The 220,720-nt window shown below is 44.3% G+C and overlaps 2 protein-coding genes, 2 non-coding genes and 1 pseudogene across 6 annotated transcripts; 3 read left to right on the plus strand and 2 right to left on the minus strand.

Annotated features, from left to right (window-relative positions):
* The first annotated feature begins 2,593 nt into the window (after window positions 1-2,593).
* Window positions 2,594-5,042, plus strand: GFRA4 (GDNF family receptor alpha 4). Its single transcript, XM_049779488.1, has 5 exons — window positions 2,594-3,135; window positions 3,922-4,031; window positions 4,129-4,263; window positions 4,736-4,812; window positions 4,941-5,042. The coding sequence occupies exons 1-5, from the start codon at window positions 2,594-2,596 to the stop codon at window positions 5,040-5,042; spliced, it is 966 nt and encodes a 321-aa protein (XP_049635445.1).
* Window positions 5,043-16,477: 11,435 nt separating this feature from the next.
* On the minus strand, window positions 16,478-209,112 carry ATRN (attractin). 3 transcript variants are annotated; one of them, XM_049779126.1, is made up of 30 exons: window positions 208,751-209,112; window positions 142,282-142,365; window positions 133,831-133,944; window positions 130,912-131,040; window positions 125,641-125,846; window positions 123,888-124,056; window positions 111,419-111,509; window positions 108,825-109,068; window positions 107,654-107,837; window positions 106,144-106,298; window positions 100,946-101,030; window positions 95,740-95,960; window positions 92,375-92,496; window positions 90,553-90,691; window positions 89,125-89,315; window positions 86,986-87,205; window positions 82,897-83,082; window positions 81,637-81,870; window positions 80,007-80,144; window positions 76,802-76,895; window positions 74,178-74,230; window positions 72,383-72,477; window positions 65,139-65,217; window positions 62,732-62,889; window positions 49,058-49,119; window positions 48,099-48,128; window positions 29,520-29,598; window positions 26,813-26,920; window positions 21,767-21,881; window positions 16,478-17,305 (listed from the first exon to the last, which is right to left on the minus strand). In XM_049779126.1, the coding sequence occupies exons 1-30, from the start codon at window positions 209,092-209,094 to the stop codon at window positions 17,181-17,183; spliced, it is 4,254 nt and encodes a 1,417-aa protein (XP_049635083.1). In that variant the 5' UTR covers window positions 209,095-209,112; the 3' UTR covers window positions 16,478-17,180. The 3 variants fall into 3 exon arrangements, with proteins under 3 accessions (XP_049635083.1, XP_049635084.1, XP_049635085.1); XM_049779128.1 differs by having other exon boundaries at window positions 16,479-17,305; window positions 62,732-62,891; window positions 65,144-65,217; window positions 208,751-208,791; XM_049779127.1 differs by lacking the exon at window positions 48,099-48,128.
* On the minus strand, window positions 27,532-27,672 carry LOC126019290 (small nucleolar RNA SNORA43). The gene has a single exon (XR_007499020.1). It is a non-coding gene; the product is annotated as a small nucleolar RNA SNORA43 (small nucleolar RNA).
* Window positions 175,252-175,358, plus strand: LOC126019978 (U6 spliceosomal RNA). Its single transcript, XR_007499573.1, has one exon. It is a non-coding gene; the product is annotated as a U6 spliceosomal RNA (small nuclear RNA).
* LOC126019459 (uncharacterized) lies at window positions 191,276-191,418 on the plus strand (annotated as a pseudogene).
* Window positions 209,113-220,720: the final 11,608 nt, after the last annotated feature.

The raw sequence follows: 220,720 nt of genomic DNA on the forward strand, positions 1-220,720 counted from the left end.
ACACACACACACACACACACACACACACACACACACACACACACACACAAACAAAAGATTATCGGCCACACATGTTGGCCAGGGCAAATAAAGATGTTATTTCCTGGAACCTGTCTGAATGATTTCCTTGCCGCTACTGAAACTGCAGACCTACTGGGGTTGGAAGCACGTGGCCTGGGCTGGAGGAGAAAGGCCTCCATCACCATCCACCACCATCCAAGCCCATCCTAAGGGCTCTGATGCAACATGAAAGTTTTTTTTCTTTTCATTTTTTTTCTGGTTTTGGGGTCACATCCGGCAGTGCTCAGAGGTTACTCCTGGCTCTATGCTCAGAAATCGCTCCTGGCAGGCTCGGGGGACCATATGGGATGCTGGGATTCAAACCACGTCTATTTGCATGCAAGGCAAATGCTCTACCTCCATGCTCTCTCTCTAGCCCCTCAAAGAAAATTCTTAAGATGCTAAAAATATAGAGATATAGTAAGAAAATCGAGGAAGAGGAGGAGGAGGAGAAAAGAGAGAATGAGAGAGAGAGACAGAGAGAGAGACAGAGAGAGAGATGCAGGAGGCCCAGGCTTCATCCCTGGTACCGCTGGGAGTAGCTTCTGAGCACATTGGTGTAAGCCCCTCACCAATTAAACTATAGAAGAAGGTAAAGTTAGAGCCAGAGCTATAGTGCAGTGGGAAGGGCATTTTCCTTGCATGAGACCAACCCAGGTTTAATCCCTGGCATCTCCAAACATAGTCGGGAGTAACCTCTGAGCACAGAAATCAGGAGTAAGCCCTGAGCACACTGGTGTGGCCTCAACGAAAAGAAAGACTTTGCTAACACGAAGAATTTTGCATAGAAGAAAAGTGTTCTGGAGTTGCTGGGGGGGGGGGGAGAGGCGATGGAGAGGGGTACTGGATCCAGAGGTCCTGGACCTATGCCAAAGGTGTGATAGAGCCTCCAGAGGGGTGGGGAGTTGTGGGACAATGGCTCCTCCCCTGCCTGGGAGCAGCTGCAGCCAGGTAGCAGCACAAGGTAGACTGTGACTTCCCAGCCCTTCAAACCGGGACTGTCTCCTGCCCCTGAGTGTCCTCTGCTCCACTTGCTCAACCGCGATGGCCCTCTGCTTGCTATTTGCATTTCTGCTACTTTTGGGTGAGTGTCACCACATCCCCTGCAAAATAAAAATCCACGAGTGGTGAGTCTGCCCCAGGCACTGTGTTTCTAACCCCTTAGGCGGATGGGTTTGATGAAGCAGGGTAGCTAGAGAAATAATACCAAGCCAGTGAGGAAAGATTCATTGGAGGCAGGCTGCTCTTGGCCTCATAGCCACTCTCTTTGCCTGTGTTCCCTCTGTCCCTGCCAAAAGCCAGAACTGCTCTCTTTCTACAAACCAACTCCCAATACCAGGAGGGGGAAGGTGGAGTCAGATATAAAAGCAACTATCCAGTGGGCTTTTATATATCAAAAGAAAAGGTTGCGGGGCCGGAGAGATAGCATGGAGGTAAGGTGTTTGCCTTTCATGCAGAAGGATGGTGGTTCGAATCCAGCATCCTATATGGTCCCCCGAGCCTGCCAGGAGTGATTTCTGAGTGTAGAACCAGGAGTTACCCTTGAGCGCTGCCGGGTGTGACCCAAAAACCAAACAAAAAAAAGAGGTTAGGGAAAAGAAAGTTGGGGGAAGGCCTTTGGGCTAAGAGCTGGGTGTCATCCTACAATCCCCCAGCCCCTCAACCTGCTTCATATTCTGGGGGAACAACTTGGGAAGACAAGAAGGCGATTTTGGAAGTCAGAACTCAGAAAGGGGCACCAGAAGGCATGGACCAACTGTCTCAGGCATCAACCCTCCTTGGTGGCCTCAGCAAATCTCTACATTACCAAGTTCTGCTTTGGTTCCCTTTCCCCAGGTTTCTTTTCTCCTATTCCACCCCCCCCCCCCCAGATTGCCTTGCCTTCCCTCCACCATCAGTCTGGGGCCTTCACTGGCCATCAGGGACTTTGTACTTGCTTTTGTACCAGCTGACTGCCCCTTCCCCACCCAAGGAATCCCCGACAGAGGCCGATTGAGAGGGAAAGGCAGGGTGGGGAGAGAGGAACGGACCAAGATTTAAGGCTGAGAAGATGCCAGAGCTGAGAAGCCCTGCTCTGGGAGGTGGTGAGAGGCAGGGAAGCAAGCTGGCAAGGGTGGGAGCAATGGTGACTGAGGAAGGCTGTACTTGGTTGGGAGTCAAGGATGTTGAAGCTGTGTGTGTGTGTGTGTGTGTGTGTGTGTGTGTGTGTGTGTGTGTGTGTGTGTGTGTGTGTGTGTGCAAGAAAAGTGAAGGAGGAGGGGCAGCTTCTCTCTCCAACCACCTAGTCCGGGTGCTTGCAAGTCCTCTACCATCCAATGTCCCCTACCATGCAATGCAATCCATGCTCCCAAGAGGCGGCCAGCGTCAAAGAGGATGCCCGCTCCCAGCCCTGACGATGGAGACACCCTATGCCTATGTCCTTTCTGTGAAATGGGGGGTGGGGGGTGCAGACTTGGAATCCTCCCTTCAAGTAGGGGCCGGAAAGCCTGTCCCTTGCAGCTAGCTGCTGCACCCCAGAGCTGTGCGGGGGCGGATGCAGATCAGGTTTGCTAGATTTTGCGTGCTGGAGGCCAAGTCCCCGAGTTGGCTGGGTACAGAGACGCTCTGCCATCGGAGCATCGATCGAATGAGTGGCGAGAGTCGGGGCGGGGGGCGCGGGCGGGCAGGCAGGCCGGCCAGTTTGGGGGTCCCTGCAGCCCGGCGCCCCCCTCTCCCGCTCCCGTGCCCAGGCTGGCCCCGCGGGGCCGAAGCGAACCGCTGCGTGGCGGCGGCCGAGGCGTGCGCGGGGGACGCGCGCTGCGGGCGGCTGCGCACCGAGTACGTGGCGCGCTGCCTGGGCCGCCCGGCAACCCGCGCCTGCGCCCGCGCCCGCTGCCGCCACGCCCTGCGCCGCTTCTTCGCCCGCGCGCCGCCCGCGCTCGCCCACGCGCTGCTCTTCTGCGCCTGCCACGGGCCCGCCTGCGCCGAGCGCCGCCGCCAGACCTTCGCGCCCGCCTGCGCCTTCGCCCCGCCCGGCCGCGCGCCGCCCTCCTGCCTGCGCACCAGCGACGCCTGCGAGCGGAGTCCCGTCTGCGGGTGGGGCCCGGGGCAGGGCGGGGCCGGGCGGCGAGGGGCGGGGCTTATGGTCAAGGGCGGGGCCAGACTGCGGGGGCGGGGCTTACCCAAGGACGGGCCAGAGCGTGATGGGCGGGGCTTAATGCAGGGTGGGGCCTGACCCAGCCACTGAGGGGCGGGGCTTGCGAACGAGGGCGGGGCTTACCACCACGGGCGAGGGCTAAGAGGCGGGGCGGGACCAGGCATTGAGGGGCGGAGACAGCCAGTGAGGGCGGGGCAATGGGCAGGCCGGGCCTCAGAGATAGGGCGGGGCCAGACTCTGAGGGGCGGGGCTTACGAACAGAGGCAGGGCCCAAGATGCAGGGGCGGGGCCAGTCACTGAAGGCGGGACTTACAATTAGGGGCGGGTCCTAAGAGTCAGGGGTGGGGCCAGACGGTGATAGGCAGGGCTCAAGTCGGGGTGTGGCTTAACCCAGGACGGGCCCGGGAAGCGAGGGGCGGAGCTTACGAACAGGGGTGGGTCCAAAAAGCGAGGGCGGGGCCTAACCCATGGGCGGGGCCTAAACCAGGGCGAGTCCAGCCAGTGAGGGCGGTCCTTACGAACAAGGGCGGGGCCAGACGGTGAGGGCGGGGTTTAGGACCAGGGGCGGGGCCAGGCAGTGAGAGAAGGGCGTATGGGCAGGACGGGCCTAAGAGACAGGGCGTGTCCAGAGGCAAGGGGCGGGGCTCGCTACGGGGCGGGGCCTAAGGGGCAGGGCGGGGCCTAACCGGGCGTGTCCTCTCGCCGACGCCCCGCCCTCCGCGCAGGCCCCGCCTCCTGGCCTTCCAGGCCTCCTGCTCGCCCGTGTCCAGCAACCCCGACGGCTGCGCGCGGGACCAGGCCGCCCCCTGCCAGCGGGCCTTCGCCGGCCTCGTGGGTGGGTACGCGGCGCCGGGACACGCAAGGGCACGGACGCCCCGGGGCGCCCCTCTCCCGCCCGGAGAAACGCCTGACGCGCCCCGGCGTCCCCGCAGGCACCGCCGTCACCCCCAACTACGTGGACAACGCCAGCGCCCGCGTGGCCCCCTGGTGCGACTGCCGAGCCAGCGGGAACCGGCGCGACGAGTGCGAGGCCTTCCGGGGGCTCTTCACGCGCAACCCCTGCTTGGGTGAGGCTGCGGGGTGTCCCGTCCCCCCTCGCCACGCCCTGCCTGCCCGGTAGCCCGGTTGGGCAGCATGCTCTGGGCGTGCCCAGGGACCCCAGCCCAGCCCAGCCCAGCAGGCCCGCCTTTCCAGGCAGGAGGGAGTCCAAACAGAACCCACATTTCAGGGGCCCTTCCACCCCGGGACCCCCGGGAGTCTCAGGGTTGAGCTAGCTGGGAGTGAGCGCCCCTCAGCCTGGTCTGTGAAATGGGGTGAGACTTGTCCCCCTCAGCCGAGGATGAGGACCGGCCAGTGCATAGACTCCTTGTTTTGTGACCCCCTGGGTCCATTGCAAGCCCATCCCAACCCCAAAAGATCAGGCTCCTGGCTCTGCATGGCTTCAAGGATCTATGCAGGGTGTTGGGTGCTTTTATTCCTGGAAGTCCTGGACCCTGTGCCAGGGGTTCCCAAACCCACTCTGGACCCCTCCTGCCACAGATGGAGCCATACAGGCCTTTGACAGTGAGGGGTTCCTGGGGGGCCCCAGTGAGGACCTTAAGCACAGTCTCCTACAGGTAAGAGGGATCTGGGAAAATGGTAGGTGGGTGGTTCCCTTCTCTTGCCTTCCAGGAGGGCCTGGGCGGAGGCTCGTGGAAGCAGAGCGAACCACTCCTGCCTGACTCCATTCTGCTTCTACCTCCAGGTGTCTTCTGCTAGTGGTGATGCACAGGATGGGGACTGCCTGCTCCTCTTGCTCCTTGTCTTGATGGTCCAGGCCGCACAGCTAAAGGTTCTGCCCTGCTAGGACACAGGACACGAACCACTCAGCACACAGGACCAAACCACCACCCACCACCCAAGCTCAGTTCCACTTGCACTTATCCCTAGGCACATGCCTGCTGGGGACCCGACTGTCAAGCCCCAGGTTCCCTGCTAATAGGTGATAAAACTTTCCTTTCTTGGTTGTGCGTCCCTTGCTCCACCTCCTCTCCCCACTTTGGGATAGTTGGGGGTCACACTAAGGGGAGGAACTAGAAAGAGTCAGTTGTGTAGCTGAGACCTCAGTAGTTCCCAGATCACCTAGAGGTGAGAGACAGATTTCCAGAATTCTAGGAAGTGTTATCAGCCCCCCCCCCTCAAAACATCTGACCAATTTCAAGGCAAAAGTTCTTCCAATATTGTGTGTTTCCCCCAGCACTGTCCTGAGAGGGACCGGCTGTCATGAGCCCTTTGTGTCTCATGGCTGAGGTGGGCAGGGCATTTCTTACTGCTTGGTGGGTATCTCCTAAATTGGAATCAGACCCCTGTACTGTGCTGCTACTGTGGCCATCTTCCCCATGATCTAACCCAGCATGAGCCAATAAAGCAATATTCCCTGAGGTTGGTCTGTGTGATTTGTGTCCTGGAAACTGGGAGACCAGAGTTATCTTCAGGATGTGACTTCAACGACTTGTGTGATTTCTTTTGTGTGTGTGTGTGGGGGGGGGGTTTGGGCCACACTCGGTGACTCTCAGGGGTTACTCCTGGCTATGCACTCAGAAATCGCTCCTGGCTTGGGAGACCATCTGGGACACCGGGGGATCAAACCATGGTCCGTCCTAGCCTATCGTGGGTATGGCAGATGCCTTACGGCTTGTGCCACTGCTCCAGCCCGACTTGTGTGATTTCTGATGGCTTTAGAACCACTCTGCTATGACCGAATGTGTCATTAGGACGTTTTTGTGGATTTACTTCCTTTTACTTCTGTGTATTCAATAGGGAAACTACGTTTCCCAGCCTCTTCCAAGTTGTGCATGTGCCTGTGTAGTATATGAAAAAGTTTCCATAAGATTATTCTTGGAATTGTTGTATATAAAAATATTTCCTTAGGATTGTTCTGTGACTATTGCCCCACCTAGCCCTTCCAGGTGGGGGCGCTGTGGAGTTGGCAACAAATAGCTTGATGGACAGGGGAGAAGGTTCCTTTTGCGAAAGCTGTTTGCAGGCTGCAAGAGGATTCTCTCGTTCTCTCTCTTTGCCCAATCTTTTACACCCTATCCTTCTTGTCTGTGTGGATTATTATTTGCTGCGGATAAATATTACTAAGGTCTCCCCCCGAAAGGGGACAAGGGGATGGGAAGTGATTTCTCATTCTGGGGACTGTTCTTGGATTCACAAATACCCAACAAAGGAGTTGACAGTACAGATAATTTACATGCCTGCTAATAGTTTCCAGCTGCCCCCTTCCTTTTTATTTTTATTTTTTTTAAGAAGGGATGCTTGTGAGATTACACAGTGTTCCCAGATGCTGACTGCAGTCCATGAAAAGCAGGGTAGAGGCATGGCCTGCTGGTCTCCATGAGACAATTCTGGACCATCAGGCTCCAGAATTCCCTGGGGATCAGGCTGGTGCTTGATCCCCAAAGAGACCACATTTTAGCTCAGCATTTGTTCTTTTTCTTCCTGCCCTCTTGATACCCTTACTCCCAGAAGGGCCCTTCCTCTAATGAATTATGGCTTGAAACTCCCTGTCATGCTCTCAGCTTCTGGAAAAGCTGATCAAAAGAAATTGGTGACGCTGAGCCTAAATGCTTGACAAATCCTACCACCCCCTCTGATACCCCCACCACCACACACACCATATTTGCAGCTGTCAACCTATCTCAGCTCTAGGCAGGACTACCCTGCTAGAAACTTTGTACATACATCAAACTGCACTTAAGATTATATGTTTTTAGGTGTTCAAATGCTATTTCCCCTGTCTGTTATCCAAGTGGGGTGGACTGCAGAGATACAGTCTTATGGCCCAGGGTGAGAAGAGGCTGGCTGAGGCACAGCTCTAACCTGCTCTGGTCAGAGAAACTAAGAGGAAGGGTGAAAACATACAAAACCCATCGTTGTGCCACCTTGGTTCAGGGCTTTGCTGCTTAGAGGGCTGAATGGTGGACCCCTCTCTCTCTCTTTTTTTTTTTTAATCTTTTTTTTGGGGGGAGGTTTTGGGCCACACCCATTTGACGCTCAGGGGTTACTCCTGGCTATGAGCTCAGAAACCGCCCCTGGCTTGGGGGGACCATATGGGACGCCGGGGGGGGGGGGGTGGGTGGGGATCGAACCGCTGTTCGTCCACTTGCAAGGCAGACACCTTACCTCTAGCACCACCTTCCCGGCCCCGGACCCCTCTCTTATTGCTTGCAGCCTATGAATGTGTCTTTGGATATAAGCAGAGAAAGTGAATGTGACTTTTGGTTTGATTTGTTTTGGGATCATACTCTGATGCTCAGGGGTTACTACTGGCTTTATACTCAGAAATCACCCCTGGTCAGTTCTGGGGACCATATGGGATGCCAGGGATGGAGCCTGGTGGGTGCACCCTACCTGCTGTAATATGACTCTGGGTATGGTGACTTCGTCATCTTCAGAGAAGGTGCTTGTCTAGTATTATCTAGGTGGGACCCGAAATACAGTCATGCGCATCTTTCTGAGAACAGCGGAGGGGGGTTAGATAGATGGACAGAGAAGAGGGCGATGTGAAGTCAGAAGCCAAAGGCTGTGAGCAACAGAACTAGATGAGGTTTAGACTGTCCCTCTAGCCTCTTTCAAAGAGTGTAGCCCTGCTGACACCATGATTTATTGGAATACATTCCTGTTATTTTCAGCCACCCAGGTGGAGCCCTTTTGGTTACAGCTACCCCAAGAAACCAGTAAAGTTGTCTACATAGCTGATTGAGTTTGCTCGTTTTCCCTATATTCTAGGAGGACTGGGAAATACCTTGAAGCATTGGGATACATGTTTTATGGGGGTCCTGGGTTTTGATCCATGGTACCACATGGTCCACCAAGTACTACTGAGTGTAACCCCCAGACCTGCCCCAAACCAAAGCCAAACAAAGCTCCTAGACTATCTCTGTGTGAAGTGCACACAGGACAGACTTAGCTTGGTCAATGCCTTTCCACAGCAGGTGTCCAGTGGGCAGCCCAGGGGAAGGCAGGTGTTAAAACTCGCCTCTGGGTTGATGGCTGGAAACTTCACGGCTCATGAAAACCTGTTCTGGCCTGGAGCCCGTACCACAGTGCCAGGTTGATATGGAAATTGCTCCCTGCCTCGCCCTGCCCATAATTCCCTTTAACCCATCCCAACCAGGGCTACCTGGAAATGCTCAGGAGACTATGTGTTGTCAGGGATTGTCCTGTGCAGACAAAACATGCACCTGTTCTATTTCTTGACTCCTTACCTTTTTAATTTTTGAGAGGGGCTATACTTTTTGGTATGTAGGGCTACTCCCGGCAGTGTCCAGGGAGACTCCAAGCTCAGGGGGGATACACAACTCAGTGTTCAGGAGACCATATGGTAGGAGTCCTGGGGACTGAACCAGGCCTCCTGCATGGGAAGCCTGTACTCTAGTCCTTTGAGCCCTCTCTGTGGCTCCCACTTGACTCACGTTTACATAAAATGTGGATATTAGTGGATGGGGTTTCTAGAAAAGCCATGGATAGGGGCTGGATAGGTCTTTGCTACTACAGGACAGGGCTGTCTTGGGTTGTAGGATGTCTTGAGAAAGAAATAGGTCCAGGGCTAGAGCAGATAGGGTATTTGTCTTGCACACTACCGACTCTGGGGTGCCACCTGGCCCCTGAGCACTGCCAGGAGTGATTCCTGAGGGCAGAGCCAGGAGTAAGCCCTGAGCACTGCCAGGTGTGGCCCCAAACCAAACCAAACCAAGAAGAAATGGTTTCATCTGGGACATGTCACCCCAGACCTAGAAGTCCCCGAGCCAAGGCAGAAGACAGGAAAGCTGAGATGAGGACATGTGCCAGAAATAAAAACGTTCACAGGTCAGCTTTCCATGTGGTGGTGGGTGGGGGAAGCCAGAATCAGCCCAGGTGTGCGAAGAGCAGGAGCTGCTGGTACCCCAGCTCTCTAGCTTTTTATGCAGCCACAGGAGCTGTCCTCGCAATGGGCACTGATGGGAAGGGAATTCCTATCAGGTTAAGGAGTGGCAGGGGTTCATCTGCTTAGATGCAGCCCTATTTAGATGAGTGGTGTTGGGGACATACGTACCAGGTATGGCCCTGCCACTGGTGGCAGTACCTTCCAGAATGACCAGCTCTAGGTGAAGATGAGAAAAACTGGAAATCCAGTCTCTCCTTTGTTTACATAGTAATTGCATCTCAGAAATCCTGACTGTACTGAGGGGCTGGAGGGATTTTAACAGTGGGCATTTACTTTGTATGTACTTGGCACAGGTTTGATCCCCAGCATCCCATATGATCCTGAGCCCACCAGCAGTATTCTCTGAGCTCTGAACCAGTAGTAAGCCCTGCTCACCACTGGGTGTGATCACCCCTCAAAAAACCAACAATAAAACCACAAAAAACTGGGGCTGGGATGACAGCACAGTGGTAAGGCATTTATTTACCTTGCGCAGGCCAATATAGGATGGACCCCGGTTTGAATCCTGGAATCCCATATGGTCCCTGAAACTGCCAGGAGTGACTTCTGAGCACAGAGACAGGAGTAACCCCTGAACACTACTGGGTATGACCCAAAAACCAACCAACCAACCAAACAAACAAAAACTCCACAAAAAACTATTGAACTCTCAAGAGTTTTTCTTTTCGGGGGGGGGGGGGGGAGACAACCCACATCTGGTAGAGCTCAAGGGTTACTCTTGGCTTTGCATTCAGAAATTATTCCTGGCAGGCTCGGGGGACCATATGGATGGTGGGGATTGAACCCAGATTGGCTGTGTGCAAGTCAAACACCCTACACACTGTGCTGTCACTCCAGCCCAAATAGTTTCTTTTCTTTTTTTTTTTTCTTTTTTTTTGGTTTTTGGGCCATACCCAGTGATGCTCAGGGGTTTCTCCTGGCTATGCGTTCAGAAGTCGCCCCTGGCTTGGGAGATCATATGGGACGCCAAGGGATCAAACCGTGGCCCATCCTAGAACGTGTAGGTAAATGCCCTACTGCCTGTGCCACTGCTCAGGCCCCCAATATTTCTAACAGGGCTGGGTGCCTGGAGTAGTGCAGGAGCTTCCAACACTGGTTCTGCAAGTGTCTAGTTTTAAGTTCAAGTTTCTGGACTCCCACATTTGCCAAGTGTGAGCCCGGTGACTGCTGGCTGTGATCCCTGGCTGTACAGGTGGTCTCTGGTTCTACCCCATTCAGGTGTGTGAACACCACAAAAACAACAACAAAAAAAAAACGGTGTAGTCCTGGTGAGCACCACGGCTAGGAGGTATGACTTCTGGGGAGCACATGTGAGCACCCTGGCACAACACAGCCACAGATTGTGGGACTCAGTTTTGAGTGTGATCATCAATTGGCATCGTGGCTAAGCGTGGAAGCAACTGCAGTCTGATGTGCAACTCCAGCAACCACCACAGCTGAAATAAAGCACCTGTGAACACAACTGCCAGATGTGTGTGTGTGTGTGTGTGTGTGTGTGTGTGTGTGTGTGTGCGCGCGCAGCAATCTCTGGTCATCATGCAACCACAGGAGGGCTGAGTGAAGAAACACAAGTAACAGAGTAGAGCTCCTCACTACAATAATCAGAAGCTAATTCCTCCTCATTTTTACAAAGATGCAGCATAATGGAGCAAGAGTACAGGGGGGTTTGCTTCCTTATCCATCGTCCATAGTATGACAGCCTGGAGGTCACCTGGCTCATGCTGGAAGATGATTATCTCCACCATCTGTTTGTCACAATATGGCTGAATCCATCTGACTTATCTGGGCTTTGCTGCTCACAAATAGTCCCTTCACTCACCAATCTCTAGAAGCAAAACTGATTGGCTTTTCTAATCTCACAAGACCCCGGACTTCAGGACCACCTACCTGTCCCCCTTCTGAATACACACAGGGGAACATCGGAACTCAACTCATGTGATAGTCTGCTTAAGGTAGCCATTAATCACTACCACTGGGTTATTTTAAACTTCCTTTTGAGCTGAAAACCCAGTAAGCACGCGATTTTCTTTCCAAGTGTGGGGATACCCATGCTATGTCAAGTGCTCGCCACTTATGGTAGGATCAGTTGCCTGACACCTGCCCACTAGCAATGGGCACCACCGAGTGCTGCAGTGAGGCAGGCCACTCAGCATTCAAGATGTCTGGAGTGGCACACAGCTCCTACCAGTCAGGGGGTTGACTTCTAAGTGATGACCCAGGGACCCTCATTTTCATCAGCACCTTTACTTCTTATGCCTTGGGATCACATTTGGTGATATTCTGGGCTTACTCCTGGCTCTGCACTAAGTCATCTCCAATTGCATGGGGACCATATGGGTGCCCAGGATCAAATCTGGCTACATAGGAGGCAAGTGCCGTACCTGTTGTGCTACTGTTCTGCCCACCCTCCCACTCATTTTTTTTTTTTGACTTTTGGGTCACACCTGGCAACGCTCAGGGGTTACTCCTGGCTCTACACTCAAAAATTGTTCCTGGCAGGCTAGGGGGACCATATGGGATGCTGGGATTCAAATCACCATCCTTCCACATGCAAGGCAAACGCCTTACCTCCATGCTATCTCTCCAGCCAGCCTCCTCATCTTTTCTTTTTTTTTGTCTTCGGTCACACCCAGCAATGCTCAGGGATTACTCCTGGCTTAAGCTCAGGAGTCACTCCTGGTGGGCTTTGGGGACCATTTGGGAGGCCAGAGATTGAAGCTGGATTGGTTGCACGCAAGGTAAATGCCTTACCCGCTGTGCTATTGCTCTGCCCACCACCCATCTTGTAACATGTGACAGAGCCTTATGTGGAATATGTTGTGTCCAAATTTAGAACTGGTTTAAATTACTTGTGGCATTTTTGGCAATCCTCATTTATGGTCCCAACCTGACTGCTGTTGGGAAGAGGGTTCACCAGAAAAACAAGTCTTGTGCACATAGCTATGTCACGGGTTCCCATTCTTGGAAAGCTGAAGAGTCCTCAGCCCTCTCCTGTTGATTTGGGTTTCACCCATCGAACTCAGATCACTCCTGATGGTGCTCAGGGGACCACGTGTGGTGCTGTGTATTGAACCTGGGCCAACTACGTACAAGGCAAGTGCCCTACCTGCTGTACTATTTTTCCCAGCCCCTCTCTCCAGTTTTGAGATAGTCTCCCATTCGGCAACAGCCTAACAGCTTCCTGATGACTCAGCTTCAAGCCCTGGTGGCAGGTCTCAATCATTCCTGGGGGCCTGGTGCCTTAGCCTCTTTTCCACCTCATGAACCCTTACCCTTCCCTGTGCATGCTCTGAGGCTGGGTCCTCGTTAGCCCCTCAGCATTTTGCATCAGGGCGCTGGAATACACCTGTCTGTTCCACTCAGCTGGCCTTGCTGAAATGAAAGCTGTGGATGAGGCTTTGCAAACAGACACCATTTCCTTTAAAATCTCACATCCAAACTCTGCTGTGGCCAGGACATCAGTGCTGTCAGGAGTCCAACATGCTCATAATTTGAAAAATCTAGAGACCTCCATGAACCTGAAAAGACTAGAAGCTGCGATTGATGGGACGTAAGAGCCTGGTTAGCCTGCCGCCCTGGCCAGGTAGTGCCACCTCGAACACCTGCCCTCCCCTCCTTCCTCCCCTCTTGTCCCTGTGGGGTGGCACTAACTCCAAGGGGCCTATGGGTAGTCGGTTCTAGGCTCAGTGGTCTGAACACTGGCCAATGCTTCAATGGCTTCATTCTTTCCTTAAGGTTCTAAGGGCTTAAGTGTGAAAATAAGTGCAAGAGAACAAAATCAAAAAACACAAACCCAAAACGTTGAACAAAACCCCCATTTTTACCAGATCTACTTTTATTTCAGAAGGAAGTTTGTATTATAGTATTTACTTTTGTTTATGTACAGGTTCTTCACATTTGTGTTTAAAATGCACAGACCTCTCTCAGTTCTCTTGTTCCTGCTTAAATTAGCTGTTATTTTACAATACAAAAAATACCAAAAAAATTGCAATCCTAAATGTATGTATAACACCCACAACCCCCAGCAATGAAATAGTTTACAATACTTACTCCATATTTACATGAGTGCAAGAGATGCTAAATTATACATATTAACAAACTAAGCTTGAACCCAAACTAAACAAAACCGTAACTGTAAAACAAAGACATTATCTAGAGTCAGAATTAGTCCAATGAAACAGGCTTCACTAGTGTTTAGACTGTTTTGTGCACAAGTCGGTTCCATTATTGCCTTTTAAGAGAAGGCGCCAGTTCTCTCCTCTCCAGACATCTCCGGGTAGGCGAGGGTATTTATTACTTTGAGAAGATCAGCAGAATTGTCTCTTGGTGGGCCCGGCGAGCTACAAGTTACCGCAGTGATTTCTAGGTTCAAGCAGCTTACTGGTAAAATGAGCAACTGTTCCAGACTGAGCTTATACCAGTCCCTCTGCCCTTCCCTGTCTGCCTCTGAAGATGCTTCTGGCCAGGGCGCCACCAGCAGGAAGGAGCAGAGTGACTGAGTTCTGGGTGCTGGACTGGGGGGGGGGGGTTTGGAAAGAGTGGTGTTTTCATCTTGCTTGCTACCATACATTAGCGGAGGTTAGTAAGTGCTTCTCAGTCATTGTTGAATGAATGAAATGGAAGGATGGATGGTATTCATGAAGCGAACACCATCAGCCAAGGATGGGGATCCCTTTCATCCCTCCCCAGATATGCTCCATAGAGTTGAAGGAGCAAGCTTTGTACTAATATGTCCCCTCTCCCCTCATGGACAGTGCTCTGGTCTTATTTGCTCGTTTTTCCAGTGGTCTCTCATCCTGCACCGCAGGTCTGACTCACTGGTACTCCCAATAGTTTCCTTTAGCTAAGTTTTTTTTAGTCCAGGCTAGTTGGGAAAAGTGTGGGTTGCCCTCCCTCCAGATGCCCCACCTTTTGAAGGTAATTCTTCCTGGGAAACAGACTTCTCGAATCCTGGGGAGGTTATGGGAGGTGGACAGGCTCATCACGGGAATCAGGAGCAATTCATCAGTTTGCAACCCCACACCCACCTCATTTATTTAATAATAAACTATGGTCTAGGGAAATGGTCATTAGAAATTCAAACAAAGCCGTTACAAAATGCAGCATGGAAACACCCCCCCTTAAAAACAAAAACATCTAAAAACAAACAAACAAACAAATGAAAACAACCTACCCTGATTTCTACAGAGACAGTCTTTGAACTTACAGACTAAAGAGAAACATCCCTGGCCACCACAGCACCAAGAGGACTCAGAAAATGCCAACGCCTGTGCAAAGCCAACAATAGCTGCCTTTGAGTCTCCTCACGGCCTACAGCTCGCATGGACTCACAGACCCATTTCCCAGCTGCCACAGAGAGATGACTTGTGCATGAAATCACTCAGTGGGTGCAAGTGTGTCTGAACATGTTGGCATATGGGGGGTCGGCAGGGAGAGAGGCCGCTCTGGGCTCGGTTACCAACCGTAAGCAGTGCCTGAAGAGGATGTCTCCAAACCAGGGATCTGGTCTATGGCACAAAAACCTATTTGGTGAAACTCGACACGGTCACATTTAATAAAAATACATTAAGATTTGTTTTTCCTGTTCTATGTACACTCTGAAGGCCTGGACATTCCAGACACGACTGTAGAGCTATATACAAGTGCAATTCTGATGTTTTCATGACAAGTTAGTCTGTGGACAGGCTTTCTTGGGACTCACAGTCATTGCTCCCAAGTCTCACATGACTCCCTCTTGGTGACTGGCCCAAAGGTGAGTGTTTATTCCTGTCATCTGGCTGAAGCCTGAAGGAAGCAGTTTGTTCTTGGCTCTTTAAGAGCAGCAGGTGGGTTCAGCTGTTTCTTCATGACTGGAGCAGAATAAAATGTCACTTGCTCCTTCCTTCCTTTTCAAAAATAAACATTTATCTTTTAGAGAAACAAAAACAACTAACATCAGAAATAACCAGGTGGGGATGGGGTGTGGTGAATATTGTTTCAAGGCTTGGGCCCGCCATTGGGAAAAACACTTCTTTGGCAAGGAAACCTGGTCCTTTGAATAAACCAGAGTTTCCTGGGGAACCCTTGACAGGGGCTTCAGTCTTTCTCTGCCAAAAAGCTTCATGGTGATCACAGGGGTAGAGGTCCAGTTCACTGCAGGCAAAGGGATCTGGCACAAGAAGTGGGAGAACTCTGAAGAGGGGGCCTTTTCTAGAACCATCTGCTCTTGAACAAAGCCATGAAGAAGCAGCTTGTAGAGAGGCGAGTCTCCAGTCGAGGCCTTCTGTGCACCAGACAGTGTTTTCTAGTTCTGCTTTCATACAAATGTCTTTCTGGGCTATTCTTCACAGGCATGGGGTTAGCGTTGGGGGAGGATTCTTTCTACTGTCTTTCCAGTCATTACAGTGGAAGGTGAAATGCCACAGTTTTTGTGTGTCTGAACATTGGTTTTTTCAAATTCAAATGTGAGTGTTGCTTTAGAGATGTTTCCCCAAGAGCAGGGATGCTGGAGAGCCCGGGTCGAGGCATGGAAGAATGCTCATGTGGCTGTTGTGGGACACTGGAAGTCAAAGCACCATAGCTGCGGTCTTGCCACCTCTGGGCAGTGCCCTGGAAGGAGCGTAGGGCAGCGCTGTCTGCTGAACAGTGGTCCATCTCCACTCATGGGGCAGACTCCATGTGCTTTTCCTCCTCATCTGTACTCGCTGCCCTTCTCACAGTCTCTGTTGGCGTGCAGGAGAATGAGAGGGTGGGGCCCTTGCTGGGGAACGCAGGGCTGGGGTGCGCCCATGGTGGTCTGAGCAGGTATGGGGAGATGGTCTGTGCCAATGAGGCCTGTGAGCTGTCGTGCTCTTCTGCTCCAGGGAGAAGAAGTGTTCTGGGACAAGGAGTGGCCTCACTGAGGCAGGAGTGGCTGAAGGGTGGAAGCAAGCGCCAGGCCTTGGGACACCTGGGGGAAAAGGCCAGCAAGGCATGTGGCCTGGTGTCCTTTGTAACTCTATAAACAGCAGCTTTCACATTTGGTCCTTTCTGCCTCCCTCTCAGTCCCTGCTGCTAGATGAGACATGCCTGGGGGTGAGAAATGCTTTCCTATCTTTCATTTGGATTTTAGAAAAAGCGCAGAATGCCAATGGTAGCTATTTAAATTTTTTTTAAGAATGTAGGAATGCAATTATGTAAAAACGTAAGCTTACTAACTTTCCAATCGCTAGATCTATTTAAAGTCTAGGCACTTAGTGTGTGTGTCTGTGTGTGTGTGTGAGAGAGAGAGAGGGGTGGGGGGAAGTAGGAGGGAAAAAGAGAGGGAGAGAGAGAGAGGGAGAGAGAATTTCCAATGGGTCCACACTAAATCGTTACTATAGAAAACTACCTGGGACATCAGTTTACATTCTAAGTAACACTGCCAGCCTTGACCTTTACAATAGCCCACTTTTGTCTTAGTTTGGTATGATTCAAAAGAGATGGACCATTATTAATTCTCAGCTAGAAAAAAAGTGACTTCCTGGAAGAGAGAGATCAGCCTAACCGTGCAAGAATAAACAGCACATCTTTTAAAAAGATAGCAGGCTTCAGCTGAAAACCAGTAATTCACCTGACTCGGTAAAAGAGACCATGTTCAAGAACAACTGAGGATGAGAGTCTGCTTGTAAACGCAGCAGCTTGTTTGTTTGTTTGTTTGTTTTTGCACAGTGGAGACAGTGTGGAGAACAGGCATCCCAGGAAGCTGGATGGCCTTCCTAGCTCTTGCCCTGGCTCCACACCAGCCTCCGCCAGCCACAACTGGATCACCCCTGGGCCTAGAACTAAAATAACGGTTTCCTATGCAAAAGTAAAAAAGTTCAATGCTGGAGCATGGATGGGAGAAACGGTCACCAAAGAGAGCTTGTGAGCATGCAGACAGGGTGGGTGGACAGACAGATGGACTGACGGGTGTGTGGAGGGTTTCCAGTCTTCATTGCCTGACTTCCCTGCCTGCGTCCTTCCCTGCTGCAGCAGCTCCGCACACATGCTCAGGGACTGCCCCTGGCTCCTGCATCAGATACACGTCCCAGGCTGTGCTGGGGGCTGCTGCTTCCGGTTGCGCATGGCTCCAGACTTCTCTTTGTACACGATGGGCATCTGCTGAGAAATGTCCACTAGGGCACTGGCCACCGCGAGACCTGGGGAGAGCCAGAGAGGTGTTAAAAAAAATCACGGGGCTGGAGCAATAGCACAGCAAGTAGGGTGTTTGCTTTGCACGCGGCCAACCCTGGATCAATCCCTGACATCCCATATGATTGGTCCCCTGAACCCCCAGGAGTGATTCTAAGCACAGAGCCAGGGGAAAAAAAAAAAAGAATATCTGCTTAGAGACTGGAGTGACAGCACAGAGGACAGGGTGTTTGCCTTGCATGTGGCTCACCTGGGTTACATCACTGGCTTCCCATATGGTCCTCCGAGCCTGTCAGAATTTCTAAACCCAGAGTCTAAAGTAACCCCTGAGCATTCCTGGGTGTGGCCAAAAAAAAAAAAACAAAAACAAAATAACACTTAGGGGTCCGAGAGATAGCATGGAGCTAAAGCGTTTGTCTTGCAAGCAGAAGGTTGGTGGTTCGAATTCCGGCATCCCATATGGTCCCCCGAGCGTGCCAGGAGCGATTTCTGAGCCTGAGAGCTGCCAGGTGTGACCCAAAAACCAAAATAACACTTAAATTGGGGGGGGAGCTGGAGTGATGGTGCTAGAGGTAAGGCATCTGACTTGTAAGGGTTAGCCTAGGACGGACCACGGTTCGATCCTCTGGCATCCCACATGGTCCCCCAAGGCAGGAGCGATTTCTGAGCACATAGCCAGGAGTAACCCTTGAGTGTCACCGGGTGTGGCCCATAAAGCCAAAAATAAATACATACATACATACATTTGGGGGGGTCACACCCAGCAGCGCCCAGGGGTTACTCCTGGCTCTGTGCTCAGAAATCACTCCTGGCTGGCCCAGGGGACCATATGCTTGATCTTTTCTCTTCCCCCCTGTTTTGCTAGGTTTTTGGGGCACATTAGTGAATTCACATTGAGTGAATTGAGTGAATCCTCAGGGACTCAGGGACTGAACAGTACTGGCCACATGCAAGGTAAATGCCTTACTCACTGTCTATTTCTTGGGTCCCATATTGCACATAAAAAAAAGCCCTAGGGCTGGAGTGAAAGCAGAGCAGTAGGGTGTTTGCCTTGCACGAGGCCAACCCAATGGTTCCCAAGCCTGCCAGGAGTGATTTCTGAGGGCGGAGTCAGGAGTAACCCCTGAACGCCAACAGCTGTGCTCCTCCCCCGCCAAAACACGTCCTTTCATTTTTCTTCCTTCCTTCCTTCCTTCCTTCCTTCCTTCCTTCCTTCCTTCCTTCCTTCCTTCCTTCCTTCCTTCCTTCCTTCCTTCCTTCCTCCCTCCCTCCCTCCCTCCCTCCCTCCTTCTTTTCTTTCTTTCTTTCTTTCTTTCTTTCTTTCTTTCTTTCTTTCTTTCTTTCTTTCTTTCTTTCTTTCTTTCTTTCTTTCTTTCTTTCTTTCTTTCTTTCTTTCTTTCTTTCTTTCTTTCTTTCTTTCTTTCTTTCTTTCTTTCTTTCTTTCTTTCTTTCTTTCTTTCTTTCTTTCTTTCTTTCTTTCTTTCTTTCTTTCTCTCTCTCTTTTTCTTCCTTCCTTCCTTCCTTCCTTCCTTCCTTCCTTCCTTCCTTCCTTCCTTCCTTCCTTCCTTCCTTCCTTCCTTCCTTCCTTCCTTCCTTCCTTCCTTTCTTTCTACCACACCTGGCAGTACTTGAGAATTACTCTCGTCTTAGTATTCGTTCAACGTTCATGGCGATGCTTGGCGGGCCATATGGGATGCCAAGTATCAAAACCTGCAAAGCAAATGCCCTACCCTCTGTCCTATCTCTCCGGTTCTCTCCCCTACATTTTGTGTTTGTCTTTGGGCCACACCCAGCAGGGCTCAGCTCAGGGGTTACTCCTGGCTCTATGACCAGGAATCACTCCTGGCAGGCTTGGAAGACTGGGGATCAAACCTGGGTTGGAGGGGCCGGGCGGTGGCGCTGGAGGTAAGGTGCCTGCCTTGCCTGCGCTAGCCTAGGACGGACCGCAGTTCGATCCCCCGGCGTCCCATATGGTCCCCCAAGAAGCCAGGAGCAACTTCTGAGCGCATAGCCAGGAGTAACCCCTGAGCGTCACAGGGTGTGACCCCCCAAAAAAAAAAAAAAAACCTGGGTTGGCCCTGTGCAAGGCAAATGCCCCTCCCCTACTTTTTATATCAAGCAACTGGCAGACTAGCTAAGCAATGAGTCCCGAATGAGGCTGCAGGTCTGTCCTGGCAGTCTGCTCCTCCTGCCTGCCCTGGAGGGGCGGAAAAGTGCAGCATTGCTCAGGAAGAACAGTCCCCCATGCCACGCCAAGCAGCACATGGCACTTTCCCGAAGCATCAGGATCAGTTCAGTCTGACCCTGAGATCAAGCTACAGAAGAAAGATTCTTTTTTTTTTTTTTTTGGTTTTTTTGGGGCCACACCCAGCGATGCTCAGGGGTCACTTCTGGCTGTCTGCTCAGAAACAGCTCCTGGCAGGCACGGGGGACCATATGGGACACCGGGATTCGAACCAACCACCTTTGGTCCTGGATCAGCTGCTTGCAAGGCAAATGCCGCTGTGCTATCTCTCCGGGCCCAGAAGAAAGATTCTTTAATCTTCTTCCTCTTGGTGCCACAGTAACCTCACTTGCACCATGGGGATAAGCACAGGTCTGTGCGGAGTCCTGTGAACCCATAATCTCACAAAACTGGCTCCCAGGCGCTTTCTTCCACTTTTCCTTTTTGATTATTTTTTGTTGTTGTTGTTTTTGGGCCACACCTGGCAGTGCTCAGGGATTACTTCTAGCTCTGCGCTTAGAAATAGCTCCTGGCAGTCTTGGGGGACCATATGGGATGCTAGGGATCAAACCTATATACCTGTGTCTGTCCTGGGTCAGCCACGTGCAAGGCAAACGCCCTACCATTGTGCTACCACTCTGGCCTCATCCTTTCTGACTGTTAACAAAAGAACTTTGTTGTCCATCAGGGAAGGCACAATTTCAGTTTGGGCAAGGGAATGGACCCAAGCTCAAGAGCTGAGTGGACTGAGTCCCCTACAGGGCTGGGGAGTGAGAAGTGGAGGAAAGGCTAGGTGTTCCCTTCTGTGGCTGGTGTGTGGTGTAGAATCCGCCCCAATGTGGATTCATTTGTGAGAGTACGGGCAGAGCAGGATTCCCTGGGCAGAGAAAGGCATCAATTCAAGAGACAACAATATACTGAGGGGCACATCTGAACTAGGCTCTGTATGTAGGAGGCCCAGGTTCAATTCCAGGCACTGAGAAGCAGTGGTTGAAGTTCCCAACACCCCAAACTAATAGTCCCCCTGGACCAAAACCAACAACCCCAAACAGGATTTTGAAGGACTGACCCACTCTTGGGGTAGTGAGCAGACCACTAGGAGCTGGGTCACATCAGGCAGAGTATGGGCCAGGAAAGGCCACAGAGACGTAAACCAGTGTGTGGTTGTCAGGGATTGTGCCAACACTAGCTGCACAGGGCAATAGTGAGAACGGCTGGGTGAGGGGCTCAGCTCCCAGGAACCCCTAGTGAGGGCAAATTAAGCTATTCTCCTGTGAAGACAACATATGCCGGCTTCGCCATGCCTCACCACCTCTCCTGTGAGAAAGGCACAGATGCAGAACAGGGGTCAGGAGTCTGTAGGCCCTCACTTTCATCAGGGCACAGAGAATTTTTAGCTAAGGCAAGCCAGATCCTGAGAATCACCTCACTGAGAGTTGTCTTGGTGTTCATTCCTCCAACTGCTTCACCATGTCTTACTTGTGTTTAAAATAGAATGGCAATTGGGGCTAGAACAACAATAGAGCTGGTAGTGTAGGGAGCCCTACACTTGTCTTGAACGTGGCCAGCCTAGTTGGATCCCCAGCTCCCATATGGTCTCCCGAGCCCTGCCAAGAGTGATTCCTGAGTGCAGAGTCAGGTGTAAATTCTGAGCACTGCTGGGTGTTCAAAAGCAAAACTAAATAACAGAATGACAACACACAAGAACTACAAGCAAGAGAGAGACACAGAAGAGAGAACCCACAGCATGGAGTTTACTAGAAGCCAAAGAAGGTAAAAAGACAGGAAGTATAAATAGAGGTCGGGTCACACCAAGCAGTATTCCAGAGCTACTCCTGGGTCTACACTCAGGAATCATTCCTGGTGGACTTGGGGGACCAATGGGGTGCTGGGAATTGATCCCAGGTTAGCCATATGCAAAGCAAGCAACTTATCTACTGTACTATTTACTCCAGCCCCAGAGGAAGTGTGTGTGTAAGCTGCCACTTTCAACAGAGCAGACTTTCTGGATAGAAGGACAGGGCGAGCTCAGGGCAGCCAGGGACTCTAGATGCAGCAAGCCCAACGGGGGACACAGCTAAAGAGATCTGTCCATCCACTATAGTGCCCCCCTCTAGGAGCAAGTGACCCAAGGCAAGACAGGTTAGGGACTACAGGTTAAGGGACAAGGCCCCAGGCGCAGAGGTCCATCCTGTCTGGTACGTAGCTGGGGGTTTCTGGGATTAGAGAGAAAGGAATGACTCACCTGACTGGCCAGGCGGAGGGATCCCCCCTAGGCCTCTGGGGAGCCTCACAAACACTGAGAGGACTGCTGCTTTGTTGCCAAAACAGGGCTCCAGGGCAATGGGTTTCGGAACCGTCTGGAGGAAGAAAATAGATTGTCTTTAAACAGCTGGGCACTGCAGCCCTCAGATGTGGCTGCTACTTTCAAGTTTTATTATTCTGGGGTCAACCCTAATCCCTACAACAGGGATCTCAAACTCAATTTACCTGGGGACCGAAGGAGGCAAAGTCGGGGTGACCCTTGAGTGCAAAGTCAGTAGTAAGCCTTTAACATTGGGGGGTGTGACCCAAATAACTAAAACAAAACAAAACAAGATTCCCCTAGGGCAGGGCCACAAAATGTTGTACGGAGGATAGTAAACGGCCCGAGGGCCGCGAGTTTGAGACCCCTGCCGTACAATATCTCTCTGCACTGATGTGGTTTTGATTTTTAAACAGTTACGCATCGGTTACTCCTGTCTCTGCACTCAAAGATCACCCCTGGAGGGGCTCAGAGGGCCATACCATATAGGGTTCGGGGAATCACTCTGGTTAGTCAACTGCAACACAAGCCCTCTACCTGATATTCTATCTATCACGTTTGCTGTCTGATATAGTTTTATAAACATTTTTAATTTATTTATTTTTATTTCTTTATATTTTTTTGGTTTTTCGGGCCACACTTGTTTGATGCTCAGGGGTTACTCCTGGCTAAGTGCTCAGAAATTGCCCCTGGCTTGGGGGGACCATATGGGACTCCAGGGGATCCAACCGCAGTCCTTCCTTGGCTAGCACTTGCAAGGCAGACACCTTACGTCTAGCGCCACGTTGCCGGCCCCACATTTTTAATTCATAAAATAAATTTTTTTGTTTTTGGGCCATATCCAGCTCAGGGATTACTTCTGGCAGGCTTGGGGGACCATATGAGATGATGGGGTTCAAACCGGGTCACCCGTTTGCAAGGCAAATGCCTTCTTTGCTGTGCTATTGCTAAGGCTCCAATTAAAGTTGTTGATGGTTTTGCGTTTCAGTCATACCATGTTCTGACACTCAGCCCTTCATCAGTGTACACTTTCCACCACCAATGTCCTCAATTTTCCTCCAGTCCCCCTGCCTCTATAGTAAACAATTTTCTTCTCTCACTCTCTGCCCCTTTTTTTCCTTTGAGGCACTGTCATTTATAATATTGTTACTAAAAGGATATCATGCATATTATTTTACTTCCTTTCAACATCTAGTTGTCATCTAGTGATCATTTCCAGTTGTCAATGTCATAATGATCCCTTTTCTGCCCTAACTGCACTTCCCCCCAACTCCTTTCTGTGATAAGCTTTCTCTTACCATGGACAGTCCTCCTGGTTCTTGTTTCTATTGTCTTTGGGGGTTATTCTCATACCTATAGTTTTTTTTGTTTTTGTTTTTGATATCTGGCAAATGAGTGTGCTCATTCTTTGTCTGTCCTCCCTCTGACACATTTTACTCAGCATGATACTTCCTATGCCTACCCAGGTATCAGCAGATTTCATGATTTTATTTTTCCTGATGGCTGACCCTTGATGTGATTTTTAAAGTTGCTCTCCAGATTAGTTTTCACGGCCATGTGCTTTAGTACCACCTATTCATTATCTGGGGTTTTTCTCTTTTTTTTGGTGTGTGTGTGTGGGGTTGGATCACACTTGGCAATGCTCAGGGGTCACTCTTGGTGGGGCTTGAGGGATTCTTAGGAGTGCCAGAGATGGAGCCCAGATTGACCACATGTAACGGAAGGGCATTACCATTATACTATTGCTCCAGACTCTTAACTCTATTGTTTTTTGGGCCACACCCAGCAGTACTGGGGGATCATGCAGTGCTGGGCTCCACAAGCTGAATATTGTTCCAGCCAAACTGATGCTGCTGCTAGGGGTCATGAGTGATTCTGCTCAGGGTGTGCAACTGTATCTTCTTTCAACCCTAGAAGGCATCTACCCAGAATTATTGGATGATACAGTGGCTCGATTTTGATTTTGTTTTTGGTCAAATCTAGCCAGTGGTGCTGGGGGGCTGCTCTTTGCAGTACTAGGGGACCAGATAGAGTCATTGATTTTACTGGGGTCTGCAGCATGCAAAGCCAGCAACTTAGGAGAAGTGGGATCATTGTATGTTTCCACAGGTTCCAATTTCTCCGAACAGTAGTGGTGTTTTATTGGTCCTGGCTGATTTTAAATGTTTTCTTTCTCTTTGGAGTTCTACATTTTGGTTAAGACAACTCCATCTGCAGAACTCACCCACTCCCCACCTCCCACCATTCTGCATTCCATCTGTTTTATTCTTCAATTCTGCTTGCAATGTTTTGCTTCTAAAATTCGAATGTGTTTTCCATTCACAATAATATCAGAGGAACTCTGATATAATGTTAAGTTAGGTTTCATCATTCTACCTTTCATATCTTATTGTCTCTCATGTTTTTCCTCTCTTGCTTCTCTGTTCTGTTCTGTTTCATATTGATCTTTCTGTTAAAAAACTCTCTCCTCATTTATGTCCAACATATTGCTTACCAAATTGTGTTATTTTTAAAATCACAAATTCTCTTATTTTTCCATTTCAGCACCATTTAGTTCATTTTCAGATCTCTTTGGTCACTTTTGACTCAGGGCCCTCCTCCCATCTTTAGAATGCCATATTTTAAAATATTTCGCATTTCATATTCTTTAGAAGTCCATTCTAGTAGCTGGAGTGATACTATCGTGGGTAGGTCAAATGCCTTACATGCAGCAGGTTCAGTCCCTGGCACCATAAAAGGTTCCAGAACACTACTGGAAGTGATCTCTGAGCAGAGTTGGGAGTAGTCTCTGGGCATTGCCAGGTGAGGCCCCAAACAAAATTGAACAAAACCGAAAACTAAAGTTCTTTCTAAGTTGGTTGTATCTGCTAACCTCCACAGGGAGGTTGTCTGTCTCTTACTGTTGTTGCTTTCTGCTTGCTGAGCAAGGAGGAATGTTTTCTTACAAAGAAGACCCATACCTACTTCTGGTGGGATTGTGATACATTTCCAAATCTGGAATTATTTTAAACTGTAAGAACCAAGATTCCCTCCAAAAGTCCATGATAAGGAACTCTAGACTAAGATGAGCCCAAATCCTAGTAAAGTGTACTTTTCCACTCCTACCTGAAGGCAGAGAAAGAGTTAACTCAGAAATAAAACCAGGGGCCGGATAGCATGGAGGTAAGGCATTTGCCTTGCATGCAGAAGTTCATTGGTTTGAATCCCGGCATCCCATATGGTCCCCCAAGCCTGCCAGGAGTGATTTCTGAGCATAGAGCCAGGAGTAACTCCCTGAATGCCGCCAGGTATGACCCAAAAACCAAAATAAATAAATAAATAAATAAATAAATAAATAAATAAATAAATAAATAAATAAATAAATAAAAAAAAAACCAAAGTTGGTGCTCTCCAGGAATAAGGAACTAGGGGGTTGAGTGAGCTTGGAACGTTCTATCTGAAAAGGCTCCCTTAACAACCAAAGTTTGAATCAGAGTATCCGTTGACAGCCAGGGTTCGACTCAAAGTATCTCTAGACAACCAAGGTTTGAATCAGAGGATCCCTAGACAACCAAAGTTGAGCCAGAAAAATCAGTGATTAATTAAGACATCTATCTATACAATGAAATGATTTTTCCATTACTGCTTGTGATTTCTATATAAATTGCTTGAAGATTTGACTCAGGTCCTTGCCAAGACTCCCTAGTTGGATGAGGCTTGACCTCGTTAACCAAATAAACTCCCTTTTGCACCTTGCGTTATTGGAGGTGGTAAACATGGATGTATCAACATGGATGTCAACTCGAACCCTAAGAAAACCACACATGGGCCGGGAGAGATAGCACAGCAGTTTTTGCCTTGCAAGCAGCCAATCCAGGACCAAAGGTGGTTGGTTCGAATCCCGGTGTCCCATATGGTCCCCCGTGCCTGCCAGGAGCTATTTCTGAGCAGACAGCCAGGAGTAACCCCTGAGCACCACTGGGTGTGGCCCAAAAACCAAAAAAAAAAAAAAAAAAGAAAAGAAAAGAAAAAAGAAAACCACATATGGTCTGGTTTTGGATGCCAGTTCATTCTTTTTGGGAGATAGGAGAGGGACAGTGGTTAATGGAAATCTCAAGTACTTCCCATGAGCTCAGTAATGCTTTAGTAAGAATGTTTATTCAAGATACCAGCTGTTTTCCCCAGAGTATCTAAAATATTCCATTGTTTTTGCCAAAAGATAAGTTTTATCCTAATTTTTAGAAGGATCATAAATATTTATTTTCCACAGAATCCACAGTGAATTTTAATTTTTCTCTTAAAAGAAGTACAGCAGGTAGGGTGCTTAATTTGCATGCAGCTGAGCTGGCGTCAATCTTTGGCACCATATATAGTCCTCCTGAGCACTGCTAGGAGTAATCCCTGAGCACAACTAGGTGTGGTCCCAAAACAAAACAAAACAAAAAAACTCTGAATACTAGAATGTACAGTGGTTTTATTTAGCTAATATTATGTAAATATTAAGTAAATCATCATGCTAGAGATCCTCTTTTTTTTCTTTTTGACGGGGGCATATTCAGTGGTGTTGAGGTCGGTTCTGGTGTAGTTCAGGGGTTGTTCCTGGTGGGGCTGGGGTGACCTTTTGGGCTCTGCCCTTAGGGATCATTCCTGGTTGGCTTGGAGGAGAATATGGGGCGCAGGGGTCAAACCTAGTCAGCTGTGTTCAAGGCCAGCACCTCACCTGCTGTACTGTTGCTCCAGCCCCCAGTGGTAGAGAAATTGCCTTGCCTAGATAAGGCCCCAGATGTGATCTCAATACTGGGAGAAAAAAAATCTGACAAATTCTATTTAAACATTCCTTAAACAGAAAACTGCTTAAATGGCACATATTGACAGCAGGAAAATGAAAGAGTATGTTGGTTTATTGTTAAGAAGCAAGCAAGGAAAATGTAAGTGCTAATAGAATGAGCTCTAACTCCCTCGAATTTCCCCAACACAGAAGCATAAGTTCTGAAAGGTCAGTCTCACCTTTATACTCCCCCCAATCAGATCCGGAGGCTCTTCATCTGTCTCCAAGGCAACATTTACAGAGGCAAAGGGACGACTGGCCATCTGCTGCATCTCCCGAAGAAGTTGCTAATGAGGAACACCACAGCATTAAGGCAATGAACCCATCACTGCACATTCAAGATACCTCCGCCTCCCTGACCCAAATAAGTCCAAAGGGGACAGCTGAGGAAAGAGGGCAGCTGGACATGAACTAGAGAGCTATCAGATGACATTATGAATTATTATATTTTTCTAAATATGGTAAGTATGCATTTATATGAAAACAAAGTCCTACCTATTGAGTCTAACATTCCAATGGATAAAATGCCAATAATGCCTGTTTATTAAATATATAACTCATGTAGCCTAGCTCCTCATATTTTTACTATTAAAGTTAGGTTTTCTCTCCTGTTGCTGAAACTTGAACTAAGAATTTACATAATAACAAAGGTACATCCGTACCTTGTTAAATCGTAAACAGGGAAGAGGCCTATACTGCTGAAAGTGGTAAAACTATGAGCACCAAACCAATGTTGGGCTCTTTAGAGTGGAGGAACCTGCATGCCATCAGGATTTAGAGGAGCAGTGGCTGTGAATGTCTGCTCCAAGCCTTTCCTGCTGTGACCAGACTTTGGGTTCAGTTACTTCCTCTCTGATCATTTAACCTCTGGATTCTTTTCCCCATCCCATGCCCAAGTAAATGTGAGGCTACAAACCATTCTTAGTGCCCATGGGTCTGGGTACTGAGTGTAGAAATAGCCACTTTCTCTGTGCCCTCTATCACTGGTGTGGCCAGGCAGCCACATCTCTGGTGCCATGTTTGGCACCTGTAGGGCATAGATTTTGAGTTATTCTAAGTGTTGGACTGGAAGTAAGATCGATTCTAACTTCCTCCAGCAAGAGTCTTACCCATTACACTATCATTCCGGTCTAAGAGTTGTTATTTTTATTATTATTATTATTATTATTATTACTATTATTATTTTAGTTACACCAGCTGTGCTCAGGGTTTACTCCTAATTCTGCACTTAGGAATCACTCTTGGAGGGCGCAGGGGAACTTATGGGGTATTGAGACTTGAACCCATGTTGGCCACATGCACGGCAAATACCCCACCCACTGTACTATCACTCTAGCCCCAGGAGTTATATTTTCTATTAATGCTTAATAAGAGTTTCATCTTTAAACTAGGATTGAGTCTTGCACCTTAATAAATGGCTAAAAGATCACTTGGCTACTGCTGAAAATGTAGGTGTCCATTTTTGTTCACTGCATACCATGTTCTAATATATTTCTTGGTACAAAACAATCCTTTCACTGCACACAGGATGACTTGTCCTGGCCTTGTGTAGTTATTTTGACTGGCTTCAGCCTTCTGATGCTATCCAGGTTTTGGTTTTCAGGATCCTCGACATAAAAGAAATTAACTGTACATGTTTCTCTTGTGTTTCAGGACTGTTTATTTTGGTAATGTAAAGCTATATTCATAAGCACCATGGAGGAATAGACAATTATTACTTCCAACCGCTCATGGGAACTTGAGAGCTGCTAGGTCTAAAGCACTTTCTTCATGGAAAGTAATACTTTGTTGGTTTTTGTTTGTTTGTTTATTGCTTTTTTGGACCAGACCCAGTAACGCTCAGGGGTTACTCCTGGCTATGTGCTCAGAAATCGCTTCTGGCTTGGGGGACTATATGGGAGGCCAGGGATCGAACCGAGATCCATCCTAAATTAGGGCGTGCAAGGCAAACACCTTACCACTAGGACCACCACTCTGGCCCCCAACACTTTGACAAGCTTCCAATTTCTTCCCTGGCTACAACTTCTTTATGTCTTTTGAATTCTTACTTCATTTGGGATGCATTTTTGTTAAACAATATATAATTCATTGAGATTTAACAATGAGTTAATAATGGTGCTTATTTAAAAACAAGACTCCCTGAATATACTTTCCCTGAATTAAAAAAAAAATTACAATGCAAAGAATGAGCATTACCTTTCTGATATAATCAGAGACTGGAAACAGAGTTCAACAGGTAAGGAAGGTACTTGCCTTGCACATGCCAGACTTTTACATCCGGCATTTTATATAGTTCCCCAAAGCACCTGTAGGAGTAATTCCTGATTACAGAGCCAGGACTAACCCCTAAGTACCACTGGATGTGGCACAAAAACTAAAAACCAGAAACAAAACAGAACAACCAAGAAGGCAGGGGCAGAGCAATAGCACAGCGGGATGGGAAGTCTGCCTTGCACATGGTCAACCTAGGTTCAATAACTGGCATCCTATATTGTTCCCTACGCAGTGCCAGAAGTAATTTCTGAGTGTAAAGCCAGGAGAAACACAGGAGTAAGGGAAAGGGAGGGAACAGGACGGGAGGGGTGGAAGGGCAGGGCAGGGCAGGGCAGGGCGGGCTGGGGCTCAAAAGGAAAGATCCCTGGACACCTCCCAAGCAAAACTCAGTTTCTCTTCAGAGTCAATGCTGCGAGATCACTTGATCCTCTGGTGTGCAAATGGCAGCCTGTCCACCAACGAGTACAGAAAGGTGGCAGGAATGTCCCACCCATGGCAAGGCATGTCAGTTTTCAGACAGTAGGTAGCAAGAGCCTGGCTTGCTCAAGGGAGAAGAAAAGACTAAAAGGCTTTGGGGAGGGACCCACTAGTCACGCTGCCCCCCAAGCTCACCTCTCGACGTCTCGAGGCCCAACAGCTCTGCTTGATCTTCCAAACCACAGCTGCCACCAGGAGCAGAGACAGGAAGCAACTGTGAGGAAGCAGAGAATGGAGTCATTTTCCCCGACCCCTAGGACCAGAGCCTCCTTAGAGTAGCAGGAAGTCCCCCCACCTGGCTCTCCCAGTCCCTGATGCAGCAGCAGCATCCCAGGAAGCAGAGTGGGAGAAAGCTGGGGAGGGGGCTTCCCTGCTCCACCTCAGAGCAACATTTCTCAACCTTTCCCCACACCCCTGCTAACCTTGTTTCCTCTCCTGGACCCCCACCCCCAACCCCAATGTAGGATCCTCACCTGCGCCCCTGTGAACTATCCTGGAGCCCAGCTAGCCCCTGGTTGAGAAATGTGCCCTCGACCATCCTGTCCTGACAAGGTCCTTGAGAGAGCCTGGATCAGGATGGCCTGGCAAGAAGGATCCCCGAATAGGAAAAGAACTCAAAGATAATAATGATGGAGAACAAGCATGCCAGAATTCCAAATAGCTGACATTTCCTGGCAAAGTGTTTAAAAACAAAAACAAACACAAAAACAAAAATGAGAAAAGCTAAGTTGGAAAGTAATCATCAGCTTTTTATAAGAGGTCAACACAGAAGCAATGCATGATCTTTAATCGCTTATATTACATTTCCACAAAATAAATAAATATATATATATTTTAAATCAAATGACATGATCCACTCAAGCCAACAACGTTCTTGAAAGTCTAAGAGGATTCCAGGGTCTGTCCCCTACTAGAGCCACGTCTACTCTGCTAGTAAAGGGATAGCTGACTTTTGGGTTACAGGGAAATAAGCTTCGCAAGTAAACCTCTTTGATAACTGCTTAGAAATAATTCTTGAAATCGGCATTTAAAACATACACAAAACCAGATCCCCAATTTCTAGCTTCTCAAAAGAAAAGGGGCTTTTATAGAGTATGGTTCAGAGGGTCAGAACGCTGCCTAACCAGGTTCAATCCCTGGCATCCATATGGATACCTGAGCTAGCCAGGAATGATTTTGAGCACAGCTGGGTGTGACTCCAAAAACACAAGAGTATGGTTCCAGAGTGTGACTTAGGAGATTTTCAGGTCAGAGTTGCCAGAGCTCTCTGTAGAGGCGCACTGCCTTCCTCTCAGCTCCACTGCCCTTCCTGCTGGGCGGGCGTCTACTGAAGGGTATCCAGCCTCCTCTTCCCCCCTAAAGTCTTCGAACTGTCACCCAGCTAGGTCTGTTGTTGGCTCCCTGAATACCTGGATAAAAAGCGCACCTGGCTATTTAATCCAGATTCCATAGGGCTGACCTTCCAATTTGTGGTAAATAAATACCCAACTTGGACAGCAAGCTGGGTAGGACTGCTATGGAAGCAGAATGATGATCCAGGTAAGGGGGAGGGAGTCAGGACTGCCAAAGGGACCCCAGAAGCAGAAATAGATAGGATGAGCCTCTCTTTCTGAGAAGGGGCAGCTGGAGAAGGAAACGCAGAAAGGCGGTGGGCAATGGGGCTTGCCTGCAAATGCATGGCTGAAGTGAGGGAGACCCAAGTTACAGGTGCCACAGAGTTATTTGGTGGGGTGTGGCATTATTAGGTTTCTGGGTTTTATCTGGTTAAATGAGGAACCAGAGCAGACTTATGAGCAAAGGAGTGTCGTGATTTAACATTTGCTGGAGACTGTTGGAGCAGCAAAAGCCCCAATGCTTGGACACATATTAAGCCAAAGAGAAACTCTGGGGTCAGGGTCTGGGAGACGGCTTGATACCTATTAAATACCTATTAAAAGGATGGAGCACAGACTGTGATTCAACCTAGTGCCACATGTGGGGCTTAGAAGCCCACCACCAGCTTTCAAACCCCAAATAAACCAACAGAACTGTGGTAGTATCATGATGAAAAATAAGGAGATTGGATAGTTTCGTGGATAAGGTGCTTGCCTTGCAAGTTTCTGACTAATGTTTGATCCCTGGCATCCCAGATGGTCCCCAAGCACTGCCAGGAGTGATTCCTGAACAGAGCCAGGAGTAATGCCTGACCATTGCCCGTGTGACCCAAAACTTTGAAAAAAAAAAAAAAAAAAGGGTAAATCTAAAGAACAAGTAGAGAGATAATTTATTTAGGTGGGTCATTCATGAGTGAAATCCTAGAGTTCCTCTCAATCTTCAAAGAGTGGATGTGATTATAAATATTATACATACATATATATATATATATATATATATATATATATATATATATATATATATATGAATTTCCTGAGGGGTAAGTGTTCCTTACCTTTCTTAATAATTTTAATCTTATTCTTTATTGTTACAGGGCCACATTTGGCAGTGCTCAAAATCCACCAGAATTTAATGGGCTGTGCTGGGTGCGGGGCGTAAGGTACTCGGCATTGAAACCAGGGTCTCTTTACATGCAAGGAAATTGTGTGCTATTATTTGGGCCTCATCTCCACTCACTTGAACAAACAAACAAAACACCAAAACTCTCAAAATGTTCGAAATAATTTTATTTATAATAGCCCCCAAGTAGAAATAATCCAAATACCTATTAAAAGGTGAATGGATATACTGTGGTTCATCTTTTGTTTTGAGCCCCACCAGCAGTGCTCAGGGTTGGTTATGCCTGGCTCTGCTCTCAAGAATCACTCCTGGCCACCTTAGGGGGACCATATGGGATGTCAGGGTTTGAACCTGGATCAACCAACCACATGCAAGTTCCCTTCCTGATATACTATCTTTCCGGCCTCTGGGGTTTTCTTTACATATAAAATTCAATCAAAAAGGGGACTGGAGTGATAATACAGCGAGTAGGGCATTTGCCTTGCATGTGGCTGACCCAGGTTCGATCCCTGGCATCCCATATGATCCCTCAAGCCTGCCAGAAGTGATTTCTGAGCACAAAGCCAGGAGTAATCTAAGTGCTGCCGGGTATGAAAAAAAAAATAAAAACACTAAACAAAACAAAAATTATTCAATGTTAACAATAAACTATGAATAAACTCTTTTCACTTATATTTTTAAAATACTTTTAATTTTTGCAGAAATTAATAAGGAGGGAAAGGAATAATAAAAGTAACAGGGTTTTTGAGTTCTGAGTATATTATGTATATACGTCTATATGTAGAGAAAGACACATTTAAACACACATATGCACACTGTATGTGTGTGTTTGGGTGGGAAGGGCCACAGTCCACATCACTTAGGGGTTACTTCTGGCATGTTGCTTTGGAGACCAGGGCTATAGAACATGAATCTGAGATTAAAGCACATGCTCCACTGAGATATTCCTGGCCTGAAAGTATTCTACTTTCTTTGCTTTTGGTGGTGGTAGGGAGCATATGCAGAGTGCCCAAGGCTTATTCCAGGCTCTGAACTCAGAAATTAATCCTGGTGGTGCTTTAGGGACCATATGGGATGCTGGAATCAAGCCCAGGTTGGCTGCATGCAAGGCATGTACCCTACCTGCTGTACTGCTATCTCTCTTCCACAAAAGTATGCTATTTTTTTCAACAGATTTGCTGAGACATCATTCAGTAGTATTTTGAATGCCAATATTTACTTAGGAGGAAAGAATCTTAACAGCCCCAGGATCCTGGCTGGTTGCTAGAAATACTGGTAGTTAGATAAGGGGCTCAGATTTGTGGCACCACAAACATCCTGCCACACAACCCCAATCCAGAAAATGGGGTAGGGTTTGGACCGAGCTCAGTTATCAATGGTCAGTGATTTCATCAATCATGCTCATATCATGAAACCTTGCAAAAACAAGGAATGCAGTTTGGGGTAATTTTGGGGAGGTGTTAGAATGAGACAAGGAAGAGATGCTTTGGGTTTCCTCATTTCCATTCCATTTGGTTGCTTTCAAGCTGCAACCTTTCATCTTCATTTAGTTTGTATGGTGGGAGCCCTGAGACTGCTTAGGGGCTATTCCTGGCTCTGCCCTTGAAGATCACTCCCATGTGGTGCCAGGGAATGAAGGTGGGTTTCCCCCATTTTAAGCATGACCCCAGTCCTTTGAGAAAGCTCTCAGGACTTGAAATCCTAAATGCGGTGCTCTCCTGAAATCTGAGCTTTTCTAGCAAATTGTCAAAAGTCAGTAGGAAGATGTTACAGGATTGTAGTCAGGCGTAAGTGTGGTAATATGCAGGGAAAGGAGGTTACTTCTGAGAGAAAGCTGTATCAGAAGCCGTACCAGACAGCTTCTCCCATGTCACCCCAAGCCTATGCTGAGCCACTGATACAAGCCATAGCCTGGGTTTCTACACACCTATTCCTACTCCAATACATCCAGCCTGCTCATGTGATTGTTTATTCCCAGCTCTGTACTGAGGGTTCACTCCTGGAGGGGTTCAGGGGACCATATGTAGTGCTTGGGGATCAAACCCTGGTTGACTGAGTGGGAGTTAAATGCCTTCCCCCATGTACTTCCTGACCCAAGACTGGTGTTTCTGAGCGCCCTGGAGGAGACTGGTGGAACTTCAGGCCTTAGACATGTGAAGTGTATGCTTTCCCAAGAGTTCCATCTTTGACTTCACCCAGGCAGGCACAGAGGAAAACCTCATTATTGTGAAAGATATACCCAATAACACACAGAAAAGAGAATCCATGGCTAAGTAGACTTTGTTTGTTTTGGGCTATTCTTGGCTATTCAGAAATTACTCCTGGCAGGCTTGAGGGACCATAGGGAATGCCTGAGATGGAACCCAAGAAAGCAAACGCCCTACCTGCTGTGTTCCAGTTCTTAAAGGCCCAAAATGAGACTGGATAAAACACTAGTACACTCATGAGAATATGAAAGGAAATAGCATCAACAGAGCCTAAACATGACAGAAGAAAAATGTGTAAGAAGCAGAAAATGCAAATGTTAAAATAAAAACCTAATTAGATGGCTCAACCGAAGAAATGGAGCCAACATCAGAGCACAATTATGAGCAAGAAAATACAGTCAGGTGCTCACCTGCTATGCAGCCTGAGGGAAAAACAAGAAGGAAATGAGAGGCCATTAAGAAACAAAGAGGGCTGGGGAGGGGTTGGAAAACGCTATGGGAGATGGCAGGGGAGGAGGCAAGGCAAGGGATGGGGTAGAAGGCTAGGGAGAATGGCTGTCTGAAAGGGGTGGGTTCGTGCGGTGCATGCAGGAGGTGGGTTCAATTCTTGGCACTATATGATCCCCTGAGCCCCATGGGAAGTGACCCCTAAGCACTGAGCTGGGTGTGGTGTTGAAACCAAACAAACAAACAAATAAGTAAACAAACAAACAAACAAACAAATTAAAATGTGAAAAAAGGGAAAAGAGATAAGGGGTGACCAACAGCCTGCCTATCTGCTTGGAAAAACAGTAAAACTATCCAGACAGTTTCCAGATACTTGAAGGGAGGTGTAAACATGAAAACTCAAAGACAAACTATTTTTGAAAAAAATACAGAAAGAGACAAATGGTGGAAAATACCATAAGCAATACTCAAAGACAGGCATTAAATGCATTAAATGTGACTACCACAAACATGGGGGAAAAAAAGAGTCCTAAACTTAAGGGAAGAAAAGGCAAATATGCCAATAAAAACGTGAGCAAAGAAGGGGCCAGAGTGCTTGCTTGCATGGGCTGATCTGGGTTCAATCCTGGCATTCCACTTGGTCACCTAAGCACTGACTTAAGTGCAGAGTCAAGAGTAACCCCTAAGGATAGCCAGATATGGCTCCAAAACAAAACAAAACAAAACAAAATGAGCAAAGGTATCAACATACAATTCAAAATATGAACTGTAAGAGACCAGCTAATGTTACTTATAATGAAAGAAACCCAAACTGAAACAAGATACCTGTGCTATTTCTGATTGGCACAATTTTGCTACAGCAATTCTAGGTTAAAATCGATTCTTCCATTTTCTAGCACACCAACAACCCCACCCCCAAACCTCCCATCCCTTCAAAAAAATATACTATAAACTAAAAACTATTTGAGAGTAATTAACAGAATGCAGACATGAACGAAACAAGGGATGCGGCTCAATGAAAAGGCACTTGCATCGAATGTATGAGGCTCTGGATTCAATTCCAGGTATTATATATTCCCCTGAGAATTGCCAGATTGACTCTTGGGTACCATGCTGGGAGTAGTCCAGAGTACAGTCAGGTGTGACCCCAAACAATAAACTCCAACTTTCCCCCCAAAAAACTCCAAAACTTGGAGATACGTGCAACAAAATGAGAAGTCAGTGGAAAGAGAAAAATGGCTGAAGAAAACGTTAAGTTCCTACTAATGAAAAAGCTTTAGAGAAATGAGGTGAGTCTGGGACTGGGGAAATGGGCCCAAGTTCATGCACTGTCTTCAGGAGCTGGCATGGGGGAACTGACCACTGTGCTCCTTGTGAGGTGTCTGTGTTTTCTGTTGGGGCAATCCCAACCAAAGGCAATTCTGTCCAAGAGACATCTAGAGATTCCCATGACTGTCATGCTACAGTGGGTTCCTGGCATTGATGCTAGGTATGGGCCCTCAAAATCAAACAAAAAGGTCGAAGTGATCTCCACATGAACCAAATAAGTCATACAACACTGAGTGAAAAAAGCCAAATATGAACAACTTGTAAGGAGCAAAGAAATTACTTTATAAAATCATTCTGCACAATTTATGTGCAATATTATATCCAAGGAGAAAATAAATCTAAAACACAAACATCAAAATATGAACAGCAGTTCTTTCTTTTTTCTGGGTCAGGGTTGGGGGATACCTGGCAATGCTCAGAAGTTACTCCTGGCTCTACTTAGGGATCACTCCTGGCAGTCCTAGGGGGACAATATGGGCTGCTGGAGACTGAATCCACACCAGCCACATGCAAGGCAATTGCCCTATCTGGTGTATTATTATTCTAACCCTAATAGCAGTTACTTCTAAAGATTAGTTTGCATTTTCATATTATGTCATTTGAAGTTTTACTGTGAACATAATTTTTTTGATATTTAATAAGAATCCTTATCTTCAAGCAGATTTTCTACTTTATAAACAGCTGGCAAGACTCAATACTATTGTAATATATTACTTTAAGTATAATAAAGTCTGAAGATTTAATATTTGCTTTAAATTACTTGAGTTAGTCTTGCATGATTTCATCAGACCTTTCCAAACTGCCTTATAAATGTTCCTTCTGCACTACACAAATCACTGTTGTCCAATAAAAGTTGAGCTCCGTTGTAAATTTATTCACATGTGTTCCCCCCTCACCCTGTGATGCCAGAGATCAGGGCTCACAAATGTGAAACATATACTCTATAAATACTCTACCACACAGCCATATGCCTGGGGTCAAAGGATAGAATAGTGAGTGGGTAGGGTGCTTGCTTTGCATGTGGACAAACTCAGATTTGATCCTGAGGGTCCTATATGGTCTCAGAGCCTACCAAGAGTCACTCCTTGACGCAAAGTTAGGAGTAACTCCAGAGTAACACTGGGCCCAAAACCCAAAACCAACCAAACAAACCAAAGGAATGCTTGAACATGTTATTTATTGGAGCCACACTTATGGTACCAGGGACTGCAGGTAATTTTAAGTGTTCTATTAGGCACATTAAAGTGGCAAATAAGTAATTTAATTCAAACATTATTTGAATATGTGAGCAATATTAAAATTTTTGAGGGCCAGAGATAGTAGAGAGGTTTGATTGTTGGCAATGCAGTCTTCCAAACAGCCCTGGAGTGACCTCTAGGCACAGAGCCAGGAGTATTTCCTGAGTACCACCTGGTATGGTCCAACAACTGTCTCCCCAAATGAAAACTGAAATATATAAATTCTTATTTTTATTAAATATTCAGACTTCAGTATCTATTTCATACTTAACAAGCACATCTAAATCCAAACACTAAATTTTTATCCAAAACTATTTTATTTGTATTTAGTTTTCATAAAATTCACATTTGAAAATGCACATTCACATATTCAAGAGGCTCTAAACATATTTAAATTTTCTGAAAACTGATCAAATACCAGACTTTTAATTATATTGAAATAGTTGAAATTCGGCTTCTCAGCTACACTAGCTACATTTTAAATGCTCACAAACTACATATCATTAGCACCCATGAAGTCTTTTAGCTGTCAATCTTTAGCTTCTAGTTTGATATTTCTACTTATCTTCCTTCAATTTTTCATCACTTAAAACATATTGAGGCCTTTGAAACTAAAAGAGCAATTTTGTTTTTTGTTTTTTTTTTTGGTTATACCCAACAACACTCAGGGTTACTCCAGGCTCTGTGCTTAGAAATGGCTCCTGGCAGGCTCAGGGGACCGTGTGGGATGCCGGGAATCGAACTGGGGTCCATCCCAGGTCGGTCCCAGATTGGCCACATGCAAGGCAAATGCCCTACTGCTATGCTATCTCTCCTGTAGGTCAGTGCAAAATTATGCAATGGAAACAATTCTTTAAAAACCACTTCTAGTGGAGCTGGTGAGATAGCATTGCGGTAAGGCATTTGCCTTTCATGCAGAAGGTCGGTGGTTTAAATCCCGGCATCCCACATGGTCCCCTGAGCCTGCAAGGAGCGATTTCTGAGCACAGAGCCAGGAGTAACCCCTGAGCACTGCCGGGTGTGACCCAAAAATAAAACAAACAAAAACCACTTCTAAAGGGGCCAGAGAGATAGCACAGCGGTAGGGCGTTTGCCTTGCAAGGAGCAGACTCAGGCAGGACCAGTGGTGGTTCGAATCCCAGCATCCCATATGGTCTCCCGTGCCTGGCAGGAGCGATTTCTGAGCACAAAGCCAGGAATAACCCTGAGCGCCGTTGGGTGTGGCCCAAAAACCAACCAACCAACCAACCAAACAAACAAAAAAAACCACATCTAAAGTTCAAAGAGGTACAAGTCAAAGAGGCATGAGCTAGGCACCAAATCTGATTCCTGGCTCTTCATGGTTCCTGAGCACCTCTGGGGACCTTGGGCTGAAATGTAGACAATCAATCTGTTTCATGAAGTCAAAAAATTATTTTTTTCCAAACTAACTTTAACAAATGGGTCCATTCTTGCTGAAGTTCTTCACTTGGAAAGATCTTAAGATACTAAGATGCCAGGGCCGGAGAGATAGCATAATGATGGGACATTTGCTTTGCATGCGGACGACCTGGGAGGGACCCAGTTCAATTCCCGGCATCCCATGTGGGCCCCTGGCCTGCCAGGGTTGATTTCTGAGTGCAGATCCAGGAGTAATCCCTGAGTGCCACCGTGTGTGGCTCAGAAAGCAACCAACCAATCAATCAATAAATAAAGCTTAAAAAAAGATACTAAGATGCCAGGAATCAAACATATCTCCGTCCTGGGTTAGCCACTAAAACAATAATTTAAAAACTTGTCCTATCAATTGAGATCCCATTATTTATATTATTTTTTTTTTTTTTTTTGGTTTTTGGGCCACACCCTGTGGTGCTCAGGGGTTACTCCTGGCTGTCTGCTCAGAAATACCTCCTGGCAAGCACGGGGGACCATATGGGACACCGAGATTCGAACCAACCACCTTTGGTCCTGGATCGGCTGCTTGCAAGGCAAACGCCGCTGTGCTATCTCTCCGGGCCCTATTTATATTATTAATGGCTCCCCATGCACATAATTCTAAGACCAGGCCTATCACCAGTGGACCCATCTTGCTCCCCTCAAAACCCCAACTTATCTATTCCAATGCCCAACTCAATTGTGCCCATCAATTCTCCTGTTGTGCTGCCTTTTGCTCATTGTTGCTACCTTGCTGTGTGTCTTTTCCTGGGGGGTTGGGACAAGTGAGGCTGGCAATCCACAGGGTTTACTCATGACTCCATGCTCTGGGATCACTCCTGGCAGGGGTCAGGATACTGTATGGGAAGCTAGGAAACAAACCTGAGTAAGCCACATGCAAGGCTAGTATCCTACCCATTGTACTATCACTCTAGCCCTCTTGCTATGTATCTTTAAGACCTACATATGAGAAAGACCATTCTGTATCTGCCCCTTTCCTTTGTCTTCATCCAGCATGCTATCCTCTAGTTCCATCAATGTTGTGGTAAACTGCATGGTTTTGTTCTTAGAGCTACGTAATATTCCACTGTATATACCACAACTTCCTAATCTATTCACCGGAGTAGTTTCATTTGGGTTGTTTCTATCTTGGCTTTTGTACTGAGTGCAGCAAGTAAAATAATTAAATTGTATGTATGTACATGCATATGTACTTTTGAGTTATTATTTTTGTGTTTTCGGGTAGATGCCAAGAAACAGTAGTGCTGGGTTATATGGAGACTCTATTTCTACTTTCTGGAAAGATGTTTTCCATAGAAGCTGAAACAGATGACATTCCCACCAACAGTAGGTGAGGGTTTGTTTATGCCCACAACCCAGCTCACACTGGCTGTTTCCCAACCTCTGGATATGTGCCATTCTCACTGGCATGAGAGGATAATTTAAAGCTTTTTTTTTTAAATTTGTACTTTCCCAGTTCTGAGTGTGATGAGCACTTTTTTTATACACTTTACTGGCCATCCACATAATCTTTTGTGGGAAAGTGTTCATTTGGATTTCTTATTATTGAGTTTTGTGAGTGCTTTACAGATCTTGGATATCAACCTTTTATCCTATGTAGTGTATATAGATATTTTCTCCCAATCAGATTTAAAAAAATCATAGCTTGAGTTCTTTTGTTGTGAAGAAGCTTTTTAATTGATCGTAGCCGCATTTGCTCATTTTTATTTTTGTTGTCTGTCGCTGTGGTCATCTTATTGAAGATTCCTCTGGGTCAACTTCCTGGAGTTTTCTGTGGATGTTTTCATGAATTTATTTTATGGATTCTGGCCTAATCTCAAGAACTTTAATCCATTTCGAGTTTACTTTGTGAATGATGTGAGAGATACAATTCACATTTCATTTTTTTACATATGGCTATCTGGGAAACTAAAACAAAATTAAGAGAATTAAATGCAACCTTGGCTAATTAAGTTGTATGTTCCTTGAGATGATCTGGTTTTGTGCAGACCACACATAACTGTTCCATAAAGTGCTCTCCTGCCCAGGAGGTCTGGGACCATCTCCCTGCACTCTGCATATTCTTCTTGGTTCTAGATATGCTGACATTTTCTTTTCTTTTCTTTTTTTTGGTTTTTCGGGCCACATCATTTGATGCTCAGGGATTACTCCTGGCTAAGCGCTCAGAAATTGTCCCTGGCTGTGGGGACAATATGAGATGCCGGGGGATAGAACCTCGGTCCTTCCTTGGCTAGCGCTTGCAAGGCAGACACCTTACCCCTAGCGCCACCTTGCCAGCCCCATATGTTGACATTTTCAACAATTTTTTTCTACTAAAGTTAACACAGATATACATAAATTGCATTTCTGTTGGTGAAAATATAAAAATAGAATTGCTTTTCTCCCCAGGGAAATACTGCGATTTTACTAGATTCTTTTATTTCAATATTAGAGGAATAAAACCAAGAGCTTCTTTTTCTGTTTATTTAGTTTTGGTTTTAGGCCATACCCAGCAATGCTTAGGGCAAGGGTCTCAAACTCGTGGCCCTCGGGCTGTTTGCGGCCCTTCGTACAATATTTTGTGGCCCGCGGCCGGCCTTCAAATATCGCAGTATTCACGAATAATCGCAATAAAAATCGCATTATAAGAAAAAATCGCATTAAACATCCGTATACCCCAAGCAGTTCTGTTCGGGGTATGCAAATGTTTAATGCGATTTTTTATTGCGAATACTCGGTAAGCGAAATCCCATATGCGGCCCTACCTCACCCCGACTTTGCCTCCTGCGGCCCCCAGGTAAATTGAGTTTGAGACCCCTGGCTTAGGGGTTACTCCTGGCTCTATGCTCACTCCTGGTTGTGCTCAGGGGACCATATGAAATGCCAGGGACAGAACCTGGGTTATCCACATGCAATGTAAATACTTGACCAGCTAGTTGTACTATCTCTCTGGTTCCAGAAACCCAGAGCTTCTTTTTTTTCCCGTGTGTGTGTGTGTGTGTGTGTGTGTGTGTGTGTGTGTGCGTGTGCGTGCGTGCGTGCGTGCTTTTTGGGCCATACTCTGACGCTCAGGGGTTACTCCTGGCTATGCGCTCAGAAATAGCTCTTGGCTTGGGAGACCACATGGGACACCTGGGGATTAAACCAAGGTCCGTCCTAGATTGGCCACGTGCAAGGCAAACACCCTACAGCTGTGCTATTGCTTCCAGCGAACCAAGAGCTTCTGTTTTGTTTTTGTTTTTGGGCCACACCCGGTGGTGCTCAGAGGTTACTCCTGGCTATCTGCTCAGAAATAGCTCATGGCAGGCATGAGGGACCATATAGGACGCTGGGATTCGAACCAACCACCTTAGGTCCTGAGTCGGCTGCTTGCAAGGCATCATGGCTGTGCTATTTCTCTGGCCCCAACCAACCAAGAGCTTCTAATGTGAGATGTCACCATCTAAAAATTAAAGTTTCTACAAAATCATGAGTCTCTTCCACACTGGGAACAAAATGTGTTAGCAACTGAAAGGGGGAAGCATATTTCTATATGGGCCTCTATATCTATACACAGGCTATCTACCTACCTATCTCTATATTGATATATACATAACAAGTGAACCTAAACTTTATTTGACTTACCACTGGTTTTCGATACTGCATACATTTTGGAAGTATAGCTTTATATCTCTGTACCAGTTCTCAAATGACCTTCCTTTATATTGAAAAGGCAAGCTGCTATCTGACAACTCTGTCAGCATCACCAGCTTAAGGATACGGGTAGACCACATGGGTCAGGATGTGGACAAATCTTGACACAAGGTCCTCTTCTTGCTGGTATTGCTCAAGAAGGAATTTTTTTTTTCTTTCATGGTACAAAGGGAGGAAGGTACCCAGAGACTTACAACTGGAACTTAAACAGTACAATAATCATGCCAGTATTAGCTTTACTAATAAACTGCAAAAGACAGGCACATCTGATTAATACGGAACTACATTTCTAATACTGTGCATGTGTCTAAAACTTGTGCTAAATTTACTTATTAATCTGAATATATTTTTGAATTTAAATATTCTTTTCAGTTTCCAGTATGCTGTAGTGCTGAATTTTTGCCCTTTCCAGTGCTTGTGTTTTTTGGGGGGGAGCTATACTCCCAATCAGTACTCAAGGGATATTCATTACCTGACCCAGGTGTTTCAGTGCTAGGGTTGGAGAATGTAGAACCGGACTAAGCCATTGTGGAAATAAGGGCTAGCAAGACCACCCTCCCGGAGGTGCATGGAGGAGGGGGAGGCATAAGGTATTGGGGGTTCAAGGTTGAGTCAGCTCCCCAGCCACTTTCTAAATCTTGACTATATTTTTATTTGGGGTGAGGGACGGCCAAGAGTTTGGACCACAGCTGGTGGTGCTCAGGAAGACCATATGTGGTATCGGGGATTTAATCAGGGTGGGTTGCATGTAATGTAGACACGTTACCTGTACTACCTTTTCTATTTTTCCCCTTGGCCATACCCAGTGGTGCTCATGATTTACTCTTGACTCTGTGAGTCAGTGATACTCAGGTTTCACTGCCCAGAGATTCAGAGCAACATATGGTATGTTGGGGATCGAATCTGGATCAGTTGCATGCAAGGCAAAAGCCTTATCACAGTACTATTGCTCTGGCTCCTCTTTCCCAATTCTTTTATATTCTATTTTTATTTATTTATTTATTTATTTATTTATTTATTTATTTTTGGTCTTTTGGGCCATGCTGAGCAACGCTCAGGGGTTCCTCCTGGCTCTACACTCAGAAATCACTCCTGGCAGGCTTGGGGGACCATATGGATGTCGGGATTCAAACCACCATCCTTCTGCTGCAAGGCAAACACCCTACCTCCATGCCATTCTACTTATTTTTCTTATATTACATTATTTGCTACAATCACTCATAATGTTGAATGAAATTAAGTTAGCATCTTTGTTCCATTTCTAAACTCCAAGGGAAAGCTTCTATCTTTTTTTTTTTTTTTTTTGGTTTTTGGGTTACACCCAGCAGCGCTCAGGAATTATTCCTGGCTCTATGCTCAGGAATTGCTGCTGGCAGGCTCAGGGGACCATATGGGATGCCGGGATTCGAATCACCGTCCTTCTATATGAAAGGCAAACGCCTTACCTTCATGCCATCTCTCCGGTCCCCTATCATTTTATTCTTAAGAGCATGGTTAGCTGGCCAGAGTAATAACCAAAGGGCCAGTGTGTGTGGTTTGCTTGTAGGAGGGCTCAATTTGATGCCCGGCACCTTAGCACAACTGAGAACAACCCCTAAGCCAGGGGTCTCAAACTTGTGGCCTGCGGGCCGCAAACGGCCCTCCATACAACATTTTGTGGCCCTGCCCTAGAGGAATCTTTGTTTTGTTTTAGTTGTTTGGGTCACACACCCCCAATGTTCATGGCTTACTACTGACTTTGCACTCAAGGATCAACCCGACTTTGCCTCCTGCGGCCCCCAGGTAAATTGAGTTTGAGACCCCTGCAGCAGTGTGTAGTTTCTTTGGTTATATAAGGGGACACTATGTAGTGCTGGGAATCGAACCAGTGTTGCAATCATAGTAACATGTTAGGGAAGCACCTTTGCCCTTTTGTATCTCTTTCAGCCCTAAGAAGTTTCATTCTAGTCCTAGTTTGAAATCCAACTTTTTTTTTTTTTTTTTTTTTGAGAGGAGTGTGTGTGGGAGGAGAGGATTTGGACCATATCAAGTGGCACTCAGGGCTTACTCCTGGCTCTGAGCACACGGATTACTCCTGTTGGGCTTGGAACCATATATGGTGTTGGGGATTGAACCTGGGTCTGTCATGTGCAAGGCAAGTAAGTGCCTTACTTACCACGAGTATGCACTCAATCTGACCTTGGAATTCAATTCAATCAACTGTTTTCCTCTACCAAGTTGACCATATCTTTCTCTTCTTTTTTTTTTTTTTTGGGTTTGTTTTTGTTTTTGGGCCACACCCGTTTGACGCTCAGGGGTTACTCCTGGCTATGTGCTCAGAAATAGCTCCTGGCTTGGGGGGACCATATGGGACGCAGGGGGATCGAACCACGGTCCGTTCTGTGGCTAGCGCTTGCAAGACAGACATCTTACCTCTAGCGCCACCTTCCCAGCCCCGTATCTTTCTCTTCTTTATGCAACTAATGAGCATTATACTGATTTTCTTTCTTTCTTTTTTTTTTTTTTTTTTTTTTTTGGTTTTTTTTGGATCACACCCGGCGGTGTTCAGGGGTTACTCCTGGCTGTCTGCTCAGAAATAGCTCCTGGCAGGCACGGGGGACCATATGGGACACCGGGATTCGAACTAACCACCTTTGGTCCTGGATCGGCTGCTTGCAAGGCAAACACCTCTGTGCTATCTCTCCAGGCCCTGATTGAATTTCTGATGCTCAGCCAACTTTGCCTTTTCTGAAATAAGCCTTCCTATACCCACAGTAGATTTTAAGTTTCATTTTCCCCAGTGAAATTGGCTTGCAATTCCTTTAAAATATTCTAGTAAGGTTGTGCTAAATTGCTAAAAATGAACTGAGAAATAGTCCTTCTTTCTCTTATCTCATAAAGATTTGGTTAGGGGAGTTCTATTTGGTTAGTTTGGTTTGCTTAGAGATGGTACAGGAGGTGAGGCACCGCCTTGCACGCAGCTCCTGCTGCCATGACCCTGGTACCACTAATGGTACCATGAGCACCGGCAGAAATAACTCCTGAGCAGGATCAGGAACAGCCCTTCAGCAAATTCAGATGTGGCTCTCCATTAACATACAACTCTCCCAACTCTCTGACAGACATATTATTTCGCTCAAGCAAAAAAAATGCAAGCTTTAGGCTTAGAACATTGCTACACATTGTAACTGTAACCAATAATAATGCATTGTACACATTGAAGTTTAAGAGGGGAGATCTCATGTACAGTGTTCTCTACCACAGTGAATTAAACACACACATGATTTTGGTTAATACTATTTCTTCCTTAGAAGGCCATGTTACCAAAGGGCCACCAAACTACAGCTACTCTATGGGAAAAACTTCTAAATTAGGTAATGCCTTTTAGCTGGAGAGATAGTATGGCAACGGTGATCAATAACTTGCCCTGCTTGCAGCTGATACCAGTTTGGTTTAATCCCTGGTACTGTGAGCACCACCAGTAGTGATCCCTAAACAGAAAGCCAAGACTAGCCCTGCATCACTGGGTTTAATTCCAACTCCACCCAATCCCCGAAGTTGAATTATCCTTGTTTATCTGAAAGAAAGCTTATTTTTAAACAGATATGACGAGTCAGGCTCCATACTTCTGCGTCAATTTGGCATAGGTTTTAGTTTTAATAAAATCATTTCCTGGGGCCCAAGCGATAGCACAGCAGGTAAGGCATTTATTTGCTTTGCACATGGTTGACTTGGGTACGATCTTGGACATCCTATATGGTCCCCAGAGCCTACCAGGAATCATTTCTGAGCACAGAGCCAGGAGTAGCCCGAGTGCTGCCCTCCAGGAATGGTTCCTCAAAAAAATCTGTTCTTTTTTGGGGTGGAGTGCACTCGACCATCTCTGGTGGTGGTTAAGAGTTATTCCTAGTTCTGTGTTCAGTGGAACATATATGATGCCAGGATCAAACAGGGGTTAGCCACATACAAGACAAGCACCTTAACTCCCATACAATATCTCTCGAGTCCATCTGTTCTATTTTTAAATTCATTCATATAAAATTGTTCAAAGTACTGTTCTGACAGGGGAAAATGCCTGTTGGATTTGGAGTAATGCCTCCTTTTAATTTTATGCATTTAATTATATAAAAATATAACTTCTCTCTTGTTTCCTTGATCAATTTGTTAGAGGTTTTACCATTATTATTATTATTTTTTAAAGACCTAACTTAAATTTCTCTCTCTTTTTGTTGTTAAATTTTATTATACTGCTCCTTGTATCATTTGTTTTTGCTCTATTTATATTCCTTCTTCTGTGTTCCTTGGGTTTTATGAGCAGTAATTTTTCTGAGTTAGACCATGCTTTTTCCTTTCTCAACAGATCCTTTTATAAAGCAGGTAGCTTTTTTCTTTTTTGGGTCACATCCGGCAGTGCCCAGGGGTAACTCCTGGGTCTGTGCTCAGAAATTGCCCCTGGCAGGCATAGGGGACCATATGGGATGCCAGGTTTCGAACCACCATCCTCCTGCATGAAAGGCAAATGCATTACCTCCATGCTATCTCTCCGGCCCCAGCCTTAGCTTTCTATTGGAGCCACCTGAGCTTATATTTGAGTGTCAGCCCCATATATTTTGATGTTGTGGTCTTGGGGGCCACACTATTGGTTGTAGTATTCCCGTACAACCATACTTGATTGTGGTATGTCAGGGGCTGCATCTTTTGTTCTAACAGGGATCACATCGGACAATGAGGGATCAAACTCAGCACACAGGCCAGGCAAGTGCTTTACCACTGAAACAGACCCCTGGCCCCCAGAGATTCTGATTTTACTGGTGTGGTATCAATAGTTACCCTGAGTAATTTTATTGTGCAGACAAGGCTGAGAACCACAAGAGTTTACAGCAATATCTCCCCCATATACAATGTTAACTATTGCCTATAAGTTTAACATTTTCTTCATTATTTGGTTCAAATTGTTTCAAAATTTGTTGTGGAAAGAAGATTAAAAAACTTCCTGTACAACAAATTCTATAAGACACTGTTAAAAGAGAGATATAATGAAATGAAAAAAAAAAAAAAAAAAGCCATGCCCATGGACCACAAGCATTAATAGTATTTTTGTTTTGTTTTGTTTGTTTTGTTTTGTATTTACGGTGCCAGGAATCGAAGCTAGGGCCTCACAAATGCAAGGCAAGTTCTCTAATGCTGAGCTACATCCCTGGCCCCAGAAGACTGAACATCGTTAAAACTGTCATCTTATCCAAAGCATTAGACAGACTGAATGCAATTCCTATCAAAATTCCTATGATAAATATTAAAGGAAACAGAACACTATTGGAATTGCTTGGAACCACGAATATCCCAAATAGTCAAAGTGATCCCGAGAAAAAGGGAATGGAGGCACTATACCGCCTGACTTCAAACTATACTACAAAACAGTAATCAAAACAGTATGGTGCTAAAAGTGAAACAAGACACACAGATGAGTGGAGAGTCCAGAAATAAATCCACACTTATATGAAAAGTTAATGTATGACAAAGAAGAAAAGATCATCCAATGAAGAAAGGGTCTTAAACAAATGATTCTGGGAAAACCAAATAGTACCTGTAAAAGAAAAAAAAAGAAAAGAAAAGAAAAAGAAAATAAATAAAAGAAACTAGACTACAATCTCATGCCATAGACAAAAATTAACTGAAAATTGATTAAGGACTTTGGAATGCAGGACCCAAACTATAAAATACACAGAAAAACACACAAATAAGACACTTCACAACACTGGCCTCAATGGATGTATTTGGGAACTTGACTTCAATGACAAGGGAAACAAATGCAAAAATAAACAAATGTGACCACATCAAACTAAAAAGCTTCTGCACAGTGAAAGAAACTATATAAAATAAGGGCTGGGAATATAGCTCAGTGGTAGAGCACTTGCCTTGCATGTGTGAGGCCCTGGGTTCGATCCCTGGCACCGCAAAAACAAAAAAACAAAAACAACAAAACAAAAACAAAAAACAAAACAGAACAAAAGAACACTATATTAAGAAGACATTCAACTGAATGGCAGAAAATATTTGCACATCATATATCCAACAAGGAGTTAATATCCAAGATTTATAATACACTCACACAACTTAAAAACTAAACACAAAAACCAATCCAGTGTTTTAAAAAAGGGCAGGAGATCTGAGCAGACACTTGGGCTGGGGAGTGCAGGGTACCCCAGGGCCGCAGCAGCGGAGCTGGGGGTTGGGGTGAGTGTGTGGTGCACAGGAACTGACTTGGAATCTACAAGTGCCAGGCATGCACTCTACCACTTGACCCATCTCCCAGGCCCAAGTAAGTATTTTAGATGAGTAAGGAAGGGGGAATGTATGCCTCTAGGCTGTGGGTGGTGGGGAGAGCTGCTGGGTGAGTCAATATAAGAAAACAACTAAAACAATGTAAATTGGGAGATGTGTGTCAGGAGAGGCTATAGCACATGTCTCTTTCAATTATGGTGATATGGTATTTCCATAGATAAAAGTGAACTGTAAAAAAAAATCCTATGTAAATAAGAGGATCCCAGTGGTCTAACAAATCAAGTTTAGTTCAAAAACTCTGAATAATTACCTTGACACATTTTTTGAAGCAAGACGAGGTATACATGCAGCACACACTAGTAATCATTATTAGTTAATGAGTTCTGGCCCCATATTGAACATGCAAATTGAGTGTTTTCATTCGATGAGATAAGACTGAACTGACACTGCTGTAACAGATACAGAATTTTACAGGAACCCATGGAAAGTTAATTTGATCTGCTGCACAAACACAGAATTATTCTTAATATTTCATAATAGAATTAAGTGTCCAAATCAAAAAGAAAAAAGAAAGTTTGCTGAAGTGAAATACCTGAAGAATGTCACGAAGAACTGTACCAGGTCCATAAAATTGCTGTGCTGGGAGAAGGCAATCTATGACAAAAAAAACAAAAACAAAAACAAAAAACCCAACAAGTTGAGTGAGGTTAGGCAGGTTCAAAAAACAGCAACATGCACTCAGCCTTTTTAGTTCCCATGATAAACAGAAATACTCAGTTTACATCTTACAGAAGGGATTAGTGACCTTTTATTTTTTTCCCCATAAGGACCCAGGCTTCATTCTTTAAGATTCTTTTTTGCTTAAATGACAATCCCAAGGTAATCCATGGCCTCCTGTAGGATATCTATACATTTCATACAGGTTTTGATAATATGACCTTGAAGATATCTTGAGTTTCAATCTCCAGAACCCCGAATAGCCCTGCAAGTCTGATTTCTGAACACAGAGACAGGAGTAAGCTCTGAGCACTGCTGGGTGCAAGCTGGATACTTGCTTTATAGGACATTTCGAGGACCTATTGGTGCTCATCACCCAGCACTCCTCAGGGTGGCTCCCCCAGTGTTAGATACCAAACACAAGGCTGGTTTTTTGATGACGCAGGGCCAGATAACATTCAAGTCCAACTGAAATTCCTAATGAAACTATCTAAACTACAGAACTGGCCACCGCTGTGGCCCGCATCTAAGACTCATGTTACTCTAAAAGGGGTCCTAAATGGGTCCTCCTGTTAAAGGCCTAACATCCACGTGTTTTCAGGTTTACAGGGTTTTGGCCTGAAAAGTCATAGCCCAAAAGTGATTATGAACATGCTGACCACTTAAAAATATCTAGTCCTACTTAGTAGAGCACATTTGGTGTCACTTTTTGTTAGTTACTCTTTGCAAGTGCAAGGGGGATGAATTTATTACTTAAACTGAGAATTTCTAAGAATTCTCAATTTCCAAATTCCAAGAAGCAGATCTGTTTCTCTGGCATAATCAACAACAAAATGAATCGTCCAGGGGCTGGAGTGGTGGCATAAGCCTTGTGCACACTAGCCTAGGACGGACCACAGTTCGATCCCATATTGTCCCCCAAGCCAGGAGTGATTTCTGGGTGCACAGCCAGGAGTAATCCCTGAGCGTCACCAGGTATGGCCCAAAAACCCAAACACCTCCTCCCCCCAAAATTGAATTGTTCCTAATTCAGAATCAGAAAATGAAAAGCAAATGCCAAATTGATCTTGTAAAGAACAAAATCTGCAGGCTGGAAAGATAGCAGGAAGCCAGGTTTGATTCCTGAGTACTGCCAGAAGTATTTAAGTCCTTCCTCACATTCATTAGGACTCCAAGGGAATGCTGGGTCCATTTCTCTCATCCTGAGGTGCTATGAAGTCAGATGTGAAGTTCAGCTTCCTTTTTTGCTGAAGCCACCCCTGCCTTATAGTGCTTGATTTTTCATCAGAGCTCTCTCATGCATATTGATCTAGCATCTGTTTCTTCTATTATACTATCCTGTAAGGCCAAAATCCCTTAGAAGGTAGGGTTTTTTTTTTTTTTTGGCCTGGCTGCTGTATCTCCAATGCATAAAACAGTAGTTGGCATGTAAGTGGTGTTTAAAATGAATATCTTACATGATACTCAGTAACAGTATGCAAACCAGTGCTTAAAAGGAAAAAGTGTGGGGCCGGAGAGATAGCACAGTGGCGTTTGCCTTGCAAGCAGCCGTCCCAGGACCAAAGGTGATTGGTTCAAATCCCGGTGTCCCATATGGTCCCCCGTGCCTGCCAGGAGCTATTTCTGAGCAGACAGCCAGGAGTAACCCCTGAGTACTGCTGAGTGTGACCCAAAAACAAAAAACAATAAATAAATAAATAAACAAACAAACAAACAAAAGGAAAAAGTGTGTGTGTGTGTATTTCATAGAGGCAGACTAGGTAGTGTGTGTGTGTGTGTGTGTGTGTGTGTGTGTGTGTGTGTGTAGTGGGAAGTGCATTGGTAAAGGGATGAGTGTTGGAATATTGTATGATTAAACTTAATCATGAAAAACACTGTAACGGGGCCCGGAGAAAGAGCACCGCGATGTTTGCCTTGCAAGCAGCCGATGCAGGAGCTAAGGTGGTTGGTTCGAATCCTGGTGTCCCACATGGTCCCCTGTGCCTGCCAGGAGCTATTTCTGAGCAGACAGCCGGGAGTAACCCCTGAGCATCGCCGGGTGTGGCCCCCAAAAACCCAAAAAACAAAAAAAAACAAAAAAAAAAGAAAAAAAGAAAAACACTGTAACGGTGTATCTCATAGTTATTTAATAAAAAAATTAAATAGCAGAGGGTAGCAGAAGAGGAAGAAAATGAAAACTTGGGGCTGGAGAGATAGCATGGAAGTAGGGTGTTAGCTTTGCATGTGGAAGGATGGTGGTTTGAATCCCGGCATCCCATTAGGTCCCCCAAGCCTGCCAGGAGTGATTTCTGAGTGTAGAGCCAGGAGGAACCCCTGTGCACTGCTGAGTGTGAGCCCCTCCCCCCAAAAAGAAAGAAAATGAAAACTTATCATTAATGAGCAAAAAAATAAAATAAAAATAAAAAATACCTGCTAATATAAAAACTGTAAAACTCCCCCACCGACTCAATTAAGATCTGGCTGACTGGGGCTGGAGAGATAGCATAGCAGTAGGGCGTTTGCCTTACACGCGGCTGACCTGGGATGAACCGGGTTTGATTCTTAGCATCCCATATGGTCCCGAGTCTGCCAGGAGCAATTTCTGAGCGCAAAGTCAGGAGTAATCCCTGAGCGCCGCCGGGTGCGGCCCAAAAACAAAACAAACAAACAAAAAAGATATGACTGACTTTTCTTCTATAAATTAGCTAATGATTACAACCATAATTTAATTTGGGTAATTGAAAAATTAAACATTTTTTTCTTTCAATGCTTTTTTAAAATATATTTTATTTAAACACTTGATTACATACATGATTGTCTTTGGGTTTCAGTCATGTAAAGAATACCACCAGAGGGCCGGGTAGGTGGCGCTGGAGGTAAGGTGTCTGCCTTGCAAGCGCTAGCCAAGGAAGGACCACGGTTCGATCCCCCGGCGTCCCATATGGTCCCCCCAAGCCAGGGGCGATTTCTGAGCGCTTAGCCAGGAGTAACCCCTGAGCGTCAAACGGGTGTGGCCCAAAAACCAAAAAAAAAAAAAAAAAAAAAGAATACCACCAGAGAGGCCGGGAAGGTGGTGCTAGAGGTAAGGTGTCTGCCTTGCAAGCACTGGCGTAGGATGGACAGTGGTTCGATCCCCCGGTGTCCCATATGGTCCCCCCAAGCCAGGAGAGATTCCTGAGCACATAGCCAGGAGTAACCCCTGAGCATCACCCCCCAAAAAAAGAACACCACCAGTGCAACATTCTCATCACCAATGTCCCAAATCTCCCTCCTCCCCACCCAACCCCCGCCTGTACTCTAGATAGGCTTTCTATAACCCTCATACATTCTCATTAGTAGGATAGTTCAAAATGTAGTTATTTCTCTAACTAAACCCATCCCTGTTTGTGGTGAGCTTCATGAGATGAGCTGTAACTTCCAGCCCTTCTCTCTTTTGTGTCTGAAAATTATTATTGCAAGAATGTCTTTCATTTTTCTTAAAACCCATAGATGAGTGAGACCATTCTGCGTTTTTCTCTCTCTCTGACTTATTTCACTCAGCATAAACTACAAAGCAATAGTTATCAAAACAGCATCGTATTGGAATAAAGATAGGCTCTCAGATCAGTGGAATAGACTTGAATACTCAGAGAATGTTCCCAGACATACAATCACCTAATCTTTGATAAAGGAGCAAGAAGTCCTAAATGGGGCAAAGAAAGCCTCTTCAACAAGTGGTGGTTGCACAACTGGCTAGCCACTTGCAAAAAAGCGAACTTAGACCCCCAGTTAACATCATGTACGAAGGTAAAATCCAAATGGATTAAAGACCTCGATGTCAGACCCGAAACCATAAGATATATAGAACAATACATAGGCAAAACACTCCAGGACCTTGAGACTACAGGCATATTCAAGGAGGAAACTGCACTTTCCAAGCAAGTGAAAGCAGAGATTAACAAATGGGAATATATTAAGCTGAGAAGCTTCTGCACCTCAAAGGAATAGCACCCAGGATACAAGAGCCATCCACTGAGTGGGAGAAACTATTCACCCAGTACCTATCAGATAAGGGGCTAATCTCCAAAATATACAGGGCACTGACAGAACTTTACAAGAAAAAAACATCTAATCCCATCAAAAAATGGGGAGAAAGGCCTGGAGAGATAGCACAGCAGCGTTTGCCTTGCAAGCAGCCGATCCAGGACCAAAGGTGGTTGGTTTGAATCCTGGTCCCTGGTCCCCGGTGCCTGCCAGGAGCTATTTCTGAGCAGACAGCCAGGAGTAACCCCTGAGCAACGCCGGGTATGGTCCAAAAACCAAAAAAAAAATGGGGAGAAGAAATGGACAGACACTTTGACAAAGAAGAAATACAAATGGCCAAAAGACACATGAAAAAAATTTCCACATCACTAATCATCAGGGAGATGCAAATCAAAACTATGAGGTACCACCTCACACCACAGCGATTGGCACACATCACAAAGAATGAGAACAAACAGTGTTGGCGGGGATGTGGAGAGAAAGGAAAAATTATTGGGTTTACTATACTGCATAGACCTTTCATGATGTATGATGAAATGTTTGTTTTTTTTTTTCTGTGTGTTTTTGTTTACGGGCCACTATGGCTGTGCACAGGGTTTACAACAGATTCTAAGGTCACTCTTGGCAGTGCTTGGAGGACCATATGGGATGTCAGGGATCAAACAAGGGTTCGGGGGCTGAAATAAGACATATGCTTTGCATGTAGCTAATTCAGGACTGACTGGTTCGAATCCTGGCATTCCATATGGTCCCCGTGCCTGCCAGGAGCGATTTCTGAGCGCAGAGCCAGGAGTAGTCCCTGAACGCCAATGGGTGTGACCCAAAAAACAAAAAATAAACCAAAACACAACAAAACAAAAACAAACCTGGGTTCAATGAGTTCAAGGCTTTGTTCTCTGTATTGTCTCTGGCCCCAGATTTACTACACTGAAAATTATGAGACTTTCCTTTATTAACACAAACAAGAAAACCTTATGATGCTGTACTAAGAAGTTAGTGTGGTTTGCTTTTTCTTCCTTTTCTTTCTTTCTTCTTTCTTTCTTTCTTTCTTTCTTTCTTTCTTTCTTTCTTTCTTTCTTTCTTTCTTTCTTTCTTTCTTTCTTTCTTTCTTTCTTTCTTTCTTTCTTTCTTTCTCTCTCTTTCTTCTTTCTTTTTCCTTTCTTTCTTTCTTTCTTTCTTTCCTTCCTTCCTTCCTTCCTTCCTTCCTTCCTTCCTTCCTTCCTTCCTTCCTTCCTTCCTTCCTCCCTCCCTCCCTCCCTCCCTCCCTCCCTCCCTCCCTCCCTCCCTCCCTCCCTCCCTCCTTCCTTCCTTCCTTCCTTCCTTCCTTCCTTCCTTCCTTCCTTCCTTCCTTCCTTCCTTCCTTCCTTTCTTTCTTTCCCTTCCTTTTTGTTTTTTATGGTGTTTGTTTGTTTTTTAGGTTACCATATCCAGCAGTGCTCAGGGGTTATTCCTGGCTTTATACTCATGATCACTCTGGCAGTGCACAATGAACCATTCAGGATGTTGGGGGTAGAATCTCGGTGGGCTGTGTGTAAGGCAGCACCCTTATTGCTGTGCTACTGTTCAGGCCCCTGTTCTCTCTTTCCAAACAGCAGCTATACACCCCACACTCCAGAAAAATCAGGAATGCCTGCTGTTACATTTCATCAACCTGTTTCTGATTCAGCCTTCAGTGATATTGTAAGGACAGATGGGCACATGCCTACCTAACATTCACAGATACAAACCGATATGCCTGGCCAGTTAGGCCCTAGGCTATGCTTTAACTATGCCTTGCTGCTTATATACATTGCCGAAGGTCAGGCTGACATGGGAAATAAAGCCTAGCAACCTTCCCAGAAGAAAAGAGGCACGGGGAGGCATAGAAACTGATAGATTCCTATCGTGCCACCATAAACCCTTATCTATGTCTGCTTTCCCACATCCGGGCCTGGTGGACATGCCTTGTCTAGGGCGGCCTTGACCTGTTTGAATTATGTTACTTGTGTTATGCGAAATGTGTATCCTTTGCTGTTTCCTGAGGCTGACTGAACAATGTGCACGGTGTCAGTGACTATAAAAACTCTATGGACCCCAAGCTCGGGGCCTAACCTACATCCTGCTGTGTCAGGAATGTTTGGACCTCAGCATGCTAGCTTTTTTGACATTGTTGTGTGGATTTTTGTCTTATCACTGGGCTGCCAGAAATGGACCTAACAATATGCCTGTTCTAGGTTATTTGCCTGTGAAAGCAAAACTCTGCTGTCCAATGACTCTGTGGGTAGGTAGGATCTGTGTGCCTCCATAACCTACACATTCAGGGATACACAACAGGGATTTCAGGCTGCATAATGACAGTACCTTTCCCAGCAACCCAGAGCTCTCCCTGGCTCTCTGCGGCAGGTGGGGTCCTCCCTGCCTTCTCAGCCACCAGCAGTTCACCCCTCTCATCTGGCAGTCCCACAGGCCGATGGACTCAGCTCTGCATTCTCCCTGTCTCCAGTGATTTGATCCATTTCCTCCCAGATAGTCTGAAATACACCTTATCCTATGGCTGTGTCCATAGGACACATCCCAGAGGAGCCCTGCGTTCTCAGTTTCTGATGCTTCTATTGTTGCGCAGAAGGAGCAGAAACACCTTTGTATTTTAAGAACTAGACCCTGGCTCCCAAACTTTGATCATCTGCAACACCAGGATCCTCCTACTGCATAAAGCAACTATGCAAGCTCTGGTGCTGTCCAGAGCTGCACTTTAGGATCCCCTCAAATTCCCTCCTGCAGCAATGGTCAGGGGCTTCAGGTACACTGGTAATGTGGGGGGTCTGGTATAGCAATATATCCAAACTGCAGAGTCAACCACATTGAAAGCAGGAGATTCAAACTACAGGAACCAAACATTTTTTTGTTTTTGTTTTTGGGCAACAGTTGACAATGCTCAGTGGTTACTCCTGACTCTGCACTCAGGAATCACTTCTGACAGTGCTTGGAGACCATATAAGATGGTGGCGATTGAACTGAGATTGGCCGTGTAAAAGAAAAATGTCTTACCCGATTGCTGTTCTATTACTCTGGCTCAACAACCAAACTTTGAATGGTTCTTGTCATGTCACGGTGACAAAGCTGGGGTGGGTGTGGGTGGGGAGGAACTCTGGAACCCTGGTGAAGGGAAGCTGACACTGGTGATGGGATTGGTGTCTAAAAACCCAACTATGAATAACTTTGTAAATCACAGATCTTTAATTTTATTATTTTAATAATATAAAAATTAAAAATACATTTAAAAGTTATTTCCCTTATTTGCTCTTCTGTGGATTTCTTTCTCCCTTTTTTTAGCATTTCATAAACAGCTCTTAAAGAAAATCCTTAGCTGATAGTGGTGGGAAGGGGAAGGGTGTTGGAACTGTACCCTCAGGTGCTCAGGGGCAATTCCTGGCTTCATGCTCCATAGTAACCCCTGGTGGTGCACAGGAAGCCATATGTAGTGCTGGGCTTTTGAGCCAGGATTATGCTTGGTGCAGTCACATGTAAAGCTAGTGCCTGGCCTCCTGTGCTATCTTTCTAATCCAGTAGTTTAGTTCTTAAATGCATTTAATGCTTTACTTTTACAGTAAAATAGAAGCATTTAAAGTGTATCTTATGGGCCGGGCGGTGGCGCTGGAGGTAAGGTGTCTGCCTTGCCTGCGCTAACCTAGGACGGACCGCGGTTCGATCCCCCGGCGTCCCATATGGTCCCCCAAGAAGCCAGGAGCAACTTCTGAGCGCATAGCCAGGAGTAACCCCTGAGCGTCACAGGGTGTGGCCCAAAAACCAAAAAAAATAAATAAATAAATAAATAAAGTGTATCTTATATTACGAGTAACAAAGAATGAAGACAACCCAAGTATCCATGGACATTGAAAGGAAGTACTAACATGGTGTATCTAAACAAGGAAATATACAGATTTAAAAAGGACATGAAGTACTAAAATCTACTAAAAATAGATGAACCTCGAAAAAATTAAATGAAGGACCAGAGCGATAGCATAACGGTAGGGAATTTGCCTTGCATGTGGCTAACCTGGGACAGACCCAGGTTCGATCCCTGGCATCCCATATGGTCCCTCAAGCCTGCCAGGAGCAATTTCTGAGCGCAGAGCCAGGAGTAACCCCTGAACGCCACAGGGTCTGGCCCAAAAACAAAAACAAACAAAAAATAATTATTAAGTGCAGTGAAAAAAATCAGTCCACATCCACACATATGACTGATGCAAAAAAAATTTTTTTTAATTTAAATTTTTTTTTTTTTGGTTCTTGGACCACACTTAGGGATTACTCCTGGCTCTACACTCAGGAATCACTCCTGGCAGAATGGAGAACCATGTGGGGTGCTGGGGATCAAATCCAGGTCGGCTGTGCAAGGCAAGTGCCCTACTTGCTGTACTATCACTCGGGCCCCCACAAAGTAGACTAGTAATTGCCAGTGGGTAAGAGGGAGTAATACGTGGCTGCTAATAAGTGCAAGATTCCTTTTTGGGCGATGGGACTATTTTAAAACTGACTGTGGTTATGGTCGTACAATTTTGTGACTATACTAAAAAACACTAAGCTGGGAGATTTAAATGGATGGATTATGCGGTATGTGAATCACAACTCAATGAAGCTGTTACTAAACAAGTGTAGCTGAGTCAATGGATGTTTCACACATCCTCTGCTCAGTATAGCAGATTTTTCTGTTTGCACCCATAAACATAACTCTAAGAACTAAATGAAAGCCCAGTTCTCAACAGGATTGATGCCTGACTTCCCATGTGAACACTGGCCTCTTACAGAAACGCACAGATGAAATACCCGGCATGCAAAGGGCTTTAATATTAGTTCCACATTACAATAACAACCTCTGTTGCAGTCAGTAGCCAGCCAGGGACCCGGTCCCCCCACCCACCTTCGCCCCACCCCCAGCCCAAACACGGCGTCTCCTGTCTCAGCTCTATCTCAAACACCTTCCCTCCCAAATGCTGGGCAGGACAGGGTGAAGTCCACGAAGTTCCCTCAACTGAAAAGACGCCCATGCTTGTGTTCAGGAAGCAGGGGCCATGGGAGGGGAGGGGGTTTGCTTAGAGGAGCAAATAACCAGAAAACAGACAAACGGCCCCACCCCAACATATGTCCTGTCCTTCAGAGTGGTGATTTTTTTTTTTTCCTACAAGGATTTCTACGGTGACTTTCAAATTCCCTCAGCCAGTTCTAGGTCTTGATCTGTTCCTAATTAGGGAAAAGAATCCTGGTATCGGTTTAGAGTAAAAGAACTTGAGTGTAGCATTACCATTTTTTTTTTTAAAGCACCAAATGTTTTCATAATTTTCTGAGCGAAGGATTAGTTTTCCTCAGTTATTTTATTTGAAAAATTAAGGATCCAAGGGGAAGAGGGAGCTGCTGACAGCATTGAAAGCCACGAGGAATTTACCTGAAAAGGCTGATAATGCACACCATGAAGACATCTATCTCCCTGCTCAAGGCGTCTCTCTCTCTCTCTATATATGTGTGTGTGTATGTGTGTGTGTGTGTGTGTGTGTGTGTATGTATATATTACCAAAACTAGTTTATACATGTTCGTGGATGCATGTCGGAGCTAACGGAGGTCTCCAAAAGCTAAGGCAGCAAGGAAAACAGAGTAAAGAAACATGCAGCCTCCCTCACCCCCCTGCCCCTCTTCAGACCACAAATGCATCAGCTCAGGCAATGCAAACTCTGCCTTTCCACAGTGCACCCCCATAAGCAGCCCAAGTGCAGAAACCAGCATGAATCAAACTCTCGTACACTCAGGGCCAGACTGTAGTCACTTGAAACGGAGAGCAAAAGAGACACAGAACTTACCTGCCTTTTCAAGGAAAGCGGGGCAAACTAAATGGTAAACAGGCCATCGTTTATTTTCAAAAGTGCTCCTGAGGGCGGCTTTCCTAAGAGAGTCTCAGTCAAGGGAGTGGTCCAGCCCAGGTACAGAGCACCCAAAAATCAGGCAGAAAATCAGTATCTTTTTTGGATTCTTAAGCTGAAAATCAGTAGTTTTAAAAAGTAAGTGTGGGGAGGATCCTCTAGAGGAAATGCTCTCAAACCATGTCATGCCTTTCTGAGGGTGGAGCAACTGGGTACTGGGAGGGAAGAAGGAAAAAAACCTCGAGCTCAGCATTGGCAACAACACAGCTATCTCCAGCACAGAAGTCTGTTTATGTGCACCAAGTCCTTTTTCCAAACCGGGAAAGTATCGGCAGCATAAGTCAAGATTTTTTCCACCAAGAATCTTAAAAATATCAATCATTTTCCAGATATAAGCAACAAAGCCTGACATTCAGACTCAGATGTAACCAGGCATGTCCGCATAGAAACATGCTCAACTTAAAACATGTCAAAAAACTGTCTTTGCTAGAAAACCAACAAGACCAGAGAGACAGTTCAGAGGGCTGGGGTGCAGACTTTGCAAAGAGAGGTCCTGGATTTGATCACCACCGCTACAGGGGAACTGGGGTGTGGGGGAAGGATATCACCATTATCAGCAAAAGAATCTAAATATACAAAGAATTTTACAAATTTGTAACAGGATAATGTTGACTGTTACCAAACTGAAACTGTTCTGAGTGGAATCAAAGCTCAACTCCCAGAGAAGAAACTAAATCCCTACTACTTCATTCCGTAAATTCCATTCCCTAGCAGAGAATATTCATCCTCCATGGCTCCTCAGATTCTCACCTCCCTAGTGGCATATTCCCTGCAGAAATGGGACCTAATCAAGGAGCCCTTTCCAAAAACAGGGTCTCAAGGTTAGAGTAAAAAAATAAAAATCAAAGAAAGTTGAAGCTTCCACGGATTTATCTCTATTTTTTGGCCTCAGATTTTATTTCCGCTCCAAAGCTGGGACACTGGAGAGATGCAAGTCTGGAAGCAAATGCCAATGAAGGAAATCCAGGAATCCCAGCAAGCCTTGACTCCCAAGAAGCAGGCAGCTCAGTGGGGGGATGTTCGGAAATGCAAGAGCATGTTTTCCTGAGACCTGGGATATTTATTGGGCAGAAACAGACCACACCCTGGTGTGAAGATTAAGTGGTCTAAACACCAATCCAAGGTACTACATTCAAAGATGTTTCCAAGCAAGGAGTAAACAAGTCCTATAGGAGTGGGATGGCATCTGGTTAATCTCACAGGGTCAGCACCAGGCTGACCTTCAATCCCCTGGCATCCCAGATGGTCCCCTGAGCCCACCAGGAGTGATTCCTGAGTGTAGAACCAGGAGTGACCTCTGAGAACTCCTGGGTGTGGCCTCAAAACAAAGCAAAAAGCATGAGGTTTACACACACACACACACACACACACACACACACACACACACACACACACACCCTTACTTTCTGGATCCATTCAAATTTCAGTAGTTTGTTTATTTTCATTGTTGAGTACTGTCTTATGGTACATTTTATTTTGTGACATATTTAATTTAACCATTCAGCAAATGAAGAGTGCCTATGTTTCCAGCTTGGGGCATTAATGAATAAAGCGACTACACAATGTTGGCAGGCACTGGAAACATTCATGCACAAGTGTTTGTGGGAAATTTGGATTTTTCTGGAGTAAATGCCCTGATTTACACAACAGATGGGTTATATATAATAATTTTAAGTCTTATTTATTAGTAAACTGAGTCTAACAATGTTTCAAGTAAGAAGATAGGACTGCAATGTCCATGCAGGATTGATCTCAGGAATACAAATGTCCAGACTTCTGCTTGTCCAACAGAGCAAAGAGTAGTGCCTTCAATGGAAAGGGACTCTCCGCATCAGGTAGCCATATCTCAGCATCAATCAAGAACACTACTCTGGAGCTTAAGAGGAAGCTTTCTGGGGACAGCAACCTAAAATCACCATTTTAGAGTAGTACCATAAGTCCAACAAAGTGACATAAAATTACTCCAGAAAACTATCAGGACTGAAATCCAGCTACTCCAATGTTTAGTGTCAGAGCAAAGAGCCAGAAAGACAGAGAGATGCACTGAAAGAGAAGGCAATCAAAGACTTCAATTTGGGGTTAGGGGCACCCTCTGGCAGGGGACTTCCAGAATGTGGTGAGAGAAGACGACAGACCTGTGTGGGCTGAGCAAAGCACAGGTGAAAGTAAAGAGAAACAGAGTGGTCAGAGTTTTAGGGAGATGGACTAGGAGAGAAGCAGGATGACATTCCAAAGCTAGTGTTTGCCAACCTTTTCCTGATCATGGCCTCTTCCAATCTTGTTCCTTATTATGGCCTCCATCCTACAGTTAAGTCATTTTTACCTGTGGCTCCCTTGGAGTATCTTGGGGGCCTGCAGGGGGTTATATGGTTGAGAAACTCTGCTTTAGACTATCAAGATTGGGATAGAAAAAAGAATGGTCAGGTAAAATACCCCCCAGAAGCCAAAGAGATGGCTCAAAGGGTTGGAGGAAGTAGTTTTGGCTTTGCCTATGCCCACCCTACCCCACCCCACCTCACCCCCACCGCAGCATGGTCCCCCAGGACCACCTCTGGGAGTGGCTCCCACCACTGGTGGCTGTGACCAAAATACAAAACAAAACAAAACACCATAAAACATACAACACAGAAGCTATCCTTTACATTCCAGGAAGGAAAAGGCTGACTATTATTCAATTGCCATCCCAAAGCACAAACACATCATGAGAACCAGACTTCAAAACACCCAAAGTGGCCAATGGTGACTAGTTTTGTTGAATCGTGCTTCTAACAGTTGGCACATGACTGCATACATCAGTCCAGTGATCAGACTTCCACACTGAGGAAAATCAGTCCCTAAACTCCACTTTCACTCAAAATGAAGGGAATGGAACAAAAACTTTAGATCAGTTCTTGAAGACGCATGGTGGATGACTATGAGAAATACAGGCTGTGGATCTTGGACAAGGGATGCACTGGCACCTAGGGTAACAGGAAAGGAAATGTGGACAGCTGTGGCAGAGGCAGGTGATGTCCCCTCAGACCCATCCTATCAAACTTCATGCACAAAGAAACAGCGAAGTGCTGTGATTTGTCTAAGAGCAAGCCAGGACTAGGCTGAGGTGCCAAACCCACCCTTCCACTGGCCAGCCCATCCTCTGTTAAAGTGATAGCCAGGAAGGAAAGGGGGTGGGTGTTATCTTTTTTTTTTTTTTAATAATATAGTCACGATTTCCCTGTGAAATTACAAAGTTCAGGCATATAGTGTTTTAAGACTTCACTTCACTAGTGTCCATTTCCCTCCACCAATGCCTCCCTCCCCATTTGCCTCCCACCAGACTGCTTCTATTAAGAGATGCTTTTCTTTTATATATGTTTTTCTACTGTGGTTTACTGTACTTTTGCTGATAGGATGCCATACATAACACTTTAGCACCTTTAAGCACTACCGCCTCCTCCTAGTAGATTGAACATTCTCCTCCACCACAGGCATTTCCCCCACCCCAGATACTATGAAGTCTGCATCTCGTTTACCACAAATTCCAAATTAGTGAATTGAATCTCCATTACAGAGATTTCAGCATCTTTGCAAATATAAGACCAAAAGCACCTCTTACCTGAATTTTGATAGGCCAGGTGAAATTACTGACGTAAACAAAGAATGTGATATTCGGATGATTGCGAAAATCAAACTTCTCGTTAGAGAAGCTATCTTTGTACTCCTTAATGTTAGTTTTAGAAACAACAGGCATTTCTTCTCCAGCTTGAGTCCCAGCTGTTAAGGAAAAAAGAATAAATTTAATTGTACTCTTTTTATTTGAACAGAATTTGTCCTCCTTAATAATAAGTTATCATTTACTCAAACCTTCACTACATTCCAGAAACAACCTCAACCTCACTTTTTCTTTCTTGCTACATCCAAGATACATACATACATGCTCTGGGCTTATACTCAACTCTATGTTCAAGGATCCTTGAACTCCCAGTGAGAATCAGGGATCAGAGATCATGGATCATATGAGGTGTCAGGGATCAAACCTGGTCAGATGTATATAAGACAAAGTGCCTTACCCCTGTACTATAGCTCTGACCCCCATCCTTCTAACTTTTGCTCTTTCTCCCTACCTTCCTATCCTCCATCTTCCAACACACATTTACAATCAGAAAATGGGTTCAGTGAATGAAGTGACTTGAGTCAGTTGACCCTGCCAGTGAAATATGTATTTAGGATGTTAAGGTAGGTAATCTGGTTAGCTAGAATAATTTTACCAGGAATTTTGCAACTTCTCCCAAAGAAAGTACAGAAACCACTAGAACTCTATTCTGCTGAGTTAGATTCTTTCGTTTTGGGACCAAATGCAGTGATTCTGAGGAGTTACTTCTGACTCTGCACTCAGGGATCACTCCTGGCAGTGCTCAAGAGATCATATGGGATGTCAGAGATAGAAGCTGGGTTGGTTGTGTGTAAGGCAAGTGACCTACCTGCTGTACTAACTCTCCAGCCCCTGTGGAAATACATTTTTGTTTGGGGCTATACCTGGCGATGCTCAGGGTTTACTCCTGGCTCTACACTCAGAAATTTCTCTTGACTGTGCTCCAGAGGACTTTATGAGATGCTGGGATTGCTGGGACTAGAACCTGGATCAGCTGCACACAAGGCAAGCGCTTAACTATTGTACTATAGCTCTAGCCCACTGAGTGACAGTTTTTTTTAAAATAATTTTTATTGTGATCAAAGTGAATTACAAATCTTTCACAATAATATTTAAGGTACATAGTGACATTGAATCAAGGTCATTCCCACCACCAATGTTATCTTCCCTCCAACCCTGTTCCCAGCATGTATCCCATATTCCCTCATTTGGACCCCTGACTACTAGTATAACTGGTCCCCTCTGTGTATAGCTTGTTGTAGTTTGGGTATCAATTCTGATGTCCTTTACTTTGGATTTGGTCTTTAAGTCTGATCATTTTTATAGTTCTACTCAATGTTCATACGACTATTTGGACTTGATACCATCCATTTTTTTCCCCTCAATTTATGAGGCAGAATAAGAGGATTCAAGTTATTTATTTCTGATCAGCTGCACGCTAGGCAAGCACTTACCTACTGTACTATAGCTGTGACCCACTGAGCAGCATTCTTAATCATTTTAGACCTCCCTCCCTTTAAAAAAAAATTGGTTTTGTATCCTTAATTTTTTTTTTTTTTTTGGTTTTTTGGCCACACCCATTTGAAGCTCAGGGGTTACTTCAGGCTAAGTGCTCAGAAATTGCCTCTGATTTGGGGGGACCATATGGGATGCTGGGGGATCGAACTGTGGTCCTTCCTTGGCTAGTGTTTGCAAGGCAGACACCTTACTTCTAGCGCCACCTTGCTGGCCCCTGTATCCTTAATTTTTTTTGTTTGTTTTTCTTTTTTTTTTTTTTTTTTTGGTTTTTGGGCCACACCCTGTGACGCTCAGGGGTTACTCCTGGCTATGCGCTCAGAAATTGCTCCTGGCTTCTTGGGGGACCATATGGGACACCGGGGGATCGAACCTCGGTCCGGTCCGTCCTAGGCTAGCGCAGGCAAGGCAGGCACCTTACCTCCAGCGCCACCACCCGGCCCCCATGTATCCTTAATTTTTAAAGTAGATTTTCTGCTTAACAGGTCATCTTTAGTAATCAGATTAATACTAATACTACTACTAATAATAAGAAAAAAAAGACTGTGCCATTGACTGAATTCCCAAGTACAATTCCCTGTAATTAGTAAGACCACATTCTATATATCATGCGTTTCTATTTCCTGAAATGGACTTGCCTGAATTTTTCACTTCTGGAGGAAAACTGTTAGCTTCTCTTTCCAAGCCTAAAGTCTGAAGAGTGGTTCCCACACTTACTCAGGGTCATGAGAACTGTGGGTGGCAAAGTTGGGTTTCAAATGCATATGCTTGTTCCCAAACCTCCCTGTTCAATTCCCATAGGTCCCATTTCCCAATCTCTGATCTCCACTCAGGTCTTCCCTGGATATGTCTTTACCTGAGAAGCTGGCAGCCCAAGTGATGTTGAGGTTGAAGTTTTTGGAGGCATTGATGAACATGTCCAAATCCCTGTTTTGCTAATGAGAAGGACAAGTAATTAGATAATTGTTTAAATAAAGTTTTTGTGTTTTTTACAAAAAGCAATAACTAGACTATGACTCTGAACTTTCTTACCCACAAGAGATCTTGCACAAACTCTTAAAAAATAGGGGCCAGAGAGATAGCATGGAGGTAGGGTGTTTGCCTTGCATGCAGAAGGACAATGGTTCGAATCCCAGCATCCCATATGGTCCCCTGTGCCTGCCAGGAGCAATTTCTGAGCGTAGAGCCAGGAGTAAACCCTGAGCACTGCCGGGTGTGGCCCAAAAACAAAACAAACAAACAAACAAAAAAATCATGTATAGAGAAAAATCTGAAATCTTCTTTTACCATATGCAATATAGATAGCCCAAGTAAATTTTATTTTTCTCATAGAAACTTGGGGGTGAAAGTAGAAAGGAACTGATGGGGGAACTCTACTATCTTACTTGGTTGTTTTTATATTTGTTTGTTTGGGTTTTTTTGTTTGTTTGTTTTTGGGTCATATCCGGCAGTGCTCAGGGGTTCCTCCTGCTCTACGCTCAGAAATCGCTCCTGGCAGGCTCGGGGGACTATATGGGATTCCAAGATTCGAACCACCATCCTTCTGCATTCGAGGCAAATGCCCTATCTCCATGCTATCTCTCCGGCCCTGGTTGTTTTTATATTTATTAATATTTGTTGGTCTCTTTTGGGGGGTCACAGCTAATAGTATTTGGTAGCTATTCCCAGCTCAGTGCTCTGGGGACTAGTGAGTGCTGTGAATGAAGCAGAGGCTTCTGTTTACAGAACATTACTCCATCCCTTTCAGCTGTCTCCTGGCCAAAGGGTAAACAAGATATTTTACTTATTTTTTTGTTTTTGTTTTGGAGACCATACTGAGAGGTGTGCTCAGGGGTTACTCCTGGCACTAAACTTAGGAATTACTCCTGTTTTTGCTTGAAGGAGCACATGGGATGCCCATGAATTGAATGTGGGTCAGCTGCATGCAAGGCAAATGCCCTACCCACTGTTCTATTTCTCCAGCCCCACTCTTTATTTTTCATTATTTATTTTGCAGTGCTAAGGATTGAACCAGAGCCTTGTACATAGCAAGACACTGATCTCAAAAGAAGAAATTTTATATAAATGTGTTAGCAAATGCCTGATGCCAAGAGAAAGAACCCTGAAAAAATAAGACCAGAAAACAATGACTTTGTATTCCACCCTGTGGCCTATGTTAGGAGAATCAGGCTTCTAACTACCTTTTGGAAAGCCATTTTCAAATATCTTAAGAGTGAGCTTGGGCCCGGAGAGATAGCACAGCGGTGTTTGCCTTGCAAGCAGCCGATCCAGAACCTAAGGTGGTTGGTTCGAATCCTGGTGTCCCATATGGTCCCCCGGGCCTGCCAGGAGCTATTTCTGAGCAGACAGCCAAAAGTAACCCCTGAGCACCACCGGGTGTGACCCAAAAACAAAAAAAAAAAAACAAAAACAAAAAAAAAAGAGTGAGCTTGACTAAGTTCCCCCATTTATATTAATTTGTAAACTAAATTTATGTAGTACTAATTTGTTTCCTTTTTTGGCTTTTTTTTTTCTTCTTTTACCCACTGAGCTATCATCCCAAGAAATTAATGTGTGTTTTTTTTTTGGGGGGGAACCATACTTGGCAGTGCTCAGGGGTTAGTCCTGGCTCTGCACTCAGAAATTGCTCCTGGCAGAGACGAAATTTTCCTATACATGGATGTACATGGAATCTATTATGCTGAGTGAAATAAGTTAGAAGGAGAGAGAGAAAAGCAGAATACTCTCAGTCATATATGGGTTTGAAGAAAAATAAAAGACATTTTTACAGTAATTCCCAGAGACAAAAAAGAAGAGGGCTGGAAGATGCAGCTCACAACACGAAGCACACCACAAAGAGTGATGAGCGTTGTTAGAGAAATAACTACATTGAGAACTATCATAACAATATGAATGATCGAGGAAAGTAGAAGCCTGTCTAGAATACAGGTGTGGGTGTGGTGGGGAGGAGGGAGATTTGGGACATTGGTGATGGGAATGTTGCACTGGTGAAGGGGGGTACTCTTTACATGACTGAAATCATACAACTACAATCATATTTGTAATCACGGTGTTTAAATAAAGATAATTAAAAAAAAAAAAAGAAAGTGCTCCTGGCAGGCTCAGGGGACCATATGAGATGCCAGGGATCGAACCTGGGTCTGACCCCTGTTGTCCGCATGCAAGGCAAATGCTCTACTGCTGTGCTATTACTCCGGCCCCAGAAATTAACGTTTTTGATAGCAGAAAGTCACAACAATGAAAACATTTTCAAATGTGCTCTCCAAACTAGAAATTTCTCTCACAAAGCACTTATCTTCTTGTTTACTAATAAGCCCCCACTTTCTTTTGGAAGAGAGAGCTCAAGGATTTATTTCTTTATTTTTAGTAGCACGTGATTAAGGACTTCTTTCTATGGAAAAGATCAGTTTGAGAAACTATTGCTCTTGAAAAAGACAAAACACATAATACAATGATAGTCCTATTAAATATTCTGTCATAATATACATAGAAAACCCCAGAAAGGACATAAGAGTTAGTGGTCACACATCAACATATTAAATAATATTACAATAAAGGAATGAAATGAGTACAATCAATAACATCCTTAAAGACTAAATGTTTCAACTTCTTTCTTTTCTTTTTTTTTTTTTGGTTTTTGAGTCATATCCGGTAGCGCTCAGTTGTTACTCCTGGCTGTATGCTCAGAAATCACTCCTGGCAGGCTCAGGGGACCATATGGGATGCCGGGATTTGAATCACCGACCTTCTGCATGCAAGGCAAACGCTTTACCTCCATGGTATCTCTCCTGCCCCTCAACTTCTTTCTTATGAATAAAGTGTAAATAAAATAACAGTTGGGAGGGTCAGGAGAGAGCACAGCGGTAGGGCATTTGCCTTGCAGGCAGATGGAGGGTGGTTTGAATCCTGGCCTCCCATATGGTCCCCTGAGCCTGCCAGGAGCAATTTCTGAGCACAGAGCCAGGAGTAAACCCTGAGCACTGCCAGATGTGACCCAAAAACCAAAAACCAAAAACAAACAAATAAAAAAACCAGAAATGATCACTCAGGACAAAACTAGGAAGTGAAAAGAAGTAAAGTGGTATGTGTGGGGCCAGAGTGGTGGCGCGAGTGGTAAGGCATCTGCCTTGCCCGAACTAGCCTAGAACGGACTGTAGTTTGATCCCCCAGCATTCCATATGGTCCCCCCAAGCCAGGAGCAATTTCTGAGCACATAGCCAGGAGTAACCACTGAGCGTCACTGGGTGTGGCCCAAAATCAAAAACAAAAACAAAAAAACAAAATGTGATGCCCTTTAGTAATGCAAACCATACCTAAAAGGAAAAATGAAAGAAAGACAGAGAGAGAGAATAAGAAAAAGAGTGAGAGAGAGAAAAAGAGTATCTGCCAGAGAGTCAGGCTGGAGGGAGAGATGGGCAGGAGGGAAATAGGAAACACTGAAAGTGGAAAATGAACACTGGTCAGAGATTGGTATTAGATATTATATGACTGGAACAACTGTCAACAACTTTATTTAATCTTATTTTTTGGTTATATTTTGGGCTACATCTGGCAGTACTCACATTAGGCTCTACACTCAAGAATTACTCCTTACATGCTTGTAATCATGATGTTTAAATAAAGATATTTAAAAAAAAATTTACTCCTGGTGGTGCTTGAGGGACCATATGGGATGCTGGGGATTGAACCTGGGTTGGCCATGTGCAAGGCAAACACCCCATGCTGTACTATCATTCCAGTCCCTATCAACAATTTGTGTGTGGGGTGGGGGTGGGCCACACCTGAAGACACTCAGGGGTTACTCCTGGCTATGCGCTCAGATAACAGTTCCTGGCTTGAGGGCCATATGGGACGCTGGGGATCGAACCTAGGTCTATCCTGGGTCAGCCTCAGCAGACACCTTAACACTGTGCTTCTCTATCAACTCCGGCTTCTCTATCAATAACTTTTAAATCCTATCTCATATTAATTTAATTTTAAAAAAGTGTAAATAGAGACCAGAGTGATAGCACAGTGATAAGGCATTTCCTCACACACAGCTGACCTGAGACAGAACCAAGTTCTATCCCCGGCATCCCATATGGTCCCTGTAGCCTGCCAGGAGTGACTTCTGAGTGTAGAGCCAGGAATAACTCCTGAGCGACACTGGGTGTGGCCAAAACAAAAATTGTAAATGAGTTGTACCTGTAGTATTTCTTGCTGTTCTTTAACTGAAATTTTTTTTTTTTTTTTTTTTTTTTTGGTTTTTTGGGTCACACCCGGCAGTGCTCAGGGGTTATTCCTGGCTCCTGACTCAGAAATTGCTCCTGGCAGGCACGGGGGACCATATGGGACGCCGGGATTCGAACCGATGACCTCCTGCATGAAAGGCAAACACCTTACCTCCATGCTATCTCTCCGGCCCTAACTGAAATATTTAACTTAATTCCTCCCTTGGATACTCAGCAAATTGAGCCAGCACATCAACGCTACAATTCAGTGCTATTTGGGCCCCACACGTGTCGGGGAAATCTAGGGGTATATATGACTGTTCAGGAGATCATGTGATGCTGGGCATAGAACCCATAGCAGGTGCATGCACATGCCCTGACAGCTGTACCATCTCCTAACCCCTTCATTCTTTTTTTGGGGGGGTCACACCCAGCAGCGCTCAGGGGTTCCTCCTGGCTCTACGCTCAGAAATAGCTCCTGGCAGACTCGGGAGACCATATGGGATGCTGGGATTTGAACCACCATCCTTCTGCACACAAGGCAAATGCCTTACCTCCATGCTATCTCTCTGGCCCCCCTTCATTCTATTTTTAAATTAAAAAGGCTAGTGAACATAATGACTCAAAACAACATGCCTACATGATTTCCTCCAACGTTATTTCACCATTTCCTTATATCCTCTTTTATTTCTTGAAGCAGTGTTTTGTAGGGCTACATCTGACTACACAACTCATTTGCATAGCATAGGTCCTTCACCTCTTTAGTTAAGTTGCAAGGTACATTTGTGTGACACTAATGTAAATAGGATTTTTTTGTTGGTTTTTTTTTGGGGGGGTTTTTGGGCCACACCCAGCGACACTCAGGGGTTACTCCTGGCTGTCTGCTCAGAAATAGCTCCTGGCAGGCACGGGGGGACCATATGGGACACCGGGATTCGAACCAACCACCTTTGGTCCTGGATCGGCTGCTTGCAAGGCAAACACCACTGTGCTATCTCTCCAGGCCCCTTTTTTGTTGTTTTTAATGCCCATTTCTTCTCTATCATTATTGGTGTATAAGAATGCCATTAATTTTTGCGTGTTAACTTTATAGCCTGCCACTTTGCTATATGAATCTATTATTTCTAGAAGCTTTTTGGTAATCTATAGGATTTTCCAAATAGAGTATAATGTCATCTGCAAACAGTGAGAGCTTGACTTTTTTCTTTCCTATCTGGATGCTCTTGATATCTTTTTCTTTGCCTATTCGCTATGGAAAGAACTTCTAGCACTATGCTGAATAAGAGTGTTGAGAGAGGGCAGTTTTGTCTTGTATCAGATTTTAGAGGAAATGCTTTTACCTTATCTCCATTAAGAATAATATATACCGGGGCTGATAGCATGGAGGTAAGGTGTTTGCCTTTCATGCAGAAGGTCATCGGTTCGAATCCCGGCATCCCATATGGTCACCCGTGCCTGCCAGGAGCAATTTCTGAGCATGGAGCCAGGAGTAACCCCTGAGCACTGCTGGGTGTGACCCAAAAACCACAAAAAAAAAAAAAAAAAGAATAATATATGCCATTGACTTGTGGTAGATGGCTTTGACTATATTGATAAAAGATCCTTCCATTCCCATCTTAATGAGATCACTTACTGCTAAAATACTATTGACTCATGAGATCTTTATACATGAGTCTCTTCTCTATACATCTTTTCTTTTTACCATGGAAATGAGTCTTCAGAAAACAAATACTGGGCTGGAGATATGGCTCAGTGATATTGCTCCCTTGCATGTGTGAAGCCCTGGGTTCAATACCCAGCACTGCATACAAAAAAAAAAAAAAATAAGAATAGAAACAAACAAACCTTACTTTCACTTAACTGTACAGTAAATGTTCCACACTGGACTTTGTTCTACTACTGATTTTTCCCCCCATTTAGCAGTCTGATAGCATATGTTCTCAAAGGAATCTACACTGGCTTAATAGTATAAAGTTTTCAGATACGTTACATTTCTAAATGATTGTCAAGTTTAGTAAAAAAATTTCTATGCATTTTGATTGGTTACTGAATGTCCCTATTTTTCACTTAGGAAATCATATAGGTATATCTTTGTATTAAAATGCTTCACTTTCAAATGCCATGCTGAGTAGGCTCTTTCCTACCACTGCTAACTCCTTATGGTAAAAACTTAAGATGGGACCAGAGAGATAGCACAGCGGTAGGGCGTTTGCCTTGCATGCGGCCAACCTAGGACAGACCCGGGTTCAATTCCCATTATCCCATATGGTTCCCCAAGCCTGGCAGGAGCAATTTCTGAGTGCAGAGCCAGGAATAACCCCTGAGCACTGGTGTGGCCAAGAAACAAGCCAAAAAAATTGATAGCAGATATAAGTGTCCGTCTCAAGTAGAGATTTCAATGATATCCATTATTTCAGATTAAGTTCTTGTTGGGCCTGACGAACACATTCTCCATTTTCACCTTGCAGTCAGACTAAAAACTCATTCTAGCCCTTCCTTGTATAATGGGCAGAACTAATTTCAATCCACAGCTTCCTGCAGGCACTTTTAAAGCTTCTAGTCCATTCAGTGAGACTGAATCTGGGCTTTACCACCTGCCACACTGTGGTCGGGTTTCCATGCAAGCTTGTCTCCTCTTTTGTGTGGGGCTATGAACAGACAAACCACATCTGTGAGGAGAGATTCAGTGTCAGTGTCTCCAGCACCCTTAACTATACTCTTTGTGCCACTGAGAGGAAAAGAAAAAGGTTCCAACACATCTTTCCTACACCTCTAAATCGCATCCTGTACTCCATTCTGAAAAGCACTGAGCGACAGTGTCATTGTCCAAAATGACAAGGAAAAGATCCACAGAAATTCAAAACAAACTAAAAAAGACTTAAATTCCTACTTCGTCAGGTGTAGCCACAAAATTGATGGCTGTGTAGTAACGGTCGTCTTCCTGGGACAGGCTAAAGGTGAACTGATAGTCGATAAGAAGAGTATCTACAGAAAAAAAGAAATGTCCATTTAAACACCAATAAAAAAATACAGAATAAGCCTCTCAAGCTACTACACTATTCAATAATTAAGAAAACATTTGAACCTCTGTATAGAGGGACTAGAAGGTTTTTCAAAGGAGATCAAACCCATCAGTAGCCAGTATCAGTTAATTTGGGTTAACACAACTAAGCCTTTCTTTCATTTTTTCAGTATGTGTGGGGACCTGCTGTGGTGCTTGGATGACCATATGGTTCCAGGGGTCGAACCAGGGTTGGCTTCCCACAAGACAAGCATCTTGGGCCAGAGAAATAGTATAGTAGGTAAGGCACTTGTCTCACACACAGCTGACCATGTTCAATCCCCAGTATCCAATATAGTCCCTGAGCACTGCCAGAAATAATTCCTGAGTGCAGAACCAGGAGTAACCCCTGAATATTTCCAGATGAGGCCCCCCCCCCCAAAAAAAAAGACAAGCACCTGAACCCATGTACTGTCTCTTGAGACCCAAAACCCTCTGTATATCATGGCACTGATTAAGATTTTGCCTTCAACAGAAGTCACCTACAAATATTAACTGAATATATTTAAGGAAACCAAGCTGTAAATGAATGGTATAAATGGAAACAAAGCTTCACAGAAAAATAACTAACTTTAGGTCTGGGGCAAAGAATACAGGACTGGTATCTCATTTTAGAAAGAAAGTAGGGCGGGGGAGATAGCTCAAAAACTAGAAGTGCTAGTCATGCATGCTTAAGGACCCCAAGCTCAATCACAGCTTTGCTTGGTTCCCCGAGAATGGGGGGTGAGTATGATTGATAGCCCTGGAGGCCCCTAACCATCTATGTAATATCCAATGAAATTAGGGTTTCAAGGGAACACAAATAAGGAATGTCAGATTATTCTCTCTCCCCTTTTCCCTAGTATCTGTTCTGCACGTATTAACATAAACCACAATCACAATTAAAAGTTGTTAAAAATGGGGCCGGAGAGATAGCATGGAGGTAAGGTGTTTGCCTTTCATGCAGGAGGTCATCAGTTCGAATCCGGCGTCCCATATGGTCCCCCGTGCCTGCCAGGAGCAATTTCTGAGCGTGAAGCCAGGAATAACCCGAGCACTGCCAGGTGTGACCCAAAAACCACAAAAAAAAAAAAAAAAAGTTGTTAAAAATAGGAGCCGGTGAGACAGGATAGCAGATAGGACTCTTTTTTTTTGGTTTTTCGGGCCACACCTGTTTGATACTCAGGGGTTACTCCTGGCTAAGTGCTCAGAAATTGCCCCTGGCTTGGGGGGACCATATGGGACGCCGGGGGATTGAACCACGGTCCTTCTTTGGCTAGCACTTGCAAGGCAGACACCTTACCTCTAGCACCACCTCGCCAGCCCCACAGATAGGACTCTTGCCTTGCATGCAGGAAGGATTTGATCCCTAGGCATCCCATATGGTCCCCTGAGCTCTGCCAGGAGTGATCCCTAAGTGCAGAGCAAGGAGTAAAGCCTGGGCATGCCAGTTGTGCTCTCCCTACCAGTTGATAAAAATAGATTTCATCATCTGTACTGAAAACTTAAAGGAGTAAAAACACATTAAGTGAGGAGAGGTTTCCATTGCGATAGCACTGACCACGTAAAGCCAAGTTGAAGAGAAAAAAGGAAACATAACTAAGTAATTGAGCTTCTACACAAGAGAGCCACAGAAAACACTTACAATAGCAGGTGCCTTTAAGAGGGTTCCCCTGGTACCGATTCTCTACTTCACATCTGGAGAGGAAAATAAAAATAGTTTCCATTATCTATACCATCAATCACTTCCATTTTAACCAAACAGATCCTCTATGTAAAGTACAAATAGCTGCAAGTTGGCATATTCATATACTTCCCAGGTCAAATGGACTCATGGACTGGCAGCCAGTAGTTCTACTGACTGCCCAGCAATTCACCCTAACTCATAAACATGTGCCAATTATATAAGCAATCAGTAGTAGCTACCTAAGTCCTTGAGATAAGTCCAAATATATGAATAAAAGCCACAATCCTTTTTAGCAAATTTAAAAATTATGAGCTATAAGAAAAGGAGAAAACTTGAGTGAAGCCATTTTTCCTGGAAAAATAATACAGGAAAATAGAGTTCTTTTCTTCAAGGAGATTTTTTTTTTTTTTTTTTTGGTTTTTGGGCCATACCCGGTGATGCTCAGGGGTTACTCCTGGCTATGCGCTCAGAAGTCGCTCCTGGCTTGGGGGACCATATGGGACACTGGGGGATCGAACCGCAGTTCATCCAAGGCTAGCGCAGGCAAGGCATGCACCTTACCTCTAGCACCACCGCCCGGCCCCTTCTTCAGGGAGATTTATGACACTTGCTTCTATCTAAAACTCCTTTTTTGTTTTTGGGTCACACTTGGTGGCTCTCAAGGGGTTAAAACTGACTCTGTACTCAGAAATCACTTCTGGAAGGCTGGGGGGATCCTATGGGATGCTGGGGACCGAAACTGGGTCTGTTCTGAGTTGGCCGCAGGCAAGGCAAATGTCCTACCACTGTGCTGTCTCTATAGCCCTAAAACTTCTTTAGGGAAAGTCTTTCACTGGATCTGCTTCTCATTTCTACTGCATACCCCGAGGACAAAATGACCATTAATATACTCCATTAACATTTTTCTTTTAGAAAAAGCCTTGCTCCAAAAGTTCAATAGAATCTTTTGCTTAGGCTTTCCTACTCGACTGTATTGTTTAGGACAGCATGAAATCAATAAGCGCTGACACTAGTGTCAACTAAAATATTGAGACAGAGAAACTTTACCCTGAATACCCACATCAATTCCTCAACCCCCATGACATGATTACTAGGATTCTTTGAGAAGTAAAATTGACCAAGAACTCATCTGCATCCATGTTTTTTTTTTGGGGGGGGGGTTTGTTTTGGTTTTGGGGCCACACCCTGTGACGCTCAGGGGTTACTCCTGGCTCTGCACTCAGAAATTGCTGGCTCAGAAATAGGGGACACCAGGGTAATCAAGCCGTGGTTCATCCTAGGATAGCTCAGGCAAGGCAGAGACATCTGCTTGTACCGCCTTAATACACACACACACACACACACACACACACACACACACACACATATACATATACATACATATATATATATATCTATATATCTATATATCTATATATATATATATATATATATACACATCCGGCAGCACTCTGGGGTTATTCCTGGCTCTACACTCAGAAATCGCTCCTGGCAGGCTCAGAGGACCATATGGGATGACAGGATTTGAACTACCATCCTTCTGCATAAAAGGCAAACGCCCTATCTCCATGCTATCCTTCCAGTTCTTTATTTTTTTATTTATTTATTTATTTTGGTTTTTTTTGGGGGGTCACACTCGGCATTGCTCAGGGGTTACTCCTGGCTGTCTGCTCAGAAATAGCTCCTGGCAGGCACGGGGGACCATATGGGACACCGAGATTCAAACCAACCACCTTTGGTCCTGGATCGTCCGCTTGCAAGGCAAATGCCACTATGCTATCTCTCCGGGCCCACCTTCCAGTCCTTTAATCCATATTTTGATGCTACAATTTCTTTCTTAAGGATCTTCTTGAGAATGAGTGAATAGAGAATGAGGTTTATCAAGTTTTCTGAAAAATGCAGACCAAGAGGCTGCTGTGAACTAGGGAACCATCTATCTTGCATCAGCCCACCAGTGCCCTGAGATACTGAGGTACCACATAGCTAGGTGAATTGTGGGGACAGCAGATAGTGACGCCTCACAGAGGCATGGCTAGGGCTGATACCACAGCTCTGTCTGACACTATGTGTATCCCCAGATTCTCCCCTGGAAAGCACCTGAAACATTTCTCAAAATAATATGTTAGAACAAGGCGGCCTGTAGCTGTTCATGATTGGAGACAACCAAAATGCCAAATTTCAATATTCTGGAATACCAGTGCTCACAACTGATGCTTTCAGTAAAATGAACATTTTATTGACAAGGTGAAAATTAACTCATGACCCAAAAACCAAACAGAAAGAAAAAGAAAATTAACTCGTGGCTGAAGTTAAAATTTTGACAATCCAGACCCACAACCTAGGTCATATCAGATGTCCCCGGTCATAAAAGTATGAAGCTACAGTGACTCTGAGGAGCCAACTACTTCCCTCAGGAAAAATATTGTTTAAGCCAGAAGCACTACCTGGGCAGTGCTGAGAGCCCAGGGCTACAAAGTCTTGGGTCAAGGGTGGCTATCCATTGAGGAACCCACCAGCTGACTGAGCTGGTAGTTGCCAAAGCCAGTCGTGGCAGAGTCAGGGCCCCCAGAAATGGTACTCACAGCTGGCACTCGTCGCCCTTGACGCCCTTGGTGGTGCAGAAGCACTTGCCCGAGTTGGTATTGCAGAGCGACGCATGCCCATTGCACCTGCATGCTGGGGAGAGGAGACAAGTGATGGTCAGAGATGGTTTCCTTAAAATGAGTGACAGCCGAGCTGGACTAGGCAGGAAGGACAAATAGAAGGGGAAGCCTTAAGGGAATCAGAGCCAACTTTAATTTGTGCTACTGAAACATCTCAAATCAAGGAAAGGCACCCAAGTTCCTGCCACTGGCAGGGACCATGACTTCATGCTTCTCATTGGCAGAAACTTTTTTTTACTATTATACTTCTCTGCTTCAGTCATAAAAAGTTTCTAAAGCATCCCCACTGAGCAAGGCGCTGGTTAGAGGTGGAGATAGGTGGTTTCTGGCACTTGGAGACACCTGAATGATGTCTGCCTGAGGGAAGGTAGCCTAGCTGCACGTAGGCCAGCTGGCTAAAGCACCATCTCCTCTTCGGCTATTTCACTTCATGCCAGGAAGCACAGGGTGGGAGCCGTAGAGCAAGAGGGCCTTCTGGATTCCCCATCCCCGACCCCCTGAGCCTAGTCCTCTCCCTTCTCTAGCTATCAGAGCACTATTAATTTTTCTGCATCTACCACATAAGAGTGAGCTCTGACAAACTTGATCTGGTTGTGAGATGGATCTTGTCAAATACTTTTTTTGCTTTATACTTCGCCTATATGTGAATAAATGCAAAGCTGGAGATAATGTGCTCTTACAATAAATCCAGTGGGTGGCAGCAGGGAAATCATCTAAAAGAGTAAGATGGTGGAGCCAGAAATATGAAGGTTCAATCTTGGCTTTGCTGTGAATAGAGAGGGAGCGCAGCCCATTATTGGAAAATCAAGGGCTTTCCACTAGACTCAGCTGCCTGGGTTTGAATACACAGTATCCTTCACTTAAATCTTCTGTACCTTTGGACATGCTTCATTTTTTGAAATGCTCTGTTTTCAGATGAGTGCCTAATACATAGGTTTTTGAAGATTAAATATGATAACACCCAAGTAAAAGCATTCAATAAACCATGGTTCTTGTCTTAATTTTGTGCTTTGGGGGGGGACACACCTGGCAGTGTTCAGGGATTAATCCTTGTTCTGCACATAGGAATCACTCCTGAAGTTCTAGGGAGACCATATAAGATGCCGAGGATAGAACCTGGGTTGGCTGTGTGCAAGGCAAGAGATAGACACGGTGCTATCACTCTGGTCCCCAGTGGCTTCTGTTTTTAAGGACTAATGCATACTAAAAAGAAGAAAGAATAGACTTGAAGCTACTCATGGTCTTTAAAATCATACTTTCTATTATGGATGGTGATTAAAAAAGAAAGCTAGTTCCATGTTCTGGGCAAGTGCACAGTGACTGCTACAAAAGAAGATGTGCTCAATGCTATTGTTCTCAATGGCAGGAGTGGACACAGGGATGACTGCAACTGATGGCTCAAACAGCATAAGATTAGGTTTAATGGTTTGGACTTTTTATTTTTGGTTTTTGGGTCATACCCCAGAACACTCAGGCGTTACTCCTGGCTATGCACTCAGAAACCGCTCCTGGTTTGGAGAACCATATGGGACGCTGGGATCGAACCGAGGTTCGTCCTGGGTCAGTTGCCTGCAAGGCAAACCCTACTGCTGTGCTATCACTCTGGCCCTGGCTTGGACTTTAAAAAAAAAATTCAGTGCTTTTCATATCACAATAGGAAAATATTTGTATAGTCTAGAAAGCAATGTATTTACTTGAAGTGCACAGTTGCCTATTTTTAAGACAGCCGTAAACCTTTTTTCTAATACCTTAAATAGCAAGTATTTATAGTTTGTGAAAGGACATGATTACAGTGTGGATGCTAGCCTGAGAGGGAAATGCTGCAATGGTCAGAGTGGTACTGATACAATGGCACATTTAGTGGTATGTGTGTGTGTCAACAGAGATGCTATGATTAGGGATTTTATTCCTCACTAACAAGCTACTATTTCTGTCGAATGTAACTCCATAGTGGAAAACAAGACTTAAAGAATCAAATGCAAAGTGTAAAGTTATGAATGTTAGGTGGGTATTTTTATTTTAGTTGTATTACTTAGCTCCTTAAATTGAAAAATGGACATTCTTTTTCAGTTGTTCAACAAAGATCCCTTCACATTAACAAGGGAGATGGGGGCAGAAAAGAAAAAGAAAAGTAACTATTTTGCAGGAAAGTTGGTGATAACTTACACCTAACATAGAAAACGAAATCTTTATATACTTTATATACTTGATGCTCTATTCAAAGCTTTACCAATCCTATAATGTCTGAATTTTGGTTTTTTTGTTTGTTTGTTTTTGGGCCACACCCAGTGGTGCTTAGGGGTTTACTCCTGGCTCTGCATTCAGAAATCGCTCCTGGCAGACTTGATGAACCATATAGGATGCCAGGAACCAAACCCTGATCCATCCAGGTTTGCCGCATGCAAGGCAATTGCCCTGCCGCTGTGCTATCACTCCTGCCCCATGACTGAATTTTTGTAACACTTACCTATAGTAATAACACCTGTCCTTTATTTGGGGGGTGGGAAGCTTTATAGGGACATCTGACCCCCCCCCAACTACCAGCCAACCATTTAGACAGCCTAAACACATAAGTCTCTGGGTGCAACGTTAGGAAATCAATTCTTGGAGATGTGGTTGTATCCCCAATTTGCATTCTGAGCCCAGGAGTATTCTGGAGGGTGTCTTTCCCTGCTGGGTGTCCTGAAGTTTCCCTAGGAAACCTTAATTCAGTCACCAGTACTTTCCTGTTCCCAGCTCTTCCCTTCCATACTTTCTGACACCTCAAGGTCTATAAAAGCTCTTGATGGAGCAGGGGTGGGCTGGGAAGAGTCTCATTCACAGTCCCCCAATGGGAAGCCCACCCACAAACCTGGACTGACTCATGGATGAACATGGACCTAACCCTCCCAGGATAAGTGGAAGGAGACGAGCAAGAACGCTGGCAGGGTCACTAAGGAAGAACGAAAGACTTCACTCCTATTTAAGCTTCTTGATCTGGCCAGTGGCCCTGGCACTTGGTAACTCAGCTGAGCTTCTCAAAAAGGATAAATGAAGAAACTCAGGATCTAAATCCAAGAAGTTTTTTCAAACCTGAGAACATTCAGGTTACATGAAAGCATTGATTCGAATGGACTGAACTTACGTTGACATCTTCCTCCATTGGTGGGGTCCCCGTAGAAGCCGGAGATGCAGGTCTCACAGTGCCTGCCTGTGGTCAAGTTCTCACACTTCTCGCAGATACTCTGGTTGATACATTTGCTGTGGCCATTGCATTGACAAGCTGAAAGAGAAAGTCTCCTATGGACCAGCCCCAAGACATATGGCAGAGTAAATCAGACAAGCCTAATTGCCAGTATCTGTTTTAAGTTTCTTATTGCCTCTACCTACAAAAATATCAAAGCTGGCCTATTATACAGAGTCTCAGCAATAAGATTAAAATGTTAAAGAAGGGCCCGGAGAGAGAGCACAGCAGCCTTTGCCTTACAAGCAGCTGATCCAGAACCAAAGGTGGTTGGTTCAAATCCCGGTGTCCCATATGGTCCCCCGTGCCTGCCAGGAGCTATTTCTGAGCAGACAGCCAGGAGTAACCCCTGAGCAATGCCAGGTGTGGCCCAAAAACCAAAAAAAAAAAAAAAAAAAAAGTTAAAGAAAAAGAGGGAGTCCCAGAGAGAGAATAGCAGGTAAGGCACTTGCCTTTGATTACTGGAACCACATAGGGTCTTAGGGCCCTAACAAGAGTCTCAAACCTTGAGTGCACAGCCAGAAGTGAGCCCTAAACACAGCTGGGTGTGGACCCAAAACCAGAAAAAAAAAATCATTAAAAAAAAAAGTCAGGTTCATGGAAATTAGAAATATATCATAGAGAGATAAAAGTCTGTCAGTGGTGCTCAGGGGCTACTCCTGGCCTGGGGATTGAGAGATTATTCCTGATAGTGTCCAGATGACCCTGCAGTCAGTGACAGGGATCTAACCCCAGGACTCCCACAGGCAAAACACGTGCTTTGGGCTCCGAGGACTAATGTACCTTAAATTGCTGAACAATTTTATGAATTGAAAGCTCTTCAACCATTCCCATACATTCCATTGATCAACTTGCTTTCATTTTCCATTATGAAAAAAAGTACCCCCTTCATATGTAAATATTCCCCAAAGTGAGATTACAGAGAGTCCAGATCTAGGAGTTCACAACTAAGGAGACTTGAAGCTTGGACTCTGGGTAAACTCCAGTGTTCCCAAGAGCTTGGTAGAAGCACCTAATCCTGTGGGCAGGGCTCTGGATTTGACAGAGTTGCCCTTATCTGAGTGATGCCAGGAATCAAATCTCACACAGATGGGGCATGTGCTCAACTTGGAGTCTCATGGAGTTTTGGGTGTTCACTCTGATGTTTTTTTTCCAGTGCCACAGCAACTGTCTGTTCCCACCAATTCCAATGACTCACCTGTGTTTCTATCCCCCACTCACTCTAACCCTCAGTAGGTACTTGAGCTGCTCTGTGTTCAGTACAGCTGAAATACCGGAAATTACTAGCAACCACTAAGACCAAACTACTGTAGATGTGTTTGCATACAGAGGGGTCCATATGACAGAAAGATCTGCATACAAGGGAAAGATGTTCTCATAGTGGTAAAAATATTTCTCACATTTAACCTTTTCTCCTAAAATGAAGCTAGTATATTTTTTTCTGAAAGAAAATTCTATACAACATCATTTTCAAATATTTATTCTTCATCAATAGATAGACACTTGAATTTGGATAGATGAGGCAACTTACCTGGACACTGAATGAAAGACCAGTTGTATCTGCTGTCTTCCAGACACATGCTGGAGTTGAGAAGGGGCTGTGGGTAGTGGTTGCCTGTAGGGGCTTGTGAGGGCACCTTCACAGGCCCTTTAGAGGAACCTTCTATGCACTTCCCTTTGCCAGTGTTGCTGGGGTCGGTGCACCAACCACAACCTGGCTGCTCCAAGCAGTGACTACATGTGTAGTACCCTGAACAATTTTCAGCTGGGAAAAAAAAAAAACAAAAAAACAAAAACAAGTTTAAATTCACTGTTAGATATAGATTTAGCACCACTATTTTGTTGTTGTTGTTGCTGTTGTTTGTTTGGTTTTCGGGTTACACCGGCAGTACTCAGGAGTTACTCCTGACTGCACTCAGAAGTTGCTCCTGGCAGACACAGGGGACCCACCGACTGTCCTAGATTGGCTGCATGCAAGGCAAATGCCCTACTGCTGTGCTATCTCTCCAGCCCCTCAACATTATATTTTTAAGGTTTTTTGGGGGGCGGGCGGGATGAATCTCCCCAGACATGCTGGTCATAGCTGGTGGTGTTAGGAGAGCTTGAGGTTCTAGGGACTAAACCCAGAGCCATGTGTACACTAGGCACATACTCTGGCTCTTGTGCTATTCCCTGGCTCTGTACTCATCCCATTTAAAGCAGGGGTCTCAAACTCAATTCACCTGGGGGCCGCAGGAGGCAAAGTCGGGGGTGATCCTTGAGTGCAAAATCAGTAGTAAGCCTTGAACATTGGGGTGTGACCCAAACAACTAAAACAAAACAAAACAAGATTCCTCTAGGGAAGGGCCGCAAACGGCCCACGGGCCGCGAGTTTGAGACCCCTGAAGTATCTTTTTCTTTAATAGACAGTTCCTTGGAGTCGAAGTTCTTATGCTATTGCAATTGGTTAATGTCATAGCACGTTTAAAGAGTCCAACATAATGTTCTTTTCTCTAAACTTGCCATGGTAAAGAGGCAGCAGAAGGTAACAGTTATTTTGTGAGTTATAAACAAACAGAGAGACTGATTTGATACTGAAGATGGGCAACTTCTGTTCTCTGGGATCTGGCCTCCTTTGCCTATTTGTGCTAGTGAACAATCTAGAGAACTGGATTTCAATGCAGTCTCTGGAAAGACAAAAGTCTGGTCTAGTCCCCAAAATATTTAGAGGTTGATCTCACAGTCCCTCAGGAACAGTTACAGCCTGTATACCAAGGCACCTCTGAATGCCTGGAGCTCACTCATTACTTACGGGGGCAGCTGCTCAGGGTATACCACTCCATGCACTGGCCGTAGGGGAAGGAGGCCACATAGGCATTGGAGTCCACACACTGCTTCATGTTGCTGCACCACATGCACTCCGAGCTGCCGCTGGTGCACTCCCCGCAGGCCGTCCGCAGGGCGCACGGGGTCCGGCACTGCTTGGCACTGTGGTTCGCTGTGAAGTAAACCCGTGAGAGATGATCAGGGCTCCCACCGCCAGGACTGTTGTTCAGCAGCTGTGCAGTGGGGCCTGTGACCTTCCCCCTGAACTATAAAACAACTTAGCTACACCAAATGGAGAAGAATCGACTGGAGACTTGAGACAGGGAGAACACTCATTCTGGGGCAGGGGCAGGGTAGGGCTATGGGTGGGGAGTCACACTTTTTTCCCCTAAAGTATAGTAAGGAGACAGATAGAGATCAAGCTGGCATCTGAAAGTTCTTTAGAATTAGGGAAATCAGGATCAATTTCCAGGGTTATACAAAACACCTGAATATGCAGAATCGTGCATTTTGGGGGACAGAAGGACTATAGAGCTCATTCAATTCTCTAATACAATCAGGATTCCAAGTGACTGGAAAGCCCCCAACAAGGAGCTTAAAAATCATAGTTTAAGGGCTGGAGAGATAGCATGAAGGTAGGGCATTTGCCTTGCATGAAGAAGGAAGGTGGTTCGAATCCCAGCGTCCCATATGGTCCCCCAAGACTGTCAGGAGTGATTTCTGAATGCAGAGCCAGGAGTAGCCCCTGAGCACTGCTGGGTGTGACCAAAAAAAAAAAAAAAGTCATAGTTTAAGATGTTTTGTAGGGTGCTGCTCTCTGTATGCTTCAAATGAGAGCAACATTATAGACTAGGAACTAATAAATGTCAATCAAGTACAGTCCTCCCAAAGTTGTCCACAAAGTCATTCTTTAAACTCATGACATTCAGGGGTGACACATACCCACAAATTCACACAAACATGTATACATGCCCTCCCCTTCCCAACTGTGTTTGGGAGCCCAGTCTCATCTCAACAATACTTGATGCTTGGTGCTCATCTGTACTGGAGACGACCAGAGCCACAGCCAAGCAGGCCTCAGGGCGAGCAGACCACACAGAACCAGAGATTAAACTCAAGGTCTTGTGAGCACAGGCCAACCCTTGAGCTCTTTCCCTGGCCCCTTCAGTTTTGTGCACAAAACTGCTCTTGTAGTATCATGCTGAGTGAAATGAGGAAGAAAGACAGACACAGAATATAGAATGATCGAATTCATTTTCGGGGAAACAAGCAAACATAGTATAAAAGTAATACCCAGGGGCCGGGAAGGTGGCGTTAGAGGTAAGGTGTCTGCCTTGCAAGTGCTAACGTAGGACGGACCGCAGTTCGATCCCCCGGCGTCCCATATGGTCCCCCCAAGCCAGGGGCGATTTCTGAGTGCTTAGCCAGGAGTAACCCCTGAGCATCAAATGGGTGTGGCCCAAAAACCAAAAAAAAAAAGTAATACCCAGGGCCCAGAGAGATAGCACAACGGCGTTTGCCTTGCAAGCAGCCAATCCAGGACCAAAGGTGGTTGGTTCGAATCCTCGTGTCCCATATGGTCCCCCGTGCCTGCCAGGAGCTATTTCTGAGAAGACAGCCAGGAGTAACCCCTGAGTACCGCCGAGTGTGGCAGAAAAAAACAAAACAAAACAAAACAAAACAAACAAAAAAAAAAGTAATACCCAAAGATAATAGAAATGAGGCCAAGGGGCTGGAGAGATAGCACAGCAGTAGGGCATTTGCCTTGCATGCTGCTGACCCTGGATGGACCTGGGTTCGATCCCCGGCATCCCATATTGTCTCCCGAGCCTGCCAGGAGCAATTTCTGAACGCAGAGCCAAGAAAAACACCTGAGTGCTGCTAGGCATGGCCCAAAAACTGAAAAAAAGACATGAGGGCCAAGAAGACTGGTGCATGGTAGGAAGCTTCCACAAAAGGGGCAGAGTACAGTTAAGACTGAGGAGGGGGCCCGGAGAGATAGCACAGCGGCGTTTGCCTTGCAAGCAGCCGATCCAGGACCATAGGTGGTTGGTTCGAATCCTGGTGTCCCATATGGTCCCCCGTGCCTGCCAGGAGCTGTTTCTGAGCAGACAGCCAGGAGTAATCCCTGAGCACCGCTGGATGTGGTCCAAAAAAAAAAAAAAAAAAAGACTGAGAAGGAACTATTATGACCTTGATAGCTGGAAATTATCACTCTGAACAAGAACTGGATGTTGAAAGGAGGCAAAGTGATATACATAACACCGTTTCAGTAATTATATTGCAAACAACAGTCCCTAAATGTGGAGTGGGGGTGGAGGCAAGTGTCTGCCATAGAGGCAGGCAGGGGTGGGGGAGTGGGGAGGAAACTGGGGACATTGGTGGCAGCAAATGAACACTGATGAAAGGATAGATGCTGGAACATTATATGACTGAAACTCAACCATCAACAAGGTTGAAACTCTATCTCAATAATTCAATAATTTTTAAAAAATTAAAAAAAATGGGGCCGGAGTGGTGGTGCAGTGGTAGGGAGTCTACCTTGCAAGCACCTAACCTAAGACGGACCGCTGTTCGATCCCCCTGGCGTCCCATATGGTCCCCCGAGCCATGAGTAATTTCTGAGCGCATAGCCAGGAGTAACCCCTGAGCGTCACCAGGTGTGGCCCAAGAACCAAAAATAAATTAAAATAAAAAAATAAATTGCCCTCATCCTTCTTCTGTCAATGACACGATTATTCTGTCTACCATTCCTTTCTTTTTATTTTTCTCAGGGCTACTTCCAGCTCAGTGCTCAGAGAACCATACAGTGCTGGGGATCAAATGTAGGCCTCCCCATGTTCAAAGCCTGCATTTCAGTCCACTGAGCTCTCTCTCACTATTCTAACCTTTGAAGTGGTAGGCTTTCTAAGAGTCTCTTATTTAATCTTTTTCACTTTTTGTTTCTTCTTCCATATTCGTTGTCAGTTCTAAGAAATTTAACACTCAAAACAATTCTCAGCAAAATGTCTGTCTCTTCAGAGATAGGCAGGATGGGTGGGTTGGAGGGAAACTGGGGACACTGGCAGGAAAAGTGCACTGGTGAAGGGTAATGTACGTTCTATGACTGAAACTCAATGATGAACAATTTTTAACCATGGTGTTTAAATAAAGTAATATTAATAAAAACAAACAAAAGGGGCCGGGAAGGTGGCGCTAGAGGTAAGGTGTCTGCCTTGCAAGCGCTAGTGTAGGACCGACCATGGTTTGATCCCCTGGCCTCCCACATGGTCCCCCCAAACCAGGGGCGATTTCTGAGCGCATAGCCAGGAGTAACCCCTGAGCGTCAAATGGGTGTGGCCCAAAAACCAAAAAAAAAAAAAAAAAAATTTATAATGCTTTTTATAGTAAAAATAAAGCAGCCTCAGGCCCAGAGAGATAGCACAGCGGCGTTTGCCTTGCAAGCAGCCAATCCAGGACCAAATGTGGTTGGTTCGAATCCCGGTGTCCCATATGGTCCCCCGTGCCTACCAGGAGCTATTTCTGAGCAGATAGCCAGGAGTAACCCCTGAGCACCGCCAGGTGTGACCCAAAAACCAAAATAAATAAATAAATACATAAATAAAAATATAAAAAAAAAAATAGGGGCCGGGAAGGTGGCGCTAGAGGTAAGGTGTCAGCCTTACAAGCGCTAGCCAAGGAACGGACCACGGTTCGATCCCCCGGCATCCCATATGGTCCCCCCAAGCCAGGGGCGATTTCTGAGCACATAGCTCAGGAGTAACCCCTGAGCGTCAAACGGGTGTGGCCCAAAAAAAAAAAAAAAAAACATTTAAAAAAAAATAATAATAAAATAAAGCAGCCTCACTGTTATTAAGGATGAGGCTCTCTCTCTAAGTAATGTTGGTTTGCTTCTTGAACAAAGATTATTACTTTCTCTCTTCTTTTAATTTTAGATTGTTTTCTGCCTCTGAGGCTTGAAATCTATAGCGCATCCATTTTTCATGAGTATCTCATATGTGTCAGTAGTGCAGCGGACCAGAACTCCTGACCTCTCAGAGATCTTCCAAGGGCACCACATTCCTCCTGCCCTTACCTGGCCTTTCGCAGACACTGCCGTTGAGGGGGTTGATACAGGTTGCAGCCTTCAAACCCCGCACACTGGGCTCTGACAAGATTCCACAGAAGCCTGCATCGCTGGGCTCCGAAGGCATCCACTGTAGCAGGCTGTTTGTAAATGGGGACATGTCTTCCCAGCACCAGTAAGACACGTTGATCTTCCGAAGGCCAACCCATGGGGTCAGGGTGAGCTTGGACTAGACAGACCAGACAACACAGTCCTGAACATCAGCAGGATGGCCACCAAATCAGGCTTCTAGGCTGGAAAGCACTAAGACACCCCAAACTCTGCCCCTCGTCCCGCCCACAAGAGATGGAAGGATCTCCGTATCCCTATCACAGTCCTGGTACATCAGGACAGACCATCATTTTCATATTCCTGGCATGTCTGAGACTCCAGAAAGGGCCTTTTACAAAGGAAAAACATACACCTAAGGATATTCTACACCAGAAGTCACACATCATTAGTAGCATTAGCTAATAACCAAGTCCTGGAGTCTCATGCTTTCTGACAAAGCTATGAAGAGATATGCCTCCCTAATGTAGCTTACATGTCTATTCACACTCCAAATCATCACACCAATCAATATTCAGAGACCCATTCTTATATCAATGGTTAAGATATGGTGGGGTCCTGGCCAGTTTAAATGATTGAAGTTGTCAACATTCGTCCGTCTTAGCAGGTATAACATCATTTATGCTGTACAGATGTCCATCTTGTTGCTCAAACATAAATACTCTGTTTTGCAGAGTAAGAATTTTTGAGAGGCAGAAATATTATCTTTGTGTTTTTTTGTTGGTTTTTTTTTTTTTGGGGGGGGGGTCACACCCGGCAGCGCTCAGGAGTTACTCCTGGCTCCACGCTCAGAAATCACTCCTGGCAGGCTCAGGGGACCATATGGGGTACCGGGATTCGAATCAATGACCTTCTGCATGAAAGGCAAATGCTTTACCTCCATGCTATCTCTCTGGCCCAATATTATCTTTGTTTTTCCCACTTGCTTGTTTTGGGGCATATCCAATGATGCTCAGCAGTTACTCCTCGCTCTATCTATGCTCAGAAATTACTCATGGTGGGCTTGGGTGACTATATGGAAATTGAACTCAACCGGCTGTGTGCAAGGCAAACACCCTATCTGCAGAAATACTTCCTTAAGAAAAAAGAAATTGGGGCCGGGCGGTGGCGCTAAAGGTAAGGTGCCTGCCTTACCTGCGCTAGCCTTGGACGGACCGAGGTTCGATCCCCCGGTGTCCCATATGGTCCCCCAAGCCAGGAGCAACTTCTGAGCACATAGCCAGGAGTAACCCCTGAGCGTTACCGGGTGTGGCCCAAAAACCAAAAAAAAAAAAAAGAAAGAAATTAATCTGTCATATTATTTCTCTAAGACAGCATGAATATAAATGGCTCTTACACATGTAAGTACAGAGTAGAAGGTAGTGATGCACATATCTTCTATATATGTTTGAATTGTGATCTCTCAATACTAGCTGCCTGCAAGTGTCAGGGAGGACACAGGGAGAAAACTTGGAATCTGTGATCTCAAAATCTCCTAACACAGTGTCCTTCCTACTGACATGGCCAGGTCTAAAAGAGAGCCAGACAGGCATCTAATGAATCACATTATATCTCAGGGGGCTTAATCCAACTTATCAGTGACTCTCCCTGCAATTCTTTGCAGAGAGAGAACAGATAAATCATCTACTGTGGTCACCAGATACGTGCATATGAAAACTTGCTATCAATACACATGTAATTACTCATCTCTACTGAACTAACAGATATGATTAATAAAACCTCAAAAGTTTTCTTTTTGGTTGGGCCAAATCAGCTGTGTTCAGAGTCACTCCTGATGATGCTTGGGAGCCATATGCAGTGCTGGGGACTGAACCGGGGTCAACCACATATCAAGTAAGTGACTTAACCCCTGTACCATCAATATAGCCCAAAATATGTAAAGTTTTAAGACCAAAAAAGGTGATATTAAAGGAAGTAATTCTGCCAGTGCATTTCACCGTCTATGACTCTGCATGTACCAGCACCTTCCTACCAAGACATCACAGGTAAATCAGATTCAGGTCCTCAGGAAAAACTAAAATTTGAAAGATCTTAACTTACCATGCTCTGTGAGGACTGCATTGACCGCAGCTGCTTAAGGACAAATTCTACCTTCTTTTGGGTTGTAAGAGAAGCCAGAAAAGCATTGTGGCTCCTACAGGACAACTTAGCATTGTCATAGTTCTCCTTAGCAGTAGTGATTTTCAAACATGAGTTTCCAACCAAATGCCATCCAATGCCACAGATATTTTCTTTTGTAGAGGGAGGGAGAGAGAAAAAGTTTTATAAGTCACAAAAGGGCACTATAACCAATTAGAATTACTGGAAACCTAAACCATTTCTGTGATCTGAATTGGAGGATGTGATGAATGAGGGTGGGATAAACATTACAAAGAACCACATATAATAAAGTAAGAATTTGAAAAATGTGTACCAGTCATATTTTCCTGGATCAGAAGAAAAATGAACACACATATTGCAATACACATTTAAGAGCAATATACATCTAAGAGAAGAAAAGTGAAAACATGCTGGAAGGGTATGGCAGAAAAAAAAAACAAGACATGAACAAAGGTGCAAAGACTAGGCTGTTTTCACATCAAGTGGAAGACAAAACCAGGCACAGAAAATATCTCAGAAAATGATGAGAAAGTTGGTTAGAGAAATGGCAGGTGCCATGGAAAGGAACCATTTCAGAGCTAATAAAGACATGTTCCTTAAAAGTGGCACCTATCTTATTATTGTTTCTTAAAATCCAGATCCAGAATCTGCCTTTCAGTGCTGGGTTAAGAATCGTAGAGGACCAACAGGTCAGAAAACAGTAGCCATTCCTGCAAGTTCAAGGACTTGCAAAGGCTTCAAAAGTGGTCTGGTAGGGCCCAACAGCCTCGCACAAGTTCCAAATATTACACTGAGCCACAGGCATTTCCCATTGGACAACTGACCTGAGCAAACATATCACAGTTTCAGTTGTGGCTGGTTAGTCTCAGGACCCCAATTCATCACATCAAACCTAAGAGTGACATAAACTGAGGCATAAAGTGGAGGCTAAAGATCATATCAGGAGATGATGTGGAGAGAGGCATTGCTCCTCTCTTCATCAAAAGGTGCTACTTACTACCCAACACCAGTGCTCTTTGTAAGTGCCTAGAAGACCTGCAGATGATCACATACTGCTTTCTCGATCACACAAGGCTAACTGGTTAACATGGGAGGGGGCGGTGGGGGTTGCAATGATGGAGCATGCTTGATGACACAGAGCTGAGCTGTCATTAGATTCTCCAGAACACTCCATTTTAAAGGACAGCTATGTAGACTACTTGGATTTTACAATAGCATGGCCAAAACAGAAGTATGAAGGGATAAATCGATAAAATGAGCTTATCCCCTCTGCTCAGCTCCATGTAGGCCGTGCAACATTGGGGGAGTAAAGGGGAGGCAGGGCTAGTCTCTGGGCCCTGCATGCCAGGATACCTCTGTAAGGCCTACCAGGCAAGGCGATGCACTCCTGATTCCGAGGCTCCCACTGACAGTTCTGGTCCAGGGCACAGCTCCGACAGCTGGTCTTCTTGTTACAGAAATACATAGGGTTATCCTTGGGACAATTCTCATACCTGGCAATGGAGATCTAGGACACAGTGGACAAAGAAATCTTTCTCTTAGATCCATAAAAAGAACTATTAGCGAGGACAAACAGGATACCCAAAACAATTAAAATTGAATTGAGGAAGCAAACTATAAATATATACATATGTAAGATGCAGCTGAAGTGGTAAAGGGGCTAAGCAGAACAAACAGAATAAAACACTCAGGTCATGCCTTTAACCAGCAGGGAAGCAACGTGCTCAAAAATATCAGGCTTCAGGGCCAAAAGGATAATACAGGGCTTAAAGTATTTATTTTCCTTGCATGTGGCTGACCCTAGTTCGATCCCCAATACTACATGTTGCCCCAAGTACTTTTAGAAGTGACATCTAAGCAGAACTGGGAATACCACTGGATGTAGCCTGGAAAAATAAATAAATAAAAAATAAAAATACAACAAAAAATCCATCAGATTCCAATGAGTATTGAATTTGCTATCTTTCAAATGGTGATCCAAAGAAGTGGAAAGCTGTATTATATGAACTGCATTACCTACTGACAAAGAACGCCTTAGAAACTGACAAACACCAGGGTCCGGAGAGATAGCACAGCAGCGTTTGCCTTGCAAGCAGCCGATCCAGGACCAAAGGTGGTTGGTTCGAATCCCGATGTCCCATATGGTCCCCCGTGCCTGCCAGGAGCTATTTCTGAGCAGACAGCCAGGAGTAACCCCCTGAGCACCGCCGGGTGTGGCCCAAAACACCAAAAAAAAAAAAAAAGAAAAAAGAAACTGACAAACACCAAAAAATCTTAGCCATGCATCTTTCCCTTTCATTATAAATTGAAATTCTAAAAATACCACGGCAGTATAGCAGGTTGGGTACTAACCTTGCAATGTGGCCAATCCAAATTTGATCCCCAGCGTATTATTCGCTACCACGGCCTACCAAGAGTTATTCCTGAATGGCAAGAGTAACTCCTGGGCATCGCTGGGGTGGCCCCAAAACAAAACAAAATAACCACAAACAGCAGGAAATTCATTTTACTGAGTAAAGATACGAGACAAGGAAGCTTTGCAGAGAGAAAAGGAAATCATCAAAAATAATTTCCACAATTCACACAGCCACCACACACCTGACTCATTCTGTCTCAAATCTCAACTGGCCCTCTGAACCAGGCACAGGCAGAAGGGTTGGCCACAATGAAGTCACAGCAAGGCCCGAGTGCTCAGCCTGCACCATACCCAGAGCACCTGGGCCAACAGGCCAGACTTTTAAAACACTACACACCTAATCCTATGGCTCCATGGCCATTGGAACAAAGACACATAGCACAGCATAACCCCTTCCTTAAGACAAAATTTGAGAAATTCTAAAACTCAAGACTGTATTGAAAGTTTTAAAAAGAACTCTGTCTGAGCATATCTGTGCCATATCCTGAAACAAAATCTTGTACACATCAAAAAAAAATTTTTTTTTTGGTTTTTTGGGCCACACCCGTTTGATGCTCAGGAGTTACTCCTGGCTAAGCACTCAGAAATTGCCCCTGGCTTGGGGGGGACCATATGGGATGCCGGGGGATTGAACTGCGGTCGCCATCTTTCCTTGGGTAGTGCTTGCAAGGCAGACACCTTACCTCTAACGCCACCTCGCCAGCCCCACATCAAAATTTTAACCCCACTCGGGCCCTTTCCAACCTCTGTAATCCTAGAGAAATGGCTTCTGACCTGGTTTTCTGTGCAGCTGTGGTTCAGGGGCACACAGTGGTCGGGGCACCAGTGGCAGTCATTAGTGTTGGCTGTGCAGCTGTAACAATCCGTGTGCTGGTCACATCTATCATGGTCAATTGCTGTGAAAAGAAGAACTCATCAATGGTGACAACTTCTCAAGAGTCACAGGACATTTTAGGTGCCACAGTGCACGGCCTGAGACAGGTTTGAAAAAATAAAGACAAAGTGAGTACAGCTGGGAACTAAAATGTGGAGTGAGTCTGACAGGAAGACTGACCAGAATTTTCAGAATTAAGGTGGCATGCAGAAATAAGCAGACAAGGGGCTAAAGAGAAAGCACAGCTGGTAGGGAACTTGCCTTGTACATGGCTGACACATATTTGATTACCAACACCCCTTACGGTTCCCTGAGCCTACCAGGAATCAGCCCTGAACACCACTAGGTATGACCCAAAATCCAAAACAAAAACAAAACAATCCTGAGCACAGAAATAAGTAGCTAATCTAAAGACACATTTTGTCTTCCTCCTCCCATCTCTGCAACAAAAAAGTACATAGACATAATATATGTAAATCAAATTTTCCTGCTGCAAGCTTACACAGTGAGGATATCATTTTTCAATTTAAAACTGAGGGTGGGTAAAAAGTACATAGAAAGTGTACTTAATTTAATACACTGGAATGAGATATAATGGAAACAGGTATAGTTCTCTGGATTCTTTTCTTGCCAAAAGACTCAATTAGCCAGCAATAGAATGAAGAGAAACAATTGCCCAGCAGTCAAAGAAACAATAGGGATGCTAGCTACTGCCCCATAACTATGAATGCCAGGCTAATCTGGGCAGAGGAAGGAGGTGGAACCCCTGAACCCCAAAACAGGTGGGAGGCTTAGCTGAATTTTGTATATATTATCTGAAAAGGCTATGAGTACACATCTGGGCTTAGGGCTGCCACAAACAACTGTATGATCTCCTGCCCTGAGAGATCAAAGTAAGCCACAAAAGAGATAACATGTCTCATAACCAATACTATCTCCTCTGCTGGCCACTCAGGGACACCAAACACAGTGTGCTCTGTGGGCAGGGGGTGGGGAGAGTGTCCCTCACAGAAACTCCATTAGCTACTCCTGGTGCTGATCTGGCCTCTTTGTCTGGTCATCAGCCTGAGAGCGAGAAGCAGGTCCCCAGAGGAAGTGGAGTGAAGCTGGAAGTCAACATCTGTTCTGAGTTCACAGCAAATGGGTTCATGCTGAACCAAAAAAGGTGACTCAAGAATATTTCCAAATATTTGTTTTGCTGATCTTATTCCTTCGAGGAGACTGTGACTAAAACAGATTCTGGTCATTGCAGAATTACCACTGCAGCCCATCAATGCACCGGGAGGGCTCTTCTGAATGCTCTTAAGGTTTGTTTTTGTTTTTTTTTTTTTGGTTTTTGGGCCACACCTGGTGACGCTCAGAAGTCGCTCCTGGCTTGGGGGACCATATGGGACACCGGGGGATTGAACCGCGGTCCGTCCTAGGCTAGCGCAGGCAAGGCAGGCACCTTACCTCTAGCGCCACTGCCCGGCCCCTCTTCTGAATGCTCTTATGGAGGATGTGGTTTCAGATCAGCAAAAGCAGCTTCTATGCTCCTGTGACTCTCATGGGAACTGCTACTCCCACCCCACTCCATTAGGAAATCCAATCACTGTACTTCAACAGCAACAAGCCAATATTTCAGATACCTTTTCTCACTATAACTGTACATCAAGGTGAAAGGACAAGAAACTAAGTGGGGTCAGAGAGGGAGGATAGAGCTATAACTGAACTAGGTTGATTCCAGGCAGTGCCTAGGGTCCCCTGAGAATTGCCAGGCGTGAGCCCCAAGCACAAAGCCAGGAGTAACTCCTGAATACTACTGTGTGTGACTCAAACCCACATCCAAAAAAAAAAAAAAATCTACAAAATACAAGTAAGGAAAACGTGAGGAATAGTTCTTGAAGAATGGATCACTAGACATCCTCAACAATTATTTTGCTATCATTGCCTTGTGCAGGTAAAGAAGCCAGCCAAGATGGCAACTCTACATCCATTTGCTGGAACAATCCACTCTGACTCAGTTTTTCAAGACTGACTCTTAATCTCATACTTTTTATCAGACCTGTGTGGTCCAACCTGCCAAACTGGTAACAAAATATAGTTTAATTATTTTGTTTGTGTTTGTTTGGGAGGTACGCTGGGTGGTGTTCAGCATTTACTCCTGGCTTTGTGCTAGGGAACCACTCCTGGCAATGCTTGGGGAACCATATGCAGTACTGGGGATAGAACCCTGCTCAGCTGCATGCAAAGCAGACGCCTTGCCTGCTCTATTATCTCTTTGGCCCTACATTTACTTTTTTGCTGTATCCAACTGGGGACTGCTCTCTGTAATACTCTACCTGGTCTGATGGTCTAATGCTTGGCCCCATCAGTGAGAAGGGCCAAATAGTCAAACCCCGCAGGGATCAGGGAACTATGCTGAATAGGAGATCAAACTATTATGTCTTGCATATAAAAATTAAAATTTCATTCTTTAGCCATGCCAGACTCATTTAAAGAGGTTTTCTTTGGTTTTTGGTTTTTGGTTTTTCGGGCCACACCCGTTTGATGCTCAGGGGTTACTTCTGGCTATACACTCAGAAATTGCTTGGGGAGACCATCTGGGACGCGGGGGGATCAAACCACGGTCGGGATCTTTCCTTGGCTAGCGCTTGAAGGCAGACACCTTACCTCTAGTGCCACCTCACCGGCCCCATTTAAAGAGTTTTTAGTCCCACATTACTAGGGTAATGCAAATATAGAATACTTCTAGAATCACAGTAAGTCCTATTGGGTTGCATTGCCCTAGACTAAGTGCCTCTCAGTTCCTGAGTCTACTTATGAAGCCTGGACTACCAAGGAAGTGCGTTCTCCATTACTCACAGATGGTGTCCAGGGGTTACGTCAGACATGTGGCAAACATTGTAAAGATGTCTACAAACCAATTTTCTAACACTTTCCAGAAAGCCCTGGCACAAGTTACTACTAATGTTTCATAATAAAACAAATATAAAAAAGCTACATATCCTCCTAAAATACCTTCATGATTCAGATAAAGAGGCTTCCATTAATTAAATTTTAAGGGGGGGAAATAAAACATACTTCTGGGGCCGGGCGGTGGCGCTGGAGGTAAGGTGCCTGCCTTGTCTGCGCTAGCCTAGGACAGACCTCGGTTCGATCCCCCGGCGTCCCATATGGTCCCCCAAGAAGCCAGGAGCAACTTCTGAGCGCATAGCCAGGAGTAACCCCTGAGCGTCACAGGGTGTGGCCCAAAAACCAAAAAAAAAAAAAAAATAAAACATACTTCTTTTGGAAACACATTCTGATTTTAACTTCTCCTGTTGCTCGTTCGTTGCCAGCTCCCAAGAGATGCACTGAGACGGAGCCGGGTCCCACACACAACGAATGCCAGGGCCTGCGGCCATACATGCAGCTTCACTCCGGCGTGCTTCACACCTCTCTGAGGTGAAGAACAGGACGTCACTGAGGAGAAGACTATTGAAGCCACCAAATACATACATGGTGCTAAAAGAAAAGAAAGGAGGGCGAGAAAGAGATTTCACAAATGCACACTACAATTCTTATAATTGTTTAAGTCTTAAAGATCCAAAGGAAGCATAGGGGCCAAAGCGATAGCACAATGGTAGGGCATTTGCCTTGCATGCGGCCAACCCAGGATGAATGCTGGTTCAATTTCAAGTTTCCCATATGGTCCTCCAAGCCTGGCAGGAGCAATTTCTGAGTGCAAAGCGAGGAGTAACCCCTGAGAGCTTCCAGGTGTGACCCAAAAAAACAAAAAAATCACAGCAGAGGGGCCGGCGAGGTGGCGCTAGAGGTAAGGTGTCTGCCTTGCAAGCGCTAGCCAAGGAAAGACCTCGGTTCGATCCCCCCGCGTCCCATATGGGCCCCCCAAGCCAGGAGCAATTTCTGAGTGCTTAACCAGGAGTAACCCCTGAGCATCAAATGGGTGTGGCCCGAAAACACACACACACACACACACACACACACACGCACAAAATCACAGCAGAGTCTCAAAAATATTATATTCCTTATTCTTTAGTTATTTTATCAAAAAGTTCTCATGGGGTCCAGGGAAGTAATTCACTGGGTTGTACTTGCTTTGCAGGTGGGAGGCCCAGGTTCAAACCCTGCATGACCTGGATCCCAGACACCTCTAGGAAGTCCCAAAACAATGAAAAACAAAAAGGAAATTACAATAGACTAGTGAATGTTTTGTTTTATTTTGAGCCACACTTGGCGGCACTGGGGCATTACTCTTGGCTCTGCACTTAGGAATCACTCCTGGTGGGCTGAGGAAACCATATGAAATTCAGACGATCGAATCCAGGTCAACTATGTGCAAGGCAAATGCCCTACTTGCTGTATTATCACTCTGGCTCCAGACTAGTTATCTTATTTTTGGTTTTGGTCCACAGTCGGTGGCACTCAGGGGTTACTCCTGCCTCTGCGCTCAGAAATGGCTCCTGGCAGGCTTGGGGGACCATATGGGATGCCAGGAATTGAACCCAGGTCAGTCCCAGGTCTGCCACGTGCAAGGCAAATGCCCTACTGATATGCTATCTCTCCAGCCCCAGACTAGTGACTTTTGTTTTATTTTGTTTTTGGGCAACACTCAGTGACGCTCAGGGGTTACTTCTGGCTCTGTGCTCAGAAATCGCTCCTGGCTTGGGAGACCATATGGGATGCTGGAGAATCAAACCGTGGTCCGTCCTAGGTCAGCCATAAATGCCCTACCACTGCACCACGGCTCCGACCCCCAAACTAGTGATTATTTTTTCTGGTTTTGGGGCCACACCCAGCTGTGCTCAGGGGTTACTCCTGGCCGTCTGCTCAGAAATAGCTCCTGGCAGGCATGGGGGACCATATGGGACACCGGGATTCGAACCAACCACCTCTGGTTCTGCATTGGCTGCTTGCAAGGCAAACACCGCTGTGCTATCTCTCCGGACCCCCAAACTAGTGACTTTTAACCATGATCCTCTGGAATGTTTTAGCACCTGAAAATTAACATTTTTAAATGAAGTTTTATTTCTTTCACTATCAATAATTATTTCACTATTAATTCTATAGCTACATGCTTTTAACATATTCTAAAATTTTTTTAAAGTACATTTTCAATGCATATTAAAATCTCTACAGTTAAAACTGAAATGAGAGGCTGAAGAGATAGCAAAGTAATGCTTGTCGTGCACAAGGCCAACACTGATCTGGCACCAAATATGGCCTATCAAGCATTACCGGGAATGACCTCAGTGCAGGGCCAGGAGTAAGCCCTGAGCACCACCAGGTATGGAACCAATGCCTCCCACCAAAACAAACAAGCAAATAAACAACAACAAAAAATTAATGAGTATGAATACAATAAGAAATAAAGAAAACTATATATGGAAAAACTTGGTACTTAAAGAAAAATAAACGGGGCCGGTAAGGTGTGCAGGCAGCTTGCAAGCTTGCAAGCGCTAGTCAAGGAAGGACCACGGTTCAATCCCCCGGCGTTCCAGATGGTCCCCCCAAGCCAGGGGTAATTTCTGAGCGCTTAGCCAGGAGTAACCCCTGAGCATCAAACGGGTGTGGCCCAAAAAAACAAAAAACAAAAAAAACCAAAAAAAACCAGTACACGAAATTAAATGCATAGTAAAAGTGCCATCCTCGTTAGCAAAGAGGAAAAATTAACTTTTTAGTATGCAGAACTAAAGTTAACAAAATAAACAAGATTAAATCCATTTCTCATTCTCTTCACCAGGATAAAGTCTAACTTGATTAGAGAAATATCCAGTAGGTGTTCCACACAAGCACTGAAAGAAAGCAGAGATTAACGCTCTCTGACCAGAAAATAGGATTTTATCTATATATTTATTTAGGGTTATTTGTTTATTTATATTATTGTTATTATATTATTATATATTATATTATTCTTTATTATGTTATGATGCTCAGGGGTTACTCCTGGCTCTGCGCTTAGAAATCACTCTTGGGCCCGGAGAGATAGCACAGCGGTGTTTGCCTTGCAAGCAGCCGATCCAGGACCAAAGGTGGTTGGTCTGAATCCCGGTGTCCCATATGGTCCCCCGTGCCTGCCAGGAGCTATTTCTGAGCAGACAGCCAGGAGTAACCCCAGAGCAACGCCGGGTGTAGCCCCCCCCCCCAAAAAAAAAAAGAAAAGAAAAGAAAATTAACCCATTTTTCTAATTTAATTTTTAATATTATAACAAAAATATTATAAATAAGAAAGAATCTATGGGGACAATGCAACAAATATGCTTAAACTCATGTAAAGAATTGTTTTCCTACAATGAACTGTTCTTCTTCAGGCCCCCTCTCAACCCAAATGTTAAGGTGTATTTACATGAAGCACTGATCAACAGTGCAGTTTAATTCTTTGTTAAATAAACTTTTAGTTAGATATACTCTCTTGGCTAGATATTAAAACCCATATGACTTAAAATCTAGAAAGTAACCTTTTTTTTTTTTTTTTTTTTTTTTTTGGGCCACACCTGGCGGTGCTCAGGGGTTACTCCTGGCTGTCTGCTCAGAAGTAGCTCCTGGCAGGCACGGGGGACCATATGGGACACCGGGATTCGAACTAACCACCTTTGGTCCTGGATTGGCTGCTTGCAAGGCAAACACCGCTGTGCTATCTCTCCGGGCCCTAGAAAGTAATCTTAAATAAAATTATATATACAATATGGTTATATAACTTAAAATGTACACTAGAATAATCCAAGTAAGTAATATACTGTAAGGAAATTTTTAATAAGCTATGTGACAGGAAAAGAGAACTATCATGAATGATTCAGTTGTTGACATATAGCCCCCCAAAATAGTGTTGTGCAGCCTAGTGTTCCTGAGTACAAGAATTCTGTGATTTGGGCCCGGAGAGATAGCACAGTGGCGTTTGCCTTGCAAGCAGCTGATCCAGGACCAAAGGTGGTTGGTTCGAATCCCGGTGTCCCATATGGTCCCCCGTGCCTGCCAGGAGCTATTTCTGAGCAGACAGCCAGGAGTAATCCCTGAGCACCGCCGGGTGTGGCCCAAAAACAAAAACAAAAAACAAAACAAAAAAAAAAACAAGAATTCTGTGATTTACTTTACAGAGACAATGCATGGACTAGATAAACTTCTATGTCCTTATTACGTAGCTTGCAAAATATTTATACTTTTTAGTTGCCTTCACCAACTAAAAATTTGTATATATATGTATATATATGTATACATGTTCAGAGCAGCATGGCTGCATTAGCTAAAAGGCAGAAACAACCAAATTATCCATCAGTAGATAAACAGATAAGCAGGCTGTGGGATGCATAACTGTGGCTATGTGGACACATACAAACACACAGAAGCGTGTGCACAGGAATATTCTTTAGCCACAGATGGTAGAAAAATTTGATACTTGCTACAGTAAGAACGAATGAATCTTTTTTTGGTTATAGTTTTGTTTTTTGTTTTTGGGGCCACACCCAGTGGCGCTCAGGGGTTACTCCTGACTCTATGCTCAGAACTCGCTCCTGGCAAGCACAGGGACCATATGGGATGCTGGGATTTGAAAGACCATCTGTTCAAATCAGCAGCATGCAAGGCAAATACCCCACTGCTGTGCTATCACTCCAGCCCCAAAATGAATGAATCTTAAAGATACTATGCTAAGTAAATAATAAAACAATAAAACAAATACTGTTTAATTTCACTTATATGAGGTACATAAAGCAGTATTTCTCAATCAGAAGGACCCCAGAATATTCCAAGGGAGCCAAAAGTGAAAATCGCATAGATGGCAGACTTAACTTAGTACAAGACTAAGTTAACTGGTATGATGGGGTCACAGGACAGAAACAAAGTTGGAAGGGGACCACAGTAGAAAAGAGTTTAGAAACCTTACTCTAATCATCTTCACAGAGACAGAAAGTTGAATGGTAGTTGCCAAGAGCAGGGACATAAGAGATTTAGAACAGGAAGTTACTACTCAGTGGGTAGTAAGTTCCAGTTTGGGTAGGGGGGTTGTCTGGGAGGGTAAGGTCAAACCTTAGATGTGCAAAGGAATTCTAACAGAATGCAGTGTCCTATCATTTAAATAGCTGCAAGTTTGATAAGGCCTAAAGTTTTATTATACTTTATTGGTGGTACCAGAAACTGAATCCAGGCCTGGGGAGATAGCACAGCGGCGTTTGCCTTGCAAGCAGCCGATCCAGGACCAAAGGTGGTTGGTTCGAATCCCGGTGTCCCATATGGTCCCCCGTGCCTGCCAGGAGCTATTTCTGAGCAGACAGCCAGGAGTAACCCCTGAGCGCCGCCGGGTGTGGCCAAAAAAAAAAAAAAAAAAAACTGAATCCAGGGCCTCACATACTCAAGACTCTAGGCTCGCTTTCTGGCATTATTCTACCTCTACTAGTGAACCATACTCACAGTACCAGAATTGTAATAACAGCAAAAACCATGACATATAGGATTCACAAATTTACGGGTTTCATTTTGAACCCTTTTCCAGTTACCTGTTGTGTAAGACTGCTGAATGGCCAAATCTGTTGATATCCTGATGGAGATCAGGTCTGGGGAGCACGGACCAGCGGTCACAAGCTAGGAGTAAGGAAAGCACATTTTAGGAAGGACTGCCTTTCATTACCAAAAGAAACTCACATTTTTCTTGGGAATAAGGCTACAACAAACACAACATGTGTCTGGATTTTTCTTTACCATAGTCATTTCTGCAATAAAATGCAGCACCAGCAGCAAGGCACGGAAGTGAAGCAGCACCACATGGCAGTGCAAAACTGCTGAATGCACGCAACATCCATAAAATGCTGTCATTCTCTTGGTTTCCCAACAATTTTATCCACTACAGTATTTGGGGTTGGGGGAAATCACCTACATAGTGCTGGGGACTTGGGGGCCACCCCTGGCAATCTTGAGCCACCTGGTGGAAGACAATTCAATTCTTTCGCTCATCAATGCCTCCAAGGCACCCCTCAGCAATACTGGGAGAGGCATGTGGTCCCTGGGATTACAGGAAGGACCTTGTGCATGCAAGGCATGCGTTCCAGCCCTGACTTCTTTATCTTCCTGATCCTGGAATGTTCTTAACATAAAAATTTTACATGTCCAAAGATTAGGTAAATAAAATATGTAGATTCCATAATCATTTCCTGCTTTATCTAAACTTAGCTTTACAAAGCTTTATCTAAATTTAGGCAAATGGGAAAATCCAGGTGGAAAAATTAAAATACAAGGTGTTTTTTTTTTTTGCGGGGGGAGGGGTTACCCATCCCTCTAGGGTGCCTCACCAAGGTACAAGGGGGATCATATGTAATGCCCTGATTAAATTGGGTTAGACCACATGCAAGACAAGAATCTTAACTCCTGTACCACTACCACCCCCACCCCATTTCTTCGTTTACTGAAATTTTGTTGTTGTTGGGCCACACCCAGGGGCACTCAGGGGTTACTCTTGACTCTACACTTAGAACTTGCTCCTCACAGGCTCAAAGGACCATAAGGGAGGCCAGGGGTTGAACCCGGGTTGGTTCACTGTGCTATCACTCCGGACACTGATTTACTGAAATTTTAAAGTCATTTGATCTTGAGTTTGCTCTGTCCTGACACATGCTAGCAACTTATTTTGCTGCCACCAAATCATGTCAACCTGACTGTCACTCAGCAAAGGTTCTTCCACAGAATCCAGACCTGCATTCAGCGTGACAATAGCAGCTTCCTTCTCCCACTCAGCCAGACAATGGTGTTCGCACTGAGAAGAGGTCGTGAACCCCTATACCTTTTTGCCCAAACATCAGTCTGTTCCCCAGACCACAGTGTGGTGGGAAATCCTTCTCATTCCACTTTCTTTCTTCCTGGCACTCCACTTTGCATAAACAAGTCTAGTTTTATTTTTGTTTGTTTGTTTTGGATCACACGTGGCAGTGCTCAGGGGTTACTCCTGGCTCTACTCTCAGAAATCGCTGCTGGCAGGCTCGGAGGACCATATGGGATGCCAGGATTTAAACCACCATCCTTCTGAATGCAAGGCAAATGCCCTACCTCCATGCTATCTCTCCGGCCCAAGTCTTGTTTTATTTTTAAACTTAAAACAGTCAGGGGCTGTAGCGATAACACAGTGAGTAGGGAATTTGCCTTGCAAGGGGCCAACCTGAATCGACCTGGGTTTGATCCCCGGCACTCCATATTGTCCCAGGAATGATTTCTGAGTGTAGAGCAAGGAGTAACCCCTGAGCACTACTGGATGTGAGCCAAAACCTAATAATAATAATAATAATAATAATAATAATAATAATAATAATACAAATTTTAAAAAAGCAGTCAATATTTAAAGTATACATCTCACATGTCATTATATCTTAGTTGCCTGCACTCTCAATTCCCAAAGACTCTTCATTCCCAACTTGTTTTTTTTTTAACTTGATTGATTGGATTCTGGGCCACATCCAGTGGTGCTTGGGGTCACTCCTGGTTCTACAATCAGAAATTGCCCCTGGCTGGTTGGGGGACCACATGGGATGCTGGGAATCAAGCCGGGTCCCTCCTGGGTCAGACGTGTGCAAGGCACACAGACTACTGCTGTGCTATCTCTCCGGCCCCTCTTCAGTCCCAACTTAACCAAGCTACAGCCATTGTCTTTAACCAAGCTGCCCTGTCCTCCTCCCCTAACAGTTTGACAGCTTCCATGCTTTCAGACATTTGTATCAAGCACTCATCTTGCGGATATGTGGTCTGACATAAGTTCAACCCCTCTCCAAGTTTCCTAGTGATCTTGCTCGGTGCCAAGGTCATCTTCAACCAAACGTACCCACCAAATTCACTGCATTCACTTCTTCCTGGGCCCTGCCTCTCCTTAATGGTGAGCCTTGGCAAAAAGCAGCATCATAGCATCGCCCACACCCAATAGCTAGGGGACAAAGACCTGCTTTCAAAACATAGTAGGCGGACAGAGAGAAAGCACAGCAGTATGGCACTTGCCTTATAGGAAACCAAGCTGGGTAGATCCCTGGCACCACTTATGGTCCCCGAGCCCCTCCAGAAGTAATCCCTGAGCAGAGCGCCAGGTATAAATCCTGAGATTTGCCAGGTGTGGCCAAAATAGACAAACCCAACCAAAACAAAACAACTGGGGCAAGTCTGTTTCCAGTCATTCCCAGTCTTTATCACCCCTCCCCCATGTCTTTATCCTTAATGCTACTTCCTCCAAAGCTTGCTCAACCCCTCATCAGGACTTCAGCAACAGCTTCCTAAATTCCATCATTGCCCCTTTCCAATTACAATGCTACAAAGAGATCATAATACCCAGGACAAATCTGTCACCAACACTTTCATAAAACTTTTTTTTTGGTGGTGGGGCGCACGCACACCTGGTGACGCTCAGGGGTTACTCCTGGCTATGCACTCAGAAATCACCCCTGGCTTGGGGGACCATATGGGACAGCTGGGATCAAACCCAGGTCCATCCTAGGTCAGCTGCACATAAGGCAAGCACCCTATCACTGTGCTATCCCTCTGGTGCCTTCCATAAAACTCTAAAAGGGTCCAAACTTCACAAAAGAACTTAATGGATCACTAAAAGTTGCTTCTTTGTGAGTTCCTGCTTGAAGTCACTCTTCCCTAAGAAGTTGTACCCTAAAATAAATCTTTTAATTGAATGACTGTGAGATACACAGCTACAAAGGTGTTCAAACAATGTCCAGCACGTAACCCTTTACAATGCACATTTACCGCTACCATTGTCCCCAGTTTCTCCTCTCTTTCTCTCCTCTCTCCTTCCCCCCCCCACCCCTCTCTCTTCCAACACACACAGAACTAGGCACTGTATTCCCAAAGGACTATCATGCACATCACTTTCACAGGAGATGTGAAAAGTCACTTTGGGGAGTGGGGGTTGGGTCACACCCAGCAGCGCTTAGGGGCTCCTTCTGGCTCTACACTCAGAAATCGCTCCTGGCAGGCTCCGGGGACCATATGGGATGCCGGGATTGGAATCACTGACCTCCTACATGCAAGGCAAATGCCTTTACCTCCATGCTATCTCGCCGGCCCAAACTTTTAACAGGTCTTTTCAAGAGCAAGTTATTCTTTGAGTTTCAATTAATATTGTGTGTTCACTCCTTGCTTCCCTATCATGCAGCTAGAAGCTGTAATAGTCATGTCACAACCACACTTCCTGGAGTTCAAATTCTGTGGTTGGGACAGCAATGTCTGTTAAAAAATGAACATGTGGGGTGGGATATGACTCAGAGCACATGCCTCATATGTGTGAGGTTTGAGTTCAAAGTTCGCTGACAATGCACAAAAACCAAACACAAAACATCTGACATTTATACAAGAAAGAATTGCTAGTTTGTTTTGCAAGAACCAATACTGCCATCTTCTGGTCAAGCAAATCACCACACAAAATTTTTGTCAAATTCCAAGTCTCGGTACACATCAACAGTGCATGAGATCAGTCTCTAGGGAATGCTATAAAGCCATTATTAAGCAACCTGGCACACGGCTGCTGCACATGAATATATCACACTAATGTGTAAGGCCTTATTAATCCAACAGAGCCCATTTATCACAGTTCATGGTTTAAAACGAACATGCAGGGCCCGGAGAGATATCACAGTGGCGTTTGCCTTGCAAGCAGCCGATCCAGGACCAAAGGTGGTTGGTTCGAATCCCGGTGTCCCATATGGTCCCCTGTGCCTGCCAGGAGCTATTTCTGAGTAGACAGCCAGGAGTAACCCCTGTGGCCCAAAAACCAAAAACCAAAACAAAACAAAACAAAAAAAAACAAACATGCAAATAAAGGGAATGAATGGCCCCTGAAAAAATTTAATATTAAAGATGTTGACAAGGGGCTGGAGAGATAGCACAGCAATAGGGCATTTGCCTTGCACACAGCTGACCCAGGACAGATGGTAGTTCCAATCCCTGAATCCCATATGGTTCCCCGAGCCTGCCAGGAGCAATTTCTAAGCACAGAGCCTGAGTGCCGCCAGGTGTGACCCAGAAACAAAAACAAAAACAAAAGTTGTTAATGAAAACAATTTTTTGAATGATTTTAAAAAATGGGGATAGGGACCATGGACACCATTAGAGATAAGGTGTTATTTAAATATATATGCATATATGAACCATATAAACTGAAAACATGTGATACAAACTACAATTACCAAACTTAACAATGTGGGTCGGGGAAATAGCATGTAGGTAGAGCATTTGCCTTGCATGCAGAAGGATGGTGGTTTGAATCCCTGCAACCCATATGATCTCTCGAGCCTGCCAGGAGCAATTTCTGAGCGTAGAGCCAGGAGTAACCCCTGAGCACTACCATGTGTGACCCAAAAACCAAAATATATATATACACACACACACACACACACACACACACACACACACACATATATATATAATTAGCAAGAAGGTAGGCGGGGGTGGGGTGGGAGCAGAAATAAGATTAGGAGAGAGGAAATGTGGGCCTGGGGTGGAAGGAGCTGATACTGGTGATGGGATAGGTGTGGAGAATTATATACCTGAAACCCAACTATGAGTAATTGCAAATCATGGTTGACCAAATAAATAATAAAAAGTATCATCCAGACCTCTTTCAAATGGCCTGATCATTTTTAACTGGCACTATTTATTTTGGATGTTGTTTTATAGACAAAAGAATTCTTGGAAGCTCAATGGCTTTGGGCAAACTCACCAATGTCATAAGCCATGAAATCTGATGAGAAGCATTTGGCACCGTGGCTCATGGATGTGTCATTGTGCGTGTTTCCTCCAAACACCAGCATGGTGCCACTCACCAACACAGCTGTGTGCAAGTAACGGAAAAATCGGCTGTCCTTAAGAATGGTCCTTTAGAATTTGTTTAAAGATAATAAATACAAGGTTAGTATTTTAGAATATGTATTACTGATTTGCTAATGCAAACAGAACTATTTTCTCGACTTCAGACTTTTCCCTATGTATAACTTCTAAAAACAATAAACATGCAAACCTAAAGACTTATGAAAAAATTGGCCAAAATTTTTTTCAAATCTTAAGAACATTCATGACCAAAGGGCATGGTTGCAGCTCAATGACTTGCCTGGCATGTATTAGTCTCAGAGTCTGATCCCCAGTACAGTCCCCAACTAAAAGAAACTTTATAGCTTATAATTCCAGTAGAAATCTTACAGACAGAAATATACAACCAAAGTTTTTAATAAAATAAAGGCTAGAAGAGGTAGCAAAAGTAGCATGTCTTGCACATGGTAGGTCCTGACTGAATACCCAGCACCACATATGGACGCCTGACCCCAAGTGGCAATCTGAGGGACAGATAGCTGGACATTGCATGAAAATGAAACAAAAATATATAAAAGGCACACAGCACATTCAGGCAAGCATTAAAAAATCTTATGATTTTTATGACTGAATCCATTTTGCATGAGTTCAAAATATTGAAGAAATAATGAAAAACATAAAAGAGAAAGCATGATTATATAGTTACATTACTTCAAAATTCATCATCAGTAAACTTTATATAGACAAGTATATGATACAGAGCAAGGCAAACTATAATTGATCAAGTACTGGAACCATCTCTACTCAATGACTTCAATAGGTTAAGTATGATACCTTGGTCTAGAAGAAAATGTCCCCCAAAATGAGACATTTTACTTAATCACAAAAGTGTACAAAAGGAATTATGTAGAATAATTTATTCCTTAGAATTTGGAAGAACTAAAATTTTATCAAAGCACCAAATACATGGAAATTGAAATCTAATCCCAAAACAACACTTTTTTTTTTTTGGTTTTTGGGTCACACCTGGCAGTGCTCAGGAGTTACTCCTGGCTCTATGCTCAGAAATTGCCCCTGGTAGGCACAAGGGACCATATGGGATGCCAGGATTCGAACCACAGTCCTTCTGCATGAAAGGCAAGTGCCTGACCTCCATGCTATCTCTCCGGCCCCACAACACTATTTTTTTTTTTAATGAACCCACTACAAAGTTATAGGATAATACATTAATTACTTTGCTGTCTTCTATTTATATCTAAATTTATTTACTTATGATGCAGAACTGAGTTATCTCCAAGATCTTAAAACAACTGTATATATAGTTGTTTATATATACATGTATATATATATATAAACAGTATTTTCCCAGAAATTGCTTCTTTGTAATTAACTCTTTAAAAAGGAAGTACAAGAAAAGCACCTACCACATCTGAGTGTCCACATCATATCTGTAGAGATCATCTGCAAGCCGGTATTTATTGGCACTGAAAGCCTTGTAGCCCCCATGGACGTAGATGGCCCTGGTGTTGCGGTCGTAAACACTACTGTGGCCATAGCCTCCTTGGACAAGGGCACCCTGGGTGTGTAATATGCTCCATGTGTTCTTACCTGCAAGATAAAACAGTGAGACCCATACTTCAATTCAAGTTCCTTCACCCTCAAAGTGAGAACAATCAAATGGCTAGTGGCAAGAGAAGACATCTCAAGAGAATTAATATACATCAAGAATAGCAACTTTATTATCTTTGAGAATTCTTCATTTCTGAAGAAAGGCCACCTAAAATTTGTTTTAAGGAAGAAGGAAAAAAAAAAGCCCAGGGGGCCAAATTCCAATTCAAACTTTCTGATGCTCAATCTCAATTATGTCCTGGAGGAAAGGACAGTCAATTGAAAAGACACCAGCTCCCCTAAACTGAATACTTCATAATCTATGAACTTGGGGCCAGAGAGATAGTACAGTGGTAGGGTGTTTGCCTTGTACATAGCTGACTCAGGACGGATGGTGGTTTGAATCCTGGCATCCCGTTTGGTTCCCCTGAGCCTGCCAGGAGAGATTTCTGAGTGTAGAGCCAGGAGTAACGCCCTGAGCACTGCCGGGTGTGACCCAACCCCAAATCCATAAACTTTAGTTACTAATACACAGATATATACTTGCTTCCTCAAATTATCACAATAGGTACAATAAAATTTAACCAAAGGAACTTTACATAGTTAAGAGAAATGACATTCCATTAAACTTGTCTCTAAAGGGCAGATTTTTTTTTCTTCAGAATATTTGTTGCTTTAAACAAATTTAATTTAATTTAAACTTCTTTCTTCCTTCTTTTTTTTTTTTTTTAAATAAACAACAAACACCCTTAGTTCCATCTCTGGCTACCTGCCACACTGATAGTAACAGATAAATATAGTGGCAGAAATTATTTGAATGTCAATGATTACTACACCTGTGTATATATAAAGTGTATATGTATATACTGAATTTCAAGATAAAATAGTGGATCGAGATTAGGCTGGATCTTGTTAAAGTCCTAATCATAAAGGTATAGGTTTTAAGTACAGTACTCAATACATATTCAATGGAAAAAATATACCTACCCAAGTCATATTCCTGCACATTGCTTATGTACCCGTAGAGGGGACAGTGACCAAAGATGACCAGCATGACCACTCGGCTCGTGTTCAAGGTGACAATATGGGCTGAGTGCCCAACCACTGCATACTGTTCCTTGGCTTTGGGGGTCAGCAGCACCCAGGACTCATTATGAATATGAAACACTCTCAACTCATTGGTCACATTCCCTGTTGAATCAATTTTTCCTCCATACATGTAAATTTTATCCTAGGAAAAACATAAAAAAAGTTCTGAAAAGACATGCAAAGGATAAAGTCTGAAGACAAAAACAGACCATGCCCCTTTGGTTGAACAGAAAAAAGGAAGGTAAAAAGAATAAAGATAAATAATATTCCTTGACATTTCATCCGTCATCCGTTTTTCTTGGGAGCTTCACATATGAGACCTTTCACAATGTAAAATGACTTTTACATTTAAACCATTATCACAATATAAAATACAAAATAAAAGACAGAAACGCTCTCTGTATCCTACCATAAACCACAAAAACAAGGAAGTGAAAGTGATCCTGCAAAACGTCTATTCTTGGCTAAATTTTCTAATAGATGTAAGAGCTAAAATATACATTAATTATTGTACCATGTAGCATCACAATCAGAATATTCAGAAATAATTTGAATCCCTCAAAATTGTTTGTGTTGGACCAGAGCGACAGTAAATCTAGGGATTAAAGTGCTTGCCTTGGCATGCAGATAAGCCTAGTTAGATTTCCTGCACTGCAGGATACCAACCAAGCCTGGCCAGGAGTAGTCTGACAGATAAGGAACCCAACAAAAACAATAAAACTTCCTTGTGTTACATTAGTTTTGACTTTAAATTCTTACTAGATCTCAATGATAACCCCCCCCCCAAAAAAACAGATGTGGAGTAATGGGGGCAGGGGTCAAGGGAATTCGGGTACATGGGTGGTAATAATGAAGGACAAAATAAATATCCAAATCATGAAGTCAACAACATTAAAATCATGAGACCCAAACTTAAAAAACTGAACTTAAAAAGGTGCCTACGGAGATCGCAGTCTGGGAGGGAAAGGTATAGGAAGGTATGGGAAGGCTCTGGAGCTTTGTGCTGGAATATTATATGTCTAAAACTCAATTAGGAATAACTTGTAAACCAGTGTTCTTAAAAATAAAAAGAGAGGCCGGAGTGGTGGCGCAAGTGGTATGGCACTTGCCTTATACTCGATGACCTAGGATGGACCGTGATCCCATATTGTCCCCACAAGCCAGGAGCAATTACTGAGCGCATAGCCAGGAGTAACCCCTGAGCATCACCAGGTGTGGTCCAAAAAGAAAAAAAAAAAAAAAAACAATGTTAGGGAACCAGAGGCACTGCTCTAGTTAGACTGTCAGCACCACATGGTCTCCAGCATCACAGGATACAGTTCTAGTGCCCCTCAAGACATCCATGCCCTCACTACAGGGTCCAAGCAGGACAGCATTCTCAGACCTCACAGTGAATCACAGGCCAACCATTGAGCATCACCAGGAGGGGTTTCTGGACCTCCTGAGCAGTGCTTGGCTGACAACTTCCCTAGCCCTCCACAAAAAATGTCAGGGATTAAGAAAATAGGGGCCAGTGAGGTGGTGCTAGAGGTAAGGTGTCTGCCTTGCAAGCACTAGCCAAGGAAGGACCGCGGTTCGATCCCCCGGCGTCCCATATGGTCCCCCCAAGCCAGGGGCAATTTCTGAGCACTTAGCCAGGAGTAACCCCTGAGCATCAAACGGGGTGGCCCCAAAAAACAAAAAGAAAGAAAATAGTTCAAAGGGCTGGAACAAAAGTTTAGCATTCATGAGGCTCAGGTTCAACCACTGGCAACTCAAAGACCCCTGAGCACTGCTAGGTGTGGTTTCTAAATAAAACAAGAAAAAATTAGCACTGCTATCAAAAAATAATAGAAAATAAAATATTTGGAGCTAGAGTGATAGCACAGAAGGTAGGGTGCTTGCCTTGTATGCAGTAGAACCAGATTCAATACCCGGCATCCTTAGCATCCTTGAGTCTGCTAGGAGAGCTTCCTGGGCACAAAGCTAGACCCCAGGTATGGCCCCCAAAATCAAAATAATAATATCAAGAAAAAGAGCCACGAGGAATCTCTGAGCGCAGCCTGGTGTGACCCAAAAAAACAAACAAAAAAAAAAAAAGAAGAAGAAAGTAAAATATTTGTTCCCTGAGTTTTCGGCAGAAGAAAATGGGGACTTATTAAATTACAGTGCTATGAGATGAAGAAAGTGTAAAAGATGGATGTGTGATAGCTGTAGAACATTATGAATGAAATCTGTTACCACTAAGTAGTAATTTAAGGCTTGTAAAGGGACAGAGAAGTAGCCCAAGAGTAACACAAATAATATACATCTGTGAGGCACTGGGTTCAACCCCCAACACTGTAAAAACAAATAAATACATGAATAAAAATTATATTCAGGTGGTTAAGTTTTGCCTTGTCTATTTTGCCGCAATAAAACAAGGGGACATGAATACCCAATTGTTTTTCAATTACATAGAACAGTAACTATTTAAGAGCTGAGTTTCTAAATTGACAAAATAAAAACTTTACCTTGTGTAATGCTAAGGAATGACCATATCTAACCACCACATTGTTCACAGACTTGTTCAGCTTAAGCCACTCCTTAGAAGAAAGATCATACCTACAAAATAAACAGATATTTTTACCCAAATCACAAAGCAAAATAGTTTATGATCTTCTGACACTATTTGATTTGAAGATGTTTATTATTGGGCTGGAGAGATGAAAATAGGTTAAGACCCTTGCCTGGCATGGGTTATAGCCACAAACATGATGTAATTCTCTGGCACCACATCTGGCCCCCTAAAACAGATCCCAGAGTTACTTCATCCCCCCAAAATTAAGATGCTCATTAAACCTGGCGAAGAATTGGGAAGGCACCTGACCAAACAAACCTTGCATCTAGGCTATGTGGGCAAATGAGAATGCAGGAATGAGGAATGGACTGCATAGCTTTAGGTTGAAAAACACACACACACACACACACACACACACACACACACACACACTCTACTACTGTCTGTTAAATAACACTCTACTACTGTCTGTTAAATAACACCCAGGTTTGTAACTTCCATCTTCTTCTATAAAATTCCCTACTGTCTGCAAGGTGTTTGTATTTTACTTTACTCAATCTCATAGTGGTTTTGCTTATTTGTTTCAGTTTTCGGCTTAAACCTAGCAGTTCCCAGGGCTTACTCCTACCTCTTAGTTCAGGAATCAGTCCTGGCAGGGCTCTGGAAGCTGTATGGGGGACAGGGGTTGAAGCCAGATTGGCTTTGTTTGAGGCACTGTACTCTCTCTCTGGCCCTTCCTAGAATCTCTCATGTTAACTAACTAGATTTACTCTCGAAAAGGATTTTGCTTTGTAGCAGAGTTACAAGCTCCTTTCCCTAAATTATCTCATACTTAAGAATATCTGGGCCTGGAGAGATAGCACAGCGGCGTTTGCCTTGCAAGCAGCCGATCCAGGACCAAAGGTGGTTGGTTCGAATCCCGGTGTCCCATATGGTCCCCTGTGCCTGCCAGGAGCTATTTCTGAGCAGACAGCCAGGAGTAACCCCTGAGCAATGCCGGGTGTGCCCCCCCCCCCAAAAAAAAAAGAGTATCTGCTTAAGGGGCCAGAGAGATAGCATGGATGTAAGGCATTTGCCTTGCATGCAGAAGGACGGTGGTTCGAATCCCAGCATTCCATACGAGACTACCAGGAGCAATTTCTGAGCACAGAGCCAGGAGTAACCCCTGAGCACTGCAGGGTGTGACCCAAAAACCAAAAAAAAAAAAAAAAAAGAATATCTGCTTACTAGTTTTCCCACAGAATGCCATCTTGCCTGGGTATAATGAATGATCTCAATGACCCTCCCCTTGAGCATTCCTGACACTGAATGTTTATGAAGGAGAATTGTGAGGCCAATCTAATTTTTCTTTCCTTTTTCTTATCTGCATGTGTGCGTATTTGCTTACAATCTTTCTCACTCCCAATTCTCCATTCCTTTTCCCAGCCATATGTCTTTCTCTATTTTTAAAGATGCAAAATTACTTTCTTTAAGGCAGAAATAACCCAAATCTAAATCCATCCAAAGAGGGATTTTTTTAATATTTAATTTTTATAAATTTAGGCACCATGAAACTACAGTTATTTATGACTGGGTTTCAGACATACAATGTTTCAACAGCAATCCCTTCACTAGTGTCCACTTCCTTACACCAATGCCCCCCCCCATTTGCCTACCACCCTCCCCCCAGGCTGCTTCTATAAAAGGTGTTTTTGTTTGTTTTAATACATGTTTGCATTGTGGTCTATGTACAGTTGCTGACAGTGTTTTATACATACCGATAACTCTGTACCACCTTTCAGCATCATCTCCTCCTCCTGGTTAAATGTCTCTCTCCTCCCTGTCCTATCCCCCAACCCTCTCAAGTAGCATGTTTCCTATTGTATACCACTTCTTATGTTTTTTATTTCCACCGCCTGTGGGTATTCATTATTCAAGAAAGCTTTTGTAAAAAGTGGATTGCAGGGCCAGAATGATAGCACAGGGGCAGGGCATTTGCCTTGCATGCGGCAGCCGAGGACAGGCCCAGGTTCTTCTAACCCCAGCATCCCATATGGTCCCCTGAGCCTGCCAGGAGTTTTTTTTTGTTTTGTTTTGTTTTGTTTTGTTGTTTTTCGGGCCACACCCATATGATGCTCAGGGGTTACTCCTGGATAAGTGCTCAGAAATTGCCCCTGGCTTGGGGGAACCATATGGGACGCGGGGGATCAAACCGTGGTCCTTCCTTGGCTAGCGCTTGCAAGACCTTACTCTAGTGCCACCTCGCCAGCCCCTGCCAGGAGTAATTTAATAGTGCAATAAGACATTTATAGTATCAAAGGAGAGAAAATTCTAAATATATTTTTCTAACAGACAGCATACTCAAACCCTCTTGAGTTTCAACATTTCTGAGTCTCAGACCTAAGAAAACTGGATATAACGTAAAATTCTAGCTCTCACTAAAATAAGGATAAGCCTGTTTTAGATAAGTGAGGGAAATAATTAAAAATTACCGGGGCCGGAGAGATAGCATGGAGGTAAGGCATTTGCCTTTCATGCAGGAGGTCATCGGTTCAAATCCCGGCATCCCATATGGTCCCCCTGTGCCTGCCAGGAGCAATTTCTGAGCCTGGAGCCAGGAATAACCCCTGAGCACTGCCGGGTGTGACCCAAAAACCACAAAAAAAAAAAAAAAATTACCATGCTCTGCAGTAAAAACGTTTATAGACAGCACGTAAAAGTTCACAAACTGCTCATAGAGGAAAAGCACCTTGAGGGAGCAAAAGGTTTCTTTCAACTGCTCTTTTTTTTTTTTTTTTTTTGTAGCTCAGCCTTTATGGGAATTCGAATTCAGTAAAACAAGTTGAAAAGCAAAAGGATAATGTAGAATGAGATGTAATGGGAGATGACACACCTAAACGTTACAGCAAGAACCTGCATGCAAATGTGGTCACTGACACAATTTGAATGAGTACAGATAGAAAAAGGGAAATAGGGCCCGAGAGAAAGCACAATGGTAGGGTATTTGCCTTGCAAGCAGCTACTCTAGGATGGACGGTGGTTCGAATCCCAGTATCCATATGGTCCCCCGTGCCTGCCACGGGCAATTTGTGAGCGCAGAGATGCCTGGAGTAACCCCTGAGCACTGCCGGGTGTGACCCAAAAAACAAAACAAAAAGAAAGAAAAAGGGAAATAGAGAAATCCAGGGACATATGGGAGAAAAAGGCCTCTCTTTAGTCTCTGCATCAGCAGCCATCAGGGTTCCTAATGAGATAGATGGATGCAGCTTGAATGGAAGACACCTACTCGAGGGTTCCTGAAGTGTTTGTCATTAATGATCTGCTTGTCCAAAACTTGTCATTCATTACTTCATTCACTGTGTTGTTATTATCTTGAACTCAGTTCCCAGAAGGAGGAATGATCATTTGGTGTTTGGCATTTTATATACATATTTTTTTTTCCTCTTTTCTCTTCCTCCTCCTCCTCCTCCTCTCTTTCTTCCTCTTCACAGCCTTTTATATGGCTTTCTTTGGAAGTTCTTCTTATGAATTACAGGGACCAGCCAGCAACCATTGTGCCCCTGACCAGTTCTTGGGCTGACATGTTATAGAGGAGGAGCAAATGCATTTTACATGCAGATTAAATATCCTCCATATAACTTGAGAAGTGATGTGATCTGAATTATTTGGAGACTAGTTTCTTTTTTTTTTTTTGGGGGGGGGGGGGTTTGGGCCATACCCAGTGACGCTCAGGGGTTACTCCTGGCTATGCGCTCAGAAGTCGCTCCTGGCTTGGGGGACCATATGGGACTCCGGGGGATCGAACCGAGGTCCGTCCTAGGCTAGCGCAGGCAAGGCAGGCACCTTACCTCTAGCGCCACCGCCCGGCCCCTGGAGACTAGTTTCTATTCTTCTGTTTTGACTTGAACATAATTGGTGTATGAGGATTAGGAAATTCCACTCAGAAAACATTCTCCAAAGTTAGAGTACCATAAATATACTGCAGGAGTAATTCCTGAACACAGACAGGAGTAACCAGAGCACTGCCAGATGTGGCCTCAAAACAAAACAAAAAAATAAAAAACAGTAAAAAAAAATAAATAATAACAAGAACTATATGTTAAAAAATAATCAATAGGGCCCGGAGAGATAGCACAGTGGTGTTTGCCTTGCAAGCAGCCAATCCAGGACCAAAGGTGGTTGGTTCGAATCCCGGTGTCCCATATGGTCCCCCGTGCCTGCCAGGAGCTATTTCTGAGCAGACAGCCAGGAGTAACCCCTGAGCACTGCCGGGTGTGGCTCAAACACACACACACACACACACACACACACACACACACACACACACACACACCAAAATCAATAATAAAATTGTTTACTGGGCTGGGAGGTAGGTAGATAGCTCAGTGATAAACTCCTACCTTTGTATGAGATAAGCCCCTGGGTTTCACAGATAGATTAGATTAGATTAGGTAGGTAGGTAGGTAGGTAGGTAGGTAGGTAGGTAGGTAGGTAGGTAGGTAGTAGGTAGGTAGGTAGGTAGGTAGGTAGGTAGGTAGGTAGGTAGGTAGATGATAGAGACAGATGATAGATAGACACAAACAGATAGATGATAGGTAAGACAGAAGACAGTAGGTAGGTAGGTAGGTAGGTAGGTAGGTAGGTAGGTAGGTAGGTAGGTAGGTAGGTAGGTAGGTAGGTAGATAGATAGATAGATAGACAGACAGACAGACAGACAGACAGACAGACAGACAGACAGACAGACAGACAGACAGACAGACAGACAGACAGATAGATAGATAGATAGATAGATAGATAGATAGATAGATAGATAGATAGATAGATAGATAGATCATGGATAGATGATAGAGCATGCTGGATCAGACAGGAACACTTTTTTGGCTATCTATTGCTAATTTCTTACTATTTTTGTAAAGATAAAACTGTTTCTTGTTCAAAGGAAGAAACTTTGGTGATGATAAAATTTCTATTGAAGAAACAAATTTGCAAGGGGCCACACCCAAAGGTGTTCAGGGATCAGGGATCAGTCCTGATGAGATTCAAGGAACCATATGCCATGCCAAAGATCAAACCTGGGTTGGCCATATACAAGGCACCCTTCCCTCTGTACAATAGAGGATCTTTAGCCCCTCTATTAAAATCTTTTTTTGTTGTTGTTGTTTTGTTTTGTTTTGTTTTGTTTTTGGGTCACACCCGACAGTGCTCAGGGGTTACTCCTGGCTCTGCGCTCAGAAATAGCCCCTGGCAGGTTCGGGGACCATATGGAATGCCAGGATTCGAACCACCGTCCTTCTGGATATAAAGCAAATGCCATACCTCCATGCTATATCTCTGGCCCCTCTATTACAAATCTTAACCCAGGGGCCAGTGGTAGGGCGTTTGCCTTTCACACAACTGATCCAGGACGGACAGTGGTTCGAATCTTGGTATCACATATGGTCCCCCGAGCCTGCCAGGATTGGTTTCTGAGAGCAGAGCCAGGAGTAACCAACCCCTAAGTGACACTGGGTGTGACCCCAAAACCAGAAGACAAATAAATAAATAAATAAATAAATAAATAAATAAATAAATAAATAAATCTTAACCCATGGGGGCTGCAGTGATAGCACAGAGATAGGGCATTTGCCTTGCACAGAGATGCCCAGGACGGACCTGAGACTGACCTGGTTCAATCCCCAGTGACCAACATGGTCTCCCAAGCCATAAGTGATTTCTGAGCACACAGCCAGGAGTAACCCCTGAGAGTCACTGAGTGTGGCCGCCAAAATTTTTTTTAACCCAGAAGACCAAGAACATCCGTTTTTACAAGAGGACCTTTGGGTGATCTAACTTAAAAGTATGTCACAGGATTACATAGAAAAAGTTAACAGGGTTATGTAGACAATAAAGTACAAAATAAAATACAAGGGGCTGGAGAGATAGCATGGAGGTAAGGTGTTTGCCTTTCATGCAGGAGGTCATCAGTTCGAATCCCAGCGTCCCCCGTGCCTGCCAGGAGCAATTTCTGAGCATGGAGCCAGGAGTAACTCCTGAGCACTGCCGGGTGTGGCCCAAAAAAACAAAAAAAAACAAAAACAAACAAAAACAAAATAAAATACAAAATGTTAACACGGTTATGTAGAAAATAAAGTACAAATTCTGAAACATTTATAGAATACAGATGAAGATGTAATTTACCATTTAAGTCCCAGAAATAATTCTAAAAGGAATCACTTGTGTGTGTGTGTGTGTGTGTTTTGTTTGTTTGTTTTTTTGGTTTTTGAATTTTGGATTTTGGGTCACACCTGGCAGCGCTCAGGCATCACTCCTGGCTCTACACTCAGAAATCACTCCTGGCAGGCTCAGGGGACCAAATGGGATGCCGGGATTCAAGCCACTGTCCTTCTGTATGCAAGGTAAATGCCCCACCTCCATGCTATTTCTCTGGCCCCAGGAATCACTTTTTTATTATTTTTCATGAGTTAGTATTTTTGGGGTGAAGGCTGGGGTCACACCCAGCTATGTTCAAGGATTATCGTGGCGGGGTGTGAGGGACTATACAGGGTACTGTATATCCAACCTAGTTGGCCGTGTGTCAAATGAGCATGTTCCCCACTGTATTATGTCTCTGGCCTCATATAACCAAATTAATATTTAAGAAGTTTATGTTAGTAAAGTTAATCTTTATGAATTTATGAATACTTATCAAGTGTCAGATCAAATACAAGCAGAAAAACTTAACATCTAAAAACTAAATGTGGTTTATAAAGTACACCAGCCCCCCAAAAAAGGCAATAGTATTAACACTTTACTAATATAATTTCATAGTTAATATTTTCAGGAACAAGTACCTGTGAAGGAAAACAGTTCATTCTCTCTTTTATTTAGCTGCTAAATACTTGAGTACCTTCTATCAGCTAAGTCCCAACCTGAGTGGAAAAAACAAGGTCCTCAACCTTGAAGAACTTACCCTGGAAAAAAGGCAGAAAGCAAGCGAGCCAGCAGAACACAGGCACAGATAAAATGAAAAATGAACTATGCTCCAAAGGAAATAGGACTCAACACAGAACAGCAGGGAGAAGCTTTCTAGCCAGTTGGGAAGAAAGAGCTCCCTCCCTGTGGGACAAGAAGCTAAGCTCTGGGGAAACTCAAAGAAAGAAGTGCGGAGGTACAGCTGCAGAGCAGTCCAGCACAGGGAACAGTGGTGAACAGTGGGATGCTATCGTGAAGGCGCAGGTGGTGTCTCAAGCTAGGTCACATGTATGGCTCCAATAGCTGGAACTCATGCTTTGTAAGCATCAGCCTCAGATTCGATCCCCAGCACTGATGGGTCCTGAGTACTAAAGTGGCCCCACTACACTGTTCAGTGTAGTGGAACAAGAGCATAGTGACTGGGGCCCGGAGAGATAGCACAGCGGTGTTTGCCTTGCAAGCAGCTGATCCAGGACCAAAGGTGGTTGGTTCAAATCCCGGTGTCCCATATGGTCCCCCGTGCCTGCCAGGAGCTATTTCTGAGCAGACAACCAGGAGAAACCCCTGAGCAACGCCGGGTGTGGCCCAAAAACTAAAAAAAAAAAAAAAAAAAAAAGAGCATAGTGACTGAAGGCAAGAGGGGAACAAGCAGAATCAGAGAAGGGAAGGGAAGGGAAGCAGTGGTCAGAACAATTAGGCCAATTAAGTCTCAGAGGAAGCCTTCAGTGGCTTTAGGAAAGTAGTAAATAATAATGGAAAGTATGTAAATAATAATGTGTGTATATGTATATGTATATACATATATGTATATATGTGGGGGCTCTGTTTTGTTTTTGGGCCACACCTGGTGACGCTCAGGGGTTACTCCTGGCTTGGAGGTCCATGGGACGCTGGGGGATCGAACCGCAGTCCATCCTAGGTTAGCGCGTGCAAAGTAAATGCCCTACCACTGCACCATCGCTCTGGCCCCTCAGTTCTAAGATTTCTATCTAATTCATCTTTATATCTTTCATGTCTTTGGTTAAAACTGCTTTTCACTTGTTTCAAGTGTGCCAGTAATTGCTTGTTAAAGCATTTTCATAATGCTGCTATAAAATTCTTGCCTGACAATGTTAATGTCATTGGTATCAGTGTCTCTTGATTGTCTTCTCTTGCTTAGGCTGAGATTTTTCCTAGTCCCCAGCATGACAAATGATTTTCAGCTGAAATGTATCCTGACATAGGGCTCTGACTCTTAATTAAATATCCTGCTATGGCAAACTTCCTCTGACACTCCCCCAGAGAGGCAGGGGAGGACTGACTCATTCCTGATCATTAAATTGGGGGCGGGGGGAGTGAAAATCAAAGCTCTCTAAATGGTCTCCATTGACAACTCAAGTGGTAAGAGTGGCCTCATTACTAACTACCTGGTGAAGCCTGGTGGGGGTGTGAACAACCTCATTTCGACCTGGCAAGGTTGGAAATAGAGCCACCACACTCCAACTCAGCTGGAGGAGTAGGGGTGAGGGGTCTCAGTGGTGGCTGAAAAGGTTGCTGACATGTCATGTTGCACCTTTCCTTGTCCTGCCTTGAGATGAAGAGAACAGGTTTTTCGCTTTGTTTTGTTGTTGTTGCTGTTATTGGCTTTAGGGCCACATATAGTAGTGCTTAGAGCTTCCCCCTGTCTCTGTGCTCAAGACTCCCAGGTTGCTCAGGAAATCATATGTGGTGCTAGGGAACCCAGGTCAACTGCATGCAAGGTAAATGCCCTACCCACCATGCTATGTCTCTGGCTCCAGAACAGGTTTTTATTGTAAGTTGTGTTGGATGACATTTTTGCTAACAGGGGAAATTGCTTGTTTTTCAGTCTGTGCCTACTAGCATTTCCAGGTGGTTAATTTTTCCCAACATCATGTCTGGAATCTATGAAGCCTGACTCTCCCCGCTCCACAAAAATACCTACAAACATGCCATTCTTTGAGCTGTGAAGCTTATAATCCACTTTCTCCTAATTTTCAGAATTTCTCATGCATTGTATATAATGTCAAGGGTTTTAAATTAAATTTAACACTGATAATAAGGACACCTGGTCTTCATTTCTTTAAGATTGAATTTTTCCCTTTCTTAAATTATTTTTCTAAAGAACTGTGTTGTATCCTATGTTCCTCTAAGGTTTTTCTTCCATCTGAAATTAGTTTTAGAATTCCTAACTTCTATCATATTTATAAATTTTTCTTGGGGGCCAGAGAGATAGCACAGTGGTAGAGATTTTGCCTTGTAAACAGCCCGACCCAGAATCAATGGTGGTTCGAATCCTGACATCCCATAAGGTCCCCGTGCCTGCCAGAAGAGATCCCGTGCCTGCCAGAAGAGATTTCTGAGCAGAGCCAGGAGTGACCCCTGAGCAGTGACCTCCCCCCAAAAAAACCCTCAAAAACATAAAAATATATTTATAAATGTTTCTAGTTCAAATAATTGTTCTTTTCACATCTTGTATCATGTTATTATCATGATACACGTTCTAAAATACTATTAAAATTTTCTGGGGCTGGAGAGTTAACATGGAGGTAGAGTGTTTGCTTGCATGCAGAAGGATGGTGGTTCAAATCCCAGCATTCCATATGGTCCCCCAGCCTGCCAGGAGCAATTTCTGAGCACAGAGCCAGTAGTGACCCCTGAGGGCTGCCAGGTGTGACCCAAAAAACAAAAGAACATTTTTTTCAGCAATCTGAACATCTTACCTTCCTATTATGCTTTCATGTACAGATAAATATAATTCTACTCCTCAGTCTCTCTTGTACTAAATATTGAGATTTTTTTTATTGACATTTGTTCTCTTTTGCTGTTGTTGTTGAGTCACACCTGGCGGTGCTCAGGGTTTACTCCTGGCTCTGTGCTCAGAAATCACTCTTGGCAGGCTCAGGGGACCATATTGGATGCCGAATCAAACCCACATCCATCCTGGGTCAGCTGCATGCAACACAAGTACCCTACTGCTGTGCTACCACTCCAACCTGTTGGGTTACACCTTATTTTACCCAAAACAAAGATCATCCCTGGTTTCTTCATATGTTTGTTTACAACTTGGATTTATCCCCAAACAGAGATGGGCTTACTTGTAAACCTGAGTGGATTTACTGCCCCACCCAGGGGTGGTCCTGTACTCAATAAAAAATGGCAGTTCTGGCAGGCAGCAGAGGCTCTCCATACTAGGTAGAAGACTGCCAGACTATACATGTTTCACCCTCAGCCTGGTCTGAATTATTTCTTGTGAGACCCTGATTCAGACTTGGTTCACCTGGGCTTGGAGATACAGCGCGTGGGGTGATTTTACACCAACCCCTTGTTCACTTTTAAATACAAGTACTGAGAGTTGGGGCTGGAATGATAGCATAGCGGTAGGGCATTTGCCTTGCATTCGGCTGACCCAGGACAGACCGCGGTTTGATCCCCCAGCGTCCCATGTAGTCCCCGAGCCAGGAGTAACCCACACACGAGGTGTGGCCCAAGAAAACCAACCCCCCCCCAAAAAAAAAAAAACCCTATTGAGAATTATTGAGTCTTGGATCAGCAGTTTTTCAAATATCTTAGCCCCCAAGCTTACTCTTCTATTGTTGTAGTATGCAGTTCAACTATTTGGCATCTTAATTATTAGACTTTCCTGGCTCTGTTCCACTCCTTGTTATTGGACTTTTAAAATTTTTGTTTCAACTGTACTTATTCCTTTCAATCTGAATTTATTGAGAAGTTTTGCCTCAGTGTAGAACTTTCCCTGTAAAAAGACTATGGCTTGTTCATTTGAGAGTTAGTAAGATACAAATTGCTCTAGCCCCTTTGGAGATTTCTTGATCTCACCCTATCAAAAGAATACGGGTGCCAGAACAATAATACAGAGCATAGGGCATTTGCTTTGCATGTGACCAACATGGGTTCAATTCCTGGCATCATAATAGTCCCCTGAGCATTGTGGGTAGGACCCCAAAACAAAAAACAAGAGAGAGACTCTGCAATTCCAATTCCAGTCTCCAAGAAGAGCTGGAGTGCATATTTTGATTTCAGGAGCCCTGAATTCAATCCCCAGAAACCCATGTTCACTCTTTCCCCCAGCAATGCTGGGAGTGAACCTCCAATTCCAGTGGCTCAGTGAGCTTTTCTTTTTTTTGGTTTTTCGGGCCACACCCATTTGATGCTCAGGGGTTATTCCTAGCTAAGCGCTCAGAAATTGCCCCTGGCTTGGGGGAACCATATGGGACGCTGGGAGATCTAACCTCGGTCTCGATCTTTCCTTGGTTAGCACTTGCAAGGGAGACACCTTACCTCTAGCGCCACCTCACCGGCCCCGGCTCAGTGAGCTTTTAAATAAATTTTCTTTTAGATGTGCCAGCCTAAGGAACACTTCATTGCCCCTTTGCTTATTCATACCATGTAAGTCTTGAAGCTGTCAATATTGCCTTAGTGCCACTCATTGATGTTGGCTCCTGCTGACCAAGTTTTGTTTCGAATGTTATCCATGTATTCTATATTCTATATTTTGCCATCTTACTTGCTTTATGTATCTTAGTAACTAAATTAGATGATATTCAGATAGGAAACCACTACTGCAATATTTTTAAAAAACAGATGCTGAGGGCTGGAGCAGTGGCACTAGAAGTATGGCGCCTGCCTTGCAAGCGTTAGCCTAGGACAGACTGCGATTCGATCCCCCAGCATCCTATATGGTTCCCCCAAGCCAGGAGCGATTTCTGAGCACATAGCCAGGAGTAACCCCTGAGCGTCAACAGGTGTGGTCCAAAAAACAAAAACCAAAACAAACAATCAGATGCTGATTCTGATGACATATTTTGTTAAGAGAAACTGCTTAGAAAAATGTTTTTGGGTCATAAGGAAGGGTGAATAAGAGTTTAGGCATTTCTCTAAAACTAATTCTACAGGGACAACATACATTCTCCCTTCATGATAAGTAGTAAGAGACCAGGAAATAGGCCATGAATTCTGAGCAGTATTAGTGGTATAAATTTATCACTTCTACCAGAAAATTATAAATTCAAACCACCTGACCCACAGACATGTTAATTAAAAGGTAAAGTAAACCCCTACTTAAATAAAATCCACTTTAGGTGCTCAAAGCAAAATATAAGAAACATCTGGAAAAGATAAACTATTACTTAATATGACAATGAACTCTTTGTTACTACCAATTTCAAAAACTAAGAATATGCGTTCGCTGGCTCTCAACCTGTAAGCAGAGACAAAAGTAGTCCCAAACACATTCTCATTCTCTCATTCTCTCTCTCTCATTCTCTCTCTCTCTCTCTCTTTCTCTCTCTCACACACACATACACACACACACACACACAATCTAAATAAAGGTCTGAAATACTACCACTGAAATATTCACAAGAAATTTTCCTATGGTAATTAAATTAATGGGGGTTTCTATTTGTTCTACTTATCTACAAAATTTTAAAATAGAGAACTAAGCTTCTTGCAAAAGTACTTAAAAAATCACTTACGCGAGAACCATGTTGTAATCTGAGTGGTTGAACATGTACCCTCCAACAACCCACATTATATTTCCATTGACCACAGCCTTATGAGAGGCTCTGGGGAACTTTGGGTGAGAATATTCCTCTCGAGTCCAAAAAGACTGGTTAGCTGGCACAGGAACTGAACATCCAGGACCTAAGAAAACATAATAAATTAGCCTCACAAAATGCAGCTTGAAGGTTTTTTAATTCATCTAAGGACATAATAACCTAAATGTAGCAAACAACTAAAAGATACTTCCTTACAACCATAAAAAAATAAATCAGGTGAAGTTGTCTAAAACAACCTTTTCAATGTTTAATATAGCCTTTTGAGACCCAGCAAACACACATTTTCTCATGAAGACCTGGGCATATCCAGATTAGAATTTTTAGAAAGGATCTACTGTTGAAGCAGCTCTCAGAGGAAAGAGTGAACAAGAAGGTTTTTCTAATTCAAATGAAAAAATGAAGTGCTAAAATATAATATCAAGTCCTGAGAGTAATGAAACAAATGATTGATCCATTTCCTGGAAATTAAAGAAACCTCATTCTTGGTAGGTTTGGCTTCTCCTGCAACATTTGCACAATACTAGGGACTCACATGGCTTCAGTTACTTAATTCCTAAATGTCACACAAATCCACCACACTGATGTCTTTAAACAAGCACACACTTCCTTTCTAAACAGAAGTGTCTTTTGAAAACTACATGAGGGGCCAGATCGATAGCACAGCGGTAAGAGTGTTTGCCTTGCACACAGCCAACATGGGACGAACACAGATTCAATTCCTGGGATCCAATATGGTCCCCCGAGCATGCCAGGAGGAATTTCTGAGTGCAGATGCAGCAGTAACACCTGAGTGCTGCCAGGTGTAACCCAAAGACCAAAAGTATATAAATAAATGAATGAATAAAAACTAAATGAATTTTAAAAATCACTGAACGAGTAACAGGTGTCACCCTTCCCCCCACCCCATGCTTTAAAAACCTACTGATGGGACCCAAACAATAGTACAATAGGTAGGATGCTTGTCTTGCAAGCGGCCACCTGGTGTAGATCTCAGCATCCCATATGGTCCTCCAAGCACTATGAGGACAGAACCAAGAGCAACTCCTGAGCACTGCTGGTATGCCTCAAAAGCCAAAATAACAAAAACAAAACAAAAATCCTCTCTGTGCTATGGCCATAGCCTGACCTCATTTTACTCTCTATTTGTTGAACTTTTTTTTGTTTTGTTTTTTGGTTTTTGGGCCACACCTGGTGATGCTCAGGGGTTACTCCTGGCTATGCACTCAGAAATCACTCCTGGCTTGGGGGACAATATGGAACGCTGGGTGATAAAACAACGGTCCATTGTGGGTCAACCATGTGCAAGGCAAATGCCCTACAGCTGCGCCACGGCTCCGGCCCCTATTTGTTGAAATTTTTAAGGAGAGAGCATTATTGGCTGCTTTTTTCCCAGCTCCCAGCTCTGTTTTCTGCCATGTCTTATGGCTCAAACCACTTTCATGAAAGAATTGCACAAGATGCCGTTGCCCCCTCCACAATTCTAAAGAGACCCCAGCCAGGCATCTAACCAAGTCAAACTTCTTTTGAGATTATGTAAGGATGTGAAAGGATAAACACTACCTGCTATCTGATTTATGTATGTGATCTAGGTGGCGGAAATAAAGCAAACCTGTAACTTGATCAATGGAGAACATCCTGCAAAGTCAAAGAAAAAACAAGCAGCTCCTACCCTGCCATTGTGCTAAGCAGGCGCATCCTCTGGCAGTATTTGGACTGCAGATGCCTCCACGAGGAAAGCTGCAGTTATTGACACAGTGGGGAATGTCACACGCTTCACCTTTCCAGTGTTCAGAACATTCACATTGCGCCGTGTTGCTGATGTTGTTGAGCTTACATTCTCCTCGGCCTGAGCAATTATTTGGACACATGTCAAAACTATAAAAACAGTGGGGAAAAATTAAATCAACACAAAGCAACACTTCAATTAATTTTTGCAGAACCTCCTCCTACACAGACTTAAGAAGCTCACTGTCTCTCTAGCAGAGTCTTCACAAGCACAACAGCAAAACTTACCATGAAGCCTAAAGAAGGGTCACTCGACACTAGACTAGATAAGGCTAATCGAATAAACCCTGCTGAATTTCTCAGGAGTCAAGTTCAAGAAATTACAAGGAGAAAAGAGATTCTTGGAACACTGTACAGTGCTCAGTTTTTCAAGGGTTGAGAAGACTATTCTACTCCTGGAAAAAAAATTGGGGGAGGGGTCCACACCCATCAGTGCTCAGGAGTTACTCCTGGCTCTGTGCTCAGAAATTGCTCTTGGTAGGCTCTGGAGACCATATAGGATTCCAGGAATAGAATTGGGGTCTGTCCTGTATTGTCCATGTGCAAGGCAAATGCCCTGCCACTGTGCTATTGCTCCAGCCACTACTCCTACTTAAGGATAAATTGCACTAAAGAAACGATCTCTAAAACTTACAGAATTTACTTAATATTATTGCCCAGGGTGGTGTATTCAAAGTTCCTTAATAAGTTGATAATTGGGGCCAGAGAGACAGCACAGTGGTAGGGCATTTGCCTTGCACACAGCTGATCCAGGACAGACAGTTGTTCAAATCCCAGCATCCTATATGGTCCCTCAGCCTGTCAGGAGCAACTTCTGAGCAAAGCCAGGAACAACCTGAGTTACTCCTGCACACCTGCCACCAGGTGTGACCCAAAAACCAAAGAAATAAAAAGTTGATAATCACATTTCAGATGAAGGGCCATTTTAATATAGACAATTAACTATCACATGTCCTATAAAAGTACGACATAAAGATGGGATATAACTCAAAGGGCCAAAGTGCAAGCTGTGTGTGCCGGGCTCCAGGTTCATCCCTGACATAGCACAGTCTCCCCAGCACCAAACACTGAGCTGGGAAGAGTAACATGCGCACTGCTGGTTATTGGCTCCCTGCCTCTATCCTCCCCCATCCGAAAGTAATGTAATCTGATTTTATTGACAACACTTTGAAAAGACATAACTTAAATTTTTCAAAGGGTTATTGGACTATCAGACACTTAAAGCCCAGGGGCCAGAACAGTGGCGCAGTGGAAGGGCTTTGGCCTTGCACACAGCTGACCTAGGACGGACCGTGGTTCAATCCCCCGGCATCCCATATGGTGCTCAAGCCAGGAGCGATTTCTGAGCACAAAGCCAGGAGTAACTCCTGAATGTCACTGGGTGTGGCCCAAAAAAACAAAAAAAAAAAGGTCACTTTAAAGTCCAGATCAGGGTCAAATCCACAGTATATTGGATAGAGCACTTGCTTTGTATATGACTGACCCAAGTTCATGTCCCAGCACATTTTCTGATCCCCTAGGCCTGACTGGAGTGATTCCTGATTGAAGAACCAGGAGTAATTCCTGAGCATCACCAGTTGTGGTGTAAAAACAACTAGAGACTGGAGCAATAGCACAGCAGGTAAGGTATTTGCTTTTCACGTGGTTGACCCAGCATCCCATATGGTCCTGAGTCTGATTTTGAGTCAGAAGTAACCCCTGAGCACTGCCAGGTGTGGACCAGAAACAAAACAATTAAATAAAGTCTAGATCTCTTTTATGGGTCTATAAACAAACTAAAAAGAATTTCTTGGGGCCGGCGAGATAGCATGGAGGTAAGGCGTTTGCCTTCCATGCAGAAGGATAGAATTCGAATCCCTGCATCCCATATGGATCCCTGTGCCTGCCAGGGGCGATTTCTGATCGTAGAGCCAGGAGTAACCCCTGAGCGCTGCCGGGTGTGACCCAAAAATAAAAAATTAAAAAAAAAAAAAAGAATTTCTGCAGCAAAGCATGTCATAAAATTAGAAGTTATCACAGAGACAACTGTAATATCAATTTATGATAACTGCATGATATTTTATAAACTATTAGAATATATTTAATCTGTATAATTACAATCAAGACACATGCTTTGCTTTTTGAGCCCAGTAAGAAAAAAAAATAACCTTATTCTCAAATTTTGGGGGGGGGGCCACACCTGGTGATGCTCAGGGGTTACTCCTGGCTATGTGCTCAGAAATCGCTCCTGACTCGGGGGACCATATGGGATGCCAGGGATTAAACCAAGGTCCGTCCTAGGTCAGATGCTTGCAAGGCAAACGCCTTACCACTGCACCACCACTCCGGTCCCTTTTTCGCAAAAAAATTTAAATCCTTATAACTATTATGTACTCGGTTAGAAAGTTGAATGCCATAGCTTTGCACTTTATTTCATTATTTACTGATATGTAACCAGTATGTAATATTGTATCAGGTTCAAATACATAGCATAATGATTCAATATTGAGTCATTACTAGGGAACCAGGGGACACTGTTGTGTTCATTAGGAAATAAGTCCCCCTGTAAACTCATTGTTATCACCACATGAAGCTACAATTTTGTGTGTGTGAGTGTGTGTGTACATGTGTTTTCAAGGATTGAAACCAGGCCCTCACTACACAAGATGTGCATTCTACTGAATCACAAATCCTTGGTCCTTAATTATAATGTTTCTCCCTTGTGATGGAACATTTAAGATGAATCTCTTAGCAACACTCAAATAAACTATTGAGTACTGTTAACTACAATCTCCACGTTGTAAATGACATCCCATGGCTCATGACATTGCTGTAGGCCTCTGATGCCTACTATATAACACACTAATGTCAACAAAAATTAAAGTCATCTTTACTAATAAAAGGGACAGGGAGGACAGTATACAAGTAAAGATATACACTTTGCATACACCTGACCTGGGTTCCAGTCCCAGCACTACAGGCCTCCCAAGCTTCTCAAGATTGGCCTTGATGGTGCCAAGCACCTCAGACCCCCAACATCCTTGGGCCCCACCAAAGAGTGGCTGATCCAGTTAGCCAAGTATCACCCTAGAGACCACTGCCGCCTCTGAGAAGAAAAGGGCCCTTCCTTTTGGAAGACAAACAGTGACAAAAATAAGATCTAAATTTAAGATCAGATGTTATGCTAAAATAGCAGTTCAACAATCCACCTCATTTTCATAAACAGCACAAAGATAAAATATTTCCATTCTATATTCAAACCTGTGCCTTATACAACAGGTCAAATTAATATTTTCCTGCACAATTATTGACCATATGAGTACAGCATAATATCATAAAAAAATTTTTGTTTGTTTTTTGGGGGGGAGCTACACAAAGAAGTGTTCAGGGGCTGCTCCTGGAGATGTTTGGGGATCAAGTCGAATCAGAGAACAAACCTGAACCTTCTGCATCCAAACATGTACTCAGGGGCTCTGAAGCACAGGCTTACTTGACATGCCCAAATTAATCAGAGCAGGTTGCATAAAATCTCACAACAAAGTAATTCTTGAATCTCTAAAAAGTGCAAATTGCAAGTAATATGCTGCCTGCATGTCTATTTAATTTGATGTAATGAGAAAATTAGTCTAATTTTCGGTGTCTAAAATGACTCAAAATGAAAACTATGAGCAAGTGGCAATTTATGTGAAAGTAAAACATAAATACTTGGGTTTTTTCTTCTTCTAAAAGAAAAGTAGGGAACACCTAAGTAGCCAAGGGCACACAGCCCCAAAGATCTGACAGCTGAGGTCAGCCCAAAGCCAAGCTTCAATGCTACCTGAGGACACCTGGCAAATGCATGACCATGTTTTCACCATTACAGAGAAAATTTCCTTCGCTTCCAGGAGAAGCTCAACAGCAGCCAGCCACATTGGTCATTTACCTGACAGACTCCTGCCACCTGCCTCTATTATAAGATGAACCAAAAAAAAAGTGCCTACACCAAAGTATTGTTTTTATTTTTTTGGTTTTGATTTTGGTTTTTTTTGACCACAGTATTCAGGGATTACTTCAAAGTCTGCACTCAGCAATCATTCCTGGCAGGCTTGGGGGACCATAAGCGATGCTAGGGATCAAACCTGCATCACTTGCATACAAATCAAACATCCTACTCAAAGTACTATTGCTCTGGCTCGTTTAGTTTTGAGTTGGTTTTTTTTTTTTTTTAAAGAAATAATTTTTTTTACTTTTTGGGTCACACCCGGCAGCGCTCAAGGGTTACTCCTTGCTCTATGCTCAGAAATTGTTCCTGGCAGGCTTGGGGGACCATATGAGATGCCGGGATTCAAACCTCCATCCTTCTGCATGCAAGGCAAACGCCTTATCTCCATGCTATCTCTCTGGCCCCAAGAAATAAATTTTGACTGTGAAAATCTGTGGTGTACCCCAAGACCCGCCCATATCTGGGAGGAGTTTTGGGAACCGGATAATAGGTGTAACTACCTGCAAGACCTCCCATTTCTGGGAGGGTTCTGGAAAAGGATAGATAAACCTCTGAGCCAGGGGATTCGGCCCTTTGGCCGTTTCTCTCTTGGCCCGGCTTGGCTTCCTGGCTTTTGGATCTTTGGGCCGCATGGAGCCCAAAGGGAAGATGGCTAACAGGAGATAAGATGCAGGGCTAGCAAAATATTGCTGAATGCTTGAAAGGTTAACATAGGCCACACACCTGTGGTGGCTAGGGCATAAATAAAGATGATTCTTCCTGAAGGCTGCGTGTGAGTGAGTGATTTCACCTGGGCCTGGAACTCGCCGGCTGCATGGAGGTTGCAGAGCCATGTGGGCTGGATGGTATCCTCCACCATCCAGCCTCATCGTTAATTATTTCATGCAACAAAAATCCAAACTAATTACTTAGGTCTGGTACAGTATATATACATTCTTTTTTTTTTCTTCTGGTTTTTGATTTTTGGGCCACACCTAGCAGAATTCAGGAGTTACTCCTACCAGGCTTGAGGGACAATATAGGATGCTGGGAATCAAACCCGGGTCCATCCAGGTTGGCCACATGCAAGGCAAACGCCCGACCCTGTGTTATTGCTCAGCCCCAGTATAAATTCTTAATATATATCACTCACCATTATTCAAACAAGATATAGTCTTTTCAATAAATTATATCTGTCACATTTAAACATCTTACTTGTAAGTGATATTAAATCCAGTCAGATTATAAGCAGCATCACTGAAGAAATGCAGCAGGGCATAGCCTGACGTGGCAACCACCTCAGGGACGGTGTCACTGCCATCTCTCTCGGGAATGATGAGGCCACTGAAAGAAAGACACATTTCTTTTCGTTTGTTTGCTTTGTTATGTTTTGTTTTGCGGCAAAACCTGGTTGCTCTCAGGGGTTACTCCTGGCTCTGCACTCAGAAATCACTTCTGGCAGGCTCAGAGGACTATATGGAATGCTGGGGGTCAAACCTGGGTTGGCCATTGCAAGGCAAATGCCCTACCTGCTGTGCTATTGCTCTGACTCCTGAAAGACACTTTTTTTTTGTTTTTTGTTTTTGGGTCACGCCCAGCAGCACTCAGGGGTTCCTCCTGGCTCTACACTCAGAAATTGCTCCTGGCAGGCTCGGGGGACCATATGGGATGCTGGGATTCGAACCACTGTCCTGCATGCAAGGAAAATGCTCTCCCTCCATGCTATCTCTCCTCCCTACCTCCCTCCCTGCTTCCCTCCCTCCCTCCTTCCTTCCTTCTTTTTTTTTTTTTTTGTTTTTGTTTTTGGGCTACACCCAGTGAAGCTCAGGGGTTACTCCTGGCTATGCACTAAGAAATCGCTCCTGGCTTGGGGGACCATATGGAATGCCAGGGATCAAACCACGGTCCTCCTAGGCTAATGCTTGGCATCAGAAGACACATTTCTTATAAAGGGAAACATAATCTTACAGTAAGGTGCTTGACTTGAGGCAGCAGACCCCGCCTGCACCACATATGATCCCAGGAGCACTGACAGGGGTCACTCCTGAGCATAGAGCCAGAAATAAGCTCTGAGCACCACTGGTTATTACCCAAATAAATAAACAAGACAGTCTAAGGTTAAGGCCAGAGAGATGACTATCTTAATTATCTGTCCTCAGGATTTAAGGAGCCCAAGCACCACAGGATATAGCATTCTCCCTACCTACCTCTCCAAAAAGTAATCCAGAAAGATATCCTAAGTATTTTTTAAAAGAGGGGGTAGGGGTGAACTTATAGTATAGCAAGTAGAGAGTTTGCTTTTGATCCCCTGAATCTCATTTGACCTCCCGAGCCTAGTAGGAGTGATCCCTGAGAGCAGAGCCAGGAGTAATCATTGAGCACAGCCAGATATAACCCAAAAACACAACAAAACTGGGGGCCAGAGAAATAGAACAGTGGTAGGGTGTTTGCCTTGCATAAAGCCAAGCCAGGACTGTTGGTGGTTTGATTCCCGGCATCCTATATGGCCCCCCGAGCCTTCCAGGAGTGATTTCTGAGCACAGCCAGGAATAACCCCTGAGCACCGAGGGTTGTGACCCAAAAACCAGAAAGAAAAAAAGATGCAAGACAGTGGACTAGCTTCTCTTTATATGTACTAGCTTTTCCTTAAAGGCAAGGAGCCTCAGAAGGTTAGCTGGATTCTCAAAGGGGAGCAAATCCGACGCAGTCCCAGGTAGGGTCCATATATTCACTAGTTCAAGAGAGTGCATCAACAAGAACAAAGTATCTGCTTCTGACAAGATTCCTTTCTGGGCGAGAGATTGTACAGAAAAGAGGGCATTTGCCTTGCACACAGCAGACCCAGGTTCAATCCACAGCACCCATATGGTCCCCCCCAAACCCTGCCAAGAGTGATCCCTGAGCACAAAGCCAGGAGTAAGCCCTAAGCACGTTGGGGTATGCTCCCAAACCAAAATAAGTAAATGAAACCAGCCAACCAAACCCCTTGGGACCTGGCTGCAGTTTCAAGCATTAGCCAGAAGATGAAACTTCTGCTGCAGGGATTTTTTTTAATTCAAGGGAAGTGAAGAAGCACTTGGTATCCTCCAAATCTCTGACTCCATACTCTCACGTACAGGCTGACCCCATGTCAGAAACAGAATAAACATGGGTTGAACTGATTTCTTACTTTTAAAACAAGGAAATAAACATATGAAGGAAAAGAATGCAGAAAGTCAGGTGCAGATGAACAGATAACTATGTGTATTTTAGAAAAGTGCTTATTTTTTTTATCCGCTATCAGGAAAAGGGAAGACAGTTTTTAATGCCCATAGGATCAAAAATACAATAAGAGGATTATTTATTGTTAATAAAAACTAAAATTTCGAGAACACCATAGAATGCCCCATATATATTCAGTGTGAAGATGTTTTGCATGCACACACACACACACACACACACACACACACACACACTAATATTTTTGTTATAGTTTTAGAGCCATACTGGCAGTGCTCAGGGGTCCCTCCTGGCTCTGTGTTCAGAAATCACTTCTGGCAGGCTTGAGGAACCATATGCAATGCCAGAGATCAAACCCAGGTCAGCCACCTACAAGGCAAACACCCTACCTGCTGTGCTGTCACTCTGGCCCCAACATGCCTATTGTTTAGTTCACAGATAATCCTAGAAGTTTATGTAAAATACAAAGATTATGACAGATACAGACTTTGGCTTAAATTTTTCATAGAAATAACGTTATTCAGGGCCAGAGAGACAGTACAGTGGTTAAGATGCTTGCCTTAAACATTGCCCACCCAGGTTCGATCCCCAGCAATTCATATTGTCCCCTGAGCACAGACAGGAGTGATCCCTAAGTACAGCACCGAGAGTAAGCCCTGAGTACCAACAGATGTGGCCCCAAAACAAATATTTGCTGCACCACAATAACAAATAGGTGAACTTCATATTAATATCAGAATTTTAGAGACTAAAAAACTTGGAAAAGATCAAGCACTCTGACCAAAAACTTACCCAATGGCAAAAAGAAACCAAGTCAGGGCTAGCACACAAATGACAGGACTCTAGAGCTGATCCTCTTCGCGCTAAACAAACAAACAAACAAACGAATAAACCCCCCAAAAAAGCTGAGCTTACCTAAAGGCGGCAATTAGGGGCGCATAAATGGAGTCCCCATCATAGACGTATAAATGGTCCCAACTACATTCTGTAGCAAAATGATTGAAGCGCAGTCTCATTATTCTATTTGGCCTAAAATAATTTCAAAAAAAGAGTGATATTTTAATCATGGTAACAATCATTTAAAAAAAAACATCAATAATTTATAACTTTATAAAGAAATAAATAAAAACTAAATATATTTTCATTTCTCAAAGATTTGCTTATTGGTATTTAATATGTGCAAGAGATTTCTAAGCATCCAAGATTAAACCAAGTAGGTACTGGGTCACAGAGGCCATTCCTGACCAGCCTTTTGGCCTTCCGGCAGGCACTCCCTTTCTGAGTCAGCTTAAGAAGCCACATTAGCTCCCTAGGCAAACACACACCTTCTAATTCTCTAAACTCGCCTATCCAGCTCACCTTCTCTCAGAATTACCTCACAAAAAGCTCTGGTCTGGAGGAAACCAGTTACCTGCTTTGACTTAAATGGAACCCAAAGAGAGGGTTCCACTACTGATCACTGCTGGACACCTTCAAAGGACACTTCAATTCTGCCACCAGTTCTTGTCTTCCTGCTCCCTCCCTCCTTCCCTCCCTCCCTCCATCTTTCCTTCCTTCCTTCCTTCCTTCCTTCCTTCCTTCCTTCCTTCCTTCCTTCCTCCCTCCCTCCCCCTCCCTCCTTTCTTCCTTCCTTCCTTCCTTCCTTCCTTCCTTCTTCCTTCTGTCCTTCCTTCCTTTTCTTTTTTTTTTTTTTTTTTTGGTTTTTGGGCCACACCCGGCAATACTCAGGGGTTACTCCTGGCTGTCTGCTCAGAAATAGCTCCTGGCGGGCACGGGGGACCATATGGGACACCGGGATTCGAACCAACCACCTTTGGTCCTGGATCGGCTGCTTGCAAGGCAAACACCTCTGTGCTATCTCTCCAGGCCCTCTTTCTTTTTTCTTTTCTTTTCTTTTCTTTTCTTTTCTTTTCTTTTCTTTTCTTTTCTTTTCTTTCCTTCCTTCTTCTTTCTTTCTTTCTCTCTCTGTCTCTCTCTCTCTCTTTCTTCTTCCTTCCTTCCTTCCTTTTTTTTTTTTTTTTTGGTTTTTGGGTCATACCCAGCAGCGCTCAGGTGTTACTCCTGGCTCTATGTTCAGAAATTGCTCCTGGCAGACTCAGGAGACCATATGGGATGCCGGGATTCGAACCACAGACCTTCTGCATGAAAGGCAAGCGCCTTACCTCCATGCTATCTCTCCGGCCCCCCTCTCTTTCTTTCTCTCTCCTTCTTTCTTCCTTCCTTCCTTCCTTCCTTCCTTCCTTCCTTCCTTCCTTCCTTCCTTCCTTCCTTCCTTCCTTCCTTCCTTCCTTTCTCTCTCTCTCTCCCCTATCTTTTTCTCCCTCCTTCTCCTCTCATATACACAATTGCTACTAATTCTCTATTATTATTTTACCCACACACTATTTTCTACCTTCCTGTTTACGTTCAGCACCCAGACAAATATATCTTCCTTATTCCCACTTTTTTTTGTTGTTTGTTTGTTTGTTTTTGGGTCACACCTGGCATCGCTCAGGGTTTACTCCTGGCTCTACGCTCAGAAATCACTCCTGGCAGGCTTGAGGGACCATATGGGATGCCGGGATTTGAACTACCATCCTTCTGCATGCAAGACAAACACACTACCTCCACGCTATCTCTCCACCCCCCCCATTATTTCTACTTTCTAAATAGATATACACTCCGTATTTCTTGAATGCTTAACACATTCTTCATATGAGACCTCACCAATATACACATTTAAACACAAAAAGCTCAAATACCAACTGTCCTTCTAGCACTTACCCACTCTATTCCCTTCTCCTCTGAATGAAATGAAACTTCACTGAGGACTTTGCTTTCTCCATTTCCTTTTATCCCTAGCTTCATTGTAAACACTCCACTTAACAATTATTGGTAAAATCCACATTATTTATACACTGCCGATGCCTAACTGTATGTCACCAGCCCGGATCTTCCCTTTACTCATAACGAGAAGAAAATAAATGCATGGGTCTGACAGTACAACAAGCCCTAAAAAGTCTGGAGAAGATTAGAATGACGAGTGATAAATCATGGGAAAAGTCAAAGGAAGTATTATTACAGGATGAGGAAACAATATGGTCTCAAGTCTCGGGTAGAAAAAAGCTGTATCTGACGAGCAGGCGGAACATCAGCCCATCTGAAAATGACAGTCATGTCTTATAAACATAACTGCAACAGAAAACTGTAGGGATCTATAAGAGGTAAGAAGTAAAAGGAGCAAAAGTCAAAACTGAGAGGCCAGTTTCAAGGTTATGACAATGTGTTAAGAAAGAGAATGAAAGGTCAAAGCAATAGTTCAGTGGGTAGGAAGATTGCCTTGCACACAAGTGACCCAGGTTCAATCCCCAGCATCCCATATGGCCCCTGACCCCACAGGAGTGATTCCTGAGTACAGAGCCAAGAGTAACCTCTGAACATTGCTGGCTGAACATCATGACCCCAAAACAAAAAGTAAACCAACAAAAATTACCCTTGCTTTAACTGTGCCAATCAGAAGATAGCCAGCACTGTATCTTATTTCAATTTGGTTTTCTTTCATTATTAGTGACCCTAACCACTGTATTCTCCAACCCATTCTTTCTTTTTTGGCTTTTTATTGGGAGGAGGGGGAACCCAGTAGTTTTCAGGGGTTACTCCTAGCTCTGTACTGAGGAATCACTCCTGGTGGGTTCAGGGACCACATGGGATGCCAGGGATTGAACCTTGTCTGCCACATGCAAGGCATCCCATGTGGCTCTCCAAGCACTGCAAGGAGGAGGGAGAGGGAGAAAGAAAAGGGAGAGTGGGGGAGAGGGTGAGGGAGAGAGAACATGAGAGAAGGTGAGAAGGAGAGAGGGAGAGGGAAAGATTTGGAAGTTATTCTTGACAAGAAAAAAGACCGACTTACTGACAGTTGGACTAAACAAAGAAGAGGCTGATGTTTTTGGCTAAGGGTGGAGAAACAATGCAGAGCATTGCACATGCATTGCACATGCAGAGCAATGGTGGTGACCATCAGCTGGGAATGTGACAGGAAGTGGGAGGGGACAGACAGTTCTTTAAAGAATACCAAGAGTGGCCACACAACACTGGGAACTCTGACACTGTTAAGGAATCAACTGGTCAAACTTTACAACAGTACTGAGACTTGAACCATGGTGACATAAATGAATGGTACAGTGGTGGTGGGTGAAACCACTAGTGCCTTAGAACAGACCAAGACAGGACAACAAACTGCTAGTAATCACTGTTACTTGTCAGCAACACACAGGGAGAGAGGCAGCTTCATTCAAGGATCTTTCAAATACTAAACAGCAAAAACTATTAATTTCAGGGCCGGAGCGGTGGTGTAAGCTGTAAGGTGTCTGCCTTGCAAGCGCTAGCCTAGGACGAACCGTGGTTTGATCCCCCAGCATCCTATATGGTCCCCCAAGCCAGGAGCAATTGTTGAGCACATAATCAGGAGTAACCCCTGAGCGTCAACGAGTGTGGCCCCAAAACAACAAAAAATAAAAACTATTAATTTCAGTAATTTAGATCCATGAAAAACCCATCTAATTAATATGATATGTTGGGTACCATGAGCAGTGCCCACACAGCCCAAGAAAGTGCAATTGTCTCAAGAGAAATCACTTTGAAAATACCTGAGTTTTGGGGCCGGGCGGTGGCGCTGGAGGTAAGGTGCCTGCCTTGCCTGTGCTAACCTAGGACGGACCGCGGTTCGATCCCCCGGCGTCCCATATGGTCCCCCAAGAAGCCAGGAGCAACTTCTGAGCGCATAGCCAGGAGTAACCCCTGAGCCTCACAGGGTGTGGCCCAAAAACCAAAAAAAAAAAAAAAAAAAAAAAAAAAAAAAAAAGAAAATACCTGAGTTTTAATTCAGTTGCTTTCTATCTTGAAACATTTTACCATCTTTACTCAAAAGATCTACTGACAGGGCCAGAAAGAGCCTAACAGAGTTGAGCTTCTGCTTTGCATGAAGGCAGCCTGGGTTCAGTCCCTGGCACTACCTGGTTCCCAGATCGAGAACGGGGGAGTAAGCCCCAAGCACTTATTTAGGAGAAACCCCTGAGCATTGCTGGGGATGGTCACAAAACAAAACAAAGAGCAACTGACAAATAATTTCTTAAAATACTTTCTTGAAAATGAAAAGGAGGGGCCCGGAGAGATAGCACAGCGGCGTTTGCCTTGCAAGCAGCCGAGCCAGGACCAAAGGTGGTTGGTTCGAATCCCGGTGTCCCATATGGTCCCCCCTGCCTGCCAGGAGCTATTTCTGTGCAGACAGCCAGGAGTAACCCCTGAGTATTGCCGGGTGTGGCCCAAAAACCAAAAAAAAAAAAAAAAAAAGAAAAGGAAGGAAGGAAGGAAGGAAGGAAGGAAGGAAGGAAGGAAGGAAGGAAGGAAGGAAGGAAGGAAGGAAGGAAGGAAGGAAGGAAGGAAGGAAGGAGAGAGAGAGAAAGAAAGAAAGAGAGAGAGAAAGAAAGAAAGAAAGAAAGAAAGAGAGAGAGAAAGAGAGAGAGAGAGAAAGAAAGAAAGAAAGAAAGAAAGAAAGAAAGAAAGAAAGAAAGAAAGAAAGAAAGAAAGAAAGAAAGAAAGAAAGAAAGAAAGAAAGAAAGAAAAAAGAAAGAAAGAAAGAAAGAAAGAAAGAAAGAAAGAAAGAGAGAAAGAGAGAAAGAGAAAAGAGAGAAAGAAAGAAGAAAGAAAGAAAGAAAGAAAGAAAGAAAGAAAGAAAGAAAGAAAGAAAGAAAGAAAGAAAGAAGAAAGAAAGAAAGAAAGAAAGAAAGAAAGAAAGAAAGAAAGAAAGAAAGAAAGAAAGAAAGAAAAGAAGAGAGAGAAAGAGAGAGAGAGAGATAGAAAGAGAGAAAGAGGGCCGGGCAGTGGCGCTAAAGGTAAGGTGCCTGCCTTGCCTGTGCTAGCCTTGGATGGACCGTGGTTCGATCCCCCGGTGTCCCATATGGTCCCCCAAGCCAGGAGCAACTTCTGAGCACATAGCCAGGAGTAACCCCTGAGCGTTACCGGGTGTGGCCCAAAAACCAAAAAAAAAAAAAAAAGATTAAAAAAAAAAAAAGAGAGAAAGAGAGAGAGAGAGAGAGAGAAGAAAGAAAGAAAGAAAAGAGGGGCCGGGTAGGTGGCGCTGGAGGTAAGGTGTCTGCCTTGCAAGCGCTAGCCAAGGAAGGACCGCAGTTCGATCCCCCAGCGTCCCATATGGTCCACCCAAGCCAGGGGCGATTTCTGAGCACATAGCCAGGAGTAACCCCTGAGCGTCAAACGGGTGTGGCACAAAAACAAAAAAAAAAAAAGAAAGAAAAGAAAAGAAAGAAAGAAAGAAAGAAAGAAAGAAAGAAAGAAAGAAAGAAAGAAAGAAAGAAAGAAAAAAGAAAGAAAGAAAGAAAGAAAGAAAGAAAGAAAGAAAGAAAGAAAGAAAGAAAGAAAGAAAGAAAGAAAGAAAGAAAGAAAGAAAAGAGGGGCCGGGTAGGTGGCGCTGGAGGTAAGGTGTCTGCCTTGCAAGCGCTAGCCAAGGAAGGACCGAGGTTCGATCCCCCAGCGTCCCATATGGTCCACCCAAGCCAGGGGCGATTTCTGAGCACATAGCCAGGAGTAACCCCTGAGCGTCAAACGGGTGTGGCCCAAAAACCAAAAAAAAAAAGAAAGAAAAGAAAGAAAAAAGAAAGAGAGAGAGAGAGAGAGAGAAAGAAGAGAGAGAGAGAGAGAAGAGAGAAAGAAAGAAAGAAAGAAAGAAAGAAGAAAGAAAGAAAGAAAGAAAGAAAGAAAGAAAGAAGAAAGAAAGAAAGAAAGAAAGAAAGAAAGAAAGAAAGAAAGAAAGAAAGAAAGAAAGAAAGAAAGAAAAGAAGAGAGAGAAAGAGAGAGATAGAAAGAGAGAAAGAGGGCCGGGCAGTGGCGCTAAAGGTAAGGTGCCTGCCTTGCCTGTGCTAGCCTTGGATGGACCGTGGTTCGATCCCCCGGTGTCCCATATGGTCCCCCAAACCAGGAGCAACTTCTGAGCACATAGCCAGGAGTAACCCCTGAGTGTTACCGGGTGTGGCCCAAAAACCAAAAAAAAAAAAAAAAAAAAAGATTAAAAAAAAAAAAAAGAAAGAAAGAGAGAAAGAGAGAGAGAGAGAGAAGAAAGAAAGAAAGAAAAGAGGGGCCGGGTAGGTGGCGCTGGAAGTAAGGTGTCTGCCTTGCAAGCGCTAGCCAAGGAAGGACCGCAGTTCGATCCCCCAGCGTCCCATATGGTCCACCCAAGCCAGGGGCGATTTCTGAGCACATAGCCAGGAGTAACCCCTGAGCGTCAAACGGGTGTGGCCCAAAAACCAAAAAAAAAAAAAAAAAAAAAAAAAAAAAGAAAAAAAAGAAAGAAAAGAAAGAAAGAAAGAAAGAAAGAAAGAAAGAAAAAAGAAAGAAAGAAAGAAGAAAGAAAGAAAGAAAGAAAGAAAGAAAGAAAGAAAGAAAGAAAGAAAGAAAGAAAGAAAGAAAGAAAGAAAGAAAGAAAGAAAGAAAGAAAGAAAGAAAGAAAGGTGTTTTCACGTTACTTCATGAAAACAACTCAGTATCTGTTGACAAAAATAAAGCACAAACTTTCTGGGACCAGGACATAGTACAGGGGCCAGAGCAATTGCACAGCAGTAAGACATTTGCTTGCATGTGGCCAACACAGACAAACCCTGGTTCGAATCTGAACATCCCATATGGTTCCCCAAGCCTGCCAAGAGCAACTTCTGAGCACAGAGCCAGGTGTGACCAAAAAAAAAGGAGATAGTACAACAGTTGATCATGCTGGGCTTGATCTCTGGAACCACAAAGCCATCTCAGTATCAATAAGAGTAACCAGGGTGGCCTGACCCCCAACCCCCAAACATCAGATAATACTCTAGAGCAGGGGTCTCAAAATCGAGGCCCACGGGCCATTTGTGGCCCTTCATACAACATTTTTGGCCCTGCCCTAGAGGAATCTTTGTTTTGTTTTGTTTTAGTTGTTTGGGTCACACCCCCAATGTTCAAGGCTTACTACTGACTGCACTCAAGGATCACCCTGACTTTGCCTCCGGCAGCCCCCAGGTAAATTGAGTCTGAGACCCCTGCTCTAGAGCTCCCTGAGCATCACTGGGGTGACCCTGGTGGTCCCTGGCATAACAGAACCCATGCAGCACTACATCTTCAGGTACTGGTCTAGCTTATTTGGATGAATATTTGTGGGAGTGGCTCCCAATCCTCGCAAAACTGTAAGTTTGGGGAAGTGGTATCTGCCACTTGGATATACCTTCCCAACAAATTAACTTCCAATGAGATTGATGTGATGTTAACCAATGTGATTTTCTGAAATAGTATGTAATAAAACACAACCATGTTCAGGTGATATGCATTAATTCAGTAAAACATTTCCCAAATGAGGGAAAAAAAAGGGGGATGGGAAGAGAAGTGGGGGAGAAAAGAACAGAGCAAAGGAAAGGAAAAGGGGAAGAGAAAAGGGAGGGGAAGGAAGGGGAAAGAGAAGAAAATATACAAATTTCTGATGTGTACAATTAATTTGCAGTATTAAATCAATAGAAATTTTGAACTTGGGGCTGGCGAGGTGGCGCTAGAGGTAAGACGTGTCTGCCTTGCCAGCGCTAGCTAAGGAAGGACCACGGATCCCCCGCATTCCATATGGTCCCCCACAAGCCAGGGGCAATTTCTTTTTTTTTTTGGTTTTTGGGCCACACCCGTTTGACGCTCAGGGGTTACTCCTGGCTATGTGCTCAGAAATCGCCCCTGGCTTGGGTGGACCATATGGGACGCCGGGGGATCGAACCGAGGTCCTTCCTTGGCTAGCGCTTGCAAGGCAGACACCTTACCTCCAGCGCCACCTACCCGGCCCCCAGGGGCAATTTCTTAGCGCTTAGCCAGGAAAAACCCCTGAGCATCAAATGGGTGTGGCCCGAAAAACCAAAAAAAAAAAAAAAAAAAAAAAAGAAAGAAAGAAATTTTGAACTTTTTTTTGTTTTGTTTATTTTTGGGGCCACACCCGTTGACACTCAGGGGTTAAATCACTCCTGGCTTGGGGACCATCTGGGAAGCTGGGTATTGAACCCAGGTCGGTCCTGGGTCAGCCAAGTGCAAAGGAAAATGCCCTACCACTCTACTATCACTTGGGTCCCTATTTATTTTATTTTATTTTTATTTTTTGGTTTCTGGGCCACTCCAGGCGATGCTATGGAAAAATTAAGACAATTGGTATTTAAAATAAATAATAAAGATTAAGAAAATCAAATCCAGCCATCAAATAAAAATACTTAAAGTACTTTATGGTACCTATTACTCATTTTTAAAGAATGAATTTTTAAAGAAAAGTCATCTTTTTCAGCTATATCCTGAAAGAAAATTAAATTAACCATTGTTACTTACTGTCCTTCAATGAGCCATGTGCACTTAGTTTTATATTTGTAATTTCCAGGTCCATCTGTTACAAACCCAGAAGATCCAGTTAATCTGCAATTAAAAAAAAAAAAACTTAAGTCCATCAAATTTTCACAAATTTTCTACAGTCTCTAGAAATTAAAATATAGTGGACACTTTAAAACTCACTATAAACTGAAGTATTATATTAAATCACACATATCTAAATGAAAACTTGCCACAGAATTACCTCATAGGGTACATATATTAAAACCCACAGAAATGAACAAAAGCATACCCAAGCCTCCAGCTAAGTAGGGAAAAATCATACTAGCATGAAAATGGCCCCAAGGATTTAGTTTTTGGAAAATTACGATCACATGGACAGAGATCACACACACACACACACACACACACACACACACACACACACACACACACCACTGGCACCTCTATTCCCATACCTGAAGAATTGTGGGGGATGGGGAGCATGGCAGAGGGGATGTCCCTCCCTTCCAAACAGTGCTTTGGGGACCTAGACCTAGAGGGCATGCCTGTCAATCAATACTCATTTGAGGAGGTAGGGCCAAAGGATACCAGACCAGAGGATACCAAACTGAATTTTATTAATATCTTTGTGTTCTGCTAATATGATAGCAGAGGTAGCTCACTGGTATTTTGGCATCTACGCTGACACCTGAATATCTCATATTCTGACTACCTACACACCCTCCATTATAAAATAAGCTCCCATTCTTTTTTTGTTTTAGAGTCACACTCAGCAATGCTTAGGGTTACTTGTGGCTCTGTGCTCAGGGATCACTCGTGGCTCACTAAGGGGACCAACCATAAGGGGTGCTAGGAATGGAACCAAGTACAAGGCAAGCACTCTACACACTACTATCAGTCCAATCTAAGCTGAAGATATGTAACAGTATCAAACACCCATCCTCTCCACGTTTAGGCAGCTGACAACTTCAACCACTGCCATTCGTCTCTTCATTTCATTCAATCTTGTTCTCTTTTTCTAGAGAACTTTCAGTACATTGAAATCCCCTCATGCACTGAACTATGTATGACTCCATGCCCATCACCCTATATTTCATTCACTCACTTACCTAGTTGAGACCAAAGTCCACCACAATTATCACCCCCTGCAAATCTTTACTTCCTTGTCCTGTCTCCCTTTGCTCCCCTGAAATACCTGTCACCGTGCTGTCTTCCCCAATTTAAATACTCCAATCCAGCCAGCTTAATTCAGTCAGGGGTTCCCAAACCCTGGGTAATAACTGATCAGAAATATGTACAAGTTGTTATAGGTTCTAATGCAACTGGGAACAGACATCTAGACAGTCACAGTTTAACCAAGATAAGAAGTTCACAGGTAAGTCCGGCAGGTATTTCTATGGTCATCAGAGTAATCTAATCTTACTGCTCTGTTACATGCCTTCCACCCTCATTATCCAAGGTTGTGCAGCAAACTCCACACTTTTTTTTGGTTTTTGGGCCACACCCGGCAATACTCAGGGGTTACTCCTGGCTGTCTGCTCAGAAATAGCTCCTGGCAGGCACGGGGGACCATATGGGACACCGGGATTCGAACCAACCACCTTTGGTCCTGGCTCGGCTGCTTGCAAGGCAAACGCTGCTGTGCTATCTCTCCAGGCCCCAAACTCCACACTCTTCCTCTAAAACATGACTTATTCCACTTACATCCTATTAGTAAAAAGTTACTGACTCATTCAAATGGAGACAGAGACTGAGAAATGTGACTATAATCCCCAGATGGGTCTAGAAAAAATTTCCTTTACTTGGGAAATGGAAATGCTCTAAAGGTCTATTATTAGTCTCTATCACAATAGGTGATCTAATACTTAGGTATGAGAAGAATTCTGAGGGAGAACTTTTAGGAAATAAGATGTTCAACGGATTACCTGCATCTTTCCTGTAAAGAAGGTGCTGCCCACCATGAGCAGAAATCCTACTCAACGGCCATCCCTCAGCTGTCAGTTCCCCTAGGAGCAGCCTTCCTTGCTCCAGAACAGCAGAGAGCCCATATGGAAAGCTCTGACAAGCAATCCTGGCTCCAGACTTCCCCTCTGGTCAGGCCTGCACTGAAGCTGAATTTCCTCTTTCAAGCTTTTCTTAGCCCTTTCCTCTCTTGGACCTTATTACCAACAACTTGTACCCAATATTTCAACTCAATAAATGCTTCCTCCAGGGGCTGGAGCGGTAGCGCAAGCCGTCAGGCGTCTGTCTGCCTTGCGTGCACTAGCCTAGGATAAACCACGGTTCTATCCCCCAGCGTCCCATATGATCCCCCCAAGCCAGGAGTAACCCCTGAGCATCACCAGGTGTGGTCTAAAAACAAAAACAAACAAACAAAAATGCTTATTATTATGAGTCAATAATTTTCAAAAATATTCTTTCCTTTCTCTTCCATCTCTTTAGTTTTTCTTTCAATTTTCTATTTCCTTTAAAAAACATATTGCTTTTGGTCTTCCTAAAAAATGTATTATTATCAGTTATGTCAACTATATAATGAATTTTCTTTAAATAAATTTAAAAAATTAAAAAATTAAAATAAAATAAAATGTAGGTGTGTCCTAAAAAAATTAAATCAATGGGCTGGAGTGACAGCACAGCGGTAAGACGTTTGCCTTGCATGTACATGGCCAACACAGGACGGACCCCAGTTCAAATCCCCAAATCTCATATGGTCCCCTGAGCCTGCCAGGAGCCATTAATGAGCGAAGAGCCAGGAGTAACCCTGGTTACTCCACCAGGTGTGGCCCAAAAACCAAAATCTAAAAAAATAAAAATAAATGAAATTTATTTAATGAAATTAAATTAATGAAATTAAATTAAATCAATGAAAGGAAGTAATAATGTTAAGATAATCATTCACAAATCAAGTGCTATAATTTTATTAAGAGGATTTGACCCATGGAAGAGAAACTTAAACATTAAATGTCATTACAAAGACATCTGTAAGATATAGAAATTGGTTTCAATAACATTAGTAGAAAATATATTTTAGAAAAATGAAGATTCCTGGATATAAAATTCCTGGCAGCACAAATGTGCGGTCACAGATGGTTAGGCTGAAACCAGCACCTACTGAAGATAAAAGTCTTGTCTGGAGAAAGATTAAACTGCATTGGCCAAACCTGCTCTCCAGAGCCATCAAGTCACATACGATAAAAAGTCTTTCCTTCGAGCATTTGCATTTCGCTAAAGAATGGCATAGGATACCTAACCATGGAAGAGAGCTTTCAGACAGGATATCTAACTCCATAACTAACACAATTCCAAATGACTGCACTGTCTTCACATCTAAGGGTTTCTGTAACTTCAAGTTGGTCACAGGAAACATGGTTTTTAAAAGCAGCCACCATAATCTATTCTCTTTTGTAGTTTTTCTTGATTTTTATTAGCTCTTCTGTAACTGCTGCCTCTTTACTGGGGGGGGGGGGCCACATCCGGTGATGCTCAGGGGCTTATTGAGCTCCAGCCCCTCTTTTTTTTTTTAAGGGAGGAAGGGGGTGTTGGGACATAAGCAAAAATGCTCAGAGAGGGGCCAGAGAGATAGCATGGAGGTAGGGCATTTGAAAGACGGTGGTTCAAATCCCACATGGCATCCCATAGGGTCCCCCACCTTGAGCCTGCCAGGAGCGATTTCTGAGCATAGAGCCAGGAGTAACCCGAGTGTTGCGGGTGTGACCCAAAAACCAAAATAAAAAAGATCCTCAGAGATGACTGTTGATTCTGTGCTCAGGAATGACCCCTACCAGCACTCAAGGGACCATGGGGTGCTAGGGATGAAACCAGGATCAGGCAAATGCAAAAGCAAAAACCTTACCTTCAGATTATCTCTCCAGCCCTGCTTCTTAGCAACACTAGTAAGAACAAAATTATAATCACTAAACATAGACTTCTGGTAAATTGTTTAAAACCTTATATTTTCGGGGCTGGAGAGATAGCATGGAGGTAAGGCATTTGCCTTGCATGCAGAAGGACGGTGGTTTGAATCCCAGCATCCCATATGATCCCCCGAGCCTGCTAGGAGCAATTTCTGAGCACAGAGCCAGGAGTAACCCCTGAGCACTGCTGGGTGTGACCCCCCCCCCAAAAAAAAATACAAAAATAAAACAAAACAAAAAAACTCTTATATTTTCAGGGTAAAAAAATAAAATGTGGCATGGCCAGCAAGATGGCACAGCGGCAGAATGTTTGCCTTGCACGTAGCTGACCCAGGACAGACCGTGTGGTTCGATTCCCAGTGTCCCATATGGTCCCCCCCCCCCAAGCCAGGAGCAATTTCTGAGCACATAGCCATGAGTAACTCCTGAGTATCACCAGGTGTGGCCGAAAAATTAAAAAAATAATAAAATGTGACAATAGAATCCTGATTTACAAACAAAATTCACAATGTGTTGTTGCTGTTGTTTAGGTTTGGGGGCCACATCTGGCAATCCACAGGACTTATTCCTGGCTTTGCACTCAAGGCTATCCTGGCAGGGCTCAGCGGACCATATGGAGGACCCAAGGAGGATCTAATCTGGATCAGCCATGTACAAGGCAAGAGTCCTAACAGCTGTATTACTGTTCCAGTCCTGAGGTCACAAATATTTCCTAGATCAAAATCTTTCACAATTTTCCTGATAAGATCAATGTAAAGAGGTCTGATTCCCCATCCAGTCTTATCCCCCTTTTTTAAGCCACAATCAGTGGTGCTCAGGACATGCTCCTGGCAGGCTCAGAGGACCACAGGGATACTGAGAACCAACCCCGGGTCAGCCACATACAAGGCAAGTGCCTTGCCAACTATAGTATCACTTTGGCCCCCTGATGTAATTTTGTTTCAGAACTAATATAATTCTGGCTCTGGGAAGATGAGAATAGTCCAGAGCAGTAAACTCAATGAACACCCACAAGGATAGGATAGTGTGGTATCAACCTAGTTTCAGGCAACTCCTACAAATGACAACAACTTTTATGTAACTAACACAAGGTCAAGTTCATTCAGCAGAAGATTTGCTTCTAAGTCAGGAGGATCCCTAAGTCCCATACAGTATGCTGATCAATTTGAGAAAATTGCCTTAAGAAATTCTGCAGGGCATAGCAGGTAGGGCACTTGACTTCCATGTGGACAATCCAGGTATGTGATTCCCCAGCATCCCATATGGTCCCTCAAGCTCTGCCAGAAGTGAGTGATTTCTGAGCTCAGAGTCAAGAGTAACCTCTGAGTACTGCCAGATCTGACCCCCTCCCCAAAAGAAGAAACTCTTATCTGGGCTGGAGAGACAGCACAACAAATATGATGCTTGCCTTGTATGTGGTAGTTGATACAGCTTCTATCTCAGAACCACTTATGGTCCCATGACAGCCAGATATGATCCCTGAGCACCACAGGGTGTGGCAAAAAAAAGGGGGGGTGGGAAAAAAAAAGTAGAGGGGCCAGAGAGAGAGCACAGTGAAGGACGGACAAGTCGTTAGAATCCCGGCATCCCATATGGTACCCCATGCCTACCAGGAGTGACTTCTGAGTACAGAGCCAGGAGTAATTCCTAAGCGCTGCAGGGTGTGACCCAAAAACCAAGGAGGGGGGCAGAAAAATAATTAAAGGGTAAAACTACATATGCCTGGAGGGAAAAAGGGTGAATGTTGGTAACCTTGGGGAGAAGACTGAATTTTGGGGGGTGTGGGTTTTGTGGGCCACACCTGGTGACGCTCAGGGGTTACTCCTGGCTATGCGCTCAGAAATATCTCCTGGCTTGGGAACCATATGGGACATCAGGGATTGAATCGAGGTCCATCCTGGGTCAGCCACGTGCATGGCGAATGACCTACTACTGTGCTATCACTCTGGCCCGAGAATAAAATTCTTAGAACAATGAAGCTTTGTGTTCAACCTGATTCACTGAAATCACTTGCAAGTTTTATTTTTTTTTTGGTTGTTGTTTTATTTTTGTGCTCAGGGGTTAGTCCTGGCTCTGTGCTCAAAGTTACTCCTGACAGGCACGGGGACCATATGGAATGCCAGGAATTGAACCTGGGTCGTCTGCATGCAAGGCAAATGAACTACCTGCTGTGCTATAACTCAGGCCCCATTTAGAAGTTTGTTTTTTTTTCCAGTTTTAACAGTTTTAACAGGAAAACTTGCTTCCCACAAAATGATGGTTTCACGTGTCTTCTAATATCTTTTGGAGATAAACATGCTAACATGTTCTCCGGCTTATCAGTCTTCTGTCACAATGCACTTCCTTCAAAAACATGCCCCACTTGGACCTTTGTCCTTTGCATAGACCCCCAGATGCTGAGTTTGGATCAGGTTGTTGCCTGGAACATCAAACCTCTAGTGGCTTCCTAGTCTGGCCAGGACAAATGTGTCATTTCTATCACTATAAAACAAGCAAATAACCAGCAACCACAGATAATCAACTTCATCCGATTTCTCCCTCCACTGATGTCCTCATTCCTACAGATTAATTCTATATTAACTTTTCTAAAGTATAAATCATATTTTCCCAGTTTTGTGTATGACTGTGTATGTGAGAAATAGAACAAAAGTATGACAAATCTGTTGGTCTTAAAAGGCAAGTACAGTTCAGCTTCTTGTATCCTGCCACTTCCCCAGTAGAGAGTAGAGTGATTCAGTGTCCTTAGCCATAATATAGAAGGCAGGGGCCGGAGAGATAGCATGGAGGTAGGATGGTTGCCTTGCATGAGGAAGGATGGTGTTTCGAATCCTGGCATCACATACGGTCCCCTGAGCCTGCCAGGAGCAATTTCTGAGCGCTGCCGGGTGTGAGCCACAAACGAAAAACCAAAAAAAAAAAAAAAAAAAAAAGAAGAAGGCAATACATTGACTGACCTAACAATCTTCCTTAATTATTTTCCCTCATACTCATAAACCTATGATGTATAAAGTATTCTCTCCATTTTTTTTGTTTTGTTTTTCTTCTAAGGCCACATTCAGTGGTACTCAAGGCTTATTCCTGGCTCTGTGTCCAGGATAACTCCTGGTGGTGCCCAGGGGACCCTATGTGGTACTGGGGATCAAACCTGGGTCAGGTGCATGCATTGCCCTAGTGTTTTTCTAGCTTTTATTATTGATTTCTTACAACCAGTCTTTTTACTCACTAGTTCTTTTTTTTTATTATTTAAAGAAAATACATCACATAGTAGACACAATTGATCATAATACATTTATTTCAGGAAGAACAAAGGCAAACTTATTAAAAAATAGAAAGAAAGGGCCGGAGATATAGCATGGAAGTAAGGCATTTGCCTTGCATGCAGGACGTTGGTTCAAATCCCAGAATCCCATATGGTCTCCCGAGCCTGCCAGGAACAATTTCTGAGTGTAGAGCAGGAGTAGCCCCTGAGTACTGCTGGGTGTGACCCAAAAACAAACAAACAAAAAAAAAATAGAAAGACTAAAGAGATGAAAGAGAAAGGAAATTAAAAAAAAAGTTCAGTAGCAAGTATATATATATATATATTTTTTTTTTGGTTTTTGGGTCTCATCCGGCAGTGCTCAGGGGTTACTCCTGGCTCCATGCTCAGAAGTCGCTCCTCGCAAGCACGGGGGACCATATGGGACGCCGGGATTCGAACCGATGACCTTCTGCATGAAAGGCAAACGCCTTACCTCCATGCTATCTCTCCGGCCCCAGCAAGTATATTTTTGAAAAGTATTGATTTACTCATTAAGTTCTGAGACCTCTTAAGTCTATCCCTTTCTCTCCTAACATGCCTAATTCTACTTCAAATTCCTGGAGATTGCTTCTCAATTTCCAAACCTCTGAATTCTTATAAGAAACCTTTCAGAATTTTCCTTTTCCTCAAGGCTCCTTTTCATCTCTAACTATGCTTCTTTTCTTTTCAAAAATATCATCTCAGTCTCATGAATTCCACTGAGGACCCAAATCCCCACCCACTAACCCCCCACCCCCTGGCCTTTCCTGAAACAGAAAAAATATTACAGGATGTCCTGACATCCCCTGCCCTTCTTCAGCAAAAAGCAGATAAACCATCTAGTTATAACAAATTGTCGGGCCTGGAGAGATAGCACAGCAGCATTTGCCCTGCAAGCAGCCAATGCAGGACCTAAGGTGGTTGGTTCGAATCCCAGTGTCCCATATAGTCCCCCGTGCCTGCCAGGGGCTATTTCTGAGCAGACAGCCAGGAGTAACCCCTGAGCAACGCCGGGTGTGACCCAAAAACCAAACCAAACAAAAACAAAACAAAACAAAAACAAATTGTCGCCTTTGAGTTGGGGGCAAGGGGGCTGATGGTCCTGCTCCCATTATTCAGAAATAATTATCATGCTGGTTCTGTTCCTACTGCTCAGAGGTGAGTGATGATGATGATTTCGGAACGGGCAAACCACAACTGCACAGACAGAAAGTTGCCCAGAGAAACTATCAAGATCACTGTCACAATCACTGATCACATTTTCCTTTAAAAACATGCCTGATGAGTGCTTGACGCATGTATTCCTTCTCCAGGTCCTGCCCACTCTTCTAATGTCCTGAAACATCTCTTTGGCTTATGACTTTGGTAGAATCCTTACTGACCCACATGCACTGCCAACATTTCTTTGGCCAATTTTGGTAAATTTCCCATCATTATTTCTTTCAAATGTTATTTCAGCCCAACTCTTAATTCTCCTATCTTTCTGGGTTCCCAATTACACAATATTGGCTCTTTGGGCATACAATTCCATTTGTTTATCCTAGTATGTTTTTCCTTTTAATTTTGATGAGGTGGATTCTGTTGTTCTGTTTTCAAGTAACTGGTTATCCTACCACTCTTCTAATAAATCCATCCACTTTCTGGTATGGGAGAGATGCACTATGACATGATGTGATGTTAGAAGTCATTAATACAAGGTTTTACTAAACCTTTTATTTCAGCAAGTAGTTTTCCCCATTTGGTCTGAATCTTGGCTTACATTTCTGTTTGATTACTGTTCTAATATCAAATTAATGTACCTATTCTTTGTGGTATTACTTGGCCTTGTTTGCTTAGATGTTTCCCACTGGCAACTACTGGCAAGACATTTCTCCAAGCCAGACTGCCATTCTGCAGATGCTGACAGGAGAAAGCACGACAGCCCTAGGCTACCCTGAGCCTAGCTCACCAGGGTCACTAAATGTAAAGAACAAGACTTAGGCTCAGAGACAAAAAGTCTTCCCAGAAGGAGCCATGCGGCATAGCTGCATCTTCTGCTCAGTTCCACCCACCGCCCTTATGTCTAAATAGGAGAGAACTCAAATCTGGCCAGCCAAAAATTTCCCTGGACTCAAGTAGGAGACGCTGTGTCTGTCCTTTACACCACTGTACACACCACCCTGATGTCTTTAGGAAGCAGAGGACAGGCTCAGGTCCCCAGCACAAACACATTTCTCAGATCAGAATGCTTACTAAAGCTGTATCTCCCTCTCTGGCCAATTCTGCTCACCAGCCTTACTATCCCGAGGCAGGAAAAAAGAAATTTCAAGATACAGAGGGCTCCTTCCTGATTCTGGATCTCACATTCAATGAGATCCCAAGCAATTCCCTTGTTAATGGTACCAAGACTAATGTTTTCAGTGGAACAAGCTGACCTGAACTGCACTCTGCTGTTAAGTCATATAAGGTCAAAGTAAGAGAGAGGGAGGGGTGTGTGTGTGTGTGTGTGTGTGTGTGTGTGTGTGTGTGTGTGTGTGTGTGTCTGTGTGTGTGTGTGTGTGTGTGTGTGTCAGAGGTTTAGAAACACTGGATCTAAGTCCCACATTCAGTTGGGTCAAGGAGGGGTGTGGGGGGGCAGAGGTTTAGGGTGTGTGTGGGGGGGGGTGTGTGGCAGAGGTTTAGAAACACTGGGTCTAAGTCCCACCTTCAATTGGGTCCAGGAAAGTCAGCTAACCTAAGGGTATGCTGTTAGTTCTGAGTCTCCAATCAGCTTAACTTCTTAGGTTTGAATTTCTTCCCTTCCCTCCACTGGTGATGCTGTGCTATTGCTCTAACCAAGGATCGGAGAAACAACTGGTTACAGTGCTCAAACACTCAGCTTCTGGGGCAAAAATCATAGAATAGCAGGTAGGAGGGGCATCTGCCTTGCATGCATCACAGGGTTCAAAATCCCTGGCATCCCATACGGTCCCTTGCCCACTGCTAGGGGCAACTCTTGAGCATTGGGCCACATCCAGCCCAAAAACAAATACCACACCACTCCACAGGGGTGCTTACAACCATGGGGGTTAAGCTGCGTTGTGTAGATTTTGTGGAGTCTGTACCTCAGGTTATGGCATTACACACATGGTGCAAAGCTCACACACACACACACACACACACCCAGTGACCTACTCATGAGGGGGTCAGACTCCAGGCACTGGATATCACACCTTTTATCTGCAAGGGGGGGGCATGGGTTCTTCCTTGAAATGTTCACACAATCTGGCTGCAGCGTAACCAAACATTGCTGTATCATGAAGCAGACCTGCCAGGATCGTGCCTGGCATACACAGGCAGGACCTAGGAACACATGTACAGTCTCACACTTGCAAGACAAAAGTCACTAGCCACTGAGCACTGTCCCAGCCCCTCACCTTCTAACTTTTCAGTGTTTTCACTAGTTCTGATATAAACCAACTTCAGGATTTATAGCTATAGTGAGGGGAAAAGGATCTAGGTCGTCTCATCTGTGTTGAAATGCTCCCTAAGTATTTGCTTCAATTATTCATTCTCAGGATGAGTGGAGGCAAATTCCCCTTTCTTTTATTTTTTTGGTTTTGGTGTTGGGTTCACACTTGACAGCGCTCAGGGATGACTCCTGGCTTTACACTCAGAAATCGCTCCTGGCATGCTCAGGGACCATATGGGATGCTGGGATTCGAACCACCGTCCTTCTGCATGCAAGGCAAATGTCCTACCTCCATGCTACCTCTCCGGCCCCAAATTCCCCTTTCTTCATGAAAGCAAAGCAGCACCACCGCAACTGACACGCTCCAGCAAAAAACAGCCCAGTTCCACAACTTACCAAACTGCCAAATCATCAAACATGTTTCAAATCTATAGACCCTGGATTGTTAAGCCACAAGCAGCCATATGACACCTCAAAATCTCAGATTCTAATGAGAAAGTTACATAAAAAAAAATCTACCAAGTTCAGTGAGTCTGAACAGTAATACGAAAGGCTTAACTAGACTCAATCGCACTAACTTTAGTAACACCATGGAGAGATAAACAATTATTTCAAATTGACCTTGTTGACCTAAATTTTAATAAATCCATTTGCCTTTGTGTTGTAACAAACACTATGAAATAAATTTGTTTGTGCCTGCAAGAGGGTAGGCTATGGTGGTGGATAGGTTACAGGATACTGGTAAAGGGAAGATCACACTTCTAGTGGGATTGGTGTTTGAATATTTAATGCTTAAAATGAACATATTGTGAACTTTGTAAATTTCGGTGATATAATAAAAAACATTAATTAAAAAAAAAACTAGCTGGGGTAAAAAAAACCTAGCTGAACACAAGCTTTTTACACAGAGGCCCAGGTTCAATCCTCAACACAGCATACCCCCAACACCAGTACCTCTGGAAGCAACCCTGAGCACAGAGTCCAGAGTAACCACTGAGCAGCAACAGATATGACCCCCCCCCCAAAAAAAAAAAAAACCAAAAAATCAATTTTCAAAAAGAGCTACTAAAGGGGCTAGAGAAATAGCATAGCGGCAGGGCATTTGTCATACACACAGCCGACCCAGGACAGACCCAGGTTCGATTTCCAGCATCCCATATGGTCCCCAAGCCTGCCAGGAGTAACCCCTGAGCGCTGCCAGGTGTGACCCAAAAACCAAAAGAAAATTAAAAAAAATAAATAAAAACAACAGGTAAGTCTAATAACATATGTAGAACATTTCCCTTAAATATCCATACGAGTACTATGAGTATTATGTTTTACAAAATAAAAACAAAAACTTGATCATGAATGGGCAGTGCAATAGCAAAAACTAGGTGTGTTAAAACCAAGAGAACTCAACCAGTAGCCCTAAAGTACAAACAGAAACTGTAGCCCACTCTGTTGTATCTGGGATGGATGCCTCCTTTCATCTAGATTCTCCACACATTCTTAGTTAATAATGTGAGAAATCACATGGACTATATGGGAGGACTATCTCTTCCTATTCAACTCTAGTTCACTTGAAATAAGAAAATAGCTTCATTCTCTCAAGTTCAAAAGTTGGAGTGACTTCTGCTCCTTCCTCTATTTTATCCTCTTCATCAAATGTATTGCCAATTTATAATCTGACTGCCATCACAGATTTAAACTTCTCCCTTGATTTCCATTCTCTCTGTCACAGTCTATCCTGAGATAGAAACAAGAAATAGCAGCCTCTGTGCAAAAGCCTTTGGCTCTGATTTTCACTGCTTTGGAGCCCTGCCCATAAAGTCTACTGAACACCCCACAGAACAACATTCTGAAAGCACTACTGTCACCATGTGCCTTCTCTTATCAAGCACTTGCAATGACACTACAGACAATGGAATCAAATTTAAACTCCGGACCCTGAGACTCTGCCCACTCAGACTGTCAACCTGCCCTTTCATGCTTCTAATTCCCATCACTCATTCAACCAGTCCATAACCATCCTTTACTACATTGTTACTCTACTCTTCCTCAAACAAAATTCTCCTTCTCTAGCTGAAAAACCAATTGCATCAACCCCACGTGCCTTTTTCTTACCTAGAATATATCCTCAATCTTTTTTGTGTACCAATGAAGTCTTGAATGCTAGGCAAAAAAAAAAAAGCAGGAATAGGACTGCATTCAACCAAAGACCAGCCCTACTAGAAATCAGTTTTTATTTTATAACTTTGATCTTTTCAGCCTCCATGTAAATATCCATGGAGCAAAAGAAAGAAAAAGCAATCAGCAAAATATAAAGACACACACACACACACACACACACAGAGTCTCTGACATCTACCACCTTTTGCATACCACTTAGTCATTTTCGTTTTTGGTTTTTGGGCCATACCCAGTGGTGCTCAGGAGTTACTCCTAGCTCTGCACTCAGAAATTGCTCCTGGCAGGCTCAGAGAACCATATGGATTGCTGGGAATAGAACCCAAGTCTCTCCCAGGTCGGCTGTATGCAAAGCAAAAGCCCTACCACTGTGCTATCGTCTGGCCCACCACTGACACTTTTTATAAATTTTATGGCTATTTAAAACTACAAAGAATTATACAATCTGGTGCCTATTTATAAATGGAGAGGGGACAAAATAATCAATTCGTACATAAATTTAAGAAACAGGATGTGATGATAATTTGAATGTAACTTAAAGGAATAATAAAGAAAACACACAGGTTTTTTGGAGCTGCCATATGCATGCTGAGAAAACAGAGGCTTGAATAGGCGTGGAGTAAAAAATCAAGTATTCCATTTATAGAGTTGAGAATTCTGGAACTGAGAACATGTGAATAGGAGGAGATAAAGACTAGGGGTGAGTGCAAATACAGAGCACTCAAGTTTTTCCTTTTGGGGAGGGGCTCCTTGAGGGAGTTCATTCCCAACAATGCTCAGGGGTTAACCTCTGGCTTTGCACTCAGGAATTATACCTGGTGGTACCTGGGAAGCCATATTGAATGCTGGGGATCAAACCTGGGTCAGTTATGTGTAAAGCAAGCACCCTACCTGCTATACCACTGTTCCAGTTTCAGAGCACTCAAATTTTAATTTTTTATATTTATTTGGGGGGGGTGTTTATTTTTCTTGGTGGGGGTTGATTTTTGTTTTGTTTTGTTTTGGGTTACACCCTGCCATGCTCAGATTAGATTCCTGGCTCACTCCGAGCAGTCTCATGGGATCATGTGGGATGCAAGGGATCAAACCCAATTGGCAGCATGCATGGTAAGTGCCCTATCCACTCTACTATCTCTCTGGCCAGAGTGCTCAAATTTCTGGAAGTCTGAAGAAGAAAGAATATAAGTTCCTTTCTTCTGCAAATGAAATAGCAGTCAATTGGGGAACTCTAAAATCCAAGCCCAATGTTCAACAAAGAACAGTGAGATGTTATGAAACTCAGTGGGAGAATTCACCACTGGATTTGCTCCTCTTGACTTCAAATGTAATGAGTTCAAGAGAAAATGAGAAGTGAAAAAATAGGAGACAGCAAAAACAACTCACTTAAGGAGTTTTGTTGTAAAAAAGAATACAAAACGGGGGCCGGGCGGTGGCGCTAAAGGTAAGGTGCCTGCCTTGCCTGCGCTAGCCTTGGACGGACCTCGGTTCGATCCCCCGGTGTCCCATATGGTCCTCCAAGCCAGGAGCAACTTCTGAGCGCATAGCCAGGAGTAACTCCTGAGCATTACTGGGTGTGGCCCAAAAACCAAAAAAAAAAAAAAAAAAGAATACAAAACGGACAACATAAGGCCTGGCGAGGAGAGAGGGAGAGGGAGAGGGAGAGGGAGAGGGAGAGGGAGAGGGAGAGGGAGAGGGAGAGGGAGAGGGAGAGGGAGAGGGAGAGGGAGAGGGAGAGGAGAGGGAGAGGGAGAGGGAGAGGGAGAGGGAGAGGAGGGAGAGAGAGAGAGAGAGAGAGAGAGAGAGGAGAGGGGAGGGAGAGGAGAGAGGGAGAGAGAGGGAGAGAGAGAGAGAGAGGAGAGAGAGAGAGAGAGAGAGAGAGAGAGAGAGAGAGAGTTCTTCCTTGGAAAAACTGTGATATGCATCAAGTTAAAGAAAGGTTAAGAGTTCAATAGATGTGCAGGACACAAAACTAAAGTACAAAAATTCATTTGCATTTTCTTAGGATAGAAACAATTAGAAAAGGTAAATGATACACTGCACAACAGAAACCAACACCAAATACCTTGGATCTAAGTGTACAGAACCTCAGTAGGGAAAAGTACAGAAGTGCAGAAAATGTGGAGGAACAAACTACATCAAGGGAAGATTCCTTGAAGGACTGGAGCAATAGTAGAGGGGACAGAGTACCTGCCTTGCCCGTGGCCAACTCAGATTTGATCTTTGCATACCATAAGTTCCCCCAGCACTGCCAAGAATAGAGCACAGAGTCAGTAGTAGTAAGCCTGGGCACCACTGGTGGTGGTCCAAAAACAAAACAAAGCAGATGATTGAGAGAGAGACAGACAGACAGACAGACAGACAGACAGACAGACAGACAGACAGACAGACAGACAGACAGAGACAGACAGAGACAGAGAGAGACAGAGACAGAGACAGAGACAGAGATTCTTGAAAACACAACCAAAAACCTGCTAAGATAGGAGGACTGGAGGACACCTGATCAATACAGGCATATGTGTTTGTGCAGAAGGGCCCAAAAAGGAGGGAAGGAGCAGAGGAGGAGGCAGAGGAGAAGGAGAAGAAAGGGGCAGAGAACAAGAAGGAGGCAGAGGAAGAGGAGAAGGTCCATCTGATCTACAGCTACTGCTCAGGCAAAATTAAAAAGTTTGGAGTCCCAGGGCCAAAAAGGATTGGGCGCTTGTGTTGCACCCAGTCAACCTGATTTGATCCCTGGCACCCCATATGCCCTCCCAACCTTGCCCCCAGAAGTGATGCCTGAGTAAAGAACTAGGAGTAACCCTGAGTACAGAGCCAAAAGTAATTCCTTAGTGTTGCTGGGTATGACCCCAAAGCAAAAGCAAACAAACAAACTCATTAGTCTTGCCAGCAGAAAGCAAGGAAATAAGTTCTCTAAGGCCCCAGAAAGCCTCCATACTGAAGACAGTGATCCACTTGGCTTTTTACCAAAAATGAGCAAAGTGCCTAGACTCTAAACGCCAACAATGTTAGCAGATATAGGGTGGCGGCAAAGACCCTTCTCCCCACCCCAGTGCCACTTAGCTAAGACTGGAAGAGTGGCAGCGTGAAACCTTACACCCACACTGGAGATCCAGGCAAGATTCCCTGAAGGGATCCAGACAGAGGCTCAGGGAGCAAAAAGAAATGAATTGTCATGAGGAGATAGGAAGGGGTTCATGTACAGACCTCACATCTGAGAATTCCAAGATCAAGAACCACAGTGGCTCATACTGGGAAAACAAAGAAATCCAAAAAAAAAGGTTCAATCTGGCACTGAATGAAAAAAAGAAATTCTTTAGAAAACAATCTAAAAGACATGGACATGGAGAGCTGGGCAGACAACAATGTTTAAGTAGTTATTGTGGTACCTGTGAAATAGATGGCTCAGAGGGCTGCAGCACATGCTTTGCAAGCTCAAGTCCCAGCCCTGACTTCGCCTGGTCCCTTAAGCACTGCCACAAGTGAACCTATAGCACAAAGTCAGAAGTAGTCCCCAAGCACTACCAGGTATGGCCTAACAACAGAAACAATAAAATAGGAAAAGGGAAATCAATGAGATACATCCAATACACATGAACACAGAATGAGACATTTCCTAGTGAAATAAAGAAAGGAAATGCAAGAGAAGGGGAAACTCATCACCAAAGAGACCAAAACTAAACAATTCCAAACAGAGGGAGCAGGATGTGGCTCAGCAATAGAGCACAGACCTCAACAGAAGGAAGGACCAGGGTTCAATTCCCTGCACCAAGAGAAAAAAGTTCCAAACAGACATAACTCTGTATAGGAAAAAGAGAATAAATAAAATGTTATGTTCCATAAAGAATATAATTATTTCAGTCTCACAGAGAAAAGAAAAAGCAAAATAGAAGATAGAATACCAGTAATGGCTCAGATCAAATAGGAAAAACAACATTTAGGAATAAAGAAGAAACCCAGAACTATTAGATTTACTTAGAAGAGGAAATGGACTGGAGAGATAGTACCTGGGTTAAGGTGCCTGCCATTCATGCAGACAACCCTAGTTTGATCCTTGGCACCACATGGTACTCTCAAGATCACTGAGTGCAGTTAGAGGGGTCCCTGAGCATCTCTGGGGTGGCCCAGGAATCCTAGCATCATAATGCCTCAAGCAGCACCATATCCTTCAGCCTGTTGGCCAAGAACCATTAGAAAAGGCTCTCAGGGCTCGGAGCTCCACTAGGGACGCCCAGCAATGTAACAGGAAACACAAGGAAAGATAATGGATATACTAGAAGGTGAAGGGAGAAAAGCACAAAGAGCCCCTTCAGAGAACTAACAAGCAGCTTCTAACACAAAGGAAGGAAAAGATTTTGCTGCCAGTACAGGTCTCACCTTGCAGTTCAAGCTCAACTACTGTCCTGTCCTGCTCTTCAGAGGAGGAGTAGCAGTAGAGAAGCAGCAGCAGGATGAGCTAAGATGGACTGAGGAAGAATTGGCAGGAGGCTGAGATGACCACATAATGAAGCAAGCCTATCTTCTCCAGAGTAGAATGGATGAACAAAGCTTCCTATGTAGTAGGAATGGTGGGGAAGGGGAGTAGAATGGAGGTTTAACAGGCTAAGCAAAGAACCATAGAAACCCAGGAAGATGAGAAAAACCTACATTTCTAAGTGTAAAAGGGCATATGTGCAAGAAGCCACAGGGCTGAAAGTCAGTGATGTTGTATTTCAACACGCAATCACTGTCACCACTCTGACATCATTCTAATTTTTTTCAGTCCCCAATTGGTTTATAATCTTTTACAAGGGTTCACATAATGGTCACACTCCACTTCTATGCAAAAATTGGCCTAAAATCTATGATGATTATGTGCTGAAATATTAAGTTAGTGAGGGGGAAATATGTAACATACAAAGACATCCCAACTAGGCTATCATCATTATTTTATAGCAAAAACTCCACAGAGTAAAATAAAAGGATGGATGATATATTCATACCTCAAAAAAGGCCAAAGTTTCCATTCAAGACACTCTATCCTGCAAAATTACCATTGAAATAAAGGACTCCACTGATTAAAAAAAAGCAAATCGTAGGGTTTACCACTACTAGATTTTAAGAAATGGTGAAAGAATTTCATTTACAGGCCTTCCCCCCAAAAAAAAGAAGCACAAACCCTTGAGAATGGTGATAAATAGTAACGAGAATCAGAAATGGAAACAAGAACAAAATGAGAACAAAACATCAAAGAACAGGACAGAATCTATTTGGTCTAAAAATGAGTCAATTCCAGCACACAAACAGAGAAAGACTATCTTAGCTACAGATAGATTGATTCAAATCTCATGGTAACCACAAAACAAAAAGCTGGATGCCATTACACACAAAACTACTATCACAGACACAGAAACATTAATTAAAACCCCATGGTAACCAGGAAAACAAAATTCCAGAGTAAAGACAGAATAAAAATTAAAGAAATTTAACAGAAAGAATGAGAAAATTATCCAAGGAAAATGCAGAAGCAAGGGAAAAGGAACACTAAAAATACAAAAACAAGTGGGAAATAAAATACAGAATGGAATGGCACTAATTAAGTTCCATACATAAATAATCATTCTAAATGTGAATGGTCTGAAATCACTAATCAAAAGCTATTATGTACAAAAGGACAAGAGTAACTAAATTAGACATTAAAAAAAAAATCAGGGGGGCCGGGAAGGTGGCGCTGGAGATAAGGTGTCTGCCTTGTAAGCGCTACCAAGGAACGGACCGCGGTTCGATCCCCCGGCGTCCCATATGGTCCCCCCAAGCCAGGGGTGATTTCTGAGCACATAGCCAGGAGTAACCCCTGAGCATCAAACGGGTGTGGCCCAAAAACCAAAAAAAAAAAAAAAAAAAAAAAAATCAGGGGCCTGGAGAGATAGCACAGCGGCGTTTGCCTTGCAAGCAGTCCATCCAGGACCTAAGGTGATTGGTTCAAATCCTGGTGTCCCATATGGTCCCCTGTGCCTGCCAGGAGCTATTTCTGAGCAGACAGCCAGGAGTAACCCCTGAGCACCGCTGGGTGTGGCCCAAAAACCAAAAAAAAAAAAAAAAAAAAAAAATCAGGGGCCTGAGCGATAGCACAGCAGGAGGGTGTTGCCTTGCATGCAGCTGACCCAGGATGGACCTATGTTCGATCCCCCAGCGTCCCAAATGGTCCCTCAAGCCAGGAGCAATTTCTGAGCACAGAGCCAGGAGGAACCCCTGAGCATCACAGGTGTGGCCCAAAAATAACAACAAAAAGAAACCAGGAAGACAGAGAAATAGTACAGCAGGTAGGTCATGTGCCTTGCAGGTTCTATTCCCAGGTTCGACTCACAGCCTCCCATATAGTCCCCAAGTACTGCCGGAAGCAATCTATAGCTGGGTGTGGTCTCCCTCCATTCCCACCCCCACCCCACCCCCCCAAAAAAGAGAGAAGGAAAAGAAAACCAGCAAATGATAAAACAGATTCACAGCAGAAGGCTGGAGTAAAATATTAAAAGTTGCTTTTTTTTTTTTTTTTTTTTGGTTTTTGAGCCACACCCATTTGATGCTCAGGGGTTACTCCTGGCTACACGCTCAGAAATATCGCCCCTGACTTGGGGAGACCATATGGGACGCCGGGAGATCAAACCGCTGTCCATACTATGCTAGCGCTTGCAAGGCAGACACCTTACCTCTAGTGCCACCTTCCCAGCCCCTTAAAAGTTGCTTCACACACACACACACACACACTCTTACATATGAAAGAACTGAATTTGATCCCTAGCATGAATCATTACCGCAACAGCTCCCAGGAGCAAAGCCCTGAGCTCTGAGTCAGGAGTAGCTCTGGACACCACTGGGTGTGGCACTTCCCTTTCCCTCTACCCCCCAAAAACAGAAAACAAGCTGTGGTTTATATACTCAACAGTATACTGTTTGGCTACTAAGACCACAAGAGGCCATGTTTTGGAGACAGCAGGGATGAAAGCTATGGTGATGATGCTAAGTGAAATAAGTCAGGAAGAAAAAGACAATTGCCAGATGACAACTGCAAGTCTTATGTGAAATATAAATAACCAAAGGAAAACAAGAGGAAAAAAAAAAACAACAAAAATAACTCAGAACTGATTGAAAATCATGGTGGTTATCAGGGGGAAAATGGAGTGGAGGGAAGATCACTTTGATAGGGCCCTGGACTAGAACTCTCTGGTGGTGGGGACAGTGAAACTTAAAACATACACTGAAGTGAGAATCTACATCCCGAAATCTTATTGTACTTTCAGCCAATGGGAATAATAAAATAGGATTTCAAAAAAATTATAAAATTCTGGCATAAAGTAAATGACATTTAGTAAAGGCACCTATCATGTTTTTGATTTGCAAGATTCAGTATCAAAAATTCAGTATCAAAACTAGCATTAGGGGCTGGAGCAATAGCACATTGGTAGGGTATTTGCCTTGCACACAGACAACCCAGGATGGACCCTGGTTTGAATCCTGGCATCCTATATGGTCCCCCGAGCATGCCAGGAACAATTTCCGAGCACAGAGCCAGGAGTAAACCCTGAGCATCACCAGACGAGACCCCAAAAATATATACATACATACATACATACATACATACATACATACATACATACATACAACTAGCGTTAATTCTCCACCAACGACTTACTGGTTTAGGACTTCCCTCATTGAACATTCAAGTTATGTTTCTAATCACAACCAACATATCTTTGTTGAAATGTCATGAAGCAAGGATGGTCAAATAAGCTTGAAAGAAAAGAACAAAATGGGAAGGCTGACATTAAGCTATGCTAATTACAGAAGCCTGGTATTGTTGGCATAAGGATGAACGAATATATCACTGAAACAGATGAGATGCCAAAAACAGACCATGCGTACACAAACACTCTATTTGTATCAGAAGTAATACTAAAAAGTGGTAAAGAAAGGTCTTGTCAATAAATGAGATTGAATAATGAATGAGTAATGAAAATAATATACACCTGGTCCCCACATACATGCACATGTAGACATAGTGCAGGTAGTCTGTAGATTTAACTGTAAAAGATAAATCAAAGTCATAATCGTAAGAAAACAGACGTGGGGATAGAGAAATAATACTGCAGGAAGGATGTTTAACTTGCATGTGACCAACTGAGTTCAAGTCCCAGCATCCCATGTAGTCCCCAAACACCATCAGAAGTAATTCCTGATGAGCGCAGAGCCACAAGTAACCCCAGAGTATGCCAGTGTGACCCAAAAACAAAAAAATCAAAAAAGAAAAGCATCTCCAGAACTTTGGGGGTAGAAAATAATTTTGTAAGAGGCTGGAGAGATAACACAGTGGGTAGGGTGCGATCGATCTCAGGTACGATCCCCAGAATCCCATGTGGTCCCCTTACCAACACCAGGAGTGCAGAGCCATGAGTAACTCCTGAGCACCACTAGGTATGACCCAAAACCAAAAAAAAGAAAAATAATTTTGCACAAGACACAAAAAGCATTCACAAGAAAAAAAATTAGACATTTTGACTATATGAAGTCAAAACGAAAAAATAATATGCAATATAGCATCACCTGACTTGTATGGTGCAACCTGGAAAAGAAATAAAGCATAATTACCAGGAGTCAAAAATAAAGGCAGGAAGGGGCCAGAGAGATAGCATGGAGGTAAGGCGTTTGCCTTTCATGCAGAAGGACAGTGGTTCAAATCCCGGCATCCCATATGGTCCCCTGAGCCTGCCAGGAGCAATTTCTGAGCACAGAGCCAGGAGGAACCCCTGAGCGCTGCCGGGTATGACCCAAAAACCAAAATAAATTAATTAATAAATAAAGTCAGGAAAACCAGAGCAGGAAGCATATTAGGCATTTCAGAAGTGTCCTGTAATACTTACAAAAGCCTGTAAGAGTACTTCCAGCAGAACTAGAAAGCGCAGGCTACATGCCCAGAAGTACGGCATGAGGCCTCAGCCAGTGTGATGTCAGCAGCTGGCCTGAGATTCCCTTCAATTGCTTTTTAAAGAGGCAGAAAAACATCACATGTGGGCAGAGAAAAGTTCACAAGAAAGCTGTTTGAGCACAGGCTCAGATTAGGAAAAAAATATATATTCCCTATGACTTCATGGCAACATGTCTCATGGCTGTTTGGGGTCCAAATTACACTTAGTATCTTCAAGCTCTGGGAACTCCCAATAAAATAAAAATCAATCTAAATTGGGGCCAGGGATGTGACTCAGAGCAAAGTACTTGCCCTGAGCTTAACTCCTGGCACTCTTTTTTCTTTTTTCCCCATTTTGTTTTGTTTTGGGGTCACACCTGGTGGCGCTCAGGGGATACTCCTGGCTCTGTGCTCAGAAATCGCTCCTGGCAGGCTCAGGGGACCATATGGGATGCTGGGAATCGAACTGGGGTCCTTCCTGGGTTGGCTGTGTGTAAGGCAAACGCCCTACCACTTGTGCTATAGCTCCAGTCCCACTCCTGGCACTCTTAAGTAAGTAGCCCAGAGACCAGAGCAGTGGTACAATGGGTGGGGCCCTTACCAGGGTTCAGGAATCCCCAGCATACCATTTGGTCCCAAGAGCCCTGCCAGGAGTGATCCCAAAGCCAGATAAAAGGCCTAAATACCGATCCGTGTGACCCAAAAGCAAAACACAATTTAAGAAAAACAAAAAAGTTGCCAGCCTGCAGAAAGATCAGTGGCAAGGTGGCTATCCTGCACGCACAAGGCCAGAGCTTCTGGACACTGTGTGTATCAGCAGCACCACCACAGCATCCATCACAGTACATCTCAGCAGCAGCACCACCAGGCCTGCAGGCCCAGGAAAGCTGCAACCACAAAGTGTATGCAAAGTTCACGACTTAAGTGTGTAGGATATGGACCAAGTGTGTGAAGGCCTCGCCCAAATATGTGTAACATTTCAATCATAACAGCATCAAAAGAAGGGGGCAGGATAGGGGAAGGCAGATGGGAAACAAAGTAGTGCCATGTGACAAGTACCCCAAGGACATAATAAAAGTAATTACAAACTCTCTAGATACAATCACCGATAACATCACATACAAATTGATTAATTCTCACTGAAAATCAAATTCAAATTAGAAATCAAGGCCAAGGGTGAGTTCAGAGGTAGAACATGTGCTGCATGTTGACCCGAGATTCAATACAGGCAATGTCCACCTAACCATTCAAAATTAAACTCTGTCAGGGGCCACAGTGATAGCACAGTGGTAGGGTATTTGCCTTGCATGTGGCCAACCTGGGACAGACCTAGGTTCGATCCCTGACATCCCATATGGTCCCCTGAGCATACCAGGAGCAATTTCTGAGCACAGAGCAGAAGTAAACCTTGAGCGCCTCTAGGTATGGCAAAAAAAAAAAAAAAAAAAAAAAAAAATATATATATATATATATATATATATATATATATATATATAATTTAAAATTCAATTGACCTTTTAGATAAAATTAAATCTGATATAGGTCGCCCCAAAAAAATCTGTTTTCAAGTTAAATTTTATTTTTTTGTTTTGTTTTTGGGGCCACATCTGGAGGTGCTCAGGGGTTGTTCCTGGCAGGCTCGGTGGACTATATGGGATGCCAGGAATCAAACGTGGGTCCATTCCAGATTGGCTGCAAGCCAGACAAATGCCCTACCTACTGTGCTATCTCTCAGGCTTCTCATTGAATTTTCAATTCTTTCTCAAAAGATGTAATGTTTTAGCTCTTAATGCATTGAGTTAAGAGACTAAAATGCGGGGCCGGGCGGTGGCGCTGGAGGTAAGGTGCCTGCCTTGCCTGCGCTAGCCTAGGACGGACCGCGGTTTGATCCCCCGGCGTCCCATATGGTCCCCCAAGCCAGGAGCGACTTCTGAGCGCATAGCCAGGAGTAACCCCTGAGCGTCACCGGGTGTGGCCCAAAAAACCAAAAAAAAAAAAAAAGAGAGACTAAAATGCTGAAAAAATATTTTTTTTTTGTTTTTGGGCCACACCTGGTAACGCTCAGGGGTTACTCCTGGCTATGCGCTCAGAAGTTGCTCCTGGCTTGAGGGACCATATGGGACGCCAGGGAATCGAACTGCGAACAGTAAAGCAAGCACCTTACCTCTAGCGCCACCGCCCAGACCCTAAAATGTTGAGAGTTAAAATTTAAACATGCTCCTGGAGCCTAGATTTGGTCTTATGTCAGGAAACTTCAGGGGTAGGGTCTCCTTGTATTTAGGCCAAGGCTTTTCCTTTCCATGTCCCTCTTTTTTTGGTGGGCCTATGCAAACAATAATTGCCACTCTAACACCGTTTTTACTGTGTTCCTTTGATTCTATGTCTTCAGTGTTTAAGGAGTTACATAATTTTTATGACTTTAGATTGCTTTGTGTGCTGCTAAAAAATATTATGTATTACAATCTGGGGACTTGAGGGACAAAGTAATTGTAATTGCCTCAGCTCCTGCCCTTTACCGGGAGAGAATTCCGGCCAGCAGCTTTCTCTCAACCAGGACAGAAGGCAGAAGGCAACTACAAATAATTCGCGAGTGTTAAGCTCTTTTGTGAACACCTAAAAAATTAAGCTGCAGAAGTTAGTGAAGGGCTCAGGGTGATGTTGCCAGTCGAGAGGCTTTATTGAGGGGAGAGCAGGGTTTTTATGCCCTGCTCCAGTGGGAGGAGTAGTAACATAGGATTGAAACATAAACCAATCAGATTTGTACAAGTACAACAATTTTAACCAATGGGAGCACATTTTAATGGCGGGAAGGATAAGAAGGAACCTGGCAGGATGAGGGGAGGGGAAGCAAATTCTTAAACAAATAGCTAATTGATATTTACGCAAATACAATTTTTTGTTTAGCCTATTTTCCATTTAAATCTTTCTTTTGTGCAAGCAATAAGGATCACAATATAAACTTTACAGAAACATATCTATAACTATATGCTTGAGAGCAGACACAAAAACAGGTTCCATGGAAGGGTTAAGGAATCTGGTTAAGCCAGATTCTGTGTGCTAAGCTAAATTTATTTGCAGAGTTTCCTGTTGGCTCGGGGCTATGCAAACTTTATGGCTATCAGGCAGGCGGTGGAAAATTCATCCAGAATTCTTTTGTGGGGTGCGCGGTCACCCACAAGTAATTGTACATGGGTTCTGTTTTATTTTTCTTAATGTTCTTTGGCTAAAAGTTCAAAGTTAAGATATCAGCAAGGGGACTTCTGAGAATTCTGTTTAGGGGTGATTGTCCTTCCACTGTAACTTTACCTTGTCCTTTTTCTTTGCACCTTTGTTCTCATAATTAAAAATAAAAAAATAAAAAATTAAAATAAACTTAAACATGCTTGTGAAGAAATATTCTATGAATAAAAATCTGCAGGAAAAACTCAACATAGGGGCCACAGCGATAGCACAGCAGTAGAGCATTTTCCTTGCATGCAGCTGACCCAGGACGAACCTGGGTTCAATCCCCAGCGTCCCATATGGTCCCCAGAACCAGGAGCGATTTTTGAGCACAGAGCCAGAAGTAACCCCTGAGTGTCATGAGCATGGCCCAAAAAAACGAAAGAAAGAAAGGAAGGAAGGGAGGGAGGAAGGGAGGGGGGAGGGAGGGAGGGAGGGAGGGAGGGAGGGAGGGAGGAGAGAGAGAGAGGAGAGAGAGAGAGAGAGAGAGAGAGAAAGAAAGAAAGAAAGAAAGAAAGAAAGAAAGAAAGAAAGAAAGAAAGAAAGAAAGAAAGAAAGAAAGAAAAGAAAGAAAGAAAGAAAGAAGAAAGAAAGAAAGAAAGAGAAAAGAAGAGAGAAGAAAGAAAGAGAAGGAAGAGGAGAAGAAAGAAGAAAGAAAGAAAGAAAGAAAGAAAGAAAGAAAGAAAGAAAGAAAGAAAGAAAGAAAGAAAGAAGAGAAGAAAGAAAGAGAAAAGAAAAGAAAGAAAGAAGAAAGAAGAAAGAAAGAGAAGAAAGAAAGAAAGAGAGAGAGAGAGAAAGAGAGAGAGAAAGAGAAGAGAAAGAGAAAAGAGAGAAAGAGAAAGAGGAAAGAGAAGAAAGAAGAAAAAAAAGAAAAGAAAAAGAGAAAGAAAGAGAAAAAGAAAAAAGAAACAATCAATATAAACAATACAAAGATCAGCTACTAGAATAAGCCAAGAAACTACATAATGAACTTAAAATGCTTTAAAAATAAAAAAAAAACAAAATATAGAAAAAGAATGAGCAGGCAGTTTCAGAAAGAGAACCTCGATGGGGGCCAGAGCAGTAGCACAGTAGTGGTGCATTTGCCTTGCATGCAGCTGACCTAGGATCAACCCAGGTTAAATCCCACATGGTCCCCTGGCTCAGGAGTGATTTCTGAGCACAGAGCCAGTAGTGACCTCTGAGCACTTGCCAGGCTGTGGCCCCACAACTCCATCCCCAAAAAAGAAAGAGAATCTCTAAAAATTAAAAATGCAATCCCTAAGACAAAAAATGTGGAGAACAAGTTTTGGATCGGATTAGGACCACAGAGATGCCGGAAATTTTAACCCAGGATGGCAAATGCCCTACCTGCTATACTAATAATCAAGCCCCTGTGGAGAATAAGTCAAATAGTAAATTAGACACAGCCAGTGCGCTACATGAGAGAGAGGTTCAGAAGCACCACCAGGAGTGCGTAAATGTGCGATGCTAGAGGTGAGCAGGAACGGACAGCAAGCAAGGCACAGTAGCGGCAAGATGATGAACATAGCAGGGTGGTAGACCAAGTCTATAGCCGACATAGTCAAAGGTAAGATCTGATTTCTGGGTGGTGGGGACACATTCTCATATGAGAAGCAAATGAGAAAGAGATCACAGGATAGAAGGTATTAAAAAGATCAGAAATATTCTGACCCTGAATGTGAAAGGAGAAAATAAAACACAGTCAGATTTCTAAAAAAGAGAACGTGATAAAACAGCCCTAAATGCAACACAGTTCAATGAGGATAGAGATTATGATAAATGGGGGGCCGAAGAAATAGCATGGAGGTAGGGCATTTGCCTTGCATGCAGAAGGGCAGTGGTTCGAATCCCAGCATCCCATAGGGTCCACCCAAGTCCTGCCAGGAGCAATTTCTGAGCATAGAGCCAGCGTAGAGTGCTGCCAGGTCTGACCCAAAACCAAAAAAAGAAAAAAAAAAAAAAAGAAAAAAAAAAGTAATTATGAGTAAAAAGGGAAGAGAATGGCATGATAAGAATGGGTAAAGTGTATCTAAAAGTAGTACCAAATAGAAAAAGACATAGGAGATGTTTTTTGGCTTTTTTTTTTTTTTTTTTTTTTGGTTTTTGGGTCACACCCGGCAGCGCTCAGGGGTTCCTCCTGGCTCCAGGTTCAGAAATCACTGCTTGCAGGCCCGGGGGACCATATGGGATGCCAGGATTCGAATCACCGACCCTCTGCATGCAAGGCAAAAGCCTTACCTCCATGCTATCTCTCCGGCTCCCCGAGATGATTATTTTTTAAGAAAACACACAGAGGGGCCCGGGCTAGGTGGCGCTCGAGGTAAGGTGCCTGCCTTACCTGCGCTAGCCTAGGAGACGGACCGCGGTTCGATCCCCCGGCCGTCCCATATGGTCCCCCAAGCCGAGGAGCGACTTCTGAGGCGCATAGCCAAGGGTAACCCCTGAGCGTCACCGGGTGTGGCCCATAAACCAAAAAAAAAAAAAAATAAAGAAACACACAGAACATAAGGCCCAGAATGGTGGCACAAGCCGTAGCGTGTCTGCCTTGCCCTTGCTAGCCTAGGACGGACCCACGGTTCAATCCCCCTGGAGTCCCCATATGGTCCCCAAAGCCAGGAGCGATTTCTGAGTGCATAGCCAGTATTCACCCAGGTGTACCCACCCTCCAAAAAAAAGAAAAAAAGAAAAGACACAGAATAGTCTCACTCCTTCTGGTGGGATTTAAGAGAAATAAAAGACAAAATGTTAATAACAGGGGCCAGAGCAATAGTAACAGCAGTAAGACTTGCGCACAGCCAACAAGGACAGACCCTGATTCAAATCCCAGCATCCCAGATGGTTCCCCTGAGCCTGGCCAGAAGCGACTTCTGACCACCCCAAAAAAATGTTAATAACTCACAGAGACAATAGAGATGATGGGCTAGAAGGGAACCAGCCCACGCTATGAAAGCTTACTACAGAGTGGTGAGAGCAGTTAAAGAAATAACGACATTAACAACTATCAGGACAATGGTAGTGAGTGAGAGAAATAGAAGAGTGAGGTGGGGAAGCGCTGGAGATGGAAAGGTTGCAACCTGGTGAAGGCACTGTACTTTCTATGGACTGAAACTTAACTACAAACATGTTTGAAACCATGGTACTTAAATTATATCATTATAATTTAAAAAAAGAAAAGACCCAAGAGTTTTCCAGAAATGCTAACGAATTTTAATTTTCAGGTGAAGGAAGCATATACTTCCTACGATGTCCACCATTTGGCCCACATTAATAAAATAGTACATAATGAGTGATGAAAAGAGAAAGGAAAAACAACTCACAAAGAAATAAAAAACATGAGAACAAGAAAGAACCTTGCACACAGCAGCCCCGTCACCATATGATACTCTTCCCTATAGTCATGGGTCCTCAAACTCTTTGGCCCGAGGGCCATTTGCGGCCCTCTGTGCAAACATTTTGTGGCCCTGCCCTAGAGGAATTTTTGTTTGTTTTGTTTTGTTTTAGTTGTTTGGGTCCACACACCCAATGTTCAAGGCTTACTACTGACTTTGCACTGAAAGATCAACCCCCGACTTTGCCTCTTGCGGCACCCTAGACCCCTGCTAAGTACTAGATCCCTAAGCACTGGCATATATAGGCCCTTCCCCCCAAGAAATTACTGGCATGCGCAAGCACTTGCCTTGCAAGCAGCTGCCTCAGGCTCAATCCTTTCCATCCCCATATGATCCCTGAGCACTGCCTGAAGTCATTCCTGAACGTAGGGCCAGGAGTAAGAACCCTGAGCAATGCCAAGTGTAGCCCCTAAAACTAAACCAAAACAAAGTTACTGAAAAGGACAAAGAAAATATATATATTATTATACTCATATATATATACTCATATGTATATATATATATATATATATATTGCTTATTTCAAACATCACATAAAGAAACAAGAATCTGAAGTGATACTACAGCAGGTAGGACACTTGGTCTTCATCCTAGCACTAGCTATGGATCCCCTGACCACTCAGAGTAAGACCAGAGCATCACCACATGTGGCCCAAAAAAAAGTGTGTGTGTTGTGGTGTGTTGTGTGGTGTGTGTGTGTGTGTGTGTGTGTGTATTTCTGAATGTTGTGTGAGAGAGGATGAGAGAAAAAATATCTATGAACAAACAGCACTGACAATTACTTTTCAAAGAGCAATAGTAAAAGCCCAGAATACAACAGAATATATTCAAAATGCTGTGACCCTACAATGATGAGCATCCTATTTTCTGTTTCCTCTACATCAACATTCAAGGATGAAGAAGACAAAATAAAGACAACAGACAAAATTTAGTTTCATTTTTGTTCTGTTCTCTTACTTTTTAGGTACACAGGGCTTTACCCTTGGCTCTGCACTTAAGAATTTACTCCCAGTGATGCTCAGGGGAACACATGGAATGCTGTGGACTGAACCCAAGCATATACAAGCGCCTTACCCATCTGTACTAACCCTCCAGTCCCAAAATTTGATGTTTTTGCCAAAAGGAAAGCTCCCAAACATAAACATAAAAATTCTAAAGCAAAATGCCCACAAATGGGGCATGGAGAAATAGCATAGCGGTAGGGTGTTTGCCTTGCAAGCAGCCGATCCAGGATGGACGATGGTTTGAATCCAGGCATCCCATATGGTCCCCCTACCTGCCAGGAGCAACCGTGAGCACTGCTGGGTGTGACCCAAAAACAAAAACAAAAAGCCCACAAATAAAACCTAAAGGCTTGTATTAAAAATATCTTGGGGGGGGGGGCGGCCAGAGCAATAGCACAGCAAGTAGGGCATTTACCTTGCATGTGGCCAATCTGGGTTTGAACCCTGGCATCTCAATATGGTCCCCCCCAAGCTTGTCAGGTTTAATTTCTTTTCTTTTTTTTTTTTTTTTTTTTTTTTTGGTTTTTTGTTTTTGGGTCACACCCAGCAACACTCAGGGGCTACTCCTGACTCTACACTCAGGAATCACCACCCGGCAGGCTCAGGGAACCATATGGGATGTCGGGATTCAAACTATTGTCCTTCTGCATGCAAGGCAAACATCCTACTGCTGGTGCTATCTCTCCAGCCCTGTCAGGAGTAATTTATTATTTTTTTTTTTTTGGTTTTTGGTTTTTGGTTTTTTGGGCCACAACCCATGTGACACTCAGGGGGTACTCCTGGCTATGCGCTCAGAAGTCGCTCCTAGGCTTGGGGGACCATATGGGACGCCGGGGGATCGAACTGCGGTCCACTCCAAGGCTAGCGCAGGCAAGGCAGGCCACCTTACCCTCTAGCGCCACCCACCCCGGCGCCCATCAGAAGTAATTTCTAAGCACAGAGCAAGAGTAATGCCTGAGCACTGCCAGTGTAACCAAAATACAATCTTATGGGCAAATTGAGTTCTTACCAGAAAGTCAAGGATGCTCTAACAATTAATTAGTAAATCTGTTAGGAAAAAGAAAGCCTATTAGGTAATTTGGCACATGAACTGACTAGTGGCTGCATAAATAATGCAACGGGCTGGAGCACATTTGGATTGCCGGAGGTTCAGGCTCTCCGTGCGTGGCACCACACTGTTCCCTGAACACTATTTAATTATAAAATCAAAGCTAAACCAAAATATATTAATAATTTAAATATCAGTTTGACCCCCTATTTACTTTGTGCTAGGCACGATGTACTATATAATTTCTTTTTTTTTGGTTTTTGGGTCACACCCGGTGGCACTCAGGGGTTACTGCCGTGCTATCTCTTCAGCCCCAGAAGATTTCTTTTCAAGTGAGGAGGCAGAGAGGTAGCTCAGGGGTCAGGAACTCAAGCTTTGTTTGTGCAAAGACCAATTTCAATCCCTGGCATTGCATGAATTCACTAGATATTGCACTGATGGCCCCACCAACAAAGGCCCTAGTATGCTCCATACCAGTGGACGAAGTATCATGGAGTGTAGCACCCATGATCCTAAGTACTGCTTGAAAGGGACCCCCCCCCCCCTCCAAGACAAAATAAAGTTCGGGACAAAACTATTCAGCAATACCCTACAGACCTTAAAGAGATCAATTAAACAAGAAAAGAAAAATAAGTATGTGATCAGAAATAAATTCTTACAGCTTAATGGCAGCATTAAGTATCAAAATAGAAAGCTTAGGATAATCCAATTATTGCCAAACTCCAGGCCAGCTATGGCTCTATAAGGATTTGCAAAAACTGGGGCCGGAGAGATAGCACAGCAGTAGGGCATTTGCCTTGCAAGCAGCTGATTCAGGATCAATGGTGGTTCGAATCCCGGCATCCCACATGGTCCCCCAGCCTGCTCGGGATGATTTCTGAGCGCCGCCGGTGGTGGCCCAAAAACAAACAAACAAAAATAATAATTTGCAAAAACTACCCAAATTACAAACTTGGACATTCCTCTGGCCAGGGAAATAGTGCAAAGCATAATGAGTTCAGTACCAAATGACCCTGATCACCGCTAGAAGTGATCAACAAACAAAGTGCCAGGAACAGTCCCTGAGCAACATCAGGAATGACCCAAAAGCCTCAAATCTGCTTTGCAGCTCCAGTCATTAGCATGATGGTAAGATTCAACTGTCTGGCCCAGGAAGGCAGAGATTGAGCTCTCTGATAAAATGTGCGTTTCCATTGGCTGAGTCCAGCCCTGCTCCAGCTCAGGCCCTGACAGGTAATTCCTAGAGCTCAGCAGCCACAGCAGCTTAGGAGAGCTAAATACTACTTAGTGCTAGAATAGTCCTAATAAAAATAACAACAAAAATCCATCCTGTGTGCTACAGTACCAATTGGGTTATAGTGAGAGCAATGAAGTCGAGGGTTGTCTTATATGCCGAGTATATCCAAGTATATCCCGAAAATGTTTCAATATGCCGCTAAACGAAAATTGTCTGAATATTGCCACAAAATGAATTTTCTAACTCAATCCTGTACCAATCACTGCAAGGCTGCTCGGACCGCCTCTCTAACTCAACCAACACAAGCAGGCTTTTGATGCATGCAAATTAGACAATGTTCTGGACCCAAATCTACACTGTAAAAAGCCTGCTCAGGTTGGCCAGAGTCAGAGAGGAAGTCTATTACAGTATAACCTTTGAACCTTTGCTTGTTGTGATTGGCTCACTGCAGAAGATACAGTTGCAGCACAGGAACATTCTGTCTGATACAGCAAATATTGGCCTAAACCTATGTTTTAACTGTAAGTTAGGGGGGTCGTCTTATAGCCGGAAAATACGGTAATAAAAGTGTATCAGGCAATTTTGAAATAGTTTTACAAATTTAAAATCACAGTGCAGGGATGTGTCTAGGCAGCAGAGCACCTGTCTTACATGCATGAAGCCCTGTGTTTCCTCCCAGCACCAACACACATACACACATATACACACACACAAACCCAAGAATCTAAAACATAAACAAGACCTACATAAATAAAAATAAACAACTTGTTTTTGAGAAATGACCAGACCGCTCAAATGACTAGAGTACAAGCTTAGCATCAGAAAGGCCCAGGTTCAATCCCTGGTGCAGGCACTAACTACATAGTCCTCTGAGGATCACTGGGAATAACCCCTGAGCATTGCCCTAGGAGTAGCCCAGAAACTTTCCAAAAATTAAAAAACATGTTCTAAATATGAAATTTTTACAACATAAAGGTCACAAATTTTCCCAAGTGACTCAATATGAGATGACATTCCCAGCTAAATCTGAACTGAGACTTTGGCTCAAGTTAAAAATGACTAAAACTAAAAAAAAAACAAATAGACTAAAACTAACCAAGACAGATTTGAAGCCTGTATGACTGTAGTCAATTTCAAATTTGCAAGGGGAAAACCATCCATAAGCACAAATGGAACTGGGACAACTTCTTTCCAAAGAAAATTAATTCAGTTAGGTCACTACAACAGATTACGCAAGGAATAAATTACAAGTAAATAAAAGGATTCAGAAAAGAGAATTTAAATACTGAAGAAATCAAGGAGAATATATTTACAAAGTCAGGACAGAAAAGGATGTTTAGTACTTGCTTCAGCAGTGCATATACTAAAATTGAATGTTATTGAGATGATTAACACGGCCCCTGAGCAAGGATGACATGCAAAATTCATGAATCACTCAAAATTTAAAAAGTAAAAGAAAATAAAGGGATGTTTAAATACAGCACAATCATACAGACAGACAGACAAACACACACATACACACACATACACACACACACACACACACACACACACACACACACACACAAATAAAGGGAAGGAATAATAATAAAAGTGCCCTTGCACACAGCCATGCCTGGTTGGATCCCTGGTCCCCAGCACAACCCTGAATACCACCAGAGGTAATTTCTAAATTCAGAGCGAGGATAAATCCCTGAGCACCGCTGGGTGTGACAAATAATAATGATAATAGTAATAAAAATAATAAAAGTGACTATATCTTAATGATAATTTGTCAGTTGTGGGGCCAAAGCGATAGTACTTTAGGTTCACACAGCTGGCCCAGGTTCAATCCCCAGTACCCCAAGCCCTGAGTACAGAGCCAGAAATAAGGCATGAGAACTTCCAGATGTATCATTTCCCTCCTCCCTCCAAATAAAACAGATTTGTCAGTTGTGTTAAAAAGATACTACAGATGAGCCGGAGAGATAGCACAGCAGTAGGGCATTTTCCTTGCATGCAGCCAATCCAGGACAAACGGTGGTTCAAATCCCGGCATCTCATGGTCCCCTGTGCCTGCCAGGAGCAATGTCTGAGCACAGAGCCAGGAGTAACTCCTGAGTGCCGCGGGTATGACCCAAAAACAAAACAAAACAAAACAAAACAAGACACTACAGAGAGCAAAGTAATAGTACAATGTGTAGGGTGTTTGCCTTGCACACAGCTGACCAGGGTTCAATGGTCCCACAAAACTACCAGGTCCCCTGACACTGTGTGGATCGACTGTCAGCATTCAGCCAGGGGCTGACTCCAGCATCACCACATGTGGGCCCAAAGAAAAACAGAAAGATGGTGCCCTCTACTAATACTACCTCAGGCTCAACAAAAACTTTGAAAGCCCATGAAAACTTTTCCATTCACAACGTGATTTCAGATTTCCTGAAAAGTTTCAGATGTGACACAGCATGTCCCTTTACCCACTCTCGCTTGCGTCAACTTAGCAGATCACCATGGGACTCTCATCAGAGAAATCAACAAAGGCACATTTCTAGTCCTTAAACATAAGACTTAATTCAGAGTTCCCCGGCTTTTATGCTAATGTGCATCTTCTGCTCCAGGATCCAACCCAGGGTTCTGCATTACACACACTCATTGTGTCCCCGCTGGCTCCTCCCTCTACTCTGGCAGTTCCTTGGTCTGTCACTGCTTCTCATGACACAGAAAGTGTTGCGGAAGATTATCAGGTCTTTTCTCCCCTGATTTGAGTATATCTGATGTTTGGTGCTTTGATTTTGTTTTTCTCATGATTAGACTGGCATTGTGGGTTTCGAGGAAATCATGTTTTTAGGAGTCACTTCTAATCTCATTATACCAATGTTCTTTGGTTTGTTTTCTTCTCTTTTGGGAGGTTTGGGGGAAGTCCACCTTGCAGGGGAGCAAATGCAGGGACTGAATTTGGGTCAGCTTAACCAATGTGCATTTTTTCTTTTTTATTTTTTTTTTTGGTTTTTGGGTCACACCCAGCAGTGCTCAAGGGTTACTCCTGGCTGTGTGCTCAGAAATCACTTCTGGCAAGCTCGGGAGACCATATGGAATGACAGGAATCGAAGTGGGGTCCATCCTGTGTTGGCCACGTGCAAGGCAAACACCCTACCACTGTGCTATTGCTCTGGCCCCCAACATTATCTTGAAACTGGGAGCCACTTTAGCAGTGCACAGGGGCCCAGGGACTACTCCCAGGGACTATCGGCCAAAGGTCTAAGGACCACCTGGGCCTGGTAATACCTCACCCTGGTACTACTTGGGGGCTTCCAGGGATACACCCAGTGATGCTCAAGTCGTCATGTGGTACCAGGGTCTGAACTAGTGCTAGGCAAGACAGATCTCTTAAACACTGTACCATCTTCCCAGCCCCTCTACCAGCATCTTAACATTGTAAATTGATAGTTATTTGGTTATGTTCATCACGGGATTCCTCTACTGTAAAATTACTACTTTTCCTCCTTTTGTATTATCTCTTTGGATAAGTCACTAAATTCAACCTATCATCAAGGTAGAGAGAGGCATTAGAGGAAAGAATTATATTTTTCAGAATTATTGTGTTTGCCTTGCACGTAGCTGACCCAGGACGGACCTGGGTTCGATTCCCGGCATCCCATATGGTTCCCCAAGCCAGGAGCAATTTCTGAGCACAGAGCCAGGAATAACCCCTGAGCATCACCAGGTGTGGCTCAAAAACCAAAAAAAAAAAAAAAAAGAAAGAAAGAAAAAGAAAAAAGAAAAAATTTTGTTCCCCCTCTTCATTTACCTATCCAATTATTTATAGCTAATTTTGGGTGGGGGCAAACAACATCCAACAGTGATCAGGGCTTACTCCTGGCTCTGTGCTCTGAGTCACTCCTGGCAGTACTTAGGGGATGATATGAGGTACTAGTGATCAAACCAGGATCAGCATGTGCAAGCAAAGCAAATGCCTTAACCCCTGTACTATCTCCCCAGCCCCTGTAATTAAATAATTCTAATTGTGACATAAAACAAGGTCAATCATTCACTAGAGGGGCAGGAGAGATAGCACAGCGGTAGGGTGTTTCCTTGCACTGGACAGACTCAGGATGGTGGTTAGATTACCAACATCCCGTATGGTCCCCCAAGCCTGCCAGGTGCGATTTCTGAGTGCAGAGCCAGGAATAACTCTTCAACCCTGCCGGGTGTGACCCAAAAACCAAACAAACAAACAAAAAATCATTCACTAGATCAATAGATCACTGCAGTATCTCATCTCAAGAATTGGGAGGGGGTCAGAGTCCTACAGATAGGATGTTTGCCTTGTACACTGTGATTCCTCGTAGGGCTCCTCTTGTCCACCAGGAGTGATTCCTGAGTACAGAGCTAGGAGTAAGTTCTGAGCAATGCTTGGTGTAGCCCAATTAAAAAAAAAAAATCTCAGGAGTACTATTCATAATATATAGAGAAAAAAAGCAATACAAAACTGCTGGAGTGGTGGCTCAAGGGGTTAGGCATCTGCCTTGCCGGCACTAACTTCAGACGGACAGCGGCTCAATCCCCCAGCATCCCATATGGTCCCCCGAGCCTACCAGGAGCAATTTCTGAGCATAGAGCCAGGAGTAACCCCTGAGTGCTGTTGGGTGACCCAAAATCACCCCCGCAAAAAAAAAAAAAAAAAAAAAAAAAAGAGAGAGAGAGACTAAAATAAAACCATTTCATACCCATAAAATCACCTAAAAAGTACTGAAAATACCCAAACATGATTGGTTGTGAAAAACATAACTGCTCCCTTCTAAGAACAATTTAACAACACCTAAAATTACAAAACTTATCAAAACTAACAATTTCACTTGGAGGATACTGATGAGCAGTCTTCAAACTGACTTGAATTGGCATAGGAAAATGATCTACAGGGGCTGCTCAGGTGATTTCCAACTTTCACATACAAAATAACTAAAGGCAGATTTAACTCACTGCTAAAACACCTAAAAAGTTTCCTCAGGGGCCGGGAAGGTGGTGCTAGAGGTAAGGTGTCTGCCTTGCAAGCGCTACCATAGGACGGACAGCGGTTCGATCCCCCGGCGTCCCAGATGGTCCCCCCAAGCCAGGGGCAATTTCTGAGCGTATAGCCAGGAGTAACCCCTGAGCGTCAAATGGGTGTGGCCCAAAAACCAAAAAAAAAAAAAAAGTTTCCTCAATGCAAGAGAGGACTTAAATGAGTAAGGTCCAGGACTCGACATCTCTGGCAACACATAAACAATGCTGGCCAAAGGTTATCATTTATCTTTGGCATATAATTTTTTGTTTGTTTTTTGGGGCCACACCCAGCCGCAATCATCGGTTATTCCTGGCTGTGTACTCAGAAATTACTCCTAACACGCTCGGGGAACCACATGGAATTCTGGGGATTGAACCTAGGTCGGCCCTATGCAAAGAAAATACCCTACCCACTGTGCTATTGCCCTATCCCCAATCTTTTTTTCCCTTCCCCTAACCCCCAGCCCCAATCTTTGGCATATAATTTAAAAGACTCAATCCAAATTAGCAGTGCCCATTTTAAAATAGGATAAACGTGGGGCCAGAGCGGTGGTGCAAGCAATAAGGCATCTGCCTTGCCCACGCTAGCCCAGGGCGGACCGTGGTTAGATTCCCTGGAGTTTCTTATGGTCCCCAAGCCAGGAGCGATTTCTGAGCACATAGCCAGGAGTAACCCTTGAGCGTCACGGAGTGTGGTCCAAAAACAAAAACAACAACCAAAAAGGATAAATGAGGGCCCAGAGAGATAGTACAGTGGCGTTTGCCTTGCAAGCAGCTGATCCAGGACCAAAGGTGGTTGGTTCAAATCCCGGTGTCCCATAGGGTCCCCCGTGCCTGCCAGGAGCTATTTCTGAGCAGACAGCCAGGAGTAACCCCTGAGCAATGCTGGGTGTGGCCCAAAAACCAAAAAAAAAAAAGATAAAACTATGACTAGGTATCAAATATTTAAATATTTAAATGCTGGGTATCAAATATTTAAATATTTCTATAATTTAAAAGAATTCAAAGTCTTGAAAGACACAGCTATAACAACCTTTCACCTAAATAAATAAGCTGTCATCTTACATAGTCAGTAGGTTTTTGCAAACTATCACTTTATCACTTTACATATCACTTTTTAAATAAGTGGTCATTATCAGCAGAATTACTTTTTTCTCCTCAAAGATATAATAAAACACTGTTATTTAAGAACTTGATGTACTTCTTTTTAGGTTTTTCAGTATTTTGTATGCATGAGGAAATAATGTAAGACTTACTCTGAACTCTAGCACCTTATAATAGCAAGGTAGTGCACACATTTGAACAAGATACTATACAGCAAAGTCAGAAATGCTTTCCCAGGGGCCGGGAAGGTGGTGCTAGAGGTAAGGTGTCTGCCTTGCAAGCGCTAGCATAGGACGGACCGCGGTTCGATCCCCCGGCGTCCCATATGGTCCCCCCAAGCCAGGAGCGACTTCTGAGCACATAGCCAGAAGTAGCCCCTGATCATCAAACAGGTGTGGCCCAAAAACCAAAAATAAATAAATAAATAAATGCTTTCCCAGCAAAGGCCCACCTGTTACTTTTTAAAGGTATAAAAACATATTTTGGTTTTTCAGCTGAATAAACATATTTGGCTATGTTTTAAAAGAAACGTAATAATCACTTAACTCAAAAGAAATCTTCAAACACATATGGTCTCAGAAAGCTCACAAAATTTCATGTATATATAAAATCTTGAATGCCCAATAAATTGTCCTGAAGCACAGAAACAGATTAGAATAAAACCTATAGGGAAACACACAGAGACAAAACTATGCACATAAAACTGGCAAAACTGGAGAAATTATGCTCAAAGGGCAGGAGCACCAGCTTTTACATGCACAAATGCTGGGTCCATTCCTAGTCCCACACCCCAGGGCCATCCCCAGCACTCGAAGGTGTGGCCCTAACAAAAAAGAAAAATACAAAACTAGTAAAATATGGGCCGGAGAGATAGCACAGCGGCATTTGCCTTGCAAGCAGCCGATCCAGGACCAAAGATGGTTGGTTCGAATCCCAGTGTCCCATATAGTCCCCCATGCCTGCCAGGAGCTATTTCTGAGCAGACAGCCAGGAGTAACCCCTGAGCAATGCTGGGTGTGGCCCAAAAACAAACAAACAAACAAACAAAAAACTAGTAAAATATGATTCAGGTTAATGGACAGTCACAATGCCAATTATTTTGGCTCTCTTTTTGTACTACAGTTATATATGATGAAGGCATTAAGGAAAATGAGCATATCCAAAAGATCTCGGTATATATTTGTTCTTATAATTATATATGAATTTATAATTATCTTAAAACAATACATTTGTAACTACAAAGGCTTTAGAAAGAGTAGAACAATAAATATAGAGACCAATGGAATATAAATGAAATAAAATATAATTGAGAGTCTAGAAATAAACCTATACAATCTAGAGTCAATTGATTTTTGGCACTGAAAAGCAGGACCATTCATTGGGGAAAGAATAGTCTCTTCAACAAATGGAGCTAAAACTGGATCTCATGTGCAGAAGAATATATCAGCAGCTGGGGAGCTTGTTGGGGGTGGGAGGGCACATGGCTGCTTACTTAACAGACGCCACATGGAACTGCCCCAGAAGACATGGTTCCCTGAACAGCACAGGGAGCAACCCCTAGTTCCATGTCGGGAGTAACCCCCATGATCACTGGGTGTGGCCCAAGAAACAAACAAAACTGTTGAGCATGTACAAAAATTAACTCAAGGAGCAGGAGAGACAGTACAGTTGGTAGGATGCTGTTGCATCAGAGCCCTTTGGATGGGCTTCGAGGTTGCCTTGCATGTGACTGGCCCAGGTTCGACCCCCAGCATCCAATATGCTCCTCTGAGCCCCACCATGAGTAATACTTGAGCAGAGAGCCAGGAGTAACCCTGAGTATTGCCATGTGTAGCCCAAGAACAATCAAAAAAATTCTCATGGGCTAGAGAGAGAGGCCATGGAGCTGAGTACAGGTTCTGCATGCAGGAGGCCCAAGTTTGATCCCTCCACATCATAGTTCCCTCCTCCACTAGGAGTAACTCCTGAGCACAGAGCTAGGATTTCCCTGAAGGAACTCAGGGTGTGATCCGAAAATCCCCAGAAAGAGATATTTCAAAAATGGATCAAAGACCAAAACGTAAGTGCAAAATCTATGAAACTTTTAAAAAGAAATGTAAAAATTCCTTCCCTCCCCCTTGATAGCCTGCATCAATCCCAAGACTTGGAGCAGAACATGCCAAGGGTCACAACCTCTGTTGTCTGAAGAGGCAGGCCTTGGAAAGAATTGGCCCTTTTCAGTGAAAAACAAGTAGTCATTACTCATACCAACAACTCAAGAAATAGGAACATTTGAGATCATCCCTGAATCAGATTTAAAAGGCAATTTTTATGTAGAATAATCTCTGAAATAATGGAAATTTTAAACTCTGCATATTAGATAGACCTGTAAGTAAATTTATGGCATGAATCATTAAAATAAATAAATGTATACAACTATGAATTAGAAATATATACACATATATATGTGTCTGTATATATACATATATCTGTATATATATATTTGGAGGGGGGCTGCCAGCCTTCTAGTCTTGGAAATGGTTAAGCTGAGCTTAAACTTCTAATACCATCAATAGCAAAGCATAGATGTGTGCTTTTGGTTTTGTTGTTTTTTGTGTGTGTGTGTGTGTGTGTGTGTGTGTGTGTGTGTGTGTGTGTGTGTGTGTGTGTGTGTGTGTGTGTGTGTGTGTGTGTGTGGTTTTTGAGTCACACCCGGCAGTGCTCAGGGGATACTCCTGGCTCCATGCTCAGAAATTGCTCCTGACAGGCACGGGGGACCATATGGGACGCCGGGGTTCGAACTGATGACCCTCTGCATGAAAGGCAAATGCCTTACCCCCATGCTATCTCTCCGGTCCCATATGTGTTTTTAATTGAAACACTATAGTTACAAAATTGTCCATAATAGTTTTTTCCCTACAGCTAAAGTTGTTCATGATCGAGTTACAGTCCTACAATGTATAACAATCCTCACTAGTGCATTTCCTGCCACCAGTGTCAACAGTTTCCTTCTCACCCTCCCCATGCCCTCTTCCCTCATACCCATCTCTCCCACCTGCCTCTGGGGAAGGCATTTTACTTCTCCTCTTCCTTCTCTCTCCTCTTTCTCTCCTGTCTCTCCCCTCTCCCCTCTCCTCTTTCTCTCTCTCTGTCCTATCTCCCTTCTCTCTCTCTCTCTCTCTCTCTCTCTCTCTCTCTCTCTCTCCTCTCTCTCTCTCTCCTCTCTCTCTCTCTCCTCTCCTCTCTCTCTCTCTCTCTCTCTCTCTCTCTCTCTCTCTCTCTCTCTCTCTCTCTCTCTCTCTCTCTCTCCTTTTTGTAACACTGTGGTTCCCACTACTGTTAATGAAGGAGCACTATGAATGTCCCTTTCATATTAAACCCTTCTCTACTCTACTGCACTAACTATTCTAACTGCACTCTCCGATCTTTGTGACAAGCTTCATACCATGGACTGCTTCTCCTAATCCTCATCTCTATTGTCTCTGGATATCATACCCACACTGTCTTTTATTTTCTTTATATCCCATTGATGAGTGAGATTATTCTGTTTACCCCTCTCCCTCTGACTCATTTCACTCAATGTAATATTCTCCATGTCCATCCATGTATAATCAAAGTTCATGACTTCATTTTTCCTAATGGCCGCATAGTATTTCATTATGTAGATATACCAGTTTCTTAAGCCATTCATCTGTTGTCAGGTACCTGGATTGCTTCCAGATTCTAGCTATTGTAAATAATGCTGTGTTGAACATAGGAGTGCAAAGGACATTTTTGTATTGTGTTTTTTGTGTTCCTAGGAGTGGTACTGCTGGGTCATAAGGAAGTTCAAGTTCAGTTTTTTAAGGAATCTCCATATTTTTTTCCAAAAAGGCTGGACTAAATAGCATTCCCACCAGCAATGAATGAGAGTCCCTTTCTCCCCACATCCATGCCAGCAACACATATTCTTGTTTTTTGTGATGTGTGCCAGACTCTGTGGTATGAGATGATACTTCATTGTTGTTTTGATTTGTGATGTGGAGCATTTTAGAAAATATAATTTTGTTTTGTTTTGGTTTGACTTTTGAGACACACCTGGCAGTGCTCAGAAATTACTCCTGGCTCTGTGCTCAGAAGTGGCTGCTGACAGGCTCAGAGGAACATATGAGATTCCAGGGATTGAACCCGGGTCCATTCCAGGTCGACTGAGTGCAAGGCAAACGTCTTACCACTATGCTATCACTCCAGCCCCCGAAAATACAATTTTTAAGAGGCGATCCCTAAAGCCTAAGTAGCCACCAAACTAAATAAGACCACTGAAATTTAAAACTCTATGTCAAAATAAAATAAAAATCAGATGCTGGAGATACAGTTCAGCAGGTTGAGCACTTGCCTGCGTTGATCCCCTGAGCACCTCCAGGAGTGAGTGCTTCCTGAGTGCAAAAACAGGATTTACCAGGGAATATCACTGGATGTGGCTGAAGGGGGTGAGGGGGAACGGAAGCAAGAGATAGTAGCAGTAGGGCATCTGCCCTTGCTCGTGGCCGACCTGGGACAAACCTGGGTTCTATTCCCGGCATCCCACATGGTCCCTCAAGACTGCCAGGAGCGATTTCTGAGTGGAGAGCCATGAGATAAAATCATTTGTGAATCACATACCTGATAAAGACTAAAAAGAATTCTGATATTTTGCAGAAATAAGTTAAGGGATTGTTGGGCTTGTTAACTTGGCCCCCACAGGCACCAGTAATACCTCATGGTATTGTTCTTCTCTGCCTAGGCACATTAAAATGGGAAAACTTTATATATGCAAACAAGTTCTTATCTAATAGAGATAGGAACACACCAAAAACTTTTTTTTTTGTGGGGGGGGGGGGCACTCACACCCAGCAGCGCTCAGGGGATACTCTTGGCTCTACGCTCAGAAATTGCACCTAGCAGGCACAGGGGACCATATGGGATGCCGAGATTTGAACCACCGTCCTTCTGCATTCAAGGCAAATGCCCTACCTCCATGCTATCTCTCCGGCCCCAGAAATCAACGAAGTGGAAACTCAAAAAACAATCCGAAAGATCAACGAAAGCAGAAGTTGGTTCTTTGAAAAAATAAACAAGATTGATAGACCACTGGCAAACCTAACAAAGAAAGAGAGAGAGAGAAACTTGGTAACTCCTATCAGGAATGAAAAAGGAGAGATCACTACTGATATGACAGAGATTCAAAGGGTAATCAGAAACTACTTTGAAAAACTCTACGCCACTAAAAATGAGAACCTGGAAGAAATGGATAAATTCTTGGACTCTTATAATCTTCCACGGTTGAAGGAAGAGGATGTAGCATATCTAAACACCCCCATCACCATTGATGAAATTAAAACAGTAATCAAATATCTGCCGAAAAACAAAAGCCCAGGTCCAGATGGATTCACTAATGAATTCTATCAAACTTTCCAAGAGGAACTACTGCCAATCTTGGCAAGACTCTTTCATGAAATTGAACAAACAGAAACACTTCCAAATAGCTTTTATGAAGCCAACATCACCTTGATACCTAAACCAGACAGAGATGCTACCAAAAAAGAAAATTACAGACCAATATCACTGATGAATGCAGATGCAAAGATCCTCAACAAAATCCTGGTAAATAGGATTCAATGCCTCGTTAAAAAGATCATCCACTACAATCAAGTATGTTTCATCCCAGGAATGCAAGGCTGGTTTAACATCCGTAAATCTATCAACATAATACACAACATCAATAACAAGAAAAATAAAAACCACATGATCATATCAATAGATGCAGAGGAAGCATTTGATAAGGTCCAACACCCATTCTTGATCAAAACTCTCAGCAAGATGGGAATGGAGGGAAACTTTCTCAATATAGTGAAGGCCATCTACCACAAGCCAGTGGCAAATATTATCCTCAATGGAGAAAAACTGAAAGCCTTCCCTCTAAATTCTGGCACAAGACAAGGCTGTCCTCTCTCACCACTCCTATTCAATATAGCACTGGAAGTACTTGCTATAGCGATTAGGCAAGAAAAGGATATCAAGGGAATCCAGATAGGAAAGGAAGAAGTCAAGCTCTCACTGTTTGCAGATGACATGATACTCTACTTAGAAAACCCTAAAGACTCTATCAAAAATCTTCTAGAAACAATAGACTCATATAGCAAGGTGGCAGGCTACAAAATTAACACACAAAAATCAATGGCCTTTCTATACACCAATAGTAATAAGGATGAAATGGACATTAAGAAAACAACCCCATTCACAATAGTGCCACACAAACTCAAATATCTTGGAATCAACTTGACTAAATATGTGAAGGACCTATACAAAGAAAACTATAAAACTCTGCTCCAAGAAATAAGAGAGGACACACGGAAATGGAAACGCATACCCTGCTCATGGATTGGCAGGATTAACATCATCAAAATGGCAATACTCCCCAAGGCATTATACAGATTTAATGCCATCCCTCTAAAGATACCCATGACATTCTTCAAAGAAGTGGATCAGACACTTTTGAAATTCATTTGGAACAATAAACACCCTCGAATAGCTAAAGCAATCATTGGGAAAAAGAATATGGGAGGAATTACTTTCCCCAACTTTAAACTGTACTACAAAGCAACAGCTATCAAAACAGCATGGTATTGGAATAAGGATAGGTCCTCAGATCAGTGGAATAGGCTTGAATACTCAGAAAATGTTCCCCAGACATACAACCACCTAATTTTTGATAAAGGAGCAGGAAATCCTAAATGGAGCAAGGAAAGCCTCTTCAACAAGTGGTGTTGGCACAATTGGATAGCCACTTGCAAAAAATTGAACTTAGACCCCCAGCTAACATCATGTACGAAGGTAAAATCCAAATGGATTAAAGACCTCGATATCAGCCCCAAAACCATAAGATATATAGAACAGCACATAGGCAAAACACTCCAGGACATTACAAGCATCTTCAAGAAGGAAACTGCACTCTCCAAACAAGTGAAAGCAGAGATTAACAGATGGGAATACATTAAGCTGAGAAGCTTCTGCACCTCAAAGGAAATAGTGCCCAGGATACAAGAGCCACCCACTGAGTGGGAGAAACTATTCACCCAATACCCATCAGATAAGGGGCTAATCTCCAAAATATACAAGGCACTGACAGAACTTTACAAGAAAAAAACATCTAATCCCATCAAAAAATGGGGAGAAGAAATGAACAGACACTTTGACAAAGAAGAAATACATATGGCCAAAAGACACATGAAAAAATGTTCCACATCACTAATCATCAGGGAGATGCAAATCAAAACAACGATGAGATACCACCTCACACCCCAGAGAATGGCACACATCACAAAGAATGAGAATAAACAGTGTTGGCGGGGATGTGGAAAGAAAGGAACTCTTATCCACTGCTGGTGGGAATGCTGTCTAGTTCAACCTTTATGGAAAGCGATATGGAGATTCCTCCAAAAACTGGAAATCGAGCTCCCATACGATCCAGCTATACCACTCCTAGGAATATACCCTAGGAACACAAAAATACAATACAAAAACCCCTTCCTTACACCTATATTCATTGCAGCACTATTTACCATAGCAAGACTCTGGAAACAACCAAGATGCCCTTCAACAGACGAATGGCTAAAGAAACTGTGGTACATATACACAATGGAATATTATGCAGCTGTCAGGAGAGATGAAGTCATGAAATTTTCCTATACATGGATGTACACGGAATCTACTATGCTGAGTGAAATAAGTCAGAGAGAGAGAGAAAACCGCAGAATGGTCTCACTCATCTATGGGTTTTAAGAAAAATGAAAGACACCCTTGTAATAATTTTCAGACACAAAAGAGAAAAGAGCTGGAAGTTCCAGCTCACCTCAGGAAGCTCACCACAAAGAGTGATGAGTTTAGTTAGGGAAATAACTACATTTTGAACTGTCCTAATAATGAGAATGTATGAGGAAAATGGAGAGCCTGTCTAGAGTACAGGCGGGGGTCGGGTGGGGCGAAGGGAGACTTGGGACATTGGTGATGGGAATGTTGCACTGGTGATGGGTGGTGTTCTTTACATGACTGAAACCCAAACACAATCATGTATGTAATTAAGGTGTTTACATAAATTTAAAAAAAAGAAAAAAAATTAAAACACCAAAAAAAAAAAAAAAAAGAAAAAGAAAAAGAAATTGCACCTAGCAGGCACAGGGAACCATATGGGATGCCGAGATTCGAACCACCGTCCTTCTGCATTCAAGGCAAATGCCCTACCTCCATGCTATCTCTCCGGCCCCAGAACACACAAATTTTATACTGCAGTGGGCCTTACAACTTCAACACTTGGCATAGTGACTTGACTTAGACTTCAGTAGATCAGACATTGATCATTCATCTCTGAACCATGGATCTGCAGAAACAAACATGGTGTTCTACACCATCACCAGAAATAAAAAAATCTACCAAGGGGGGGGGGGGCGAAGCGATGGCGCAGCAGTAGGGTGTTTGACTTGCACAAGGCTAACCCAGAATGGACAGCAGTTTGATCCCCCAGCATCCCATATGGTCCCCAAACCAGGAGTGATTTCTGAGCACATAGCCAGGAGTAACCCCTGAGCATCACCGGATGTGACCCCCCCCACAAAAAAAATCTACCAAGGAAGGCCCTAATACTGCCATGGCACTTTATGAAATCCTGATGACTTAGTAACAACAACAGTCTGCTTTTTAGGACAGGATTCTCTGCATTGCTACCTAATGGTGAGATAAAACCAGAAGATACTACATGTCAGCCGGACTTCAACATAGGATCTGTACAGAAACCAGAAACCAGGACCTCTAACTACAGAAACCTGAGAGCAACAATCATGATGGTGAAGAATTTTTAGCAGGACCGCCAAGAATGACTATGGGGTTGGACAACCTAGTAGGTCTAGAGCCTGGAGTTGGTCTAATGCCAGAATATTTCATGGGTAAGGTCTCCCTGTTTTTAGGCCAAAGGTTTTTCCTTTCCAATTCTGCCATATTTTGCTGTGCCAATGCAAACAACTGCCACACACACACACACACACACACACACACACACACACACACACACACACACACATTTTTAGTGTATTTTTATATCTCCTAGCTTAAAATAAAAAAAAGCTTATGGGGCCCGGAGAGATAGCACAGTGGTGTTTGCCCTGCAAGCAGCCGATCCAGGACCAAAGGTGGTTGGTTCGAATCCCGGTGTCCCATATGGTCCCCCATGCCTGCCGGGAGCTATTTCTGAGCAGACAGCCAGGAATCAGGAATAACCCCTGAGCACCGCCGGGTGTGGCCCAAAAAAAACCAAAAAAAAAAAAAAAAAAGCTTATGAAACCTTCCGCTATTGTAATAATGGCTTTATTTGAGATACAATAGGGGTCAGTAAGATAGCACAGCAGTAGGGCATTTGCCTTGCATGCAGCCAACCCGAGAGGGACCCAGTTGGATTCCTGGCTCCCTCCCATATGGTCCCCCAGCCTGCCAGGGGCGATTTCTTTTTTTTTTTTTTTTTTTTTTTTTTTGGTTTTTGGGTCACACCCGGCTGCGCTCAGGGGTTACTCCTGGCTGTCTGCTCAGAAATAGCTCCTGGCAGGCACGGGGGACCATATGGGACACTGGGATTCGAACCAACCACCTTTGGTCCTGGATCGGCTGCTTGCAAGGCAAACACCTCTGTGCTATCTCTCCGGGCCCAAGAAGTAAGATTTTTTTTTTTTTTTTGATTTTTGGGCCACACCCAGTAATGCTCAGGGGTTACTCCTGGCTATGTGCTCAGAAGTTGCTCCTGGCTTGGGGGACCATATGGGACACCGGGGGATCGAACCGCTGTCCATCCTCGGCTAGCGCAGGCAAGGCAGGCACCTTACCTTTAGCGCCACCGCCCCAGGGGCTATTTCTAAGTGCAGAGCCAGGAGTAACCAAAAACCAACCACTCAATAAGTAAATAAATAAAGTTTTAAAGATACAATAATTTTCATGAATATACTTGCTAATGAACTTTTCTTTCTTTTTTCCATATTATTACTTTATTTTTATTATTTCTTTAATTTTTCTATTTTCTTTTTAATAACTTCACATTCTGTCATCCTGAAACAAATGTATTGTAATCAGTTATGTCAACTATGTGACACATTTTCTTTAAATAATTTAAAGAATTATAAAAAGAATTGATATTCTGATAAATCAACAATAAACAGACAAGTAGCCAATTAAAAAGAGGGCAAAGGACTTCAGTCCATGACCAGGTGGGATTCATCCCAGGGATGCAAGGATGGCTTAACATACACAAGTCAATCAATGAAATACATCATCTTATCAATATAGGAAAAATAAAAATCATATAATCAAATCAATAAATGCAGAGAAAGCATTTGATAAGACCCAACACCCATTAATGATTAAAACAAAACAACTATCGGGGCCAGAGTAGTGTCACAGGGAGTAAGGCATCTGCCTTGCACATGCTAGCCTAGGATGGACTGCAGTTTGATCCCCCAGCGTTCCATATGGTCCCCCAAGCCAGGGCAATTTCTGAGCACATAGCCAGGAGTAACCCCTGAGTGTCACCAGGTGTGGCCCAAAAATCACAAAAAAACAAAACAAAACAACTCTCAGCAAATTGGGAATTGAAGAAACTTTCCTCAACATAGTCAAAGCCATTTAGAAGCCTTCAGTAAATATTATACTCAATGATGAAAAACTGAAAGCCTTCCCTCTCGGATTAGTTACAAGACCAGGTTGCCCATTCTCACCACTACTATTTAACGTAATATTAAAAGTACTTGCTATAGCAATTAGACATCATATCAAGTGCATCCAGATAAGAGGCCAAGTTTTTACTTTTGTAGATTAACATAATCCACATAACATAATTAACATAACATATTTCTAACTATACTTAGGAAATCCTAAAGATTCTATTAAAAAAATGGGGGCTGGAGTGATAGCATAGTGAGTCGAGCTATTTCCTTGCATGTGGCCAACCTCAATTCTGTCCCTAGCATTCCGTATGGTATCCAAAGCCTACCAGGAGTAATTTCTCAGTGCAGAGTCAGGAGTGATTCCAGAGTGCCACAGGGTGCAGCCCCAAAACCAAAACTAAACACTCTAGAAAAAAGTTTCTAGAGAAACAACACACATGTATAGTAAAATAGTAAGCTATAAAATTAGCATACAAAAGTCTGTGGCTTTTCTATATGAAATAATGAAACATAAAAGAGAAAATTATAAAAAGCAATCCAAACCCCTGGCAATAGGCAAAGAGACACCTCATTGGTGGTGTTAGTCTTCTTTAATCAGTCAGGGGCAAAGAAGATGGTCCTTTGTTCATTCTAGTTTGATACTTGGGTTGGTGGCCAAAGCTACTTCATGCTTAGCCACATTGAAAAAAAAAAAAAAAGGCAATCCAATTCACAATTGTGCCTAAGAAAATCAAATACCTAGGATTCAGCTTAACAAAAGAGGTGAAAGGACTATACAAAAAGGGGAAGGGGGCGGAGAGATAGCATGGAGGTAGGGTGTTTGCCTTGCATGCAGAAGGACGGTGGTTCAAATCCCGGCATCCCATATGGTCCCCTGAGCCTGCCAGGAGTGATTTCTGAGTGTGGAGCCAGGAGGAACCCCTGAGCACTGCCAGGTGTGACCCAAAAAAAACAAAACAACAACAACAAAAAAAAAAAACTACAAAACACTACCAAAAGAAATAAAAGACACAAGAAAATGGCAACATATCCCCTGTTCATGGACTGGGAGATATTATCATTAAAAATGTCAATATTCCCCCCAAAGAATTTTACAGATTCAAGGCAGTTGCCATAAGGATACCCTTGACATACTTCAAGGAAATAATAAAATCAAATGCTCCTCAAATTCATATGGAGCAATAACCCCTCCCCAAACAGCCAAAAGAATCCTCAAGAAAAAGACAGGAGGCATCGCTCTCCCCAACTCCAAACTGTACTAGAAAGTGGTAGTAATTAAAAGTGTTACTGGAATAAAGACAGACCCTGGGATCAACGGACTAAAGAACTGTACTGTAATGGATGTAATCCGTGTACCAGATGACTGGTAAAGAAGCTCTGGTACACAAACACAATGGAATCTAAGCTGTAAGAAAAGATGAAACCATGCAATTTTTGCTACATGGTTGGATCTGGAGATTATCATGCTCAGTGAAGTTTGTCAGACAGATAGAGACTGACAGAGAATGATGTAGCCCACATGTCAGAAACATAGGGAAACATGGGAGGGGGGAAGCAAATGTCCAAACTCAATAGAAACAATGGACAAGATAATTGTTTTCCAGTAGGAAGCTTGCCACTGGGGGGTAAGAGTGGATGGGGGTGGAGGGGTAAGTGGATCAGGTAAGTGTACAATATGACATTGGTAGAAAGAAACAGTCACTCTAGAAGAGATAGAAAGCTGAAAGCAGGTATAAAGTGTCTACCACAGGGCGGGGGGGAAGGAAACTGGGGACAGTGGTAGAGGGAAGTGGTCACTGTTGAACACTGTATGACAGAAATTCAAACATGAATAACTTTGTAATTTTGAAATTCACCAAGCTCCTTTGTATTTTGCTAGCTTTTCTTTATGTTTTTTCAGTGCTTATTTATTTAGATGAGTAGGAGATGGAAAGGAGGAAGAGGAACTAGAGGATGAGGAGGAAGAAAAGGAGGAGGAGAAAAGAAATTCATGGTGATTAAATTTTACAAAAATATCTGGTCCAGGGGCCAAAGAGACACCACCACGGTAGGGTGTTTGCCTTGCACATGACCAACCTGGGATGGACCTGGGTTCAATTCCTGGCATCCCATACCCATATGGTCCCTTGAGCCTGCCAGGAGTGATTTCTGGCCAGTACTAAACAGAGTGTTGCTGGGTGTGGCCCAAAAACTAGATAAATTGGGGGGGGGGGGGAGAGAGAGAGAGAGAGAGAGAGAGAGAGAGAGAGAGAGAGAGAGAGAGAGAGAGAGAGAGAGAAATCAGGTCCAGGGCGAGAGTGACAGCACTCCAGTAGAACATTTGCCTTGCACGCAGCCAACCCAGCATCCCATGTGGTCCCCCAAACCTGCCAGGAGCAATTTCTAAGCATAGAACCAGCAGTAACCCCTGAGCACCACTAGGTGTGGCCCAAAAAACAAAAATAAAAAAATCTGGTTCATTCTGGTCAAAATTCTGACAGTTTTACAAGAGCCTCTATTATTTTTTTTTTTTTTTTTTTTTTTTTGGTTTTTGGGCCACACCCTGTGACGCTCAGGGTTACTCCTGGCTATGCGCTCAGAAGTTGCTCCTGGCTTCTTGGGGGACCATATGGGACGCCGGGGGATCGAACCGCGGTCCGTCCTAGGCTAGCGCAGGCAAGGCAGGCACCTTACCTCCAGCGCCACCGCCCGGCCCGGAGCCTCTATTATTTTAACCACCAATATTTATTGACAATAAGAGCCAGTTTATGGGCCAGAGTATAGTGGGTAAGGTGTTTGCCTTGCACGAAGTCAACCAGAATTCAATCTATAGCACCCTATATGGTCTCCTGAGCACTGCCAGGTATAGCACAAAAACAAAAACAAAACCCTAAAAAAAAAAAAAAAAAAAAAGGTTAATTTGGGACTTTTATTCAATTTAAAAAAAAGAATAGTCCTATACATAGAGAAATCCTCACAAACTGCTGATAATTGCTATCATTTTATCACCTAGAAACAAAGAAACAAAGAAACAGGAATCTGAGTGATAAATAGCCAGTAAGGTGTTTGCCTTATATCCCCAGAAACCCTTATGGTGCTCCCACCCCGAGCCTACCAGGAGCGATTTCTAAGCACACAGCCAGAGCCAGAAGGAATCCCTAAGCGCCACTGGGTATAGCCCAAAAACCAAAAAGAAAAAATAAAAGACACAAAGGGACAGGCCACAGGGTTCCCACGTGATTTCCAGAGTACTGCCAGGGATGATCCTTGAATTCAGAGACAAGAGTAAGCCACTGCCCCATCCCCAGAAAAAAGAAAGTGGTAACTTTGACATCTTTTGAATGTACCCGACACAAGTCAGCCCTTAATGCCAAGCCTATTAATTAATGAATCAGAAATTATTCATGAGAATGCAAAAAGCACCAAGAAAAATTGATTGGAAAACTCATTTAACATAGTAACTATTCTGGTTTTTGGGTATTTTGAAGGGAAATTGGTTTTTGGGTCACACCCGGCAGCGCTCAGGGATTACTCCTGGCTCTGAGCTCAGAAATCATTCCAGGCAAGCTCAGGGGATCATATGAGATGCCATGAATCGAACCTGGGTTGGCCGAGTGCAAGGCAATCAATCAACCACTGTGCTATCGCTCCAGCCTCAGTAACTATACTGTTAAAGTCCAATCTAAAGAATAGGCATTTCAGGGGCCGGAGAGTTAGCATGGAGGTAAAGCGTTTGCCTTGCGTACAGAAGGACGGTGGTTCAAATCCCGGCATCCCATATGGTACCTGTGCCTGCCAGGGGAGATTTCTGATTTCTGAGCATAGAGCCAGGAGGAACCCCTGAGCACCGCCGGGTGTGACCCAAAAAAAAAAAAAAAAGGCAGAATAGGCATTTCATGGGCCGGAGCGGTGACACAAGCGGTAGGGCATTTGCCTTGAACACACTAACCTAGCACGTAGCGCTGTTGGATCCCCCGGCATCCATATGGTTCCCCAGCAGGCGCAATTTCTGAGCGCACAGCCAGGAGTAACTCCTGAGCCTCACCAGGTAGGGCCCAAAAACAAAAACAAAAAACAAAAAAGAATAGGCATTTCAATCATGAGCAAAATTAATTTCTACAAGCCAAAGAGGAGATGGCAGAACATGACAATAAATAGCTACAATTCAAAATCTAACTTGGAAAATACAAAACTCTGGACCTGAGGATGTGGATCAGTAGCAAAAAACCAGCTTTGAACACATGAGGCTGTGAATTTGATTCCCAGACCCACCTCACATTGTGGGATGGAGTCCCTGGCACTGACTGCTGCGATCCTGGTGCCACACTAAGTATAGCCTTTGACATACCACAATTAAGAGGGTTGAGTATTCAAGTGTTAGGGTGTCTGCCTTGCTGGCCAGGACGGACCAAGGTTCAAACCCCCGGCATCCCTTATGGTCCCCCAAGCCAGGAGCAATTTCTGAGCACATAGCCAGGAGTAACCCCTGAGCATCACCGTTTGGCCCAAAAATAAAAAAAATTAAAAAAGGGGGCTGGAGAGATAGCATAGTGGTAGGGCATTTGCCTTGCAAGAGGCCGAATCAGTACCGACAGTGGTTCGAATCCCAGCATCCCATAAGGTCCCCTGAGCCTGCCAGGAGTGATTTCTGAACAGAGAGCCAGGAATAACCTCTAAGCACCTCTGGGTGTGGCCCAAAAACAAACAAATAAATAAGTAAATAAATAAATAAATAAGACTGTTGAGTATTCCGGGGCCGGAGAGATAGCATGGAGGTAAGGTGTTTGCCTTTCATGCAGGAGGTCATCGGTTCGAATCCCGGTGTCCCATATGGTCCCTCGTGCCTGCCAGGAGCAATTTCTGAGCCTGGAGCCAGGAATAACCCCTGAGCACTGCCGGGTGTGACCCAAAAACCACAAAAAAAAAAAAAAAACACAAAAAAAAAAACAAAAAAAACAAAGACTGTTGAGTATTCCAAGACAGCCACACAACAGTATGTGATAAAGCCCCCCCATCCTCTCCCCTCTCCCTGACACTGACAAAACAACAACAAAACGCAACAGAAAACGTAAAAAACTAAAATATCAATGGAAGGGGTCGTAGTGATAGCATAGTGGTAGGGCATTTGCCTTCTATGCAGCCAACCTGGGTTCTATTCCCAGCATCGCACATGGTCCCTGAGCCTGCCAGGAGTGATTTCTGAGCACAGAACCAGGAGTTACCCGAGTGCGGGGGGGGGGGGGGGGGGGGCCAAAAAAAAAAAATGGAAGATACAAGGGCCGGAGCAGTAGGGCATTTGCCTTGCATACAGCTGACTTAGAACAGACCATGGTTCGATCCCCCGGTATCCCATATATCCCATATAGTTCCCCAAGCCAAGAGCTATTTCTGAGCATCACCGGGTATGGCCCGAAAACCAAAATCCGGGGCTGGGAAGGTGGCACTAGAGGTAAGGTGTCTGCCTTGCAAGCGCTAGCGTAGAACGGACAGCGGTTCGATCCCACGGCGTCCCATATGGTCCCCCCAAGCCAGGGGCAAGTTCTGAGCGCATAGCCAGAAGTAACCCCTGAGCGTCAAGCGGGTGTGGCCCAAAAACAAAAACCAAACCAAAAAAAGAAAAAAGAAAAAAAGGAAGGTGCAGGAAGAGATTTCAATAGCTGGGCACAGCCTTTGCCTATGAGAGTCCCCAATTCAATCCTCAACAGAGATGGGCTCAGACTCTCACACATGCAAGGCAAGCACTTGACCTCTGTGTCACAGTCACAAGTACCTCTTATGTAATATTTTACCTAGATTTCATCCCAACATAACAAATTTCACAAAAATATAAGCTTCTTCCTCCCATGATTCTATTTTCCACAGTACAAAAGCGGGGAAAGGACTGCTATCAATGACTTGGATCTTCTACACTCAACAGTCCTTGAGACAATAACCTCGAGACAGCAAAAAGCATTACAGGTTAGAAAAAGAGGGGCCTGGAGAGTAGAAAAAGAACATGATGCTGCTGAATCTTCCCAGGTAGGCTGGTCCAGGCAGCCAACTCTGGGGCCTCATGGGAATGGGAACAAACAGATTCCCATTCCTGCCTGAAGGGTCAGCAGCCTGAAGCTACACCCTTTAACAGAAAGGGCCCAGCTCCACAACTAAACCTTATCAAACTGCCATGCCACCTAATTATTCCAGAATGGTCAGATATCACACTTCAAAATTTCATAGGACTGTCAGCCCAGTAGGATCACAGTAAATTGATGAAAAAGTTGGGGCCGGAGAGATAGCATGGAAGTAGGGCATTTGCCTTGCACACAGAAGGACGGTGGTTCGAATCCTGGAATCCCATATGGTCCCCAAGCCTGCCTGGAGCGATTTCTAAGCGTAGAGCCAGGAGTGACCCCTGAGCGCAGTCGGGTATGATCCGGAAAAAAAAAGTTGCAGAGATTACCAAGCCTAAACAATAATGCAAAAGGCTCAACTAGCACCAACCAGTCCAGCAAACAGTAATGATTTTAGTAACAAACTATTAAGAGATAGAGTAATTATAACAACTCTTATTGATCTAAATTTTGATTATTCCATTTACCTTTATGTTGTAACAACCTGAAGTCTATTTGTTTGTACCTACAAAGAGGCAGGCTGGGACAAGAAACTGGGAACATTGATGGAGGAAAGGTCACAATGGTGGTAAGATTGGTGTTGGAACATTTAATACCTGAAACAACTGTATTATAAACAACTTGGAAAATCAAAGTATTACAATAAAAAGCTGTTTTAGGCATTCTATTGTCCAGGCTGGGACAACAGTACAGTAGGTAGAAGGCTTGCCTTGCACGCGGCCAATCTGTGTTCAATACCCAGCATCCCATATGGTCCCCCAATCCTGCCAGGAGCAATTTCTGATCACAAAGCCAGGAGTAACTAACCCCTGAACACTGTTAGGTATGCCCCCCCCAAAAAAAATATTTATATATAATAAGAAAATGAGACAGTATTCTACTTTGGTCACAATAAAAATTATTAATAAGAAAAGGGTAAAAAATGAGACAAAGGGAGAGGCCAACAAGTCCCCTAGATCCAGACAGTCACAGACCTAACCAAAGCACTTTACTTTTCTGTCAAAAGAAATTAGTATTTTGTATAGTTTTGTTTTTGGTTTTTGGGCCACACCCAGTGACGCTCAGGGGTTATTCCTGACTGCACTCAGAAATTGCTCCTGGCTTGGGGGACCATATGGGACGCTGGGGAATCAAACCGTAGTCTGTCCTAGGCTAGCATGCACAAGGAAGACGCCTTACGCCCTGCACCACCTCTCCTGCCCCTTTTGTTATTATTTGTATGTTATGAGATATTCCTGGCAGTGCTCAGGACCATGGTGTTTGAAGAAGAAACACTTGTGTGATACTGAGGAGAATAGCATGCCGAGTTGAGGATTGAACTAGCACACCCTCTTTCTCTTTCCCTCCTTCCCATCCTCTTCTGTACTCAGAGATAACTCCAAGTGAGAGCAGAGCCAGCACTTCAACCCTATTGTATCTTACTCATCTCCCCCCTTCTCTTTTCTCTTAAACTTCATCTGAATCAAGTTTTGTCATTAAAAGAACTCTGATAAAAAATCATATCCAATTCACCAAGAAAATCATAATTGAGAACTGAAGAGAACATATTAAAATTAAGGCACATGCCTTGCATAAGGCCAATCCTAGTTAAATCCTCACTACCACATGGTCGTCCCCCCCCCCCCAAGCACTCCCAGGTGATCCCCAATAGCAAAAGCACAAGTGCGGTGTTTGGCCCTGGACTGAACCATGTGCCCACTGGAAGCGACTTCCTGAGTAGCACTGGGACACCCTCACAACACCCATTCACCTGAAAACAAGACAAAGTGCCAACTGATGAGTCTTCAAATGTTAGTGAAACTAAGAGATCGGCCTCATCCCCACTGGAAATTGGCAGTGGTATTTAAGCAGGTATCAAAAAAGCAAGTTGAAACGACTGCCTGAGGCGAACTGGGCTCAGCTCGGCGCCCATCAAGATTAGCACTGGGAGAGCTAGTAGAAAACTATCAAGAATGTAGACCACATTATCAATTCTAAGAGAGGAGATAAAGCTGGTAACACCTCCCTGTGGAAGAGCCTGTGATAAACAGCATGATAAAGACAGTCATGATCTGGCCTGACCTCTCTGTATATCAGGAATTGTTCTGTATTGTAAGGAACAGGAAACACAACCTGGAAGAAATTGGCTTAAGAAAAATATGAACTGCAGTACCTGGAAAACCAACAATATAGCTCCAGGCCAGGCTGGATCCTGATACTCAGAAGAAAGTGACTAGGCAGCCCCATGCAGGTGCTCAGGTGAATTCCCTCTCGGAGAAGCAGCGCTGACCTGGAGTAGCTCACTGAGCAGTGCTAAGCCTCGCATCCTTCCCACACAGAACAAAAGATGACACTTCTTCACAAGCACCCACAGAAGAAAGTGAGTTATTGGGAAGGAAATATTTTCATCCAGTCTCATATTCATTCTCAGCATTGCTCATAAATTATGCTCAAGATGTGGGTTTGAACCGTGTCCATCCCCCCCACCCCCAATGTACTGAAATCCTAATCCCTGGACACCAAGTGAAAGTAACCTTTGGGTAAAACAGGGTTTCTGCAGTTGAAATAAGTCAGCACGTGGTCACCCTCATATGTTGAGTGGAATTTCTACTACAGGGGAAGAGTAACAAAGAAGCACAGGAAAAGTGCCATGTGAAGCTGACAAGTCAAGAGACTGCAGGCAATTCCAGAAGCCAAGTGAAAATCACAAGACAGACTCCCTGAGAGCAAAGCCTGCCAATGCTTTTGATTTTAGACTTCTGACATCTAGAACTGAGAGTGTAAATTTCTGTTGCACTATGTCACCCGGTTTGTGGTGCTCCGCTCCAACAGCCTAAGGGTTTGATATACTAAGACTAAGCTCAATCATCCAAGATTCGGTAGCTTGGCCCAAGCCTTCAGCTCCTTTTGGGAAGCTCTTCACCCCAGAGATGGCCTATTCATACTAAACTGTCAACTCCACCAATGCCTTTCAGCAGAGGCCCTAAAAAACTTATTCTCCCTACAGCATTTTAGCCCAACATTACACTTTTCCTTTCTTTATTCTTTGTTTTGAGGCCACACCCAGTGGTGCACAGGGGTTGCTCCTAGCTCCACATTCAAGATTACTCCTGACAGATCAGGAGAGATATGATATGAGGTGTGGGGCATTCCAGATTGACCACATGCAAACACCCTACCGCTTATACTATTGTTCCGGTCCCCAACATTACATTTTCATTTACCTTCACACTGCCTACATTTGTATCAATAAATTCTAACTGCCTGCGCATTGGGCCATCTTCCCTTCAGAATATGAACCCATAGAATGGAAAGTAGAGCTGATTCCTTATCCATCTTGCTATTATCTTAAGGCAAGGCACAATCTCTAAGTAACATATTTTTTAAAGTATTTTCTTTTTTTTTTTTTTTTTTTTGTTTTTGGGCCACACCTGTTTGATGTGCAGGGGTTACTCCTGGCTATGTGCTCAGAAATCGCCCCTGGCTTGGGGGGACCATATGGGACGCCAGGGGATCCAACCGCAGTCCGTCCTACGCTAGCACTTGCAAGGCAGACAACTTACCTCTACGCCACCTTCCCGGCCCCTTTTTCATCCACAATCTGAAAGTAAGACTTAAAAGCTATCTATGAATCGGAGGGGTTGATGACTCATCTCAGAAGATTAACAAGTATGATTTGAAAGAATTGACTCTTTGAGATTATAGAACTAAAGATGGGCCTTAGGGTAAAACCTAGGTTATGTAGAGCAAGAAAAGAAATAAAAAAAAAAAAAAACAAAAAAAAAAAAACAGGGCAGGGTGAAGGAAAAGGCTGAATCCAGCAAAAACCAGAAAACTACAAAGCAGAAGGATTTTGTTAGGCTAAAAAGGTGTATAAAGATAAGTGGGCCTTTTGCTGAGAGTCATCTGACAGGTAATAAGAGAGGCTTAAAAAGAAACCCCAAAGTTCTAAGCAAATCAATGACACATTTTCAGAACTATAATGACAACTTGTATGAGAAAGTGTAAAATGGAAGGGTGGCAGAGTCCAATCAAGGTGCACCAAGGAGAGGGAAAGGGGGCCATTCCTATAAAAGGGCTGTAGAGAACAAAGAGTAACAAAGAGCCAAGGATTAGTCCCAAATCTTGATCTCTGGTTGCCTAAATCTAAAATGCAAATAAAATAAAATTTGCAAATCAAATCTTGCAAACAAATTTTCAACCGAACCTAGATTTGCCACTAAACTAAGAGATCACAAAGACTATTCTAGGGGCTGTGAAGCCAGGGCTGTCTGTGACTGGGTGACAGTGAAACACTCAGAAGCTATCTATGAATTGTTGGGGTTGATAAAGCTGCCCCGCAAAGGAGATAAGATACAACAGGGATTAAAGAGAAATGTGTAGACAAAAGTAGATAATGGCAGTTACCTAATAAAGATAAGATTATTTCTAATGACAAAAAGTTAATGCAGGGGCTACAGTGATAGTATAGCTGGTGAGGTGTTTTCTTGCCTTGCATGCAGCCAACCCAGGTTCTATCTCTGGCATTCCATATGGTCCCTGAGCCCCACACGAGTGATCCCTAAATGCAGAGACAGTAGTAAGCCCTGAGCACCACCTGTGTGGCCTCCTCACACAGCTGACTTGGGTACAACCGCCAACACCTGGAGTGATCCCTGAGTGCAAAGCAAAGAGTAATCCCTAAGCACTGATGGGTGTGATGCAAAAATTAAAAAGGGAATTAAAGAAAACCTTAAGGGGCCAGAGAGACAGCAGAGCAGTAGGGTGTTTGCCTTGCACGCAGTGGTTCAAATCCCAGCATCCCATATGGTCCCCTTGACCCTGCCAGGGGCAATTTATGAGCACAGAGCCAGGATTAACCCCTGAGGGCTGCCCAGGGGTGTGACCCAAAACCAAACAAACAAACAAAAATCTTAATTGCTTGAGACTGATGCAGCGGATAGGGCATTTGCCAGCATATTGTCTAGTAGGATGCTGGTTGTCTCCAGCATCCCACATAGTACTCTGAACACTACCAGGAAAGATTCCTTAGTGCAGTGTCAGGAATAAAACCTATGCACCAGTGGATATGGCCCCAAGACAAACAAGAACCATACAAACAAAAAAATAAACTGCAGAATCGTATTCCTTTTTTCAACATATAATTATTGTGTACTCTACCCTAGGTTCCATTCTAGAAGCCCTGAGTATAGGATAAATCCAGCACACACATGAACACACACACACACACACACACACACACACACACATACACAGATCCATACCCTCTTAGGACTTCTACTGGGTCAAACCGACAAATCTTCATGAACACAAATTCAGGTCTTTAGGTAACAATACTTTAAATATTTATAAAACATAAATTTATAAAATATAATACTTTATAGAGAAAAACAATTCCTGACTCTTCTCTTTTAAATTATATTCAGAATTTTCCTTTCTCTAGTTAGAAAGAGGTTATTTATGTCCTCAGGCCAACTATCAGATTTTGAAGGGGGTTTTTTGGTTTGTTTTCTGGCCACACCCGCAGTTTCAAGGCTATTCCCAGCTCTGTCCTCAATGGGACTGCTTTGCTCCAGGAATCAAACTCGGGCCTCAGGTCAATACTGAACTCTCACTTCAGTCACTAACTGATTTTTTCCCCCACAACAGCTTTCCTATGTTTCCTCCAATGTTTCTCAAAGTATTTACTGGAGGGGCCGGAGAGATAGCATAGAGGTAGGGTGTCTGCCTTGCATGCAGAAGGACAGTGGTTCGAATCTCGGAATCCCATATGTTCCCCGAGCCTGCCAGGAGCGATTTCTGGGTGTTGAGCCAGAAGTAACCTCTGAGTGCTGCCAGGTATGAAACCCCAAAAAAAACAACAACAACAAAGTATTTACTGGAATGAAGTTAGGCCTTTCAAAGACCATTTCTACAGAAGTGATTGTACACAGCTTGAGCAAGAGGACAAATGATATAAGTGAAGCATCTGCCTGAGAAATGAGACAAAGCCAGAGAATGACACAAAGCCTGAGGTCAAATCTCAATTTTCCACCACTTGAATAATTTCGGGAAAATTATTTAATATTCTCCAAATTTCAGTTTACTCTCCTGTGAAATGAGACTACCTTCACTCTAAGAATCAACCTCTGGGATAGCACAGCAGTAGGGCAAAAGATTAGGTGTTTGCTTTGCATGCAGCCAAACCAAAAGGGACCCGGTTCGATTCTGGCATCCCATATGGGTTCCCATATGGCACCCCAGCCTGCCAGGGGCGATTTCTAAGTGCAGAGCCAGGAGTGATCACTAAGCTCCAATGGGTGTGGCCCAGAAACCAATCAATCAATAAATCAATAAATAAATTTGGATTATTGGGGGCCAGAGCGGTGGTGCAGGCAATAGGGTGTTTGCCTTGCACGCGCTAACCGTGGTTTGATCACCTGGCGTCCTATATGGTCCCTCAAGCCAGGAGCGATTTCTGAGCACATAGCCAGGAATAAACCCTGAGCATCACTGGATGTGGCCCAAAAATAAAAAAATAATTGGATTATTGCATAGTTGTGATTAGAATAAAAAAAAAACTTAATCTTTTTCTTTTTTTTGTTTTGATTTTTGGGCCACACTCATTTGACGCTCAGGGGTTACCCCTGGCTATGCGCTCAGAAATCGCTCCTGGCTTGGGGGACCCAAGCGCTAGTGTAGGACGGACCGGACTGCGGTTCAATCCCCTGGTGTCCCATATGGTCCCCCTAAGCCAGGGGCAATTTCTGAGCGCTTAGCCAGGAGTAACACCTGAGCATCAAGCGGGTGTGGCCAAAAAAGAAAAGAAAAGAAAAGAAAAGAAAAGAAAAGAAAAGAAAAGAAAAGAAAAGATCTTGGGGCCGGAGAGATAACATGAAGGTAAGGCATTTGCCTTGCATGCAGAAGGACAGGGTTTGAATCCTGGCATCCCATATGGTCCCCCGAGCCTGCCAGGAGTGATTTCTTTTTTCTTTTTTTTTTTCTTTTTTTTTTTTTGGTTTTGGGCTATACCCAGTGGCAGTGCTCAGTGGTTACTCCTGGTTATCTACTCAGGAGGGACCATATGGGACACTGGATTCGAACCAATCACCTTGGGTCCTGGACCAGCTGCCTACACGGCAAAAGCCGAAGAAAAGAAAAGATCTTATGGGGCCAGAGCAGTAACACAGGAGGTAGGAGGTAGGACATTAGTCTTGCATGCAACCAGTCTGAGTTCAATGCCCAGCATCCCATATGGTCCCCCAAGGCTGACAAGAGTAATTTCTGAGAGTAGGGCCAGGAGTAGGTGTGGCCCAAAAACAAAAACAAAAGAGAGACACAGAGACTGAGAAAAAGAAAGAGAAAAGAGAAAAGAAAAAAAGAGGGGGGGGGAGAAAAAAGAAAAGAGGGGTCGGAGCAATAGCACAGCAGTAATGCATTTGTTCACCTTGCAAGCAATCAACAAAGGACGTTGGTTCAAATTCCGGCATCCCATATGGTCCCCCGAACCTGCCAGGAGTGATTTCTGAGCACAGAGCCAGGAATAACCCGAGTGCCGCCGGGTGTGACCCAAAAAAAGAAAATGAAATGACAATCTATGGAACTAAAAAGATTAAAAAATACAAACTACGGGGCTGGGAAGGTGGTGCTAGAGGTAAGGTGTCTGCCTTGTAAGTGCTAGTGTAGGACAGACCGTAGTTCGATCCCCGTTGTCCCATATTTTCCCCGCAAGCCAGGAGCAATTTCTGAGCACATAGCCAGGAGTGACCCCTGAGCGTCAAATGGGTGTAGCCAAAAAAAAAAAAAGAAAGAAAAGAAAAATACAAACTGGGGACAGAGCGATAGCACAGCGGTAGGGTGTCTGCCTTGCACGCAGCCAATACAGGACGACCTTGGTTCAATTCCTGGCATCCCATATGGTCCCCTGTGCCTGCCAAGAGTGATTTCTGAGCGCAGAGCCAGGAATAACCCCTGAGCACTGCCAGGTGTGACTCAAAAAAAAAAAAAAATACACAAACTTACTATCATTCCAAAGCAGAAAGATACTCACTTTTGTCTTTTAGTTTACTAACAAAGAGGTTTAGAAGTTAGACCAAGGCCATTATTATAATCAAGGCCAACATTTGTCTTCCCCTTAAAAAAAACAAACAAAAAAAAAAAAAAACACCTAGCTTTGGAGATGTTCCAAGGCTGCACAGTGTTGTCTTATCCACAGGAGCTTCAGAGTCCATCCCTGACACCACCTAGTCCCCCAGCACCAGGCAAGGAGTAGACCCCCCCAAGCAATGCCAGGTGTGCCTCCCCAAAAAGAAACAGAAAAGGGACCAGAGAGATAGCATGGAGGTAGTGTGTTCACCTTGCATGCAGGACAGTGGTTCGAATTCTGGTGTCTCATAGGGTCCCCCTCCTAGAGCCTGCCAGGAGTGATTTCTGAGTGTAGAGCCAGGCGAAACCCCTGAGAGCTGCCAAGTGTGACCCAAAAACCAAAAAAAAAAAAAAAAGGTCCAAGAAGTGCTGGAAAAGAAGAGGCAGAACCTTCCCAGAGAGTCAAGTGTTTGGTCCTGAAGGTGCTCGGGCTTACCACTGTGCTTAGGCAGCTAAATAGTGAAAGGACAGAAACTAAGGGTCATATACGTGCTAGGCGTGTACTCTTCTTCCGGAACTATCTCCCTGACCCTTTTTAAGGTCAGGGACCTAAGTTTATTTGCTTTCACTTTCAAAAAAGTAAATTCCAGGGGTGAGAGCCATCCCCTGGAAGTTTGTGTGCAGGAAGCTCAGGTGGAAATTCCTGGAGTACTGTGAAGAGTAACCCCTGAGCATCAAGCTGGGAAGAGCCCCTGAATACCAACCAGAGTGGGACCCCAAACAAGTAAACTAAAATGTGTTCCAGCGATTGCAAAATATGACCCAAAGGAGTAGAACACCAGCTCTAACCTTAAGCCAATAAAGGGCACGGACACCAGCTAGAACTGGCTCCAATGCAGCAGTTGCCAATAACCACTCCTCATGTGCACCATCCAGGAGAGGCAGAATCAGAACTCCTGCTCCCTACCACAAGGCTCTTCTGTCCTCAGGTCTATGAATGCAGACTCTCAGTCAGCCCAACTCCCTCATGTGTCGATGACCCCAACCATCATACATTTCCTGCTAGGTATATACCCCAAGAGCACCCAGCTTTACAATAGGCAAAAACCAAGCTTAGTCCATATCTGCTCCTTCTATGTCTTTGGGTCTATTAGAGGTATCAGCATCTACTGACACACAAGACTCAAGATAGCTTTTCTTCCATCCTTATCATTATTATCATCATCATCATCATCATCATCATCATCCCCTTCTCAAAAGGACCTTTTCTTTTCTTTCCTTTTTTCTTTTGGTTTTGGGATTATACCCAGCTGTGCTCAGGGGTTACTCCTGGCTCTGAGCTCAGGGATCATTTCTGGAGGGTTCGGGGAACCATAGGGGATGCTTGGAATTGAACCCAGGTTAGTGGAGTGCAAGGCATTATACCCACTGTATTTATGCTCCAGCACAGAAAGACTGTTTATATGTTCTCAGCACTCCACATCTATCCTGTCTCCATTCTCACCGCATAAAGCTCAAGTTCTTGGCTAACAATGTACTTCTCCCCCAGTTGCCAACACCTCTCATATTTGAGTGAACCTACACTCTGGACATGACAATCAAACTGATGTTGCCATGTTTATCCAAGATTGGAGGGGGACAATATTGCCCTCTCATATGTCCCAGAACTCAAGGAATTTCAGCTAATCCAACCATTCACCTGCTTAGGAAGTACCTCACATTCTAAATGTTTTGGTCTCACTGTCAAAGCCATTCCTTCTTGGGCTCCCACCTATAAGTTCATAGTCATGTGAATGAGAGGTAATGATGCCATTCCACTGTGCCTGAGTCAAAATTCCCAAACCAATCAAAAGGGGATTCTTATGGTGCTTCTCTTTGCCTCTCTGTTCTAGCCACCTGGTAGTCTATACAGTCTACCAGGATCCCCTCTAGATCCAAATCTCTTTAGGACTGACTATGCCTTCTCTGCTCATAAGTCATGATTCATTCAGTCACTAACTTGGCTGCTCAAAATGAGGTCATGTTCTGCTTCTCTCCTGCCTTCATCACCAAGCCTTTAGTCTACCATAATAAACTGAAAACTAGGTTTCTATTTCCCACCCAGGATATAAGGTTCAAATTCAGAACACCTATCAGACAGCAGCCCACAATAAATGAGTACATGAATGCAGTTCATAAACCATCCTGACACCCTAAAGATGCAAGGCAAGCCCACCTAACATTGGTCGTGCAATCAGCAGATTTCTCCATCCATTAAATCAAGAGTCTCTCTCCTTACAGGCATCCCAATTCTCCAGAAGAGATAGCATCAAGCTGAGTCTACAATTCAACCATGCCAGCTATCTCTCTACTAATTCTTCTAGGTGGTCTGCAACCAGAAATTCAGGGCTTTCATTTCGGTCTATGTAATTCTGTTTGCATCCTTCCTTTCTTCTGTTTTCCCAGTTCCACATTTCCAAACGCTCCTTGGCCTCCAAAGCTCAAATCCAATGTCACCTCCTCTTTCCCTGGATTCCCCCTGCATTCCACAGATTCCCACCGCCTCCTCCAGAAATCAGATCAAATGTCACTCTAAATGAGAGGTTCTGCCAAAAGATCACCATGGGTTACAGGTCTCTATCACGCAGTCCTGTTTTATGTCCTTGGTAGTATTTAACCATCATTATCTTGACACATTCTCCTGGTCCTCCTCCCAAATGAGAATATAAAATCCATGAGCAGCGACTTTCCTGCCTTCTTCCTTGTATTCTCCCTCTCTGTCACTACTGCCATTAAAATTGTTCAGCAGGGCTTGCACAAGAGTCCAAGTGGGAAGGGCACTTGCCTTACATGAAGCCAACCTGGGTTCAACCCTCAGCAGCCCATATGGTCACAGGGCCAGGAATAACTCCTGAGCATCTTCGAGTAGAGCCAAATAAAAAAAAATTTTTTTAAGTGTTCACCGAAAGCCTGCCGAAGACCATTCTGCAGCTCTTACTACATAAAGATTATTTGTGTTATATCTTTCTCTTGCTCTATTCCAAACTCCACCATGGAGGAGGACCAAAGTCTGGCTCATCTGTTTTGTGTGTATTATCCAAAAACCCTTACACAAGTGGCAGGAGCAAATAAACAGATAGCTACTAATTAATGAATGAATGGTGGCTTGAGAGGCACGGCCGGGAACTGGCAGGCTCTGAATCTCTTACTGTGTTGCTAGGAGGGGGGAAAAAACCGGGGGCACACAGGTGCCTTTCCACAACAGACCCCGACCAGGGGCTGCACCTCCAATATAATCCAGTGATCCCAGGCCTGGTCTCCTCAATCACCACTCTGTAGCCACCCAAGACGGTTCTGGAATTTCTCCTTTCCTCCCAACTCCTCTGGCCTTCCTACCTGCACACCCCACCAAAGGGGGGGGGGGAAATCCTATCCAGTCCAGGGCTGTTTCTTCCCAGCCCTGTTCCAAATAGTCAAGAGACCTCTGCGTGCTCCGGGGGGACGAGGATGGGCTTAAGAGACCACTTATTTATATTGCATATGTATGGACATGTCCATGTTCCTATGTATTGACATGTCCATGTTCCATGCATGCCTCTTGCAGGACGGGCCGAGTTTTGCAAAGAGCCTCGGGGAGGGAGGGCTGGATGCATCCATCAATCCATCAGAAGCCTGGGCTGGGCTGGGCTGCTGTGCGATCTCCTTCGGGCGCCCCCAATCCTCCCTCGGCCGTGGCCCATCACCCCGGGGTGCAACGAGGGGCCCCCGAGGCCGGGCCCCGCAGCCTGCGCCTCCCCACTCGCTGTCGGCCTCGGCGTCGGCCTCCCCGTCGGCCTGGCCTTCGCGAGCCTCGGGCCCGGCTTCTGCACTCCCAGCCATGCCCGGCCCCCTGGCACCGGCTCACCTGAAGCGGCCCCCGCAGTGCTGGCACTGCTCGCCCACCCAGCCGGCGGGGCACACGCACTGGCCGGTGCCCGGGTGGCAGCGGCCGCCGTTGACACACGGCCGGTCGCACTCCTTGGCCTCGCTGGCGGCGGAGCCCGCCACGATCGCCGCGGCCGCAGCCGACTCGGCCGCCCGGGGCAGCGGCAGCAGCAGCAGCAGCAGCAGCGGGAGCGGCAGCGGGAGCAGCCGCAGCCCGGACCCCGGCCCCGGCCCCGGCCTCCCCGCGCCGCCCGCCGCCGCCTCCGGCCGCAGCCTCCGCCTCAGGCTCGGGCTCGCCTCAGTCGCCGCCGCCGCCGCCACCATCTTCCCGGGGCTGAGCCGGCGCCCCGCGCACACATGCACGCACACGCGCACGCGCACACGCGCACGCGCACACGCGCACACACACGCGCCGCCACTCACACGCGCGAGCTCGCACACACACGCACACGCACACGCACACTCGCCCGGCGCCGTCTCGGTGAGCAGCGCTGGGCCCGGCCGTGCGGGGCGGGGGCGGGGCTGGCGGACGGCGGCTCGGGAGGATCATGCCGGGGGCGTGGCTAGGGGCGTGGCTGATGGTGTTGTGGGCGGTGCAGGGGCGGAGCTGTGTGTGATTGGGTTGTGTTTGTGGGCGTGGTCTGTTTGGGTGGGGCGGGCTGTATGGGACCTTCTTGTGGGCGGGGCCAGATGTTGCGCCTGCGCAGTCGCTGCTCGGGGAGCGCCTTGGCTAGGACTGCGAGGTCCCGGGTCCGTGAGACGTGTTTGGCAGCCCCAGGCGTCCCTCCATCATAGCTTTGTCCCTATTTTTTGTTCGTTTGTTTGTTTTTTTCGGTTTTTGGGTCACACCCGGCGGCGCTCAGGGCTTCCTCCTGGCTCTCTGCTCATAACCGCTCCTGGCAGGCTCAAGTTGGGGGGACCTCATGGGATGCCATATAGGGGATTCGAACCACCAGCATGCAAGCAAGGCAAGCGTTTGCCCTACCTCCATGCTATCTACCTCTCCGGCCCCCCAAGTTTCAAGTTTTTGCATTGAAAATGAAAAAGCCAGTATCAGTAATAGGAAAAAAAAATCCCTTAGAACAATAGGGAAATATTGGAACTCATCTGCCTGATAAGGGACTTGTCTACAATATACAAATATATATATGTAATTTTTTTAGTTTTTGGGTCCCACCCAAAAACAGCAGTGCTCAGGGCTTCCTCCTGGCTCTGCGCTCAGAAATCGCTCCTGGCAGGCTCAAGGGGGGCCCTATGGGATGCCATATGGGATTCGAACCACGGGCCTTCTGCATGCCAGGCAAACGCCCTACCTACCTCCGCGCTATCTCTCCGGCCCCACTTTGCTCCTATTTTAATGGGCCACAAGGAGACTGCTAGTGATGAGGGGCTGAGTGTGGGACTGTCCAGCTGCTGAGTTCTCTGTACTATAGGGGTGTGAGGGGCGGAGAGGTGGTTCTCAAGATAAGGCGCCTTCAGCCTAGCTCGTGGCTGCAGCAGCGAAACTGGTTCAAGCTCCTGGCACCATGGAGGGGCCCCTGAGCCAGGACTGTCAGGGGTGGATCCTTTGCACAGAGCCACCATTTCCCTGGAACACCTCTAGGTATGACCACCCCTTCTCCCCAACAAAAATAATGATAAAGAAATAGTGGGGGAGAGGGGTCAGGGCTGCAGTAGGACCCTTGCCTTGCAACCACTAACCCGGGGTTCCCTCGAGTCCCATCAGAAGTGATCGATCCCGAGGGTAGCCCCCAAAAAACAAAATTTAAAATAAGAATATTTAATATATATTAAATGTATTATATAGTAAATATATATATTTAAAATAAAAATTTTAAATAAGAATAAGGGGGAGGGGGAGAATAAAAAAATTTAAAAATTAGAAAAAAAAGAATAAATGGGTCTGGAGCAATAGCATAGCAGTAGGGTTTCTGCCCTGCACATAGCCGACCCAGGACCTATCGCAGTTCGATTCCCCGACGTCCCTTATGGCCCCCCAAATCAGGAGTGATTTCTGAGTGCATAGCCAGGAGTAACCCTTAGCGTCACTGGGTGTGGCCCCATAAATAAATAAATAAACAAATAAAAATAAATGCCGAACCAGACCCAAGTTACACAGCTTCCCTGGATACAAGCTGATCTAGCAGCATTCTAGGCGCAAGTTGCTAGTTCCAAAGAGGAAGTCGAAATAACTTTACCCCCTATTCTTAGAAGAGAGGGCTGTATATAATCAGGTGAGAGCACCTTCAGCAGACACAGCCCTGTCCCTTTAGGGCCTCAAAGATGGAGCAAATCAATAGGACAGAGGACAGGGTGCTTGCCTTGAGCGCTGACAACAATGTTCATCCCCCAGGCCCTATAAGCTTCCCCTGAGCTCACCAGGAGTTATCCCTCAATGCAGACTAAGGAATCTGAAAACACAGTTTGGCCCCATAACCCAAATAGAAAAGTTGCTCCTGAGCACAGAAGCAGAAATAGTTCTAGAGCCCCATAGATATGGCCCCAAAAGTCAAATCATTAATGTCATCATTAATACCATCGTCGATCGTATCCTGATTTAAGGGCTCCTGATAGCTCTACATAAGTTGCAGCTTCCTATTATAGAGGGACAATATGCAGGAATATCATCTAGAGGAAGAATAGCAATCTAGAAGCAAGGCCCCAAATACATGAATCCAGGGGACCTTTTTAGGCTGCTAATGCTCACTGAGATCAAAGGCCATCTAGATTGTTCTGCAGTCATCCAGATTATTCCTCATTACGTACCTAGAATAGAAGCCAGACTCCCATTGTACTTTCTCCAGACCACTGAGAAGTTTAGACAGTTTGCTCCCTAAAAATAATTAGGAGTTTGTCTAACATAAGCTTTGTGCTGTGATCAATGTTTTGTGTGAAGATTTTGCCCCAAAAATCTTGGGTATCAGCCTATGGAACTGAAGCTATTCCTAGCTCTGTGCTCAGGAGTGACCCTGATGTTGAGCATTGAACCAAGGTCAGCTACCTCCAAGGCAAATTGTTTATTCTCCAGTTCTACAGTCAGCAGCATCAGAGTTTGAGGACTTGAAGTTTCTGGGAAATAGATCTGCTTATCAGCCAGAGAGATATTACAACAGGCTTGCCTTACGCCAGCCAACCCTGGTTCCGTTCCTGGCATCACATGTGATCCCCAGGCCATCATCAGGAATGATGCCGAAAGACAGGCAGAAGCAAACCCTAAGCAAGTGCGGGGGTGTTGCAAAAACCAAAAAGAGAAAGAAACAGAGCTCCTTATCTACCTTTACAGTCTCTCCACTTTACCTTAGAATACAGAATTGCAATAATCTAGAATGTTCCCCCATGTTTATACCCTGGGGAAAAAACCTCCTTAATATCTGTTTGCTTCAAGCCTACTGAAACTGAACTGGACTGCACAACCTCACCCCCATCTCTCCACTCATACATCCTTCATATTCCCAAAGGAAACCTAGTCCTTGCCTAGTCCCTCACCCTGGCTTGCAAGCTGTGTTCTGCTGCCCTGATCTACATGGGCTGTTCAAGAAAAGAACACTTGACTCTACCACGGGGGAAACTCCAGTCAGCTAGGAGGCTTCCATGGACCTATTCCTTAACAACACAAGACCCTGCTTCCCTCCTCCTCCAGACCAGATGTAGAACCAGCCTTTCCCTTCATGCCCCTGAAAATGTTGAACCCACACTGTGAAGTTTCACAATTACAGATTTTATCAACACACAGTAACAGAAAATGTTATCTCCAAAATCCATCCCAAACCCTAAAATATGCTGTGATGTTCTCCTTTTTTTGAGCTTTTGTTTTGTTTTGGACTACTCTCATAGCTGTGTTTAGAGCTTACTCCTGGATCAGTGCTCAGGCATCATTCATGTCAGGCTGAAAGGACTAGATAGTACCAGGGATGAAAGTCAGGCCAGCTCGTGCAAGATCAAAATCTTAAATCTTATCTATCTCTCTGACCCAAATTCTTACTTTGAAACTGGCCTAGGATTTGTGATATTTTTTCTTATTTGTTGAGTTTTTTTGTTTTGGAGCCACACACACACAGCAGTGCTCAGGGCTTACTCGTGGCTCTGTGCTCTGGCCAACTCAGGGGACCATATGAAATACCAAGGATTGCTTTCAAGGCAAATGCCCAACCTGCTGTATTATCTCTCCAGCCCCTTCTCAATAAATTTTATTCAATAGACTATACTAGAAATGATGTGCTGGGATATTTGAGTCAAAGTTAAAGATTCCCAAACTTATTTGGCCCATCAGCTCCTTGGGGAAAAAGAATCACCCAACATCCCATAGAAAAGTTACTTTCTTTTTTTGGGGAGGGGGAGGGTGTTTGTGTCACACACCATGGCAGTGGTGCTCAGGGGTTACTCTGGCTTTTCGCTCAGAAATTCCTCCTGGCAGGCTCAGGGGACCATATGGGATGGTGGGAATCAAACCAGGGTCTGTCCTAGGCCTCAAAAAAGTTAGTTATGATAAGAAGCTAACAGAGGGGCCCGAGAGATAGCATAGAGGTAAGGCATTTGCCTTTCATGCAGAAGGTCATTGGTTCGAATCCCGGCATCCCATATGGTCCCCTTGCCTGCCAGGAGTGATTTCTGAGCGTGGAGCCATGAGTAACCCCTGAGCTCTGCTGGGTGGGACTAAAAAGCCACAAAAAAAAAAAAAGAAGAAGAAGAAGAAGAAGAAGAAGAAGAAGAAGAAGAAACAAACAGAGACTACTTATTTGGTCTCCCTGTATTGTTTTTTGTTTTGTTTTGGGGGGGGCGGTTTTGGCGATGCTCAGGGGTTACTTTTGGCTCTGCACTCAGAAATCACTCCTGGTAGGCACTAGGGTCTACCTAGGATGCCGGGATTCTAACCATCGTCCGTCCTGGGTCGGTCGCTTGCAAGGCAAATACCCTACCTCTGTGCTATCACTCCCTCTGGCCCCCAGGTCTCCCTGTATTGTTTAGCGACCCCTCTCCAAGGAGGAAGCAGCAGCATCTACTTTGGGCAACCCTGTTCTAGGTCATAAGAAGTTTCGCAGCTTCCTCCTTGGTATCTTAGAACACTTGCTATGGAGAAATCAGCTGCCACAACAGAAGTTTAGGCACCATGAGTAATACTGTGGCCCTGTGAAGAAGCCATTCCTCAGCTGTCCCAGTCACGTCTTCCCATTTGAGGCCCCAGACACTCGTGAACCAATCCCAAACTGCAGTTACATGACCAACATGAATAATTGTAGCTGTTTAAGCTGTTAATCTTGGGGATGATTGTTACACAGCAATAGATTGCCCATGTATGTATATATGTGTAAATGTAGATGTACAACCACCATTAATAGACATAAGGTGGGGCTGGAGAGATAGTATGGAGGTAAGGCGTTTGCCTTGTGTGCAGAAGGTTGGTGGTTCAAATCCCGGTATTCCATATGGTCCCCCGAGGCTGCTAGGAGCGATTTCTGAGTGTAGAGCCAGGAGTAACCCCTGAGTGCTGCCAGGTGAGATATATATATATATATATATATATATATATATATATATAGAGAGAGAGAGAGAGAGAGAGAGAGAGAGAGAGAGACAGACAGACAGACAGACAGACATAAGGCAAAATGGGTTCTGATCTTGTGCTGTGACTTTTGACCATAGTTCCCAGCAGCTATTGAAATCCCCATGTTTTATTAAAAACAAAAAGAAAGAAAAGAAAAAAAAATAACAAGACACAAGAGGAGGGTACAAAAGGTGGGGGGAGGACGTAAAAAAAAAAGACATGAGATTTGTCTACCGACTGTTCTACTGGAAATCCTACCTTTTTCTGCATGTATCAAGAGGTCTACTTTCTTGTCCCAGAACTTTTTTTTTTTTTTTTTTTTTTGGTTTTTGGGTCACACCAAAAAAAAAAAAAAAAAAAGAATGTACTCTTGGGGCCTGGAGCAATGGCTCAGCAGTAGGGCATTTGCTTTGCACGCAGCTGACCAGAATGGACCTTGGTTAGATCCTCAGTGCCCCATATGGTCCCCAAGCCAAGAGCAATTTCTGAGCACAAAACCAGGAGTAACCTCTGAGCTTCACCAGGTGTGGCCCAAAAATTAAAAAAAAAAAATTTTTTTTTAAAAGTAATCTTATATTGAGTTGTGTTTCATCCCAATCCTACCTGAACCATTAATTTTACCATGAAGTCATCCCACCTTGATATAAGAAGGGTAGCATTTTCTGGTTTTTGGGTCACACCCAGCAGCACTCAGGGTTTACTCCTGGCTCTATGCTCAGAAATCGCTCCTGGCAGGCTCAGGGGACCATAAGGGATGCTAGGATTCAAACCACCGTCCTTCTGCACGCAAGGCAAATGCCCCAAGAAGGGTAGCATTTTCAACACATATCTTATTTAGCAGTTGATACTCAAGGAGGCTAGAAAAAGGAATTTGAGAGCAGTACCAATCGCTTATATATATATATGACAATATTTATTTGGGGGGAGGGTCACACCTGGTGGTGCTCAGGGGTTGTTTCTGGATCTATGCTAGAAATTGCTCCTGGCTGGCTCGGGAGACCATATAGGATGCCGGGATTCTAACCACCATTTGTCCTGGGTTAGCTGTGTGCAAGGCAAATGCCCTACCGCTGTGCTATCTTTCCAGTCCCATGACAATATTTATTAAGTACTATATAGCAAGAATAAGTGATGTCTTAGTAAAATCTATCTTATCAGCCAAGTTTAAATAACTAACATCAACAGATCTTATTTTGTATGATTCAAAACATCAATATATTCTAGTATGCCAAAATCTTCTTGTACATTTTTGTCAACATAGTACAAAGTAATTTTCTGATAGATTTTCAGGTCTTGCCTAATAACGAAAGTGTTTCTGAAAGAAGCTTATCCCAAAAACTTGGAACAACCACACGCAAGAATATTCTAGGTGAAAATAAAGCTCTACTAAGCTTCAGCCCCCAGAGTCTTTGTCCCAGGAGTTCCTTAGGAAAAAAAAAAAAAAAAGAATAGTCCCTTAGGGCAAAAGAGAGATAGTTCATCAGCTGAGAGAATGCTTTGTATGTGGGAGGCCCTACTTTCCATCCACAATACTACAAGGTCCCCTAGCACCACAAGGCATGACCTCAGAGAACAGAATTGTTCTCAGCACCACCAGGTGTGTCCTTAAAATGCAAAACAGAGATTAGCTTCCCAGCAAATTGGCAAAACTAGCTGCCTCTATACACAAGACTCACAAATAGAGAGAGCTGCATTTCAGCCCCAGGAACTCAGTGAGGCTTGCAAAGAAGAGTTCCTCGGGCCCGGAGAGATAGCACAGCAGCGTTTGCCTTGCAAGCAGCCAATCCAGGACCAAAGGTGGTTGGTTCGAATCCCGGTGTCCCATATGGTCCCCCGTGCCTGCCAGGAGCTATTTCTGAGCAGACAGCCAGGAGTAACCCCTGAGCACTGCCGGGTGTGGCCCAAAAAACAAAAAAACAAAAAACAAACAAACAAAAAAAAGAGTTTCTCAACTCCAAGTCAGAATTTAAAAGTTTGGGGTACATTGGAGTAATGTCTTTTCTCCCAAATTTTCACAACAGAAAATTCAAAGGCTTTTCCTGTACATAGGCATTATAAAGACAACAACAGATTTATAGGACAACTGGCTTTGTTAAGAATGACTATGGAGGGCCAGAGAGATAGCATGGAGGTAAGGCGTTTGCCTTGCATGCAGAAGGATGGTGGTTCGAATCCCAGTATTCCCCACCCCCCAGCCTGCCAGGAACAATTTCTGAGCGTAGAGCCAGGAGTAACTCCTAAGCGCTTCCAGGTGTGACCCAAAACCAAAAAAAGGGGGGGCTGGAGCAGTGGTGGAAGCGGTAGGGTATTTGCCTTGCACACGCTAACCTTGGACAGATTGAGGTTGGATCCCTTGGTGTTCCATATGGTCCCCCAAACCAGGGGTGATTTCTGAGTGCATAGCAAGGAGTAACCCCTCAATGTCACCAGGTGTGACCCAAAAAGAATGACTATGAAGGGGTCTTCGAGATAGCACAGCAGTAGAGCATAGCACAAGTGGCCAACTCTGAAGGACAGTGGTTTGATTCCCAGCATCCCATATGATCCCCGAGCCTGCTGGGAGGTATTTGTGAGTTCAGAGCCAGAAGTAACCCCTTAGTGCCACTGGGTGTGATTCCCCCCGCCAAAAAAAAAAAAAAAAAAAAAAACAGAAATAAAAATGGCTATGGAGGGGCCAGAGTGATAGTACAGTGAGTATGGCACTTGCCTCTCATCCATATGGTCCCCAAGCACTGCCAGGGGTAATTCTAGAATGTAGATCCAGGAGTAACCCCTGAGCACGCCAGGTGTAGTCCAAAACAAACAAACAAACAAAAAGTTATGGAGGGGCCAGAGATAATAAAGGGTTATGGCGCTTGTCCTGCATGTAGCCAATCCTGTCCAATCCCTGGCACTACAATTAGTCCCCCAAGCACTACCAAAATGACCTCCAAGTACTACCAGGAGTGATCCCTGAGCTCAGAGCCAGGTATGGCCAAGTATGGCCCTAAAACCAGTAAATAAACAAACAAACTAATGAATGAATGAGTAGAATAAAAGAACCACTATGACTAAGGACATTAGAGCATCCCTAGTTCAGGAAATTAACACTCAATGGTAGAAAAGACTTAGCTTGGGCCCGGAGAGATAGCACAGCAGCGTTTGCCTTGCAAGCAGCCGATCCAGGACCTAAGGTAGTTGGTTCAAATCCCGGTGTCCCATATGGTCCCCCGTGCCTGCCAAGAGCTATTTCTGAGCAGACAGCCAGGAGTAACCCCTGAGCACCACCAAAAAAAAAAACTTAAAAAAAAAAGAAAAAAGAAAGAAAAGAAAAAAGAGGGCCGGAGAGATAGCATGGAGATAAGGTGTTTGCCTTGCAGAAGGATGATTTGAATCCCAGTATCCCATGTGGTTCTTCGTGCCTGCCAGGGGCGATTTCTGAGCGTAGAGCCAGAAATAACCCCTGAGTGTTGCTGGGAAGGAAGGAAGGAAGGAAGGAAGGAAGGAAGGAAGGAAGGAAGGAAGGAAGGAAGGAAGGAAGGAAGGAAGGAAGGAAGGAAGGAAGGAAGGAAGGAAGGAAGGAAGGAAGGAAGGAAGGAAGGAAGGAAGGAAGGAAGGAAGATTAGAGGTTCACATATTGAAGTTGAAGTTATATTCTTTCTGTTAAAAAAATTTTTTTTTCTCATGGGCCAGAGAGATTGCACAGTGGTAAAACGTTTGTGTTGTGGGGCCGGCATGGTGGTGCTAGAGGTAAGGTGTTTGCCTTACCAGCGCTAGCCTAGGACAGACTGTGGTTCAATCCCCCAGCATCCCATATGGTCCCCCAAGCCAGGAGCGACTTCTGAGCGCATAGCCAGGAGTAACTCCTGAGTGTCACCAGGTGTGTCCCAAAAACCAAAAAAAAAAAAAAAAGTTTGTGTTGCATGCAGCCAGCCCATCCCTTATGGTCCCCTGAGCCTGCCAGGAGCAATTTCTGAGCACAGAGACAGGAGTAACTTCTGAGTGCTGCCAGTGTGACCCCTCGAAAAGATGAGAGAGAGAGAGAGAGAGAGAGAGAGAGAGAGAGAGAGAGAGAGAGAGAGAGAGAGAGAGAGACTATTATTTAGAGCCTTCCTGGATAATCCAGAATTATCTCATCTCAGACTTTTTTTTTTTTTTGAGCCACATGCAACTATGTTAAGGGCTTACTCCTGGGTCTGCATTCAAGTATAATTCCTGGCAGGACTTATGGGAACATATGGAGTGCAGGGAATCAAAGATCAGCTTCATGCAAGGCAAACACCCTGATCACTGTACTCTCTCTTGTCCCTCATGATTTTTTAATTAACCACACATCTAAGATGCCTTTTCCAAGCAGAATTATGAAGTTATGAGGACTGAGATATAGACATATCACCTGAGAGTCACATCTCAGTCCACTACAAATTCCTGCATAGGGGGCCTGAGTGTATTTTCATGTTCAGGACCCCAGATACATATCCAGCAAGTGTCTTGCCTGGAGTATGATCTCTTCAACCACTAGTTTCAGGGTTTTTTGTTTTGTTTTGGTTTTTTTTGGGTCACACCCGGCTATGCTCAGAAGTTAGTCCTGGCTAGTCTACACTCAGAAATCGCTCCTGGCAGGCTCAGGGGACCACATGGGATGCCTACTGTCCTTCTGCACGCAAGGCAAATGCCCTACCTCCATGCTATCTCTCCGGCCCCTAGAGTTTCAATTTTAAAAGAGAGAAAAGATAAGAGAGAGAGAGATAAGATTTGGCAATGTACAGCATAATAACATAAAAATAAGAATACTCGGGGCCAGAGCAGTGGCACTAGAGGTAAGGCATCTGCCTTGCAAGGACTAGCCTTGAATGGACCACTGTTCTATCCCCCGGTGTCCCATATGGTCCCCCCAAGTCAGGAGCAATTTCTGAGCACATAGCCAGGAATAACCCTTTAGCATCAATGGGTGTGGCCCCAAAATAAACAAGGAAATATAAACATACTTGCTACATTTGAGGGTTTTTGGGTGGTTTTTTTTTTTTTTTTTTTTGGCCTTTGAACCACACCTGGCAGTCAGTGCTCAGGAGCTTACTCATGGCTCTGACCTCAGGAATCACTCTGTGTGTGTTTGTGTGTGTGTGTGTGTGTGTGGTTTTTGGGTCACACCCGGAAGTGCTAAGGGGTTATTCCTGGCTCCGTGCTCAGAAATTGCTCCTGGCAGGCACGGGGGACCATATGGGAAGCCGGATTCGAACCGATGACCTCCTGCATGAAAGGCAAACGTCTTACCTCCATGCTATCTCTCTGGCTCCAGGTGGCACTCTTGGCGGTGCACAGGGGACATTGGTTGCTTGGGATCGAACCCAGGTTGACTGTATTCAAGGTAAGCACCCTACTCACTATACTATCACTACTGCCCCTTAAAACACAAAGTATTGGGCACTAGAGGTAAGGTGCCTGCCTTGCCAGCGCTAGTGTAGGACGGACCTATGGCGTCCCTTGTAGTCCCCCAAGCCAGGGGCAACTTCTGAGAGCATAGCCAAGAGTAACCCCTGAGCATCACCGGGTATGGCCCCAAAAAACAAAAACAAACAAACAAACAAACACAAAGTATTGAGGCATCCCATAAGGTCCCCTGAGTCCAACAGGAGTAAAGAGCTAGGTGTAACCCCTGAGCACTGCCAGGTGTGGCTCAAAAACTAAACAAAACAAACCCAAAAGAGCATTAATCTGATAAGTTGTATGCGATTCATTTTTCACATACCAGGAAAGGTTCAGTTCTACTGATATGCATGCTGGGGCCCCAGGTTCTGTCCTTAGAACCTCAAGGTCCTCCAAGCACCACCAGGTCCTACCTCCAATACAGAGCAAAGAGCCTGAAGTAACTCCTGATCACCAGAAGGTGTGAACCCTAATCACAACCACAACTGCCTCGGAAGGGTCAGTCAATTAAGAGACACAATAATAGATCTGTAAAGAACTTGATTGGTAACAAGACATCCAAGTTGGGGGAGCCTGAGTGATAGCAGGCCTTGCACGAGGCTGACCCATGACGAACCTGGGTTTGATCCCCAGAAACCCATATGGTCCCCCAAGCCTGCCAGGAGTAACCCCTGAGCACTGCCTGGTGTGACCCAAAAACCCCAGAAAAATTGTTTTTAAAGACAGCAGGTTGAAAAGATGCAAGACACCTGTTCTTTTTCTTTTCTTTTTGGGCCACACCGGTGACTCTCAGGGGTTCCTCCTGGCTATGTGCTCAGAAATCGCTCCTGGCTTGGGGGAACCATATGGGACGCCGGGGGATCAAACCGAGGTCTGTCCTAGGTTAGTGCATGCAAGGCAAACGCCCTACCACTTGTGCCACCACTCCAGCCCAAGACACTTGTTCTTGAAGCACTGCGTTTGGTAACGAGAAGTTTACAGGGAACCAACGTTTAGAAGGAG

This window comes from Suncus etruscus, chromosome 9 (genome assembly GCF_024139225.1).
Source record: "Suncus etruscus isolate mSunEtr1 chromosome 9, mSunEtr1.pri.cur, whole genome shotgun sequence".
Taxonomy (NCBI): Eukaryota; Metazoa; Chordata; class Mammalia; order Eulipotyphla; family Soricidae; genus Suncus; species Suncus etruscus.

Coding starts and splice junctions, on each gene's coding strand:
- ATRN (XM_049779126.1), bottom strand. CDS start 209,094: ATGGTGGCGGCGGCGGCGGCGACTGAGGCGAGCCCGAGCCTGAGGCGG. Junction 106,299..107,653: donor GATGTGGACACTCAGATGTG/GTAGGTGCTTTT, acceptor CAAATTCTAAAG/GACCATTCTTAAGGACAGCC. Junction 65,218..72,382: donor TTGTGGCTACACCTGACGAA/GTAGGAATTTAA, acceptor CCTTCTCATTAG/CAAAACAGGGATTTGGACAT.
- GFRA4 (XM_049779488.1), top strand. CDS start 2,594: ATGCAGATCAGGTTTGCTAGATTTTGCGTGCTGGAGGCCAAGTCCCCG. Junction 4,032..4,128: donor GGCCTTCGCCGGCCTCGTGG/GTGGGTACGCGG, acceptor GCGTCCCCGCAG/GCACCGCCGTCACCCCCAAC. Junction 4,264..4,735: donor CACGCGCAACCCCTGCTTGG/GTGAGGCTGCGG, acceptor CTCCTGCCACAG/ATGGAGCCATACAGGCCTTT.